The sequence below is a fragment of the Podarcis raffonei genome, chromosome 5 (genome assembly GCF_027172205.1).
Source record: "Podarcis raffonei isolate rPodRaf1 chromosome 5, rPodRaf1.pri, whole genome shotgun sequence".
Lineage (NCBI taxonomy): Eukaryota > Metazoa > Chordata > Lepidosauria > Squamata > Lacertidae > Podarcis > Podarcis raffonei.
The window spans coordinates 5,823,253-6,111,610 of record NC_070606.1 but is presented as its reverse complement, the minus strand read 5'-3'; the positions used below and the strand labels follow the sequence as shown (position 1 = coordinate 6,111,610).

Below are 288,358 nucleotides of genomic sequence, written 5' to 3'. Positions count from 1 at the left end.
GATCCTTTTTACATGTACTGCTAATAAATAATCCAGGTGTCCCCCATCCTATATTTGTGCATCTGGTTCTTCCTGCCTAAGTTCAGAACCTTACATTTGTCCCTATTGAAATTCATTTTGTTAGCTTGTGCCCAGTTCTCCAACCTGTTAAATTCATTTTGAATTCTGAATCTAACCTCTGCAGCATTATCTACCCCTCCCAGTTTGGTGTCATCTGCAAATTTGATGAGCATCCCTTCAATTCCTTCATCCAAGTCATTTATAAAGAGGCTGAACAACAACGGGCCCAGGATAGAACCCTGTGGCACTCCACTTGCCACTTTTTTCCAGGATGATGAGGAACCACCAATGAGTACTCCTTGGGTTCGGTCAGTCAACCAGCTACAAATCCACCCAACAATTACCTTGTTCAACCCACATTTTGCCAGCTCCCTTGTGAGAATATGATGGGGGACTTTGTCAAAAGCCTTACTGAAATCAAGATACACAGCATTTCCCTGACCCACCAAGTTTGTAATTCCATCAAAAAAAAAGAAATCAGATTGGTCTGGCACGGCTTATTTTTGAGAAACCCATGCTGGGTCTTAGTAATCACAGCATCCTTTTCTAAATGCTCACACACCGACTGTTCTAGGACCTTCCCTGGTATCAATGTCAAGCTCACCAGTCGGTAGAGCCAGTATGGTGTAGTGGTTAAGAGCGGTAGTCTAGTAATCTGGGGAACCGGGTTCGTGTCTCCGCTCCTCCACATGCAGCTGCTGGGTGACCTTGGGCCAGTCACACTTCTCTCAGCCCCACTCACCCCACAGAGTGTTTGTTGTGGGGGAGGAAGGGAAAGGAGAATGTTAGCCGCTTTGAGACTCCTTAAAGGGAGTGAAAGGCGGGATATCAAATCCAAACTCTTCTTCTTCTTCTTCTTCTTACCTGTATCTCTCACCCCTCCCCCGCACCCTTAGAAGATTGGGACATTTGCCCGCCTTCAGTCTGTAGGGACCTCACCTGTTCTCCAAGAATTCTCAAAGATAATAGACAAAGGCTATGAGATTACATCCACAAGCTTCTTTAGTAGCCTTGGATGCAGCTCATCAGGTCCTGGAGATTTGAATTCATTTAAAGTAGCTGGTGACAGCAGCCACGAAATTAAAAGACACCTGCTTCTTGGGGGAAAAGCGATGACAAACCTAAATGGCATCTTAAAAAGCAGAGACATCACTTTGCCGACAAAGGTCCGTATAGTTAAAACTATGGTTTTCCCAGTAGTGATGTATGGAAGTGAGAGCTGGACCATAAAGAAGGCTGATTGCTGAAGAACTGATGCTTTTGAATGATGGTGCTGGAGGAGACTCTTGAGAGTCCCATGGACTGCAAGAAGATCAAACCTTTCCATTCCAGGAAATCAGCCCTGAGTGCTCACTGGAAGGACAGATCCTGAAGCTGAGCCTGGAAAGGACCCTGATGTTGGGAAAGATTGAGGGCACAAGGTGAAGGGGACGACAGAGGACGAGATGGTTGGACAGTTTTCTCAAAGCTACCAACATGAGTTTGACCAAACTGCGGGAGGCCATGGAAGACAGGAGTGCCTGGTGTGCTCTGGTCCATGGGGTCACGAAGAGTCAGACACAACTAAATGACTAAACAACATTAAAAATAGCTAGGTGTTCCCTTACTACTTCTTTTCCTATCTTTTCCTTACATCATTTATTCTGTTATCACCAGGTTAGGCATCACCTTCCTTTTGGGTGAAGACACAGGCAAAGTAGGTGTTTAGTTCCGCCTTTTCTCTGTCACCCAATAGCATTTCTTTTGTTGTATGATTGGGGGGAAAGTGACCGGTCTGCTATTATTGCAAGATAAGACACATTCCCATTGGTTACTTGGGTGCTGATTTTTGAAAATATAGAGTTCACTGGGAGATATCCGTAGGGCTGCAACCACTGGCTTCCCTTGCTGCTGAGCAAGCTGCAGATGGATCTAAATGGAAGCAATATTTACCTCAGACACTTGGGTTCCAGGAGCAGCACAATATGCTTAGCCACCAACCCAGCAACATTTCTAATTATACCTTTCCATTGTTTTCCATTATGTCACCATTAACTTCTATGGGGGAAAGTGAGTCTTGCAGCTGAAGGTCAAACCTCTTTCCCTCACAGCACTGAGCGGCCAAGACTTTATGGACAGGAGCCAACATGCAGAACCATAGGAGCCAACTCCTGGGGCCAAGGGTGGGGTTTACCTAACCCCCTCCCCAAGTATTTTATTCAAGTCATACCTCAGGAGCTAATGCTGGGTACTCATGTTAACTGGAAAAAAGAGGTGCCCCTGATTTTTGCCATAAGCTTGCAGCTTCAAATATCAAAATACTTGGTCTTTGTGTACTGTATTTTTTGCTCTATAGGACGCACTTTCCCCCCTCAAAAAATGAAGGGGAAATGTGTGTGCGTCCTATGGAGCGAATGCAGGCTTCAGGCAGCTATCCGCAAGCCTTCGGAGCGCGCCCCCAGCCCCGCAAACTCCGGGAGTGGTGGCAAGTCTGTGCGCAACCTTGCCGCCGCTCCCGGACCTGTTCTGGGGCTTCCCCTGCCCCAGCCCCGCAGCTAAAAACGAAGCCGCGCACAGCCTCTCCCGGCTGGAGAGGTTGCGTGTGGCTAAAGAGGAAGCCAAGACAGCCAGCGGGTTTTTTTTTCTTTATTCCCCCCCCCTTAAAAACTAGGTGCACCCTACGGTCCGGTGCACCCTATGGAGCAAAAAATACGGTAATTTTCTTTCTAAGTATCTGAAGGTAAGAATGGTCAACTAAACCAAAAGCCTGTTTAGCCGAGCATTCTGTCTCTGACAGTGGCCAACCCAATTTAGGTCAGGAAGCACATGAAGATGGTCATTGCCTGCCCTAGCCCTTGGTGATCAAAGATATACTATACTGTTCAATGGATGTTGCATCTGGCTGCCAGGCCTAGGCGCTCTCTTCAATGCAGTTGTGTAATAGTTTAAAAAACCCTATAAACCACCTGCTTCCACATGTCTTGACCACAACAGATTTGCTATTATTTGTTTCCCACCCCACCATCTAAATTGCCCTCTGTGTTCCAATAAAATGAGTCACATTTTAATGAAGGAAATTTCCTGTACACTAACTTAAAGTACTTTCCAATTTACTGAAGGTTGTGGTCATTTTCCCTGAGAATTGGACAGCAGATTAGTAGTCACTGTGACCCTTAAATATACACCTGGAAGATAAAAAAAGGGAGAGATTAAAAAGCAGATGCCAGACAGCAATATATCTGAGAACATAACATACAGTGATGAGTGTTAGGTAAACAGACTGTTGTAGAATGTCGCATGCAGAGACAGAAATCTCAAGGAAACATCTGATCTTATTGTATGGCCAAGTCATTTGGCCTGTGCAACGAGGCAGGCACTGGCTTTAATAAAGAGCCATGTGTTCCTCGCTTTACAAGTAGCAGTGTGTCATGGGAATAAAGAATAAGGTTAAATGCTGTGTCCTTCTTATCCCATTGGAAACCTATTCCTGAGAACAGTGTGGGATCAAGAACCCTGGACTGGGACCAGCCTATTTGAACATGCTCATATCAGGGATAGAAAACCTAGTTTTATGGAACGGGTACTTTGATAAAGTTTGATTGTGGGTCATCCCTCACAATGGATTGCCATCTCTTCCTCTATGTCTCCTGATTGGCAGTGTTGGTTGGTGCAGAGCTGCTACTGCTCAAAGAGCTGGATTTGGCCCCAAGGACTCCTGCTGCTGTTCTCTAGTCAAGCAGCCTCAGAAAAGAGCCATGCCACCCTTTCTGTGAAAGGAGCATAAATGGATCTGATAAATGGACGCACAAGCATAAATGTTCCTAAAAATGAATTTGGCTTCTTGAAAAATCCCTGGCATAGGCTATTGCTAGGGGGACTAGATGCAAAGAGACTCTGAACAGTGTGTGAATATATAAATAAACTACCTCTGCCACCCTTGCCTGTTATCTTGTATTCTGAAATCCCCCAGGAAGAAACAGCTTTACTTTTTGAATGGAAGTTTTATTCCTTTCAGGTCTAGAATTAGCCATTCTGCCTGGGCCCCCATGTCTGTTTTAAAGATACAGCCTTAACAACACTCCCCAATGGGGTTTGCATTGTTTATGTACAAATCAAGGTGAATCAAGGTCCAAATGATCAGGAGCTGCTGTGCTATAAAGTCTTTTCCAGATGTTGAAAAATTAGTATGTAATGATCGCATTGTACTCACGGGAGTTAATGGCAAACAATTAGTATTGCCCCTGCAGACTGATGAGGTTATTAACATGACAATCATACCAGTTCAGCTAAGTGTTAACCGAGTTCTCTGTTCCCTTGAAATAATTGTACATATGATCACAATCTTTCATAAGCTTGCACTGGCCTCAAAACAACTTGCTCAAGTAAATGACTGCGTAAATCAGGCTTCCTCAATCTTGGCCCTCCAGATGTTTTGAGACTACAATTCCCATCATCCCTGACCACTGGTCCTATTAGCTAGGGATCATGGGAGTTGTAGGCCAAAAACATCTGGAGGGCCGAGGTTGAGGAAGCCTGGCTTAAATTCTAAACTCACCTGTAGTGCACAAAGTAGCTTCCAAAGGTATGTTCCTGAACTCTGAGCCCTTAGAGAGAGAAAAAGCAAAGTGACCCCCAGAGGATGTTGTTAACCCCCCCCCAAGCTCCTGCTAGATGCCTTTTGCATGCGGGGTGTTTCCTCTGGTTTTGTTTGTATTATTACTTCACATTTTTGGCACTCAGGTGGCCCAAAGCAACTTAAGGTAAAGGTACCCCTGCCCGTACGGGCCAGTCTTGCCAGACTCTAGGGTTGTGCGCTCATCTCACTCTATAGACCGGGAGCCAGCGCTGTCCGGAGACACTTCCGGGTCACGTGGCCAGCGTGACAAGCTGCATCTGGCGAGCCAGTGCAGCACACGGAAACGCCGTTTACCTTCCCGCTGGTAAGCGGTCCCTATTTATCTACTTGCACCCGGGGGTGCTTTCGAACTGCTAGGTTGGCAGGCGCTGGGACTGAGCGACGGGAGCACACCCCGCCGCGGGGATTCGAACCGCCGACCTTTCGATCGGCAAGTCCTAGGCGCTGAGGCTTTTACCCACAGCGCCACCCGCGTCCCCAAAGCAACTTACACAATCAAAATAGAAATAACAAAAACAAACAAAATCTCAAATACTCATCCAAAAATGTATTTAAAAGGGAAAAGGATGAGCTGGTGGGGGCTGGACTTTAGCAACCCCTGGGGGACCAGTTTTCTCTCTCTCGCTTTTGTGGTGCATGTTCTTAAAAGCATCAGGCTGTGCTGAAACCATCTCCGTGAGACCGTGTCATGACTAACGCTGCTTTCTTAGTCTTATCCCGATGACGAGATTTTGTGAAATCCATCTTCTGATTAGAAACACACCGAGAAGTTTTACTATTCTTACAACCACATTCATTGTTATTTTCACCTCTTCTAAACATTTATCAGATGTTCTCTGATAAGGGGATCTCCCCAGGTTTGCTTGAATTTTTTCTGTAGAATCTTAGAATCGTAGAGTTGGAAGGGACATAAGGGTCAACTAGTCCAACCTCCAGCAATGCAGGAATCTCTCCTAAAGCATCCATGACAAGTGGCCATCCAAACTCTGCTTAAAAACATCCAAGGAAGGAGAGTCTCCAGCTAACTGAGAGAGACTGTTCCACCGTCGAACGACTGATGTTTAGTCAGAATCTCCTTTCTTGTCACTTGAAGCCATTGCTTCAAGTCCCACCCTCTGGAGCAGGAGAAAACAAGTTTGCTCCTTCTTCCATGTGACAACCCTTGGGATATTTGAAGATGGCTATCATATCTCCTCTCAGTTTCCTCTTTCCCAGGCTAAAGAAACCCACCTCCTTCAACCATTCCTTGTAACCCTTCATTTCTAGACGCTTTAACATCTTGGTTGCCCTCCTCTGCATACCTTCAAGTTGTCAACATCCTGCTTAAATTGTGGTGCCCAGAACTAGACACAATATTCCAGGAATAGTCTGACCAAGGCAGAATAGAGTGGTACTATGACTTTCCTTGATCTGGACACTAGACTTCTATTGGTGCAGCCTAGAATAGCATTCACGTTTTTTATAGGATGAATCAGGTGATTAGGGCACACGGGTGGTGCTGTGGGTTAAACCACAGAGCCTAGGACTTGCCGATCAGAAGGTCATCAGTTCGAATCCCCGCAATGGGGTGAGCTCCTGTTGCTCGGTCCCTGCTCCTGCCAACCTAGCAGTTCGAAAGCACGTCAAAGTGCAAGTAGATAAATAGGCACCACTCCAGCAGGAAGGTAAACGGCGTTTCCGTGCACTGCTCTGGTTCGCCAGAAGTGGCTTAGTCATGCTGGCCACATGACCCAGAAGCTGTACGCCGGCTCCCTCGGCCAGTAAAGCGAGATGAGCGCCACAACCCCAGAGTCGGTCACGACTGGACCTAATGGTCAGGGGCGCCTTTACCTTTATCTTTACAGGTGATTAGCTAGAGATGTCCAAAATCCTTTAAGACATTTTGCTAATCTCACTGAAACTTTTTGTTTCCTTTAATGTGCCCCACCAATTTCCCATGAAAAGGAAGCCCCAAATTCATTTTGAATTTCATTTGGGCAAAGAGTTGGTAGAAACTCAATTTAGGGAACACCAAAGGTTATGAAGTAAATAGCACCGACGAACCGTTTCATGTTCTTCTCAAAGTGAACAAGTAGCTTTGAATTACTTGATGTTGATAAAGAAACAGATTTGGTCTCTAGGGTGGACACCTTTCTTAATTACTAAATTCAATTAGGCTTGTAAAAACGAGGCAGTTCAATCAGAAGGTAAAACATGGGGTTCTTTCCCCATGTCAAAAAACAATACTTTCAAGAGAACTTAAAAATACTTGGATGACTCAAAATAATACTTGGGGGAATGAAAAATTGTTCCAAGGTCACAAGAGCTTTTTGGTTCCTAATACACTTGCTATTTATTTCAGTAGGGGTCCAAATGTTTTGGAATCCATATTGAATGCTGAAGTTGTCCGAGGAACAGAAAAGAAAACAAAACTCCACTTTATCCTATTTCCTGAACATTCTCATGATTCTCCGCCTTCGTTTCATGCACTTGTTTTGAAACATATACAAAACCTTGCACTCAAGTGACGATTATACTGCAGCACAAGGATCTATTCTTAACCCACCCATACCTGGATCTGATGCAGGTGAATTAGAAGGAAAATCTGGGATAAACTCTTGCCCCTTAGACTTCTTATCTTGCAGAATTCTGCTACGAAGGTCACTGTAATGTACTGCTTAGTAAAGGAGGGCAAAAAGGAGGGCACAAGCATTTAAGATGGAGGTTGCAGGAAGCCTGAGTAAATAGCTCTTCCCCCACCACAAATGGCTTTAAAAAATATTATTCATACATTTTAAAAAGAAAAGAAGAATAGGACTTTGATAGGTCAATCGGCCATAGGTTTTGTTGATTATTTTGTGGATGCCAATCTTAATCAGGATTTTAATACCACCTTTGTTCACTTTCTCAGGGTATTTTTTTTTCTCGTATTTAATAGGGAACAGAAAGCTCACAATACATGATTAGCTTTATTTTTTTATTTTATTTTTAAAAAATGCAACTCACACTTTCTTCAAAAGTGCATTGCTATAGAATTTTTTGCAGCATGCTGATGTATTTAGATTTAATTAAACATTTAATTGTTTAAGAGGCAGGCAATCATGTAAATAATCAGTTGATACCCTTAGGCAAAATATCAGCAATTCTACAACTTTGAGCTATCTAAAGTTCATACACTGGCTGTGGTCAAATCACAAGCCCACCTTGCTAAAGAAATCTTGTGCAGGCATAGCAATTTCAGATGCAAGGCAACCTTTCTGCATTGTATTTGCCCTAAGTCCTTTAGTGAAACGGTAGATATACATTTCAGTAATACCTAGGTTTTTTTTTTTTTGTGTGTGTGTGTATAGTTTTTCTAGCTTGATCAAAATTATTTATTATTTCATAACAGGTAGATAGTTAAGAGCTTAGGCAGCTCCAGCAGCGGGCACCTGGCATCCCCCAGAATTCAGCACCCAGGTGCCCCACTCCCCTCGCATCCCCAGGTAAAGACGGCCCTGGTTGGTGCTCTTAGCTGGAGCCAAGGTATTTCTGATACATATTTTGGTTCCATCTGAGAATGCAAAATCATGAATTACACACAGCACGTATCAGTGCTACTTTCTAGGTAAACCTTTTACCTTTCAGCTACAAACCACATAAATTGCAGCAGTGTTCATTTTGCTTATGAAGTTTATCATGTGAACTTCAGCCACACGGAAGGTTACAATGGGCACTACAAAGAGATTAAAATAAAAGCACACAGTGAAAGTGAATAAAGATTGATTTCTCTTTCCTTTTTGAGTGCTACAGTTAGGTAAGCTGATTTTTCAGTGAGACCTTCAGTGACAATTGGACAGTAATTTGAAAATGGATTAGTCCAAAGTTGCAGTTTCTGCTCCATATATTTTTCAGTGGAAAATAGCACAGTGCTGCAAAAGAGCTCATAAATGGGGGAGGGGGGAATCAATGCTTGCCTAATATGCCATAATGTCCTGGGCACACACTTCAGTGACTGCAAATCAGTGCTGTGGCTTGAATGTGTTCTCCCTTGTTGTCTTCTGCTCTCCGTTTACCGCTTTCAGGTGCTGTGTTGCATTAAGGTAAAGGTAAAGGTACCCCTGCCCGTACGGGCCAGTCTTGACAGACTCTGGGGTTGTGCGCCCATCTCACTCAAGAGGCCGGGGGCCAGCGCTGTCCGGAGACACTTCCGGGTCACGTGGCCAGCGTGACATCGCTGCTCTGGCGAGCCAGAGCCGCACACGGAAACACCGTTTACCTTCCCGCTAGTAAGCGGTCCCTATTTATCTACTTGCACCCGGGGGTGCTTTCAAATTGCTAGGTTGGCAGGCGCTGGGACCGAGCGCACCCCACCGCGGGGATTCGAACCGCCGACCTTTCGATCGGCAAGCCCTAGGCGCTGAGGCTTTTACCCACAGCGCCACCCGTGTCCCCTTATTAACCCTGTGTTGCATTATTTTGTTCCAAAAGTTCAGCAGACCATTCCACAGCTGAGAAAAGGCTCGAATATCCTAAGGTGCCTTGTCTATAGTATATTTTACAGCCAGAAGATCTAACTGATCCGACAGTTTGGGGATAAAATAGTATAAAGCCCTGAGCCCCTTGAAGAATAAAAAAGGTAAAGGACCCCTGATAGTTAAGTCCAGTCATGAATGACTCTGGGGTTGCGGCACTCATCTCACTTTACTGGCCGAGGGAGCCGGCGTTTGTCCGCAGGCAGTTTTTCTGGGTCATGTGGCCAGCATGACTAAGCCGCTTCTGGCGAAACCAGAGCAGTGCATGGAAACACCGTTTACCTTCCCACCAGAGTGGTACCTATTTATCTACTTGCACCTTGACGTGCTTTCGAGCTGCTAGGTTGGCAGGAGCAGGGACCGAGCAACGGGAGCTTACCCCGTCGCGGGGATTCGAACCACCGACCTTCTGATCGGCAAGCCCTAGGCTCTGTGGTTTAACCCACAGCCACCCGCATCCCTTCCTTGAAGAATACTGATGTAATAAAAAAGATGAATCACTTACTGAAATTTTAAACACGTGCAGATATATTTAGCACCCCTGTCTACCTCTAAGGCAACCAATTTAGCTTGGAGTGATCGCCACCGAACACAATAGGACTTAAATCTGAGTAGACATGGCTAGCAGTATGCCTGCAATACAACCATTGTTGTGGTTGCCGGCCGCAGGAGCTGAGGTCCACTAAGTCTGCCACCTGCATGTTAACCCACAAAATGCACAGCTGCGCACATCCCAATAGGTTTGGTTCAATTTCAGTAGCTCTATACATTATGGGACACTATATACAAAAGGGATGCGGGTAGTGCTGTGAGTTAAACCACAGAGCCTAGGACTTGCCAGTCAGAAGGTCGGCAGTTCGAATCCCCGCGACGGGGTGAGCTCCCGTTGCTCGGTCCCTGCTCCTGCCAACCTAGCAGTTCAAAAGCACGTCAAAGTGCAAGTAGATAAATAGGTATCACTCTGGCAGGAAGGTAAACAGTGTTTCCATGCGCTGCTCTGGTTCGCCAGAAGGGGCTTAGTCATGCTGGCCACGTGACCCGGAAGCTGTACGCCGGCTCCCTCGGCCAATAAAGAGAGATGAGCGCCGCAACTCCAGAGTCGGCCACGACTGGACCTAATGGTCAGGGGTCCCTTTACCTTTATCTTTATACATTATGGAGTGATGGGGGGGGGGATTTCAAATAAAGCTGTTCCTTTTGTACCTCTCTTTGGCATGAATGGTAAGGCAAAGGCAACTGTTGTGCGCTGCCCTTCTTAATGCCTTTATTTGTTTGACTGTCACTTAGCAATTAGGAGGGCTGTTGTTATTAAATGCTGGTTTCAGATGCAAAAGGTCTCCGAGGCCAATCTTATTGGTAGCAATAAATACTAGTTCTTAAGTATCCCTAGGGATAAAATAGGGGGAGAATAATTGGACGCGGTTTGTAATTCTTTTGCGAGCGGTTTACTTTTTAAAATTGAGACCAGAACCTGGGAATTCAAAGGATCACCTGCCACTGTTAAGAATGGGGCAGCTTTTGGCCAGGCCTTTTGGGCAGGGCGGGGGGGTTTGAGGTGGGGCCTGAGTTTGGGCTACACCTGTCTCCACCGCAGCCATTTCTGGCCTCTAAATTGTATCTAAGCTGTTAATCATCACTCTGTTTGGAGTTTACAGCCCTTTTCAGAGATTGCAATCAAATGTCAACATCTGGTTAATAAACAAAATGGCACTTTGTGATTATGTCACAGCAAATTAGAAGTGAGGTGCAGTTTCCTGCCTCCCAGTAAAGCGAACAAGAGAGACTCAGCCAGCCAGCCAGTTTTCTCTAGGTGACACTGGATCCCATTTCTTCTTCTTCTTCTTCTTCTTCTTCTTCTTCTTCTTCTTCTTCTTCTTCTTCTTCTCTGACCCTAGGAAATGGAAGTGGCTCTTTAAAGGATTAGAGATGGAAAATATAGATTTTACTGAGCAAATGCAATTGTCTGTGATGTTAGTGGTCCTATTTCTGCATCTATTTACAATTCTGAAGAACTGAATGAATGTGCACATTGTTTTATGTGCATTTTTTCTACACACATTTTTGTATGCATTTTATCTTAAAATACACATTTTTATACACTTTTGAGACAAGAACTGTACTGCAAACCTCAAAAAGTGCAAACACTGAAGGCTAGAAACTGCTTAGAGCAGCAGGAATTAACCCAATCCAATTCTTCCTATGTCTTTTGAACGCCCTTCCCAGAACAATGGGGAAGATGGTAATTGATTTAAATGTTGGTTGCAGTACTAATTGTGTGTATGTGTTTGTGTATATATCACATTTGTCCTGCCTGCAGTGATGCAGTTGTTTCAAACCTCCCATTCTGCAGTTGAAAATAACATTGTGCAGCGGGGTATTCAACAAAGCTGTTTTTAATTCTGAAAAGCTTAACGCAAGGCTGTATCCTGAGTAATTCTTGTTCCTTGCCCTGAAATTATTGCTGTTATTGCTACAAAATTTCACTTGGAAGAAATTCAATATATATTTTTCTTGCTCCATTAAAATATACCATAGGATATTACTATTTTTAACACACCCAGGTGGAATGAAGTTTACTTTTCTTTGCAGGGATATGCTACAGCTAACATACTTTTTATTTATTTTTATGAGAAAAGCTTCAATGCAGTCTATTAATCAGGACTGTTTTAAATTGATCTTGCTTAATGCTTCTCCCAGGAACTCAACACCTGCTATTTTAGCATGTGTATTAGAATGGATGGCATTGCTGATTAAATGAAAACACACCTTTATAGGAATGCTACCTGGGAATCTATAGTAACCCCCCTTTCCCAAAGAACAACCCACCCACCCCCATTGTATTTTTACATTCTGAAATTGCATTGAACAGAACTGTTGCCTACAATTTCAAATATCGGCTCAACACATTTTTATTTTTATTTTATTTTAAATGTTTTTATTAAAGATTTTCTTGGGTTACAGAAGAACATACATTGTCTCTGTTTTCAGATCATAAAGTCCTTTTTACAGTTTTCAATATTTCTTTTCCTTGAATGCTGGCAAAATTATCTTACAAAGACTTGCACTGTTGTGGTGCGTATTGCTTTATAAAGTCTCTGTCTTTAAAGAAGAACTGATTTGGTTTATATTTGAGGAAGTTCCATTTCCAGTCCTAGATTATTATTTTTTAATGTAGTTGCTGCTACATGCCTGATAAGCCACAATGTGTGGACATTATGAATAACCTTTTACTCAGCAGAAACCGCAGGTTTGATATCTATCTCAAATTTGGTAGGGAAATGCAGCTAATCCCAATTCTCCAGCATACCTTCCTTTGCGACACACATCTCTGCATACAGTGGCGTTGCAAGGGGGGCGAGGGGCGGTTCGCCCCAGGTGCCATGTCGGGGGAGTGACAAGAAAGCACCCGCAGGGTGCTTACCCCGCCGCCACCACCAACGTCCATATGGCGTTCAAGCGGTGCTGGTGGCAAACTGCTACGTACAACACATGTGCGGTTTCGCATGCATGCACTGTACATAGTGATGCCGCACACGTGCTGTACACATATGCTGTACATAGCGGTTTGCCACCTGCGCCGCCCGAGCGCCGTACGGATGGTGGAGGGATCCCTCCTTTGCCGCTATAGCCACAAGCGGAGGATCCCACTGCTGCAGCCGTGAGCAGAGGATCCTGCCACCGTCTGTATGGCACTCAGGCGGCGCCGGCAGCAAACTGCTACATATAACGCATGCATGGTATCGCACACATACGCTGTACGTAGTGATGCCACACGCCCTACGTAGCGATGCCACGCATGTGCCGTACATAGAGACGAAACGCGTGCGCAGCCAGCGGTTTCCCCCACCCCGGGTGTCGGTTAGCCTTCGTTTGCCCCTGTCTGCACGCACCTGTTTGTTGCATTTATACTTCACATTTTTAGGTGTACACGTAAGAAGAAGTGTACATCTAAAATACATAGCATGTAAACTTATGTGTAAAATAATTGAGTATTCACATTAGATAAATAAAATTACCGAAGGGGAAAGTGCTCAGACTTATCATTTGTTATATTGACATTTTTTCCTGCCCACTTCCTTTATGTCCTTCACTGCTGATATTTTTGTTTGCTTCTTTGCTTACTTTTGGGGGGGCGGGGTGGAGCTATAACACCACTGTTAAGAAAACAGCACTGAACAGCATAAAATCAATCATAAAATTGCGGTCATAAAACAAGCGGAAAATGCACCACAAGCTTACATAACTAGTTCTAAGCCATTTGGGGCATAGACTTATCTTTTTACTTATGTCGTCCTGTAAAATTTCATGTACACTGATGCTAGTTATTATTATTATTATTATTATTATTGTTGTTGTTGTTGTTGTTGTTGTTGTTGTTGTTGTTGTTGTTACTCAAATCTCATGATGGAGGCAAATATGCTAAGAAAGAAAGACAGCGCTTCCACCTTCATTAATTCCTCATCTTTTAAAAAACAAATAAAATTCTCGTTTTAATATGGCCTAAGAGTGCCTTTAGCGTTGCTGATGTTCTTTTCAATATAAACTGTCTCTGAATGGTGCTGTACAGATTGAAAGCTTGCTCCACTAAGGAAGTGCTCAGCCACGGCCCACTGGCTGAAGTCAAAAGGGCAGCATCTGGCGCTATTCTCTTGATAGTCAATTGCTTCTTTCTTTCTGCTCTGTTCGGCCCAATGTGCAATGCAAGGAGCTGTGTTTTTCTCTTAAGAGCCCTGGCGGAATGGCAGCCTTTTCAGCATAAATCTGTTCTCGCTGCCAACACCCCAAATTAGCCAAACAGCCACAGGCCTGATGCCAGGTGAGAAGGATTGCTGTTTTGTTTTTTAAATCAAATCTATCATCTCCTTTCAAGCAGCTAGAGGCTTAAATGTCAACCTAGCTTAGAATTGCCTATTGTATGCACTTAACAGGAAAATTACAGTGCGCTGATATATTTTATTGCAAGCTTTCCCCATTCTATACTAAGATACAGAGCGTATAATATATTCTATCTGACGGTGATTTTTAAGGAACACTTGGCAATTTATAATGGTAAGTGAAGTGGCTGCATGGAGCAAAACTGAACATATGAAGCGGTAGCCATATCTAGGCTGGAAATCTGGGTCAGTACCCCTCCTGCCCCAGCAATATCCTATAAGAATAATACAGAAGCAAAAGTGAAAAATGGCTTACCCAGTTGAAACTTCATGGGGAATTCATGGACGCACAACGTAATTGCTAACTTAGGCATCTGGTTAGGGGGTTAACACTCCTACTCGTGTGGGAAATGCCATGGGACCTTTAATAGCTTCTAAGTGGCCAGGGTTAAAGTTTTAAGTTTCATCTGAAAATGCAGGAAACTTCAGGCCATTTCCCACTGAATTGTGATTATTGTTTTTTTCTGTGAGATCAACGTTTGTGGCAAGTTTGGTTATGTTGTGATTTGTGTACTGAAGGGATTTGAGAAGATGAGGTGACTGCTTCGAAATAGGGATTCCATAGTGAAAAGGGCAAAATAGGAAACAATCAGTTCAGTTCAGAGAAAAGTGGAGACATTTTGTGTCAAGTCTCAGCAAACAAGCCTCTTGCCACAAGGAGCGATTCTGAGGAACCTCCATTATGGCAACGGTTCCGTGAGAATCTGCCATCCGGAAGAAACCACCTCAGTGGGAAATAATAATAATAATCCAGCACTTCACAGATTAATACAGGGACATTGGTGGCAACCAGATACAATGAGCACAGCATTGCTCTTCAATTGCTCCTAAATATGTGCTGATTGTGTTGTTTGCTTTTGCTTCATTTTCCTTTGACCAGGACACCAGTCAGACAACTGTCTGGCACACATAACACCACGGCAGCCAATGCACGGCTGTGTACATCATGCACACAGGTGTTCCAGTCTGTATCCTTTGCCCTGCCAGCAGTTTCTTTTCCCTTCTCAATTGGCAATCAAGACTTTTGGCAGTCTCCTTTGGATGGTGAACAGAAATGCACGGAGCAAGTGTAGCCCACCCACTGTGAATGAATGAAGGCTCATTCAGCTTCTCTTGTCACTTCCTGGTCATGCTCATTCCGAAAGCAGCCCGTCAAAAGAAGCATGTGAATCATCTCAGAAATATTTCCAGATTATTATTATTTGCGGGGGGCTGATAGAGATAGGATGGAAGTGATTTCACTAGCAAAGCTCCATGCAGATGAAGCATGCAATGTGCAGCTTGTTTTCGCAAAATGCTTTGCGAATGCACATTGAGAGGTCAAATGGCTATCCCCAAAGTTAGTATGAGTCAATGCATGCATTCAGAGTCAACCTCCACCACCCGCTTGACTCCCAATCTTTTGTTCTAGCCACTAAACCCACGCAGAATTAATTGGCATGGTCTTCCACCACATGGCAGCAAATGGGTTCTTTTATTCTAATCACGGTATCTTCGTGCCAAAGTAGAAAAATATTGTTTCAGAACAGAAATTCCCAAATATATGAAGAGGGATATATGCAAACCTGGGGGACTTTGTCCTGGAAACAGACTGTTCTATACATCATGCAAAGAATATTTCCCACAAAGGATTTTTTTTCTTTCTTTTTTTGAACAGCCTTAATCTGAGAATATTTTGCTGCGGCCAACCTTTTCATTGCATGGGGGAAAGTGGTGTCAAAAGAACGGTTGTCTGTCTTTCCCTTTCCAAAAGCCCTAATTAGAAGTGTTGCTATATTTTTATTTTGGAAAATCATGCAGGGAGCCGTAGGAAGCAAAAAGAAAATGTTGTAACTAGCAGCCTCTCTCACCACAAATTCACAAAAACAACAACAACATGAAGGGGTGTTAATCTGGGTGTTGCCTGTCTCTCACCAGCACTGGATGTCCTGATGGGACTTTGGGTTTGAAGCTCAGTAAGAAACTTTCCATGCAGTGGAAAAAATGATAAGAGGGTTAAAGTTGCCAATGAATTTCACCTCAAGTGAACTTTGGGGACAAAAGTATTGGTACTTGTTTCGAAATCTTTTGCTATAACTGGTGTGCAGGACCTGCTGCCTTATCATGTGAGGTGGAAGATAGATGTCTAAAGATCTGTTTTGTGTAAGTCAGCCTGTCTTAGAGATGTGCACCTGTACTTCCTCACTAGTCCAAAATAGTGAATGATAGCTTTAACTTTTTGGAAATGGGTGTTTTCCAGGAAGGAATGTGACGCTGAAGAAATGTTGTTGTTTAGTCGTTTAGTCGTGTCCAACTCTTCGTGACCCCCTGGACCAGAGCACGCCAGGCACTTCTGTCTTCCACTGCCTCCCGCAGTTTGGTCAAACTCATGCTGGTAGCCTCGAGAACACTGTCCAACCATCTTGTCCTCTGTTGTCCCCTTCTCCTTGTGCCCTCCATCTTTCCCAACATCAGGGTCTTTTCCAGGGAGTCTTCTCTTCTCATGATGTGGCCAAAGTATTGGAGTCTCAGCTTCAGGATCTGTCCTTCCAGTGAGCACTCAGGGCTGATTTCCTTCAGAATGGATAGGTTTGATCTTCTTGCAGTCCATGGGACTCTCAAGAGTCTCCTCCAGCACCATAATTCAAAGCATCAATTCTTCGGCGATCAGCCTTCTTTATGGTCCAGCTCTCACTTCCATACATCACTAGTGGGAAAACCGCTGAAGAAATAGGGGCTTCCTTATGTTTATTTCTAAGCATCCCATCTCATTGCGCTTGAGGCAGCTTAGATAATAAAAAGTAAAAGTGATATTATTGAAGAATTCTAGCCATTTTAAGACACTGCTTTTGAACAACCACGATAAAAACCAAAGCATCTGTGACAGCTTAACCCAAGGGCTGCTTGAACAGAGAGTAATGGCTGACTGAGAGGCCCTGTCTCTGCTTATCCCCTTTTGGCCGACTAGAGATGCGTAGCCAAGTGAGATGGCTAAGTATGGCAGAAACTACTGGAAGTCCCGCCAAATAAATTTGATAGATCCCTCTGAGGAGTACCTTCGGGAATTCCTGTGGCGTTTGTCAGGGCAGAATTTGGATCATTCCTCTTAAAGCATGGATTGTTGTGGCACCTATTTATGTTCAACTTCACATTTTGGGCTGTTTCTGGTGCTAGTCCTCAGTAAAACACTGCTACTCCTAGTTTGTCTTGCAGTGGGTGGGGGGAGATGTCTTAATATATCAGAGTTGCCATTTGTCAGGCTTTAGTCCCATCCTCTGGGATCTCTGAAAGATAAGTCTCTGAATGAGGAACAGATGGGCTTTGATTTTAGCACTTGAGCTGCTCCTGGTCTTTCTATGCAACAACCAGATCCAATGAGACATTCACCATTGCGGGACTCTAATGGTCAGCTTAGAAGTCAGTGCAGCCCTGGCTGTTGCAGGGCAAATAAGTGCAATGTACAGCATGGAGAAAATTAGACCATGTAATTGATCTAATTGGCAGGTCAGTGCTAGAAATATAACTGCTCCCATTTTCATCAGAGAAACCTTGATGACATGTTACTTTGCTCAAGTTTTTGAAGAAAGTAGACCACTCAAAAAACATATTACAGAGCAGGTTAGGAGCTGTAATCAAATTTCCTGGCAGCCAAAGTGTAATCACAGGATGTGTGGCATTGCTCTAATTATGATTCTTTAATTTTGGCTAAATTCAAGGGCGTTTGTGAGGTGGGTGGGGTGGAGGAACCTTATCTGCACACTTTCAAAATACCCGGTGATGATCCAGTGTTCAGGTTTTCTTCTTCTCTTTCATTTCAAAAATGCAAGCCATGTTATTGAGTGATGTTGAGATGCCTTGTCTCATCTTTCAAGCGATTAGGCCTGAAATGTACAAATCAAGCTGCCTCTCAGGTGCTGATACAGAAATATTTCTGGCCCTTTGTGGCTTTGGATATGTTGGCTGCCCGATGTGAAAAAAATGGATTGTGATTTGCTATATTGTTCATTTAATACAAGAAATAAACATGCTTTTGAGACACTTTGAAAATGAAAATGATTGAATAAAGTAGAAATTTATTCTATGCAATCTAAATTTCATGAGCTAAGCAGAGGAGGTTTATGCATATAAAAGGTGTGGACAGTAAATGATGTAATAGGATGTACTGGTTGGAGTTCGCTATGTTTTAATGCTGTTGCTAACATATGCTATGATACAAAGAATTACATCAGGTTTGCCAAGGTATTTGGTATGGCAACTGGAAGTTTGGCTTCCCTTCCCTTCTTTGAGCAACCAAATCCCAAATCCCAGGTTCAGTGTCATCTGGTGGTTAGAGTGTTAGAAATGGATGGAGATACGTGGGTTGGATCTTCACCGCAGCCACAAAGATCACTCTGTGACCTGGAGCCAGCCTGTCTCTCAGCCTAAACGACCTCACAGAGTTGTTGAAAAGATAAAAGTGAAATAAGCTTATCTGTCCTCACCTGGGAAAATTGCTGGAATACCAATGGGAGCAGAAACCATAAGTCATAATCACAAACAGCCTTTGAAAGTCCAGTGGTCCCACATGGGGTAAAGGGCAGGGACTCCTGTTCAAGAAACATGAGGTCAACACCTCTTGGTGGAGAAGTCTTTCGAACCTTGGCTGAACTTTAATATGAAGGGCACTGTTAAAAATCTGTTTGGAAGTGACAACGAAGAAACTGATAATAATAACAGAAGCAGGCCACAGGCCCACCAGCCACAGAAAGGAACGGTGTCTGGCAAGGTGGAAAGAAGGAAATAAATGAATCCAGTAGCCGGTTAAGCAAGTGACTGGCATTTCTTTCTAAAGCCTATTCTCAGGTAGCCTGATTCCAGAAGCCATTCTACACATGATAGCAGATGGAAGTGGTAGAATTCTGGTCTGGAGCAATTCAGGCAGCAGGTGGTTTGTGCTTTCGAATGCTCACACACAGAGAAAGCTCCCTGCATGTAGTAAGCTAGCACATCAGAAAAGCAAATTCAGGCAGAGCCTTTTCTCTGATGTGTTGGCTTGCCACAAAAGCTTTTGCAACTGGGGAGCCATTGGGAATATGGCCCATACTTCTTAACTGAAGTGGTGCATTATGAGATTCCACCAAATTTGCTTTTTATATGGTTAAAATCAAGAGGATTGCATTATTGTATGGGTCTCATAATTTGTTTTTTATATACATAAAATCAATATTATTGCTCTACAGTGGTACCTCAGGTTAAGAACTTAATTCATTCTGGAGATCTGTTCTTAACCTGAAACTGCTCTTAACCTGAAGCACCACTTTAGCTAATGTGGCCTCCTGCTGCCGCCGCGCCGTCGGAGCACGATTTCTGTTCTTATCCTGAAGCAAAGTTCTTAACCCGAGGTACTATTTCTGGGTTAGCGGAGTCTGTAACCTGAAGCGTCTGTAACCCAAGGTACCACTGTATTGCCCCCTTGAGCAGCAAATTTTACAGTTTTGTCGGCATCCCACCAGATGCAAATTTAGGGCAGCGTGATTGGTGCAGTTCACACTGGGCACTGCACTGCAGGGGGCACCAAAACAATGATGTAGAACAGAACGTGAGAGGCAGGGGGGAGCTGTGTTGCCCAGGATGCTGCTGAAATTTGAGAGCCACTGGTTCCACTTTTGCTTACTCAGGGTGCCACATGTGGCGGTGATCCCATTTAATCCAGTCTAAACCTATGAGGTAGATTAGATTGAGTGTGTGTAACAGGATCAGCCAGTAAGTTTCATAAGTGAGCAGGAATGTGAACAAAAGTCTTACGCTCTAGCATGACATTAACTCTCAGGCGTTGCCTTCATGTGGAAGAATCCCAGTGGCCCTTTAAACTGGGGTGGGTGTATTGTTTTTGTTTGTTGTTATGGTATGTATTTGTTGTGTTTTTAAATTTTAAAGCACCCTGTGATCTTTGGGTGAAGGGCAGTGTAGAAATTAATTAATTAATTAACAAATTTTCCCCCATTACATAAAGAATCATGTTGTACCTGTTTTAATATTTGCAGCTCAAGAAGGGAACTGCATAAACAACAACAATGACAACGAAAAGTCAAACCAGTTTCTTTTGTTCAGTGGGTATCCTGGCACACTCTGATATAGTTGGATAGTGTTCTTTGCCTAATTGGTAGCTGAGCAGGGCAAAGTGGGCAGGGCTCCCCAGGGCTTGAAGGCCACACGAGTGGCTGAGGGCTAGGTGCCATCTGCAAGCCATAGGTTGCCTGCATGTGGCGGGCAATGGTACCTGCTCACCTCTAAACCTTGGTTTATTACCCCTCTTAAGGCTCCCAAACTATTTGAATTCCTTAACTTCTTCGGCTCATAGATATGCCTTTGTAAAGGCAAGATTCAACACCTTCCCATCGAACGTGCTGAGAAATAGATTCTCCAATGGACAGATATCGCTCTTATGTGATTGTAATTGTGGGGCACCGGAATCGTTGCATCACATAATTTTTTATTGTGCTTTTCACTCATCGGCCAGGAGCAAGTTTCTTGCTCAATATCTAAAGGGAATTGCCGATGATACAAATGAAGCCAAACTGAGATATCTATTAAATGATGATGACCCCCTAAGATCACTCATGGTTGCCAGATTCTTGATCAGCGTCCTATCCCTAAAGAAGAGAAACGGACTCCTGTTTCCCTTTAAACTATGATCTATGTTTTAGGATGTAATTAGGTGATTTCACCATTGATGTCTTCTACTAATTTATGAGTAGAGGGCGATGTTTATGTTACAAATTTATTGTAATGTATGATGTTGGTCTTTTGTTTTTGTTTTGCTTTGGTTCTTGTCTGTTTTTTGTAAGTCTTGGCGGTTTTAAATTTGGAGGTTTAAGTACATTATGTTGGTATGGGAAACTGTCGTGTGATGGGCCAATGGCCGTAATAAAGATCAATACAATACTGTCCTGCATGTGGGTCAGAATCTATGGGAGACAAAGGAGAGTCCCATGGCTTACTGGATTGTACTTAGCTAGGGAGAGGGGTGCTTGCAATGATCATTATTTATGGAATTCCCAAGGCAAGGTAATGGAGATTATGTTTCCTCTTCTGAGTTGTGAAAAGAATTGTATTGTTATCATACTAATTTCCACTGTAACTAGTGAAAAATAATGCATCACTCTGTAAAGGTATTTCGCAAATATTTCTGAAATTTTGTGTTTCTGTGTGTGCATGAGAGAAAAATCCCTCCATGGTGGTAGCAAGAAAGGCAGGCGGCCATCCATGCTGTTGTCTAACAGAGAGGGAGACAGACAGAGAGAGAGAGTTCAGAAATATATTTCAGAAATATTTTACACAAGGGAACGGCAGTTCTCTGGCTTTATCGGCATGTAAATAAAGAATTGACTCTGCTTCACTTAAATTATAACCCCTCTGTTGCCATCCTTCCAGCACGCTCCAAATCTATGACCTTGAGCAACGGGTGGATCTATAGGTTACTGAGGGCAACATTTCACTGCCCTTTCAGCAATAAAAAGGGTAATTGGGTTCCTACGTTATATATAATTATCCACTGAAGTCTCTAGTTTGCCAGTAGTTTGGGATGGCTCCTAATGTTAATCAGAACTCCCTAAGAGTTACAGTTAATTAATATACCTTTTCTTTTTCTTTTTTTTTAGCAAGATGGCCATTTTTTGTATACAAGGTCACAATGTCACCCCATGCCAGCCGCTCCTGCAGTACTTAGAAGCGATGTGCTGTGTTGGGCAATAAAGCTCACCTCTATGCTATGTTATCTGTGGCTTAGCTAGTTCCTCGTGAGATATTATCCGTGTGAAACTTCCCATGTCAAGTCCCCCGACAACAACTGGGGAACAAAGAGAGACTCGTGAAATGTACCACTTCATTGTGCGGCACTTTCACATGTTAGGGTTTCAGGTATGCAGATTTCATGCTGATGAAGAATTAAATAACGTTGGTAATGATTGGCCTTTATATAGCCAATTTCAAGTGTTCAGAGGATGAGCGTTTGATTTTCAGTCCAGGGCTACCTAACTACTACATCAGTGTTTGGAAAAATCATAATAATTATAATCAACAGTAGGATACTGGGCTTCTTGACATACAATAAATAAAACAGGAGGGTTTACTCCTTCCTTTTTCTTTGAAGTCTCGTGCGGAGGAAACGAATGAAGTTCAACAGGAATCTCCTTCAGCAAGCATCATTCACCAAGTGTCCATTTTGCACGGGTTGTGAGGTGCCGGTAAATGGAGTGACACAACTAAACAAGCAGCATCTGACCTTTCGGAGTCCGAAGACTCACTCTTGCAATCTTCTGAGGGCTGAGTTATCGCCCGCGGCTCCTTGATAAAAAAAGGAAGTAAGAATTTTTTTCCCTGAGTAAATGAAGTGCTACATATGGGTCCATGTGATAAGGGAGGTGGAACAGATCTCTCTGTGACCCTGAGCTGGAGAGTGTTGACAGGCTAGATGTAGAGATTGAGATCTGAAAGGAAGGGCTCAAGAAGGTATCTCTGCTTCAAGATGGAAACAGCTGCTGTGCTTATGAAGCAGCAGCATTAAAAGAGTATGTCTTCTGTAGCAGCCAAGTCACAACACTGTATGTACTGCTGTAAGATTGGAGGTGTCCTTAAAACGGAGGACAGTAGAGGCTGCCAAAATGTTTCATTGGTGGTGTTGACATAATTGGACTCCCATTGCCTGCTTGCAGCTTCATCGGTGTCCTGGCTTCATCTGTTTTTGGTTGCCCCCAAATAAAGCATTGCTCTTTGGGAACCTACTCAGGGTTCTGAATGAACATGGTCCAGGCCACCAGCTGTCAAACTTTTCAGATGGCAAAGCCCACCTTCAGGGCTTCAACCCAAAGCTACAACACATGTTTCATTTTTCATGGTCTTTTCCTCCATGTTTGTATCCTGGCGGTCAAATGCAAAGGATGAAACCTGGGCAGGTTGTGGAGGCACCTCCCTCAAGAAATGCCCTTTTTGATTCAATAATGATCAAATCGTCATTTGGGGCTGGGGTGTCTGGAGGGGGTTGTTATTGGGAAGTTACTGCTGGGTTTTTTGGTGTGTGTGTGTTTTTTGTATCTTAGTCATCGGACATGACTAAACGACTAAACATCAACTTTTGTTGGGTTGTAGTTACGTATTTTTTCATGTTGTAAGCCGCCTTGAGCATGGTTTGAACTGTGGAAGGGCCACATACAAATAAAGTAATGTATGCATATCACCCACTAATCAGGATTTCCCCACCCGCTGTAGAAGCATCTTTGGCACAAGAGGACAGCTGCTCATCCGCAAGGAATGGTCTCCCTCTTCTGGAGAATGATGCTCTCCTCCCCCAAGACTCTCCTTCTCCCTGTCAGCAGGGGGGCTGTTAAGGAGAACTCACAAGGTGTATGTAAAGCTAACTCTTTATTCAAAGAAACAAAGCAGCTCAGGCCTAGTGATTCCCAGTAGATCTTGCCCCAGTGAGACAGTTACAAGGGTTGAAGGTACCTGCCTTCCCACAGCTCTCTAAGTCTCCTCCTCTCCCAGGTCCTTCCCAAGCAATCTGGGACTCCAACACCTTGTCCATCTCTGCTCTGCCCTCTTCATACCGCTGCAGGTTCTGGGACACCAGAGAGGAGGGGAACTGGTCACAGCAGGAGGTGGAGATCCCCTGGCTTCTTCAGTAGCCTGCCTCATCTCTGCCTGTGAGCCACCCTCCTCTCCTGCTTTAGCTTTTGCCATTGCAGAGCCCTCTGCCACAGCCTCTCCCTGCCAACTAAACCCTGTTGCCTCTTCAGCTTCCCCCACCTCCTCTGAGACTGCTCCCTCTTCTCCTTCTGACCACTCACCATTGTCCCACCACCAATCCACTGGTTCTGAACCTTCTTCCCTTGGGGGTTCTCCAGCTGGTGCCTCCCCCCCAACTCCTTGTCCACAAACCCCTCTGGTTGCTCCAAGATGACAGGTGCTACGCTGAGCCACGCTAACCCCAGTGTAAAGATTAAATGCCAAAGGAAATTACAAGAAGGTACAAATGTAGTAGTTACAAAGGAAATCCAAATAAAGATTTACATGTTATCTAAATCAACTCATTCACTGAGTAAAAATGTAAGTTTTTGGTAGTGAGCTATGCAAACATCCAGTAAAATTGAACTGCAGATGAGCCACAGAAAAGCTTCAGATAACAACAGCAGAATATATGTATTTTAAACCCTGTTTTCTGGTGCTTAGTTGACATTTATTACATTTTTAAAAATAAATGTTTTCGTGATTTAGGGACGCTAGCTTTTCAGGTTTAAGAAATGGACTAGGACTCAGTCAAGTACTTTTGATTCGCATATACCGTCTAGGATCTGTAGATGTACCGGACTAACAGCAATGCTAAATATCTTGTCCTGGGGACTCAGATGCCAAGGACTTGGGAAGCACATTGCGTGAACTAGCACACACAGAAAGACAGTGATGCTCTACAGCATCACTGTGGCAAAAGAGAGATTATCCAGGGACCCTGTTTAGTTATGCTCCAATTAAAAATACGAGTGTATTTAGGCATTTCCTTAGTGCTGGCCACCAAGGACACTTTCTTTAATCAAGACTTTAAAAATAGTACATGGTTTGGCTTAGCCAAATGTGAGCCTGTATACAGAGGGATGGCACATGCTGCACTTCCAGGGGTGAGGTGGGGTTAAGCTTTCAGAAAGTTTAAGTTTTTGGTGATGATAAAAGAAGTCTTTTGCTCATATGGCTGTGAAAATATGCCTGAAAGCTTGTTTGAAGAATGTATGTCATCATCTTAGAGCCTTACGGGAAGATGAATGAGATTTCTAACAGGGCTGGTTTAGTTCCCTACATATCCCCCTGCTCCTTTCTCTGACTGCTAAAATTAGAGCAAAACACAAAACAAAATTATTCAAAACAACTGAAACTTTGAAAATGAGCACCATTGGCACAGACTACATAATCCATATTTTCTTTTCTTTTTTCTTTGTTTTCTTTCTTTTTCTTTGTTCTTGGATGTTGGAGACAGCTTTTACTTGGTCAGAGCCACTGTGTCCCATAATCCAGCATTTCTTATTTGCTCTTGGATGAACTTGGTAGTGTCTTTTTTTAAAAAAAATTCACGCACCACACTATATGTGTTTATATCCAGGCACAGACACCAGAGGTGCCGTCTTTTGAAGCATTCAGCCTCAACAATGGAGAGCCCACCTTCCCTAAAACACACACACACATTGAGGAGGCCCACAGTGCTTCGCCCTCCCCTCGTAGCCAGCACCTGTGACACACATCCCCACACATGTGCACACACCCATTGCTTGCTGGCTCAGACCAAACATGTTTTAAGAGCAGTATATCCCCTTGACAAACAGACCTCGCAAGTAGGGCATAAGGTGAGACAGTGATTCTGTTGTCCATCCCCAGCATCCATTATACACAGAAATGCTACCTTTGATCTGCTGAACTTATTCATATAAGAAAACTAGAGCTGTTTGAAAATTCTCCGTCCTATTCACTGGCCAAAGACTGGGGAGATTATTTCAGTATTTTTTTTTCTGGGGAGCAGGAGTCACCATTAGATGTGGCAATAGCACAACTTCTTCCCTTTCCCTTACTTTTTTGCATGCTTGCCACCATTTTGCATTCTCCCCAAGGCCCCAGATCTAGTCTTGTTTCAAGGCATCATGTATGAATCATGTAATCAGAGAGTTGGAAGGGACCGCAACGGACATCTAATCCAACCCCCTGCAATGTAAGAATCTCAGCTAGATCATACATGACTGATGGCCGTCCAACCTCTGCTTTAAAATCTCCAAGGAAGGAGAGTCCACAACCACCCAAGGGAATCTGTTCCACTGTTGAACAGCTCTCGCTGTCCTTTCTTCTAACTTGAAGCCATTGGTTCTGGTCCTACCCTCCAGAGCAAGAGAATAATCTTTCATGTGACAGCCCTTCAGATATTTTCTCGGGGGGGGGGGAGTTAAAGGTCTCCAGAGAAACTTCAGCTCAGCACTTAAAAAGCAAAAATTACAATTCTGTATCAGAATAATGCCAAGGTAAGAAGAAGAAGAAGAGTTTGGATTTGATATCCCGCTTTATTACTACCTGAAGGAGTCTCAAAGCGGCTAACATTCTCCTTTCCCTTCCTCCCCCACAACAAACACTCTGTGAGGTGAGTGAGGCTGAGAGACTTCAGAGAAGTGTGACTGGCCCAAGGTCACCCAGCAGCTGCATGTGGAGGAGCGGAGATGCGAACCCGGTTCCCCAGATTACGAGTCTACCGCTCTTAACCACTACACCACACTGGCTCTCCAGTGAAAGGTATTCTCTTTCCAACAATCATCAGTGAGATGTCTTTGGGTAGCTTACAAGCAGGACATGAAGGTGCTTGTCCTAAGTATCTGGCATTCAGAGCTACAAAACTTCTGTCCATGGAGGTTCTACTTAGATATCATGGCTGTTAGACCTGCTTTGTTATCATGTAACCCTTTCCTGCCAAAAGCCATCACAATTTTCTTTACCATGACTCACCCTCCCTCAGGTTTTCCTCCACTTTCATATAAGATAAAGGGTAAAGGGACCCCTGACCATTAGGTCCAGTCATGGCTAACTCTGGGGTTGCGGCACTCATCTCACTTTATTGGCCGAGGGAGCCGGCCTACAGCTTCCGGGTCATGTGGCCAGCATGACTAAGCCGCTTCTGGCGAACCAGAGCAACGCACGGAAATGCCGTTTACCTTCCCGCTGGAGCGGTACCTATTTATCTACTTGCACTTTGACGTGCTTTCGAACTGCTAGGTTGCCAGGAGCAGGGATCGAGAAATGGGAGCTCACCCCGTCACGGGAATTCGAACCGCCGACCTTCTGATCAGCAAGTCCTAGGCTCTGTGGTTTAACCCACAGAGCCACTCCTTCTTAATTCTCTGATGTGCTTACAAATGCAAGCGGCAAACACTGACTTCAACACACAGCATAGAACACAGACTGTTCTACTAATGAACACTTTACAGGGGCTGCAAATTCAGCATTTTACATCAAGCGCTGCTCATTAACTATGCCCCAAACATGGAAATGCCAAGTGACACAAAGGCCACAGAAATAAGTTGATTCAGAGGAGGCAGGGGGAAGAAAACCATAACATAATCAGGAGAAAAATGCCTTTAAAAGAGTACGCACATACAGTTCAGAATCCTGTGTGTTTGTGTCAAGCGTATGCTATCCTCTGGTTTGTGACTTCAAGACCTATATAGTTACAGGACCTATTTGACCCTGAGACCTAAACTTGCATTTTGCATTCCAGTGCATGTCAGGCTTTGAGGGAGCCTGTCATTCCTGCTCTGCATGCTCCGCTACAGCATGTTGCGGCTTTAGTTCCACGCCATACAGTATGTCAAATTTTACATTTATGACAGCTCTTTTGAAGCCAATGTTTTGGTCTGGAAGGTCATTGAAACCACTTCATACACACTGACATTTCCCCCTTTAAAAAAATAAAAAGTATAGAAATGTTGCTTACTCCTGCAGAAAATTTTGCTTGGTAATAACTACTGCATTGCATTACAAATGCTATGTAATCCTTGCATGCTTTTGTGAAGTGGTGTGCCGGCATTCAGAATCTGCCTTCCTTACATCTCTATGCATCCCAGCTGAGATTGAATTAAGTGGCATTGACTGAAGGTGCTCCTTCAAAAGATTATCTTCACTCTGGGGTGTTTCTGAATCCTAGAGGTATTGCTTGTTTTGTGCCACATTTGTCCCGTCCCCCTCGCCCCCACACTGAGCCCCTCTGTGCCTAGAGGAGATCTGCATCTACTGCTCAGTTGGGTAAAGCCCTCCTTCATGCATGTGTTTTGGGGGGGAGGAAGAATCTTAAGCTGCCCATTATCAATCACAAACCAAAAAGAAGAAGCTATTTGGGAGTAACCATCAGTTCTTTCTTGAAAGCAAAGAGGATTACACTACCCAAAGGGTTTATTGCCATTGTTGCAATTGGGGGCGGGGGGGGGGTCCATCAAAGTAATCTTTGCTGTGCCGCAAACAGTAGGCAGAGGGTTAAACTGAGGTTAAACTGTGTTAACATAAATGAAAGCAGTTGTATAGCCCTGGGTAACATAGCCCCATTTGTCTTTCAGGGCAATCCGCAGACTGTTCCAAAAATGGCTTAAACCACTGTAATCCATTAAAATCAATGGGATTTGTGCTGTGGACTTCAATGTCTGCCTTCAAATCCTTCCTAAAGCCCAACTTTTAGGTGAAACCTTTGGCGTAACCCTTTAATCCAGATCTTTGGCAGAAAATAAAACCAAGGTGCTTGTGACAACAAAAACTGCTGGTGTTTTATCCCCACTCCTTCTATTGTTCTCATCCGCCACCCCAGTCAAAATGTAGGCCATAAATTTTGCTAAGTGTGCATCTAGATGCTAATTGCATGCCTTCAGGTGAAAGCAGCGGGACGTGGGTGGTGCTGTGGGTTAAACCACAGAGCCTATGGCTTGCCGATCAGAAGGTCGGCGGTTCGAATCCCTGCAACGGGGTGAGGTCCCGTTGCTCGGTCCCTGCTCCTGCCAACCTAGCAGTTTGAAAGCACATAAAAGTACAAGTAGATAAATAGGTACCACGGTGGTGGGAAGGTAAACAGCGCTTCCATGCGCTGCTCTGGTTCGCCAGAAGCGGCTTAGTCATGCTGGCCACATGACCCGGAAGCTGTACGCCGGCTCCCTCGGCCAGTAAAGCGATTGCAATCCCAGAGTCGGTCACGACTGGACCTAATGGTCAGGGGTCCCTTTACCTTTAGGTGAAAGCAGCAAACCCTTCTAGCTCCCCTTTGCCTCACCATAGCGTCCTAGCCATCACTATTGTCAAACTTGTGTTTTGCCTGTGCCATTGCAAGAGTGTACATGACTGAATGTTCTTTCATGCAATTTTTCTAAAAAAGAATCCTTCCACACGGAAAACCAAGAGTCAAGCTAGACATCACATTAGCTCTGCCGCATGGCCCTTGCGAAATCCCACCAGGGACCCTAACATGGGGTGGTAGGAGTATTTTCACTATGGGCCTAATCCAGATCCCCCCACAGCTGCAGTTTGCACTCTCACAAAGGGCCCCAATGATTGGGACAGAGGCGGACTTTGGTAATCTTTCCTATGGCCAAAATTTGGTGCCCCCAAATGGATCTTCTCAATTCTGTGCCCATTGGTTTGGTGACCTGTGCAGGGAAGCTGTCTGCACCACCCTATATCTGACGCTGAATGGAACTTTTAGTTCTGCAAATCCAGGTGCAATTCTTTTAGACCAAAGATCTCATTTCACATTTTTTGGCATATTCTCAAAATAAAATAGAAAGAAAAACTGCACCTTGCCTTTGTAGCAAGGTAAAGACACTTTGCGGCAATTTTAATCTTTTTGAGAAAAATCACCTTTTGTTAATGAAAAGGGGCTACAAGCAACATTTTTCCATAACTGAACAGAGTAATTTCTAAGCAGTGTACAAAATTGCTTGAGCATCAGATAGTTCAGCTCCCTCCCATCTGCAGCAATTTTACCTAATGATAAAATTAAATGTGTAAGCCTTCACGATGGGTTATCTTTGGAGACACTGCAGTCCTTTTTCAGACAGACAAGTTTCAATAAACACCCTGTCAGTTCTTGTTTATAGAATTAAAAGAACTTCCATTTTATTCTCCCTTTAAACATACCTCCTTTTACACCAAGCTCTTTGATGTATTTTCTCTCTCCTCCACTCCACCCCCTTCATTCTGCCTCACAGCAAAGGCCCTGGAGGGAATTCAATAAAGCCTCCATTTAGAGCCAGAATATGGTAGGGTTTGCACTTTAAGTGAAAGCTGTTTATGCTACTTCCATTTTTAGAGAAGGGGGAGAGAGAGAATTTAAACCTTGTAGGACAAAATCCGACCCCTTTGCCTATGATCCAGGTCACTCAAAGGCCAGTCTTGACAGTTTAGCTGTGACACTTTGTGTGAAAAACGTAGAGAGATCCCTTGATTGCTATAATTTTTATTCTTACAAAGAGCCAGTTTTACATTTCTCTTCGTACTACACTTCTGCATCTGTAGAATAAATTGTAAGAGAGCTTCTGTTAGGCTGCCAGCTCAGCAGAAGAAGGGTGACACTTTGGGTGAGTGTCACAAGCTTGCAAAGTGATACCATCAGTTAGATATTATACAGGCACGGCAGACTTGGAAAGTTTCATCCAAGAAATATCTTTTTCTTCTTTTAACTGAAAACAATCCCATCACTACCAAGTTCTGTGGTGACTTTTGCTGAAATGCAACAGACATTTGATGATTCAGAATCTCCCACAATATTTGTTGTCCTGTAACAACATTTTCCGAAGAGGAATATGGCTGAAATCCTATGACTAGGGAGTAAACCCCATTGAACCCAGGGAGTATTCCAAGTAGGAATTGGGCAGAAAAACTGATACCTAAACTCAGCACTTAAACTGGAAAGCCAGGCTACTTTGTTTAATTGGAATGAATGTTGGGGTGCAACCGATGAGTTAATATTGCTGCCAATAGTATTACGGTAATATTAGTGTCAATGTTGGAGTGCGACATGTATGACTGTTGTTAACATTGTGTCATCAGTGTACATGGTGTTTTACACAAGATGGTCCTCTGCTGGTCTGGTTTGATGAGCAGGACCTGCTCCCCTCTGGAGTAACAGCAACAAAAGAGGCCGGTCCCTGCCCCCAAGATCTTGCAGAATGCTGCAGCGAGGCTCCTCACGGGGTCCCTGCCATGGGAGCATATTCACCCAGTGCTTTTCCAGCTGCACTGACTCCTGGTGGAGTACAGGGTCAGATTTAAGGTGCTGGTTTTGACCTTTAAAGCCCTTCATGGCCTAGGACCATCATACCTACAGGACCGCCTCTCCTGGTATGCACCACAGAGGAACTTAAGGTCCATAAATAGCAACACCCTAGAGGTCCCAGGCCCTAAGGAAGTTAGATTGGCTTCAACCAGAGCCAGGGCCTTTTCAACACTGGCTCCGGCCTGATGGAACGCTCTGCCTCATGAGACCAGGGCCCTGCGGGATCTGATTTCTTTCCGCAGGGCCTGTAAGACAGAGTTGTTCCGCCTGGCCTTTGGCTTTGAGCCAATTTGATTCCCTCCCTCTCTTTCTTTTTCCTTTCTCCTCCTATGAAGAGATTGCACCCTAATGTTTTAATTTGTATCTTAATCTTTTAAATTGTATTTTAATCAACTGGTTTTATTATTGGTTGTTAGCCGACCTGAGCCCGGTCTTGGCTGGGGAGGGCGGGGTATAAATAAAATTATTATTATTATTATTATTATTATTATTATTATTATTATTATTATCAGAACTAAGACTTTATTGAGAAGGGATATTGGATGAATGGAATAAATGCAGAGACAGCATTAAATTCAAGCTCTGGAAGGGATTATATGAAAAAGGCAGAACTGTTAAGCGACAGAAGATTTGGGGTTGCTGAGGGTTGCTCGAATTGGCAGAATAAAGGGCTTGGTTATGGTGGGATGCCAAGGGAAATATATTGTTGTGCGTGCGCACACACACACACACACAATCACAATCTCTGAGCGATGTGAGATTCCAGGGTTTCCAGGCGCTTACCTCCAAGCCATGTTACACAGAATAGGGGGCTGACAACAAAATTAACAACCAAGATCTCCCCCAGAAGGCAAAATATTACTTGCTCTGTTTTGCAGCTGCATCAACTGATACATTTCTTAGGTTACGGAAACCCAAAATGGAGTTCTTAGTTTTGGTGGCAGCCCCGTGTCCTGGGTGTGGTGTAATTGTGGTCTGTCTTGGACCACGGTGACCAATCATAATTGTCCCCAAAGTTCTTATTCTCAGCCACTGTTTCCATTTGAAGCACAATCCTTCTGAATGGTCTTGGTGAAAGGGGGAGGTTGCACCTGGTGGAGGGTAGAGCCTGGTAGGTTTTGGGGTAACATGAAAGCTGAGCTGATTTCTTCCACCTCACCCCTACAAGACTGTAAAGGGAATTGGGGGTTGCTTGTGCGTAAAGGGTGCTGCAGCTCTAGGCAACGTTGCCTGGATAAACCTTTCCCTGGCTGGACAGCCCTTTCTCCATGACTGTCTCAGTCACTGGCAGAATCCGTCAGTGGGCATTTTCTGAACTTCTTCCAACATAGAAGCTCTTTGACCCCAAGTCTCCTCCTAGCCTCTCTGCGCGGAAGTCTCCTGCGCAGAGTGGGCGTGCCCAACGGAGGTCCTGGGCTCTCCCCGCTGCTCTCTGTGGAAGAGTCTCGGAGCCCTCTCTCCGCAGTCTCCTCTTGCTTCCTGGTGTCCCTCCTATTTCCTTCCTCAAAGGAAGCTTGCTCTCTCTCCCTGCTGGTTCCTTCTCCTGCATCGTCAGGGAGCCTTACCTCCACCCTAGGCTCCGATGGCAGTTCCCTGACAAAGACATACTAAAAAAATATCCTTTTGTTGTGTCTTAGGATTTTATCCCCTCCATCTTAGAGGCAGGAAAGGTTATGGACTCACAACCTCTCTTTCTCTCTCTTGGGAAAGCTCTAGTTTGAAACCGCAGTGTCTGTAGTAAATATTTTAATCACAACCCATCTCTGTCACTCCTTCTGATCTCATCCTGCTGTAACTCAAACACATGTAAAGGTTCTAACCTCTGTTATTAAAGTTTTTCTTCTTCTTTATTGTCCAAGTCAAAGGGATTCTCAAACTGTAAAAAAAGAGATTGTTTTCAATAAAATATAATTGGAGTTGTGTTTTAGACAGAGTGACAACCAGATGCTGAGAGGAAGATGACTACAATTAGAAAAGATTTTCAGAACACTTAGTCTGTTCAGAGTTATTGGCAGACATTTTGTCTGCCAGAATCCACCAAGTAATTCACCATCCCTTGTCCCTCCTTCAAAGCTATCTAACCCTGATCCCCTGAGGTTCATCCTTAACCCTCTGCGGCAGAGACTGGGAACTAAAGGCAAAGAGTAGGATGGTGATAACGATTGTGATAATTTATTACATTTGTATACCTCCCTGCATCTGTAGATCCCAGAGTGGTTCACAACATAGAATTACTGTTAGGATTCCTGCTCCGTGTTTGCAGTCATGGGATTGTTGTCTATCACATGACGGTGTATGTTTTCATTCCACAGTATATATCCGTGTGTATTGTATGTAAATAAATTAGATTATCCAAAATGCTGAGCTATTGAGTCTGTTACGCAAACTGCAAATACTCTGCAGAATCCCTAAGCGTGCTAATGCCTTTTGGTTTCAGTCGCTGTGATGTTTGGGCTGAAGAAAGCTTTTTAAGCTCCCAAACGACCGACCAGGAGGGAGAGAACATGCCAATTGGGCATGTGTCTCTACCAGGGTCCTACACGAGAGTAGGACGATCCTAACAATTACAATATAATAATAATAATAATAATAATAATAATAATAATAATAATAATAATAAATTTTATTTATATCCCGCCCTCCCCAGCCGAAGCCGGTCTCAGGGCGGCTAACAACAATAAAACAGTACAAAAGTACAACACAAACAACACTCTAAAATCATTCATTATAAAATTAATTAATTCAAGCCACTGGCAACCCTTGGGCCAGAGCTCCGCGAAGATTGCCGAGGGAGGGAGTCAGGCTGTGCCCTGGCCAAAGGCCTGGCGGAACAGCTCTGTCTTGCAGGCCCTGCGGAAAGATGTCAAGTCCCGCAGGGCCCTAGTCTCTTGTGACAGAGTGTTCCACCAGATCGGAGCCACAGCCGAAAAAGCCCTGGCTCTGGTTGAGGCCAGCCTAACTTCTCTGTGGCCTGGGACCTTCAAGATGTTTTTATTTGAAGACCGTAAGTTTCTCTGTGGGGCATACCAGGAGAGGCGGTCCCGTAGGTACGAGGGTCCTAGGCCGTATAGGGCTTTAAAGGTTAAAACCAGCACCTTAAACCTGATCCTGTACTCCACCGGGAGCCAGTGCAGTTGATATAGCACCACATATATATATATATATATATATATATATATATATATATATATATATACCACAAAATATATAATAAAAACAGGAACAAAGAAAAGCCAATAATCTTCCCACACACATATACTTGAATGGGGAACCAGTGTCAATCAGCCAAAGGCCTTGTTGAAGAGGAATATTTTCGCCTGTTGCCTAAAGGTGTTTAATGAAGGTGCTAGGCGAGCCTCCCTGAGGAAGGCATTCCCCAAACGGGGAGCCACTGCAGAAAAGGCCCGTTCTTGTGTTGCCACCCTCTGCACCTCACATGGAGGAGGCAGATATTATCCCTAGATAGTATGTCTAGGTATAGATGCACAGCAAAACAGTTGTGCCAAGTGAACACAACAAAACAATGCAAAGTCACACAAGTAGGAGAGCCATTAGCAAGTGTTCTGTCTGCACATGGCCAGTGTTGGTTAATCAGATAAATTTTGAAGGATCAAATGTATGTTTGCTTCTTAGTTACGTTTCCGAGCACAATTCAAAGTGTTGGTGTTGACCTTTAAAGCCCTAAACGGCCTCGGTCCTGTATACCTGAAGGAGCGTCTCCACCACCATCGTTCAGCCCGGACACTGAGGTCCAGCGCCGAGGGCCTTCTGGCGGTTCCCTCATTGCGAGAAGTAAGGTTACAGGGAACCTTCTTGGTAGTGGCGCCTGCCCTGTGGAACGCCCTCCCAGCAGATGTCAAGGCAATAAACAACTATTTTACTTTTTAAAGACAACTGAAGGCAGCCCTCTTTAGGGAAGTTTTTAATGTCTAATGCTGTATTGTTTTTAATATTCAGTTGGAAACCGCCCAGAGTGGGCAGGGTATAAATAATAAGTTATTATTATAATTATTATAGTTAAAATGCATATTAATATTCATGTGCATATTACAGTGGTACCTCGGGTTACATACACTTCAGGTTACAGACTCTGCTAACCCAGAAATAGTGCTTCAGGTTAAGAACTTTGCTTCTGGATGAGAACAGAAATCGTGCTCTGGCGGCGCGGTGGCAGCAGGAGGCCCCATTAGCTAAAGTGGTGCTTCAGGTTAAGAACAGTCTCAGGTTAAGTACGGCCCTCCGGAACGAATTAAGTACTTAACCCGAGGTACCACTGTAATTAAAAACAATAGATCTGAATGGGGAAAACATAATTATTTTGAGAAGGCATGCACATGTCACAGCAAGCATGTGCAGGAATGGGAGCATCAAAGGCAGACGCATCTTGAAGATGTTTTTATTCATTCATTCATTCATTTAAATTGGCTGTCTGATTAATTGGGAGCACCTTTTAGTCAATCAAATTGTTTGAACAAATTAATCTCACGGATGAATTGACTGGACATTGCAGTCCTGATTGAAAACTCTCCGATATTTGCCTTGTGTTGCATGAGACATGACCTCAAGTATGCCTCACATGTCTTGGTTTGCACAGGCTACATTTGCCAGTGTGTGATGGATTGAGACACTATAATAGGTGTCAGCTTTCAAGAGTGACATTTAGCCATGGCTCTTTTTGACAGCATATGGGGGATGGAGTACTGAGAAATGAAAACCAGTTCTTGTAAGTGATAAAGAGTCATGCTTGCAGCTAGCATCCTGCCTCTCAATAATTGCCTTTTCCCTCCCGTTATAACTCTTCAGAATGTCTTTCTCAGCCTTTGTGTGTGTTTTTAAGTGAAATGGTGTTTGTTTGCTTTTTTCCTACAACTTTAAAACATATATAGGTTAATGCGTATATAATGATCTCATCGGAAAAAATAAATTTACATGTCTACTCAAACATAATTCCCATTGAATTCATTGAGGAAAGTGGGTATAAGATGGCAATCTATGTCAATTACAAGTATCATTTACATGAAGGGAAAATAGAAGGCATTATTATTATTATTATTATTATTATTATTATTATTATTATTATTTATATACCATCCTAGGGACGCGAGTGGCGCTGTGGGTTAAAGCCTCAGCACCTAGGACTTGCCGATCGAAAGGTCGGCGGTTCGAATCCCCGCTGCGGGGTGCGCTCCTGTCGCTCGGTCCCAGCGCCTGCCAACCTAGCAGTTTGAAAGCACCCTCGGGTGCAAGTAGATAAATAGGGACTGCTTACCGGTGGGAATGTAAACGGCGTTCCGTGTGCTGCGCTGGCTCGCCAGATGCAGCTTGTCACGCTGGCCACGTGACCCGGAAGTGTCTGCGAACAGCGCTGGCCCCCGGCCTATAGAGTGAGATGGGCGCACAACCCTAGAGTCTGGCAAGACTGGCCCGTATGGGCAGGGGTACCTTTACCTTTTTATATACCATCCTATACCCAGAGGTCTCAGGGTGGTTCACAGAAAAAAACTGAAATATTAAACCACAGAACATATAATCAAAATAAAAATAGCAACCCAATAACAAAATACAAAAGCTGAAATGTTTGTATAGTAAGCAATTACAGTAGTCCCTTTAATTTGGGACTAATGAAGTAATAATCTGTTGCTTGACTGTTACTTGATCTGTTTTGAAAAGTTAAACAGATCCTGAAAATATAAAGAAAATATGTCAGAGAGGATTTTCGGTGTAGCCTTCTCCCTGGCATGCATGTGCAAGGATTAGGCACACACAAACACACTGGAAAAGTATTCTGTAACAATGTACTTATTCACTTTCAACCTGCAGGAGTCTACTTCAGGAGCAGTTTTACCATCTCAGCTGCTGTCTGTGTGAATTATGCCTCTGTGAGATTATTTGCAAATACAAATGTACCTAGGGATGTGCTGTTAATGTGAAGTTGTATGTGCATGCATGCATGTGTACATACATCTACATGGATTGTGAATAAAAAGCTTTTTAAAAATAATTTAAGTGCACAATAGCAGATTTGCGTACAGAAAGCAACTTCAAGGTGATGATTTTTTGCTTGATTTAAGTTATAATATATGTTTGCTGTTACACCTTTGCTTTTGGCCTTGTGAGAATGGTTTGATCAATGCCCAGAGCCAACATTTCTGCATTCAACCCACTTTTCATATAATTTTTAACATATGTTGAATTGCTCACAAGACAAAGACCATGTGGACTTTTCAGTTTCATGGGCTTCTGTTTATTAAAACAAATCTTACATGAAATCTTGCCTGCCTCCTTGGAGGAAGAGCTGGTCTCTAGAGTTTTGCAGCAGAGACAGGTTGGTTGCTTTAGAAATCGCGTAAGAATAGATTACCCTATGGTAGTTTTGTCTTCCCAGCTCTGCCTCACCACAAACCAGGAAGAGTTACATGAATGATTCAGTTTTCTTTTCAGAAGTGAACTCACTTAGACCCCAGGAAGAAAAAAAAGGGTACTCTTCTTTAGTTTCAGCTGTCTGGTTGCTGTTTTTTATTTGAGCCAGTCCATCCATCCCTAAACACTAAAGGAAATGTCTCACCAAACTTTCCAACTCCCTAGAAACAGTAACTTTGCCTACAATTTTTCCAGATACTACCCTGGAAAGAAATCTTGCAGTAATTCTAGCAAATCCGGCCATTCCACAAGACCAATATTTTGAATACTGTGTACAGTTCTGGTCATCCCCATCTCTAATAGTGATGATGATGATGGTGATGAAGATGAAGAAGAAGAGGAGGAGGAGGAGCACTACAAAAAGGGATCGAAATACAGTGGTACCTCGGGTTACAGATGCTTCAGGTTACATACGCTTCAGGTTACAGACTCCGCTAACCCAGAAATAGTACCTCGGGTTAAGAACTTTGCTTCAGGATGAGAACAGAAATCGTGATCCAGCAGCGTGGCGGCAGCAGGAGGCCCCATTAGTTAAAGTGGTGCTTCAGGTTAAGAACAGTTTCAGGTTAAGAACGGACCTCCGGAATGAATTAAGTTCTTAACCCGAGGTACCACTGTAATTGAGGGAGCAGAGTGGTTTCTTACTATGAGGAAAAGCTAAAATGTCCAGGCTTAGATAAATAATAGACATTTGTGAGGGGGTGGGGAAAGAATATACAGCAGTAGACTCTTAGATCCCACTGTTGATTAAAGTGTGTGCCATTCCTCAACACACAATGTATTTGGATTCATCACATATGCTGGGGGAAGAGTAATGTGAGCCTGCCTGGTGGCTCAACTCTTACACATGTTTCACAACTGACCTTGTTCTTCTGCAAAGCTGGTTGACCCTTGTTTCATGGGTTCAGGTGTCACAAATGCATCTGACAAAGCTGATCTCTGCTCCGCAGTAGCTTAGGCCACGTTCCATCCGTGATTCTTTAATGGCTATTCCTGTGGTGGGGATGAGCTCTGGCATGAGGCAGCTCTGGCCCCAGGTGGTAGATTGAGAGGGGTGGGGAAATGGGCTGCAGGCAGTCCCGGGGGTGGGGTGGGGTCTCTTAGGTGTCAAAATGGGACACCTGTTGTCCTGGAGAACTTATCTGCTGCATGGCTGCCAGCAGGGGCGTAGCTAGCCGCTCCTGTACCCGGAGCGGCAGTGGCAGGACGATCTGCCCAGGGGGGCACCGCGGTGAGCTGCCCACAGAGTCTGCCTGGCAGACGCAAGCGCCGGGCCCTGAGCCACCGTGTCACTCCCAGCAGAGACGAATGGGTTGGGCACACTGCAGGCCAGGCCCCGCTGTAAGTGCCCCCGCCACGTTGTACCATTTTGTCACCCCCCCTCAAGGGGGCAGACCGCACCCCCTTCCTGCTGCCTGCCCCAAATGAACTAGGCAGTGAGTGTTTGTCAGTGCAATATAGGGGGCTGTGAGGCTCTGTCTGGTATGGAGACAGGACTGTAATCCTGCCTACATCTGTGTTCTATGAAGTGTTCCATGTGTGTTTTATATATGATACCCAGCTCTACCTCTCTTTCAAATCAGAACCAGTGAAGGCGGTGAGGGTCCTGTGTGAGTGTCTGGAGTTGGTTGGAGGCTAACAGATTGAGGTTGAATCCTGACAAGACAGAAATACTGTTTTGGGAGGACAGGAGGCGGGCGGGTGTGGAGGACTCCCTGGTCCTGAATGGGGTAACTGTGCCCCTAAAGGACCAGGTGCAGAGCCTGGGAGTCATTTTGGACTCACAGCTGTCCATGGAGGCGCAGGTCAATTCTGTGTCCAGGGCAGCTGTTTACCAGCTCCATCTGGTACGCAGGCTGAGACCCTACCTGCCCACAGACTGCCTCGCCAGAGTGGTGCATGCTCTAGTTATCTCTCACTTGGACTACTGCAATGGGCTCTATGTGGCGCTACCTTTGAAGGTGACCCGGAAACTGCAACTAATCCAGAATGCAGCAGCTAGACTGGTGACTGGGAGCGGCCACCGAGACCACATAACACCGGTCTTGAAAGACCTACATTGGCTCCCAGTACATTTCTGAGCACAATTCAAAGTTTGTTGCTGACCTCTAAAGCCCTAAACAGCATCGTCCCAGTATACCTGAAGGAGCATCTCCATCCTCTTCATTCTACCTGGACACTGCAAGAAGCCAAGTTACAGGGAACCAGGCAGAGGGCCTTCTTGGTAGTGACACCTGCCCTGTGGAACACCCTCCAACCAGATGTCAAAGAGAACAACAACTACCAGACTTTTAGATGACATCTGAAGGCAGCCCTGTTTAGGGAAGCTTTTAATGTTTGATGCATTACTGTATTTTAATATTTTTTTGGAAACCGCCCAGAGTGGCTGGGGAAGCCCAGCCAGATGGGCAGAGTATTATTATTATTATTATTATTATTATTATTATTATTATTATTATTATCTTTCTCCAGTTTAATTGGCTAGGTGTGAAACAAACCCGAAGGCAAGGGCACACTTTGTATGTACAGATGTCCATGCGTATGTGAGAGAGGTGTGTGTTTGTTTGTGTGTGTGTGTGTGTGTGTGAATGCATCCAGAAGTGTGTGCTACTGATAGAAGTGTGATGCAACGCAGGCTTTTTTCGTATCTCCAATAGCCTTTAATGAGTAGAATAACATCGTAAATTCAGCCCGGCGACATGGCAGGCATCCTCTCCGCTTCTCGGCAAAAGCGAAAGAGAAAGGACACACAGAGAAACACTCCCCTCTGTGAACATAGCCACGCCTCAGAATGTGAGACGTCACTCAGAACTGTTTAACCCTGTAAGTTCTGATTCTCCTCACATCCAGGAGTGTGTGCTACAATTATAATTGTAGCCCAGTTCATCACAGGATGGCACTTGTGAATGCAACTTATTGTGCCTGAGGAATTAAACTCACTGGGCTTTGGAGGCCTTTGCAAGCATCAGGTTCTCAGTGCAGTGAGATGCAATATGGAGAAAAATGGAGCTGCTTCTGAAAGATAAGGAAGGCACGTATATGGAGTAGCAAAGATGGAGAGAATAGAGCTACCAGAGAATCTTTGGGGCACCATCCCCAACTTCTTTTGTTTTGTTTTGATAAGGAAATCAGCACTAATAGTATCAGAACTGGATACTGTGTTCAAGGGCTGCTAAGTCAGTCATCAGTCTTGCTTGCCTTTCCCTGTGCTTCAGGCAGGCCGCCTCCCTTTTTATTTTCTACTGTGTCCATTTCCTACAGCTCTGGGAATACAGCTCTGAGGATGAGGAAGGTGACAACACTGGTGTTAGTCAATCAGTGCTGTGCACAACCTGTTGGCATTCCATTCCCCCGCTGTGCAGATATGTGGGATTCTTTCATCCCATGTCTGTATTTACATTCCATCACTGATGGAGTCATGGGAACGGAAGTTCCGCTCTGTTGTACTTTCGTAATTCCTCTCTGAGGAAGGAGAGAGAGAGAGAGGAGCCATGTTTTCCTTTGTCCTGATTTGCATATAATAAAAGTAGCTTAGTACTCACACCTCAAGTCTAGCTCTGCTGTTGTGGACTCTGCTAAGTCAATGTGTGCTCACTTCCCAAGATATGAGTCACGGAAGCATGTTGGGGAAGAAGATTGATGGATCTCCTGAGCAGCACGCAGCAGGGAGAAACAGGCTAGTATGTATATGTCGTTTGCCCGGGGGCCTGTCCTACCTCCCGGCGACCCCCACAACACAACCAACTCCTGCCAGTATGGTATTCCCTGGGTTCTGAGAAAAAGATGCTCATTTGAACAGAACACAATGAACTTCTTCAACTGTTGCACTTCTCAAACTACTTGTCTGGGGGCAGGAAAAGGAACTCCTCTGGGATTATCCCGGAGCCACACTTGGGGGTTGTGGGGCATGGTGACTCAGGACAGCCTCCCTTGGCACCAGAAAGGTGTGGCCAGATGTGGCTGAAGCAGGCTGTGCACAGTTCAAGGTCAAGGAAGGGTAACTCTCTCCTTCAATTACGCAAGCAGGTGGAGGTTGCAAGGGGGCTGCTGCCTCCTCCAGTTGTGCACAACTTGTAGTATTACTTACAGATCTGCTCCGTCTGTGGTGAAAAGGTTGTTGTCCTAATTATCCCAGTACAAGCATCTCGCCTCTTTATTGTGGGTGCAGGCTCCAGAGTGGTTTCCCATTTGATTCTTGCTGAATATACAAGAGTGGCATTAATCAGATGCTCAATCCAGATCAGAGGCGTCTTTCCCATAGGACCGCTCTCCTGCAGCGGCATGGGGGAGAGTTGCCCCCCCATGGCTGGCAGTGCACAGCTACAGCCACCCCAACTCTATCCGTGGTAATTTGGGGGCGCTGGGCAGATATTTGCACCCCGGCGCTGCATTTGCTAAAGAAGGCCCTGTTCTTGATTGGTCTCAACTGAGGGGGGAGAGGAATACTCCCTGACCACAATTGGAAGAATAGCTGTTCGTTCACGTTTGACCCAAAGCTGCCCCCAAGTGCACATATTTGCTTGCAATGAAATATATGAGTGGAGCTAACCACAGCAAAATGACAGAGTACTGTTAAAACCCTAAGTGGAATTCATAGAGTGAAATTTCTTCCTTATTTTGCTGTTTGGATACATAGCCTTTTATTTAGGATTTGTGTAGAGCTCTAATGTCTGACTTGTGTTGGCTTAGTGACGGAATATTTGAAAGTCTCTCTCTCTCTCTCTCTCTCCACACACCCTTTTGGAAGGGTTGAATCAGCCCAGGACATCTGGCATTTTTGAAGTTGCCACGGTAAGAATAAGAGCAAAGAGAGAGACGAGGAAATCTGCTTTTTTTGTTCTTCAGTAACGCACTCAGAGGGGCAAACACTTGTAACTCAAATCATGCTTTTGTTGGGATTGGGCAAAAAATGTCCCACTGTGTGTCCTTAATCCATCTTGAGAGAGACATCCTGGGGCAATCGACTCATCTGCAAATTCTCTACATTTTTCCCCCTGTTGGAGAGGGAATTGGTTTACTGCCAAAACCTGTTAAACAGTAACCTATATAAAGTACATTCTTTTTTCAAAACAAAATAAAGCAAAGCAACCCACCCCAAACTCCTTTCTCATTTAAATCCACCTTCCAACAAAGCAGATAGTCCTATTTGGCATGTTCAGGAAAAGGATTGTGCCTATGTGCTCACAGATTCTGAAAGGCCCCCAAACTATTGAAGGAGGTTATTTACATGGAATAAAATGTAATTTGTGATGAATAACGCAGTGATTCTTGCCAAATACATCATTGCTTTCAAATGAAATCAGAAAATGTGGTGGAGGAGAATCCCTCTTAGCCCTTTTATATGTCACAACTGCACAGTATTTGTGGCATAAATTTAAAAAATCACATGTCCTATTTATTTTCTGGATGGAAATTAAGACCCTGCCTTGGCAAACAGCAAACAACCTTTTAAGATTACTTCTGGACTTGGGAATGTAGGTGGAAGATTATGGGCTTGAATGTTGTCCCAAAGAGGAACTCCCTGCCCATAGAAAACTGGATGTCAGAGTGTTCTAGCCTACCCTTCTCCCAAACTCTGAGTTCCAGCATGCAATCTGGTGGGACGGCTCAGAGGTTTTACCATGACATTTGCTGTGTATATGCACAGCACTGAAATTATTTTACTGGTCACTGTAAAACTGGTGGGGATTATATTCTAATAAAACCAGCATAGATGCACAAATAAGGAAAGGGCACTATTATGTTACCCAGGAGAAAGAACCTGCTCTTTAAAAAATGGATTAACATGATTTTGAATTGAAAGTCTACCCCTTCCTATTTTTTTATATACATTGAGAGACGCCTTGCTATTAGAGGGTGTTTTCTGTAAAGGAGAAACCTGCAAAATGTGTGACTTCTGACACCTCTATTTCTCCTCCAACCATGGGATCCACAGTATGTTCTCTGCCATGTATCCCAAATTCCCATTCTATAGGGATTTCTTGTTGTTGTTTAGTCGTTTAGTCATGTCCGACTCTTCGTGACCCCATGGACCAGAGCACGCCAGGCACTTCTGTCCTCCACTGCCTCCTGCAGTTTGATCAAACTCATGCTGGTAGCTTCAAGAACACCATCCAACCATCTCATCCTCTGTCGTCCCCTTCTCCTTGTGCCCTCCATCTTCCCCAACATCAGGGTCTTTTCCAGGGAGTCTTCTCTTCTCATGAGGTGGCCAAAGTATTGGAGCCTCAGCTTCACGATCTGTCCTTCCAGTGAGCACTCAGGGCTGATTTCCTTAAGAATGGAGAGGTTTGATCTTCTTGCAGTCCATGGGACTCTCAAGAGTCTCCTCCAGCACCATAATTCAAAAGCATCAATTCTTCAGCGATCAGCCTTCTTTATGGTCCAGCTCTCACTTCCATACATCACTACTGGGGAAACCATAGCTTTAACTATACGGACCTTTGTTGGCAAGGTGATGTCTCTACTTTTTAAGATGCTGTCTAGGTTTGTCATTGCTTTTCTCCCAAGAAGCAGGCGTCTTTTAATTTCGTGACTGCTGTCACCATCTACAGTGATCATGGAGCCCAAGAAAGTAAAATCTCTTACTGCCTCCATTTCTTCCCCTTCTATTTGCCAGGAGGTGATGGGACCAGTGGCCATGATCTTTGTTTTTTTTGATGTTGAGCTTCAGGCCATATTTTGCGCTCTCCTCTTTCACCCTCAATAAAAGGTTCTTTAATTCCTCCTCACTTTCTGCCATCAAGGTTGTGTCATCTGCATATCTGAGGTTGTTGATATTTCTTCCGGCAATCTTAATTCCGGCTTCGGATTCATCCAGCCCAGCCTTTCGCATGATGAATTCTGCATATAAGTTAAATAAGCAGGGAGACATTATACAGCCTTGTCGTACTCCTTTCCCAATTTTGAACCAATCAGTTGTTCCATATCCAGTTCTAACTGTAGCTTCTTGTCCCACATAGAGATTTCTCAGGAGACAGATGAGGTGATCAGGCACTCCCATTTCTTTAAGAACTTGCCATAGTTTGCTGTGGTCAACACAGTCAAAGGCTTTTGCATAGTCAATGAAGCAGAAGTAGATGTCTTTCTAGAACTCTCTAGCTTTCTCCATAATCCAGTGCATGTTTGCAATTTGGTCTCTGGTTCCTCTGCCCCTTCGAAATCCAGCTTGCACTTCTGGGAGTTCTCGGTCCACATACTGCTTAAGCCTGCCTTGTAGAATTTTAAGCATAACCTTGCTAGCGTGTGAAATGAGTGCAATTGTGCGGTAGTTGGAGCATTCTTTGGCACTGTCCTTCTTTGGGATTGGGATGTAGACTGATCTTCTCCAATCCTCTGGCCACTGCTGAGTTTTCCAAACTTGCTGGCATATTGAGTGTAGCACCTTAACAGCACCATCTTTTAAAATTTTAAATAGTTCAGCTGGAATAACATCACTTCCACTGGCCTTGTAATCTGCAGTGCTTTCTAAGGCCCATTTGACTTCACTCTCCAGTCACTCTTCACTCTTCACTCTTCACTCTATAGGGATACTGGCCATCTAACAACTAGGTTTTTTTTCCATTCATTGACATGTGGTCTCCCATGTTTGGCCCTACATTTCTCCAAACTAGCCCTTGAGTATGAAACTTCTGATTGCTTGGGAAGAGTTAGGGGTGCTATTCAGTGGGGGCAGGAGGACTGTCTGCTCCACCTAGCCCCTTGGGCCAAACTAACTGCAATTAACCTTTATTTCTCTATTTCTGCAATTCACCTTTCATTCTACCCAACTCACTGGTTACACTCACAAGTAAACAAGCCATACTCCCTGCTCCAGGGCTCTGCAGGAGTAAGCCCTGTTGAACAGTGGTACTTTCTTCTGCGTAAACATGAGCAGAACTTCATTGAGTTGCTACTGATACAAACAATTAAGACTGCAAATCTATACCCCTTTAACTGGGAATGAGCCCCACTAAACTGAATAGGGGTTGCCCTGGACATGTATAGGGCTGTGCTGTAAAAAGGAGAATGTACGAGTGACTCCTTGGCTTGTATTGATAATCATTCCCCCAGGCATTATGTAGTGTGAAGAAACTACAGTGCTTGCTCTTAGAATATCCCACTTTTCCCCCCAACTGCATATTGTGGATGCAATCCTATGCACACTTGCCTGGGAGCAGCATCAATAAGATGTACCTATAGAATCATTCTCCTGTGCTCACATCTCTTTGCGCACATCTAAATGAGATCTGAAATGTTATGCTTGGAATGGTAAATGATGCAGCTGATCAGCAGAATTGCTGAACAATTCTGATCAAGTTAAAGGATTTACAACCAATATGCAATTCCTTTATTAGAGTTATTAAGTCATCAGTCACAATTTTAACCCTGGATTCATTGTCTTGCTCAGCTGGGACATGATCTAGCCAAACATAAGCACTAAAAATCCCATTTATTTAATGAAGGGCTTGTCCACATTTACTTTTCCTCTACTGTTTCCCAGCATGGTCCATGCTTTAAAGTGCACTCTTCTTTTTGCTCTGGCGCTTTCCCCACAAAAACCTGCTGGACTGCAGCCAACGACAATCTACAGAAAACCCAAATTGCTGTTTGTTGCATGTCAGCTTTAAAGAGCAGGTTTTCATGGAAAAGCTCCAGAGGAAAAAGAAGGGTGTTTGGACATGCAGCTTTAAAGTGCAGACCTGTGCCTAGAAAGAGCAGGGCAAACAGTAAGTGTGGGTGAGAGCTAAGTTCTCCCTGAGTCTCCCCTTTAGGTACGGTAATATGCAGGTCCTGTTTCACCCAGTAGGTTGGAAGGTGAGCAATGCAACTGAAGAAGGAGTCAGAGAGGCTGTGATCTAGAGCATTGCCAGAGCCTGGGTTAAAGGTAAAGGTAAAGGACCCCTGACAGTTAAGTCCAGTCATGAACGACTCTGGGGTTGCGGCGCTCATCTCGCTTTACTGGCTGAGGGCGGCGGTGTTTGTCCGCAGACAGTTTTTCTGGGTCATGTGGGCAGCATGGCTAAGCCACTTCTGGCGAAACCAGAGCAGGGCACGGAAACGCTGTTTACCTTCCCGCCAAAGTGGTACCTATTTATCTACTTGTACTTTGACGTGCTTTCGAACTCCTAGGTTGGCAGGAGCTGGGACCAAGCAACGGGAGCTCACCCCGTCGCGGGGATTCATACCGCCGAGCTTCTGATCGGCCAGCCCAAGAGGCTCAGTAGTTTAGACCACAGTGCCACCCGCGTCCCTCGAGCCTGGGTTACCTCCTTGCAATTCAAAATTAAGCACATGCCTTTAGTTCTTTAACTCTTCTACTGAAATCAGTGAAATTAATGGTAGATTTTGGTACTTAATAAAGGATTGTGGATTTACCTTGCACATGACTGTATTAATAGGAGTGGAAGCCAGATAAAAAACGCTGTGGGCAAGTATGAGTCACAACACAAACACCAAGAAGGTCAGATGAGCATTCCAGTGGAGTGCTGTTGCCCTAGCCCTGCCAAAATATCCAGCAATACTCTCAAGCCAAAAAAGTTCAAGTAGATGCCAGCATGGGAAACCACCCAGTAACCCACTGGCAGCTTCCACAACAAATCAGAGTTTCCAATGTTTGACAGTTAGGCCTGGATCAGCTGTTTGTCACACCCTAGCCATGAGGAGAGCTGTGCGCCACTCATTTGAGTGGCAGCCCTGCACACAGATGGCAGAGCCATAAATACTCACTTGGTAGGTTTTCGTTCAGAAAAATAATATCAATACACCCAGGCTCATACAAATTATTTAGGGTTTGGGGAACATGGTTGGCAAAACACTCATCCTGTGAGTCAAATTTGTTTGTACTAGTCTTTGCCGAACATATTGGTTTAGTTCTTTGGTTGCAGCCCGTCTATTATAAACAATTTGCACACATACTGGGCAGAATTCAGAGTGAATTAAGGCTGATCAAAGCTGATGTTCAGTCCCAGCCTCCTAGTATTGTGGATAAAAGCACAAAAGTCTTGAGTCTGAGGATGCCGTGTCATCGGAATTCTGTGTTTCCTGTCTTCGGCTTGTATTACAACATGTAATTTTCATTATAGCTTTTGATTTGTAAATGCCCTTCCTTTGGGGATTTGCTTTAATGACAGCCTCCATGAAATACTTCCTGGAATGTTCTGAATGTATATTTAAGATCTGATTCTGTAGAATGTGCATTTAATTTTTAAAGTGTGTGATTCCACATGCTTCTGCTAATAATTCAAATTTGTACGATAATGCAGCCTTTCAGCCACCCACCCCCACTAAAATTTATATTGCATCAGTGTCTGCTAAAGGCAGGATTCCCATTCTGCTTGGGCTTTTCTGCATACAAACACTTGACAGCCAACACATGAGGCCATAAATGAGCTCTGTTGAATGTGAGCAAATGTCCCTCTTGCCTAGCGTTCAGTTTCCAAGAGTGGTCAACTTGAAGCAAGCAGAGCCTTTAGGCAAAATCCCTCCTGTATTGTGGGTACCAAGCCCCTGGTATGCAGAGGCATACTGTCTTTAGAATTAGAGCCTCCATTCAGTTTTCAAGGCTGCGGCCATTGACAGACCTATCCTGCATAATATTGTGTAACCCTGTTGTGTGATCACCTGTTGTTTCCTTGAAACGAGAGTAAGAGACATATGTGGTAAAAGAGGAGTGGGGGAGAAGCCTTCTTCTCCTGGTCTTACCGGCAAGCACTGTTGAGACAGCAGTAAGGCATTCACCTTTTTAACTTTGCAAATTATTGCCAATCTGGCCATCTACCACACCAAATCCACTTTAAAAAAACAACCAGTCTCCTTGTGGTTAAGAAAGTGATGGTTAAGAAAGGGAAAGTGTTTTTAAGAAAGGGGAATGCACTAAAAAGTGAGGAATGAATGAATGATTAACAGAAGATGTGTGAGCACCATGTAAGCCAATCAGGATGAATGCCCATTGTCGTATAACATCCCTGAAAACAAATCAGAACAAATATTTCATAAAGATAGCAAATCAGGATGAATGTTCAACAAACAGGTTGTCTAGGAGCCCATAATGAAAGTATGCTTTAAGAAGGGAAGGGGGCTCGCATAACATAGCATGTAGTTCCTTGGGTCCTCAAAGAAATAAATAAATTCATTACAGTGGAGGCAAATGTTTTCCACTCAAGTTCAGCCTTATTTTACACTGCTTCCAAATCTTTGGAATTCAGGTTTAAGACACATTTAATTGGATGTGTGGTTCTCTGAAGCTAATAGGGCTCATGACCAAGTAAATTTTGCTTGGCACAATAGATAGGAAAAGAATAAACAATTGTGTGAAGTTCTGAGGCTACTATATCCAACATCTGAGTTCTGTAGCAAATGATTGGAGCTAACTTGGAAACTCTAAAGCATCTTTAGAACTGCTGTTCAAATGGGATATATTGAAGTGTTGGAGCATTCTCAGGCTTCTTTGGGCTTTGTTCACATTTAGTGTAATCTATAAAAGCGACAACAGTGAATCTCTAACTAGGCACCGAATCAAAAGTCCCTCCATGAACTTGCCAAGATCAAAGGGCATATATAATAGCCTTAAAGGCATCTCTTCTTACACAGGCCATTCTTAGCCCTTCTGCTGGCCTTGGGGGTAAATTAAGCACCTTAGGATAAATGCTGAATAAAACATGAAGCGATGAAGAGTTAGATTTCACAGAAGATGAATTAGTTGGATTATGGACAGGGAAATAAGGAGCCTGGGAAAACAGAGAGCATTTGCATTTCAGTTTTCTTTTGTTTGTTTTTTAAATGAAACAATAGTAATTATCACGTCTAGCTTTGAAATGATCTGGTCATTTTCTTGCTCAGCTACACAAGGCTTTCAGTGCCTGACTGCTCTTAAACTAGACTTACCTGTTAAACTGCATTTAGAACTCTTGTTTCTTGCCCAATAAAACAAATTGCAAAGTTATTCTTATTTTTCTTTTAAAGACTTTGAAAAATGAAAACAAAGATTCTTAAACTCCAAGCCAGTTGCTCCGACCCAGCAATTCCATACACATACTCATGCAATAACTCAGGGTTCTCTTCTTCATTTCATAGAATCATAGAATCATAGAGTTGGAAGAGACCACAAGGGCCATCGAGTCCAACCCCCTGCCAAGCAGGAAACACCATCAGAGCACTCCTGACATATGGTTGTCAAGCCTCTGCTTAAAGACCTCTGAAGAAGGAGACTCCACCACACTCCTTGGCAGCAAATTCCACTGTCGAACAGCTCTTACTGTCAGGAAGTTCTTCCTAATGTTTAGGTGGAATCTTCTTTCCTGCAGTTTGGATCCATTGCTCCATGTCCGCTTCTCTGGAGCAGCAGAAAACAACCTTTCTCCCTCCTCTATATGACATCCTTTTATATATTTGAACATGGCTATCATATCACCCCTTAACCTCCTCTTCTCCAGGCTAAACATGCCCAGCTCCCTTAGCCGTTCCTCATAAGGCATCGTTTCCAGGCCTTTGACCATTTTGGTTGCCCTCCTCTGGACACGTTCCAGTTTGTCAGTGTCCTTCTTGAACTGTGGTGCCCAGAACTGGACACAGTACTCCAGGTGAGGTCTGACCAGAGCAGAATACAGTGGCACTATTACTTCCCTTGATCTAGATGCTATACTCCTATTGATGCAGCCCAGAATTGCATTGGCTTTTTTAGCTGCCGCTATTTCAATGGAAATTTCAATTTCAATGGAAGTCATTCCTTGACGCCCACATTTGTCATTTTCACGTGCATGCAATCTTCACCCTCTATTGCAGTGAATGGAGAAACCCATCTTCACAAGCATTCAGTGTATGTACTGGAACACATGTGGGAATCTAGAATAGGGAACTTGGAAGAATCCGCTGAAATGGAATATCAAGTGAATTTCCTTCTGTCAGCTCATTTAACCCCAATTGCAGCAATGATTCTTGCTGTGAAAGCTATTTGCTACAGTGATCGTTTTAAAAACATGCACACATCATACATAAATAGTATGTAATTGCTTAGCAATATATGTTATTTATATATTAATTGTTGTATGCAGGGGCCTCTTTCGTTTACTTGTTTCTGAAGCATTGCTTGATGCCAAAGGCAGCCAATATGCAGTAAGATTGCAGTCCTAACAATGTCTATTCAGAAGAAATCCCACTGAATTCAGTGGTGATTGCCCTCAGGTACATGGGTTTAGGACTTTCATTGAATCATAGAATTGTAGAGTTGGAAGGGACCCCAAGGGATATCTAGTCCAACCCTCTGCAATGAAGGAATACTGGCTAAAGCATTCATGACAGATGACCATCCAACCTCTGCTGGAAAACCTCCCAGGAAATAGAATCCACCACCTGTTGTGGGAGTCCGTTCCACTATCAAACAGCTCTGACTTTCAGAAAGTTCTTCCTGATATTTAGTCAGAATGTCATTTCTTGTAACTTGAAGACATCTCCTAGCCTCCAGAGCTGGAGAAAACAAGCAAGGCAGGTAATAGATCGGAAAATATCTGTTGATGGCTAAGATATGAGTCTATTGTGTGTTACAAAAAGAATACATTTAAACATGTATATTTCCACATCAGTGGACAAGGATATGGAACAGAGACTTATGCAGAATAGTCCAATTGCAATCAAACCGAAAATAGCAGATGGAAATGCAAAAGATACATGTTCATAAACCTCTAGTCAATCTTGGTCATTTTAAAGCCTACTATTTGCAGGGCTGCTGCTGGGCTCCCAAGCCAGCAAGGAGTTCATGAATGTGCTAAATTGGGTCCTCTCTTAAAGAGGGCACGTATTGCGGTGAAACCTGAACAACCGACACCCTGTGTTGTGGGTGGGTACAATTGGTAAGCCACAACACCCGATTGGAAGGTCCCTCAAAGCTGGGTACAATCTAGCCAATGGGGCGCAGTCTAAACAGATCGAGGGACCTATTTATGCCCATGCACATGACCCAGAGCTTCCTCTTTCGGTGCTTCCATTTGGAACACCCGCTCACCTCTCCATACTTTTAGGGTTTTGCGCTTGACCTTGCTATGCTGTCGTGTGTCGTCTGTCGTTGGGACAGGGGCACGGCAGGAATTTTCCCCACTTGGCTGATTGGCTGTTGCCATTTGGGTTTCGCCTGCCGCGTAGCAAATCGTCACAACTTGTAAGGTTGCGGATAGGCACTGGTTCAGGTGATAGGGATGGGAGAAGGCTCTTGCCATCCCTATGTGAAGGGTATTCCGTTAAAGGAATCCAGGGACCCAATGTTTTGGTCAACCCCTGAGAGGGGGTTGTGCCCGTGCCTGAGTCCAGGGGGACATTTGGGTAGTGGAGTTAGCCCATTCCCGGCTTTCCGCTTATCCAGGTGTTCACCCTTGGCTGACCTATGCTGGTGTCCTGGGTCAGCACTACCTGCATGGCAGGGAGCTAGTAGAACCAGAGCCTATGCAACCAGTCACTTTCTGTAACCAATAAAGTTGTGGCCTAATTCTGCCAAAAACCAAACCAAAAATTTGAGTCAAGTGTGAATTTATTTAGGGGGGAGGTTTCTGGGTCTGAACACACAATTGTACAAACTGCTGCTATTAACACTGTGCAGTTGCAACAACCTAAATATGATGATCATGTAAGAGCCAAGAGACATATGAACCAGACCGGATAATCACTTTCTGCATAAATCAAAGTTAGAAGAGTTTGGCAGGCATACTTCTGTATTGCAGAGTTGCCTTTTTGGCTGGAAGTGGAAATATATATATATCTGTATTGTTTATTTGAACAAAATATTATTTTATCAATTCCAGGAAGCAGGGAGGCACCCCAAACACTTTCATTAAAAAGATATAAAGCTAGAATAATTTGTAGGGTGTTTCTACCTTCCCTACCAAATTTTGGCACATCTGAATCTTTCCACAAATGCTTTTACAGCTTGAACAGTTTTAGGTGCATGGCTAGGAATTGCTCAAATGATGCTGTATTAACATTATTTCAGCATATATGTGGAAAGACAACAACCCTACAAGCTGGGCGGCAGTAATGAAGCCGAAAAAGAGCTGCTTTCCTAAAGTAATGAGTTCAGGAAAGTAATTATTTGAACCAGGGATTTCCTAGGTAGTAATGAGTTCATGGAAGAGCAAAAATTTGAATATAGGATTTCTTATATCTCTTTACTATTATGCTAGCCCAGGGCACTGGAGAAATGTTATCAGTTGTGCTTGAATTCATTGCCCTAGATAGTGTCTCTGAATGTGTGATAACCCACTGTATTAGGGCTGGTAGTTCTTCAGATTTTATTGAACTCCATCAGCTCCAGTCCATGTGGTCAGTAGTCAGGGATGATAGGAACTGTAGCCCATTAACATACCAAGTGCCACATGACCCCAGTCAAGCTGGCAAAAATTTATCACTTGCCCGATAACAAATGTTGGAAATGTAAAGAAACAGAAGGTACATTCTTTCACCTTTGGTGGACGTGCCCAAGGATTAAGGTTTTCTGGGAGATGATATATAATGAATTGAAAAAGGTATTTAAATATACCTTCTCGAAGAAACCAGAGGCCTTTCTTCTGGGCATTGTCGGCCAACAGGTGCTAAAGAAGGACAGAACTTTTTTTATGTATGCCACAACAGCAGCAAGAATACTTATCGCAAAGTATTGGAAGACACAAGATTTACCCACCCTGGAAGAGTGGCAGATGAAGGTGATAGACTATATGGAATTGGCAGAAATGACCGGCAGAATCCGAGACCAGGGAGAAGAGTCGGTGGAAGAAGATTGGAAGAAATTTAAAGATTATTTACAGAAATATTGCAAAATTAATGAATGTTAGAATGATGTTGGATTGAAAGTTATGTGGTTTTTAGTTATAATACTATAAGGAGTATGAAAAAATGGACTATTAATAAGTAAAAATCTAATGTTACATTATTTTAAGTTAAAGATTAGGACAAGTAAAGAGGGGAAGGATTTGCTAAACTGGAATACAAAAAGGGAGGTTAGAGGAGGTCCAGAAAATTAAGTAAATGAAAGAATGTAATGGAAAGATGGAACTGTTTTTTTTCTTCTTTTTTTGTATTTTTCTTTTTCTTTTTTCATTTTGTAAAACTTTAATAAATATTTTATTTAAAAAAAAACACAAAGTGCCACACGGTCCACATGCAAAGGTAGCGATCTAATTATTTTGTGTTACAGCCTTATTTTGGGTAGCAGGGAAACCATTACTTTGAAAATAGAGAGGAGAAAAGATGCCAGTTTTCCATTTTTCCAGCCACCCAAATGATGGAATTAAGTCTAATGACCATCCAAGGCAGTCCCAGCCTCATGAATTTAGGCTGGTACCATGAGGTTGACTTTGGGGCACCACTGAAAACCTTGATATTTCCACAAGCTTTCTTGAGGATATCAAAATCACCTTGTCACTTGATATCCTTACATTTTTCAGTATGGTTTTAAATTCCTTTGCACACCACACAGATAGGCTTAGATTCCATAAACCTTGCCTTGGGGTGGTGCCTATCAGCTTTGCATGCAAAATCATTTAAAAACGGGCAGAAAAACCATCTACATTGCCCTGAGGTTCTTGGAGGAAGCATGGGCTGTTCCTTTTCCACAGAACCTCATTCATGAGCAGCCAGAATACAAAAAACAAAACAAAACCCAGAGCACTTTAATTAAGCCAAATAGTGATTCACCAAAGTACCAGTTAACCTGCTTCTGTAGTAGCAAAGCTGTTACAGAACTCTTGATTTTATCATAAACGGAGAAGACTTCATTTTTAAAGCTTTTGGACCCTAGAATGGCTGAGAAGATTTGTGTTCTACAATTCTGTTCTGAAGTCAAGCAGATCTGATCCCGTTAGCTGCTGGTGGGAGAATACCTGGGAACCATACTGTATATCTGGGAGATCTCTCTCTCTCTCTCTCTCTCTCTCTCTCTCTCTCTCTCTCTCCAGTGCTCTGAACTCTTTGGAGTTATGGGTGGTGCATATGGCTTAATCTGAGATATTAAGCCAGTGCTATTTTTCTAGAAAAAGAGGTGCTGCAATTCTAGGATTGCCATATTTCAAAAAGTAAATTTCCGGACACCAGCAAAGATTTTCACCCTCAAAGTTAAAAGGTCTCACAAGAATTCCCCCAGTAACTCTTAGCATTCTTGCAGTGTCAAAACCAATCCCATGAATATCTAACAGCTTTCCTGTGTTTTCATTAGCTGAACAAAAGAAGTTAAATTTGAACTTCTGTGACCACAGTGACCATCCAACAAGAGAAGAAAATTACTCTGTGGTGCAACTCCAATTGTTCCTTATCGGTCCCTGAATTGATAGGACCTCTGCCATTTATTTTTCTCCCCATTTATCCTGACAGTGTGGACATCTGATGTGTTTACACCACTGTAGGGAAAGGAACTGATGACTTTTTGAGAGCACCCTGCCAAAACCCAGTGGCATCAAAGCAAGAACGGGTTTCTTCACCACTCATATTGGTTTCAGTCGTACAAGCTGAAAATGCTTCACAGCTGTAGCAAACTCTTTTGCAATTATTTGTTCGAATTCCTGGCTATCTGCCCCTTTTGATAGTTTGTGAACTTTGGCAAATAGCTTAATATTCATGCTGCTGCTGTTTTGGCACAATATAATGTAGATCAGAAGCCTCTTGGTTGAAAGTGGAAAAAAGAATTACATTTTATTTATGGTTGTTCTATTGTCCTATAATAAGATGCGCTGTGGTGACAAAATGTCAAAGTCATAAAGGAGATATTGTTGATAGTCTGTAAGTTACTGTGCACATTTGTGTGTGTGTGTGTGTGTGTGTGTTTAGGAAATATGTGCTCTCAACTTAGTGTTGATTTCTAATTCTGGAAGTGTCCTAGAGGGTTTATCAATCAAATGCCCTTGAATTCCTAGCATGCATAAAGTATTTCTGGATGCTTTTATGAATGCAGAGATTTCCACAGCGTTCAGCGTAATCAGCCATTTGTGATGCTTTCCTGCATAGCTCAGGAGCATGTGTTTGACCTCAGTTCATCCAAGTTTTGGAAGGTTGCTTAGGCAGTAACAACAGCATTTATTTGCCACAATCAATTTTTAATTTCTTCCCTCTTGTTGCTGAGTGCTTAGGGAATCCCAGACATGATATTTAGCCACAGAGCTTTATTTCAAATCCAGTCCTAACAAAAACTCTGTACGAGTGGTTGCTGCCAGACATCTGATGATAACCAAGGCACATTTTCTCTCTGAACTTAAGTTAGAGGCATGCTTCATTCAAAAAAACAAACCCTTCTGCTGTAAGAATGTGAGATACAAAATCTCTTCAGAGCTAGCCCTCTGTATTTCTGGAGGATCTTGGCTTGCACCCAAACTGGGTGCAGTTGGATGGGGTCTTCTACATGTCCTTCTGGCAACTCATGCAGGCAAGCTGGTGTCAAACACATCGGTGAGGCTGAGAGAGGGGTCTTGTCATCTGGGCAGTCCAGGACCTCCATACACCCCGCCCAGGATTGTGCCCCAGGGTGGTCACTTCAGTACTGTTAATGCAACTCCATTGCCTCTCAAGATAGATGCCAACAACAGTTGCTTTATGTGTGTTCTGAGAGGCCGTTCTTCATCACTCAAAAGTAAATACAGCCAGAGACTCACTTGTCTCTGATGAAGGAGAATGGCTTCCGGATCAGACTAGGAAAGGCAGTCAGGAAAGGGCTGTGGTGCTAGTGCCCAGTGGTGGGCTTCCCACAGATGTCTAGTCACCACCACAGGAAATTAGATGGGCCTTCAGCACGTTCCATCTGTACACACACACACCCTTAAAAGAACCTGCCCTTATTAGGTGCATCTCAACTAGAGCTGGATCCATCAAATTCAGTTCTCAGTTTCTCAATTTTCCCAATCTTATATCTTATATATTCCCAATCTTATATTCAGTTATCCACATTTTGCAGCAATTTGTTATCGTTTTAAAGTTCTCTTGAAAATTCATCAGCATTTTAGTGCAATTTTCTCCTAATAGACACTCCCTCTTTCTTTCTTTCTTTCTTTCTTTCTTTCTTTCTTTCTTTCTTTCCAAATGCAGTTTTGACAAACGCATCCCCCCAGTAATTTCCACAAATATAATGCATTTTTTGTAAGTGTGACTTGGTTAGAGAACTGTATCACAAAATTGGGATAAGTGTAAATTTCAAAGTATAGCTGTGTTTCGCTAAGCATATTGTGTTGAAAAGTGTGCATTTCGCAGATTCAGCTTTAAATGCATACTGAATCGAATGTCTCTTCCGTCTCTAATCTCTGCTGTTTCTTCCCACATCCCTTGTGGGAACAATAACAGGGGTGTGAGCAGAAGCTTCTCCTTGGCACATACAGAGACAAGAGCAGTTTAGGGGAACCATAAGAGGCGGTCTCTGCCAGAGCCCCGCCTACTGCTCATACTTAAGAAAGAACTTGGCGGCCCTTGCGAGAGTGAATCAGGGGGCAGCAGAGCCTCTGAGCCTCTTCCACCCTTGGTTCAAGATTGTTGTGTTGTTATTTAGTCGTTTAGTCGTGTCCAACTCTTCGTGACCCCATGGACCAGAGCATGCCAGGCACTCCTGTCTTCCACTGCCTCCCACAGTTTGGTCAAACTCATGTTGGTAGCTTCGAGAACACTGTCCAACTATCTCGTCCTCTGTCACCCCCTTCTCCTTTCCCAACATCAGGGTCTTTTCCAGGGAGTCTTCTCTTCTCATGAGGTGGCCAAAGTATTGGAGCCTCAGCTTCACGATCTGTCCTTCCAGTGAGCACTCAGGGCTGATTTCCTTAAGAATGGAGAGGTTTGATCTTCTTGCAGTCCATGGGACGCTCAAGAGTCTCCTCCAGCACCATAATTCAAAAGCATCAATTCTTCGGCGATCAGTCTTCTTTATGGTCCAGCTTTCACTTCCGAGATAGCCATTGTCAACCAGAGTTGCCATTCTCAGAAGGCTAAATAAGAACAAAAATGAAACATAACAACGCGCTTGGTTTTGGAACTGCAGAGCTGTGGAAAGCTTCTTGTTCCGTAGGATTTGCAAACTCCTCTGAGCAAGAAAACAACATTTTTCTGGGAGCTGCAGTGACCACAGTTTTATAGGTTCAGAACGTTGGGTTTCAGGGATGCCAACTTGAATAAAATATTGTGGGGGTCCAAGTAATCAATCACATGACACAGTGCACACACACCATTTGAATGGGAATGCTCATCAACTTTGTGGGGGCACGATCCCCTCAAATATTTTATTGTGGGGCTGAAGCTCCCACAGCCCCTAAGAATTGGCTCCTATGTTGGGTCTTAGTGATGTTGCTGGAGGCTGCAAGAGAGAACTAAGAGCTAACTTTAGACTTTATCCACTTAATCTAATACAGCTTAACTGTCCATTCTCCCCTTTTCTTTTTAAGTGTTTAAAGCAGGGGTCAGCAACCTTTTTCAGCCATGGGCTGGTCCACTGTCCCTCAGACCATGTGGTGGGCCGGACTATATTTTGAAGGGGGAAACATGAACGAATTCCTATGCCCCACAAATAACCCAGAGATGCATTTTAAATAAAAGGACACATTCTACTCATGTAAAAACATGCTGCTTCCCGGACCGTCTGTGAGCCAGATTGAAAAGGCGACTGGGCCGCATGCGGCCCACGGGCCTTAGGTTGCCTGCCCCCTCGTTTAAAGAAACTGCTTCCATCGTGGCTCATCTAGGCTGCCTTTTGTGTGGCATTTCTAGGCTTTAAAACTCTGGGTCCAAGCATTTGTTTGTTTGCTTGCTTGCTTGTTTTGTCCTGGCACTTTCCCCAGGAAAACCTGTGTTTTAGCACTGAATTGGAGCAAACGGGTTCTCTGTGGATTGCCATTTGCTCTGATTCATAGATAAAACACAGGTTTCCCCGGGGAAAGTGCCAGAACAAAACAAAAACTACTTGAACGTGGAACTTTAAAAAGTGGACCTGTGCCTGGACCCGGTAATGCAAAAGGAAGCCTGGGTGAGCCCCAAGTTAGGCATTTTAGTGCTATATCTCTATCTATCAATCAGCCAATCTATATAATTTTCTCTGTGTTCAGTTGTTTACCAGGCTGGGGACCAATGTATATACAGTATGTGTTTTCTTAAAAAATGTCTTTTCATATATATTTTTTTAATACTCCATTCCCATTTCTACTAATGTTTTGCCCAGTGAGTTCCTTGAGCCAAAGCATTGGGTTTTGACAGGGAAGGCTTAGGTTTAAGGTTTGTGGGAGGTTTCTCAGGCTTAGGAGAAGTGGTCCTTGCCAGCTGCAAAGAGAAGCATCCAGGCAGGAAAATAATGTGGAAAATATGGAAATAATTTTCACTGAATGAGGCAGAGCCCGGCTTACTTTATTACTGTGCACAGAAATAAGTCTTTTTTTAAAAAAGAACAAGAAAAAAAAGAACACTGCCATGAGAGAAATCAATATTAGTGCTAGGATAGAAAAGAGAATATGCCTATTAAACTTCAGCAGGTGGAAGATAATAACTACTGATGAGCAGAATGCCAGACTCATCCGCTCTTCTTGATTCAGAATCAGATTATTATTTAGAGCTCCCTCAAAGAACTTCGGGCGGGGGGAAATGGGGGAAAGCTCTCTTGTTTTCTCACAGTTCTGTCGTGCCTCATAATTTCGGCTGCACCTTATCACAGTGCTTTGTTTTCAGGTGTCCCTCAAAATATATTATGATTCTTTGTTCCTGAGTTCCTCAGCAACCTACCTTGGAGAACAAGTGAGCTGAACAGTCCCTGAGCTCGCTTGCCTGGGCTTTGGGAAAGACAAAAGAATGGTATTATATTGGTTTTTTCCCCACCCTTTTCCACCCAAGCAGTTAAATCTCTGAGCAATGTCAGTCACTTTTTGTGCTCTCTATGGTTTAGGCAACATTTCATATCCCTTTAGAGAGATGTTGGCAAGTACGAGTAACGGTGGTCTCCCTCAGTTATTGAATTTTGTGGTGGATCTGCAAAATTACTTCTATTGCAACCAAATGGCTGGGGGCCGGGGGAAGCCTTCAAAAAGCTGCAGTTACTGAAAGACACGATGATGACAGAAGTCATATTATTACTCCTTCTATTTTGTATTTTTCTTAATGTAAAGTAAAAGTTTTCATTCACAGCATGATCGAAAACAGCTGATAATGCAAACTTAATGTCAGAATGAATGAATGCAACTGTGTCCATATGGCCTCAATGATATTTGGATGGCAGAGTTTTAGCTGAACTCTTACCCCTTGATGCATGGCACACCTCTTTGGATATAAATGACATTTCATTACATGAGCTGGAGCCTCTCCTGGGCTGCTTCTATCAGAGAAAAGTAACTTTCCAGGGGGAGTGATTTGGAGTGGGGTGAGAAGTGGCAGAGGTGAACTCTAACTTCCATCAGCCCCAGGAAACATGGCCAATGACCAGGGATGTTGGGAGCTGTATTCAAACAACATCTGGAAAGCTAACAACAACAACAACAACAACAACAACAACAACAACAACAATAATAATTTATTATTTATTCCCCGCCCATCTGGCTGGGCTTCCCCAGCCACTCTGGGCGGCTTCCAAAAAAATCTATTAAAATACTCTAATACATCAAATATTAAAAGCTTCCCTAAACAGGGCTGCCTTCAGATGTCTTCTAAAAGTCTGGTAGTTGTTGTTCTCTTTGACAACTGGTGGGAGGGTGTTCCAAAGGGAGGGCGCCACTACCGAGAAGGCCCTCTGCCTGGTTCCCTGTAACTTGGCTTCTCGCAGTGAGGGAACTGCCAGAAGGCCCTCGGTGCTGGACCTCAGTGTCTGGGTTGAATGATGCGGGTGGAGACTCTCCTTCAGATATACTGGACCAAGCCAAGATATACTGGACCAAACCAAGAGCTCCTCACATCTGACTTCTCCTTTCTCCTGCTCAAGACTTTCCCACTGTAGCCTCTTTGATGTCCACGCCAAATGTTTCCCCTCTGGGGCTCCAAACAGGAGGACTTCTGAAGGGGAAAGTCATGGCCCATGGCCACTGAGATAATTTGTCTGGCCAGTAAGCCCCACCAAAAACCTTCCTGCACTGTTCTGCTCCCCTCACAGTAAGCAGAAGAGCCCCCCATTTCAGCTGCCTGCAGATTTGATGTAAGGGGGGACATTTGGGGTGAGCTCTGCCTTACCTTCACAAAGATGTGTCCGGAAAAGCAGTGAGAGGAGGAATTGCTGGGGACAATGGGGATGAAATGTCTCCTTCGTCTTGCTACTTCTCTTCTCCAAAGACCCTCCCCTCCCAAGCTGTTTTCCCAAATAGGAATTGTTGACTTTTCTTAGCATGGCATGGTAGCATATCAATCAAAAATCCATAGTTGCATTGTGCAATAGGTAAAAGGAACATTAGAAAGAAGCTGTAGCATTATAACCAGGAAAACTAACACAGTGATCCCACATCTGTCAGATACCACACTTTTCTAGGTGTTGGTCAGCCTGACAATGTCCTGCTTTGGTTTGTTGTTGTTGTTGTTGTTGTTTAGTCATTTAGTCGTGTCCGACTCTTCGTGACCCCATGACCAGAGCACGCCAGGCACTTCTGTCTTCCACTGCCTCCAGCAGTTTGGTCAAACTCATGCTGGTAGCTTCGAGAACACTGTACAACCATCTCATCCTCTGTCATCCCCTTCTCCTTGTGCCCTCCATCTTTCCCAACATCAGGGTCTTTTCCAGGGAGTCTTCTCTTCTCATGAGATGGCCAAAGTATTGGAGCCTCAGCTTCACGATCTGTCCTTCCAGTGAGCACTCTTAGTTGATTTCCTTAATCTTGATCTTCTTGCAGTCCATGGGACTCTCAAGAGTCTCCTCCAGCACCATAATTCAAAAGCATCCATTCTTCGGCGATCAGCCTTCTTTATGGTCCAGCTCTCACTTCCATCCTGCTTTGGTTACGTACTCTAAATGGCTGAATTTGTCTCATGGGATCACAAGTTGCACATGATGACTGCTGTTGGCTGCAGTCGATAACTGAGATTTATATCAAACTTGGGTGATTCCGTGTGGTCACACTCAAAGAAATTTATTGTTTAGCCACTCCATGTAGCTGTGAAATGACACAAGGATGCTTTAGGCTTACATCAGCCATACTTTGTTTCTGACAGTGGGGTGATCTCTGGCAGGAGGGGTAATCAATTAAGTTCAAATCTAATCCCTATGAGGTCAGCTTTTTATAGAATCAAACAGAATTATTTCTAAAATTAATGTTTGACATCTAGACATGTCTCTAGCATGAGCAACATTTGTCACTGATGTAAGGTAGGAATTGCTCATTTCCTGCTTAAGAAATCTTGCTAAAGTGCACAACCTCTTATGTGAATCACCAAGCCAAATGAAAGCTGTATTAATTTAAACATCTTTAAAATAAAAATCAAATAATAAATAATAAATACAGGCCCCAATCTGCTTTGGAAGTTTTAGATTTATTGCTGTATTTTTGGGGGGTGGGGGGAATGTTACAGATTATGTTTCTGCATAAAAGAACTAAAAACACTGATGTTTCTTATTGTATGTTTTTCTCTTTTAAACATGTCTTTGTACTTCTGTCCAGACATTTGGATTCAACTAACCTGTGCTCTTCTGTGTGCTAGAAGGGAAATCACATATGATCCTAAGGGAAAAAATGGCTGCTTTTGCAAGTTTTAATTAATTAATTGATTGATTAAATTCCTATACTTGCCCTTCACCTGAACATCACAGGACAGTTTGCAATATAAACACACAAATATACCAACAATAATAACAAACAAGTGCAATGATCCACACGCACACAGTTGCTTATTTATAATTCAGCTACTTTGCTATAGTCTTCACTGTGTTTTATCTAGATTTATGGCATTTCCAAGAATACTTGGCTCAAACACTTTGCTTTCCCCCCAACTGTACATTCAATGATTTTTTATATTTTCCCCCTTCCTATTGTTGATGAGAAGGAAAAGGATCATCTGCCCAAGAAAGAAAGAAATCCATTTTTAAAGATGCCCGATTTCTTTTAAAAAACACATATTGCTGATGACCTCATCAGAGCATCTATGTGTCATCAATTTCAAGCTGTCAAATGATGTCATGTTTCCTCTAGGGCAGTCCGTTTCCTCCTTAGGCCTTGAACATCTTTTAGTTGAAGTCACTTGCATGAGTCTTAATGACTTCAGGGGAACTATAATCTGACCTCTCCTTTTGTATGTTCTCATCCCAATGCTTCCTTCCCCTACCAAAGGGGTAATAAAATAATCAAGGTCACTTACGAAGAGAGTTGCTTTGCTTTAACAAAGCCACCCATCCCATGAGAGCCGTTGTGTCAAAAGCCACGCCAGTTTCTATGGACTTTGGTACACAAAAGGGGTGTGTTAGTCTCCAGATCAGATGATCCACAAACAGCAATGGGCAAAAAATAAACCATAGTTTACTAGTGCATCGCCGTCAATTCCAGTGAAGGCCTACAACATCCTGCTGGTTTCTAGGATAAAGTAGTGCTCAGAATAAAATAGATCAAAATTTCATTGTAAGTAAACAATTGAAATCATGCAAAACATTACAATTTGCAAATGCAGAATAAAACACCGCTAACGGAGAAGAGGGCCCTAACATCTTTAATACCAAAGATCCTGTCTTGATCTTGGCAAATGAACCCCAGTAGTGTGGCTCACCTAATAGTGAGCTGCCATACATGATTATGGACACGGGTGGCGCTGTGGTCTAAACCACAGAGCCTAGGGCTTGCCGATCAGAAGGTCGGCGGTTTGAATCCCTGCAACGGGGTGCGCTCCTGCTGCTCAGTCCCAGCTCCTGCCAACCTAGCAGTTTGAAAGCATGTCAAAGTGCAAGTAGATAAATAGGCACCACTCCGGTGGGAAGGTAAACGGTGTTTCCATGTGCTGCTCTGGTTCACCAGAAGCGGCTTAGTCATGCTGGCCACATGACCCGGCTCCCTTGGCCAGTAAAGCGAGATGAGTGCCACAACCCCAGAGTCATCCGTGACTGGACCTAACAGTCAGGAGTCCCTTTACCTTTACCTTTACCTTTACCATCCATGGAGAATGGCCTGTTAGCCACTGCCCAGAATAAGCAATAAGGACAGTGTTCTCTCTGCCCACATTTAATGGTCAGCAGCTCAGGCAGCCATCCTAAATCCCCCTACTTGAGGCCAGACGATGTCAGTGATTCTATCTGAGCTTTAATCTGGCTGCTCCTCCATCACCTCTCCACCTGCCACAAAAAGAAAAGGCAATTAAAGCCAACTCCATTAGACTTATATGAACCTTCTCTAAAGCCGCAGGGAAGACAAAAAAAAAAAAATGTGCATCCTTTCAGCCCTCCCTGCCCCATCTGGTGACCCCAAGCAGGGGCTGAAGACACAGCAAGCTAAGTGAGAGTGTAACAGTTTCTTTAGCTCACTACAGTAGAATCATAGAATCATAGAGTTGGAAGAGACCACAAGGGCCATCGAGTCCAACCCCCTGCCAAGCAGGAAACACTATCAGAGCACTCCTGACATATGGTTGTCAAGCCTCTGCTTAAAGACCTCCAAAGAAGGAGACTCCACCACACTCCTTGGCAGCAAATTCCACTGTCGAACAGCTCTTTCTGTCAGGAAGTTCTTCCTAATGTTTAGGTGGAATCTTCTTTCTTGTAGTTTGGATCCATTGCTCCGTGTCCGCTTCTCTGGAGCAGCAGAAAACAACCTTTCTCCCTCCTCTATGTGACATCCTTTTATATATTTGAACATGGCTATCATATCACCCCTTAGCCTCCTCTTCTCCAGGCTAAACATGCCCAGCTCCCTTAGCCGTTCCTCATAAGGCATCGTTTCCAGGCCTTTGACCATTTTGGTTGCCCTCCTCTGGACACGTTCCAGTTTGTCAGTGTCCTTCTTGAACTGTGGTGCCCAGAACTGGACACAGTACTCCAGGTGAGGTCTGACCAGAGCAGAATACAGTGGCACTATTACTTCCCTTGATCTAGATGCTATACTCCTATTGATGCAGCCCAGAATTGCATTGGCTTTTTTAGCTGCCGCGTCACACTGTTGGCTCATGTCAAGTTTGTGGTCAACCAAGACTCCTAGATCCTTTTCACATGTACTGCTCTCAAGCCAGGTGTCACCCATCTTGTATTTGTGCCTCTCATTTTTTTTTTGCCCAAGTGCAATACTTTAAATTTTTCCCTGTTAAAATTCATCTTGTTTGTTTTGGCCCAGTTCTCTAATCTGTCAAGGTCGTTTTGAAGAGTGATCCTGTCCTCTGGGGTGTTAGCCACCCCTCCCAGTTTGGTGTCATCTGCAAATTTGATCAGGATGCCCTTGAGTCCATCATCCAAGTCGTTGATAAAGATGTTGAATAAGACCGGGCCCAAGACAGAACCCTGTGGCACCCCACTAGTCACTCTTCTCCCCAGTAACTTTTTGTATTAAAAATGTATGTCCTTCCTCAAATAGTTGACAAAGAATAAACATTTCAGTCAATAAAATATCCATGTATTGAAAAGCCGGGGGGGGCATTTAAGCCAATAAATATAGCAGCAGGAGGATGGAAAGTAAGTTCTTGAAAGGTAGACTAGAATAAATAGACATCGCATTTCTTCCTTAAAAAAAAGAAATAAATCCATTTACCTTTTGGCAGGGAGCCTATTCCATTGCATTGCGGCCTCTGAAGAGAACATCCTATCTCACCTTGGCCTATTTTATTTCCTGTATTGATCTGCAAATATTATTATCTGCAAACATCCCAGCAGGAGGGCTCATATTCAGACATGTATGGACTGCACTGACTGTAGAGTCTCAGAGCAAATTTTAACCTCTGGTCAACAGGTTTTGTAGGTTTTTGAAATGTGCAAAATGTTTTAAGAATGGTAGAGCAGACTGAATGTACACATCTGTACCATGAAGCGTGTTCTCCATAATAGAGAGCACGTGTTGCGGTGGGGGCCAAAAAGGCCACCCCACTGTTGTTGGGCAAATTGGCCACGTGCTGTGATTGGGCAAGGAGTGTTGCTGGGGAGAATGTTATGTTGCTAAAGTGTGGGAGGGGTCAGAGGTCTTAAATACAGGGCTCGCAGCCTGGGGCCTTCTCTTGGACTGCGTGCACCGGATCACCCGGCCACCCTCCCTGTAAAGGGGGGGGGGGTTCATTGTCCTCTGACCTTGCTATGCCTGTCATGGGGTTGTCTGCCTTGGGGCAGGGGCCTGGTAGGAATTTTGTCCATTTGGCTGATTGGCTGCTGCCATTTGGTTTTTGCCTACTGCGTAGCAAATCGTCACAACTTGTGAGGTTGGCGGTTAGGCATTGGTTCAAATTGGTTGGTGGGGGGGTAAGTGCCTACCCCTCCAATGGTGGTGCAGAAAGGGAATTCTGTTAACGGAATCCAGGGGCTTGCCATCCCTTTTGTCCTAGTCCCTGGCATCGGACTTGGGCTGTGCAAGCCCCAGGGGGCATGTGGGTGAGAGATGAGGGACTGATGCTCAGCTTCATTTCTCCCCATATGGTTCTCCCATACTGGCTTCCACTGGAATCCGGAAGTCAGTTCTGTCCCTGGGGCAAGGACAGATAGTCATAACCAATGCCTAAACAACCACTCACGTGTGCGTATTTAAATAAAGTTGTGGCCAAATTCATGCCAAAAACCTTAAACAAAAATTCATGTGTGAAGTGTGAGTTTTTGGGGTGGCCTGGAGGACCTCGATGTGCAATCAAAGATTATCATTTTACAACATTCAACTCTTTGTAGGGCCGGGTGAATCTACTTCCAACCTTTCAGATCTAAGCCATTCCAACTGTTGTTGTACTAAAAATCAACTATAAATATAAAGAATTTGCAAATTAAATCTCCCTGTCTCTAATTAATAATCCATTTTCTGACATTTCTGTTTTATTAACTTGGATGAAGAATGCAATTCACATCTCTTGGTATTCTTTGTTAAGGCCTCCTAAATATTTCTGCTTGTATTGTTCAAGGTTAATTTTTGCCATAATCTGAACCAATAACATCTAAGTAAAATTTATAAAGGAAGAAAGAGAAAATAAGGTGTTTAGTTGTAATGACTTCCATACTCAAAATGTCTGTCCTGATAAAAACTGCCAGAAGCAAATAATTTAATCAACATTAAGTGTGCCAAATTAAAAAAAGCATAGGAAGTGAATCACAGCCAACTTTTTCACTTAACATGAAAGATAAGTATGCCATTAACCATGCCTCTAAAAGTTATTTTTTTATTGAAAGCTAATAAGTTCAAGGCCTTCTATGTATTTCGGTGCTAATAGTAGATAACTACTTTCAGCTCTGAGCTGCCTAAGCTGAGCTCTTGAAAAAAATGAAAGCTTGATGGTGTGGAATATATTCTCCGTCTAATTTCAAAATAATGAGAAATGCATGACCTTTATATCATTTCAACATTTGCCTCCAGAATATTTTAGACAACCATTTCACTCACTGGGTACACAGTTTGTTTATTTCCTCTGTTGCAAAGACAGTAGAACCAGTGTCACTAGTAAATGGTTAGACATCTGTCAGCTTCGTGAAACTTTGATTCTGGAAAGCACATTCCAGACGTGATCATTCCCCAGCCAATCTGAAAGTGACATCTGGATGAATCGATGTGAAACTATCAATGCAGCTGACATGTTCAACATCACTGAAGCAGGATGTAACAGGGAAGACACAGAGAAGTGAAACTATACATTATTAGCAGGAGCAAAGTGGGCAGATGAGGGGGTTTGGGCAGCAGGTAGCCCAGGGGGCATAGCATGCTAGACTCTGTGAGGGCTGCTGTGTCTTTAAAGGGTTGTGTGGAAGAAGGATCCTGCCATTTGTGCATTTATCTGGCACTGTGACTTGGCAGGCCCTTCTTTGACTGAAGGCTGCTAGAAGCTTTCTGTATTGTTTTGTTTTCATGCTGGTTCCACCGATAATGTGCTGAAAGCCATAAAGATAGGCTTCGTTTTCCATCTAATTTATTCCACGTTCCCAGTAATTTGCAACCAATAAATCTATGGTGGCTTTTCACAGTATGACAAAGTGTGGCAAGCAGAACTGGTAGCTGTAATTCCACTGTAGCTTTGGTTTGGGGAGTGTGTGTTTTTTTAATATAAAAAAGACACACACAAAAAGCTTTGTAATGTGATATGACTAGACAGTATCCTCCCGCAGTATCATTACTTTTTCAAAGTAACATATGTTGATCGCTAACTCTTACAAAATATGTGGATAAGACCATGGCTTATGAAAAATCGATGGCTTTCTAAAAGACTAGTCTGCAGAGTTCACTTTTTGAAATAAGGAAAACGGGGGTTTCTCTTTCTGAAACAAGTTGTGAATGCAAAGTTGGAGAAAGAGCCAGGAGTCTCACAGAATGGGACTGAGGCTTAGCCTAGCAGGCTTTCTCTGACAAAGAAAATGTACTGCACATATTTTTATAACCTTCATATAATATTCTATTTGCATTATTTGGGATTTTGCAAAATATTTTAAGTCTGAACGTAATAGAAATGGGAAAGGAACAAGGAAAGTATTGTAGGTTGGTGGTAGTCATTTATTTTTTATATTTAAAGGTAAAGGTACCCCTGCCCGTACGGGCTAGTCTTGACAGACTCTAGGGTTGTGTGCTCATCTCACACTATAGGCCGGGATCCAGCGCTGTCCGCAGACACTTCCAGGTCACGTGGCCAGCGTGACGAAGCTACCCTGGCGAGGCAGAGCCGCACACGGAAACGCCATTTACCTTCCCGCTAGTAAGCGGTCCCTATTTATCTACTTGCACCCGGGGGTGCTTTCGAACTGCTAGGTTGGCAGGCGCTGGGACCGAGCAACGGGAGCGCACCCCGCCGCGGGGATTCGAACCGCCGACCATGCGATCGGCAAGTCCTAGGAGCTGAGGTTTTACCCACAGCGCCACCCGCGTCCCATTTTTTTTTTACATTTTTTTTTTACATTTACAGATCATTCAATAGCAATATTCTCTAAAGAGTGAACAAATCAAGCAGCTTAATGACTGACATTACAGAAAATAAACCTGAGAAGGCAATAACTGAGGAAGCACAATGCAGCTCTAATCACATCCACTGATGTGAGAAGAGCAAGGACAGTTTCATAAGGCTAAAACACAAATCCAGTTGATGGAGACTACAATTCAGTAGTAAATGAAAAGTATGACAGTGTTCAATCAATTAAATCCTAAGAAAGCTAGGTGAACAGAAAAGTCTTTGCCTGACACCAAAAAGATAATAATAATAATAATAATAATAATAATAATAATAATAATAATAATTTATTATTTATACCCCGCCCATCTGGCTGGGCCTCCCCAGCCACTCTGGGCGGCTTCCATAAAAACCAAAAATACAGTAAAATATCACACGTTAAAAACTTCCCTGAACAGGGCTGCCTTAAGATGTCTTCTGAATGTCAGGTAGTTGTTTATCGCTTTGACATCTGCTGGAAGGGCGTTCCACAGGGCGGGCGCCACTACCAAGAAGGCCCTCTGCCTGGTTCCCTGTAGCTTTGCTTCTCGCAATGAGGGAACCGCCAGAAGGCCCTTGGCGCTGGACCTCAGCGTCCGGGCAGAATGATGGGGGTGGAGACGCTCCTTCAGGTATACAGGACCGAGGCCGTTTAGGGCTTTAAAGGTCAGCACCAACACTTTGAATTGTGCTCGGAAATGTACTGGGAGCCAATGTAGGTCTTTCAAGACCGGTGTTATATGGTCTCGGCGGCCGCCCCCAGTCACCAGTCTAGCTGCCGCATTCTGGATTAGTTGTAGTTTCCGAGTCACCTTCAAAGGTAGCCCCACGTAGAGTGCATTGCAGTAGTCCAAGCGGGAGATAACCAGAGCATGCACCACTCTGGCAAGACAGTCCGCGGGCAGGTAGGGTCTCAGCCCACGTACCAGATGGAGCTGGTAAACAGCTGCCCTGGACACAGATTTGACCTGTGCCTCCATGGACAGCTGTGAGTCCAAAATGACTCCCAGGCTGCGCACCTGGTCCTTCAGGGGCACAGCTACCCCATTCAGGACCAGGGAATCCTCCAAACAAACTGGGGATAGCATTCCAAAACTACAGAGAACTCTTCTAAGTTCTCCTTGAACATCAGAGTAAGGAGGTACCTGAAGAAGGGCCTTCACGTCATCTTAGGTGCCAGCAGGAAAGGTGCGATCCTTCCATCCTACGCTCAGGTTGTATATACAACATGTTCCAAATAAAAGCAGTTATCATAAAGACACCACAGTCCCCTTCATTCCAAGGAAACCAAACCCTGGGGAAATGTTGAAACCCCTGGAGTCTCTTGCTGCTTGGAGACAGGTGTGCGCAGCAATATTATTTATAAAACCCAGGGCCAAGACATTTTGGCACTGGAGGTGAACCACAAAATGGCACAGGCATCCCACCAGGGAAGAAGTGAATGAAGATCTACAATGGGAACGGGGCGGGTGTGTGTGTGTCAAATCAACCTTACCCAACAGTTGAAGTGTAAATATTCCCTGCAAGCCTTGACTGAAAGATATGTGCAACTCCCATATCTTTGAAGCTGGACAAAGTCTACCAAGGGGAAGCTATGGAATCCTCCAGTCTAGTCTATGTAGGGTGGCTCAGATAGATTTCAATTTGAACTAGATTTCAGCCAATTTCCCTTTAAATACCCCAAGGAAATTATTCCCCTTCTCCAGGGGTATCCAAGATGGTGCCCTCCAGATGTCATAGAATCATAGGATTGTAGAGTTGGGACCATCATGCAGTCCATCCCCTGCAATGCAGGAATCTTTTACATTGCATTGTGTGGCTCAAACCCACCCATCATTATTTCCCAACTGAGCCATCCCTCACGGACTTTAGACTATAACTCCTACCATCCCTGAACCTGGGCCATTCTGTCTGGGGCTGATGGAAGCTGAATGCCAGCAACATCTGGAGAATCCCCCATTGGTTGCCCCAGCCCCAAACCATGTGATTGTCGGTAGCTCAGCCACTGCCATTTGAAACCTTCATCGCATAAAAGCATACCTGAAAATTGCATTGATAATTATTTCTGAGCAGGTGGCTGTCATCGCCACACAAATTGGTGGTCTGCTATGCAGCAGTGTGTGAGTGTGAAAGAGAGATTTAAGGAGTGATTTAAAAACAAGGCTGTACTGAATCATGTTCCAGCTCTTAGTTTGACATGTCTTAAACAAGCAACCACAAAATATTTTTGGGGTTGGATGGTGGTGGTAGGGAAACTGATAAAGCCATAAGCTCTGCAGGGGATTCTCTGAAAGGAATTGTTCCAAGTGCGCCACTCCCATGTATGCAAGGATATTTCATGACACTTGGCTGAAATTAGCGTGTCAGGACTGTAAGTCAATACGATATTAGGGGAGGTATCATAGCAAACAGCATTTTTCAGATCAAGTTTTAAACCCTTGCTTTTGGCTCTCACAAATGGGCACTGTGGAAATGATTACTATGTCACAAACAGAGGATTATGATGTCAGGTGGGGAACAAGGAGGAAAAGCCAATACATTCCTATGGAACAACAGCAATTCTGTTTTTACGCACTGGCTTTGTGAAAAGGCAGAATGAAAAATGGGAGCCAGAGTAAATAAGCTGTGCTGGCTACAAAAGGACTCCTGTTCCTTAACAGAATATACTTTTGCCCCTTCACAGAAGTTTCCGTGAAGCAACAGCTGCTGTTTCAAGGGCCACATTTTGTTTTGAATTTGTTGTTCCAGATTCACATCATTCTAACGGTACCAGTTTAGTATAGTGATAAACCATGCAATCCTATACAAATGGTATAATGTACTGAGTATACATAGAAAAATGTTATACAAATACAAAAGAGATGAGAGATAAAAGTAATTTAATGCTTAGGGGTATCCTCCTATATACTGTTTTGTAATGTAATGTAAGCATACACCCCATTGAACATGCTTTTCAGGTGCATTACAAATGCCTCTCTTTATTACCAGCAATCAAGCCTTCATATTGAAAAAATCCTCATGAAAATTATTTAGCATTATACTGCTCATTTCTCCTAATAAACACACTTTAGCTCAGGCATAGGCAAACTTGGCCCTCCAGATGTTTTGGGACTACAACTCCCATCATCCCAGACCACTGGTCCTGTTAACTAGGGATGATGGGCGTTGTAGTCCCAAAACATCTGGAGGGCTGAGTTTGCCTATGCCTGCTTTTGCTGTAGCTTTGACTCATGTACACATTTTTGCAATACTTTTATTAACGGCAATGCATATTTTGAGTTATTTTCACAAATATATTGATTAAAGGCCCCCTTTCCTTTAATATATGCATTTTGTGAACATTGCACAATTCGGATAAGTACAAATTTCAAATCATGGCTTTGTTTCAGTTCTAATATTGCTTTGGAAAGGGTGAAATTGATGACTTCGCTTTAAGCGCAAAGCGAATTGAATGTCTCCCCATCCCTAGTCACTGGAGGGAGAACTACGAGACAGGGTCTGTTAAATATCTGAGCAGAAAATTGAAGATCTTTGTTTGAAGATGTTTCCTTTTCCTCCCCGCCCTCTGCCAAAGTGAAAACAAAACAAAACCCCCAAACCTTAGAGCAGCTCAGGAGCTTTGTAGGCACTTTTCTTCTTTGACAACACAAAAAGCCCCTTGGGGAAGCTAATTCTAGTTTTCCACGCACTCTTCTAACTGAAGCACAATGAAGTTAAAGTTCTTCACCAGCAGTTCAAAGGACCTCCTAAGGTGAAATTAAGGTGGTCGTAATCTTGCATCCTTTTCTTTAAAAGAACAAAGAGAGGACTTGCAGCACAGCTTAAAGGCACAAGAGATTGTTGTTGTCACCCTTTCTGATGCAAACCTGATGCAAAGAAGGATATAAAGGGTTCAAATCTCATGGTGCAATCCTATGCATATCTACATAGAAGTAAGCCCTGTTGAGTTCAATGGGACTTAATTCTAGGATTGCACTGTCTATGTGTCTCTGGCCATTTAATTTTTCTTCACAACGATGTCTGGTGCCAAATGTAGGGACAGTCAGTGTGAACCCTCTGTGTTGTAGGCCAGTTCTCACAGAGGACAAAGTCTTTGAAATGGGATTTTTGAGTATTTTGTAAAAGGTGGGGGAGTGAGCGAATAAGCCTTTGAAAAGGCACTTGGGACAATGCATTGAACTAATTTAATGATAAACTGCTGTCCCTTCGAGCATCTTTGAGATACATCTCTCTTTCTTGCTTATTTATTTAAGCAAATTGCTTTTGCAGTGAACATCTGTGAGTATATCCCATCACTGCTCCCCCTTTTGTCATTGATGATGCCATTGATAATATTTTCAAACTGATTGGTAAGAGGACATGCATAATTTTTATACTGGTGTCAGAAAATTGCATATATATATATTTTGCAACAACATCTCTAAGAGCTTCCAATTGCTGTTTTTAATATGGAACCCTTGGCATTCCTAGTCCTTCCCTGGCGTTTTTAATTCAAGTATCTGAAGGCACAGTTCTGTCTGAAAACCCTGAGAGCAGCTACCAGTCAAAGACACAATATTGAGCTGGATGGAGTCAGAGGTCCGACATGGTACTTGGAGTGTGTCTACATGGAAATAAGACGAGATAGCTGTCTGCTTTAAAGCAAATGAAGTCTCCAGTTTCAAATCTTCAAGGCCTACAACTTTGCTGCCTTCATCTGTATTCAACAGATGCCTCATTTTTTCCTCCTCACTGCCTAGTCTGTACTGATGAGGATAAACAATGGAAGTTTTGTCTCTCGTGAATGTATTCTTGTTCCATTTCACTTGAAGGTGGAGATAAACACTTACGGGGAGGGGGAATGCACAGGGAGGTAATTATAATTTTAAAAGAAAAATACAGAAAGCTTTCAGAAACTGTTGATAACTTTGATATGTGGTAACTGTAGGATGGATATAGTTTAAATGATGGTGGGAGGAAGAAATGAAAGAGAAATGATTTGCAGAATAATCTCAAATGGACACATTAAAAGACTATTTAATGTGAATAACAGATGTAAAGTGGTATTCTTTATATGTGTTCTTAAATAATTTTAGACATGATATCGAAGTACAGAAGAATAATTGCCCGTGCACGAACTATCACAAGAACATTCTCTCTCTTTTTATAGAAAAAATGCTGTATATTCAAATGTGTGTGTGTGTGTGTGTGTGTGTGTGTGTGTGTGTGTGGTAAAACAGAACAAGAAAGACAACACTCCATGATGCTTCCTCAAATTCTCCTAACTAAGTAGTCAGGTCTAATACCAGTTGTTGGAAAACACAGGAGGAGGGACTGCTCTTGAGCTTAAATCCTGTTTGTGGGTTTTCCACAGACTCCTGGTTGGCCACTGTGAGAACAGGATGCTGGACTAGATGGGCCATGGGCTTCATCCAGCAGGTTCTTTTTGCACTCCTCGGTTCATAAGGGAAATCAGCCAAGCAGTTGCTATGTAGTAATATTGGCCTGAATTGAAGGAGTATGCAGAGCAATTGGGGTATTTCTGTTTTTTCTGAAATATTCCTTCCCTCCTCCCACTTGCATCCTGCCCTTTCCTCAAAGACTTGTGCTTTAGGCTTTACAGAACTATATGTTCCACCTCAGTTCCATGCCTTTAAAAACCTCACTTCTTCTTCCTCCTGTGCAAATCTGAACTGTCAGGGAATAACGTTTCCTAGTTAGTCCGCCTACTGCCTGTGGGTTTTCCTCCTGCAAACACATTTCTGAAATCTTGGTTGGAAGTGAGGGTAGGAAGGCACTAGTGGAACTTGTAGGGGAAACTAGTGAGTCAGGAACAAGTTCTGTGGGAGCAACCCCCTTCCACCCCAAGCTTCTCTGCTACAGATTGTACCTTCTCGGCTCCATTTTGCATTGGAGAAGCCAAGACGCTCAACAATTTTCAAATGGTCCATGGGGTTGGAGTTGGGGAACCTGTGTCCTAAATGACAGCCCTTTGGATATTTGAAGCCCACTATTGTGTGTCTTCTTAATTTCCTCCTCTCCAAGCTGAACACCCCAGAGGACAGGATCACACTTCAAAACGACCTTGACAGATTAGAGAACTGGGCCAAAACAAACAAGATGAATTTTAACAGGGAGAAATGTAAAGTATTGCACTTGGGCAAAAAAAATGAGAGGCACAATGATGGGTGACACCTGGCTTGAGAGCAGTACATGTGAAAAGGATCTAGGAGTCTTGGTTGACCACAAACTAGACATGAGCCAACAGTGTGACGCGGCAGCTAAAAAAGCCCATGCAATTCTGGGCTGCATCAATAGGAGTATAGCATCTAGATCAAGGGAAGTAATAGTGCCACTGTATTCTGCTCTGGTCAGACCTCACCTGGAGTACTGTGTCCAGTTCTGGGCACCACAGTTCAAGAAGGACACTGACAAACTGGAACGTGTCCAGAGGAGGGCAACCAAAATGGTCAAAGGCCTGGAAACGATGCCTTATGAGGAACGGCTAAGGGAGTTGGGCATGTTTAGCCTGGAGAAGAGGAGGTTAAGGGGTGATATGATAGCCATGTTCAAATATATAAAAGGATGTCACATAGAGGAGGGAGAAAGGTTGTTTTCTGCTGCTCCAGAGAAGCGGACACGGAGCAATGGATCCAAACTACAAGAAAGAAGATTCCACCTAAACATTAGGAAGAACTTCCTGACAGTAAGAGCTGTTCGACAGTGGAATTTGCTGCCAAGGAGTGTGGTGGAGTCTCCTTCTTTGGAGGTCTTTAAGCAGAGGCTTGACAACCATATGTCAGGAGTGCTCTGATGGTGTTTCCTGCTTGGCAGGGGGTTGGACTCGATGGCCCTTGTGGTCTCTTCCAACTCTATGATTCTATGATTCTAGGTCTTTCAGCTGTTCCTCGTGGGACTTGGTTTCCAAGCATCCACCTTCCTGCTTGCCCCATTCCACTTTTGTCTTTCTTAAAATGTGGCACCCAGGAGTGGACACTGTATTCCAGATTTTGTGGTCACTGGTACTGGACAGATGGAGCAAACTGAGCTCTGGTCAGTCCCATCGTCCCCCCTTAAGTATTCCTTTCAAAATTTATGCAGCTTCACAAATCAAGTCATCTTCATCAACAAGTTGGATGTTTTAGGCAGCATCCCTATACCCATTTACCCAAGAGTTTGCCCCATATTAAACCCAATGGGGCTTACTCCTGAGTAGGAAGGCACTGCTCAAATGACGTCTTCGTGATGCTGATAATGTTGCCCTGACATCTAATTATTATTACCTTTTTCTGTTTGAATGGCAAGACAGGAATTGATAATTGGTTCCAGTATAATTGTGAAGCATATCACTTCTTTGGGGTTTGTGACTAACCTGACCCTTTTCTTCTTCTTTAGAGTCACTATTATATAACATCCCTGAAAAGACGCTTTGATGCTTTTATCCCTGTTTATCTCAAATGTTTGGAACTTTAATGTCACAGGAAGCACTTGTACACAAAGAGGCAAGAAAGTAGCTTTTTCCAATTTGTTGAAGAATTAGCCCAGCAGAAAGGAAGCATTTATTTCCCTTATTTTTCCTTCCTTCCTTCTCTTCTTTAAAAAATAAATCCTTATGGTGTTTATCAAGAAAAGCAAGACAGATAATGTGTGTTATCATTTTACTCCGTCATTGACTTTGCTTTCTTTTTGATCACAGAGCTCACACTGCCAGCATTCTTGCTTTCACCTATTACTGGAACATCAAATTACTAAAAGTTTGCTTTGAGTTTTCCTGAATGGTTACAGTTTACCTACTACTCCTCACTTCATCTGAATGTCTTTGGGGTGATTAAATAACCATTATTATTATTATTATTATTATTATTATTATTATTATTATTACCAACTATTTTGCTCCTCTTTTCTGCATGATCTCTTTTGATCTTCTTCAGAACATTGCACTCTCAAACCCACACACAGTTTAAAAGAATCACTGTTTCTAATTCTCAATATCAGAAAATGCCTCATTAAAAAAAATGTTCTTCTCTCCTGCCTGAGAAGGCAAGCAACTACAGCAGATATGTGCAACGATGACAACCTGTTATTATAATTTTGTTGTAGTATTTTTGTCACATACTAATGAACCATTCTGGAGGAGAGAGAAGGAGGGGTAGCAACAGAAAGAGCAATGAAAATAGCAGATGTTGTGCTCAGATTCTCTTGTGGGTTTTGTGCAGATTTTGTCTCAAACACACCTCAATCAATTTCAGGGACTGAAAGTGCGAGACATGGACAAATGGAGTGGATCTTCTTCTCAAGTTCCTTGGGCAAAGCTGGGAGAGTTGAAGCAAACTGGGCAGTAGTAGTGTGGTTCTAAGTTCTAAGGAGTGACTTAGGGACAAATGAGACATATCACTAACAGTGTCATTAGCAACTATGCCTGCATTTTATTTTAAAACTAATAGTAGGTGAGAGGGGATATCCATCAGACCACAGTGCCTGGGGAGGGCAGTATTCACCTTTTCCTCCCTCACCTTAGTCCCAATGGAAATCCCTCTCCCTGGAAAAAAAGCTTTCATTGGGCCAACAGAAGCTTCCCTTCCATTAACAATTGCACTGTGTGGGTTGCAATTTAATGGGAACAGGAACCAGGAAGAAGAGTTAAACCTCCCTTCTGCATGCACTGTGATCTTGACAAAAAAGAGAGCTGTACTGTCAATATTTTCCCCCCAATAGTCTGGAAGGTCCTTGATCTCTTTCTGAAGAAGAGCAGAACATCCATGGGAAGTGCTTTCTTGGAGGTGGCTCCAAAGCTCCTTCATAATTTCTACCACGTTATCTGCTTCAGTTATTTTGGGTTGCCCTCCCCGTTATTTTAATTATTGGAATGATGTGACCTTTGCAATCACCTTGAATCACCTTAGGAGAGGTAGGAAGGAATTTGAATAAATTAATTAATCCCCACCTAAGCATGCACTAGGGACACGGGTGGCACTGTGGGTTATACCACAGAGCCTAGGACCTGCTGATCAGAAGGTCGGCGGTTCAAATCCCCGCGACGGGGTGAGCTCCCGTTGCTCGGTCCCTGCTCCTGCCAACCTAGCAGTTCGAAAGCACGTCAAAGTGCAAGTAGATAAAGAGGTACCGCTCCAGCGGGAAGGTAAAACGGTGTTTCTGTGTGCTGCTCTGGTTCGCCATGCTGGCCACATGACCCGGAAGCTGTACGCCGGCTCCCTCGGCCAATAAAGCGAGATGAGTGCCGCAACCCCAGAGTCGGTCACAACTGGACCTAATGGTCAGGGGTCCCTTTATCTTTACTTAAGCATGCACTCAGATACACTGATGGTTGTGCTACACTTGTCTCTTGTTTAGTTAGTCCCCGGATCCATGCTGATGACAGAACTAAAAGGAATGACCACAGCTTCCTTATCTTCTGAAGTTTAGCTTTGGGTCCAGAAAAAGGCAGCAGAGTGATTGGGAATTAATATCCTTATGCAGCCAAGCTTTACCCGCTCTCCTTCCCTTGGACCATTGCATGGGTTTAAATGATGAGCATCTACTTAAGTACTTTGCTGATGTGGGGCTGAGGAAAGGAAGCTTTCTGCCCCCCTGTGGTCTAGATTATTTAAAAACTGTACATGGGCTATTTGTGCTTCCCCCCCCCCAAACAGGGAGCCTTCAATCATTAACAACACCAACACAACAACATTATGTTTGTGTGTTCTGTTCAAAACTCAGAGGTATTGTGCATTACCTCATAGCCACAGGTGCATGTTTTAAATGTTAACATCTTTTGGAAACAAAACTTTGAGATGGGGGTAAAGGAAGACATCTTCAGCTTTGAAGCAGATTCAGAACATTCTGTTTTAAAACAACTCTGTTCCCAGATATAGTATGAGTAATAAGGTCTATAGATTTTGGGGGGAAATACGGTTTCACATAAGGTGTTTCTGAATCAGAGTAAGAATTTGAAGTTGTTTATAACCACTTGCCTGGCTGCCTGTGTAGGAGAAGATTGCGTCTTGGTAACCAGGTAGGGAAGCTGCAAGGTGTCTCAATCTCCACATTTTTCAGGTACGCCATATATGACTAAAAGCAATGGGGGAAATATTTGATGGCATTCACCTGCCTAATTTGCACTTCCTAAAACATAGTGTGAACTGAGATGCAGCTCTATGTAGATATTTGCACTTCTCCAAATTTTATGACACAGTTCTCTACACTCTTTTTTTCTTTTACAAAGCTGTGTCTGTAAAGGGAAGGTGTGCACAACCGTCACTACCCCATGTATATTGATGAAAATGACATACCTTATATTAGGAAGATTGTTTGCAAAAATGTGTATGTTAGATAAATTTGCATACAAAACTGTGCATCAGAAGAAATGAATGCAGGTGAATTTTCATGAGGAATTCATGGTGCAGAAATGTGGCAAACTGAACTTGAGACAAGAAAGAAGCTGAGCTCTGCACCAGGGAGTTTCCGGATCAAATCCTGTCTCAACCAGGAACTCACTGGGTGGCTTCCATCAGCCTCAACCCACTAATCTGCAATACAGAAACTGTTCAACCTTTGTACAAATCTGAGATAACTTAAATGAAAATCTTTGTGTACTCTATAGTACTGCGCTCTAATCATAGGAACCCTAGAGTTCTTTGGGAGCTCATTGGCATTCCTTGAAGATCAGGATAGCGGGGGGAAATGTATGATTGTCAGCTTGCCCAACCGCTACAGGTTTTGCTCTGGCATGCACAGTAATGAAGGAGGGCTGCATAGGTTCCAGTGTATACTATCAGCTGAGGCATGGAGAGTCAAACCCAGCAGATATGACCAAGTAACCCATTCAAACCCTAGGAAAAAGGTTCCAGATTCAACCCTCCACAGTATATGTTTCTTGGCAGAGAAACCAGTGTGAAATGGTTTCCTGAAGGTACAAGTTAGAAAACCACAGCTCGAAAATGCTTAAATATCATTGCCTTCTTTGAGCAAGTGAAGCTAGAAATATACTATTTTTTTCTTTAAGCATTTTAATTTCCACATACACCAACAGCGTGGTACAAATGGCACATTTTACAAAGTCTTGATTGTGGGTCAAGTCTTGATTTCATGTTTTGTTTGCATTGTGCCCCTCAGATAAAAAGTGTAATTCACCGAGTCACCTCTCCAGATAATCTCGTTGTGTCAAGGGTTGTTCTGTTTTGTGAATGTCTGCAGTAAGTAATCCATGGAAAACAGACAGGCGTCTCTTGTCATTTTGGAGTGTTAATCCATTGCCCCCAGAGCATGAGCGTCCACAAGGATAACAAGTGTGGGAATGACCAAAACTAACATTATGTTTGGATCTTATTTTCTCAACAATGCCAGAGATCAATGGAACTGCTGAGTGTGTCAGATAAGATGTGGTGGGATTAATGAATTAAACTCAGGAAGCAGAAGGGGTTTGTTGAACATGCAAGGAGATCTCCTTTGTATCCCGTTGGTGTGCTGTCTATTAAACAATGAAATTGGAAGCAACAAAATGCTAAGGTTTTGCTTCATAACAGTTAAAACCTCATTGCAAAATAAGAAACAACAACACGTAGATGGAATCAGGAGTAAAATGAACTAATCTTATTGGTATGTGGCGCCTGTGCCATCACACAAAGAAGTATGTACAAAGAAAGCTAGAATGGCATTCTGTTCCGGTTTAATGTACCAACCCCATCCTTTCTTTCTGCTTCTCAGAGTACAATTATAATGAAGTTTCCATCAAATTGTTGATTGCATTGTTCCAGTATAGCTGATTTTGTGGTGGCTGAAATGCCATTAAGGACAAAGATTAAATGGATTATTATTTTTGGTGGGGCAGGGGTTAAACTCAAATTAACCTTCAAAGAAATCAGATTATATTTTCCTAATCTGAATTGTTTTCCATCGCTTGTCATTCTTGCTTTTAAATTAGTTACGTGATTAAAGCTTTTAAAATCCTTCAGAGATGAATTTCGAAAGAAAAATGTGGGAAAAATCAGGACTAAAATTTGAATTGAATATTGCCTCTGCTGTAGGATGGTGCATAAATTGACTGCATGCACCCCATCACAAGCCATGCATAATACTACCATCCAGTAACTCTGCTGAAACACCTATACCAATACTGTGCCATTTCTTCTTCCTTTTTTTAATAATACAGTTTTATTGAAGTTTTTTCAAAACACAATAACAGAGAATATTAAAGAGGGTAAAAAAAGAATAAAGAGATAAAGATAGATAAAAAGAAAGAAATAGGTAAAAAGAAATTCCAACTATCCATCTGTCAGTTATATATACAATAATTCTTCAAGACAGTCAAATGTTCACTCTAAATTAATATTCAGCTGTTCCTCCCTCTGCTAGGTGATATTTTTCCAGTCTACTATATGAGACTCTCCAGTTCATTCATTTCTTTCAATGCAAGAAGTGCAAAGAAGATTCTCCCATTGTTGTTATATATAAGAATCAACAACAGTTCTCCAACATCACAGCATTACCTAAAATATCAGGAAACATTTGATCCTTCTCCTTTATATTCTCCAAAAATTTCTTCACTGTGTTTATTTATTAGGGCATCAATGCATAATTATTTAATTACTATATGGTCCTTAACAGCAGTGCCAACTTAAATAAAATATTGTGGGGGGCCAGGTAAGCCCTGCCCCATTTAATCAATCACATGATTCAGTACGTGCACACACCATTTGAATGGGAATGCCAATCAACTGGCCTCGCCCCCCTCAAATCTTTTATTGTTGGGCCAAAGTCCCCATGGCGCCTAGGTTAGCTCCTATGGTCCTTAATTCACACCCAAGTTCATGTCTCCCAATCTCATTTCCTTCCAGCCACACTTATCCATCTTTATTTTTCAAAAGAATCCAAATTTCCATCTCCTTTTTTATTCTTTCCTATTCTATTCTATTTCAGAAAAGTTGCAAGAGGCTTGATAGCTTTTTCTTCCAAATTGCACACAGAATCCTTCCTTTCTCATTAAGTCGTTTTTGCTGTTACATTGAAACCTTCACATTCTCGTGTAGATTTCTCTGACTTTAAAGACAAGGTTTAAAAAAGTGATTAAAATCAATAGATGTTCCCTCTTATGTGAGTAACCTTGCATTGCAACCGATGCAGTCTCTGCATCCTTGTATTTAACTAGCCTAAAACATATGTCAATTATTTCATCCTGGAACAGTTTGAAACATTGGAGCAAGGAACCATAAACACTTTTGGACAACAAGCATGTTTAGAAAAAGCTGGCTTCTCATCTATTTGCTTATGCTGTGAACGATCTGGAAAATCTGGGAATGCAAAAATAGAACATTCTGTATGAGCATGTCTGCATGAGGCTTTCTTCCAGAGACCAGATGTCTTCATTAAGTTATCCTCTAAAATGCTGGGAGGTTCAAATAGGAGTCTCTGACAGCTTTCTCCCTGCACCACCCTGCAGTGGTTTGCCAGAAGAGGGAGCTTCTGGTGCTGTGAGTTTGATATCCACGGCTTCTTTTGGGGGCATCAGTGCAGATACATGCCTGGAAGAAGGCACTGCAGCCTGATCTTCCCACTGCTGACTTTGCCAATGGACACACGGTCCAAACAGTTTCATTGGTTCAGTCTGAGAAAACTCAGTTTCACAAAGAAGGAACAGGGAGGCTTTCACCTGATGCAGATAACCTTTTTGGTTTCCCCAGCCCTGCAACCCACACACCCCAGAACGCCTATACATGAAGATGTCATCTGTGCATGCATGCTCATCTGTGCATGTGCGATGGTTGTCGCAAGTATTTGCACCATTCTTAATATTCTTTCATATTGTCTTTGGGTGAGAATTGCATAGAGATGAAGATGATGGGCAGTTTGAAGAACCTTGTGTAAGAGTTCTTCCCAGGGTGAGAGGCTGGGAGAAGAGAGGGATGCATTTTTCTGTATGAGACAAAAGTTGGGACACACTTGTGAGAGAGAATCTTGTATTTTTCTATCTCTCTTCTTTTCTTCTTCTTTTTGTTATTCTTTGCTTCAGCTTGAGTGTCTTTTATTGTATTGTGAAAATTTTAATAAAACTTCATTATCAAATGTCTGCACCATTCTTAAGAGAATGTGGCTTAAATTGGAGAAGCAGTATTTGTCAAGTAACTACATAATTTATATGGATTGTGGCTGAAGTCGTATAAATATGCCTTCATTAACTAGCAGTGGGAGCACACACTGAAAGTGGAGTAAGTGGCAATGTGAACATATATTAAGTTCAGTGACCTTACTCTGAGTAAAACATAGTTGAATATCATTCAGTGACTAGTTGAAGGCTACCCAAGACTCACATGAAATGAGCTTCATGGCTAAATGGAAATTTGAACCTAAGCTTCTCCAGCGCCTGGTGTGATAGTCATCAAACCACTCCCCCACATTGACTCTCAGTAATAATGGTTCCTTGAGAATATGTGCCCTGATGAGGACATGTGAACAATATTTCATTAACAGACATCAGCACAAATAGATATCAAACAAATCTTTTCTCGATTCTTGACAAAACTGAATCCATGATCTCACCAAATGAATGTTCACGTGTGCATATATATTGGATCTTCCTTTGCCCCTTGAGAGAGGGGAGCAAGTTTACTAATAGATTGCTTCATAAAGCCAGAGCCTCTCCAAAGAGAGGGGGAAAATGGATATTTTTAATTTAAGGTGGTGGGGGGGAGAGAGATCTTGAGAGAATCCCCTGCATAATTTACAAGTCTCATTGGGCTTATATGTGTCTTGACTTTTTTTTTTAACTAGGAATTTCTCTTGCTGGCTGGGAGGTTCTTGGGGAGGAGGGTTTCTTAACAAGACTTTAAATTAAACTCCAGTAGTAAAGTTACGTTGATGGAAGGCTCTCTAACTCTCTCTTTCTTTTCCCTTTTGTTATCAGCAACGGAGTAAAAACAAAATTACACTTATCGTTCAGATGGATTATTTATGACAGTAGAAAGAGTCAAGGACTGACACCGGGGGAGGGGGAAAACTTTTCCTTAAGATAGAGGAGGGAGAAACGGCAGCGGGAGAGAAAGCTCGCGCATTTGATGGCGAAATTTATTGCTCCCTGCCTTTCCCGAACTGGTCCCTCCGCAAATCCTTGGCTCGATGTTTTTTGCATCTGTGCTTGGTGACAGCAGGAGGAAGGGAAGTGGGCTGTGCTGCGCTTGTTCTCCCATTGTCAGACACTCTGGAGAGAGTGTTGGGTTAAAAAGAAGGGGAAGGGAGGAGGGGAGAGGGAGAGAGAGAAACTCTGCAGATTCCTGTGTCATCTCTGCCTCTCCATGTGCGCAGGAAAACTCGGTGCTGCTGCTGCGTCTCTCTCTGCCCCCGTTTGGCATTCCTGCTGCCTGCAACTGAAGCCGGAGGGGAGCACCAGAGCGGGATTGGCTCGGGGCACCAGGCGACCGCCGAGCAGGGCTTTGGTTATGATTCTTCTTTTTTGAAGGCGAGAGAGGTTGGCGGGGGAAGAAGCCGCCACTCTGGTCCCTTTTCCGCTTTTGCCCTGCACCGGTTGCGCCTCTCTCGGAGCCACTGAGCGCTGGCTCGCCATCCTTCTCCTTCCACGCCGCGCGTGGGGTGAGGGTGGCGAATCGTTGCGAGCTGCTTTTTGTGTGTGTCTGTGTCCACCTCCCCACATGTGTGTCTGTGCGTGTCCCCTTCCGCTCCGGTGACTTAACAGAAGGAGGAGATGTTACAAACCTGGCCATGAGGTTTTTGGATCACCCTGCGCTCCTGAACGAAACTGATCCGGGTCACCTGTTACCTCTCAGTTTTTAGATCGCTTTGAACTTCTGCGTGGACCCATCGCTCCCCCCCCCCAAACTCCCTACACCCAGGAGACCAGAAGGGAGCGCCGGGGGGGAGGACTATCCAGTGCTCTTCTGCAGCATGGGCTGCACCCGCCGGACGGCTTGCCTTGTCTGGGGAGTATTTCTACTAGCAGAAAGCGCTCGCTGCCAACATGCCAAGAAGGACAACGTGCCGCGCCTCAAATTATCCTACAAAGGTAAGCCTGCTCCTTTCCCCCTCCTCCTCCTTTTATTCTTTCCTGCTGGTGGTTCCTGCTCGTGCCGTTTCCCCCTTTCCCCCGAGGTTGCTCCTTTCTCGGCGGAGCCAAAAGCAGCCTCCTCCTCCCAGGTATCTGGGCTCGTAGTTCTGCTCGGGCAGACAAAGAGGAGCGAGTTCGCCCGGGCACTAAAGCGCGCCGGGCGGGAGAACCAGCTGGGGCTCTCCGCGGAGAACGCTGCTGCCACTGGATCGCGGTGGATTCCCTCGGACTTCCGGCCAGTGCAGGGTCCCCAACATTCCTATCTCCCCCTCGCCCCCTTTCTGCATTGCTTTTCCCATTGCATTGATCGTTTGGGGCTGCCGAGGCTTCCTAGCGCGCGCGCTCTCGGCGCCTGACTTCGCCTGGGATGGTGGCGAGCAGGGAAGAGTTAAGCCGTCGCCATGCATATTCGGGCGGCACAAGTCTGACAGTCGGATGCCGAGCCGAAGCGGGGTTGGGGGGGGGCGGTTTGGCCGGAAAACGAGGAAGCGCAAAAACGCAGTACTGGAGAGGTGCGCGCGAGGATTATATACTGTACTGCGTTTCATACCCGGGCGCTTCTCTGGTGTGGACACGTCGCCCGCATGGCTCGGATCCGGGCGCAAAAGCGACAGCGGAGAGAGGAAACTGGCACGTGATCCTTAACTTCTCCGGACCCCGCAGAACAACACCGTCGTGCAGAATTTTGCACGCAGCAGTTAAGCTGCTCTTGCAAGTTCAGGCTCCTAGTCACACCCCTCCCTGCTCCTCCCCCCCCCCTTCCTCCCAGGGCTTGAAAAGCGCAAGAGCTGCGTGCCGTGGGAGGTTTACCTCGCACTTGCATTTGGTCCACGGATGGGAAGAAGACAGAATTGCTCCGTCTTAAGGAATCGATTTAAAAAAATAAAATCAGCTCGTTATTAATTTGTAACAGGGGAGAAGATCACTCTGGCTTCAGATGGGGAAGCGAGGCGCATAGCTTATTTCCCATAATGCAGAAAAGAAAGAGCTTGTGTCTATGGTTATAGGCGTCCCTCGTGGCATGCTGTATTTATGTCTGTGCAGGTTGTGGCAGTGAAAGGAGAAAGGGGGGGGGGTCTTTCAGTTTCCCACTTTCAATGGTGGAGATTTATGTCCTTGTTTCCACCAGTTTGTTTAAACGAATAAAGGAAAAGTCCAGCAAAGTCTCAGGGACCAAGTAGCAGCACACTCCTAACCAGGCCTACTCAGAAGTAAAGCCTATTGAATTCAGTGGGGCTTACTCGCAGGTAGGTGGGTTCGGACTGCAGCCTAAGTTGTGCAACTCAAGCTTGATAAACCTTGGGGTTGGTCCACTGATGGTGAAGGAGACGATGGGAGGAACCTGCCCATTAGCTGCTCAGGGACTGACTGATGCCAGGCAGACAACACCAACATGCCTTGGCTGAGCAACCTAAAGGCTGATTAAAAAAACAACAACCACAGGACAACAATGACATATGTGTATTCTGACTTAAGAGTGAAATCAGTGTATGGGAATATCCTAAAACAAGCCTGTGTGTGCATGTGCATATGTATGAAAGCAACACTCTGTTGTTCTTGGAATACGCTAATTAATTTGCCATGAAAAGATGGCTAATAAGAATGCAGGGAAGTTACCTTTTGCTTTCTAATATGAGTCATCACTGTATAATCAGACCCCTAAATTCCAATTGACATTTAATTGCTTATGATCTAATTAACTTTAATGCATCTATTGAACTGCAATTGCATGTACAGCAGGGATTATTTAAGTAGCTGGTTTAAACTGACCTGTTAACAAGAACAATGTCTCATCAAAACTATTTCTAACTCTCTTAGGCGACAATCCTTTACTTAGGAGCAAGTCCCTTAGAATCCACTGGGACATACAGTACCTCTGAGTAAACATACATAGGTGTGCAGTGTTAGCCTGCACTCTTATGCAGACTTACCTGGCAGCAAGCCTCACTGAACTCAGCAGGACTAACTTCCGAGTGAACAAGCATTGGATCGTGCTGCTAAAGTTTAGTGGAAGTCCTAATTCTGCCACCTCTCAGCAGAAAGAAAGACCATTTATTCCATTGGGTTTGGGTGGTGTATCCCATGGTTATTTTATCTTGATGGGTTTGGCATGTGGACTGAGATATCAGTGTTGTTGTGTTGCTTCAATACATTTCATACATGTTTTGATGAAAACTATACCAGAACTGTGGTTTCCTGCTTTTGCTTTTTCCATTAATATTCATCAACTTAGACATCAAACAGGACACTGGAGGATGAGCTTCCTATGCATATTTACCACGAAGTAAGGACTTGCTGCCAAGTGAGTTTGTGTACAGTTGCAACCCTGGTGATCTTTCTGCTTTAGGCTATTATTTATTTCCCACCTTTGCTTTTTGCCTTACATGGAGCTCGTGATGGGATACAACAGATGATCTTTCCAATAACTACCCTCTGTGGGAGGCTAGATCCGAGTGATGATATTAATTTGAACCCAGCCACCCACTGAGCTCCAGGGTGAAGCCACAATGTCAAATCTATATCTCTCTGCTCAGTGCTCAAAGCTCTCCTCTACAACATGCTGGCTCTGAATCTAATATGAAAACTAAATGAGCAACAACAAAACCAACCAAAGAACCACCTTAGTGCCCAAATCTCTGTTCTTCATTAATAAATCAAATCAAGTGTTTAAGCACATGCTCCAGTAGGCAGCATGCATGAAATACTTTGAAACACTCTTAATACGCTTCATAAACACGATGCCAGCATTATTATTTCTTTGATCTACTTGCTTACCTCTGTGCAGCTTTTGCTACAGGATCAGGCTGGCAGTCTGAGTGAGGGATGTGCTCTAGCAGTGCCTGCATTGCCATTAATATCTAGTTACCAAGGGACATGGAAGAATAAAGAACACGAGCTAATAAAGCTTTGGATAATTAATTGTCCTTCTAATGCGCACGCTGTGAATATTTCCTCAGTGAAATGAGCACAGCAGTCGCTGTAAGTGCTCTCTATTAACAGAGAGATGTTGTTGAGCAGGAGATTAATATGCTGCAAATGAGCTCAGTGGTTCTGTTGCATGACAGCACCACAAGGCATTTTCTTACTACTAGGGCTAACTCTGGTGAAGGGTTGGGGGAATTTCTTTTTTTCAGACACTGCTAACAATGTGAAGAGATTGCCCTTTGGCTAGCCAGCAGGTTTCTCTAAGGCACAGGGTGCTGGGTAATTTAATAACATAAACTGTGAAATGAGCAGGTGGGTGTGTAGGAACATGCCATTTTCCTTATCCTATCTTACGGACTAATATTTTTCTCACACACTCTCTGTTTTACATGTGAGCAGCTGTCTTGCAGTCAGTTGTCAGATAACTGATGCTCAAGGTTTCTTTCTAAGCAGCTTGTTTCTTCCTGACTTATTAGGTGTTAAGCGCAGTTGAACTTCATAGATTTGTTTATTTTTCTGAAAGATTTCTAACCTGCATTTCTGGGCAACCTGCCCTCCCAAGGCAGTTTGCAAAGATGTAAAACACCACAACAAAATTAACTCCACTAATGGGAAAGAAGCTTGCTGGAAACATTTTTTTAAAAAAGGGTAATTCATGAAGGGTTAAATCCCCGCCAACGTTAATTTCCTACGGTCACTTGTTTTCAAAGGTCTGCCATTTCTCAGGTTGCCAGAGATTGAAATTTCCGCAACCTCTCTTTTCTTGAATCCTTGTGACTTCCTTTCACTCAGACTTGTACCAAATTAGAACCATCTAATTTGTGATATCAAGTGATATGAAGAGCATGCATTTAGATTCTCAGAGTCATGGACTTTTTATTGGAAATAGCAGGTGCTAAGACATATCTAGGTTTCCAGGATTCAAATAACTATATGACTAGTTCCATGAGGCTAACAGGTTTCTAAGACTAGCTTTTCTCACCCTCAAGCATACACACACACCCCTTTGAAACTTAGTACAGCTTTTTAAAAACTCCTTGTGATACCGTATGTAGGGTCTCAGCTGCTTCTGGAGGGGAAAGGCAAACATTTCAGTAAGCCCATGCAGGTCCTTGGTTAAGGCTAAAGTTCTTCTTTGGAGCCCAGTTCTAAGTTTTTATGTAAATAGGATCTTGTCCCAAATCCCCGTTTGTTTTTTTCCTAAAGCAGCCACAGTGCAATTAATGCTGTAATATGTACACATATGTACATAATACATATACAATGTACACTTACTTTTCAGCAGAACGCACATAAATTAGAGATAGCCCTCTTGGTTCATCAGCTTAATATAACCACCCAAAATGTCATAAAGTTGTGAGCAAGCTTCCAAGTTCCTCGAAGCTCTTCTTTATGCTGGATGTAAAGTGAGGAGAGAAAATGTTAAGCCCTAAAAGTCATCAGTTTCTAACAGTCACAGGTGTGGGGGGCTGTTTAGTTTTCTGCTCAAGGTAATTGCAAACTATTCCCAGGGAAATTGGACTTGGGTGTAGAAGAATTGGCATAAGAATTTATGGTAAGCTAAGGTGATTTCCATGCACACACTCAAAATCTTATTTAAACAAGGTGGTCTTCAGCACATTGACCGTAATCCTGAGGCATATCTCCTTGGGCTTGGAGAAGAAAAAGGAGACAGCATACACCTCTTGCTGTGGATTCCAGCAAATTCCTATGATCTGGTGCAGGTGATTCCAGCTGTTTCTCAATAAACTTCCCTCCCAATAAACCACGGGCGCCCAAACTTTTTCCAAAGAGGGCCAGATTTGATGAAGTGAATGTGCATGAGGGCCGACCAAAGTTGTTGAGCTTTTTATACAATTTTTTTAAGGATTTGAGCCAAATAAATAAACTGCCAAAGGAGCTGGATAAAACCAGCCGAGGGGCCGGATTAGACCCCCAATAACGGGCTTTGGAATGGGTTTTTAGCACTGTGCTTAAGGATAGCTTCATTGTGTTCAAGGGGTGTACATTAATTGAGTCCCAATAACTTGTAATTACCATATTATTATTATTATTAATATTATTATTATTATTATTATTATGGCTTAACTTCTACACCACTTTACAATTTTGAGGAAAAAATCCCAAAGCAGTTTACAACACATTAAAACATTAAATAGAACAATCCAGAATCAAACACTATTAAAGAAAGTCAAATTTAAAGTATACATTCAAAGCAACATAATTAACAGGAAACATGTCATCTTAAAAGATTTCAAAATAAAACATTACAAAGAAGGTCAATCACAAAGTGCACATAAATTAAAATAAATTTATGTTAATAAATTAACATAAATTAACTAAAGCAGCATAATTAACAAGAGAATAACATATGAGTTAACTCTACGAAAAACATAATATTGCGGAGAGATAATACAAAAGCCCTTTTCTTTGAGGCTCAAATTTTCACCACATGAACAGCACACATGGCTGAAGTGTCACTGTCCCTTGATGATTATTTTGCAAAAATGCGTGAGCTGCCTCAACAGAAAAGTATTGTTCTTGGGTTGACATTGGTCAATATGCACATTCTGTTCTCAGCCTATTCACACATCCATATTTATTTTATCTGTTTCATGAAATTTATACACCACTTAATTGTAAAAAACGACAACAGCCCAACAACATCAAAGTGGTTTACAGAAGATAAAGCAGAAAAAATAGAACCGTACATTAAAAAGTATAAAAAGTTAAAATACTAAAACTGATTAAAATTACCGCAGCTTTCTAAGCACCTGGGTAAGGTAAAGGGACCCCTGACTCTCTGACTGTTAAGATCAGTTGCGGATGACTTTGGGGTTGTGGCACTCATCTTGCTTTACTGGCAGAGGGAGCTGGCGTTTGTCCGCAGACAGTTTTTCCGGGTTATGTGGCCAGCATGACTAAGCCACTTCTCGCAAACCAGAGCAGTGCACAGAAATGGCGTTTACCTTCCCGCTGGAGCGGTACCTACTTATCTACTTGTACTTGGACGTGCTTTTGAACTGCTAGGTGAGCAGGGACCGAGCAACGGGAGCTCACCCCATTGCAGGGATTCGAACCGCCGACCTTCTGATTGGCAAGCCCTAGGCTTGTCTAAATGTTTTTAGCAGATGCCAAGAAGTTCAGTGGAAGGGTGTTTGCTAGTGCCCCCTGGGGCAGTGGCGTAGCGTGGGTTGTCAGCACCCGGGGCAAGGCAAGTAATTTGTGCCCCCTAACCGCACCGCACCGCACGCCTGGCACACCCCCCCCCCCACAGTGGGGGGCGACCCGGCGGCTCGGATCGGATTCGCACAGCCAGCACTGCAGTGAGAGAGAGTGAGTGAGCCAGGTAGGGGCAGAGAGCTGCGAGTGCGAGCGCGCCCCCCCCCCCAGATATTGCGCCTGGTGCAGCCGGCCCCCCTGCACCCCCCACGCTACGTCACTGCCCTGGGGTAGGCACATGGCATGCGGGGCATGCAGGTGGGGCATAGAGGGAGCCCCCTGCGACTGCACCAGCCCAGCCACCGCACAGCTTTGCAAACTTCTCTATCACGAAGTCGTGGTGAGCGTGGCCAAGCACATGGATTATCACCAGGCAGTTGCCACCACTCCTCCGACAGTGTGCCAGCTGGATGAGAGTCACGAGGTTGACTCTGCTCACAGATGGCCAAGTTCCGAGGAAGCAGCTTCCACGTGACGGTGACAGCAGGGCCCCTTTGAAGTTTACCCTGGCCAGGACCTCCTTTCCCTTCCCATTGGTGTTAGGCAAAAGTGGGCAGGGCAAGGGATAATAATAATAATAATAATAATAATAATAATAATAATAATAATTTATTATTTATACCCCGCCCATCTGGCTGGGCCTCCCCAGCCACTCTGGGCAGCTTCCATAAAAATCAAAAATACAGTAAAATATCACACGTTAAAAACTTCCCTGAACAGGGCTGCCTTAAGATGTCTTCTGAATGTCAGGTAGTTGTTTATCGCTTTGACATCTGCTGGAAGGGCGTTCCACAGGACGGGCGCCACTACCGAGAAGGCCCTCTGCCTGGTTCCCTGTAGCTTTGCTTCTCGCAATGAGGGAACCGCCAGAAGGCCCTCAGCGCTGGACCTCAGCGTCCGGGCAGAATGATGGGGGTGGACACGCTCCTTCAGGTATACTGGACCGAGGCCGTTTAGGGCTTTAAAGGTCAGCACCAACACTTTGAATTGTGCTCGGAAATGTACTGTGACCTTTGCACAGCAGATGTCTGTTCAGTCATACGAAAGGCAGAGGTTTCTCTCCCGATAAGCAAGAGGCATGGCCACAGTCCAAGGGCACTGTTCAACAAGGGAGAACCAGTCAAGGAGAGTGAGGAGCAGGGCTCCAGGGAGAGTCCCAAGAGCTAAACCTGGAGAATTAGATTACCCACCTGGGCTTCCCTCTGCTGAGCTGTGCCAACTCAGTATCCATATGTACATTTTTTCCTGTTCTTTTTTTTCTTTTTGCATTTGTTTTTAGAACCCAAGAAAACAGCAGATACGAAAAAAGCCAGATTTTTGACATCCACTTAAATTGACTTGCAAACCCTTCTACCTCTCAGAACCTCTCTTAAGTCTGTGAACCACATTCAGTCTCTGCACGCATAAACCAAAAGTTTCTCAAATCCATCTGTCTCATCCCATTTGTTTATTGAACATTTCTCAATTCTCTTAAGGATGTTTGGGAAGAGTAAATGTGTGGTTCTTTTTGTTATTGTTGCTGCTATTGTTACACAATTGAATGCACATCGCTTCAGGACAATTAACGGGAAAATGATTCCCTGCATATTCATTTCTTCTTTTCACAGCCTTTCTTTCAAGCCTTATTACAATAAAGTACTCTGGCTCATAATTGTCCACAAATGATCAAGATGTGAGAAGTAGCAAAGAGTAAGCAGCCTGAACCTCAAGAAATGGACACAGTTTAGATCAAAATTAGCAAAACTGCATATAAATCTCCTATCAGGTGACAGATCAGTACAACTTCATGAGTTCCTACAAGTTTTCAGGGAAACTTTACAAAGCACTTTGTGTAAAATTATTAAAACATTAATAATCCATTTCACAGATCACATTTCACAAGTGTTAACCAAACAATGTAAATTGTGGCTACAACAAGGAATGCACCATGGTAGGACTGGTATTTTATTTTATTTTAACATTTATACACCACCTATCATTCAGAGAGCTCAAAGTGGCTTAGACTGTTCTTTTACTCCCCTGCTCATCATCACACCAGCCCTGTGAGGAAGGCTAGGCTGAGAATGAGTGGCTGTCAGTCACCCGCAGCTCCCTGTCAAGCCAGGTGGCCCTTGTGACCAAGCCAGGTCCGCCGCCACCTGACTGCCCTTACATAGTCATGGCCAACAGGAGAAATTCAAAAGGACTGGAACCTTTGTAGAAAATAAGAATGTAGTCAGGGCGTCCAAGGACATGATGCTTGTAGTGTCTTAGCCCCATGAGGATTTTTGGGAATAAGAGAAAACAACCTCTCAATGGAGGCTGTTCCACTGTCGCTGAACAGCTCTCACTGTCAGAAAGCATCCCTCCCAGTCTCCCTATTTTCCAGAGACAGTCCTGGAATTATGAAAGCCACCCTGGTTTCTGATCTGATCTTGAAATGTCCCTATTTCCACCGCTAGTAGCGGTGCCACCGAACTTGGGGAGGAGGACGAGCCAGCGCTTGTCCTGGGCGGCAGTGGTGGCTGCAAGGGAGCATGCTATGGCCGCTCCATGGCTGCTGCTACCGGCCTCCTCCCCATGGCAGCTCCTAGCAGCTTCTGGACAGTGGATGAGGAGGAGCAGAGGCTGCTCCCACTCCTGAAGTCCAGCCTTGTGTGACGCGCCAGCCCTGAGGTGCAGGCAAAGGGCAGTGCGGCCCTGGGTGGGGAGAAAGGGGAAGCGGAGCAGGGCTCAAGGAGTCTTGATTGGGGGGGGGAATGCTTTGCGCATCTATGTCTAATCTTGCTCCTTTCTAATTGGTGTGAGTTTTTTCTTTTTAAAAATCTACTAGAAAACAATCTACTAAATACAGACGGTCATTTACCCTTGCTAGATTCAACGTGCTGCCACCTGCCTTATTGCAGGGCAGATTCGAGGTTAAACCATACGCGGGACAAGTCTGCCCCTGCGGCTTGATGGAGGTAGAAACTGTCTCTCATGCCTTGTTCCACTGCCGTTTCTACGGGGATATACGCTCGGCATTTATCATCCCTGTTATACAGAAATCTCTGAATGGGTCTGAACTTCAATGTCTAAAATCCCTGGTAGAGGTCAAGGATCCTGAGATCACACTAAGGGTGGTCAAATTCTGTGTGACCGCCATAAACGTAGGGAACAAGCTGTGCTACCATAATGACTAAGGCCTTAAATGACAATTTTAGGTTATAGTTTCATGATTAAGATTTAACTTACATATTTTTAACTGCTGCTATATCTATATTGCCCCTGGTATACCCAGTTGCAAATTCAAATGTATCCCTATCATGTTTTATGACTTCCCTGATGTTGTATGTGAGCTGGAACTGGTCTGTGACCAAAATTAGTAAATTCTAATCTACTAAAGAATAAAATAAGATCGGGATTAAGGAGTTTTCTCAGGGCAGTGGAGGGCATGCGTGCTGTGTCCTGTTGGTGAAGTGGGCATGGCACTTGCCCTTCTTCTGATAGGAAATGCTCTGCAGGTGGGGGGAGAATGGGGGTGGGTCCACGAGGATCAGGGGGGTTGGAGTGAGAAATATCCCGAGTTTCATCTGAGTAATGTTGGAGGGCATGGAATCTCCTTTCTTATAACTTGAATCCATTGGTTTGGGCCCTAGCCTATGGAGCAGGAGGAAACAAGCTTGTTCCATCTTCCATATGACAATTCTATACAATTTGAGCATAGGTGTACCTCTTCATGTGGGTGAAAAGGTTGCTGCAAGTTTTCGTATCCTTGTGACCTGCTGACTCAGTTGTTAAGGCATGGGCCAAAAGACGTAGGCCCTCTTTGCATCTCTGGTTGTTAAAACAGTGACACTGAAACACCTAAACCTTCATTTCTGTACTTTCCAGCACCATGGAACTTGGTCTGGGCACACACATGTGCCTAAGACGTGTGTGACCTTTTCTTTCTGGGGGTGTGATGCTCAAGAGTTTCCTCCAGCACCATAATTCAAAAGCATCAATTCTTCGGCGATCAGCCTTCTTTCTGGTCCAGCTCTCACTTCCATACATCACTACTGGGAAAACCATGGCTTTAACTATACGGACCTTTGTTGGCAAGGTGATGTCTCTGCTTTTTAAGATGCTTTTGCCTTAGCTAGCCCTTTTTGCTGCTAGGCCATGCCAAGCCAAGCCAAGCCAAGCCGTGCTTTGGTTTGGTGTGTCATCTAAAGTGGGCCTTGTGGTTAGGCTCTCTCTTGCTAATCACCAGCTGTAGCCGAAACTTGGCTTAGCGTGTGAAACAGGCCGACTCGTTGGGCTATATTGAGGCCCTAGTGCTTGCTGCTCTCTCTCTCCTCTCTCTCTCTCTCTCTCTCTCTTCCATGCTTGTTTATATAGATGACATAACCACATTTTAAAACAAGCAACATATTTGTGGGATAACTGTAATGTGAGCCAGCTCTTCAGGGCAATCTATTACTTGTGTGTATGTGTGAAATTACATCAAAGAAGGAAACTGCCAACCAACTCTTTCTATTTTTGGGTTTCCTTTTAAAACTAGGTTTCTTTTCCAGGATTTCTTTAGTGCCGTGCTATGATGCTCAGATTCCTGCGTGATGTTTTGGTTTTGAAGTTTTATCTTTCTTCGGTCTGATCGCTACATCTTTAGAATGAGCTTTTGTTGCTTCGACGTGCAGACTTTAATCTTTCCAGTTGCTTCAGATCTTCCTATTTGTTCTTTGGAGACTGCAAATGTATTTCATTTCCTCCCTGATTCTTCTCATGTTCTTTCTTTCGCCTGCTTTCCCCCCTAAAACAGAGTGTCAAATACAATCATGCAAAATTAACTCTGGCATTTCACATTAGGAATGGCAGTGTCTATATTTTCAGAGGCTGCTCTATTCCCTAGACAGAGATCCAAGGCCCAGGAGAATATTCTGCCACATAGTCTTTTCCCCTCATGATAAATTCTGTCACTTCAGAGTAAGTGTGCATTCAGGTTTGATATTACATACAAACTCCAAAGATGTGACATGAAAGGGTGGAAAGCAGTCTATATCCCACAACTTTTGAAAGGAAGAAGAAACAAAGTCCTCCTTTATGAGAATAAAAAGGTGGACATTGAACAAACCTTTGCAACTAACGGAACAAAGTCTCCAAATCCATTTTGCTGCTATCCAAACTGCAGTGTAAGTCAAATTCCAAAGCAACTGGATCTTAAAGGCCAAGCATTAAATCATGGACCTCAACAAAGGACTACTTGTCACTGCAGAAGGGAGGCTTGAAGCAATTCGTGGTTAGCACTATTAAAGGACTAATAAGCTCCAATCAATATTTAAAGATGTTGTCATGTTATTCAGTTTTGGATTTTCATTGGGCATTTGAAAAGGTGGCAAGTGTCAGAGGTCTCAGAGGTCTCCTGTTGGCCGCCAATGATACCTTGGCTAGATTAGGTCAGCTACTCAATTGCTGATGAAATTTTGTAGCAAAATTAGGGAAGGTGGGGAGAGAACCTGTATTGCTGGAGCATTTAATAATATAGAGGCACTAGGCTTCAGCTTTACATACCCTTCATGCAGAATTATTTCTACTGTAAACCATGATAAATTGGTATTGGCGAATCTGGAATTTGCTACCTATTTTTGTCAGTCTATGAGTTCTTCACTGATCCTATAGATTTGCCATAAACAAAGACTTTCCAAAATATAGCAGTACTGGAACTCTGCAAGAAGTATGATTGCTTCTGTATAATTTAAAATATTTGCTGTCTTTGTGCTGCTTTGCTCAAATGCTCAGCTAGGTGAAGAAGAAGAAGAAGAGTTTGGATTTGATATCCCACCTTTCACTCCCTTTAAGGAGTCTCAAAGCGGCTAACATTCTCCTTTCCCTTCCTCCCCCACAAGAAACACTCTGTGATGTGAGTGGGGCTGAGAGACTTCAGAGAAGTGTGACTGGTCCAAGGTCACCCAGCAGCTGCATGTGGAGGAGCGGAGACGCAAACCCGGTTCCCCAGATTACGAGACTACTGCTCTTAACCACTACACCACACTGGCTCTCCAGTGAACAGTGTTTGCTGATAAAATAGTTAACTAATTTCCTATGAGAAGATGTGAAAGAGATTTTCATGTACCTGACTGCATTCTAAAAGTATGATGGTTCAAGGTTTACATGGCTCCTTCTAACTAGATGCCCAAGAACAATAGCAGGTGCACTTTTGTGGTAAATAATGAAGCCATCCCAGAAGACTGACAACAGAAGCAGAAACCAGTCATTACACACAAGTTGTGTGGCAAGAAACAAACCAACTTAGGGAAGGAGTGTCAAGATTCCTTAAACATAGTTCAGGGACAAAGCCCAGAGTCAGGACTCCAGGGTCAGAAAACTGCATAGGAGTGTCAAATTGTCCCACCACACTTTAAAGAGAGACAGTTAAAGTCCAACTTCTCAGGAGAACGTCTGCTCTATCAGTAACTCCTGGCCTGAACCTGGGTGTTCTTTCATGAGGACTGGTTCTGCTCCTGCCTGCTGAGGTGCCACTGTTGCCTCAAGAGACTGCGCCATGGAGCTCTCTCCACCACACACACACATCTGATGTACAAGCAGCCTCCTAGGCATCTCTGAGCGAAGGAAGAGGGTTCCTGCAAGACTTCCAGAAGGCGAGTTTCAGTGGAGGGTCTCAGCTCTGAGTTGGGGTCTTGAGTGGAAGAGTCCCTTTCCATGGCCTCTTCCTTTCCCTCATCAGAGTCCTCAGGGATGGCCATGATGCTACAGGCCTGGAACATTGGGTTTAAGAAGATTCTCTTCTCCATCAGTTTCTTCTGCTGCTTATCCATATGAAGAATGATATCTGGGCAGCATTTCATTGGAAAGGCATTGACACCCCCTCATCACAAACAATAACATGAAGAGAGAGGCTTGGGTCTTAGTTCAGAATCAAGTCTATTGTGTACATGTGGCTTGACTATTGCTCAAAGTTAGGATATTGAGAATATTCCTGCAATTTTCATTTTTCACAGAGCCATATTTATTTTACCAGCTCTTCTAGATCCAGAGATGGCTGCTGTCTCTGTCTGGTTGCGTCTACACACGTTTTCCTAACAGCCATAGTTCTTCAAAGCAATAGTTCTACAATCAGTCATGGAATCTTCTCTCATAAACCATTGGAAGATAATTCACAGACTCCAAATCAGGTCATCTTCCAAGACTAAAAGAGTTATCTTTCAAACACTACTTTTTAAAAGTTATACAAAACACTTGCATGACCCAGATTCTGGTACTGTGTTTTCCACGTAAGCATACATATGCATATATGCAAATCTAGAAATGTTTCTACACCCTGAGACAGATTTGTTATTTTTCTTTTCTTTTAGTATGGGACGGTAAACTCATTTATTTGAATGTTCCGGATTGAGTTTACACTGCTAGGAGTCGAAGCAGTACCAGACCCAGATTCCTCATTAATTCTGAATTTTTCTAATGGTAAGATTATGTGAGGAGCTACTTCATTGACTCTTCATGGGTTCAAATTGGCATTCTTTGGCCAGAAAGTATATTAAATTGATCCACCTAGTATCAATTCAGTAGAAGTGGTGAAACAACCAAAGAACAAACAGGCAGTAAGGATTTGCTGGGGGGGAAGTGGGAGATGAGCCGAGGAAGAGCCTAGCCCTGCTGTTTCACTTCAGTCTGGAAAATGTCTGGGATTGGTTCTGGGCGTGAGCTTTATATAAATCTATTTGGATGTAAAATGAGCAGCTAAGCCACCTAAATAAGGTGTGCAGGTGTGGGCTGGGGGGGGGGTTCTTCTGTTTTATCTTCCATAGACATAAGTCCACAAATACCTGATATCTCAGCAAGTACCAGAACACACCTGTCAGGAGAGTCTATTTTAGATACGTAGGAGGAGAGCACATGTTGGAAGATCTCCTGCCTGTTCCAGCTGAAGTTTCCTCCTCATCCCTAGGGAAATGTTCTCTGCATAATTGACAGTCAGTATTCAGTATTCTCATGCACTATTCAGCTACATGTCACTGGGCACATTTGGAAACCCTCTGCTTTATATTCTCAGCTACCGTCAAAATTTAGATTTAAACATTTCAGAATAGGGGCCTATCATTCCCTGTGTTACTGTGTAAAAGGTCATGTATAGCCAGATAAATAACTAAATAACTAAGTGGAAGTGTAAGAGCAAAAGCAACAAACTGCTATTTTTAGAATTGCATATACATTGCTTTAGATTCCTAATAAAACATGCTCTCATATATTTTAAGATTACAGAATACCCCAAAATATTCATTAACATAAGACTTAATTTAATATATACATTTACATTTAATGTTTAATTTTTTAGAAGTTCAGAAATTTGAGAAGTGCAATTTAATTTGTTGGAAAAGTCACCAGTCTTTTTTTCACATAGCAAGCAGTTACATATGTTACCTTGGGGTTTATATATTGATTCCCAAATTTAACATTGAATAACACCTTGCTCTAGATGTTGTCCCAGTGAATTCCATATCTGTGTTTCAGTTAAGTGTTAATTAGTTTATTTTCAGAATGGTAATAACAACCAAAGAAAGACATTTATAATGACAGTGCTGAGAGACAGCTGTATACTTTGGTGAAACCACCTGCTTTGCTGTAAAACTGGAAACAGGATCCAGTTTATGGTTCCACATATTATTTGGAAATGTGAAGGTAGAAATGGTTCGTAATTCATTTTAGCTCCCTTTACAAATTTCGCACAAGAGTTTGTGTGAAAGAGTGTAAACAGCTCAGCTATTGTGAAAGCAGGTACACAGGCTGTACACTTGTTGAACGTTACATGTGAATAACTGTACAACTCTAAGGTAAAGGTAAAGGTGCCCCTGCCCTACGGGCCAGTCTTGACAGACTCTAGGGTTGTGCGCCCATCTCACTTAAGAGGCCAGGGGCCAGCGCTGTCCGGAGACACTTCCGGGTCACGTGGCCAGCGTGACAAAGCCGCATCTGGCGAGCCAGCGCAGCACACGGAAACGCCGCTTACCTTCCCGCCAGTAAGCGGTCCCTATTTATCTACTTGCACCCGGAGGTGCTTTCGAACTGCTAGGTTGGCAGGTGCTGGGACCGAGCAACGGGAGCGCCGCGGGGATTTGAACCGCTGACCTTTCGATCGGCAAGCCCTAGGCACTGAGGCTTTTACCCACAGCGCCACCCGTGTCCTGTACAACTCTACAGCTCAGCTATTTGTGTAGGGGGAAAACAGATTTGACACTCCTTGAATTTCACACTCATGTGAACACCCCTTTGATAATCAGCAGAAGATGATTGAAGCAGAATGGGGGGGGGAGAGAAAAGCTCTTTCAGTGCCACAGAAGACAAGTCGTGTACAGATCTGGATTGGAGTGGCGCAGCCACACACAAAAAGCTGGGCTGCCAGATGCCCAGTATTATACTGCAATGCTGGGTTTATCCCTGTTACGTTGCTGTTCCAAGGCAGTCTGCTATACTGCTCTTCTAGACTGTTCCTAGCAGTAAAGTTGGTCTTCCGTTAGTTGCTGTCAGGGCTGGTTCAGCTGCAGGGCAGCGCGGAGACTCAGAGAGGAGCAGTAAAGTTAATTCTGCATTCAAGAATAAAGAATAAACCAGGAGCTGCCTGCCCTGAGGTTCTGTTTGTGGGCTTTCCTTAGACATCTGGCTCACCACTGTAAGAGCAGGATGCTGCACTAGGTGGTTGTTTTTTGTCAGGTCCAGCAGGGTTCTCCTGATGTTCTTCCTTGCATATTATTCTTTGCTGGATTGGTCCCCCCACCCCACCCCATTACACAACTTGTTATACAATCTCACAAGATTCAGTAGGATCAGGACCTTGGTTTTGATCCTTTTAAAATCCAACTTCCTCACAATCAAGGTGGGTGCCAGAGACCTCAGGCCTGTGGCATTCATAAATTTCACTAAAGATCTGCCCGTTGAATAAGAAAACGCCCAGTTTCAGACGTTTGGCTTGGGGTCTCAAGCTGTCATTCTGCCTAATGTCTCCCATAAGTTCAGCTACATTTAAATGCAATGAAAACCCCCAGGAAAAGACTGGTTATAGTTGCATCTGTGCTTACCTCATATCCCATGATGTGCTGTAATGTTCAAACTAGAATTTTATTCCACAGTAAATGCATCTGCTTTTATGATTGCTGTGCTAAATATGGACAGCCCAAAATGAGTGAAACGGCTAAAGACTTGTTTTATAAAAGTCTTTATTTGAAGTAAAGCAAATTAAATGTACAATCTGAGGAGGTTGTTTCTTTCATCTCATTCTTCCCTCCACTCCCTTATTTTGATCCACAAAAGGCCTCTTTCAAGACATGCAAGTGATACGGAAACTAACTGGTGCAGCTATTAAATACTCACTAAAGAGCAATTTCAAATTCTGGAATAGTGAAAAGTGTGGTGGACTTGAATACTTTAGTCAGCCATAAAGCTGGCTATGGGCAAATTTCCATTTCCTAGACACGTTACCTCATAGAAGTGCTGAAACCATAATGAGCTGCTCTTCCTGATCAGACCAAGGCTGTTGCATCCTGTTCCCAATCATCCAGCCGGATGATCACAAGAAAAGCCCAAAGGCACCAGCCCTTTCTCTTTGTTTGATATGGGGATAATATGTGCCAGTTTCATATCTTGGCCAGAGAATTGTGACATAGAAACACAGGCTGGTATGAAGTCCATTCCAGGGTAGATGTAGTAGATTTTGCAAGTCCAGTTGGGGTGTCCAATGCAGCACCTTGTGTGTGAAGACCCCCAAACCCCCTCCAAAATAAATCACACAGGACACAGAATATTTGTTTTAAGATTTTTGGCATTAATTTGGCCACAACTTTATTGATTACAGCATGTGAATGGTTGCTTAGGCATTGGGTCGGGCTACCTGAACAGGACTGATAACTGGACTTCCAGAGGTCAGTAAGGGAAAACATACTGGTAGAGCACAGAGCTGGATTTCTGCCTCTTAGGAACTCTGGCAACCCCTGAAAGGGGATCGGACAGAGCAAATCGAGCCCCTGGATTCCTTTAATGGAATTCCCTAGCAGCAACAACCAAAAATGAGGGGCAAGCACAGCCAATCCATAATCCCCTCCACCAAATAATGAACCAGTGCCTAACCGTCAACGTCACAAAGTTGTGACACGGTAGGCAAAAACCAAATGGCACCAGCCAAACAGCCAAGTGGCAAAATTCCTGGCCCCTGCTCCAAAAAAAGACAACCCCTAGACAAGCATAACAAGGTCAAAAACACAACCTTAATTATAGGGAGGGAGGGAGATCCGCTGCACAATGCGAAAGAGAAAGTACTTCACCTTGTACAGCCCCTTAAATAGCCCCTTAGTTACCAATCAAACCCCAACCTAAGAAAAATTTCCCCAGTAACAAAGAGGCAACCAATGAGGTGCGGAGTTCATCCAAAAGGGACCGCCCCAGCAACAAGAAGGCAGTTTGGTGATCTCACCGCAAAACGTGGCTCTCCGTGATTTGGAGGACACGATTTCTCATATTTTATTGGATTGATTTCAACAAGTGCATGTGTCCTGATAACGTGGGGAAGAATCTTGCAGTGATGCAACCAGCTTCTTGCTCTCTTGGCTGGTGAAAGATGTCTGCAGGGATGAAGTGCTGCCTGATGCCCTTAAACACGCAACAGGGTATCTACACTTGAAGGCCTGGCTTTCAACTAAATGTCCTGACAGTGGAACCTGAAATCTCCCATAACTGCAAAGCAGGTGCCAATACTTTGGCCACCTCATGAGAAAAGAAGACACCCTGGAAAAGACCCTGATGCTGGGAAAGATGGAGGGCACAAGGAGAAGGGGACGACAGAGGATGAGATGGTTGGACAGTGTCCTCGAAGCTCCCAACACGAGTTTGACCAAACTGCGGGAGGCAGTGGAAGACAGGAGCGCCTGGCGTGCTCTGGTCCATGGAGTCATGAAGAGTCGGACACTACTAAACAAATAAACAACAACAATTCCTCTCTTTCTGAAAGATACACTGCTTGAAGAAACGTGTTTTGTCGGCACAAATAAGTTTGGAGAGAGCTTTGAAATCTTTCTGCATTCCCTGGGACAGACCTCCCCCACCAGTACTATGAAGCCACATGAGCTATTTTACCTTCTGCCAGACATATGGAGGTGATCAGTGTATGGAAATTATATGAGAAGGTGAGGTGGAATTGCCAGGCTAGGAAATGTCTGCTTATAACATTTTAAAACCACACCAGGAATGGAACTTTATATTTAAGGGTCTGTATTATCATCGTTTTTTAAAAATAATAATTAATGGCCAGTGGTTGAAAGAATAAAGAGCCTCGTGGCACTTTAAAGACTAACACATTTACTATGGAATTAGCTTGTGTGGACTACAGCCCACCTTCAGATGCATCTGACAACCTGGGCTGTAGTTCATGAAGTTAATGCCACACACAAAAAATCTCATAGACCCGGAGTCTCACCTAGCCTAACCACCTGCAATGCAGGTATCTCACCTAGATCATCCATGACAGATGGCCATCCAACCTCTGCTTGAAAACCTTCACTTTAACGTTGGTCTTTTATGTGCCTGAAGACACTTTTGTTATTGTTCTTTTTTTCCAGCTGATAACTGGAACTGGGCACCTCTTTTTTGAACCAGCAGTTGCATATTGTATGTCAGAGCCTTGCTAAATTTCACACTTACCTGTTAAGTAAGTGTGAAATAAGATATTGCTTATACTATTGAAATGGCTGCATGGGAGAAGTTGTGGAATGTAGATTTAAAATTTACAGCATGCTACACAGTGAAAGAAAACTTTATGGAAATGATGTATAGATGGTATTTAACTCCTAGTAGACCTGTGAAAATGTACAAATCAAAATCAAACTCATGCTGGAAGTGTAAAGAAAAGTAATTTCTATCATATGTGGTGACCCAGTAAAAGAACAAAAGCTTTATGGGAAATGATTTATAATGAATTGAATAAAATGTTTAAGATAACCTTTAGTAAAAAACAACAACCTAGAAGCTTTTCTCTTAGGGATTGTGAACACTGAGATTCTGAAGGACTTTAAAAATTTGTTCTTGTATGCCACAACTGCAGCCAGAATGGTGTTTGCCCAGAGATGGAAAGAACTAAGGAAGAGTGGCTAATTAAATTGATGGATTATGCCAAAGTGGCAAAACTGACAGGTGTAATGAAAAATCAAGAGGGGAAAATTATTAAAGAATCGGGAAAATTTGTAGAATATCTGAAAAGTTCTGGCATGCAAGTAAGTTCATTAGCAGGACTAACTTAAGTCTAGCAGTTAAAAACATCACTAAGATAAAAGGAAGAATAACTTAAAAATGGAGCAAAGTGGAACATGCAGTGTTAAAAATCTAAACTAGAAAAGGAACCACAAAGGGGGGGGGGAATCAAATATGGAATTGTATTTGAAATATGTGTTTGCAAGGTATGTATTTGTAATATTGTGAAAACTGAAAAATTATATATATAGAGAGAGTAATTTAATTCACTGAAATTGTACGCATTACTATGTATTTAAACTTGATTGGTTGGTAACTGAATTCTAGAGAGTTCTCTAGTAATTCTCATGTGACTGGCAAATGTTAGTCACATGGGAGGCATCTAATGATGGCAGGGCCCCCCAAAGTTGTTGGGCATTGCCATTAAAATGGTGTGTGTGTGCTGCATCATATGATTGATTATGTGGGGTGGGGCTTACCTGCCCCCACCCCAATATTTTATTCAAGTTGGCACTGCTGTAAAACTTTTCCTAGTGAAGGCAAACTTGTTAATGGCTGGGCGAGCGGTTGCCTTTGGGGCCAGGACTCAATCGTTTCTGAATGGGGCTTTAAAGATCGGGTTCACCATTGCTCTTTGACCCAAGCCTGCTCCTGGATGTGTGGATGGCATCCGTGCCCAGGAGTGCTTTCCATCAGAGCTATGCCCAAAAGACCTTTCATGGGTCTCCACTCTACGGGTGAGCAGAGAACTGGGGAGATTGTTTTACCAGGTGGTAAATACCCCATAGTTTCTCAGGGATGTGGAACTCACCATTAGCAGGGAGAGTGGTACAAATGCTTTCCCCAATCTATATTATTATTATTATTATTATTATTATTATTATTATTATTATTATTAACAGTACTAGTAGCAGCAGCAGCCTGGCTACAATTTTGCACACTCCTCAATGTCCCAGACTTAGCATTGTTCTGCAACATTGTCTGTGCATAGCAGGCAGGGTGGGGTGTTATAGACCCCCACACCCCAAACTTCTCAGATAAACTTTTGAGAGGTTTCATCTCAGTTCTGCTTGTAGCATCTCAGGCTGGTAAGCCAACTGCAGCTTCTTGCATGAAGGTCTAATTGTTTGTCATTCACACCCTGGTAACTTCCAGATTAGAGTGAGGGCAATGCACTCAACCTGGGACTGCTCTGGGAAAATGTTCAGAAATGAGAGCTCCAGAATGCAGCAGCAAAGGCTATTGACAGAGGTGTGCTGCACAGAACTTATGACTTTCTTCTCTTTTGTGTCCTGGGACAATTTAAAGTGCTTGGGTTGACAGTATGGTGGTATTTATGTACTGCCTTTCAGGCAGCCTTCACAACGTGGTTTAAATAACAACGGTAGGACAGGCAACTGTGTTTAGAAGAAAGTGCTGCTGCTGCTTCTAGCTCCCCTCAGACCAGATGGTTTTTCAGAAGCCCCTTTGGTGACTGTTGGAGGAGGGAAGGTCCATTATGGGAGCTGGATGGTGGCAGTTCTCCAAGCGTCACTCTTCTCCCCTTCTCTTGGGACTTGGGATAGTCTGAGACCAGGTGGTCTTAAGGATTATCCAACCCTCTGTGAACTTCCCAATATCCTATTTGGAAGCCTGCTTCACTCTTTAAAGCTGGGTGGTTGAGAGACTGGGGGGAGAAGGAGAAAGAGAGACATCTCTGCACCTCCCTCTGAAGAAAAAATTCCCTGGCTCACCTTCTGAGCCTTCCTCATCTCCACCCCTGTCCCTATCTTGAGCACCTCCACCCTTCTCAGACTTGGTCAGCATCGCTCACTTTAGGTATCAGTTTAAAAGGATGGCGTGCTTCATAGAGCTTTTGGGGAGGCATAATGGCTCTGGAAATAAAAATATAAAACAGCAGAGAGCCAAGAGCTGTTTGAAAACTCGGGCTAGGAATGAACATCCCAGTTCAACGTGAAGATGGGACTAAGTCCACTCTGTCTTGTTTCCATGTGGATTGTAAAGGGAATACCCTGTAAAATCCATGTGGAAATAGAAAAGTAAAACAATTGTAGTCATAGTCATAGTGGTAATTACTCACAGTGCAGCCAGAGTGCTCTAGCAGTGCAATTGTTGGTTTATTTTAAAATTCCATTTACAAAGCTTCAGATTAGTCTTCAAGCCACCCACCACCTGAGCAGCTGAACTGCTAGGGTCTTCTTTGCAGCACATGCTTTGAAAAGAGTAGAGGAGCTGCGACCAACAAGAGGAACAGGACTTGATGACATCCCATCACTCCTAGAGGAGCTATATGGCAGAAGCATGGCTGCTTGCAGTATTTATAAGGGGGCACCCATGTTTTTGCCATACAGTTCCCTCTGAGATTGATGGAACATCATCAAGCCCCATCGCTCCCAGGGAAGAGGAAATTCATTCCATTGAGATGAATGGGTCATGCAGAAGATTCCAGCATTTTGATGGAGCTTGCACATGGTAAGTTCCTGATAGATGTGCTCAGTGAATACTAAACGTTCCATTGTAGAGGTCATTCCGTTTCTGGAATGTAGTAGTCTCCCCTGGGAAATCTTATAATTACTTATCATCTGTTACTTAACATACTTTTTCATGTTTGGCCACCACATGAATTTTGATTTTCAGTGACTCTGTGTGGATGCTGTTACTCAATCGTCTGCTGTCTTGTGTGCAGCAGCTGACCATATCAATCTGATTATTTCCAGCATGTCATTTTGCTTTCCTTGGAAGAACACTCAAATATGCAACTCTCTCTTCTAAAGTGGTACCTCGGGTTACATACACTTCAGGTTACAGACGCTTCAGGTTACAGACTCTGCTAACCCAGAAATAGTACCTCGGGTTAAGAACTTTGCTTCAGGATAAGAACAGAAATCATGCGGCGGCGGCGGCAGGCCCCATTAGCTAAAGTGGTGCAAACAGTTTCAGGTTAAGAACGGACCTCCAGAACGAGTTAAGTTCTTAAACCGAGGTACCACTGTACATTTAAAAGCAAGGCAGTCCAGAGTCAACTTCAGTGCTTGGTTCTGCTACTTGCCTAAAGGAGGCCCTTCAGTCTTTTGCTAAAATGTTACAATGAACCAATAGCAGTTAAAGTAGATCAAATTAGTGAAAATCGTATCAACATGTATGCAGAGACAACTGTTTGTGTTTGCCAAAGCCTTTGCTTCCAGATGCCACAGAGATAAGAGACAGTGCAATATGTTTCTTATTGCGGTTTATGTCACAGCTAGTTTGGGTTCCCTTTCCTAATAGAAAGCATTCTTTTCATTCTGTCCTTTAGATGTCTACCTGTCATAAAACATGGCAGTTTTATGGCCCATCGATCCATATATTGCATGAGATTTGTTGCCGTTTACTCCTGTATGAAATCAACTGTAATAAATCTCTGGCTAATAGAAATGTCCACACAAAGGAATCCATGTCTAAGTGACTTAGAAATGGGACATTTCTCTTGCTACTTTATGAAAGGCATCCCAAACCCTCCAGCAAGATGTTTGGAGTGAGGAAGCACATGGTCTCTTTCCCCAACATTGTCAAAATGTTCCAAAGAATGCAAGAATTTAATCCTCCTCCTCATCATCATCATCTTTCTTTCTTTCTTTCTTTCTTTCTTTCTTTCTTTCTTTCTTTCTTTCTTTTCTGGGGTAAATGCTCATTTAAAGTGTTAAGGAAGACAGTTTTGCACAGTTTGCGCTGTGAAGTGAAGGCTGCCTGAGCCACTTGCTGATGAAGTCATCTGAAGTTCTGGCAGTGATGACTTTCAGGCTCAGTGATCATAGAGGGCTGCCGAGAGAATTTGTGTTGTTAAGCCCTTGTGCAGCCGTAGAGATAGCTTGCCAAAGTGCAAGGGAAATAGCTGTTGAAACAAAGCCCATGCAGTGGGGAGAGACATCAGTGCTCTTTTGCTAAGGTTGCCAAGTGGGAATGAGAAATAAATTGGGCCTCTTCCTTTTCACAGAATCTTAGAATTGTATAGGGACCCCAAGGGTCATCTAGTCTATTATGATCCCCTGCAATGCAAAGGGGGAGGAAAGGGGAGAAAATAAAATAGTTGTGTTAAGAAATAATTAACATGAAAAAAGACAAAAGTCTGGATGAAATATGAATCGACTGTCAGTTCCACATTTCAACAATCCACATTACAGTGGTACCTCGGGTTAAGTACTTAATTCGTTCTGGAGGTCTGTTCTTAACCTGAAACTGTTCTTAACCTGAAGCACCACTTTAGCTAATGGGGCCTCCTGCTGCTGCTGCACCGCCGGAGCCTGATTTCTATTCTTATCCTGAAGCAAAGTTCTTAACCTGAAGCACTATTTCTAGGTTAGCTGAGTGTGTAACCTGAAGCGTATGTAACCCGAAGTACCACTGTATGTTTATGTTCAAAAATGAAGCAGATCAGTTGATGACTAGGGTCACTCTCCAGACCATAGTCAAAACATTATTAGGGCTCAACCAACAGTCTGTATAAAGAGTCATGGGCTCTTTATATAGAGTCATGGGCTCCTTTGCAAAAGCCAAAGGATCAAGCCAGAGGTCAGAGGTCAGCAGAAGAGGCCAGTGAGGTGGGCTGGGAATCATACAGGCTGAAATCACAGGTACGTTTCACAGTGCTTTAACTGTCACCTGCTTCCTCTGCTTTTACTACTACAGTAGTACCTTCGGTTACGTAACCCTCTGGTTACGTAAACTTCAGGATGCGAAAGCGGCAAACCCGGAAGTATTTTACTGGGTTTTGCCCCGTGCGAATGCGCAGAAGCGGTCCTCAGGTTGCGGAAACCTTGGGATCCGACTGGACCTCTGGAACGGATCCTGTCCGTAACTGGAGGTACCACTGTATTTGCAACTTCTGTTCCTCCCGGTCAAAATGTCACTGCACCCATTGCCGCTACAGGACATACATCTATCTTGGAGCATTCTGGCCCATGCTGCCCTGTGACTAGTGTTGAGTGCAACCCCTTTATAGGCTTTGCAGCTTCAACTGTATACCTCACCTGCTCCTCTAAAACCTTGCATTTATCTATTGTTTCCTCTGGGGAGACCAAAAATGGTGCCCAAAGGGATCATGGGAGCAGGGAAGGGTCTGTAAGTCTAGTATTTACAAGCCTAGGCATGTAAATGACCAATAATAACAAAAATGCACAACTCAGAATATTTCTGACGTGTAATATTCATGTTTCCCCCTTGACATCCTCCTGGGCTTGAGCTTCTGCAGTGAAGGCATATCTTACAATCAGATTGGTATTTCACCATGTTTTAAACTAGTTTCTGAAAGTGCTGAATATTAAGGGTATGAAACTAACCTTCAGATGAGTTCTCAGGGCCCATGCCTGTGTTTCTGAACTTGCAGGTTTTCCCTTCAGGCCAAGAATGTACATCTCTCCCTTTTGCTCAGAGTGGCAAGAACAAAACAAAGCTAAGCAGCCTAGTTTTGTTTGCTTATTTATAGAAAGTGACACATTTTTTAAGTTAAATTACAAAGTGAAATGTGGTCTGTTACCTATTAAGCCGATAAAAGATTACCTTTCATTAAAAACATAGCTCAGGTCATGTGTCTGTCATGTGTTTAATAGGTTACTTGTGTTATGTTCCTATTACTTCACATTTAAATTGTGTTAGGTTAGCAGAGAACAATACAAATACTTAGACAATTAAAATTCAGTTGACTTTTAATTTGACTTTGATCAAATCCTATGCCAACCTGTTCTTAAGACTGTAAACAAGATGAGGTGCCAGACCTGAAAGCTCTTCAGCTGAGGCAAATCCAGTCGCTGGGTCTTTGCTGGCTGAGGAGCAAAGCATGCTCAGAATCCGTTTGTCAGGAACTTCCTCAGCGTTGCCCAATTAATCACTTGCCCATATTTTATTTCAGTTGTTGCTGCATTATTTCCAGCAGGAATATTGCAGATTAATGAGACCCCCGGGTATAGGGCGGTATATAAATTCAATAAATAATAATTGTAATAATAGTGCTCTCATGGTTCTGTATGAGCAAACTGAAGTTAGCAGGCAAAGCTTGAAGTTAAAATGTTCAGGCAATGAAACAAAAAGTTTGGGTGGATTCACCTGGCCCTCAGACTCCTACCTCTTGATTCGCATGCTTTATTCCTTTACTCAATGGCACGGGTGCATGGGAAGCTGATCTGTAGTGTGTTGGCTGCTTGATTCAAATCTCTGCTGTTCTGTGTGTGTAAATCTCCATGGCTCCGCTTGCTTCCTTTTGAACTAGTCATAACTTTGCTAATGTATTCTGTCTGTAAATTAGGTAAAAAAATAAATAAATTTCAAGGCAGGCTGAAAAATATATATCCCGTTCTACAACTTTCTAATCTCTCAATAATGGGACGCGGGTGGCGCTGTGGTCTAAACCACTGAACCTAGGGCTTCCAGATCAGAAGGTTGGCGGTTCGAATCCCCGCAATGACGGGGTGAGCTCCCGTTGCTCAGTCCCAGCTCCTGCCAACCTAGCAGTTCGAAAACACGTCAAAGTGCAAGTAGATAAATAGGTACCGCTGTGGCGGGAAGGTAAACAGCGTTTCCGTGCGCTGCTCTGGTTCGCCAGAAGCGGCTTAGTCATGCTGGCCACATGAGCCGGAAGCTGTCTGCAGACAAAATGCCGGCTCCCTCGGCCTGAAAGTGAGATGAGCGGTCTTTTGTGACTGGACTTAACTGTCAGGGGTCCTTTACCTTTACCTTTAATCTCTTGATAACATGCTACATATATAGATGTTAATATGTTTTGCTGCGTGATTCATAGAGCATGGCTGAGAGCATGTGCTTCTGTTCATGCCTCTACATGCAGTTTTAGTTCTTGTCTTGTGCCCTGGGAAACATTGTACCAGTCCTTGTGGATATGCAGAGAAGCTGGTTGTGGGTGAGATTTTAGTCAAACATTCAGGGGGAAAGTAGTCATTGGCTCTTCCCCCCCATAATTGACTTAGCTAAGTTGGTAAAGAAAAGGCATTTTTATATGTGTTGTATATGCGATATAACACTGACACCAGATGGCGCTGTGGAGTCCCCTCTTGCCCAACCGGATTTCCCTGTATGAGTTTAATTATGTGTTTAATTAAATTGCTTCTTTGATGGGTCTAGATCCAGCCTCATTTTCTTTCTGCTGCTCTACCTCCCAGTCTAGAAGAAACTTGGTCATTATGTTGCTTCTTAACATATGGTTACCAGATTTTTTTTCAATGAGTCCGGGGACCCTTTTTTTTTTTTTTTGAAGCTGAGTAGCAACAGGGAGTCAGTAGTGGAGATGGTGAGGCAAAAGACCCTGGGCCCAAGCACACATGCATATTGTATAAAGAAGAAGAAGAAGAGTTTGGATTTGATATCCCGCCTTTCACTCTCTTTAAGGAGTCTCAAAGCGGCTAACATTCTCCTTTCCCTTCCTCCCCCACAACAAACACTCTGTGGGGTGAGTGGGGCTGAGAGAAGTGTGACTAGCCCAAGGTCACCCAGCAGCTGCATGTGGAGGAGCGGAGACACGAACCCGGTTCCCCAGATTACGAGACTACCGCTCTTAACCACTACACCATACTGGCAAAGGTTAATCTACACCGCTCTTAACCACTACACCATACTGGCAAACTACCGCTCTTAACCACTACACCATACTGGCAAAGGTGCAAAACCCTTCTTTCGCACCCTGTGAAACCCCTTCTCCCTTTGTTCTGACAGATCGGGAGAGGTTCGGGAGTCACGAGCGGGCGGCCGTTGCCCAGGAGGGGCCAGCCTGGTAGTGCAGTTGGCTCTGGCTGGCTTCAGGAACTGCTCGCTGCCATGGCGCAGGAAAAATGGGCACCACAGTAGCGAACAGCTCCTGAAACCAGCCAGAGCCAACTGCTGAGGCTGTTGCTGCCATGTTTCCCGGGGACAGATTTGCAAATCTGGGGACATTCCGGGGACAGAATTTGTCCGGGGACAGATTTGCAAATCCAGGGACTGTCCCCGGGAACCGGGGACATCTAGTAACCCTATCTTAACAGCCCTTTCTCCCTTGGACTGGCTAGCAGCTCCTGCTTCCTGGTGTAAAGGGAGCCATGTGTGGTCAGCAGCTTGCCATTCTCTCCAGCTTCGTCTCTTCTTCAGAGGATCAGTGGCCTGTCTCCTGAAGTGGTGCACAGTACCAGGAAAACTAGGTTAAATGTTGTCTCCGTCATGTGCTCATTAGGTGAGCTGCTGTTCCCTCACAACTGAAGGACGATAACAAAACTGACTTACGCGGCAGAGCTATTTTAAGGATTGCTGAGATATTGTATGCGAGATGCTCTTACGTTAGCCCATGAGTACATTAATAAAGTCCCATAGAAATGCTATGTGTTAATTTCCAATAGGCAAGGGGAAAATAATAAAAACATATTAGGGAATTTAAGAAAGTACCTTTGCATTTTCCCTGCTAGAGCCTCATAGTGAGTGATTGAATGCTATTCCGTTAGGGGTGTTCTTGTTTTTCAATAGGAAACGCCTATTTCCTTTAATAAGCCTGATATTTCAGGTGTGCTTAGAAATGTCAATAAACTGGAGACCTGCTATTATCAGGAGGGGTCACACAATAAGGACTGTTGTTTCCCAAAAGAAGCTGGGTAATCTCCGTGGTTCTAGCATCCCTGTTTCTGCTGAGTGCTGCGAGGTATGGAAAGCATTTCTGAAAATATAAACTCATGCTGTGTGTATGTGCATGTCAAGGCATCTGCTTGTTCCAAAGGGATTAACCTTTCGCAGGAGTTAAATTTGGAACAATGGTCCTTAGTTAGAAAAGATTTCCTTTATTTTCCATGTGGAAAACCTGAGGAGGACTGCTCCTTGACTTGAGTTCCGCTTTCCAGGATTTATGCTTTCGCAGGTATCCTCGCTTTGCTTCTGCATAGCCCATTTCAGTAATAGCAAGTGACAAGCTATGTGTTACTTTGAAATAACTTATGTTATGGTTCACCTCAAGTCTCTGGGGACTCAGCTGGTGTATTAAGCCAAATGCATAGAAATGTGCTCTCTTTTGACTAAAGGGTTGCATACGATGCTTGTCGTTGTTTCTGGCAAAAAAATCTTGCCCATCATTCTGCTTGGAGGCAAACTTAACAGCTTCACTTTACCACAGGTCGTTTGACAGAGAGAAGAGGGCAGGCTTTGGGCATTAAGACAAAGCAAGGAGGGGGGTGTCCTGGAAATACGTGGAAACATATTTTGATTATGAGGAGAAAATGGCCCCCTGCCCAGTGGGACCTTAGGATGAAGGGTGGTAATGATAATAGTAATAGTAATAGGTATCCAACAGTTGTCTCCTTGATGCCTTATACAGGGCTCACGTAGGGTCTTGAATCAGCTTAATAGGCAGCCATTGTACTATTTTGACCTTTTAGACTGCGTAACACCGTGTGAGCTTCCTTTTTAGACTATCAAGATAAGGCGGTGATGTAGCCTTACTGTATCACGACATGAGGTCAATCTGGGCTAAGCTCCAAGACTGATCCATAGGTTTGCAGGATCAAAGCCATGGGATTTATATTGGCTTAAAGCTGGTTCTCCCACATCTGCAACATTACCCTGCATAGGTTTTCTGACTTCTCTTTTCCCCCAAGCAAGCTGCAATTTAAACCGAAAGAAGCACTCTGTTTGCAGTAACAACTTGGCTTTCCTGCTGCTTTCCCTTGACGTTTGTTGCTGTGTTTCTTGTTGCTATTAACATACAAGATTTTGCTTGTGTTTGTTAAAATTGATAAAATGCAGCCTTGGTTAATTGTTTTTGGCTTTAATGAATGCCACTCTGAGGGTTCCACTGAAGTCTAATTATTGTACACTCACAGCAAATGACATCCCCTTGAGGTGATTTCCAGTGACAGCATTTAATTGAAACTGCACGGCTGCATGCATGAGATCCTTTGAAACTCAGATCAGTATTTCTGTGCCCTCAGTACTTCTTATCTAAAAAGACGGAGGTGCCCAGACCTTCCAGGGAAGCTGCACTCCTTAACCTTAAGCAGGAGGGGGTGGGCTGTGGCCAAAAGTCAGGCATAAGTGGCACCGAGTTCAACAGGGCTTGGACTTACTTCTGAGTAAACCAATGTAGACTTGCACTGCATGCTTCACGCACACAAAAATACCTTGTGTTGCCATCCAGAATTTTGTTTGAATAGAAATATTGCTTCCAGTCTTTGAAAGGCAGAAGATAAGCCATGTGTGAGGTTTCAAAACGATCAGATAAAGGGTTGCACAATGAAGTGCTGTATACTAATGCTTCGTTAAAGGGATTCTTTCTTTTATCACTTGGTGTGATACTGTATTCTAAAACTGGCAGCCTAATTTGTTTCTTGCACCATCTGTTCTTTTTCTTCCTGTCTGCTGTCGGGAGGGAGGAATAAATAAATAAATGCCGCCCATTAAACTCGAGCTGTTCAGTAAGTGACTTCATTTGAGCTGTGACTGCCGACAGTGAGATTCAACTTTAGGGATGAGTTTTTACTGTGGTGCAATTTTGTTATCTGTGGCATCGCTCTTTAGGGTAGATATGTATCCCACTTTTGACCACAACCAAGGTGCCATGGACAGGCAGGAGGCAGAAGGGAGTTCTAGGAGACCAGGGAGAAGAGGCGCTCATCCCCCCCCCCCGCTCGTTCAGAAGTTTTACATTATTGTTATTAATGTTAATTAGTGATAATTTTATTGTTCTATGCTTTATGTATACCACTGTGAGGTGTGTGGGTGTTTATATATATAATAAAGCCATGTATAAATTCTTTCAAACGATACATGCCAGATCAGCCTCCTCATCCATAATCAGATCATGGGGAGTTTTTATTCTGAGCTGCCGTGGCATTCAGCATCAGCAGTCGCAGACCTGAGGGCTGGCTGATATGGCAAACGCAGTTCCCCAGGTCGGAGGAGGGGCTGGCACACAGCTCAGTCACTAACTGCCTGGGCTGCGTGACCCTAACCCGGCCTGCCCCTCCTCCCACGCCATATCTCCCCCTACCCAGAACCACTGTAACTGGGCCTCCCCCTGCTCTCCCCTGCTCCTCTCCTCCCAGGCACATCCCAGCAAGTACCCTTTACAGCCCAGTCAAAAATAGTGGAAACACTAAAAAAGAATTTAAAAGGATATAAAACAATTTAAAAGAAGAAGCCCTGTCTGCTGAGCAGCAGCAGCGGCAGGGTGGTCCTTGCTTGGCAGCAGCAACAGTCTTTATAAAGCCTGTCAGTCCCCGCCCTAGACCAGGTAGATAGATGCAGGAGCAGGACCCTCAGGTTCTCAGCAGGGTGGTCCTTGTTGGGCAGCAGTCCATAAAAGCCTGTCGCCCCTAGGCCAGGTGGAGAGAGGCAAGAGCAGGTCCCTCAGGCTCTCAGCAGGGTGGAGTAGATTATTACCACATCTGATATTCGTGGAGTGTTGCAGTTCCTGATGAGCAGGGTCTAAGTGCTGTTCTCCATGATGGTGACTGTCAGATGCAGCCTATTCACAGAGTCTGGTTGATGTAGAAGCCAAGGCTGGTTGCTGCTGGAGATTTCCAACTGGTTGTGTAACTGAAGCACTGCCTACGGAAGTCTCACCAAATACTGATTTTTCTTGCCCATTTCCTACCAGCTGTGAAGCTGGAGCATCTCCTGCCACACTCTGTTTAGTCTCCAAATTCAAATTTAGACATCCATCGGAGGAAGGTCCTGCGCACACTAGCTGACACTCAGCACCACTGGTTTGTAGATATGCACCACTCACTGCGGGTCTTGGAAGGCATCGCTGAGCAGGTGGCTGCGCTGCACTTTTCTAGGAAGATGACAATGTCTGGGACTGCCATTATAGTTCTTGTTGCTCAAGGAAGCAATATCTCCTCTTCAAATACTGTCCCTTCCCATAGTCACCCTCCCATTCTTTGTGCCTTTTTACGCCAGCCTTTCTAAGATGTGCAAGTGCTCTCACTTCCTCAAAGCACAATTCAGTTTCCTCAGAAAAAAGCAAGTTCTTATTGTACATGGACACCTGCTGAAAGCCAGCACTGGACGAAGGACCAGGATGCACTTCCGATCTAGATAAGGTGGCGACACATATACTGTCAAGGAGGGGGTGGCTTTCCCAAGTCCTCCCTCCAAACCGCTAATAACTCACACGTAGGCACCAAATGGGTTATCAGGCTTTATTGGTGTCTCTTCTGGCACCAGCTACAGACATCAAACGGCAGTCTAATCTACAGCGTGTTCTCTCCAAGGGTGAACGAAGGCGTTGTGGCACCCGAGGTGGGGCATCGCTACGTAGGGTGCATGAGCGGCATCACTACGTACAATGCATGCGCCGTACATAGTGATGCGGCACATGCACTGTACATAGCGGTTTGCCGGCGCCAGCGCTCCAGCACCGTAAGGACGGTGCCAGGATCCTCTGCTCGCGGCTGAAGCTGCGAATGGGGGATCCTCCACATGCGGCTGTTGAATGGTCACTTTAAAATGTGAAGGTTCATTATTGCTTCACAAGTTGTGTATGTCTTTAAGAGCCAGGACAAATAACGAGACCCAGTCTTACAGCTGTGAAACATAGAAGGTGCTAAAATCAAAATAACCAAAATTTTGATTTTGGTTATAATATACAATTAGAGGAATGGATAAAATTATGGAAAGAGGGAATGAAATTCACCGCATGTACTACGATAAAAGAAAATGTTATGAAAATGTTATATAGATGGTATATAACTCCAGTGAAACTTGGAAAGATGTTTAAAGTTAGTAATAAATGTTGGAAATGTCAAGAGAAAGAAGGAACATTTTATCACATGTGGTGGGAATGTAAGAAAGTGAAAAGCTTTTGGGAAATGATTTATAACGAGATGAAAAAAATGTTGAGATATACTTTTGTTAAGAAACCAGAAGCATTGTTATTAGGCATATTAGGTAATGATGTTGAAAAGAAAGATGTGAAGTTATTTAGATATGCAGTTACAGCAGCCAGAATCTTGATGGCCCAAAAATGGAAACAGGAAGAAATGCCAACGAGGGAAGAATGGAGAATGAAATTGATGGAATATGCAGAAATGGACAAATTAACGTGTAAAATTCGAAACCAACGCGATCAGAGATTCACCGAGGACTGGAATAAATTTACAGAGTATATCAAAACTGTGTGTGATCAGGAAAGAATGCTTGTTGGATTTCAGGAAGCTCTGTGAAAAGAATAGATAGGAATGTCGCTCAAAGGAAAAGATAAAATAAGGATTGTTAAAGTGCAACATAAATTTTAGGAATGTGAAAAGTTGTGATAAATATGGAAATTGTCAGATAGGCTGATGGAAGTCTACAAGATGTATAAGTTAAATTGGATGTTAAATTGTAATTGGAATGGTTATTGGAAATTTGAATAAAAATTAATTATATAAAAAAAAGAAACATAGAAGGTGCTGCTGAATTGTGTTAATCAAGCTGTGTCAGCAATTGGGTATAGTATATAAGGAGCAGCACCTAGCTCTCCCATTACCCTGGGGGATGGGTTGATGGTTGGGTCCGGTTTGTTGTTGATGTATTTAGTGTATAACAAGGTTTTGTTATTAAAACCTTGTTTAAGTTATTTTTTTGAGTCCCTTTTTAATGCATGGTCTCCCCAGCAAGCTCTCTGCAGCGCTACTAAACTGCAAAGTTCTTTTAGCAAAGTATTGGAAGACAACAAGAACTACCCACGCTGGAAGAGTGGCAGACGAAGGTGATTGACTATATGGGACTGGCTGAGATGACGGGCAGAATCTGTGACCAAGGAAAAGAGACGGTGGAAGAAGATTGGAAGAAATTTAAACTTTATCTTAAGAACTGTTGTAAAATTAATGAGTGCTAAAATGCCATGGGTAATGTAAAATAGATTTGCAGTGGTAAACGATTGGGTAAGAGAAAAATGATTAAAGAAAGTGAACCATAAGTAATTGAGATCAGGGGTTGCTGAAAAAGTTGAAATAGGGATGCAGGAAAGGGAGGCATGGGGAAGTCATTGAAATTTGGCTTAAGAAAAAGAGGTTATGAAATTATACGTGTTTATATGTTTGTTTGTTTGTTTGTTTATGTATTGTGTGTTGTGATGTGTCTTATTTTATGTTGGAAAATTAATAAAAAATTTATATATATATAAAAAATAATAAACTGCAAATAGCCAACAGCGGCGGTGGTGGCGGCACGATGGCTGCTTGCACTGCTGCACCACCCCAGGCATGGCACCCACTGGCTCTCTCCCCCCTTTTGGTGAGTTAACTCAAAGATTTATAGGGGCTGGAAGTTGCTGGCTAGCCCCATCACCTGCTCCCACTTTGGGGGCTAATTATTACCACCTGCATGAGGGGCCCCACCCTGCGATACTTGCTTGCAGAATCACTACTTCATGGCATCCCTTTTTTCTTCTTCTGTAGATGAAATTCTGAGGTTAGAATTTTCATCTTCAAGTAGACCAGGGCCATAAACAATATATTCACTATAACCATTTTACAACCAATGATAACCAAGCAAAAAAAAAACACAAAACAAAACAGGAGAAAATATCCGTAATACATAAGTCCAGATTAAAATACACCATTTCAAAGTAGCTTTAATTCTCATAATCCACATAAATTCTAGATAAACAGTCAGTTTATTAGCACTTCCTCAACACTCAATAAGATCATCAAGACATGATAAGTGGAAAGGATCAGGAACAATAGCAGCATTTAAATGTCTATATTGTGCACAAGATCTTACACCCCAATCTTTCTAAGGCACCAGAACTACAGGACTTGCCCATGGTGAAGTACTGGGCCCAATAACTCCCTCAAGTAACATAGCTTGAATCTCATCAGCAATTTCTTTGCAATGTTGCTCTGAAACACGATAAGGGTAATTTACAATGAGAGAAGCAGATCGTGCACTACTAAGTTTACTTGGGGGAAGAAGAAGAAAACATTATTAAACTTCTCCAGTATGGCATAAGCTCTTGCTGCTGAGACAACCTCATAGCAGGGCTAAAAATTTCATCATCTAAACCTCCCATATTTATAATTTCAGTTAACAAATCAACAGGTTGGTCAGGATAGTTAAACTGCTCAGTCAAAGCACACACGTGATACTCCTTCAAACAATTCACATGGTAAATCTTAGCTTTAGAGTGTTCCTGAGGGCAGGCTACTAAATAGTTACCTGTACTCAAGCGTCTGACCACCTCTCCAGGTTCCATCCAATTCACACAAAATTTGCGTGGTTTAACTCCACTTTATCTCTAGTAGCAAACTCCCTCATGGTAGAATTTCTATTATAGTAGCTTTTTTGCACCTGCTGGGCAACTTTAAGACTCTCTTGGAAAGTTTTCCAAACATCACTCAAGGCTGTTCGTAGCTTCTGCATATAATCTTGAACAGACAAAGGGCTTGTTTGCAGCACTCCCTCCAATGGTTGTCTTAACAGACTTAATGGATTGTGCAAAGACCTCCCTCATACTAGTTCATTTGGGGAGTACCCCAGACTTTCATGCATTGAATCATGATACGTGTACATCAAAAACATAAGGTGCTGGTCCCATTCTTTTCTATGAGCTAAAGCATATTTCAGCAGCATGCACCCTTTCAACTAAGCCATTGGACCAATGGCAATAAGCCAGGCTTGCCCTATGTTCATTTTTGGTAATTTCAAAAATATGCTGCATTAACCGGGACATGCAAGTTCCACCCAAGTCACTGGCGATAGTTTTTGGTAAGCCCCAGCAACAACAAAAAAACGCTTAATAAAGCTCTTGCCACAAAAGGGGCACTAATTTGTGATAGCGGAATCATTTCACAAAAGCGAGTACAATAATCAATAACAGTTAAAGTATACTTCTTGCCAGATTTTGTGGCTTGTGGCATTGGGCCAATAATATCTATTCCTATTTCAGTGATGGTTCCCCAATAATCTCACTGGGCTGTAATGGAAAACGCTTATAATCACCAGCATGACTCACCAGCATTACATCACAAGACCTGACTTCATGACATATGCAAGCTCCCAACTCTGCGGCTGTATCTACCATGGGTGCCCACGAAGCCACGGGAGCTGGCGCATTTGCGGCATCCCAAAATTCGGATCCCACATTTTCTGCTCTCTCTCTAGTTCAGCTTTTGTGCTTCAGACTCCTAAATGGATAGGCAATTAAGAGAAATTTGACACAGGGATGTCTGAGAAGCCTAGTCAGTGGTAATGATTAATATTTTCAGGGAACCTGACAGTTAAGACAAAATGGTGCTGGAGATAAGACCTGCCGCAGAAATTTAAAAGAAAAGAGAATTGCTTATATAAATTAATTCTGCTAACTGCAACCATCTGTTGAAGCCAAGTGGTTCTTAAACCAAAAACCGTAACACAGACCTAACTGAGAGGGAGGGGGGCGGTTCAGGCATAATAAAAGGAGCTGGTGAAATGAATGACAAAGGTAGACTGTGGTTCTTTCATTTTTTTCAACCTTCACAAGGGCTGTGTGTGATACGGTTTTGTATGGAAGCTTTCCCGGGGGGGGGGGGGGGAGTGGCATAACAAGCAGAAATCGGGATGAGCCCAGAATTCGGCTTCTGAAGAATCACACGAATTGTTTAAAAAAGAAACAGCCCTTGTGATTGAATAAAATACCGTAATTTTTGCTCTATAAGACTCACTTTTTCCCTCCTAAAAAGTAAGGGGAAATGTGTGTGCGTCTTATGGAGCGAATGCAGGCTGCGCAGCTATCCCAGAAGCCAGAACAGCAAGAGGGATGGCTGCTTTCACCGCGGAGCGATCCCTCTTGCTGTTCTGGCTTCTGAGATTCAGAATATTTTTTTTCTTGTTTTCCTCCTCCAAAAACTAGGTGCGTCTTGTGGTCTGGTGCGTCTTATAGAGCGAAGAATATGGTATAGATTTTAAGAGTTTGTGTTTTTAATGCCTGCAAAAATCTCAGTAGCCAGAAGGGTAGCCAAATCCTACCCTTCAGCTGAAATCAGGGATTCAGTTTCCCGTGTGGGTCTTTCCCCCCACCCGTGCCTGACAAAGCCAGAGTAAATTGTGCAAAAGAATTAACATTGCAGAATAAATTACGTATTCAATTATTAAGAGAACCCAAGAGAAATTATGAATATTTTCTTGTTTTTCAGTTGAATTTGCACAGTGCTGCCCTACCTTCCAGATGGTTGGCTGCTGTAGGGTTAGGATTCTTATCACTGTTAGATCTCCTGCAGAAAGTTGAGTGAAAATGTCCAAACCTTCTGCCCTGGCTGGCATGAACTGGCGTGGCTTGGGATGCGGTTGTGGATCTGCCACATCATTTCCCTCCCCCACAAACTCTATTTAGGATCACGTTGTCCTACATGTTGCCAAGTGAAGCTTTTGTGTGTCGAGACCCCGCAGCCACCCCCTCGTTGGAAATAACTCACACAAGGACACGGATATTAGGTTTATGTTATTGGGCAAATTTTGGCCACAACTTTATTGAAATTACAGAATGTGAACGGCTGGCTGGGCTCTGACGTGGCTGGGATCCCCAGGCAACGGGGGACAACGTCCCCCGCCCCTGGTGGGGAGTGGGTGGCCACGCGGTCCACCGCAACTCCTCCCCACTGGGAAGAGGAGCGGATTTCTCATAGTTCAAAGGTAGGATTACCTAGGCACCTAGCAGTTTGAAAGCACGTCAAGTGCAAGTAGATAAATAGGTACCGCTCCAACGGGAAGGTAAACGGTGTTTCCATGTGCTGCTCTGGTTTCGCCAGAAACGGCTTAGTCATGCTGGCCACATGACCCAGAAGCTGTCTACAGACAAACGCCGGCTCCCTCGGCCTATAGAGCGAAATGAACGCCGCAACCCCAGAGTCATCCGCGACTGGACCTAATGATCAGAGGTATCTTTACCTTCACCTAGGCACATAATTTTTATTTTCTTTTATTGAGCACAGAGTGCACACAACCTTTGCAGGCACTCAGTGAATAAAAAGATAATCCTAAAACAGGGAAAATGCACTTGCATCATTATTTTATTTATATACATTTCACGTTAATATCCCTTCCTCTCTCCGAAGAAGCCCTAGGAAAGTGTATATTGTGTGATCCCATTTTATCCTTGCAACATGAGAATTAAATTGGGCTGGAAGAGGTGTCACCCCAGAGATCAGAGTGGTGACTTTCATGCAGGTATCCCCAAAATGTTATCAAGATCTGGCAAACCTAGTTGACCCACTGACTCACATGCAACTGAACAGTGATGCATTGTGATCTGGGTGGCACTTGATAGCCCTCTGTTCTTGCAGTCCCGGGTAGGCTGCAAAAATGAGTTTTTGATTGATTGATTGATTGATTGATTGATAGCACTGATCCACCAAGGAGCTCAGTGTGGCATACATGATTTTCTTCCTCCCATTTTTGTCTGCAAAGCAACTCTGGGAGAGACTGCGACTGGCTTATGATCACTAAGTCAACTTTGTGACCAAGTGGGGATTTGAACTCTAGTCATCCAGGTCCTAGTCCTAGTCCAACCACTACCACACACTGGCTCTCTTGGGAAGGGCTGTAACTCCTTGTGGTACTCATACTTTGTGTGCTGAAGGCTCCAGGTTCAAAGCTGAGCACTTCCAGGAGAGAATCATAGAATCATAGAGTTGGAAGAGACCACAAGGGCCATCGAGTCCAACCCCCTGCCAAGCAGGAAACACCATCAGAGCACTCCTGACATATGGTTGTCAAGCCTCTGCTTAAAGACCTCCAAAGAAGGAGACTCCACCACACTCCTTGGCAGCAAATTCCATGGTCGAACAGCTCTTACTGTCAGGAAGTTCTTCCTAATGTTTATGTGGAATCTTCTTTCTTGTAGTTTGGATCCATTGCTCCGTGTCCGCTTCTCTGGAGCAGCAGAAAACAACCTTTCTCCCTCCTCTATGTGACATCCTTTTATATATTTGAACATGGCTATCATATCACCCCTTAGCTTCCTCTTCTCCAGGCTAAACATGCCCAGCTCCCTTAGCCGTTCCTCATAAGGCATCGTTTCCAGGCCTTTGACCATTTTGGTTGCCCTCCTCTGGACACGTTCCAGTTTGTCAGTGTCCTTCTTGAACTGTGGTGCCCAGAACTGGACACAGTACTCCAGAGAGATTCGTGTCTGAAACAGTTCCGGTCGAGGAAGTCACTGGAAGTCACGAGAGATCACCAGATATGAAGGGCTGGTCTACCTAATATGCTACAGTGGCAAATGAGACACATCCCTCTCTCAAAACCACCAGTCAAAAGCGTGTTTCTATTGCATACCTTTCAGGATTTTGTTGAGAGTGCTGTTTTCACTTGAAAATCCTATTCATCTTCCTGGACAGACTGATAAGGTTCCCACATCCTCGCTTGTTAGTTGTGTCTGTATTTGCGGTTTTCTTCTTTTCTTTATCTAACATCTCTGCCGGTCTTTTTGTTTCTCTGTTATCTGGAATTGGGTATCTTATGTTAGATCCACAGCTGACAGAAATGTGGGGGGAGGAGCCCATTTCAGAGGCTGCTTTAATGGACTCAACATGTCACGTTCTACTGCACATCTCAAAAACAGCATTCAATGAAAGCAGTGCAGATAAGACCTACAACATGAAAGTCTGGAATGCATATTATTTGTCACTTGGAAGCCTCTCCATCATGAGAGGCCATCAGATAAAGACAGATTACATACCTTTCCAAAAGGTAAGATGCATGTCAGTGAAATTGTGGGCCAACATTAATAACAAAGTATATTAAGTTTTACAGACGGGTCTGTATCAAATTTCTCTTAATTGACTGTATAAATAAGGGTCTGTAGCACAGAGAAGGAGTGTCTATTTTCCCCCTTGAGATCAAAACAAGAAGGTCAATATTAACTTACCGCAAGCCTGTCCTAAAGAAAAATATAATGAAGCAACGGTGTGTGAAAGCCAAAACTGGAACTCATATCAGGAACATAGGAAACTGAATCCGACTACTGGTTTATCTAGCCCAGTATTTCTTACACGGGCTGGCAGTGGCTCTCCAGACATAATATTCCCCAGCACTACCTGGGGAAGCTGAGAATTGAGCTGGGACCTTCTGTTGCAAAGCAACTGCTCTACTAAGATACAGACCCTCCTACTTTATCTTCATAAAGTGATTGTCACCTCTCTGCAGCTAGGAGATCTCTGGGGAGGGAAAGAGATGAAGCTGAGATATTTCTGTGCCTAGGCCAGAAAATCTAAGTTCCCTGATTTAAGTAAAATGACGCGGGTGGAGCTGTAGGTTAAACCACAGAGCCTAGGACTTGCCGATCAGAAGGTTGGCAGTTCGAATCCCCACGACGGGGTGAGCTCCTGTTGCTCGGTCCCTGCTCTTGCCAACCTAGCAGTTCAAAAGCACGTCAAAGTGCAAGTAGATAAATAGGTACCGCTCCAGCGGGAAGGTAAATGGCATTTCCGTGCACTGCTCTGGTTCGCCAGAAGTGGCTTAGTCATGCTGGCCACATGACCTGGGAGCTGTACGCCGGCTCCCTTGGCCAATAAAGCGAGATGAGCACCGCGACCCCAGAGTCGGTCACGACTGGACCTAATGGTCAGGGGTCTCTTTACCTTTACAGCACATCTAGAAGAAGAAAAACTCTGCCCCTAAACCTCCACTGCCTTGTAGGATGTCTCTGGGAGAAGAAAAGGCTAAGGAGTAAACCCTACACAAATTCAGAGTCCCTAAGATGGTTGGATGGCGCCTTGTGTGCCTCCCTCTGGCAATTCCTGCAGCCCAGTGGATGCCAAACATCTTGCTCTGTTTCCTTTGGACCACATCTGCAAGGCCAAGAGGGGGGTCTTGTTGTCTGGGCAGCCCAGGACCTCCAGAAACACTGGCTAATGCCCCAGGGAGGTCACTTTGGTGCTTGCTAACACAGTGGTTTGACTTCAACCCTGGAGATGCACTCTGTTCTCTCTCTCAGTGGATGGCAACAACAAAAACAACACAAGAAGCAACTGGCAATCTGCTATCCTTTAATTTATTTGCAATGCTGTTTGCAAAAAATAAAAATAAAAAAGTACGGTCAACATTAAGAAAAAAATATCATGGTGATGAACAGCAGGAGATCAATGATAACACTGCATTAATCAAATAAATATAAAATGCAATGCAAATCAGTAGACCACCAACATAGCTGGATTGCTTCTTGGCAAATGCCTGGTTAGGCTGTGGCGGAGACCAGAAGTTGTGCACTAACTTGGAAGGTAAAATGAGGTTCATGTCTGGTTGGTCTTAAGGTGGACAGGGCAACTCTGTTGGGGCATGCACACACCTGCACGTTAATGTTATCACAATGCTCTCCTTGACTGCTGTAAAGTCCATGCTAGACTACTTGACGAAGCCACCCTCGTACGAGTATCTTCTCACTATTTGTATCAGTTGCCATTTTTTAAATATAGAGCTGAGGAGTGTGTTGGCATACCGCTGGTCACATGAATGTTGCAGCAGAAGAGGACCATTTGAAAAAACTTGAAAAGCAAAGACAGACATTTGCTGAATTGTGATGTTGTTAGTGCTTTGAAGAACCTGTGACTCAGGGATGGGGAACCTGTGGCTTTCCAGTTGGACTCCCAATCCCATCAGCCCCTGCCTGCATGACCAATGGCCGGGGATGATGTGAGTTGTAGTTCAACAACTTCGGAGGCCCACAGGTTCCTCATCCCTGCTTTAACTTGTTGGGGGTGAAATATTTAAAGCAGTGAAAAAGCAATTTTGAAACAGCTGCTGCCCTGAGAACATATTCCTCCAAATGCAGATGATACTGTGTGTTGAAACCATTTTCAACACACTATGCAATGCGGAACATTACCTTCATTAAATTTATATAAATGATTACTACTGCTCCATCTAAAGTATGAACTTTGAAAAGCACAAGCCCCCTTAGAATTTAATAGACAGGAAGAAAAATGGGGTGTGGATGGAATTCTCTAGTCAGGGTAGGCTTTTCCTGATGCGGCACATTGAAAAACCAATTTATATATATACTTGTGACAACGGCCTAAGACTTCATTTTGGTGGTGTATCTGTAATTGCAAAGGCTATAAACCCAACTAATGACATCCACCTGGTTAAAAGCAAAGTTGTGTGAATATTGATTTAGATCTGAACCAGGGAAGTGTGCTTTTCTGAATGGTGTTTTTGTTTCGTGCCATTTGTTTCTTTACATTGACTGCTGCAAAAGTATTAGGATGTGTATATCAAAAGTGGGCCACACTCCATACATTTAGACATAGTCCAAAGGTTAAATGGGGGGTCTGGGTTGCCTGTGTCAAAATAATATTTACTAGTCCCCAAAACAGCTGGTAGCACTTAATCGGGAATTGGATAATAGAAATGTTCGTGTAATCAGGTGATCCAGAGGGAAATGATTTCATGCCGTGTATTTAATGAGGTTTCTCTTGTCTGTCACATTCAGGTTACTCCTGAGCCTTGCTCTGAATGATAAAGGCAAACAGCAATATAAGTGTGCCTGTGATTGTTACACCAAGGGAATATAACCCCAATGTCAATATTTGCACAAAGCTAAGAAAATCTTTTATATTGTTGAAACACCCCACCACCACCTTTTTGCTTCTTCTCATGATGCTTTGATGGGACCCAGGCAATGTTTCATATTCCACTTACCTCCAGTAAGCGAAATATTGTTTTACGTCGTCCACTTCCTCAAGTAATAGAAAGCTCCAAGGACAATGATGTTAGAAGTTCCATGTAAGGTAAAAATATTGGATGCTTTTGTTTGTTGTCGAATGGGCAGGTTAAGGAGATGGCAAGCGAGTAGGCAGGCAATATACTCATTCCAAAGCAACATTTGTGTCACAGAATCTGCTCCTGCCAGCAGAAACCACTGAGTAGTCTTCTGCAGCCATTGTGGAAATGTAAGACTATAAAGAGTATTCCATAAAGGAAGGTAGGATGAGATTTCTGTGTCTGGAGCCACCAAAAGGCCTTTAAATCAGGACTCCACTGGCCATCGATAAACAGATAGAGATATGGGTGGGGAACATTTGCAGATGGCATATATACAGTAGTATGCAATGTTGTCCTCTTATTTGTAAGAGACACTGTTCATTGAAATAGCTTGTAGAGACATCTGTAGATTGCACTCCTGTGCATACTTATGTGAGAATAAGCTTCACTGAACTCTACTTTTGAGTAAACATGCACTGGCTTGCACTGTTAGTGACTAAATGCTCATAGTGTAGATGAAAGCATAAGAATTACATTTGAAAGTATTAAAATTGTATTAAAGGGGAAACTCCGTAAGATAATCACCCTCTGTGTAAAAGATTGTATTTACCTAAAAGCACATTAGTTACTGCATGTCTCTTTGACATATCATCCTACTCTTGGGTATCATTGCAACTCTAGATGCTTCCAGAGCTCTATTCATGTGACATTTGAATAGAGGTTATGATGACAAGGTAATTGGAACTGTCCATCGGTTTTCGTTCCCACAAAATTATGCGGAGCTATCTTACCCTGCTGTTCTGTGCACTGTTCCAGTAATAAAAGCATGTCTCATGAATTGCCCTTTCATAAGTACATTAAATATGCTTTTCTTTAACTTGCAAGTCTAGCCATTTTTGTTGAAATCTGTTGCTAGCAGATATGTTCCATTAGAACTAAGGAGACTCACAAGTGAATATATTTTGTGAGCAAAGAAATCAAGGCTGCAAAACGTATCTGATATCTGAAATTAATCCAGTGGATAATCCAGTGATGACAACAATGAAAAGTGAAGCAGAAATATGAAAGCAACAAGGGTTCAGGTCATGACAGCTTCATGTACAAGTTTGTAATATCCCCTTGATGCCACACCAGCTTGATGGTTGCGTGTGAAGACCCCCCAAACCACCCCCAAAATAAAGACAATAGACACAGAATTTAGTTTTATGTTTTTGGCATTAATTTTGGCCACAACTTTATTGATTACAGCATGTGAGTGGTTGCTTAGGCATTGGTTCCAGACTACCTGAATCTGCACAGTGGCAGGAACAGACTGACACTGGGCACCACCATATGTCAGTAAGGGAGAGTATCCTGGGGGAGCGAGAAGCTAGTTTCAGTCTCACAGCTCAGCCCAGATGTTCCCAGGGGCTCTGGCATGGCCCTAGCCACTTGACAGGGTTTGGGCAAAAGCAAGGCGAGCCCCTGGATTCCTTTAATGGAATTCCCTAGCAGCAGCGATGGAGGGGTAGGCACAGCCAACCACTTCCCCCCCACAAAACATTGAACCAGTGCCTAACCGCCAACCTTACAAAGTTGTGATGATCTGCTACATGGTAGGCAAAAACCAAATGGCAACAGCCAATCAGCCAAATGGCAAAATTCCTACTGGGCCCCTGCTCCAAGACAGACGACCCCTAGAAAGGCATAGCCAGGCCAACAGAACAACCCTAAATATAGGGTGGGAGGGCGGGTGATCTGATGCATGTTGCAAGAAAGAGAAAGCTCCCAGCAACGTGCAGCAGCTTAAATAGTCCCTCAGTAGCCCATAGACGACCCAACAGGCCAAATTTCTACCCCAGCAACCGAGGGGCAACCATTGGGGAGTTGTGGCTATCCAAATGGTACCACCCCACAACAGGGAGGCAGTTTAGGTGATCTCACTGCAACATGTGCCCTCCATGATGGAGGATACGATTTTCCATTCTTCTGTTATTACTTCACAAATAAGTGCAACAGATACTACATGTGCAGAATTAGCAGGCGATGTACCCATTCCTGCAGTTTAGGATTTCTTATTGCCCAGGCTTCACACAATTAGTTAGTGGTAAATGGCAGGCATCTATTTCTGCGCACCTGTATGAGGAAATGAACAAGCTTCTGTGATCCATTACCTGGTGTGGGAGATATTTTGTCTTTTTTTTTTAATTAAATATTTATTAGTTTTTCACAAATTATAAAAACACAAATCACCACAAAAACATACACACACACAAAACACCAAAAAACACCACATGTATAATTTCAAACCCTATTTTCATAAAAGATTTTCCCGACCTCCTCATACCTCCCCTTACTGCATTCCAATCTCTAATTAATTTTGATCAACAAATCCTTCCCTAATTTCTAATAAATGAATTTTGAACCTTTCTTTTCATATTTACACAATGATTACAGCATTCAACCTCATATTTTCCAAATCCACAACGTCTCAACATTCCACAATTTTACAATGTTTCTTAAGATAATCTTTAAATTTCCTCCATTCTTCTTCCGCTGTCTCTTTTCCCTGGTCTTGGATTCTGCCGGTCATCTCTGCCAGTCTCATATAGTCTATAACTTTCATCTGCCATTCTTCCACGGTGGGTAGTTCTTCTGTCTTCCAATACTTCGCGATCAGTATTCTTGCTGCTGTTGTAGCATACATAAAGAATGTCCTGTCCTTCTTTGACACCAATTGGCCGACCTTCCCCAAGAGAAAAGCCTCTGGTTTCTTCGGAAAGGTATATTTAAATACCTTTTTTATTTCATTATAAATCTTCTCCCAGAAAGCCTTAATCTTTGGGCACGTCCACCAGAGGTGAAAAAATGTACCTTCATTCTCTTTACATTTCCAAGGGAGATATTTTGTCTCCATCCCTGAGGGCGATGCAGCAGGTGCTTGACTAATCCGAGTCAAGTGTAGGGGTACCTACTTTAGGTAGCCACACATTTCCTGGATTGCAGGCTATAGATTCAGTAGAACCCTGATCACCCACCTGCTTTTAGGCAGTGCAGGACTAGAGACTGTGTAGGATTGTTGCTGCTGTTGCTCCTATTCCTAAATTTGCTGGGAGATTTTCACCTACGACGCACTGTTGAATTGGTTGGGTTCAAGTTATAGTTTTCCTATAGCTGCTATCTCAGACCCTCCTCTTGTTATAGGGGACAACTAACAGATTAAATATGAGTGTTAGGGAGGGAGATACCTATACTTGACTGGGGTGAGATCCTGAGGCATTGGAGAGATGAAGGAAGGATTACCAAAAGAAAAAAAATCATTTTTTACTGTCCCAAGGGAACTCGCACTAGGAATTGTCCCTTGAGCCCTAATTGTCCCCAAGGCTTTTTGGTAGGTCCTTTTTCCATGTGTGACTATGGGTAAAAAGGACCCCTGACAGTTAAGTCCAGTCGCGAACGACTCTGGGGTTGCAGCGCTCATCTCGCTTTACTAGCCGAGGGAGCCAACGACGTTTGTCCGCGGACAGTTTTTCTGGGTCATGTGGCCAGCATGACTATGCCGCTTCTGGCAAAACAAGAGCAGTACACCGAAACACCATTTATCTTCCTGCCAGAGCGGTACCTATTTATCTACTTGCACTTTGACGTGCTTTTGAATTGCTAGGTTGGCAGGAGCAGGGACCGAGCAACGGGAGCTCACCCCATCGCGGGGATTCGAACCGCCAACCTTCTGATCGGCAAGCCCTAGGTTCTGTGGTTTAGACCACAGCGCCACCCACGTCCCTGTGACTATGGGTACTAAAGAGGAAAAACTATAATTCACCCAGTAAGTGAAGCATCTGTAAGGTCACTTCTACAATTAGAGCAGCAAAGATATTCTAGCTCTCATCTGTACTCCTCAAAGAAGCCCTCTCCAAGGTGCCAAGGTCCCTTTGCCCCCCACCCAATAAAATATTTGAGGGGGCTTCCCTCCTCCAAAGTTGATGGGCATTGTGTGTGTGCCGTGTCATGTGATTGATTTTATGGGGTGGGGCTTACCCCCATATTTTATTCAAGTTGGCATCCGTGGTACTCCTGTACCACGTTTAGAGGGAACAAGTGGCTTCAACTTGTTTAAAATGTTACAGATAATATATTATTTATTATTATTATTATTATTATTATTATTATTATTATTATTATTATTAAAACATGCACAAGATTTTTAAAACCTAGTCACACCCGCTTTTACATTTCAACCACATACACATTGGTATGAGGCCCCCACACTGGGTCCTCATGGGTCAACATGGCCATTGCCCTGAGAAGGTTACAGATAGGTAGCCGTGTTGGTCTGCCATAGTCAAAACAAAAAAAGTTTTTTCTTCCAGTAGCACCTTAAAGACCAACTAAGTTAGTTCTTGGTATGAGCTTTCGTGTGCATGCACACGAAATACATGTGTGTATCTGAAGAAGTGTGCATGCACACGAAAGCTCATACCAAGAACTAACTTAGTTGGTCTTTAAGGTGCTACTGGAAGAAACAACTTTTTTTGCCCTGAGAAGGGTTACCCATCCTGGCTTTAAATGAAGCTTACTATTTTTGTTCTAGTATTGACATTGTTATCTGTAACCCTGAGCTTTGAATTGTCTAATCCGTCGACTAAATTGATCTACAGATGTTTGCTTCTCCTTCAAGGGGCTCACTAAAAGCAATCACTTAAACATTGTCCTTCAATATTATTAGCATTTATTACAATTTAGACCCACCTTTTCTCCAAACAGCAAAGTGGTTGGCAAATGTGTGGACACCTGTAGGAGAGGAGAGGCTAAGGGGGCAATTACTCCCCAAAACAATATTTATTTCCCTTTTTTTCCTTTAAAAATAGTTAGATTCTAGCATTTGTAGAACCCGAGATATGAAGCAAAATATACAGGTATTAATCTTCTCATTTTTTATTTTGGTGTGAACCTAGTCTGTTCTCCCCTTTTCCTCCCCAACCTGGCTTCCCATGTATACCCAGTTGCCCTCCCCCTAATTTTTATTTTCCAAAAACCCTCTGGGGCAGTTTAAGCAGACAGGATGTGACTGATCTGACCTCATATAGTGAAGTTGTACTTCTGTCTTTCTATCGAACCTGCTGAGCCACAGATTTTCCAAGGGTTTGTTGTCTCCGCTATGTGTGTGTGACGGAAAAACTGTTGAATCTCTTCCACATATAATGTTCAACTGTCCCCTACATAGCATAGCCAGGACTAAATTCCTGGGTCCTGCTTTACTGCGTTTGGTTGGCAGGCCTGTTGAGTTACACGCCGCACTGCTTTTGCAGGATACAGATCCTTCTGTAACTCTGCAGGTGGCGAGATTCCTGAATGCGGTTATCTCACACACAAAAACTACCAAAAAACAACAAAAACATCAAAACTAATCGGACTGTTATGATGAGAGTGCATGTCGGATCTCGTCTTCAGTTTTTCTTTTTCTGTGAACCGTCCCTTGGAGCTTTCCGGGCCCCAAGCTGTTATTTGGCTCTGCTCAAGGACCCACCCTTGCATCGTGGTGTTCACCTTCTGTTGTCGGACATATCGGTCTTTAGGTCTCTGTGTTTTTATGTTTGTATATATTTTATGGGCTAATAGCCGTAAATAAATAAATAAATAAATAAATAAATAAATAAATAAATAAGTTGTACTTCGTGATTCTAGTGAAATTGATTAGGAGAAGAGGAGGTAGAACCTGCGAAAGGAGGGGTGGAATAAAGAGTGAGCAGAAGAAGACAAAATGCAAAATTAGAATAATAGATTTGAACCGATAAACCTGATTGCGGTATTTTTGCACTGCTCATGAATTATTTCTCCTTTCAGTTCTTCTGGTCAATTCCTTAAGTGCTCCATCTGTTATTTCCACACACTTGCAGACTGCTCTGCATCAAAATATTTCTTTTGCATTAAATTAAATCAGACTTGTTTTTACAGTGTCACTAAATCATGTGAAGAACGGCAACATCGTCATTATTGTTGTTAACAAGACTGCTAGTGTTCATTGAGTGTGTGCGAGCATGCACACACACAGAATACATAGTGTTTTAAAACTTACTTTGCAAATATGAAAAATGGGCTCCTTCAGGAGTGTTGTTGCACCTAGCTGATTTCTCAGGAGAACTGATCCAAGTACCAGAATATACACTGACTGAAATAAAATGAGTTTAAATGTAATTTCCTCCCTTGTTAGTAGCAGTGGCTATGTGACTATTTTTGTAATGTAAACATCCTACTCCCAGTAATCCAATAAGGACCCGAAGGTAGCATCTGTTTATTTGAAGAAGCAGCTCCTCGTGACCATAAAGCTGTTTTAGTGCAAATGCTAAGACCAGTTGTGTAATTTGGAACAGTAGCAGATGCTCTTGTGCAGGGGTAGGCAACCTAAGGCCATGGGCCGGATGCGGCCCAATCGCCTTCTCAATCCGGCCCATGGACAGTCTGGGAATCAGCATGTTTTTACATGAGTAGAATGTGTCCTTTTATTTAAAATGCATCTGTGGGTTATTTGTGGGGCCTGCCTGGTGTTTTTACGTGAGTAGAATGCGTGTATTTATTCAAAATGCATCTCTGGGTTATTTGTGGGGCATAGGAATTCGTCCCCCCCCCCTCAAAATATAGTCCAGCCCACGGCTGAAAAAGGTTGCTGACCCCTGCTCTTGTGGAAGCAGAGGTGAGATATAACACATGTAATATGCAATGTTTTCATGAGATTCTGTGAGATGTTTAAATTTTTGTTTAAAGCGCTACAGACCTAGCCAAAGGTTTGTGAATCCATGGGTTGAAAAAAGTGGACAAGAGTTAAATTAAAATATTGTGCAAGTGAACGATTGCATTTTACTTACTCATGGTCATTAGCAAATTATCCAAAGCATAGCAGTACTGTGGATGGGTTAGTCACAGTTCTGAAGAATTTAGAATTTGGGTTGAAATGTTTTTAGGTCTTCATTATGAAGTCTTCCTTGATACCCACACTTTCTGTAAACTCCATGATGTCCTCAGCTGGGCTTTCCTTATCCACAGGAAGTCTAGGAAGTACCTGCCATGTTTCTGAGATCTGCTGATTGTTGTTTTTATGTGACGTTATTCTTTTACTTCACAGGACTTGGGTGGCGCTGTGGGTTAAACCACTGAGCCTTGGGCAGTTCCAATTGTTTTTCAGTTCAACAATTACTTTGATAAAATACATATTTTGTTATGTGCAAATGGCTTTAGATACCTATTAGGTCCATAAATTACCAAATTACCATATATATCCAACAGGGACGCTGGTGGTGCTGTGGTCTAAACCACTGAGCCTAGGGCTTGTCAATCAGAAGGTCGGTGGTTCGAATCCCCACGACGGGGTGAGCTCCCGTTGCTCGGTCCCAGCTCCTGCCCACCTAGCAGTTCGAAAGCATGTCAAAGTGCAAGTAGATAAATAGGTACCACTCCGGCGACTGGACTTAACTGTCAGGGGTCCTTTTTACCCATATTCAACACAAAAAACAGCAACAATTTGTTGTTAACAAAGGACATCTGGACATATAAAGGGCTCCGTTACCTATCAAACCTAAATCTGTCCCTGGCTTTCTGTAGCATCTTTTTGAGTTACAATCTGTACTGAACAGCTTTCTGTGACCAAGTGAATATCTTCAGTCGTCCAGGAAAAGCCAAGGGAGCATTTCCATTTGCATGATTCCCATCTCCCGGGCTCTTGTCCCAGATGTGTGCAAGTGTGCCAGCAGCATATCCGAGCAGGCCTGAGTTGCTGGTGTGCTCATGTTGCTGGATATGGCTGGGTGCAAGTGGCATGTGCCTTATTCCAAGCAGCCGTGTGGATTACCGAAATGGGAAAGCACTGCCCTTGTGTATCAGCATGCCTGCTTTCAGAGCAGTAACCACAAATTTCCTATTAAATTCTTTTGGTGGATTCACTCTCCAGACTATGCTCTTAAGCTCTCCGTTTAAAATGGCAAGCTGGTAGGAAACTCTGTAGAGAAAGAAGCATGCCTCGCCGGCGCTTGTGAGCCCTATGGGCCTTGTCTAGTCCTCGGTGAGATCGATATATGGAAACGGCCACCAAAATTTCAATTGCAACTTTTGGAATAGGCATTTATTCACGCCGCATTCCATTACTGAGCTGCTCTTTTCATGCCTATGACAATTGCTTCAACGCATTGTTGATGGCTGTGACCAGTCCACTGAGCTGGCTGTGGTCTGCGTTTCTTTTTTCCTGAGTATTGTGTTGGCCACCTGTGTAAAAAGCATGACACACGCATCATAGCAGACCAGATTAGATACTGCAATGCAAATCCTTTTCTTCTTTTTCTTTGTTTTTGAGCTGTCAGAGATTGAGGCTTGAAGCAACTTCGTTGAAAAATGCTTCTGCCCCATAGCCACCTGAGGTGAAGACCCAAGATGACACTCACACATGCTCATTCTGCAGGTGACACAGAGAAACATGCCGGGAGGCAGGGAAATAGTGTCTCCTCTCAAATCTGCTCCTAAAGCAGATCCCTGAGCTCATAAGCCCTGTACTTCTGTGGAGCAAATTCTGTTCTCTTTTCTGCCATTTTTCACTACCGAATGGATTTTATCTGGAAGCAAATAACACACAAATGAGGTCCAAACTTGCACTATGTCTCTCTCTATATTTATGGAAGTGGCTTTTACAGTGTGTGAGGGTGCATATATAATGCAGCTATTAACAGTTGGGGCAATGTCAATAAAATGGAACAAAATGTCATGTGACTGCAGCCCAAATCTTCTGAGTCCTTCTTAATCCAAGGCTGGCTCCATGTGAGAAGGAAACATTTCAATGTGTGCCTGACTTGCATGTTGCTGGAGTGTTTGGCATTTGCTACAAGGGTGTGTTTTCAATGTATCTGATGTAAAAGTATCTCATTTTCTAGTCTTCAGTTATGTACATATACATTCTTATCTTTTCATCAATCATGAGAGAACCTTAATGATTTGGATACCGCCTGCTGGAGAGTTAGACAGGAGTCGTATAATTGAGGGAGGGCATGAGGATTACTTCTAAAGTATTTTTAAAAGCCCTGTACCAATCTATATTTTAAAAGGATTGTTTAAACATGTACAATAGAGAATGTTAGATTTGCCCAGGAAATAACTACACAGTATTCTGGTCTTACCTTTCATAAAATATTAGTGAAAGAGAATTGCAGAAAAATATTTTGTTTGGTATCTGGGAAATTCTTCTAGGGAGCCATTTAATCCCTAAGTATTTCTCTGGTATTACAGGAAAACACTGACTCACTCTTGATTTTCAGGTCTTCTTGCAGATGTAATCCATCTGTATTTGGGATTTATGTTTGCATGGAGTGTCAACAGGAATTATGTGCCAATGAGTTTTGTTAAGAAATATACAGAAGAGGGAGGAATCTTGCCACAGTGATGTCTTTGTCTACACAGGTTTAACATCTACACTCTCATTCAAAATATATATGTGGGTATGTGGAACTCCCTGCTAACCGCTTATAAATATTACAATATGGAATGAATGAATGAATGAATGAATACATAAAACTTTCACCCATCTATATTTTGCTTACACCATTTTGCTTTACAGCATTTGTTGTTGTTTTTTAAAAGCCACATTTTTGAAAATAAAAGATTGGGTCGTAGATGCCTGGTAAGGCAGGTCATAAATGTAGATGGGAAGTTTGAGGGGCGGGGCAGAATTATGCTGAAAAACTAAATGTATTTTTAAAGAGTTTAACAGAAACCACACACACACATTTTCAGCACAGCTATGAAGAATAGAAGCTAGGAGATGCTCAGACTTTCATAAATATTGAATATTGTTTTACCATATGCTGTGTGATAAAAGTGATGCCAGTTTTAGACAAATAAATGAAATTAATGATTGAATACTGTAATAGGAATAATATTATGGATCACTGATGGCAGTCCCCAGGCCTCTGAACATAATAAGACTGATAAGTATCCATGGGTATAGTTGCTGAGCGAGGCCTAGATTTCTTGGTGAAGTAATACTTAAGGTTCTGACATGACAGCAAGAAATTGGATGTATATTTTTAAAATTCCAACTACTGTAAAAGAAGCTGGTTGGTTAGTCATCAATTCCCAGGGCACTCTTGTAGAAGTGATCATAACATTGACCAAAGTCTAATATTAAGTAATGCCTTTGTACTGTACTTCATTGAGATTTGGTTCACTGATCTTTTTAAAAAATGATTTTCCATTTTTGTAAAGGGAAGAGAAATTTCCAAAGGTTGCTTTTCCACCAGTGGGAGATTTGAATTTGAACTCTGCTGGAAGGGCCAAGAGGCAATTATCCCAGCAGGCGGAAAATTTTGGCTGAGTTTCAAAAAATGTTATCCCTTCAGTCCTTTGGCTGTCTGATGGAAACATAGATTAAATGAATGTCCATTTAGAATCAGAACATTGCAGTGCCTATGGAAATACATTTTTTTCCCTCCAAGGCAGCAGTGGTAAGTGGAGAAGACTGACTTCCCTTTACGACTTCATCAAATGGAGCAACTGGCCAGTGGGAAACCCCTGAAGGGTTGCATCATGTGCTATGTAGATGCAGTGAATGAAGCAGTGTTCAACACTCCCCTTGTTCTAGATGCATTTTGCAACAGGGAATTTCATTAGGGAGAGCAGTTTCTGAGTTTTGGGTGCAGTACCATGCCTAAGATTTCAGATTAAAACTGCAGAGTGGAAGAAAAGAAGAACCCTTTTCTGCCTCCCCACTTCCAGCTACTCTTCGAAGACTGGAGAAGAGACCCTCTTAAGAATATTAGTGGGGTGGGCAGAGGAAGGACTAGACCATGTGAAAAATGAACATAAGATTTTAGCTACAGTTCATTCACTTTCATTGTATTCTTGTTATTAAAAAGTGCACCTAGCCATTCCATTGTTCTGCCCACAACTTACATTTAAGGTGCCATTTAGCTCCTAGCTTTCACATCTCAGCTTCTAACACTGAAAGGAAGAAACTCAGCTGAGCCACACTTCCCACACTTTGAGGCTCATGTGCATTTAATTAGATCTCCTATGTGCCACATGTGAAATTGCAGAACACCAAGGTTGAAAATCTGGACTTCTGTCTGGCTTCCTTAACCATGCAGCCACATCTTATTTATTTATTTTCACAACACCTTTCTTGAGAGAATATGAAAATATACTGCACAAAACTTGTCGGAAAAACGTTCACTCTGTGTTCTCTGTGGTGTGTTTTTTTGCTGATGTTGCTTTTCACAATGATAGTGCATTAGTGGTGCATTTATCCTCGACCATCATTTTATTTTATTAGTTGTTCTGTCATGCATTATTGCCATCTGGAGGGACAAAAAATATGGTGTGTGTTAAGTTGTGGGTAGACACAGCAGACGATGCAGCGATTTCTCCAAAGCAGCTCTTTATTTGTTCAGTCAGCCTGCTTATATAGAGCTCCAATACAACGTAACTGTAACAATTTTCTAAAACTATCCAATCACTGAACGTCACTTTCGATCCCTTATTTGCATAACTATCTACAGTATCCCCCTGCTGGCCCAGGGTGAGAACTTCAGTACATAACAGTGTGAAAAGTAACAGAATTTTAGGAAGACACCATGGGACATGCCCCTCTTGCAAATGAAGCAGTGTGGTCACCCTAAAGCCTTTTCAGGCACAAATGCTTCATCAGCCAATCTTGATCAATTCTTCATCAGCCAGACTTGTAAGAATTAATATGAGAAGGATGCAGTTCAATTTCTTAACAAGCCAATCTTACATGTAAACAAATACAAATGCTGTAGAAAATATGCTCTGGATGAGTGCTCATATAGTCACTGATCAGCATTGAACGAAACAGATTGGTTATCCGGAAACTCTGTTCCGGCGATATTTGGTGACAGATTATGTATATATCGAACTTTTGAATTATTCTACCGCAACTGGTAAAGGTTTAGAGACTTTGGTTGTAATTTCTGAACATTTGTATTAGTCTATAAATAGTGTTTAGTGCCGTTGTTATTGGCCATGGTGTTGTGTTATATTGTTCAGCTTGTCTATATTGCAACACAGGGGTCTGTTTACGGATTACCTTTAAGAAAGTAGAGCACAGAAGGCTAACCATGTTCCGGGTGGTTGTTATAATGTTTCACTATAGAAAAACGACCAAACAATTCAAGTCCTACTCACTTGGGAGTCTGTAAAGTGTTGCAGTCCAGAGGGATCATGTCAGTCTGTCTGTCATATGTTTTGTCCATCAGACATGCATGTGAGAAAACAGGGGTCCACCTCTAGATGCTGCCAGCATTTGATGTGCCTGTAGCCTGATGAATGCTGATTACAAAGAGGCTTAAAAAGAAAAGCAAAAGTTGGTTTCAGCCAAAGCCTCTTTAAAAGCCATGATGCGCATAACACAGGAAGTCTGTGGTTAAGCAGTATGTGGAGGAAAATCTCCCCAAGCCCACAAGCTATTACACATTAACTGTCTTTCATCCCTGATTCCAGTTTGCACCCTGTCACAGAATTGGTTTTCCTTGGTGGCCTATGCTCCAGCCTTGTCTTAACAGAGAACCGAGCTGGGCCTCATTGCTTGAAACTTGGCATCTTGCTCAGTTCTGCGTAGGTCTGTGACTCAAAGCAAAAATTCCCCGTTCTTTTGTGCATTTCAAGTCAAGTGTATTACCAGAGCAGAGCAGGCTGCTTGCAAAGCCCTTCTCTGGACTGAGCCCATGCTGTCGGTCTCTCCACTACTGACATTCATCCAAATTCTGCTGTAACTGAGAATATATAGAAGTTATCAGGAGACTTGGAAGATGTAAATTTCAGCTGGCCTTCAAGATAATTAAAAATGACACTTTCTCAATGTGCTGGATATGTGATCAGAGAGCAGAATAGGGATGGCTGAACCAGACTCCAACCTAGGAAATGGCGCTGATAGGAAGGTCATGGAGTGGGGGCGAAGTCACGGACTTGCACTCCTGGGAGAGAACCTGGACATGGGCCATCTAGGCCAGCTGGTTTATTGAGGATAGTGATTTACCTACAGACAAGATGAGTGGTGGCTGCTGTCATTGTATGGACTCCTAAGGGTTGCTGAGCACGTGTGTTTCATCCCAGTCCTCTCACATAAATATATGTATTTGAAGCAAATCATCACTTGCAAGACACATAGATTTCTGAGGTCAATAAAAAAAAATCACCTCCAAAGTCATGAAAAGTCAAGTAACTGTTCAGCTGGGAGGGTCTGATTAAGATTCCAGAACGATTCCAACATATGTACTTCAGGGACATTAATTATCCTGCTCAGTATTAGGAATTACCTTTTTTATATATCATTTGCCCAGTGCTTCAGACCAAGGGTGGGGAACCTGCAGTCAGTGGCATAGCGTGGGTTGTCAGCACCCGGGGCAAGGCAAGTAATTTGCGCCCCCTAACCCGTGGATTTGCACCCCCTAACCCTACAAATCTATGCCTATGAATGATGGTCCCTCTCTCTCTCTCTTTCTCATATTCCAATTGATTCCCATTTCCGCCGATCGATTCCCGAAGCTCTCACCCAGTGAAATTCGTACGTAATTACGCTTCGCCATCCCTAATCCTGCCGCTTCCACCGGGAAATCATGACGGTGCATTTCTCCTCTCCAAACTTTCCCCGGCCCTTTGCCAGCCGGCGCAGCCCTTTTGGCTACGAGCTCCCCTCCTTCTCTGCCCGCTTCCGACCCCACCTCCCCATCCAGCCTCCCTACCTCCTGAAAAAAGGCGCCGGCGCCGAGCAGGACACCCCCCCGCGGCCATCGGAGAGAGGCGGGGCCGAGGGAGGCAAGCCAATGGGCGAGGCGGGGTGGGGTAGGTGGCCACGGGGGTGGGCGCTGCCGCAGTCCTCGGGTGGGCAAGGTAGGAGCAGGCGGAGGCTGGCCGGCCGCTCTGACAATAGGGGCGGGCCGAGGGCACGACGCGGCTGGGCCCTCTGGACTCGCGCCCCCCCCAGATGTTGCGCCCAGTGCGGCCGGCACCCCTGGCACCCCCCACGCTACGCCACTGCCTGCAGTCCTCCCCAAGGCGTTGGGCTACAGCTCCATTGGCCATTTGGAGGGACACATGTTCCGCATTTCTGACTTAAAACTCTTTAATGTGCTTGCTTCTTTAAAAACAGAGAGCTCATTAAATGTATGCCTTACTTTAGGGACACAGAATTGCTCGTGCTTGGTACCGTCTTTCGCCGAAAGTAAGACATCCCCCGAAAATAAGACCTACTTCCAGTTTTGCCTCTCGCTGTAATATAAGGCATCCTCTGAAAATAAGACCTCCCCTATAATAAGGCCTCCCCCGAATATAAGGCCTCCCTGGAATATAAGGCCCCCGAAGCTACCGTAAGGCTTCTGACTCCTCTGGACTGTCGCGGTGGGCGCCGCTGCACAGCTAACTGGTTGGCCGCAGTGCAGCCAGAGCTGTTCAGGCAGTGCGAGGTCTCTTTAAATCAGAGAGCCCATGCCGCCGCCAAGACGCTGCTGGCTGCTCGCTCTGCCCTGATGGAGTCTGGCTGACTCACAATTAGACAATAAATGTGTACCGTATTCTTCTTCATGGAAAAATAAGACAACTCCTGAATATAAGACCTAGCGTATTTTTTGGGAGCAGAAATTAATATAAGACACTGTCTTATTTTTGGGGAAACAGGGTAACTCAGTATATACAGCCCAAGACAGGTGGAGTCGCTGCAGAGCTGTTAAGAAACAACAGTGAGGTTGCACCAATGGCGGGCCTTGGTGTCTCAGATTTCAGGGGTGCCCTGTGCAATGCAAATTGCAATGCAATCGTTTCTCAACATGCAAATCTGGCTGTGTGCCCTTCACATTTATACTCAATGTTGTAGAGGATCACATGAGCCATTGTGCTGCTTATTCTTTCTATAGGCACCCACCCACTTTGCCATCTGATTCTACTCATCTAAATTCAGGGCTGATCCAAGAAGATTTGGTGCCTGAGGCATAAAATCCAAGGGCTCCTAGATAAACTTCTAATAATCTCCCAGACGGGTGGTGGTGCACCACATTGTTCTGCTGCTTTAAACAACACATTAAAATTCAAATAGCATCATCTATACTCATTGTCTAAAACACTGTGGTTGTTTTCCAACTGTGGTCATCATTTTGGTAATGCCTACAGGTTGTTCACCATCCCCAGTACATTTGCAAGATCTCTCTCTCCCCTCCATTGCACCTTCTGCTAGACTGCTCTCTACCCTCCCTCCCATCCTCAGGCAGTTTCCATCGACATGGCCCCTCATCTATCCATAGTGCCTCGCCTTGTTTTGCTCACATGAAGGCAGATCAATAATAATAATAATAATAATAATAATAATAATAATAATAAATAATTTGTTATTTATACCCCGCCCATCTGGCTGAGGTTCCGCAGCCACTCTGGGTAGCTTCCAACAAACAAAATACTAAAATACAAATATTAAAAGATCAAATGGAAGGGTGGGCATTGCTACATTCAGCACAAGTGCTTCAAGTTGATGACCAACCATTTTGCAGAGATGAGCAGTGGAGGTCTAACACTAGAGCAAGGGAACTTAGTCCCTTGTTCTGAGGTTCAAACTAGATGTGATGGTGCCAGCTATGTTTGCTCATGCTTCTGCCCTTGAGTATAAAGTGGGAATGGGTACCAAATGTTGCTCCAGGCTTCTCCTTGCCCACTGCCCCACATGCTGGCAAACTGGGCTAAATGTGCCTGAAGAGGAGGATTCAGCTCTCCTCACCTGTGCATGTTGGCCATTTGCAGTTTAGTAGCACTGCAGAGAGCTTGCTGGGGAGACCATGCATTAAAAAGGGACTCAAAAATAACTTAAACAAGGTTTTAATAACAAAAACAAAAACTCCTTATACACTAAATACATCAACACAAGACCAGACCAGACCAGACCAGACCAGACCAGACCAGACCAGACCCAACCACCAACCCATCCCCCAGGGTAATGGGAGAGCTAGGTGCTGCTCCTTATATACTATACCCAATTGCTGACACACCTTGATTAACACAACTCAGCAGCACCTGCTATGTTTCACAGCTGTAAGACTGGGTCTCGTTATTTGCCCTGCTCCTGGCCCTTAAAGACATACACAACTTGTGAAATAATAATGAACCGTCACATTTTAAAGTGACCATTCAACAGTGCATCCCATTTGATGTTAAATCTAGTTTCCTTTGGTTTGATATATCCATGGTCCAAGCACACGCGGCTGCCACCAGTATGTCTAGTTAGGTCCTCCATGTAAAATGTATTCAAGGCTAGGTTAAGATCCTAGTCCTTAGAACATTTAATCTGGCATTGTAAACAGTCGAAGTTGAGAGGAGAACATAAGCCAAAATATTCAGGTTCCGTTCAGGTCAGAATGAACTTGACTTGTTTCAATAGATTCTTGGGTATGTGCTACTTTTTGCTCCTGAAAGTGATACTATTCTTATCAGTGGAAGTTCACAATGACCTGACAACATTTGTGGATCTCTGGGATATGCCTGAAGACCTTGTGCTGTTCAAATCAGTGTATCATACGGCCAATTCTGCTTCCCTGCTCTCCCATTGCTACTATATTTATATGTGCATGCTCCCCGCCCCCCAAACACACACTTCTGAATTATTGCGTATAGATTGGCACGAGAAATGACTGAGCAGAGACTGAAATGGGAACTTCTGAGTTAGCCTATGGCAAGTTGAATTTTGAAAGCAGCCATTGACTTTATAATAGAAGCAGAACAAGTATTTTGAAGAAAGAAAAATCACATTCAGCGTAGATGTCGATTAGCTGTTTCATGTTGCGCCTGTGTGTTATAAATGTTATGCATTGTCCTGTGTGTGTGTACAGAATCAGAATTGGGAGAATTAAAGGGTGGCTCGCCCCCTTACGCTTTTCCACACAGAGATTATCCTTCAAGATTGTACAGAAGTTTTAATCCCCCAACCTTCAGAAGGATCTAGAAAATGTGTTCGTCTTTGGAATGTCTAACCTACCATTTACAAAGCCAGGAGGTGAGGCCGTTGCCTCAGGGTGGCAGATCCAGACTGTGTGTGTCCTCATGAATGTGCCCTGCCCACTGCCACCTGCCTCCTGCCTGGCAGACAGCAGTGGGTGAGTGGATGCAGAAAGGAGAAAGGAAAGGAGTAGCTCTCAGAGTTTGAGTCACTTTCAAGATTTTATCCTTCTCTAGAGAACACAAGGGAACCTCCAGCTTCATCTCCACATCCAAGTTTCCTGCATTGGGATAGAAAAGCTGAAGGGCTGTTTTTTATAAGGCTTTCACCCATCTAAGCACCACCAGGACTAGACCGGCTTAGCTTCAGGAAAGGGGTGGCCTCAGGTGCATTCAGGCCATATGGCTTCATGTGCCTTTGAAGAGACACCTCTCTCTCTTTCTCTCTCTTGTAAAGTACCATATGCATAGCTGGTATAGTTGTAGTGACAGCAATCGATGATGATGATGATGATGATATTATATAATAATATAGCAAATATAATAATAATATAGCTCTCCTGCAATGAGCACAACCAAGTCCATTGTGAAATTCAACACCATACTTAACTTCCTTAAGAATTTTTCTTCTTCTTGTTGTTGTTAAGTCATTTAGTTGTGTCTGACTCTTCGTGACCCCATGAACCAGAGCACGCCAAGCACTCCTGTCTTCCACTGCCTCCTGCAGTTTGGTGAAACTCATGCTGGTAGCTTCGAGAACACTATCCAACCATCTCGTCCTCTGTTGTCCCCTTCTCCTTGTGCCCTCCATCTTTCCCAACATCAGGGTCTTTTCCAGGGAGTCTTCTCTTCTCATGAAGTGGCCAAAGTATTGGAGCCTCAGCTTCAGGATCTGTCCTTCCAGTGAGCACTCAGGACTGATTTCCTTCAGAATGGATAGGTTTGATCTTCTTGAAGTCCATGGGACTCTCAAGAGTTTCCTCCAGCACCATACTTCAAAAGCATCAGTTCTTCAGCAATCAGCCTTCTTTATGGTCCAGCTCTCACTTCCATACATCCCTACTGGGAAAACCATAGCTTTAACTATACGGATCTTTGTTGGTAAGGTGATGTCTCTGCTTTTTAAGATGCTGTCTATGTTTGTCATTGCTTTTCTCCCAAGAAGCAGGCGTCTTTTTATTTCGCGGCTGCTGTAACCATCTGCAGTGATCATGGAGCCCAAGAAAGTAAAATCTCTCACTGCCTCCATTTCTTCCCCTTCTGTTTGCCAGGAGGTGATGGGACCAGTGGCCATGATCTTCGTTTTTTTGATGTTGAGCTTCAAACCATATTTTGCGCTTTCCTCTTTCACTTTCATTAAAAGGTTCTTTAATTCCTCCTCACTTTCTGCCATCAGTGTTGTGTCATCTGCATATCTGAGGTTGTTGATATTTCTTCTGGCAGTCATAATTCCAGCTCAGGATTCATCCAGCCCAGCCTTTCACATGATGAATTCTGCATATAAGTTAAATAAGCAGGGAGACAATATACAGCCTTGTCATGCTCCTTTCTTAAAGAAAACTTATTATGGTCATCTTACCAACATGCCCTGCTTCCATAGCAAGTTCAGGACCAGTTATTGCAGGCTAGAGTGTATAGCATTTGTAGAGTCTTTAACTATTCCTCATAGTAAGAGGCAAAAGCTTCCAGCAGCCACCCCCTGTGAGATGACTGAGGTCTTGCAAGCATCCAAGAATGTTTTCACCTCTAAGATGTTGAAAGAGAAAGAGTGGAGGAGGAAGAAATAGACTTTTACACCTCTGTGTCACCCGCAGGGTCTTCATACCTTTGAGCTAAGGAAATGGCCAGAGAAGTGGTTCAATTTACACCTACAGAAAGAAGATCTAATTGTCAGGCAAAACAGCATGCTAATGAAGTTAAGGTTCTGCAGGTAGTAAGGAAGGACCCGCTGGATAAACTGCCAGTAAAACAAAAGCCTGGGAATTGAAGGAGGAAATATTTGAATGAGAAAGTATCAGAAGCAATTTAGTAAAATCCCCATTGTGATTGCGTAATGGTATTTCTTGACTGATACTAGAAGAAACATAACAATGAGGAAAAGTGCCAGAAGCAAAGCAGGGAGGATGGGGAAATGAGTGCAACTGGCACAGCCTGCCTGTTTAGGTCGCAAGCAAGTTTTAACTTATGCACCTAATATCTGCTGCTGTTTTTCTTGATCAACTACAGTAATATGTTTGGACCAAATCCAATTCTCATTTAAGACAAGAAGGAATTTAATTATGTTAATAAGTAGTGGGATTTGTGTACAGCTTACATTTTTGTCAAACTAGATCACCGGAGAACAAAAACAGAAAGTTATCAGCAGAAAGTGATTTCATTCAAAGCAGACAAATCCTGAAACTCTTTAAATTACTCGTCTTGTAAATATTGAGTTGCATCAATCTTTCTTGCAGCCATTTTTGTTCCATTTCTGTAGATCTGACAATATCTGCAGCAGCAATTGCAATGGGGAGGAGAAGGGGGCTGGTATTCAGCTAGGTTTTACTCAGCATAGACCTGTTGACATCAATGGACATAACTTCATCATGTTCAATGACTCTACACTGAGTAAAACATAGCTGAATACCACCTTGAGCAGGCTTCCTCAAACTCAGCTCTCCAGATGTTTTTGTCCTACAACTCCCATCATCCTTAGCTGGCAGGACCAGTGGTCAGGGATGATGGGAACTGTAGTCTCAAAACATCTGAAGGGCTGAGGTTGAGGAAGCCTGACCTTGAGTGTTCAACCTTCCCTCCACCACATATCATTTCCTCTATGAAAAATACTAAACTGTGGGATGGGGTTTTAATCCTTATCACCCTCTCCTCCCCCGGGGAGGAAATTTTTGTTTGCAGAAAATTTTAAAAGATGATTTTATTACCCTGTCTAGTTTGGTCCAAAGTCTCTAATTTTAATGCTCAGCTTATGAGTCTCCATTTTTAATTCTTTAGCCTCCTTTTCAGCGGTTTCTTTTCTCAACATGTCAAAAGAATGCTACTTTGAGGGAAATGATATTCAAACTGTTCTTCCAGAAACGACCCTTGTCTAATTACAGCAAATGCTGGAGTACAGTTACAGTCACTAGGAGAAATAATTGGGGAAAGCATGGAGGAAGTCCGTGAATGATTTGGTGAACAGGTGGGCAGTGTTTGTACAAGTCATGTTCACAGCATGTCTCCATCCTTAAAACGAGATCCTAGAAGATCAACATTAAGTCCAGTGCTTCTTTAAAGGCATTCATAATTTGGGGCTCTTGCCTGGTTTGGTTCTGTTATAAACTTAGCAGTGTTTAAAAAGGCCATCTTTGTTTGTCCCCAAACTTGTCTTATCGTTAGCATTTGAGTTTTCCCTTGGTATTGCTTGTGTCCCCGTGGTGCTAAAAAAAATCAAGATTAGATAATACAATGCATTGAAACTAATTAATTTACGGAAGTGGACTGAACTTGATTGAATTTGCATCGATTGAAACTTTGGCATTGCTGTGCTCTTCAGTTGCCTTTCATGGGTATTCTAGCAGGCATTGATTGAAGAGCTATTTTTTTAAAAAATGTGAAAGCTGAAAGATGACTAAAACCCCGTGGTGAGAAATAGAAGAGCTCTGCTGGACCAGGCCATCTAGAGCCCATCTAGACCAGCATCTCCTTCTCACAGGGGCCAAACAGATGCCTGTGAGATAGCAGCAGAGCCGTCCCACTGCGGAATCCCTGCGACTGCCCCCAGAGGCGGGTTTAGGGTACTGCTTGCAGTGCGGCCACCCTGGGCACACAGCCGAGGGCGCCTTCTCAAAGCCTAGTAAGTGCCTGTACAGCTTCAGGAAGGAGGCGTGAAGGCTCTGACGGGGTCCCAGAGTTCTTTGGCCTCCTTCCCAAAGCCAGCCAAGTGCTTACCGGGCTTTGGAAAGGAGGTAGGGAGCCTCTAGGAGAGCCTTGCCTCTCCTTCTCAAGTCTGACTTAAGCCAGCACCGCAAGGGCTGGGTATCATCTCGCTTTACTGGCCGAGGGAGCCGGCGTACAGCTTCCGGGTCACGTGGCCAGCATGACTAAGCCGCTTCTGGCAAACCAGAGCAGCACACAGAAACGCCGTTTATCTTCCCGCTGGAGCGGTACCTGTTTATCTACTTGCACTTTGACGTGCTTTCGAACTGCTAGGTTGGCAGGAGCAACGGGAGCTCACCCCATTGCAGGGATTCGAACTACCGACCTTCTGATTGGCTAGTCCTAGGCTCTGTGATTTAACCCATAGCGCCACCCGCGTCCCTCGGGCTGGGTGTATCTGAGTTGAAATCCACAAACTCTTCTCATGCATTACTTGTGTGAATGGACAACACAGGTCACATGCACACCATGCATTTAAAACACTTGACTTTCCCCAAAGCATCCTGGGAACTGTACTTTGTTAAGGCTGCTGGGGACTAATCTCTTAAGCTCTTTGGGGACCAAAGCACAGTTCTGGATTATTTGGAGGAAACCGAGTGCTTTAAGTGGTGGTGGGAGTACTGTAGTTAATTTCTGTCTGCCTTCCTATTGAGAAACCCCACGTGATTTGCAATATAACAAGAGAGGCTCTTTTAGGGTAGCACGACCAGTTCGGCTGCAGTGGGGTTGCTGCAACAATGATGTAGAATGGAGCACAAGAGACCGGCGGGTGCGGGTAGCGTCAAGTTTGCCACAGATTTTAAGACAGCGTAGTAGAAAATGCAAGATGTAAATAAAATAATGAACTAAAAGCTAAAGCAGTCTCAAGCATCACCGTTCCATAGTAACATCAATATTCTGACAAAGTCTGCTAAAATAAAGATTGTTTAGATTAGAGATAAGGTCTTTGTTCATCAAATTAATTGAAAGTTTCTTGTCTTTCATCCTGCAGAAATGTATGAATCCAACAATATAATCACTTTCCATGGACTGATCAATAGTTCCAGTTACCACACATTCCTTTTGGATGAGGAGCGAAGTAGACTCTTCGTTGGAGCAAAGGATCACATATTTTCTTTCAACCTAGTCAACATCAAGGAATATCAAAAGGTACTTTTCAAGTTAGGTTTGATCTAGCTATATTACAGCCTTTCCCAACCTGGTGCCCTCCAGATGTTGTGGAACATGACTCTTTGCTGGCTGGGGTTGAGCTGTATTCTAAAACATCTGGAGGGGCAGATTTCTTCTGCATACAACCTATAAATTAAGAATGGATGGAAGTGCCTCCAAGTCCTCAGAGTGTACCGTATTTTTCGCTCTATAAGACGCACCAGACCACAAGACGCACCTAGTTTTGGGAGGAGGAAAACAAGGAAAAAAATATTCTGAATCTCAGAAGCCAGAACAGCAAGAGGGATCGCTGTGCAGCGAAAGCAGCAATCCCTCTTGCTGTTCTGGCTTCTGGGATAGCTGCGCAACCTGCATTCGCTCCATAAGACGCACACACATTTCCCCTTACTTTTTAGGAGGGAAAAAGTGAGTCTTATAGAGCAAAAAATACGGTATTTCCTTCAATAGTGAATAACTACAGTCAGCTCCCACACACCAGCATCTAGGAAAAAGATTTCCATATCCGTGAATACAGTTTTTGGACATACATAAAGCCTAGAATTAAACACTGATTTTTGAAGTAAGTGATTCTTGCCTTGGACGCCCAACTCCCGTGTACAACCGCTGGCATGATACACAGGGCAAAGGAAATGTGTGATGGCAACATTGTTCTTTGTATATAGTAGAGCATAAAAAGGTTTTTTTAAAAAAATATGCCTTTGATCTTCTCTGACCTTCCTATGTACCTGTGTGGATAAGCCATATGCCAGCCTATTCTCCTTCTACCTCTCCCCAGATCACCCTACCTGGATCTGAAATATGAATTTGTGCAAATATATCTCACAGCAGAATGACAAATTGCTTACCTGTTCCTGCTTTCTTTTCGGGGGGGGGGTAGGTCTCATCTGTATATCTTCCTCACTGTTATTCTTCATCTTCATGCTTGGCCAGAAGGAACTGAAGTGATAGAGCAAGTATACATTGGGAGTTTTCCTGCTCAATAGTAGACACAAGTGTGTCTTCTCTTTAGTTAAATAATTTTAAAATTTCCAAAGATGTCTGGTCATCTTGTGAACCACTTGTATGACTATCAGGTATCAGTTACAGCGAAACAATCTATTTCACCACCCTTATTGTATTCATAGGCAAACTCCGGGGGTCAGGGATGATGGGAATTGTAGTCCCAAACATCTGGAGGGCCGGAGTTTGCCTCATTGGCTTAGCCCTCATTTGTAGCATCTGCTAAACAAAATATGAATGACAAGGGCTGATTCTCAGGCTAGTGGATCATTCGTGTGGCTTTAATAGTTGCACAAGTTGCTAATCATGTTCATACAATCTTAGAGTTGGAAGGTAACCCCTAGGGTCATCTAGTCCAACCCCCTGAAATGCTGGAATCTCAGCTAAAGCATCCGTGACAGATGGGTATTCAGCATGCATTAGTCAGCATACCAGTTCCAAAAAAAAAAAAGAGAAGAAGCATACCAGTTCAATTCCTGGAGATTTTGTGTGTGGCAAGGAAGCCATTTTCAATTGTTGTGGCCCTCATTTGGAACCTCCAGAATGCAAAAATATTATCAGTAGCCCCACAGCACAATATGCACATGTTTATTTGGAAGTAAATCCCACTGGGTGAGTACAGTGGGGCTGTCACTGTAGTATGCTTAAGAATGTGGCCCTATAGTGCAATCCTATATGCATGTCTATTCAGAAGCCTTAATAATAGGATTAGCTCAAGACAACTGCAACCTCTTGGCTTAAAACAGCTAATATTTGAGCATCTTCTTCTAAATATTCCTTATTACACAAGACCAGGGTGATGAAAAGAGCAGATTACGTAAAGGGATCATGAGCCCTTGTTCCATTTCTCCCTTCCTTGACACCAGGCACTTCCATGTAATATGTTCCTTCTGTTAATAAACCATAATCGATGGGGCACTAATAGACGCATGATGGATGGGTAGAGAGCTCTTTTCTTATGATGGAAGACCTGGCTTTTACTTGAAGTTGCAGATTTAAATTGGAAGCTGATGCACGTTTCAGCAGTACACTTTGGTGCATATGTGCTCCCCCCCCCTTTAACATAAAAAAGACATCCATCATTTAACATATTTTAATGAGCCCTTCAGCCCATGCTAAAATGCAGCTTAAATACAGCAATTGTATGTCATTTCAGTCAAGAACTGAAATGTGTGTGTTTGTGTGAGAGAGAGTTACAGAATCTATAAATGAACCTTATTACAATAGAAGTATAGTTTCAATGTCGGGGTGTTATTTCTGACTTGGTATGACCTTTGGCCTGTTTGCTTTCTTGAATGATGGCAATAAATACATCAGTCTTTTACTCTGTAGTAACTCAGGGTATTCATCTGTATTCTCTGAGGATCAAGATGAAGGCAAAGCTGGGAAACCATAGAGGAAACTGATTATTTATTTGGATGTTCTGTGGAATTCACAGTGCAATGCAGAAAACATCTGGAATGATTAAAAAGAGAGAGCATGCTGCTATGGGAGGGGAGGAAACCTGTTCTTCTAAGTTGTGAGAACCGGTGGTAAATTCACACATGAGCTGTGAGCCACATCTCTTCACATACAACTTGTAGTTCTTGATCATGAATAGACAAATTCACAGAGCGTATGTTTACTGATGGACATAGATAGAATACCAGATGATGGGGACAAAGGACCTTCATCTTTGATAAGGGCTTTCTGTTTGCATCTAGTTGGCAACTGTTGGAAAGAGGCTTCTGTGGAGGTTTGGTCTGATTCTGTAGCATCATTCAAATCAAAGCTCCATCTAGTTCAGAATATCTTCTACAGCCACACCAACTTTTGTCCCTGTTTGGCACAGCTGGGCATACCTGAGACATGTTCTTTCTGGGAAGATTGTTGCTTTTGTTGCTTTCCCTTTAGTGGAAAGGGAAAGGAGACCACAAACTTGCAGTGCATGTTTTTTTAGTACCAGAGTGGGACTTGGGCAGCATCAGAAAGCCTATTCTAGGGTTTTCTTTCTAGGTTATTTATTAAGGAACTATTAAGGAAACAACAGAAGGGGAAGAAATGGAGGCAGTGAGAGATTTCACTTTCTTGGGCTCCATGATCACTGCAGATGGTGACACCAGTCACGAAATTAAAAGACGCCTGCTTCTTGGGAGAAAGGCGATGGCAAACCTAGACAGCATCTTAAAAAGTAGAGACATCACCTTACCAACAAATGTCCGTATAGTTAAAGCCATGGTTTTCCCAGTAGTGATGTATGGAAGTGAGAGCTGGACCATAAAGAAGGCTGATCGCCGAAGAATTGATGCTTTTGAATTATGGTGCTGGAGGAGACTCTTGAGAGTCCCATGGACTGCAAGAAGATCAAACATATCCATTCTGAAGGAAATCAGCCCTGAGTGCTCACTGGAAGGACAGATCCTGAAGCTGAGGCTCCAATACTTTGGCCACCTCATGAGAAGAGAAGACTCCCTGGAAAAGATCCTGATGTTGGGAAAGATGGAGGGCACAAGAAGAAGGGGACAACAGAGGACGAGATGGTTGGACAGTGTTCTCGAAGCTACAAACATGAGTCTGACCAAACTGCGGGAGGCAGTGGAAGACAGGAGTGCCTGGCGTGCTCTGGTCCATGGGATCACGAAAAGTCGGACACAACTAAACGACTAAACAACAACAACAACAAGGAAACAACAGCAATAATCTTGCCAGTTTCACTCTCCACCCCTGCTCAGTCTTTTGTGAATCTCACAGTGAAACCGCTGAGGTATCAAAGACCCTTGGAATGAAATGGGTTGGGCTTGCAACTCCTCTGTCCCATCCTCCCAGAAACCTTGTGAAAATAATGGCTGTACATCTATCATGCAACACATGGGATGGTACAAGGATGTGTTAAGTTTGTAAAAGCTAGAAGGCATTGGAAGGGAGGAAGTCATGTGTTAACTTCCCCGTGCTGGAATTGTTGTTCTGCAGGGAGAGGGCTCTCTCTCTCCTTCCCCAGCTAGTGCTGCTCTTTTGATACCATGCATCAAGCCAGAAGTTGGTTCTTTGACACACAGCCCTAAACTTGCCATTCTGCTTGGTGCTTCATGCAAAGACAAGTGGAGAAGCATTGCAAAATACCTCAGCCTGTGTTTGCTGATGGTGCACAAATCCTGGTCAGCATTTTTTGAGGGTTTTTGACAGTGCAGGTGCCACAAGAATGATGGACATCAAATGCATGTGCAACTGTTCATCAAGCACTTCCTATGGCTGGACAGTTGTTGTTGTTTTTAAAAAAAACCAACAACACACAATAACCTACTTAGTACTCTATGTGCTTGTGAGGTGATGGTTGGAAGCCTGGAGAAAGGGGAAGGTCTGTGCATGAACAAAACAGGCACTTTCAGGCATACACCACGCACTGGGGTGCATGGGATATACCATAGATGTAAATGTGGAAATTAAATGGGACGCGGGTGGCGCTGTGGGTAAAAGCCTCAGCGCCTAGGGCTTGCCGATCGAAAGGTCAGCGGTTCGAATCCCCGCGGCGGGGTGCGCTCCCGTTGCTCGGTCCCAGCGCCTGCCAACCTAGCAGTTCGAAAGCACCCCCAGGTGCAAGTAGATAAATAGGGACCTCTTACTGGCGGGAAGGTAAACGGCGTTTCCATGGGCTGCGCTGGCTCGCCAGATGCAGCTTCGTCACGCTGGCCACGTGACCCGGAAGTGTCTCCGGACAGCGCTGGCCCCCGGCCTCTTAAGTGAGATGGGCGCACAACCCCAGAGTCTGTCAAGACTGGCCCGTACGGGCAGGGGTACCTTTACCTTTACCTTTAAATGTGGAAATGGGCAAATGGTGTGATATCCAGAATTCTGATAAAAATGGAATGAGAAGGAAAAGAAATCAGCTGAATATTTTAATGGCTAACAGCTATCAACATGCCTATGCTCTGTGAATTTGTGTAATCCTTTTAAAACCATCTAAGCCACATTTTGTGGCAGTGTGAGATGCCTGTTCTTTTCCTTATTGAAACATGCGTCCAGCCAATGTGGATAATGATACAGACCTGTATCCCAATTTGCTGCATGTGTGTAAGGCTCCTTGTGCGGGTAGATTCCTTAGCTGGATCAGAAGACTTTATATTTTCCAGCTCACAGTTCGTTCATTCTTCTTCACTCACCCACCTTCCTATTCACCTGTCTCAGCACTTCTTTAGCCAGGAATCAAAGCACAAATTTTTGAGAGAGTCTCTTCTCATGGAATTTTGAATCTCATTTCATAGGTTTACAAACGCCTATTGTTTGTATTCAAGCATTTTATCAGACATATTCAAGCTCATAAAAAATCCAGACTGAAGCTCTGAACTTTGTATATTTTCCCTCCTAATTTTGCCTTAATCTGCCATATTTTTCTAAATAAACCTTCTCCTGCTTTGTCAGGAAACTGTTTTAAAACGAAGGTTACGATCCAGTCATGTTCCCATTCATATTGCATTATCTGAGGCTCCCAACTGAATCTTAGCCTGGCATTATTGGAAGATCATGTTTTATTCTATAGGCAATTCCTAAAAGCTTTTTGAAATACATGAATAATTCACTATGAGGGTCTTTGGGCTTTTGCTGTAGAAGACGAAATGGATGTTCCAGAAGAACTAATAAGGAACGCAATCTGAGGTTGAGATTGTGAATCTCAGTAGAATTATTGGCACCAAAGCCATGGGTCACGATGAGTATCAGAATGGCCTTAGTGCATCTGCTCCCTCTTGCTGAACATCCAGTTTCCAGAGGCGACCAATTGTATGCCTCTGGGAGTCTGCAGGCAGGGTCTGGGGGTAATGGCTGACCCTTATTTGTTCCAGTAGCTGAGATTCCTTCTGAACATGGAAAAGCCATTAAACAACCAGGGACAGGCCCACTCAGGGATAGAATTCAGGGCCTCACAGCCTTGCTAGTTGTTTTAAATGGTGGACAACCCTACCTAATTACTATTGTCTTGTATTTAAGCTTTGCTAGGTTAACAGAAAACAAAAGAAATATTTAGAAACATAACTTTCAGTTTGTTATATGTGTATAGTATGGTGATCTGCCTATATACAATCTTTAATACACACAGCATTAATTCATCAGTCTTCAGAACTCCTCCGTTTTTTTGTTGACTTCTTCTGGTTCCCCTTTTTAGCCTCGGAGGTTAATGGTGAACGATGGATGACAAAGAGCCACAATTCAGCATAATGTTGGGGTGCCTCAGCTACCTGCCACTTGAGGTAGAGTTCTACCTTGGGGTGGCTACGAGACATGGGCTGAGAAGCTGGCCTGGGCTTTGCTGCTTCTGACATAGTGCTCCGGTTTCTGATTTGAAATCTGGTTTGAACTATATTTACATGACTCCAGGGCCTTCGCTTTAGATGAAAGCCAGCAGAAGACAAAGAGAAATGACAACATGTGCAATGATATTTTCTGCTGTACAACAGCAATAGCAATCTGATATGGAGAAATACTGATATCGATAAGGCATAAGAAAAGTGTGAGGGAGAGAGAGAGAGAGATCGTAGGTGACCGGCATTTGGGGGACATTATGCACAATTCTCAATTGTTGGAGCGTGAAATGACCTAAAGTGATTTTTATGTTACATCTTTAGATTGTTTGGCCTGTATCTCATACCCGGAGGGACGAATGCCAGTGGGCCGGAAAAGATATTCTGGTAAGTACAAATCTGCCTCGCTCTTTTCTCCTGTCCTTTGTAAAGCTAGTCAATATTTCATGAACTCTCATCTTTTTAAATTTTAAAGCTTGTGATTCTTTCCCCCCTTTTACCCTTTTATTTAAGAATTGCTTCATTGTGCTAGGTTTGTGTAAATGCAGTTTTTTTCTTTCTTCCCATGTAAACCTGTGAAGGTAGGCTTACATATAAGGGAATGAGCATATAATTGTCCCCTTATTTAAGGAATCTAAAAAGTTTGACCTCATTTCTGTAATGACTGAGGCCCTCAATCTGCAGTGTGTGCTGAATAGACAGACCATTGTGAATGCAATAAACCTCATTAATGTCAAGAAGTTGCCAGGAAGGTCTCAGGAGTCTTCCCTGACAGGAACACATTGATGCCTAAGTGATGTTAATTCCCCCCCCCTTCCATTGTGATTTTTTTTTCTAAAAAAAGAAGAAAGAAAGAAAATGAAAACAGTTATTTTAGGCCTTCATTTTCCTCCCCCATTTCCTCATCCCTTCCATATGATCTATTGGAGAGAAACCTGGTTGCAAATTGTAGGAGTATTGAGTGGGAAAAAAGATGTGGGACATTTACTAACCATACAGAAAATGAATACATTCCATATAGGCCAAAAGGGAAATCACTGTGTTTGCAATAGCTGAAGGGAGAACGGAGCTAAAATATTCACTAAAATTCACTAAAATATTCATAATGTCAACCGCTGGAGGTCCGCATCCCAATAGTATCTCAGGTCATAAGTGAAAATGGGTTCACTACCCTTAACCTGGTCTCCAGTGAACAATGGCCTCTCTCCATATATTCTCTTATTAAAAGAGAGAGAGAGAGAGGTTAAAATAACAGGAATTTTAGCAGGACTAAGACAGAGGAAGATGTTTTTTTTAAATTGCCCAAGTTGAAGCTGGAGAACAGAATGTTTACGTTCAATTCCATGCCATCACACACTTAATCTTTATGACATATGGGCTGCATCCAATAATGTTGCTCAACTGACGGTAAGGCAGAATAGGAAGAGATGCTGTTTGTTGCATGTCGAGGTCCCCAAGACAACCCCCAATAAAACACAAGTGACACATTATTTTTGTTTAAGGTTTTTGGCATAATATTGGCCACAACTTTATTAAATTACAAGCAATGTGAGTGGTTGCTTAGACATTGGTTGGGACTATCTGACCCCACACGGGGACAGTCTGACATTCGCATGGCTGCAAAGTCAGCAAGGGTAAGACACCCAGGGAGAGAGACGGGACTGGGAACCATGTCTCACCTCTCCCCAAATGCTCCCTGGGGCTCTTGCGTGGCCCTAGCCCCTTGACAGGGTTCGGACAAAAGCATAGCGAGCCCCTGGGTTCCTTTAACAGAAAACCCTTGCAGCAGCAGCAGCATTTTGGAGGGGCAGGCACAGCCAAATCCATACCCCTCCACCAACCTATTCCCAAACCAATGCCTAAACGCAACCTTACAAGTTGTAAGGTTTTGCTACGCAGTAGGCAAAAACCAAATGGCACTAGCCAATCAGCCAAATAGACAAAATTCCTACCAGGCCCCTGCCCCCAAAGCAGACGACTGCATGACAGGCATAGCAAGGTCAAGCGAACAGCCTAAAATAGGGAGGGAGGACGGGTGATCTGATGTGCGCAACGAAAAGAGGAAGCTCAACGCTGCGTGCAGGGCATTTAAAGACTAGGGTTGTCAATCAAAAAATGGCAACATATAATACACCCCAGCAACAGCCAGCCCTCTGCTAATGGTGGCCAAACTCTTTCCCGCCCAGCAACAGCGGGGTGTCTTGCTAGCCCCCACCACAACACGTGCTCTTCATGAAGGAGAACACGCTTTGTGATTATTGTGCCTTCCTCTGTAGCTCTATGAAGACTCACACCCAAATATGCTCTGGGGACCCCTCAGTCCTCTGAAGCAGATTTGGAGTGAGGGGTTTTGAAAGCTGTTGGGAAGAGGGGGAGATCACCAAAAATTGCTTCCCTTTCTGGTCCGCTGATGGAGATCTTGCCATCCGCTGAATGGCACCATTGTATACTGTCTGTCGTCTTCAACATGTTTCTACTGTTGCAGTTGCCATAAAAATCTAGTCAAGTCAGGTGATGCTTTTTATTGGGCTAGCTAGACTTTAGAAATACTAGAAATGAACTCTACTTCAACCATAGGGTTTTCAAGGGGGAAGTAAAATATGATGATAGTTTTTCAAAATCACTGAAGACAGTTTTGGGAATTACTTTGTATGTGCTCCTTTCTGTTGGCACAACTTCAGAAACCCATATAGATGATCAAGGAAATCTCAGTGGGCTTTCATTAAGGAGAGAATACCGTACATGGGTTTGTTTGTTTGTGTGTGTGTGTGTGTGTGTGTATGTTTCATATTAGTACCAGCATATCCTTATCAGGATAGCAGATATTGCACTCTTGTGATTGCCTAGAACTTTATAAATCAAGTTCTTTATTTTTTTTATAGCCATTTTTATTTTAAACTATGTGATTATTAATCTCAAGGCACAACCAATTCCATCATACTGAAAATTCAAATTCCCTAGCAATAGGCCAGCTGCAACAGCTGTGCTGCTTATATGAAATGAATATTAACTGTATGTCGTGTATACAAACCCCACCGGTCACCTCAAACATGACCTGAGACTAAAGGTTTCTTTTGTAACTGTATTGGATTGTAGGCTGTATTTTCACTCTGCTGGAGTCCAAATGGTTCTTTCTACGCTTCAGTGTCAATCACACAGGACCATGAAACTGATATAGTCTGAGGTCTTGACATGTAGCATGCCAGAATTGTACTGCAGATTGATAACTAGGGAGAATCACCATCAGCTTACATTTTTGAGGGGAGAGGGAAGGCAAGGCAAATAAAAATAGTCCTCTTGTGGATTGAGGGGAGGGAATTCTGCACACACAGATAATTTTGATTAAAGGTGCATTCCTCTGTACTGCACCTTCTTGTCTTTGCATGCCCTGGGTTTGTACACATGCCTGTGACCATCTCCAAGGAACACAAACTTTGGCAAAAGAAATGCAAGCAGACAATGAGGGAATAAGTCCTATGCCGAGAACACAAATTTCTAGGCTTGGTATCTATGAGTGATTCCCAACACATGCTTTTTGTTTGTTTAGACTCCTGCAAGTATTTTAAATTTTTGTCCCACAAATGAAACTTTTGCAACTAGAATGAAATATTCAAATGTATGGCTATTTCTCCTGGTCCCATAATAATGTGAGATTTGAAATACAGACCTTGCTGTAGGTGGGTTCTTTTCTGGAGAGTTGCCAAATTTCAGAGCTCTTGGCAATGTTCTCCTATGTATATCAGATAGAAGTAGAATTCTAACATAAAAGAAACTATATCTTTACAACTCTGGATTTCTTTATGGATCATTTGTAAATAGTGTTTTGTTAAGAGTGTAAAAATGATATATGATACATTTGAATATTTCTTTATATCATGGCTTTTAAGGTCATTTTTTAAATGCTGAGATTATTTCTGGGATCCACTGTATGTGGAAGACCACAATCTGGTTCACAAATGCCTGCTTGCCACCTGCTTTATCTACCCTTGATTGCTATACTGTTGGTGATCAGTTGATGAATATATGAGCTGACTCTGTGAGCTCAAACGCTCAATGCTCCTCCCCCCAAACGAGTTCTGGTTTAGAGCCAGTTGCACTGCCTGACACTCAGAAAGTGCAGAACAACAAATGGGGTGTGCAGCATGTTGCACAACAGGGAACATTTTGCAATTTAATGAAGGAGAGGAACGTCGGGCCATCCTATAGGGTACCAGAAGGCAGCCAGTTCCTAAAAGAAAATTGTACCTTGCACCCTCTGTGAGTTACCAATGGGGTAGGTTGCTATGAAGCCAACCCAATGGACAAGAGAAGGGGCAGAGCTGAATGCACAATTGTGTTCTGTTGCACAACATGGATCTAAAGCGAAACACCCAAAACAGAAGGGGCATGAAACAGCCATTGTTAACTAGTGCTATTATACCTTAGAGATCTGAATCTGTGTATTGAGAGAATCTGTTTTAATGCTTGGGTTGTGAATGGAAGATATGAATATAAGGGGTGCATTTTACTGCCTGTAGGCTATTGTGCAACCAGGCAGCGACAGCCCCAGCCCCCAGGGATCATAAGGAAGGAATAAAGACTCTGACAACGTATATGGAATTAAAATTAGGCCACAGCTTTATTAAACTTCTGAAGGTAGGAACACCTTGGCTTAGGGCTTGGGCGTGTATCCCTCCCAGCCCCCCAGCCAGGGGGAGCTGGGGCTCATTAGGGTAAATGGGATATGGGGGTGCTCTGCCAGACGTAAGTGTAGCAGGCAGCCCAGCCCATATCCCCGCACGCAGGGTAGTTCACTGATGACCTTTCGGTGTATGGCCAGTGACACCCATATATATAACCCCTTTAAGAGGGGACCCTGGAACCGCAGACGCAGGGGGGTGAATCACCTCTTCACCCCCCCCCAATATAGGGAAGAAAAGACTAAACGATTCCACCCAAGGCCATAACAGCCAAAGTTGTGACAAATTACGACGGGGAAGACAAAACCTGCCAATGCAGGAAAATTTCTTCCCGGTTCTTCAACAGCAACCAGTCAAAAACCGCAGAAGCGCCAGCTAAACAGGAAGAAAAAGTTAACCTGCAAACAAGAAACATTAAACAAAGGGTGGTAGGGAGGGTGAATTTCCAGATCCGACTGCCTGGCTACTGTCAGCTCCACCCCCTATTTATAAATGGGGCTGGCCCCACCTCCCAGCAAGAAACTTGATTACTGAGGCTGGGCGTGAACCTCCAAAAATTAACACTGAGAGGCAAGCCAGCCCCTGTTTGCCAGTAAGCTCCCTGGGAACTGTAGCACCATGAGTGATCCCGCAAAGGGAACCCACAATGTATAGTGTGAGTGCTCATTATTTTATTTATGGGAACAACGACAGGTATTTGTTTCCAGAGATAGCCTCACATTCATCAAAGAAAAACAGCTTTTTTTAAAAAAAGACACCACCAGCAGCAACAACAACATAGGAATGAAGTTGTGCTTAAAATCCCACCAGTGATTCTTCATGTTTTAGAGATTATTTTTTTTATTTTTTTTAAAGATATTTATTAGGATTTTCAATTTTTTATACAAACAAAAAACAAAAATTTTTTTTTAAAAAAGACATATAGTTCAAAATACAATCTTTTCAATAACATATTTCTCTGACCTCCTCATACCTCCCCTTCTTGTATTCCCTTTTAAATTCTTTGTTCAGCAAATCCTTACCTTAAAGCATTACAGCTTATAATATCACCTTATTTTCTATCCAAACCCTTTTTTTCCCATCCATATTCCTTTATATCATTACAGCTAGAAACCACTCAATTTCAATCCAACATCATTCAGCATTCCTTAATTTTACAATATTTCTGTAAATAGTCCTTAAATTTTTTCCAATCTTCTTCTGCCGACTCTTCTCCCTGGTCACGGATTCTGCTCGTCATTTCTGCCAATCCCATACAGTCAATCAGTTTCATCTGCCATTCTTCCAGAGTGGGTAGATCTTGCGTCTTCCAATACTTTGCGATGAGTATTCTTGCTGCTGCTGTAGCATACATAAAAAAAGTTCTGTCCTTCTTTGGCACCACTTGGCCGGCCATGCCCAAGAGAAAGGCCTCTGGTTTCTTCAAGAAGGTATATTTAAATACCTTTTTCAATTCATTATATATCATTTCCCAGAAAGCCTTAATCCTGGGGCACGTCCACCAAAGGTGAAAGAATGTACCTTCATTTTCCTTACATTTCCAACATTTGTTATCGGGCAAATGATAGATTTTTGCAACCTTGACTGGGGTCATGTACCACCTGTATATCATTTTCATAATATTTTCTCTTAAGGCATTACATGCCGTAAATTTAATCCCGGTGGTCCACAACTGTTCCCAGTCAGCAAACATAATATTGTGTCCAACGTCTTGTGCCCACTTAATCATTACAGATTTAACCGTCTCATCCTGAGTATTCCATTTCAGCAGCAAGTTATACATTTTTGACAAAGTCTTAGTTTTGGGTTCTAGCATGTTTTAGAGATTATTTGGCAATCAGTAGAGCAAAAGGAAACCTCTTTAAAAGGTTTGCTCTTTTTCATATTTGAAATATTAACTATACTTTGGTGTCCTCTCCTGGCTTGTCATGTATTGATGACCGGCTTCTTAAAAATCTTCTTGTGACTATATTTCATTGAGAAATTGCTGTTCCAAACTATTTCGGTTTGCTGCTCACAACAGGTTGCTCCCAAGATGAGTATAGGTATTGCTTCCTATCCACAGAGGGCTTGGATTCCATTTTTAATTATTACGAGGTGTGTTGCCTGAACATGCAAGCATCCAAAGTGTGGCTAGGGGTGTGCAAGCCAACGCCTTTGCAACCATTATGCCTCCTCAAGTCTTTCCTGTATTGCTCAGGGAAGATCTGCATTCACTTCCTACACATGTTCCTTTGAACACAAGTAACTCCTTAGAGACCCTGATCATGCAAGAGGATTCTGTTCACATTTAAGTAATCTCTTGGTTCAGTCTTGACCAAGTGCAGCTGGTAATTCTGTTGCCCCAGAACTTCCCTCTAGAGGCACTTCATAGATTTCCCCGCCTGCTGTTTTGGGTATGAAAATAATAACCAAAGTAAGGGTGTAGAACTTGTAAGATTTTCTATAATAATCAGAGTCTCGTGGTGGTGTGTTGATTTCACATGTTGAAATAGCCTATAATAAAAAGCACAGAGAGGGGAAAAGACATTTCAGATTTTTGGAAACTTTCTGTTTTTAAAAAATGGAGATGTGAGAGCTAAGGAAGGGTAAATTGATCCTTCCTATCTACTTTTCTGGCAGAACAACTTGGTCTCTGTTGTACCCAAACCCACCTATTGCTTCCTGCCTCACTTAGACAATCCCTTCCTGATTAACTGATTTCCAGTGCTCTAGATCCTGTAAAGGGTGACACAGGCAAGTTTGAAAAAGCAACTTGGCAAAGCTTGTTTCCGCAAACGATACTGTGTGCCAGATTTTAATTGAAGGGAAATTTTAGACTTCCTTCAGTGAAGGTGTTTTCATTCTAGTATTTCCTATGGGATGGTAAGGAAAATCAAAATCAAAGTAGCTTTTTAAAAAAAATGAATGCATGCAGTGGGCCACATGCAGTTTCACAGCCTGAGCTTCTGTGGTATGTTTGTTGACAACGTATACACATTGCTAAGCAACTACCTCTTATAGTTCCAGCAATCTGTCGTGTCCTTTCAACACGTCCTTCATCGACATTCCCTCTCCACTTTTGACTGAGAACTTTGAAGTTCATTTATCACAAATGGCTGCAGCTGGAAATCTTTACAGGACATGAATGATCTGAACTGGAACTTCAAAGATTGGCTGATTTATAAATGGTTTATAGGCCTATATAACAGGCCGACAGGAGCTGTGTCTGCCTTATTAACAGGTGTTGCTTCTTAATAGCAAGTGCCACCTTTTAATACTGATCTGAGGTTTACTATCCCACCTAGGCCTGATGCAGGTTGAGATTTCAGCCAGAGGATGAGATCAGATAGGGATCTGCAAAAGCCAATCCCAAGAACCCCCTGCCCTAGGGATCCATGCACTTCTTTGATATTTAAATCCACTAGGACTGGGCTTACAATGTGATCAATGCCTCTCTGAGGGAGGACATGGCTCCCCCTGCTTAAGATGTCAGTAGTTAAATCTTCCTTTGGGGAAAAAATGGGTCCTTTGGCTCTGGATAATTATTGCCTAGTACAATTCTTGAATAAGATTCTAGGAAAGGTGGTGGTTTCTCAGTGCTAGGTGGGCTTGGCTGATCCTGATTATTTGGATCTGTTTCAAGCTAGTCTCCAGCCTGGTTTGGGGACCAAACAGCCCTGGTGGGTGACATATGCTGGGGAATGGTCAGGGTTACTGTAACCATGTTGGTTCTCCTGAACCCCTCAGCAACCATGGACTCCTTCTGAGTCACCTATTCAGGGTAGGTTTTGAGGACATGGTGCAGACCCTTCTGGAGGGACATACCCCCAAAGGTGGTACTGGGGAACTCCTGTTCTGCCTCATTGACCTTTTGGGTGCCTTAGAGTTCTGACTCTTCCCCCATGGTTTGTAACATCTACCTGAAGCCACTGAGAGAAGTATGCAGATGACCATGCTACTCTACCTCTATTTACCTCCAGCTATTTCTTGGGAGACTATGGAAACTGTGAACAAACGTCTCCACTTTGGGGGTGTATGAGGGCAAACAACCTGACTTAACCTAGATAAGATGAATGTTCTACAGTGAGGGATGATGATCTGTATGGACAGGGAAGGCTGCATATGTGTGAAGCTGCACTCTCCCAGAAGACCCATGTGGGTGCTCCTGATTTTGGCACTATCTGTTGAGTTGCAGGTGGCATCTGTTACCAAGGCTGCTGTTAATCAGCTCTGACTGATTCACTGGTTGTGACCCTGTTTGAAAAAAGCTTCAGGTACTGATTCCTTGTTTGTGCAACAAAACATACATCACCAATTCTGTGCCCGCAGCACTGATTGTCAGTGCATTTCTAGGCACAAATTAAATTGCTGGTGGGAAGAAAAGGAAGCAGCAAGGGATTTTACTTTCTTGGGCTCCATGATCACTCCAGATGGTGAAAGCAGTCACAAAATTAAAAGACGCCTGCTTCTTGGGAGAAAAGCAATGACAAACCTAGACAGCATCTTAAAAAGCAGAGACATCACCTTACCGACAAAGGTCTGTATAGTTAAAGCTATGGTTTTCCCAGTAGTGGTGTATAGAAGTAAAAGTTGGACCATAAAGAAGGACCAAAGAATTGATGCTTTTGAATTCTGGTGCTGGAGGAGACTCTTGAGAGTCCCATGGACTGCAAGAAGATCAATCCTCTCCATTCTGAAGGAAATCAGCCCTGAGTGCTCACTGGAAGGACAGATCCTGAAGCTGAGGCTCCAATATTTTGGCCACCACATGAGAAGAGAAGACTCCCTGGAAAAGACCCTGATGTTGGGAAAGATGGAGGGCACAAGGAGAAGGGGATGGCAGAGGATGAGATGGTTGGACAGTGTTCTCGAAGCTACCGACATGAGTTTGACCAAACTGCGGAAGGCAGTGGAAGACAGGAGTGCCTGGCATGCTCTGGTCCATGGGGTCACAAAGAGTCGGACACAGCTAAATGACTAAACAACAACAACCTTCAAACCCCACATAGGTTTGAGTGGTCTTTCAAATAACCTCATTCTAAGCTAAGACTGGCCATGGAGGCCATGTTCATGGGCTAATTAGTAAGATCTATCAGGTTGGTCAGCACAATAGGCAGGGCCTTTTCGGTGGCCATACTGTGATCCATGGTGATGTCCACCACCAAGAGAAAGTGATAGCCTAAGCAACATTGACATCAGCAGGACCTTGGACAAGGACCAAGGTGCTGGTTCAGGACCATGGTTAGCAATCCTGTAGCTGAAGAAGAAAATGTAGATTGCACCTGCAGTGTCTAGGAGCGGCTGCCTGTTTCATGGTCAGTGCAAGAGAGTCAAGATGGAAGTGCCCTTCCACTGTACCCATGGTGCGTCTGACCAATTAAAGGGCCAGTACATTTTTCTGCAGTGGTTGACTTTTTCTAGGCAGTGGGTTTTGGACTGCTTTGAGGAAACCTTCTTGGGACTTTTCTAATCATCTGAAAAGCCTATAGTCCAGTCATTGGAGTCCAGTGGTGGAGCTGTGGAATCAGGCAATTGACAGGTTGTTAGCCCACCCACTGGTCAAAATGGCCCACATGGGGTGGGGACTGGGAAGCTGTTAAAATGACCCACCAGCTAGAAAAAAAATCTCCATCTCTACATAGGTGGCTTGTGTGAAATTATCATTTTACCTTAAGCCTCTGGATACTCCACAATTTCTTTTTCAGACTGGTTCTCTTCTACGTATATTCTCTGTCTCTGTTTAACAGCATGCATTTAAAATTGGCTTTGGGTAGTATCTTTAGAGGAAAGAAATCTAATTCTTCCCATGAACTCTGTTCTATCAAGAAATCAGAAAGATAACTCGAGTCTCTCTGGTCAATGAACACTTAATCAGAGAGATAACAAGACTTGAAATGGGATGTGCTAGGCTACTAAAAATACCTTATCAATGTCCACACCCCGTCAGCAGGGAGACGTTCCAAGAGAAAGAGGAAATCTAATTTTGTGTTTATCACTTTTGTTACTTCCCTTTTGACAATACTCATCATGCTTAAGAGTAATGTCATTCCTAAGAGGGCTGAATGTTTCACACTGTCTATTTAACCATTCCCTTTTGTTCGCCATTTTAGCTATGTTTCCAGCTCTTTAAGGCCAAAGCTGCACATGATTTTGAATTCGAATTCAAAATCCTTTATTAGGCATATCACACCTCACATTAACAAACAAACATCATATACAGACTGTATAAAATACGGGCTCAGCGAACACAATTTATCCCAGTCCTATTCTTAACTCCAAAAAATAAATCAATGTACATAATACAACACAGCAACAGACATGATTTTCTCTGAGGAGGAGAGAGAGGTTCTGATAGAAAGCTCATAGTGGTACATTATTTTATGGTGAAACTCATTTATTGAATGATGCAGGTGTGCTCTGATCTTGCCTCAAAACCAGCCTCACTGAATTCATGTTGGCTACTGGGCTCATTTTAGTGTTTTCTCTTTCTGTCTCTCATATGACCTTTGTTTGGTTGTATCACTTAAGCCTGCTGGCAGGGGCTCCCCCAGGATTGAATAAAACCCCACAATAAAACCCCTACAGGTTAAGGAGGAAGGTTTTGGCTTAGCCATCTCCATGACATGCTTCTTCTCCTTTGCTTTTTTGTTTCAACAGGCAGAAAAATACTATTTAACATGTTGTTTTTAAAGGACAAATAACACAGACAGCTAACACACATAATGAATATGAAACATTCACCAGCACACACATTGTACTCTCTTATTCTGCCAACTCTCCGGAGCCAGTTTGGGTGGCGGGGTGGCAGGAGGGCACACAGGGGGAGAGGTAAAAGCCTCATTGCACCAATGAGACTCCTTGCCTTGGTATCCACTAGCACAACTCTTTAGTTGAATCCAACCCTCTGAAATCACTGGACTTGACATCATCCATTTATTCTAAAGAACATGAGTGTGACTTAGTGGGATACATACCTAAGAAGCCCTGACACTGCTCATTGTGTGGCCAGTTCGCTAGGCTATGTAAGTGGCTATTTTCAAACACAGGAGAGTCAGCTGTAGCCTGTCTCTCCATCAACCACCACCTCCTCCACCTCCTCCTCCTCCTCCTCCTCCTCCTCCTTCTTCTTCCTCTTCCTCTTCCTCTTCCTCTTCTTCTTCTTCTTCATCCTCCTCCTCCTCCATGTTACTTGAAGTTGCAGGTAGAGGGAGTGGTAAAGGTAAAGGTACCCCTGCCCGTACGGGCCAGTCTTGACAGACTCTAGGGTTGTGCGCTCATCTCACTCTATAGGCCGGGAGCCAGCGCTGTCTGGAGACACTTCCGGGTCACGTGGCCAGCATGACAAGCTGCATCTGGCGAGCCAGCGCAGCACACAGAACGCCGTTTACCTTCCCGCTGGTAAGCGGTCCCTATTTATCTACTTGCACCCGGAGGTGCTTTCGAACTGCTAGGTTGGTAGGCGCTGGGACCGAGCGACGGGAGCGCACCCCGCCGCGGGGATTTGAACCGCCGACCTTTCGATCGGCAAGTCCTAGACGCTGAGGCTTTTACCCACAGCGCCACCCGCGTCCCCTAGAGGGAGTGGTAGAGGGTGGTAATAATTACTTGAACACAAGAAGGAACACCCTCCCTGCCATCTAAGAATTAGCATGTTGGCGAAAGGCTGCACTAAAAAGCTACTTTTTGTATACTTTTGTATATCTGCGAAGTTTTCTGGAGTTGTGGGGAAGCCTTCCAACATTCAGTCTCCCACTTTCAGTCCATGAGCTACTGTTCATATATAAAAGCCCTTAGATTTCCAGATGCTTGTAAGGTTATGCAAGTGGGTTCATTCACTTATTTTTAAATAGCAGAAGTGAATATTTAAATGGTTCTGATAATGGTTCTGATAAGAAGAAATGGCAGTTCTTGCTTCAGAATAAATGCAATACTCTTCCAGTCATTAATGCCTAAATGTGTAATTTCCAAGCTTATGGAGAAAAAGAGAATGACTAGAATCTAGTGAAAACACCTAGTTCTGTTTTATTTTTTCCCCATATACAGTGCAGGTGTTTTGACAGATGGGTGGACTTTATTTTTGTAATCGTCTAGGGGGAGAAATCTGTGTAATATAATGTAATCAGCATTATGTACCTTTTGTGTTTTGTTTTTTAAATCCTTCTGTGCTTGGCTCCTAAGTTTTTATTTTATATACCTTTTCATTGTTTGCTCAGGCGGTGTATATCTGTTTGATATACAAATATTGAGAGCCGCTTAATAATAAATAGAGAGATTTTGTTGCCGAGAAAGACATACGAATTTTCAAGTGGTGACTGTTGGCAAGAAACTCCATCGCTAAAATTTCATTCTTTGGTTTAGGGTGGTTCTTGTTCTCACTAGAGAACTTTGGAACTTTATCTGAAACTAAGAAATTGACAGAATAAGAGTGCGGAAGGATGGCCTGATGAAGCCAGAAGAGACTCATGTTAACATTGGACATTACTGATTCTCAAATGGTGTCATAATGGGAACCCTGTTGTCATGAGAAATCTGTCTAATGTCAATGGATATTTTTTATCTAACATCTTCATTCTACAAGCTCCTCACATGTCTTAAACGTATTGGGACCTGGGTGGATGGGCGATGAAAGCAGCAGGGCAAATGCTGGACACTTCCGAAGCATCTCTGTGTGTGTGGATCATGGCCAAAAGAAGCACAAAGTAAATGTACTGTTGTTAATAATAATAATAATAATAATAATAATAATAATAATAATAGGATGGGAGATATATGATAAAAACAATCTCCACTTGAACTGCAGTCAACACCCTTTCACACTCTTCCTAATAGAGCAAATGACGCCCTTTGGATGAATAACTTTGATTTGACATGGGATAATGGCATTCAGATTCTCACTCCTCCTGGGGACTTTTGACAAGCCACTGTCAGCCCTTTTTCACCTTCTGTAGAAAGGGTGTGATGTGATCCCTGCTTAGGTCTCGCCCACTGAAAGTAATGGAACTAAAAGTCCTTAACTTTGGCTGGATCAAACCCATGCTTCATGACACACAAAGATTCATCTCCAGATCTATAAAAATAATAGCAAATGAGACAATGCATGCAGAGTGTTCAAGGAAAGCACTACAGACGTGCAGTACACTATATTTCCATTGACAAGCAACCTCCCAATTGTAGCTAGACAAAAGATCATTACATGTCCAAATATATTATATTATATTATATTAAAGGTAAAGGTAAAGGTACCCCTGCCCATACGGGCCAGTTGTGTCCGACTCTAGGGTTGTGCGCCCATCTCACTTAAGAGGCCGGGGGCCAGTGCTGTCCGGAGACACTTCCAGGTCATGTGGCCAGCGTGACAAGCTGCATCTGGCGAGCCAGCGCAGCACACGGAACGCCGTTTACCTTCCCGCTGGTAAGCGGTCCCTATTTATCTACTTGCACCCGGGGCTGCTTTCGAACTGCTAGGTTGGCAGGCGCTGGGACCGAGCAACGGGAGCGCACCCCGCCGCGGGGATTCGAACCGCCGACCTTTCGATCGGCAAGTCCTAGGCACTGAGGCTTTTACCCACAGCGCCACCCGCGTCCCAACATTATATTAATTATATTATATTATATTATATTATATTATATTATATTATATTATTACTATTATATTATATTATATTATATTATATTATATTATATTATATTATATTATATTATTATACTATACTATATAAAAATGATTATATAATATAAAGGCTAGGTTAGAACTCTTCTCCCAGACATATATCTTTTTCTATTTCAGAGATCATTTTATATGGGGGGGGGTTGCATTTAATCATGTGATTTCCACTTGCAATTTGAAGTGGCATAGCCTAGGAACAGTGCTCTCGTTTGTTGAGGGATTTGTGTAGATCAGGAATAAGCGTTCATGCACTTCAAAATGATGTGCTTCCTTATTTTCCCATCTGTTATATTTAGAGAGAGAAAGAGAGAGCGCTTGTGTGTGTATGTGTGTGCGCGCACACACGCACACGCACACAGGCACAAAGCCTTTGCTGTATTTGCCAGCATCTTACACCAAGATCACACAAGCTTTAACTACTCCGTATTGTTAGCATTGGCTCTCCCATTAAAGAACAAATATCCTGTCGGCTGGAGGGTAAGGCAGCAACAGTGAGCTGCTGCCAAGTTGGACAAGCCCATTTTGAAGACGGCTAAGTCATTCTAGGCTCAGAGCCAGAATAGCGGGAGGAACTGCTTTGCATTGAAGTCGGCATACTTTGTCACCCGTTTCCAGAATAACACTGTTTGCCAAGTTTCACAGCTAAGACATGTCTGAATACCATCATACCATCGCTCTGTGGAGTGAAGGGGAGAGCCCTAATAAAATTGGCAGAGTATTTCAGTCTTGGCTATGTCATAACAAAGCCCACAGGGAGGCTTTTCTATACCATTTGGCAATCTTTTCACAAATGCAAATTTAATTAGGCTTTATGACAGCCTGCATCTATGGGGCCCAATACAGTTTTTATTGGCGTTTCCTGTTTCCAATGGAGTATGGCTGTTTGGGTGGCAACCAATGTTAGAACTTGTCCCGTAGAGAGAAAGAAAGGGGGTGGGTTGCGGTAGGTAGAGCATCTTCTACAACCGACATCATGGTCCTCTCTCTCAAATGGTGACTTTCAAATTGGAACAGAAGGTCAAGTCCGGGTGTCGTTCTAGTCTGAGACAACAAACAATTTTATCGCATCTTAACAATAAATTGTTTTATTGTGTCATAAGATTTTGTGGACTGTAGATTAGAGGATTATACAATGGTTGAAGTAGGCCCTAGTGCAGAGAACTTTATGCTACAATTCATCGTGAAGGTCCTCAAGTCGCTTCAGAGTCTTTGCTGCTATAGACTAAAATGATTGCTTCTCTGGGAAATGATTAAATGCATATTTTAATATGTAAGCCCTTTGAGTCTCTCCTATGCAGGTGAGAGACATGGGGAATACTACTGTGTTAATTTCCTCTTGATATTTTGGTGGGTTTCAATTCATTAACCATGGTGTCCAGCTGGAGTGACACTGGAGTGACACTGGGACACTGGGTATCTGAAGAAGTGTGCAAGCACATGAAAGCTCATACCAATAACAAACTTAGCTGATCTCTAAGCTGCTACTGGAAGGAATTTTTTTCATTTTGTTTCGACTACAGCAGACACAGCTTTTTCTTTCCATTCTGTCTGAACCAAGGTGGGGTATAGATGTACTCAACTGATGTCTGGAGATGGTGACAGGCTAGATGAGGACCAAAAAACCACAATTAAACCTTTGTGATGGTGGTGTTGTAGATAGGTTCATGTGGCTGGGAACTGGGAAGACAGATAGCTTGTTTCGGATAAGATACAGTGGTACCCCAGGTTACAGACGCTTCAGGTTACAGACTCCGCTAATCCAGAAATAGTACCTCGGGTTAAGAACTTTGCTTCAGGATGAGAACAGAAATCGCGCGGCGGTGGCAGCACAGCAGCAGCGGGAGGCCCCATTACCTAAAGTGGTGCTTCAGGTTAAGAACAGCTTCAGGTTAAGAACAGACATCCAGAATGAATTAAGTTCCTAACCCAAGGTACCACTATAGTTGGGATATGAACAACTTACACTCATGCACAGACAAATGGCGTGCCAGAAGCAGATCAGAAGAAACATGGTGGGTTGCATGTGGTGATATTGGTCTCCCCCACGTGCAGGGACAAAATGAGTGAAACTATAGTCTGATCCCAGCCTATGAGAATGTCAGCAATGGACACAATGCAGCCAATGTTCATCATGACTAAGGTTGAGCTCGTGTGTGTATTTTATAGGGAAAAAAACTCCATTCAACAAACTGACATCAAAGTAATAATTCATAGGACCTGACAGGCCCAGTAAAGCAAAGAATGAGAATTAGGTGGCCACCCTAATGCAATTTACCTGGGAGTGAGTCCCATTGAAATAAGCAGACCTACTACTAGGAGTCCGACTAACAATGAATATCACCCAGTATGTTTTGTTGAATCAAACAGAAAGTGGGGGAAAACTTCACTTTGAACTCTTTCCCTCAGTGGAGATGAAATCTTTGCCATCAATTTTATGTCGTTTTTGTGGTTTAATATCCTCTTTCACTCCCTTTTTTTCAGTTGCATAAAATATATAAAGGAAACTAATCTGCTGTGGCTGTATACGGCTGTAATGGAGCTTAAAGGCTCTTTTAAAACAGCTGTAAAACACAGGAAAGCTATTTTAGCCATTGCAACTGGAATGGAAACTTTCAATGGTAAATAAATTTATTTTATAGTTGAAGGTTTATTGCTCTTAGTAGCCCCTCCTAGTGTTTCATTAGCTCTTTTATTTCTATAATCCATCGTTAAAAATACGATGCGTTGTAGATGAGAGGCAAATTAAAAAGAGAGGTTGGGATACATATTTTGCTGTCAGTTATATTAGCATTAATTTGGACAAACTCTGTTAACATTAATAGAGCAGCACTGTGTAAATCCGAAGTAATTGATGGAAGAATTTAGCCTAAGGGGGCAATTCACATACCGCTTAACACTGCTTGTAGTCTCCTTGACTTCATTGTAGCTTTGGAAATGCAACTGGTCTGCAAATCGGTATCTAAGAATTCTAAAGGCAGTCTAGCAATAAGCACAGACCAGCTTCTTACTTTGTGACTTTTTCAAAAGGCCATATTTGGTGGCTGAGTCCATATTTTGCGTGTGGAAGATCCTAACATTATATCCAGTTCAAAAGATCTTAGATAACAAAAATGGGCAAAACCCCTGAAGAACTCCTATCTACTGCTCAAAGTAGGGAACAATCTTTTCATCCCGATATGTCATCACAACGTTTATTTTATTTTTCAGAAGAAAATCTGAAAAACAATATGAATGCTTTCGCTTCTTATCTTAGGACCAGCGTACTTCAAAGGGGAGCATTATTATTTCATTTGGATAGGGTTGTTTATAGCTTGCTTGTGAAATAGCCTGAAGCCCCCCTGCCAGGCTCCATCTCACCTGCCCTGACAGATTCACTGTGCTTGACAGCCTTCCCAAATTCTCATCAAATGCTGAGATGTTGCAGATGAGGGAAACTGAAGGAAATTCAGGAGACGGTTGCCTGGGGGGCAGGGGGTTGGCTTCCAAACTGGCAATTAGTTTCCACAGATGTACAAGAAGTGCCAGGAGGAGATGGAGCCAGGAGGTCTTTTGAGGAGAGACTTCACCTCCTTTCCCAACCCTCGCTGGTTCCATTATGAAATTGTTTTAAACTTACAGCAATGTGGGCAGTAGTTTGTTTTCCTCATATCCCGAACTAGCCATCATTTTATGTCACTTTTTGCTTCTTCAAAGCACACTTGAGCCCAGCTGCTGTCCACATTCGGCATGAAGGACACATCACCTGAGCAGCAGAGACTTTATACTGCAATTGCTCTGCACCTCCTTGAGGTTGGAAGATGTTCTGCTCACATGGCCTTTTGGCAAGGATGTGAAGCTCACCTATTCTGAAAGGCCTATGGCTTCTGCATAGCCACTGTAGCCTTTCTTGCCACTGCTTGTGAAGCTGTTGTTTCAGACTGTGTATTATTATTATTTATGTTTATTTGGAAAGCCACATTGAGCCTTGGAAGGTTTAAAATGAGAAAGCAACAGCGAGTAGCTGCAGAAGTTGTTATGTAGCATGCCTGTGACAAAGAGAGGATTCAGTATTTATGCTGACTTACTTTATGCTCCTTTTTTGCCCTTTGTAGAAAGAATGTGCTAACTTCGTCAAGGTGCTTAAGGCTTACAACCAAACTCATTTGTATGTCTGTGGAACTGGGGCTTTCCATCCTGTGTGCACATACATTGAAGTTGGAGGTCATCCTGAGGTAAGTCTGCATCTAAATGCACCAACTTAAATTTTCATTGAATCAGTCATGAGTTTGATGTCTTCCAAAGGAATACTGATGGGTCTGTGGATGGCAGTGAAGCTTTTTATTTCAGTCCATTTTCTGACTTTCTTCATGATTAAATACATTTAGCATAGCCTCTGTGGTTTCCAAGGCCAGCTGCTCACGTTTCCGTTTCTGCTCATGACTGATAGGTAGCTATCTAAGCATGTCCTATTATCAGCACCTTTGTTCTGGTGCCAGTTTTCCCCTTAAGAGCCGCCTCCCAGTCTGTGGAGTTTGACACCACGGCTCTTTTCTCCCCATCTGGAGTGTACAGAGCATGCCACATACGTGCATTTCCCAGTTTTCATATTTATCTGGAGATGGTTTTTGTCGAGTCAAATGAGGCCTGGCTTGTTTCATTTGCTCAGTTCTAAGTGCACACACCCAACCCTGTAACTTTCAGGCATGAGAGCAGCGCTCTTGCACAATTCCCACAGATTTCACTGGGTTTCCCGCAGGAGAGTATTGGGCAGATTGTGCCACTTCTTTCTCTGCTGTCCTCGGTGTCAGTTGCAGCCCAAACCTACCAAGCACAGATTATGGGATGTGTTTGTGTGTATGTGTAGCTCCCCAGTAGTGAAGATAACCAATTAAGGAGGCCAATGGAAACCAAAGGCTTGCTTGTTAGCTTACGATTATTTATTTATTTGTGACATTTATTGCATTTCTAGCCCAACTTTTATCCAAGGAGCTCAAGGGGGCATCCATGGTTCTGCCCCCTCTTCAAGTATTCCCCAGAACCACCAAGGTCCAAGGACAACCAATGAGCTCCATGGTCTCCCAGGTCCTAGTCTAACCATTACGCTACACTTGCATTTTTGAATTAAAAAAACCCACCCCACTTTGCAGTTATGGTGTAGCTGCACATGTTGTGCTGAAAAAGGTCCCAGATTCAGTTTCTGCAGCCTCCAGAACTCAGATAGCAAGGCTCAGTGAGCTGCTGTTAGACCATAGTTGTCTAGACTGACCAACAGAAGGAAAGCCGGACTATGGCATGGGCTTTACTGAGACACCGGCAGTCTTTGGCCCTTCATCAACTGTCAGGGACTACCCACAGTTTTTCCATGAAGCTGCAGAGGAAGAGAAAGGAAGCACTGACTCTGCTAAGAGATCAGCTGGTTTCATGCTCTTTTTAAGCATTTAGCAGTAGCCATTCCATCAGGTTCTCAGCTAGTCATTAAAAGGAAACTAACTATAAGAATTGGTGCCTGTTTCTTCTTTTTCTCCTCTACTATCCCATCCCTTTTCCCTTTTATGTTATGTCCAGAGAACTGCCTTGTTTTTGTTTTGATCCACTCTGGGAGCCTTTTCAGCTGAGTAAGCAGGCTTTTGAATAAATCTAGTTGCATATGTTCTGTGGAAAGCAGGGACCTATAGCTTCCTGAATTTGCCCAGGGAGGGAGGGGACAGGATGTTCTGTATTAAAAGAAGCCCTTGAAAATAAGGGCCACATCCCAAAACAGGAAAAGCTGTTTTGATGACCTACAGACCTACCTGGGGTGAAGCTGAGCAACCCCATTCAGCTAGACTGATAGGCACAGATGCTGGGCGTCTTCGGCATCCTAAAACTATGTATGTATTAGAAACAGAGGAAGCTGACTAGCCTTGACTCTTCACTCAGCTAAAGTCTTTCCATCTTATTTGATGGTATCATTGATATTGTACCCTTCAGCATCAAGAAGGATCACAAGGGATTTAAAATACAACACAAGTCCCAGCAATGAAACAAGAAGAATTTGCAAGCAGGGCAGCAGTTAATTTAAAAAATGCACCGGTAGTACAATAATACACGTGTCTACTCGGGAGTAAGTCCCATTCCGTACAGTACTTCCAGGTAATTGGCAAATGATCTCTAAAACAGAATCCCATGTGCAACGGTTCAAGCATATGGTGCCAGTCCTGGCCTGACTGCACTGGCTGCCAAATAATTTCCTGGTGCAATTCAAAGTGCTGGTTTTGACCTAAAGATAAAGGTAAAGGGACCCCTGACCATTAGGCCCAGTCGTGACCGACTCTGGGGTGGTGCGCTCATCTCGCTCTATAGGCCGAGGGAGCCAGCGTTTGTCCGCAGACAGCTTCCGGGTCATGTGGCCAGCATGACTAAGCCGCTTCTGGCAAACCAGAGCAGCACACAGAAACACCGTTTACCTTCCTGCCGGAGCGGTACCTATTTATCTACTTGCCCTTTGACATGCTTTCGAACTGCTAGGTTGGCAGGAGCAGGGACCGAGCAACGGGAACTCACCCCGTCGTGGGGATTCGGACCACCGACCTTCTGATTGGCAAGTCCTAGGCTCTGTGGTTTAACCCACAGCGCCACCCGCGTCCCGTAGGTTTTGACCTACAAAGCATTAAATGGCTCAGGACTTCAATATCTCAAGGACCACCTTTCCTGATATGAAGCGACCTGACCCTGCGACCATCAGCTGAAGCGCTTCTTTGTGCACCTCTTCCACATGAGGTCTGGAGGGTGGAAACATGAGTGGCTTCCCATTTGGGGGATGCCCTCCCCAGGGAGGCTCACCTGACGCCTTTGGTGCTAGGTGAAAACATTCATCTTCTCCCAGGCCTTTGTCTGATTAAACAACCCATGGCCTTTTACACTGGGAGGGGTGGGTGGGTATTATTTTTGCTTGTTCCTGTGCATTTTTGTGTTTTTATATTGTGAACCACCCTGTGATTCTCAGATGAAGGGTGGCATTGATCTTCAATAAATAATAATAACTGAGTGCTCCTGTCAGTAAGGACTGGTTGCCCCTGCTTGGGGGAGACAGGAGACCCACATACCGTATTTTTTGCTCTATAAGACTCACTTTTCCCCTCATAAAAAGTAAGGGGAAATGTGTGTGCGTCTTATGGAGCGAATGCAGGCTGCGCAGCTATCCTAGAAGCCAGAACAGCAAGAGGGATTGCTGCTTTCACTGCACAGCGATCCCTCTTGCTGTTCTGGCTTCTGAGATTCAGAATATTTTTTTTCTTGTTTTCCTCCTCCAAAAACTAGGTGCGGTGCGTCTTGTGGTCTGGTGCGTCTCATAGAGCGAAAAATACGGTATTTGTTTCAATGTTCCCTACCCCATGGATGCACAACACCAGCTCATAGGTGGAAGACTAGATGCTCAGCTCTCTCGGTTTTACGTGACTGATCCAATCTGATCCAATCACATTCTGTTAAAACAACAGCAGCATTAAAATTCCACAATCTATATTAAGGGAATATATTTATTAGGTCACTCGGAACATAATAGGTCTTGTAAAAGGCGTTCCCCTAAAGGGTTGGGTTATTTAAAAATTTTCCTTATGGGTCTGCATGGTTACCTTTACTTATTTGTGGATTTAAACTTTCACATGCTCAGGAATAGTTGGAGTTTCTCCCATCACTTGATTTTCTCTTTGAGGTTTTTCTAATATACAGTGTGATTGTATTATACTAACAAATGTTCGATATAAAAAGATGTTTTACTTTTGTTCGTGAAGTAACTTGTCCAGTTATGCTTCCAAGGACATTTCAAATCCATAAAACAGATTTGCCTATGTTTTTTCCCCCCTGAGAAAAAAATGCATTTACTCAGAGACCACCTCATGAATTTGACATTCAAGTCTGCAGATTGCTACAAAAAATAAAGACATCATTATTCAAGTGAATGATGCTACACTTAATCGTTTTTAAAAATCAGATTTCCATCTTGTAGAAAAAATTAACATATTCCTCCAGCGATGATTTAAGGAATATGAATATCTCCCCCCTTCCATATTAAAACATCTATTAATTTTTAAATGTTCTTACTTCCAGGCATACAGTTTTATAGAGCAGGTTCTTGTTATGCTCTTGAGAGATTTATTTCAACATGTATTTTTGTCAATTATCAGTTGTCTCTGGACCACACACACAAACACACACAATCACTGCTTACTCCATTAAACAGATTTTTTACCCCTGAGTCCCATTTGGGAATTGGTAGACGTATTAATTAGCTTAGTACCGTAAGATGCATGTCAGTCAATTATTGGGTATCTGCCAAGAAGACTGTCTGCAGATAGATGGCAAGTATGAGATCATTTACTTTTACAGTTTTATAAGCATGCAAGATCACCCCCCCCACACACACACACATAGGCACTTGATCAACAATTTATGGAAAGAGAGATTAGAGAAGAGAAGCTAGCATAATTTTTTCCACCAGGCACATACTGTCAAATGGAACTATATATCATTATCCATACTCTCTCCAACTCTCTCCTTTCTGTACATTATGTGTGGCAAGAGCGATTAGGGCTGTTTTGGTTGGAAGGGTTCCTTCTTTCCACAGCTGTTGTGTTTAATCACTTGATTTTAGATTAAGGTTGCAACAATCACATGCTCATTTACCTGGGGCTGTGCCACACTGACCGCACTGGGGCTTTGTTGCTGTTTAGTCGTTTAGTCGTGTTCGACTCTTCGTGACCCCATGGACCAGAGCACGCCAGGCACTCCTGTCTTCCACTGCCTCCCGCAGTTTGGTCAGACTCATGTTTCTAGCTTCGAGAACACTGTCCAACCATCTCGTCCTCTGTCGCCCCCTTCTCCTTGTGCCCTCCATCTTTCCCAACATCAGGGGCTTTTCCAGGGAGTCTTCTCTTCTCATGAGGTGGCCAAAGTATTGGAGCCTCAGCTTCAGGATCTGTCCTTCCAGTGAGCACTCAGGGCTGATTTCCTTAAGAACGGATACGTTTGATATTCTTGCAGTCCATGGGACTCTCAGGAGTCTCCTCCAGCACCATAATTCAAAAGCATCAATTCTTCGGCGATCAGCCTTCTTTATGGTCCAGCTCTCACTTCCATACATCACTACTGGGAAAACCATGGCTTTAACTACACGGACCTTTGTTGGTAAGGTGATGTCTCTGCTTTTAATGATCCTGTCTAGGTTTGCCATCGCCTTTCTCCCAAGGAGCAGGCGTCTTTTAATTTCGTGACTGCTGTCACCATCTGCAGTGATCATGGAGCCCAAGAAAGTAAAATCTCTCACTGCCTCCATTTCTTCCCCTTCTAGCACTGTATTTGTTTGTTTATTTGAAAGAGTGTTCACCCAACTATCAAAGTGTCCTGTCCCTGCAAGGCAGTTTACAAGGCTCTAAGACACGTAAGAATACAATAATCACAATTTTGACATTTAAACATAGATTAAAAGCCACCAGCAGCTAATTTGGTTTTCTCAAGTACAGCGCAATTCAACCAAATATAGACTGGAACAAAAATGATTTCAGAACTCTTTTTGTTTTAAATCCAGCAGTAATGAGAGCATATCTATTACCCAGTGAGAAAATTCCAAAAGACCCTTGTCCCTGGTCCCCATTGGGCTAGCCGCTGTCACTGGTACACCAGAAAGCAGGGTGTCTGTGGTTGCTCTCAGTGCCCAGGTAAACTCATTCAGGTGTAGGCAATGTTTTGAATAACTTAGCCCCAAGCCATTTAGGGCAAGCCTAGGCAAACTCCGGCCCTCCAGATGTTTGGGACTACACTTCCCATCATCCCTGACCACTGGTCCTGTTAGCTAGGGCTGGTGGGAATTGTAGTCCCAAACATCTGGAGGGCCAGAGTTTGCCTATGCCTGATTTAGGTCTTTAAAAGCCCAATCAGTTCCTTGATCAACAAATGAACAGGTGGCCAATCTGGCTGACACAGAACAGTTGGGATATAGTCTCATTCCCACAAGCATTCCTGCTGCCTTGTTCTGTTTCAGAGCAGTCCTCAAAAGCAGCAGCCCCCTCCTTGAAATTTTTTTTGGGGTGCTCTTGGCCTCCTGGTTCCCCATACCCCCTTAGATGGCACCCCTACCTGAATGCAACCAAGGCACTTGGCCCTGTGGCTTTGTCAGCTAAGGTTAGGTAGGTCCGTAGCTGCTGAAGAAGCCTAAGCCTCTAAAAAGCCCTCCTAACATGGACTTCACTCTGTAGTCAACTCCGTAGTCAGCTGTGAGTCCGGGAACATTCCCAGACCCCATGGTCCTTTAAGGGGAGTATGGTCCCAACCAAAGTAAGAGGTCAGCCTCCATTCACATTAGCCGAATTCCAGATCCACAGTACTTCTGTCTTATTTGGATTATACTTCGCCTTGTAATCCCTCACTCATGCCAGTGCTGTTGACAGAAAGCGTAAGTACTTGAAAACCTTTCATTTGGTCAAAAAGCTGCCATGGGTGAATGATTTGTAATTTTTTTGACAGTTAATTCTTTTGGTGACGCAAGTATGTCTATACCCTCCAGGTTTCCCAAAGTAACAAGCACACAGGCACATCCAACCATGCATATGGCTGTATAAAAAGACATGTACAGTCATACCTCGGGTTACAGATGCTTCAGGTTGCGTTTTTTCGGGTTACGGACCGCCGAAACCCAGAAGCACAGGAACGGGTTACGCAACACATGTGCAGAAGCGCCAAATCATGAACCGTGCATGTGCAGATGCGCCGCTGCAGGTTGCGAACGTGCATCCCGCATGGATCACGTTCGCAACCCGAGCATCCACTGTACATTAACATAGTTACATCATTAAGCTGCAGAAATATAATGCCACATATATGTTCCTTTTCTTGTATAAGTTGAATATTATTATTGTTCAGGCTTTTTTAAAAAAATCAACAATTCAAATTAAAGACCGACAATTCACAATCTCCCCTGATTGTGAATGCACCTAGCAATGCAAGTAAATCAGGGTTGAGTCAGAACTGCCCAAACCCATGGATAAACCCATTTAAACCAGATTCCTCTCCCATGCCTAGTTGTAGGAAATCATGAGAGCATAAATATGAATATGGGAGCTCACAAAGCATCATAATAGAGGCCTCTGCAGCTTTGGCCGACATCAGTTTTGTCTAGTGGCATTAATAAACATAGCTGAATGTGTGTGTTTGGTGGCCAGCTGCTACTCTCCTGGCTGGTACTGCGTCTAGCAATGAAACTATGAAAGCACCAGTTGCCTAACAACATCGAATGTGTCATTAAATGAACCCCATGCCACTCATCAGCTTTGAAATGCTACTTTGAAATGCTATAGCTCCTAACATGTCCATTCAGAAGTATAGATTGCCTAAGGAATGCTGAGATAGCTTAGGTGTTCCAGATCTTGAAATCACCAAGAATGTATTAATGAATGAACTTAGAAAGTAAAAAAGAAGCAGCTGCAACAAAGGAAGATGTTGCTTCTATGCAATATGGCTTCGTCTGCAATCCTAACCCCATGCCCACCCTAGCACTGCTGCAGAAGGTTAGGCTTAGGTGGGGTCTCTGCTGGTCAGCAAGCTCTATTCCTGTTTGCCATAAGGCTCCCCAATGGGGTTAGCATGGGCGGTCCCAAACCTGGTACATTTCCCCGAGAGAGGCCCTGAGTGAGCCCTTCTGCTGCATCAGTCTGCAGGTGGTGCAGCAAGACAGAGGAAGAGGATGGACCTTTTGTGCTTCAGGTTTTTTCCAGGGAACAGATTGTGTATCTTCTTTTCTTTCACCTCTTTCTTTCTTCTTCTCTTTGGTGTCCTCTGCTCTGGGCCATTATTGGGTCCAAGGGTTACACACAGACACCTGAAGGTGGTAATGGTTGATGGAAGGAGCCTGAGTGACAGTCAGGGAAGAAAAGATCTCCCAGGGTGGGAGACGGAGAGAAGAAAGGAAAGCTCCCAGGCTAGAGCTACCAGGACTCTGCCTTTTCTTTCTCTGTTTTTATTTAGATTAGTTTCGTTTATCTTACTGTATTGTGAAAAAGCTTTCATAAAATCATGTGTGTGTGGAACAGATTACAGTGGAACCTCTACTTGCGACCATAATCAGTTTCAGAGGTCCGTCCGGAGGTTGAAATGGGTCGCTGGGAGAGGCGCCATTGTGTGCAGGTGCAGGCAGAGATTGCCCGCTTCTGCGCATGTGCATACGGCAATCGCTGCACATGCGCATGGTACGAATGGCAGCAAACCTGCCGGTTACTTCCGGGTTTGCTGCGGACATTGGGCAAAATGGACACAAGTGGAGACGGATGTAAGAAGAGGTTTGACTGTATCCCTTCTGGCGGTTCCCTCACTGTGAGAAGTGAAGTTACAGGGAACTAGGCAGAGGGCCTTCTCATTAGTGGCGCCAACCCTGTGGAATGCCCTTCCACCAGATGTTAAAGAAATAAACAACTATCTGATGTTTAGAAGACATCTGAAGGCAGCCATGACTGATGTTTCAATGTATTTTTAATCTCTTGTTGGAAACCGCCCAGAGAGGCTGGGGAAACCCAGCCAGATGGGCGGGGTATAAATAATAAATTATTATTATTATATTCTCTCCCCTGCACTTCCCATGCTCTGGTTCCACTGGCTGAGGAAGGCGGGTGCAGTAGATGTGGTCCGCCTCGGGTGTCATACCTGAGGGAGGGGGGTGACATCACTGTGCCGCCGCCCTGGGATGCTTGCCACGGGTGATGCCCCCCTGGGACGCCTCTGCCTGGTTCTTCCATCCCATGCAGATTTGTGCCTGTCTGCTGGTTGTTCGTAACACAGGCTGGGAGTATGAGCCAGCGTGGTGTGGGCATCAGAGCTGCTGTAGTGCTGGGACAGCCACTGGCCCATGCACTTGCTTGAATGCCTTTATGCGTTCTGAGCATGCTCCTAGCTGTATTGTGCTGTGTCTGGTGAAACATGCCCTAAAACTCAGTATACCTCCTTAATCCAAGTAAGACACCCACTGGGGATCAACAGGTTTCAGGAGGGAAACACTCCATCGCAGAAGAAAATGTTGTTGGTTTGGAATTTGCGTGTTCAGACCCAGAGACCTCCCTCCTAAATAAATTCACATTTGACTCAAATTTTAGTTTTGGTTTTTGGCAGAATTAAGGCCATAACTTTATTGATTACAGAAAAGTGAGTGGTTGCAAAAGCTCTGGTTTGACTAGCTCCCTGTACCCATGAAGGTAGCGCTGACCCAGAGCTCTATCATAGGTCAGCCAAGGGTGAACACCTGGGTAGCCAAAAAGCTGGGAACAGACTATGTTCACTCTCCAGATGCTCCCCTGGCCTCAGGCACGGGCACAAGCCCCTCTCGGGGGTTGACCAAACCGAGTCCCTGGCTTCCTTTAACGGAATACCCTTCACATAGGGATGGTGAGAGCGTTCTCCCATCCCTATCACCTGAACCAGTGCCTATCTGCAACCTTACAAGTTGTGACGAATTGCTACACAGCAGGCGAAACCCAAATGGCAACTGCCAATCAACCAAGTGGGGATAATTCCTGCCATGCCCCTGTCCCAACGACAGACGACACACGAGGGCATAGCAAGGTCAAGAACAAAATGTCCTAAAATTAGGGAGAGGCGGGTGGGTGTTCAGATGCACGTGCTGAAAAAGGAAGTCTGGGACACATGCAAGGGCTTATATAGGTCCCTTGATCCATTTAGGCTGCACCCCATTGGCCAGATTAAACCCAGCAATGAGGGACCTACCAATCGGGTGTTGTGGCAATCCAATAGACCCACCCACAAGCAGGAGGTCAGTCTCCAGGCCTCACCGCAACACTGCCCTCTTTTAGGGAGGACACAATTTAGCATTATCCAGAATCTTGATGAATTTCTGGCTTTTTAAGACTTCTTTGCCACATTCTCTGATGGTGTGAAGTTAATGCTTCATTGACATCACTCTCAAATGTAATGCTGTAGTAACATTACTCACTTTCAACTGACCTGTGGTAGCCCAGTCAATTTGTTGAAGCTTCTTTCATTTGATTCCAGCTGTGTTGCAGCTAATGTCTCTTCCCTGATCAATTTTTTTTTAAAGAAAAAAAAAGCTCAAGTTTTATGTACAAAATAAAACTAAATTTATTGCCTCTGAAGTTTTGTAATATTACCACCTGTAACCTCTTTGGTTTTCTGGTTTTCCTTGTGCAAAATGTATTGTACAGTTCTCAACATTTGGCCATGTTTTGCACTGTGCAGTAGGTGTTTCCAATGCTTTCCTATTAGAGGAAAGCCAGAATACATTTCCCTAAAAAGGATAAATTGGCATCTTCCTCTGAGCTTTTTTGAACTCTTTTATAGTTTGCAGTGGTGATGGAGCAAGGCAGAAGCCTGGAATCCACACAAAAGGGTTTCAGTCCTACAATGGAGAGCAAGTGAAGTGTTATCAGCTCATATTCATGTTTCATGCATTATCAGATAATGTAGATTATAGAGCTATTGTGCTCATCTGATGTAAATCTGCAAAGTGCCGTCAGTATGAGTGCACCAATATAGATAAGGCTCCAGCTTCTGGCTTGCGTATTTGCTCAAATTATGGTTTAAATTTTACTCTAGGTTCATTTAGGGGCAGGCTAACCTGCTTTCTCTCCATTATGGTACTTGTACATGGCATTTATTGGGGCACTCTCTAATCATTTCAGCAAACAGGTAATTTTAACAGTTCCAAGATGAGATGAAGCTTTCAAAGGAAAAGCAGCTTCATGACATTATATTTACAGCTCTAGTCATAATTATAGCTAGCAGAAAAGGTTTCCCTTTTAAAATTATTGTAACACTCTCCATTCATTACAGTTGCTTCTGTTTAACCTTCCAAATTGAGATTTATTCATTCCCTCCCTCCCCCACAATTACAGTAAAGCTCAACATTCAGAGCCTGTCCATTTAAATGCCAAACCCCAGTTGCTATGGTTAGAAAGTGAAAGTTTATTAAGCAGAATAAAATGTGAAAACCACCCAAATGGTTTTCCCTCGATGGGCAGAATTTTGACAGAGACTGAAGTATGACTTGAAATGTATTTATGGAGACAAGAACAATGTGCATCTAGGAAGGCTAAAATAACATGGGAGTTTGCAGTTGATACCCACAAACTAATGGTCTGTGCTGGAACAGTTGCTGCACCATCAATGATAGGCAACCAGAGCTCACTGGTTTTCACTTTTGCCAAGGCTGGATGTGACTGTAGCAGGATCAAGGCTGCTGGAACTGAAGCACCGTTGTTTGGTGCTGGTGGCTGGAGTCACTTTGAATGTCACTTGTGCAGGCCACCCAGAAGGTCAAAAGGAGACAAACAGTTTGCAGGGAGTGGAGACAAGGACAGAGCACAGTGTGAGTGAGCAACCAAGTTGGGCCAAAACAGCAGGGCCAACATAGCCCTAAACTCCTGTGAGCAAGAAGACCTTTTAGAGAAGACCTCCCCACTCCTCCCTTTTGTGAGATCCCACAGGGCAATCCCAGCCCCACAGGATCTAACCAGACCACTGTGGGAAGACAAGAGCCCACCTCCTCACTGCTCTCTGAGCCACCACACCACTGGGCAAAGTTGCCCCATATACAGGGGACTTATGGACCGGTTATCCCCTCCTCAAACAATAACCTTGTTTTCCTACAGTGTGTGTGGTTAATTGGGTCCTAGTGCTGGAACAAGGACATGATTTGTTTCCTGCTGGTGGTGGGTGGAATCAAGCTATGAATAAATAAGACACAAATTTATTCAAGATTGCAAAACACAATATGTGAACAAGCAAAATATGCACTAGAATCACATTTAGGACTAAAGTGACACTCAAGATCAGATAGACACTCCTTTCAGTACAATGCAGGGGAACAAAAAGTGAGTGTCAAGTAAGATAACATTTCTTTTGAATGAATGGGGTCTCTGCACCAGAATTCATTGGCTGCTGCCATTGTTTCCTTAATGTATATTACACTGCACCTCTGCAGTGCTCAGAAATGCTTGTTGATTGCAACTACAAGTTGTATACAGGATGCCACAGCTGAATGGCTTTCATGAATGAGAAAGCGAAGGCAGTCAACATACTCATTAGGTTCAAAGAAACAAGCTCCAGAACTGTGGGAAAACTTTTGTCCAGGCTGATGAAGAGGAAAAGGGAGGAGGAGGAGGCACTGCCATGAAAGCAAATTCATGTGTCGGGACACACACTCCCAGTGGGTTAGATACTTTATTATTATCATTTGACCACACATGATGCCATAGTTGTGTGAGTCCTTGCTTCACTGCCCTCCCAGAGTAAAAGATGGCAGACAATAAGAGTTTCATGGTGGAAGCTCTTGGTGCTGAAGATAACTGCTCTTTGCTGTTCTATGAAACCCTTCCACACCCAGCCCAGACAGTGCTGCTCCTTGCAAGTGCAATTATTTCCCTCCCAGTTGCTTTATTTCTTTTATGCACCATAGTAACCAAGAGAGGAGAAAGAAGCACTCTCCTCATACTTCAATATTTCTCCCTCACACCAGAGATGTCGCTTATTCGTTTTGCTGTAGAATTTAGTAGTCTGGATTCTCATCATCCTTTTCACTAGAGTTGGAAACACTCTCAGTATTCGCAATTTAGGTGTTAATTATTTATCCTGCCAGCTAGGATATATATAGAGTTATTGACTCCTAGAAAATGAATATTCATGCTGCATCTTCAGGGTTACTCCATGACATGATGTGATGGCTTCTGTGTGATGCATAAGAATACATAGTTAAATGATGGTGAGAGGTCTCCACAAGATGTGATGATGGTCACCAAGCTAGACAGCTTTAACAGGGGGCTAGACAAATTCATGGAGGATACAGCTATCAGCGGCTACCAGTCAATGACTACTAGTCCCCTTGATGATATTCTACACTGGAATCAGAGGCAGTATCTGAATGCCAGTTGACGGGGAACATAAATGTTCTACTTGGGGCTTGACAAGCATCTGTTTGACCAGGGTGAGAAGCAGGATAGTCAACTAAATGGGACATGTGTCTGAACTTGCAGAGCTTGTCTTGCAATTGCACAGTTTCCATTAATTCCTGCTGACCCATAGATCCTGTTCAGCAGTCTTGGTTAGGATGGCTGAGAAAGTTGTTACTTCAGAGATCTGCTTCCAGTCAGACTAGGCTTCACAATACTGAATGATCTGACATTTGCATGGGCAAAGAAAATGCTCCTGAGAAATGTTGCTTAAGTTTCAATTTTCTTTGCCTCTAGAGAAATCCAGATATCTTAGGGATGAATTAGGCTGTCTAATTTCAGCCCATTTCAGTCTCGGTGGCACTCAATCCTAAGTCAGCTCCGTCTCATTTTGTGTGGAATTTTTGAAAGAACACACAACCAGCCCACAACTAAACTGTCTACATTTTGCACACAGATTTTACATAAAATGCATATTTCTAATATAAAATAAGCACTTTTAAAATACCGCTCAATTAATTCACCCATAAAACACACATTTTGTACTTTTACTTAAAATACATATGTGTGTGTGTGTGCGCGTGCGCACACACACGCACATTTATTGCACCCCAAAATTGCATTGGGATGTGTAATCTGACTGAGAGCTGCCTTCTGTTTGTCCACTGGGAAGAGCGGGCTGAATGAGTTTCTTCCGCCATCCCTTGCAAATTTGCTTTGGTTTTTCCTTTAGGTCAAATTTGGTGGTAGCCCTATGTATTGTAGGTTTTGTATAAATATAAATATATTACCCACTCATGTAGACAGGCCATGAGTTTCCTTTAGCAGCCAAAAAAACTCAGCACTGTTGCTTCAGAGCAGGGAAAATAATTGAAAACATCATCCCACTCTAGTTCTTGTACAACATATGCAAAGTTTCATTCACACACCTTAGGGATACTGCAGGGAAGCCTGACTGAACTCTTTGATCTGCAGAGAAAACAAACACCCCCCACCATCTGGTAAAACCCATTTAATGAAAAGACAACGATACAGTACATGGGCAGGTTTAATTGCGGAAATGAATTGGAGATAGATAGGATAAAGTGATTTTTGATTTAGGGCAGTAAGAGAGAGAAATGTGGCTCTGGAAAGTTATGAAGTACATAACTGAGGCTATCTGTACCAAAGCTGCATTATATAACTTCCAGGATCGTGCCACAAAGGCAGGTTGACTGACCTTGATATTTTTAAAATCACATTTCAAATGTAATTTGTGCTGCTAAAGGAAGCACCTGTTTTCTGTTGATAACTCCCCACAAATATCTTGTCAAAGAGACTTTTAAAAACATTTAGTCGTGGAAGGAAATAGTGGATTTTGGTTGTGGCTGACATGTTCTATTTTAGCGTTGAAAATATAATTGCCAGGTGGCTATAAAAATTGCTGGTTCTTTCAGTGGCATGGTCTTGGCTGGGAATTCCTTTAGGTCTGTTTAATTCTTCGATGGGGACTGTAATGTGCTTAAAGATAGAGGTTTCCCCAAAGTTTGTTCACCTTGGTGAAATCCAGAGACTCAACCCCCAAAAAAGCTCAACTACTTCAACCCTAAAAAAGCTCAACAGGTTTGGGGTAAAATCATAAAAAAGCTCAACAACTTCAATCCTAAAAAAGTTAACAACTTTGGTCGGCCCTCACAGCCCTTCATTTCATCAATTCTGGCCCTCTTTGAAAAAACTTTGAACACCACTGCAAGTCTAAGTGGACTATGAAGACCACTTACAGCGAGTGTGTTTCAGTCCAGCACATCCTTTGTGTGTCACCATCGCAGAAGAAACAGAGCAGCAACCCTTCTTGAGACAGGTCCCTGGTGATGCTTGGCTGTGGGCAGATACATCACTGTGGAAAGATATATGTGACAGTTAGAACACATATGCTGCTGGATCAGTTTCAAGTACAGTGGTACCTCGGGTTAAGAACTTAATTCGTTCTGGAGGTCTGTTCTTAACCTGAAACTGTTCTTAACCTGAAGCACCACTTTAGCTAATGGGGCCTCCTGCTGCTGCTGCACCACGACCGCACAATTTCTGTTCTTATCCTGAAGCAAAGTTCTTAACCCGAGGTAATATTTCTGGGTTACCGGAGTCTGAAACCTGAAGCGTATGTAACCCGAGGTACCACTGTAGTGCCACACCCCATAGACAAATTCAACTTTTACTATAGCCCTGAAAGGGCCTGGTCTACCACTTGCCTTTTCAACCCTTGCCCTTCTTAGCTGATAAGAACAAGCCAAGGTAGAGGTGTAGCATGGGTGAGGCTGCTGGGGGGCATAGCCCCAGGCACAGTTTTTTTGAGGGGTGCATTCCTCACCTGCCCCAGATGCCAGCAATAAATGCTCCTCAGCTGAGCCAAGAGAACCTCCCTGGACTCAAAGGAATTAGACACCTTCCACCCAGTGGTGAACATTCCTTTTGGGGGGTAAAGTGCACAGTAATGATGTATGTTGCAGATACATCTGATTACAGAAAAGCTAAAGGTTGCTTGGCTATTTAACGGTTACCTTAGAGGCCTATTTTCAATAATACTATTTCAGCCACGCCTTCTGTGTGTTTATGTAATGGAATTAACTACCAGGTCTGTAGAAAACAATTTATTGCTAGGAAAAGCAGTATTGCCCATAAAGATCGTGTAAAAGGGAACAGTTTGGAACTTACGCCTTTTAGTTGCTTTTATAATATAGATGAAACAAAGACATTTTCAGTATGGCATTCTCTGCAAGGTGGCTTGCAGGACATATCAGGCTGCCTAAGCCTTTCCAGCAAGACTCTGTCCCTCCCTGTCACACAGTGCTGTTTGCATCAAGCTACCAGACCATATTTCTCCCCCAATCCCACATAATTCAGATATAACCTTTCTTGGGAAAACCCAATAAATTAAAACAAGCTGTTGCCAATGGCCCATTTGTGATATCTCTAGGGACCCTTTTACAAATTAGCCCCGCACTTGGAAGCTTCCTAAGATGCTAGATCCATCCAGCTTTACCTGATTAGTCCCTGGGTCACCACAAGTGTGAACTAATTATCTTTTGTTGTTGTACTGTCTTCAAGCTTATGAAGGGAAAAATCACAAAATATCCACGCCATTACCCTTTAGACTGGATAGAGATAATCTATCACAGACTGGATCCTATTGTGAATGGCTGGTCACTTCATCCACTCTGATTTTGTTCCACATGCAAGTGTGGAGGCTCAGTGAATTATGCCTGGATAAATCACATCAGCCAGGTCGTGTGTGTGTGTGTGTGTGTGTGTGTGTGTGTGTGCAGAGAGAGAGAGAGAGAGAGAGAGAGAGAGAGAGCTTTTTTCTAAAATGGGTAGCGCTGTGGGTTAAACCACAGAGCATACGACCTGCCGATCAGAAGGTCGGTGGTAGCAGTTTGAAAGCACATCAAAGTGCAAGTAGATAAATAGGTACTGCTCCAGCGGGAAGGTAAACGGCATTTCCGTGTGCTGCTCTGGTTCGCCAGAAGCGACTTAGTCATGCTGGCCACATGACCCGGAAGCTGTATGCCGGCTCCCTCAGCCAATAAAGCAAGATGAGTGCCACAACCCCAGAGTCGGCCATGACTTGACCTAACGGTCAGGGGTCCCTTTACCTTTATGTTTAGTGGTACTCTCATTTTCCTACTCATATTGAAATACAGCCCCTCAAGAGGCCAAACGTAGATTCACAAAATGTTTAGGAGTATGCATCCCCCTGCATCCTCCAGAAAATAATAATAATAATAATAATAATAATAATAATAATAATAATAATAATACCACCTCTAAGGTGGTTTGATTGAGGCAAAACACAGAAAAGTAAAGCAGATGGTCGCATAACTCCTAAAGGAGATAACAGATGCTCTTCTACACTGAAGGTCTTCTTGGAGACTAAGCCATCCCTGAAACATGCAGTGTTTAGAAGTTTCCCAACTTGATGGAAGGATTGAAAGCACTGGCTGCAGCATTTACTTTGTAGAGCTGTTGGGGTTTTCTTTCCCATAGGTATTTTCAGTTAAAATCATGAATGGTTCTGCATGGTTTCCTTTACGTTTTGCAAAAAGGAAATGAAAATGTGTTGTTGTCCCTTAATGACAAATGGTATTGATTATTTTCTAAAGCTGCTACTCAATAACTATACCTTTTTATAAGTCCACCAAAACACACTTTTGCAAACATGGCACCACCGCTGAAACCTGGAAGTATTTTACTGTTTGCAAAGCCCTCTGCAACCATTGTTTATTAGCAAGCTTGCAACTGCTTTTTTGAAAAAGGTTATGTGATTGCACTTAAAATACAAACCATGTGTCAACTGCCGCAAATAAGTCCTTTATTGTCTCCACCCCCCACTGGAGTAGCTTGTTGCAAGTTTAGCTTTCTGCTTGACTAGATGCCACTGCTCAGACATAGTAGTCTAGGTACCCATAGGGAAACACAAAATGCTTGTATAATTTTTTAATTCACTAGTGGTTTCGTGTTTTCATTTCTTGAATGGATTTGCCAAGGGTTGTATTACACACCACAAAAACATGACCACATTGCCAAAAGTGTGCCTTCTGCTTGCCCCCCATGGCTGCCATGATATCTAGTTGGTATTCCTGATCTTATAATGTGCACCAAAGAATGGGGACCTTGAATTATAATGCAGGGGGACCAGAGGTAATTTAAGCAGACATTGGGCACATCTGTACCCTACATTTAAAGCACTACAATACCACTTTAAATAGTCACAGCTTCCCCCAGAGAATTCTGGGAGCTGTGGTTTCTTAAGGGTGCTGAGAGTTTCCCCATCCAGAGCTACAATTCCTTGTTGTTGTTGTTGAGTCGTTTAGTTGTGTCCGATTCTTTGTGACCCTATGGACCGGAGCACGCCAGGCACTCCTGTCTTCCACTGCCTCCCACTGTTTGGTCAAACTCATGTTGGTAGCTTCGACAACACTGTCCAACCATCTCGTCCTCTGTTGTCCCCTTCTCCTTGTGCCCTCCATCTTTCCCAGAATCAGGGTCTTTTCCAGGGAGTCTTCTCTTCTCATGAGGTGGCCAAAGTATTGGAGCCTCAGCTTCAGGATCTGTCCTTCCAGTGAGCACACAGGACTGATTTCCTTCAGAATGGATAGGTTTGATCTTCTTGCAGTCCATGGGACTCTCAAGAGTCTCCTCCAGCACCATACATATGGATTGTGGCTAATGTCTTGCACACACTACTTCCCAAACCGAGAGAGGGAGCACACTGGATGCATAGTAAACAGGAATGGGTAAACAGGAATTGTTCCGGGGGAAGCCATTGTGGAGAGTAAGGTGGAATTTGACATGGAGCTGCCATTTTGAGAAGCATCCTTGAGTTCTTTGTAATCCACAGTTCCTGATTTCTCGCGTGGGAATGGTGCTACATGAGAGTTGTAAAGCAAATGCTTCATAATATGTAAGAAAGCAGGAAAGTAATGAATGCTCTGCTAACATGGAAAATACTTGTAAAGTCAGCCCGTCTATGTTAACGCAATATAAACTGCATTTAATTTGTGCTCTTCAAGGCGTGTAGGGAAAAGCAGAACAGACAAATTGAAGTGGCCAACTTTATTAGAAGGAGTGAAGAAGAATGTGCTAATTCAATATGTGGTTTGGGGTGTAAAAGGAATTCACAGCTTTTATTAGGAGAGTTATTTATTTCTCTGGAAGGGTTTGCAGGAAAGGGTGGGTGGGGGAGGAGTACCTTTGGTACCTCAAAAGCAACTTACTAAAATGACACTCCATTAATAAAATGTGCATGTGTTGAGATCACAGAACTCCTAGTTGCTTTTGGAGATTATATCCAGGATGCAGCCCACCTTCTTCCTGTAATCCTAGTTGAATCCAGCACAGTAATAAAAACAGTGGGATGCTTTAATATTATAACAATTAAGTAGGTGACATAATCTTACTTTATTTTATTTTTCTTCTTTTGGGAGGGGGCTGTTTAGGAGGCTGCATTCAACACTTTGCATCACTATAGTTCTGCCAGTTTAAAAGTCTGTATATGACCGTGTGATGGAACTGGAAGGAAAGGAATTTTAATATCATTAAATCAAATTGCAGCAATGGGTATGAAAACTGAAAGAAAAGGCATGTTTAAATAGTTTGGTATATATTACCTCATCTAAAAAAAGTTATTTGACTGACCTTTAGCAATCAGCTAGGCCATTTATATGATTTTTGTAAGTTCTGTATATATCCATAAGTGTCAGACATAATAAATACTTCTAAACAGATGTCTGAATCGTGTCAGAAAGGCAGGACTGCGGAGATTTAAAGCATTTATGGGCTCTTGTCCGAGCAGAGCCTTATGAAAGAAGCGACTCAAAGGAAACCCAAAGTAATATATTTTTCAGTGGTGAAATCTTGACTGTATTGAATACTACTGAGAATTTTGCCAGTTCCTCCAAGAAAGCAAGAATTTCCATATAGCATAAGCATGACCGTTGAAATCTTTGGAACTTGTTTTAAATAAAGGTGATGTAATAGTTAAATAGGGACGCGGGTGGCGCTGTGGGTAAAAGCCTCAGCGCCTAGGGCTTGCTGATCGAAAGGTCGGCGGTTCGAATCCCCGTGGCGGGGTGCGCTCCCGTTGCTCGGTCCCAGCGCCTGCCAACCTAGCAGTTCGAAAGCACCTCCGGGTGCAAGTAGATAAATAGGGACCGCTTACTGGCGGGAAGGTAAACGGCGTTTCCGTGTGCTGCGCTGGCTCGCCAGATGCAGCTTTGTCACGCTGGCCACGTGACCCGGAAGTGTCTCCGGACAGCGCTGGCCCCCGGCCTCTTGAGTGAGATGGGCGCACAACCCCAGAGTCTGTCAAGACTGGCCCGTACGGGCAGGGGTACCTTTACCTTTACCTTTACCTAATAGTTAAATGGTAGGTGGAATACAAGCAGAGGAGGAAATTAGAGGGCTTCCATTAATGTTTTTCACATTGTGGCAAGTCCGAATTCAGGTCATAGGACATAGAAACAAAATGCTTCATCCCTGAAAGTTAAATGCCAGAGGCAAGAGATGCAATTAATGTTTCAGTGTTACAGTGAATCTACATAGTACAGTACTTGTTACAAAGGCTTGGAAGCAGACCCAAGGGAGCTTACACTCTTCAAGGTCAGGAAGGAAAACAACAACAACAATGAAATAAACTATTATTTATTATTATTATTATTATTATTATTATTATTATTATTATTATTTATACCCTGCCCATCTGGCTGGGTTTCTTCAGCCACTCTGGGCGGCTTACAGCACCTAAAAAATTGTAAAAGATTAGTCATTAGAAATTTCCCAACACAGGGTTGCCTTCACTGCAAAAACCCAGTGAACTTTGGGTTGTGTTCAGCTAAGTTGTCCTGAAATTTCAATTGAAATTAATAGCCCATTAATTTCATGGTGTCTACACTGAATACAGTGGTACCTCGGGTTAAGTACTTAATTCGTTCCGGAGGTTCGTTCTTAACCTGAAACTGTTCTTAACCTGAAGCACCACTTTAGCTAATGGGGCCTCCTGCTGCGCCGCACTGCCAGAGCACGATTTCTGTTCTCATCCTGAAGCAAAGTTCTTAACCTTAAGCACTATTTCTGGGTTAGCAGAGTCTGTAACCTGAAGCGTCTGTAACCTGAAGCGTCTGTAACCTGAAGCGTATGTAACCCGAGGTACCACTGTACAACTAAAACTGGACACAACCCCTTTTTACCGCATTGATTTCAATGGCAGCTCAGCATATGTGTCAAAACTATCCTCAGTTTTTGAAATGAGAAAAACAACCAAGGGGTAAAATGTGGGAAAGCAGAAGTAAGTGGAATAAAAGAAAACAAATGCAGTTACATGTCATATAGCAATGGTACCCCCCCATTAGATAGCATGTATGAATAGCTTTGGTTTAATATGGAGCTCAAAGAGGTTTGTGAAAGGAGGGTGTCATCGTGGGGAGTTCCTAAATCGCTCAGCAGCTTCTAAAAAATTCCCAAGTGGCAAATTAATTTTGCTGTCTCCCCAAAGAGACCTCAGATGAGACAGTGAATGATTTGCCAGTGGTTTTAAACTCATTATGAGGACAGCCAGACAATATTGCAGGGACCTTAAATTAATGGCAGCTTGCAATCGAAAGGAAACACGGGTGGAACTTCATAAGTCAATTTGCATATGCTCAAAGGCTAAGAAAGAAATGAGCGGGGGGGGGGGAGAGGAAAGTTCAGTAGTGGTAAAATGCAGATCAAAGTAGGCCACACAGAGCAAGCTGGCCACTGGCCTGACTCGCAAGAAAGCAGCTTTCTGTGTTCAGTGTATCCATGAATAAATAGAATATTCAAAGGTGAGCAAGAGTAGACAGATGGTTTTCTTTTCCTTATCCAGTGCTTTGTCATGTTTTGGTTAGAATTATCTTCTATTTCCAACTTCCATCTCAGCCTTCCATACTCTTTCTGCTCCTCCCACAGACCTCAGTGTCAACAGTTGCAACAGGAGAGATATGAAATGTTGGGTGGGGAAAATATGAAAGTGCCCTGTTGCTAAACAGACCGTGGTGTTCCAGCTGTTGATGCTTTCAAATCATTTTGAAAGACTAGATTTTGAAACCAATGCTGGGAACAATGCAGAGCCTTTTCCAGCAGTGTGCGACATCTAAATAATTAGTCTGAGCTACCATAAGTGTCCATGGAAGTGATTTTGAAGGAATTAAATGTTGAAGTTAAAGCATTTGAAATCAAAGAGCATGTCTCCATCACAGATGAACACTGATTTCATAGTCAATTCCTGTCCTGTTTCCTCAGAAAGCCCTGGGAATGGAGTTCTCTCAGGCAGAGTTCTCTACAGGAGGGATGGGTCAGTATTTTGTGGCTTCCTTTGGTTCTCTATATGTTGCAGTTAACTCAAGCTCCCAGCAATCGCAACCAGCACAGTACCAATGGGTTATAAGACCTCAGTGCTACCCCCAAAGGTAGAGGTGGGCCATATTTTATTCTTCAGAACTACTCTGCTCTCCAGAAGTGATTTGGGGGTGAGAAGTGTGTTTTCCCACACAAGTGGTCCTCTCAAGAGATTCCAGGCTGCATAATGAGGTTGGTGCCCCCTAGCTAGAATGACCAGAGGGCACTAAACCTGCTACCCACTTAGAATACAATAATAGTTCTTGAAAATGGCTTATTTATCAAACTTACCTGAAGCTGGTTTAACCACTGCAGAAAAACAAACAAACCCTCAAACCAAAAATAAGTGAAGGTTGATCCAAAATAGAAACAGCAGTTCAAATAACAGATGCATAGTCAGCCCTGACAGACTTGTTGAGGGGCTGGATCTGAAATTGTCAAGCTTTATTGTTTCCTAGAATATATTTACCAGATGCTTTGCAGAACCAGGTGCCTTTGTTGTGGATACTGTGCTCTACATAATTTGAAGATTTCACCTTCAGATGAGCTTGTAATGTCTTTTATTTTGCAGGGAATTCATTTTCCCTGCAAAAAAATTAAGATATTTCCAACCCCACATTGCTATATAATCAATTATACCTCTAATATGCTTAAGACTAACATAGGAACACCACATGGATGCGTACTCAGTCCGCTCCTTTATATTCTCTACACGTACGATTGTGTTGCTGCTCACCCTAGTAATAGGGTTGTCAAATTTGCAGATGACACAACCGTGATTGGGCTCATCCCTGAAAGGGAGGGTGAAACGGATTATAGAGATGAGGTGGAGCGGCTGACAGAGTGGTGCAGAGCTAACAAGTTGCTCATAAATACAAGGAAGACAAAGGAGCTTGTGGTGGACTTCAGGAGACAGAAGAGCAATATCCAGCCACTTTTGATTGATGGGGTCTGTGTGGAGAGGGTAACAACGTTCAGATTTTTGGGCACTGAATTACAAGAGGATCTGTCCTGGAGTGTCAACACAAGGGGGCTTGTGAAGAAGGCGCAGCAGAGACTGTACTTTTTGAGAATTCTAAGGAAAAACCATATTCCGCAGAAACTGCTGCTTGCCTTCTATCACTGTGCCATTGAGAGCGTGCTCACATGGCTTATGTGTGTGGTACAGAAGCTGTACTACCCAGGACAGGATGGGGTTGTGCAGAGTTGTTAAGGCAGCAGAGAGCATTGTTGGCTCTCCACCTTACTCTCCACCTTAGAGCAGATTTATGCCACAAGGTGCCATAGGAAGGCACTGGACATAGTAAAAGATCCATCGCATCCTGGTCACTGTCTCTTCGAGCTCCTGCCGTCGGGACGGAGATACAGGACGATGAAGACAAGAATGAGCCGTCTTAAGAACAGCTTCTTCTCCAGAGAGATCTCGGCCCTGAATGGGAAGCCTGGACTTTGAAAGTCATCTAATCTTCCTTGCTGTACTATACTGTATTGTTTTAATTAGTGTTTTTATGGAGCAGTCAAGTAATTTCGTTGTCCCTGAGAGGGGGCAATGACAATAAAGATATTAAATCTTTTTTTAAATCTTTAAATTGGATTGTGCTGCTATTCTCCTTAGTGATCAGTGGAGGAGGTGACTCTGGACTGACTCCCAATCTTGTTGAGCCAGCCAGGTGCATGTGCTTGCATGTGAGGTGCATATGTGAGGTGTTGTTGCATGCTGTCACAGTGTGTCCTTGACATGCTGAAAGCTGATTTCAGCACCAGGGCTGGTGGGCGGGAAGAGCCTGGTTTTTCCCCATGGCCACCATGCCAGGAGTTCAGCCTACACTCAAGTAGGACCCTGGCCGAGACACATGCACGACTGGCATGTTCCCTCCCTCCTGGTTGATCATTCAGGAGCTTCATAAGCATCACAGCAACCGATGCCAACAGACACTGGCACACTTAGGGATCCACAGAGTCTTCGCAGCTTGCGTAACAGACCTCAGCAACTCAGCATTTTGGCTAATCTACTTTATTTACATATAAACACACATGGAGCACTGCAACATGGCTCCCTCCCTCTCTCTAGCATCAGTCAGCAAAGAGACAAAGGACAAAGGACAATAGTCCCACTTCACAGAACACAGTAACACAAACATCCTGCCTCCGTCACTTCCCACTCTGTGGAGTCAAAACATATACCGTCATGTGATAGACAAAAATCCCATGACTGCAATCATGGAGCAGGAATTCTAACACACCATTCTGTTTCTACTGAAAACAGCTCAGCTGGACACATGACTTCCTGGTGCATTTTGTTAACAGAATCATGTTTCCAAAATCAATTTTAGGATAATACCTTCATTACGTCAAGGCTGCTGTTGAAGCCATGGCTTCTGCATCTGGTCACAGCTTGAAGACAGAAAGAGGGATGAGATAGCAGGTGTTTAATGGAGACCATTTAGGTGCTATGTAGGCAACTATGTAGGAACCTATATTTATATGGGTACCTACTGAAAAGATTAATAAAAAAACAACTGTAGGAAAAGGAATTATTGTGAAAATAAGAATTTGGGGGGGTATGTGCCAAAATTTGTCCTCATTCAAGGCACCACATTACCAAAATCTGCCTCTGATGTAGGCATCAGCTTGTAGTATGGCTTGCTAGAAACATGAAAAATAACAATAGCTCAGTTACCCTCTTTTTTAAAAATCCAAAAAGCTACCCAATTTGGCTGCTCTTGACTTTTCCCCCAGCACACCACCTAAAATTAATTTCCACCTTTGCTAACATAAGGACTTCCTAGTTTCTCTTGATTCCAGTGTTCTACCAGTCAAGGGGCTTACGCGTGTCACTTAAGGATGGAAACAGACCTAGGTAAAAAGGCTATTCTTGCATTTTTGGAGATGGGTTTAGGGTTGCATCTAAGTGCAATGCTGGACTTAGCATTACACGTTTTGTCAAATTCATCTTTGCAGGCATTTGCAATGGGAGAATTTAATCCTTTCTTCCCCTGTTGCAGGGAAATCCCGCCACTGAAGGGATCCCTCCAATGGGAGATTTCCCCCAAATGTGACTCTTAGTCCTGCATAGAAATACTTCTAAAGAGAGCTACTCTTGCCTTCTGGGAGAAAAAATGGCAGTTGGCCCTGCACTATTTCTCCCCTCTCCCCTCCAAGTCTTCCTGTTCCTTCCCTCCTTTTATTGTGATAATTTGGCATATACCAATTTGGGAAATATACGCTTGACAAGGTAATTTTTTAATTAAAAAATCAGCCCAAGTAAGAGTTGTGGATGGTTAGTTGTTTTATTGTGCATCTGTATGCTGGTGCAGGGCTACAGAAAATAATTGCCAACATAAACCTCCCCCCGCCGCAAAATCCAGGTGGTGTGTTTCTGTAGAAAGGCAGCAATAGCAGCAAAATGCTCTTATATTGGGGAAGCCAACCTTTAATTATTTTTGCATCCATACACCTGGAGGAACAAACATGATTAGGAGGTGCAAAATCTCTTGCCAAAATCCCGAATATTCCCCTTTCTTGCTGGGAGCCCCAGGACTGCAGAATGGAGTGGCATTGAGAGAATGGTTTTATCAATTCTGATACATGTGTGCAACTCTGTGTTTCAAACAGTGCTTTTCTCTTTTTTAAAAAAATGTTTAGGGGTACTCTCATTTTCCTACTCAAATTGAAATACTGCCCCTCAATGAGGCCAAACTTAGAGTCACAAAATGCTTAAGGGTATGTGTACCCCTGCGTCCGCCCCCGCCCCCCGCCCCAGAAAAAAAAGCCCTGGTTTCAACCATCACCAGTTCTAATGGTCCACTCATAATGCATGAAGAAAACTCAGGTGGCTTCTGAATCAGGAAACTGTCTTTAACATGAATATTTTTTCAATCACAGCAAACCGCCTGTGCCAGAAAACATCTGTTTTTGAATAAGAAGCATTTGTGTTGCTCAGGGGAGAATATGTGTATATACTCTTGATGTATGTTATAGGGAAGGGGGGAACTTATAGGCTTCCTTAAAACTCTGCAGAGTAATTGTAACTTGTCAGGGAAAGACGTTATAATTATGTCTACTAGAACCTACATCTCCAGGCACACAATGGAATCCATCTTTTCATAGGTAGTTTTATTCTTCAACAATACCATATATTAGTACGTGCGGTTTTATTGCCCCTTATTTCTTAAAAAAAAAAGCAAAAGGAGAAAGCTGTTTTATATTAGTTCAAGGGGGGGGGGACAAAATCTCACATCCATACCCTTTGCATTCCCAAAGTGGATACTATTTAGGTGTAAGCTGGGCTGGCAGCGTGTCTCGTAAATACAAATTTCACAATTTGGTGTTGGCAGAGTGGGGGGCGATATGGAAAATAAACCTGAGCAGCCTCCGAGCTCACAGTGAAGCTCCTCACAAAGGGACATCCCCCTGCAGGATTGAACTTGCCTGCTCTTGCCTGGGAGGAGGGAAGAAGAATACATAGGATCTCCTCCTTTCCCCACCTCCAACCTCATGCTAAAAACAGGGTTTTAGAAACCCTTAGTCCTGCCTCCAGATTGTTTCCGATAAAGGGCAGGCGGTCCCTGATTGCCCAGGATGGGTCACCCAAAGTAGGGGGCGTGGATTGAGGCCCTGGGCTGGATCAGGGGGGCAGTGCACAGTCTCAATATTTGTGATGAACGTTCATGTGTGAACATGTTCCTAAGTAACTCCAGAGTATTACTTCATAGTCTCATGAAGACTTGTGCCTGAAAGGCATTGCTTAACACAGGATGTGTAGTTATTATGACTTGATTTAGTAAGAGCCCCGTGATATTAACCTTCCACTGACAAGACAAAGCCCAGTAGACATGAATGGGACTAATGATGACCATAGGAAAACTGTAGACACTGATGTTGTATCTTACGCACCTACCTTGTGCACAGCTTCATGGTCAGTGATTGTAATTTTGTTAATCTATTTCATAATGAATTTCTATTTATGAAAGACCTCCTGGAAAGGTCAATTGGAAGGGGGATCTCCTGTTTTAATTAGCCTCTTGCCGCTGCCCACTAGCAGTATAGTAACATTTGTTAAATTTATTTTGCCACATAATTGTGTCCAAAATTAATTGTTCCTATTAGAGCAAGAGCAGCAGAAAGGACGTTTGATACAATGGTGTGTCAAATTTGACAAATGTTTTTGTGATAGGCAGGAAGGCATTATGACTCATATGCCACGTGAACACTTTCCTCTGACTTGAGGTCTCTTCTGGCAGCTGATAAAATCGCTTTGTCCATATTAAAATGCAAACCTCCAGCCCCTGGAGTTGCAAATGTGCTCTGAAATGACCAAACTCAAATTTATGATTCTTTAACATCTTGTGGCTATTAAGTTAATTGGACTGACATTTTGCAGCACTTTTGATCACCATGGTTCTTGTCTTACATTATTCACAAGATACCGTGGTAATGTTGTCTTGCTTGAATGTGCGAAACTTCTATATGTTATCATGTAATAATAAATCATCATGGATTGTTGCCTATTATCACCTCTGGCAATTAACCAACAATAGGTGTGAAGATCAAAGGTTGTAAGGCTGTTTGAAGCATGCTCTTTGCACATGGTGTAATGGTTATCCCCGTCACTAACATATGAACTTAGCTGGTATGCAGGGATTTATCAACATTCCTTATATATTAATGGGGAGGGTCATAAAATACATGTGGATCTCTGTTTCAGACATTGTAAATATTAGGATTGTAACATTTACTTGATTAATCTGCTAAAACTAATTCACTAAACAACTTTGATGTGCTATAATTAATTAGGGAGTCAACTTTGATTTAAAAAATAATAATACTAATAATTTTAATGTATTTTACATCATCTTACAAGAAACATGTCTCCTCCTATTCCAGGAAGGCATGCCTCCCAAATATTAAGGTCTAAAGAATTGTTTTTGATGCCAGGCCCAAGTTGTGGAATACAGAGACATCCCTCTGCAAGACTTTTTCAGGCCAACAGACCTATTCAGTTGTTTATAATTCCCTTTCTTAGATGGGCCAGTCATTCTTCTGTTTATATTCTTTTGCCATATTTTATGTTGTTCACCACAATGGCATTTTACGTGACTGGGTGGTATATAAATACTTCTATAAATGAATCAAAACAAAATATGCAAATTTAATTGATTATTTAATTGACTAGTCCATATGTGACTGACTATGATTTCATGACTTTATTAGAATGTGGTCTAGTGACTATGAAAGGAGAGATCCTTTTTTTTAATACATAAAACATGTATTTTTATTTGCACTATCTCTGCACCAAATAGCATTATAAAATCTGGAGAAGTTCATAACCAAATTAGTATTTGAATTGTGATCCACAGGTAAGTTGAGTATCAGATGGAGTCAGTCGATTGCAGAAAGCAGTCCCAAGCAACTCCTCCTCCATCGGTACTCCTAAGTTTCTTTTTGTTCACATTTAGGACATTTTGGTCTTTTGCTCCTTCAAAGCAAATTCTGAGTCTAACAACTTTGACTTTGTTTGGTTGAACTTCGGATTAAATTTGCTAAATCCCCTCCTCTTGAGAATTCAGTTAATTCCCGTATTGGGGAGGGGGACACATTTGCTACACCCTCCTTCCCTGCAAGAAGAGGAGAAATGGACAGTCCCTCAGGGGTAATGTGGGCAAGGACATGGGGCAATTTGCCCAGTTGGGGGAAGTGGTGATCAGGCTATTTAAGCCTGCTTCACCCAACACTCCCTGCTCTTCTCATTGAGACAGCTACCCTCCCACCCCTTTTTCAGCATGAGTTCTGCTAGTTGCCTTCTTTGAGGGGACTGAGTAGGACTTTGGGGGGGGGGTAACACTAATTGGTGCATGTCACATCATTTTTGCCTACTTCACACTGTTGGGTTTTGTCAGCATGACTGGAGTGGTATTTGGTTAAAGGTAAAGGTAAAGGTACCCCTGCCCGTACGGGCCAGTCTTGACAGACTCTAGGGTTGTGCGCCCATCTCACTCAAGAGGCCGGGGGCCAGCGCTGTCCGCAGACACTTCCGGGTCACGTGGCCAGCGTGACAAAGCTGCATCTGGCGAGCCAGAGCCGCACACGGAAACGCCGTTTACCTTCCCGCTAGTAAGCGGTCCCTATTTATCTACTTGCACCCGGGGGTGCTTTCGAACTGCTAGGTTGGCAGGCGCTGGGACCGAGCAACGGGAGCGCACCCCGCCGCAGGGATTCGAACCGCCGACCTTTCGATCGGCAAGCCCGAGGCACTGAGGCTTTTACCCACAGCGCCACCCACGTCCCTCGGTATTTGGTTAGGATTTGGCTAATTGGCATTTGGTCCGGGTGGGTGAGTGGATTTTGGAAAATATCCAACTAATATTGGAGCCACAGTGGTGTTTGGGAGCTGAATTGCTCCCGTCAACCCACCTCACCACCCGAACCTCATTGGTTTTGGTGAATTTGGTTGAATTATTCTGATTGGCAGATTCTGTAGTTGTTATGCTGTATTTTAATAACTGCAACTTGTTACCCATCTTTCTTGTCTCACGTCTTCTTGGGTGTGTTGACAAGTGTCCTTTTCTGCCTTATCAGAACTTTGAATAAAATTGCATCCTGGGAAATGCATTTATTTTCAACGGGACAAAACCAAGGCTGAAGACAGAGTCTCGTAGAAAGACAGCCCTTGAATCACTAGATTTCAATAATTAATAAAAAGCTGGTGCTGGTTCTGCTGTTATTTCCTGTGATGCATGAACTTTCTCCATCTCTCCATAGGCTCACAGTACACAGGAAATCCAAAAAACGAAGTGGAATGGGGTGATCTTGAAAGCTAAAAAATAATAATAATTGGATATTGCAGTTTTGTATATACACCAATAAGTTATTTAACAAAGTAGCAACTTCTCTGTTAAAGCAATTACAGCCCACAATTCCTCATCCAAATGCATCATGAAAACTGGGGAGGGGGAAGAGAATAAGTTAAGGTACAAGGCTAATAAGGAAAGCGCTCAGTTGGATTGATTTTAGGATAGTGGATCTTATTGCTTGCATATGCTGTCCACTTAATAATTTGCCTAGAAGGAACACTCGCTGCAAAAGCATAGCATTTATTTTTCCAGAGGTCACCATATGTAAGCCAGACAGCAGCACAAGTGATATATTATACATGACAACCCTGAATGTTGCTACACAAAGAGATTCCAATTCTCAATGTCCTCCGAGAATTGTTCAATATCCTTGATGGTATCTTATGTCTGGAATACCGAGAATATGGCATTTTTGAAGTCCTTACTAATCAGTCAAGGATAACATGACATTCATGCAGTTTTGGGATTGCCCTGTTTCTGCTGGATTACATTGGTCACTCAGATGGAAGAAGCATGAGATCCTTTGGCGTTTTGAGGATCCTTTTTCTCTTAAATGATCTCAGCAACATATACATAAGATCTCAGCAACTTAGATTTTTCATGCTAAGAAATTTGACAAGTCCATTAAAAAGAAGCCAACAGTATATCAAACTAATCAAATACTTTGATTAAGTGAGTTGCTGAGATGTCCTGCCTGCTAGCTCAGAGGCTCCATCCATCCGTTTCTCTTGTCGGGCTGCGCTCCCCACAACTTCGATACAGAGTGAAAGGGAGTGTGTGTGTTTCTTAAATCCAAATAATTGTGCAGCTATATCTATGCACTCAAGGGAACATTGGATGTGTTTTCTCCACACATGCCAGAATGATGACACAAGATATATATGCGGTTAACAGGAACCACAGCTTCATGAAAGCTTCCATGGGTATGAAATAAGCAAAGCAATGCAAAACCTACTGAGCTGCAACCAAAAAGTCTGTGCTTCTTTAATGTTTAAAGTGAGAGTCATGAGGGTGCTGTCCTGCTGTTTTGCATGTGAAGACCCCCAAACCCCCTCCAAAATAAATCGCACAGGACACAGAATATTTGTTTAAGATTTTTTGGCATTAATTTGGCCACAACTTAATTGATTACACCATGTGAGTGGTTGCTTAGGCATTGGTTCAGACTACCTCCTGCCAACCTAGCAGTTCGAAAGCACGTCAAAGTGCAAGTAGATAAATAGGTACCACTCCAGTGGGAAGGTAAACGGCGTTTCCGTGTGCTGCTCTGGTTCACCAGAAGCGGCTTAGTCATGCTGGCCACATGACCCAGAAGCTGTACGCCGGCTCCCTCGGCCAATAAAGCGAGATGAGCACCGCAACCCCAGAGTCTTCCACGACTGGACCTAATGGTCAGGGGTCCCTTTACCTGAACCTGAACCTGCACAGTGGCAGGAACAGGACTGACAACTGGACTTCCAGAGGTCAGTAAGGGAAAACATACTGGTGGAGCACAGAGGCGGATTTTCGCCTCTTAGTTCACCCCAGATGCTCCCAGGAACTCTGGCATGGCCCTACCCCTGAGAAGGGATCAGACAGAGCAAATCAAGCCCCTGGATTCCTTTAACGGAATTCCCTAGCAGCAGCAACCAAAAATGAGGAGCAGGCACAGCCAATCCATAATCCCCTCCACCAAACAATGAACCAATGTCTAACTGCCAACCTTACAAAGTTGTGGTGCTTTGCTACATGGTAGGCAAAAACCAAATGGCCCCAGCCAATCAGCCAAGTGGCAAAATTCCTACCGGGCCCCTGCTCCAAAAACAGATGACCCCTAGACAGGCATAGCAAGGTCAAAAACCAACCTTAAATTAAAGGGAGGGAGATCCGCTATACAATGCGAAAGAGAAAGTACTTTGCCTCACGCAGCCCCTTATATAGCCCCTTAGATGCCAATCAAACCCCAATAGACAGAAGAACTACCCCAGCAACAAAGGGGCAACCAATGAGGTGCAAAGGACATCCAAACCGGCCCGCCCCAGCAACAAGAAGGCAGTTTAGTGATCTCACTGCAACACGTGGCTCTCCATGATTTGGAGGACACGATTTCCCTCAGATGTGTGACATCACGTTGGTTCCAAATGACACTTTAGTCTCATTACAGACGTGTGTCAGGCAAACATGTTTCTCTACAAGCAGGCCTTTGACTGATCAAACAATCTATGGCATTTTAAATACATTTGTGGGAGGGGGTTTATTGGTTTGGTTTGGTGCTTTTGTTATACATTTTGTGTTTTTATGTTGTGCCCTGTGATGTTCAGATGAATAATAATAATAATGAAATAATAATATTGGCAATAATAATATTGAAGGAGATTCCAACTCAACATCAGGAAGAATGTTCTTGACAGCAAGAGCTGTTTGACAGTGGAATGGACTTCCTCCAGAGGTGCTGGACTCTCCTTCCTTGGAGGTCGGATGCCTCTTTGAGATTCCTGCATCGCAGGGGGTTGGACTAGATGACTTGCCTTTCACAGGTTGGGTTAAAATTCAGAATTAAAAACAATTAAAAAGAGCAGAGTCAGTGGGTGCTGGAAAGGTCTTTAGAAAGTTGAGGGGAAAGTCTACTGAGTCCCAAATGGTGGCTGATATCATACTGCAAAATTGTGAAGGGACAGATGGGGTGGTGGGCATGCCTAATGCTGGAGAGGGGGGCCAACCCTTTAGGGAGCTGCCAACCCCTTCCTGACTGGCCCAGCAGCCACCATAGCATCTCAGGGCCATGAAGGGCCACGATTGATCGCACGACAGGGGAGACAAGGGCCCCTTCTGTAAACTGCCGGCCATAAAGGGGCCTTCTCAAGCTCGCTCTCTCCTATCATGCCAAATGGCAAGCCACACCCGAAACTGAATATGCGCACACACAAAACATCCATAAGGGATTCCTAAACCCATGGAAATACTGAAAGTAACTGTTTTGACCATGCTCCTTGTATTCTGCTCTTAGCTGAGCTGTTCTTCCACCCCATCAAACCAACATAACATAGCAAGAAGGACCAGGTTCCTTTATCACATGGCTGTGGTTTGTTGTTACTTCCTGTATCACACTGTTATTGTTGTTTTAGATTGGATTAATCAACCTTTCATTATACATTACATTATTTTAGGAACACTCTGTTTTAGTCACCCTCTTCAGAGTTCCTTCCAACCGAGGTCAAGTAGTAACTTGCCTTGGTGATGCAAAAGATCTTAAAGAATATTGGTTTTGAGTTTGCGTGTGTAGGTCCCCAGGCCACCCCTCAAATAACTTCACACATAACACGTAATTTAGTTTTGGTTTTTGGGGCACTATTTTGGCCAAAACTTTATTAAAATACAAAATCAGTGAGTGGTTGTTTAGACATTGGTTATGACTATCTGTCCCCCCGCCTGGGACAGAACTGACATCCCGAGGTCCGATCGGTAGCCAGTAGAAGGGAAAGTCAAACTTGGGGGTCATTTGAGCTAAGCGTCGGACCCACGCCGCTCACCCCAGCAGCTCCCTGAAAGCTTGCCGGCCCAGGTGCTATGACAAGGATTCCCATGACAGGGATTGGGCGGCCCTGGTCCCATGACAGGGATTGGACGAAATCGTGGCAAGCCCCAGGATTCCTTTAACAGAATTCCCTTCAGAGCAATAGGAGGGGCAGGCACAGCCTGTACTGACCCCTCCACCACCAGCATATTATAACCAATGCCTAACCGCAACCTTACAAGTTGTGACGAATTGCTGAGTAGTAGGCAAAAACCAAATGGCACAGCCAATCACCAAATGGCAAAATTCCTACTAGGCCCCTGCGCCAAGGCAGACGACCCCATGACAGGCAAAGCAAGGTCAACCGGAAAAGAGGGCGGGCGGGCGGGTGATCCGATGCACTCTGCAAAGAGAAAGAGAAACCAGAGTGCACCAATATTTAAAGACTATGGTCCCACCCACCCAATTTGCAACATACAATTTGCCCCAGCAACCCGGTTATCCAGTCACAATGCCAGGCAACAACTATTAACCTGCCTGGCAACAAGAGGCCTGGCCCGGTGGCCCACACCGCAACACGTGCTCTCATTTATTGGAGAACACGCTTTAACAGTAGCTTGCAGGACTTGTGCTCTATTACTGTCATGAGGCATTGACATAAAATGTTGTTGTATTAATTTACTTTGAAAGGTTTAGAGATTAGAAAACATACCTTTGAAATCCCCAGTCACTTCCTAGAGTTTGAAAATAAAGATAATAATAATCTCAGGATAGCAAAAGCTATTGCAGGAAAATGTTTTCCTCCCACCCAATTTCATAGCCCCATTCAGAGGCCACAAAAGTCTGTCTGTCTGTCTGTCTGTCTCTCTCTGTGTGTGTGTGTGTGTGTGTGTGTGTGAGAGAGAGAGAGAGAGAGAGAGAGAGAGAGAGAGAGAGAGAGAGTTTCAGTTATTTCAGCAGATGGAGTGAATTTTGTGAACAGGGTGTCAGTAGCTATCCTCCCGAATGCATTCTGTCGGTAGCCAAGATTTTGTTGTGTCTAGAATGGTGTCGTGTAACACCATTCTAAGGGAATTCTAGGCAAAACAAAATGGCAGCAGACACCCAAATGCAGACAGGAGGAGTGCTACTGGTGACTACTGTCCCAACCACAACTTTTGTCGTCACCACCCAAAAACGCGGGTGAGGGAAGGCAGTTTAACTTCCTTTGTTCTCTCCTTCTCAACCCCACCACCAGCTCCTAAATTCAGGGGGTGGGAACAGTTTGGGATTAGATTCATAAACCAACTGAAAATGAGTAAGATCAATCTAAGTGTGAAAAAAAAAGGAAGTGAGATTCTGAAGTTTATTTACAACATGGAGTGTGTGTTTTGTGCAACTATTAATTTATTTGCCAAAACAGAAAGGAGATCTCTTGGGCCATAGGTTAAGACATCACATGCTTTGGATGTGGAAGGTCCCCAAATGCAGTCCATGGTTCTGAAAAGGAAATCTGGATGGGAAAGATTCTTGCCTAACCATTGGAGGAGCTGTTGCAAATCAGAGCGAAGAGGAGGCAGGACTTCCTCTTTAGTGTTTTACTACCATGCATGTAGCCAAAGACTCAGCTGAACCTTTCCTGAGAAGTCAGAGCTAACTACACATTCAGTCTTTTCAGGCCTGTACCACTTCAGATTATGAGAAGGGACCACATTGACCATATATCTATATCTATCTATCTATCATCTATCATCTATCTATCTATCTATCTATCTATCTATCTTCTATCATCTATCTATCATCTATCTACACACACATACACACACGGAAACTAGCATAGAGCAAAAAAGTTTTCACTTAGTCCTCTCCCTGTTTTTTATGCCAAGAAGTATTAAAAAATGCAATCTATTACCTACAGTCTGGAGAATAATAGCCCCAGAAGGCTGTACCATATGATTATACTAAATATATAAATCAGCCTTCAGCCATTTAAGCCAGTTTGGAAAATAGTACATATTGTAATTTTTTTAAACTACCAGAACAAAAATGAAACATATTGCAATAGACTGAGTCAAACATCAGAAACGCTTCTCTTCTCCAAATTTATTTAATCTGGATTTCCCTCCTTTTAATGGCTGTTTCTCATTAGCGCTTTCATTAATAAAATTTGTGGAGTTCATTCTTTGATCCAGACACCCTTCCCTTTTATGAGTCTCCCCCCCCTAAACAAAAACCTCAGCTTGCCCTTCTGGGGTGTCTGAATAAGTGAGTCCTACTGTTCTACTAATGACATGGGTAAACTGAATTAAATAAAAACATGAATCCTTGGCATTTAAACGTCAACCTAAACAATCCCAAATCACCCACAGAATGTGCAAATTAACCTTATGTTTTGGTGTGTTTTCCCACAGCCACACACTCGAGACAACTGCTCTTTTGTGGCAATTGCCCTACATTTCCCTCAACTGTTTTACTTCCGTTATCTCGGCACTTTGCATCCCATAATTCACGGGGATGGATTAGTGCAGCTATGCATATGAGGTCGTGAATGTGGAATAACCTCTGTAGAAAAGAGTAATTCTGCACTAACAAGTAAGGGGCCAACTTCTGCTAAAGGCACTGGGAGGAAAATTACATTCTCTGGCTTTCCAGTCTAGTTCTCAAAAGTTCTGCATGCAGAAGTAGAAAAACAAGCCAACTCAAATGAAGTGTAGATGAAGTAACATAAAACTTGGGATTTATTCTTTTATTATTATTGATTAAATTTCTGAATCATACGGGAATCACAGGGCAATATAATACAATACAAAAACACAAAAATGCATACCATGGTAACAAACAAAATTTAGTTTGTGTGCTGAACTGATGGGCTAATAATTCATACCCAGTCGTCTCAATGCCTGGTTAAATTAATTATTTCTTCCTTCTTCCTCTGCAGGACAATATTTTTAAGCTGGAAGATTCACATTTTGAAAACGGCAGAGGAAAAAGCCCCTATGACCCCAAACTGCTGACAGCTTCTCTTTTAATAGGTAGGATTTATTTATTTGTTTGTTTATTTTCATAAAATAGACTTTATCTATAGGTACCTGCTTCTTCCTGTTCCTGATGGTTATCAGAGCCTCTGCTTCCTTATTTCAACATCTTCCCAGGGAGAAATGGAATGTGGTTTTGTTTGGCTGCACCACAAGTGAAGACACGCTTAATCCTACACAACAATAGCAACCCATAATTTCTGATGATAGACATGCCACTTGGGAAATTCCAGTCTTTACAATAGTGCAATCATTACACTATGAATGTGAACTTATGGACAATGGCAACGGTGCAAAATTCTGGTTCTTAAATCATGCACATGGTCTTTGTGTTTAGGGCACACTCTCCCCTTCATATTTTCTTCACTGTGTGCTTCTCCCCGTGCATAAGCAGCTGCAGGAAGGAACATGAGAGGGGGAGCAAAGTGGCTGTGCCATTCTCTGCCCCCTTAAAGGTAAAGGTAAAGGACCCCTGACAGTTAAGTCCAGTCACGAACAACTCTGGGGTTGCGGCACTCATCTCGCTTTACTGTCTGAGGGAGGCAACGTTTGTCCGCAGACAGTTTTTCCAGGTCATGTGGCCAGCAGGACTAAGCCGCTTCTGGCGAAACCAGAGCAGTGCATGGAATCGCTGTTTACCTTCCCACTGGAGCGGTATCTATTTATCTACTTGCACTTTGACATGCTTTTGAACTGCTTGGTTGGCAGGAGCTGGGACTGAGCAACGGGAGCTCACCCTGTTGAGGGGATTCAAACCTCTGACTTTCTAATTGGCAAGCCCTAGTCTCAGTGGTTTACACCACAGCACCACCCGCGTCCCACTCTACCCCCTTACCCAGGAACAATTCTGGGACACATGGTGCCTGAATTGGCTGTAGAAGGTTCCTGTTCAAAAACCTCACAGGGTTGCTAGAAAATTGTGGACATGCAACAAAATTAGAATTTGAACATGTGTGGAGGCAATTGGTATTTCATTATCATGAAGGCACAGGAAATTCAAAAAGTGATTAGTGGCTTGATGTTACTTGAGCAACACAGATACACATTTTAAAGAAAGAACATTGCTCCCTATTTTCTAGATGTTCTTCAGGGGACGGAAAGCATTTCAATATGAGTTTCTCTTCTTATGCGCTTAGTAACTGACTTTTAACCAACTGTTGATGCTTTTTCCTGCATCTGAAAGTTCAGGTGATTACTCCCCTGAGGTCACTGCCTTGCTGCAACTTGCACCCTGTATTTACTCAAAACAGAAGGGCGAGAAAGTACGTCTGAAAAGACGGGTATATAAATTAGTGCCTGGGGCAACTTTAATTTGTGGTGCTGCTTCTGCAGAGAGGCTGACTTCCCTATTTGCATTAATATTCAGTCAAGAAAGAATACGATGACAAGGGCGTCTTACGCAAACCTCATGGCCTGTAGCCAAATGAAGTCAATGGAGTGCTGTCTTCTCACATTCCTTTTTCATGTGGACTTACACTAATACAATGATTTTGGGTTTTTTGGGTTTTCCTCTCATATTCTCTTTTTCTTTTTTCACAAATCCTTTCTTCTTGTGTGGAAGGCATATGGAATTGGGGGCAAGGTGTTAAGGAAGAGAGAGATCAATATGAGGAGCAGAGGTGATGGCTTTTAACGTTATTCAGGAGGACAGAAGCTGCCATATACTAGGGCAGACTATTCACCCATCGAGCCTCATATTGTCTATTCTACCTGAGGGGACATCCATATTACTGCCTTAGCGCACAGTGAAGTCCCCCTCCCCTGCGCGCCAGTGTGTTTCATAGCTCTTTCACCCATGGAAAAAGGTAAAGATAAAGGACCCCTGGATGGTTAAGTCCAGCCAAAGGCGACTATGAGGTGCAGCAGCGCTCATCTCGCTTTCAGGCCGAAGGAATTGGTGTTTGTCCACAGACAGTTTTCCTGTGGCCAGTGTGACTAAACCATTTCTAGTGCAATGGAACACCGTGATGTAAACCAGAGTGCACGGAAATGCCATTTACCTTCCCGCCACAGTGGTACCTATTTATCTACTTGCATGGGTGTGCTTTCAAACTGCTAGGTTGGCAGGAGCTAGAAAAGAACAATGGGAGCTCACCCCATTGTGCAGATTCAAACTACCAACCTTTCAATCAGCAAGCCCAAGAGGCTTAGTGGTTTAGACCACAGTACCACCCGTGTCCATAGATATTCACAGCAGCGCAGTGTGCACCTTGGCTAGAGATGAATGAGTAGGGGAGGCTGGTCCATTTGTACACCACCAAGATCTCTCTGTCATCAGCCAACCCTCACTTGCTTACCTTCTAACATCAAATCTATTCAGGGGGTCATTATGACTGTCAGTCTTATACTTGCAGGAATGAGGAGGATGGGGACAAAACTAGAATCATTCAGCTGAACCTGTTATGATTCTGGCTCCATCTTCTGTTTTTGCTCCCTGATTCCCACCCCACCAGTCTCAATGGCCATCATTTGCCACTGCAAATTTAGAACAGCTTAGAGACTCCAATCCATGTGAAGTTGGTTTAAGAAAAACATGCATCAAACAGTGGTATCTTATCAGCTCAGGTAGGAAAACTACTGAGCAGTAGAATCCCTAATCTGTCCTCCATACTCAATGCCAGGTACAAATATGTGAACTGGAATCTCAGCTAAACTTCTCCCACCCCCAAGCTACATCATCAGGAATTGAATTTTGTAAGCTCAAAACATTTTTGAAATACAGAAATGGCACACTGCTGTTTTTTTTAATCACTCCTAATTCAATAATATTTTTAAATGTTTCATAGCTATTAATTCCTCTGCCCTAAATGTTTCTTGCTCAATCTCCTTCCAAATGGTTTTCGTTACTTTTAAGAGCTGTTCATTTATGATAACCGTTACTCTGGTGTGTTGAGCAAAATGCCAGCTGTGGCAGAGATGTGCGCAGCTCTCAGGCATCATTTAGCTGCAATTCATTATTAATAGGCTGCTCCAAGCGCATCTTCCCTGTGCGTGTCCATGAGGAGGTTTCCACATCAAATTTACCTGGTCCAGGAAGAATGCAAAAACATTTTAAAGACCAAACACGAGTAGGGGAGGAGGGAATTGCATATTTTTCTATGGTACTTTTGTAATGGAGATTATTTATTAATGAACAAAGCTAAGGTTACACAACCTGTTCTTCTTTAAGGACACAACCTAGGCTTCACTTTAGCAAGCTCCACTGAATTGTGGAGCAGGAGCTCTGAATCTCTTGTTCAATGCCCATTCATCCCAATGATGGATGCGGAGAATAACTTTCCTGTGGACTGTACCCATTCAGATTTGAATCTCCTACCATTAGATGTATATAGAAATGTTTGGGCTGTATTCAGCTAAGTCCTACTCAGATTAGACTCCTTTAACAACAACAACAATCTGTATTACGGTCCAGAAGCCCAACAAATCGTTACAAAGCAATACACAATTCATAAAGCCTACCTCCAGGTTAAACAAGCATTTTGTTCAGAATCTAGGGATCATTGATTCTTGCAACCACTGATAAAAACTTTGCCACTGCTAATGTTCTAGCATTTGTCCAGTCTTCCAAAAGGAACCTGACATAGTGAGCCTCTGATTTTCCCGGGAAAGGTACCAGCAAGAGTAGTATCAGTTCAGCCCTGGCTCGCTCATATTTTGTACAGTGCAACAAAATATGTTTTATGGAATCGATGTCTTGAGCTGTATTCCACTAAGTCCTACTCAGATTAGACTCCTTTAAATTAATGAAGCTAAGCTAGTTACGACTATTAACTTCAGTGAGTAAGAGTAGCATCAACCAGAATATAAAAACCCTTGACGCCTTTGGTCACACCATAAGTTAGTGAGAACAAAGAAAACAGCCTTGAAAAAACAGAACACATAAGAGAGCTTGCATCAGCTGTAGTTACTTTGATATGGACACAGAGACTGTGTGACTCCCTTTCTGCTAAGGTTCCAGTTCCTTCTGCTCCCTTCAATTACCACTTGGGGGGGGGGGGTCGCTTAGCTCCGTCTGAGCCGTGATGGTGTCCATAACTTAAACAAAATGGAAGGGACCATCAAACAATGGCAAGTTTATAAACCAGCATAAGGGGCAGTCAACATTACGTGTTAGTCCCAAACTCTAGGGAAAACCCAATCTTTGCTTCTAATATTCTCTAATATTGCTCGATTCGGGTTTTTAATCAAGCTGAGGAGAGTTTCAACCAGCAGTAGCCACCATACACAGAGCACCAAAGCTTGGGATATTCCCATGCAAGCCCTCTAGTGCATTAAGTTCAATGTTTTTCAGTGGGCACCTTGACGGGATTAAACTTTGCACCCGTGATGATGTGACATTCAGGCTGGGCAACACATTGGCTTCTTCTATGATGTCTTCCCTGAATGTATGGATACCTTTACTAAGTTCTTTTCTGACAAGGACCATACATATCTATGCAAATTATTAGGGCAAGTAAATAAAAAAAAAAGTTTTTGGCTCCTAATCAATACCCATGATATATGCAGAGCGAGACAAGAAGAACATTACATGACCTTTCAGCCAGGAGAGACCTGAATCCCAGCAGGTGTTCAGGAAAGGTGCTTGAAGGAACCATCTCTCTCTCCCCCTTTCCACTCATATTGTGCTTCCTCCAGCTTTCTGTCGCTCTCTAACATGGCCAAGAAACAATATCCAAGATCCATGAAAATTGGACCAGTATTTCAGAGTGCACCATTGGATTATCTCCCATGGAAATGAATTGTTGCCAGTCATTGCTATGGGGGAAATGAAGCATTGGTTTTTTGTGGAGGGGGCTGCAGTGTGCCCCCTCCACTAAATCCTGTGGGAAGGATGGGGACCTCAGTGTCTATCTGTGCACAGAGCACAAACCTTTCACACACAAGCCCCATAACGTATAAAAAATACTGCAAACGTCTGGTTTTAAATGCACACACACACACAAGTACTACATGCATATACAAATGCACATGAATGGATATATATACACACACATACTTTGGCTTCTGAAATCTCTTGCTCTGGGTGACCTCTTCCCCTCTTTGACAACGCTGAAATGAAAGCAGCCTTCTTGTCTTTCCCTTGATTTATATTGATTCCTCCCAAGTCTCTGGAGAGAGCTGACAAGCAAATGGGGGTAAAGTTAAGTAAAGGCTAACAGAGGCATCAAAGGCATTTTCTCAAGCACAGTACATAATAAGAGCTATAATTAAGTGATTGTCTCTCCTTTTAAAAATAGCAAGTGGCAGATGAGACAGAAAGATGATAAATAGGTAATTAATGTGCTGTTCTCTTTCACTCGGTTTTGATTATACCTCCTGCTGGGGAGAAGAGGCCTTGTTGCTTTTAATCTTCTTCTCATTTCACCTATTTCCACTATCATGTTTTCTCCCATTCCGACTCTTATGATGCGCAGCCCTGCTTTCAGCCTTTCAAGGGAAGGCGGCTCAACTTTCCCAGCAGGCATGATCAGACATGGCTGCCCCGCCATGGAAATGTATTCTAAAATTGGCATGGAAAATACGAGCATGCCTTGGAACTAATAAGCTTCTTTCCAACAAAGTCAAATTAAATTCTGTCGAGGGCATTTGCTGGGGCCATGACAAATGGAATACCTGAACTTTAATAACCAGTCAATTCATTCCATGATTTTTGCTTTGAAAGGCAAAGATCCTTATTCAGCGCTCCGTGAGCCTTCCTAAAGCAGAATCAAAGCAAGCACGGTCATTCCAGTGTCAACTGCAGTTCCCTGTATACTAAAGAAACAGGTTCAGCTGTGGGCCAACAGGGCTGGCCTGAAACTCTGGCAGGCCAGTTGCCAAGGCCCACTTGCTGTGCTTCCAGGGCAGCTGAAGGGGTCTGCAGGCACTCAGAAGCATCTGGGCAGAAATCTGTAGCAAGAACTCTTGAGCCCGCAAGCCAAGTGACTGCTGGCAACCAGAGGCATACCTAGGGGGTGGTCGGAATGGCCCCACCAAAGGAGCAGGCTCAGGGGCCCCCAAAATCTCCACTCTGGCTCAGAGTGGCTAGGAGTAAAAGCAGCGAGTGGAGGGAATGAAGGAGGCAGGGAGGCAGGCAGATGGGCAGGCAGACTGACAAAGGAAGAGCAGAACAGACCCAACACCGTTGGCCACGGAAGTCACTGGCCGAGTGGGAGAGGTGATAAAAAGCCACCTTTTTGAGTTCCTGGCTCATGGTCTCTTTTGGCTTTGGAGACATCTCCTTGCCAGGGTGGGTGTATGGCACCAATACAGCTCCTTGCGCAAGGGAGCCTAGGTATGCATCTGTGGTATGCAACTACATTCCAACAATTTGCTTCAGTTCCTCAATCTTGGTTCTGGGAAGGTAACAGGCTGATCTTCTGTGCTTTCCTAGAGCAATGTGGTGCCTTGCTTTCGCTCCTGCCTTATTGACTTTCTTTTCACTCCCTCTCTTGTAGACCACCCATTGACCTTGGCCCCTTGGCCTATTCAACAGAATTTGCAACAGCTAGCTGCTTCTGTCACAGTCCATAGAAATTTCCCATCATCACTGTAGCCTAATCCTGCGATGGCACAGGCGCAAAGCCAATGCCGTCTGTGCACAGAGTTGCCCATGACATTTCAGTGAGTGGAGCGTAAATTGTGCGCTTGGAAGCTCTGAACCACACATCCTAAAGTGGTTGATGTTTAGTAACATCTGTCCTTGGCGTGTCTTTTTTGCGACATGGATAAATTTTTCCAAATTGTAAAGTGTGGCACACGGGCATGTTCTAAAAGATGGATAAAGGAAGGAAGGAACTGTGGTAAAAAGGAGGGGCTTTTTTGATTGTAAAAGAAATGAAACAAACTAGAATTATAGAACTGTAGAGTTGGGGGTGGGTGGGAGCCAAAGTGTCATCTAATCCAACCCCTCAAAGCAGGAATCACAGCTTAGGAGGGGGACAAAGAAGAGAAAAGTACGATGTCAGTGAGGAGAGGAAAGTCCAAAGGAGTGTGTGCTCTGATTTGAGATGGGAGATGGATTGAGGCTCAACAGGAAGTGAGGAGCTAAGTCTTCTGTTGAGGCTGGCACATTTCCTGTCTCTGGGCTGCAAGGCAGGCAGCATGTCCAGTCACTTGGACACCTCTGAGATTCACCAGAAAATAACGTTGGCCACCTAGATGCTTGTCTCCTCCTCTAAATAATCAGGTATCATAAGCAAGGCATATATTGGCAACACTCCCTCCTCAAGTTTCTCTGCCAAAACCTGGAATGAAAGAGGTAAACACGGAAGGTCCTGAAATGTTTATGCCCAGACCTTTGCCAGTGCAAATAGCTTTCAACCATCATGTGTATTGTGCATTGGCATTCTGTTTGCTCCTTTGTAATAAATTCTGATAGGTTCACTGAGTGGCTGATATTCTGTGCAATTTCATGCAATGTTACAGATGGTGAGCTTTATTCTGGAACGGCGGCAGATTTCATGGGCAGAGATTTTGCCATTTTCCGTACGCTGGGGCACCATCACCCAATCAGGACAGAGCAGCACGACTCCCGGTGGCTTAATGGTAAGTCAGGAATATCGTTTATCTACTTTCCATAGTTTTAAACGATGGCTAATTAACTTTAATGTGCAACACTCATTCACAGTTGCTCAGCACCACATTGAAATTGCCACAAATGAATGAAACTAATTGGGCTTGATTTTATGTGTGCTTTGATTTTAATTCCATTGTTATTTGTGGAGTGTGGATTTTGCCTAAATATGGAGATGGGCAGCTTCTGTATTATTGAGAGCTGCTCTATTCTGTGAACTGAGAGCCAAAAGTATGTTTTCTTCTGCAAACCGATTCCCTTCCCCGACATCCCCATGCACTGTGGAGTCAGACTGCATAATAAAATTGGCACATTCAGCACTGAGGTCTTCCCAGCTGTGAAGCACATGGGCTCAGACATATGATCACATGCCAATATTTAGATGTACATGTTTCATACAGATATCAAAACGAGAGATAAAACATGCAATTGTAGAATGTCTCTGCTGCTTAAAACTGGGAGACATTTTTTTTTCTGTTCTTCATTAACAAAGCCATGAGTAACTTCTTTTCTTTTATCATATCTTGATTAAAATTTGTGAGTCTCCAGGAATCAGATAAAAATCTATTTAGGGGTTAGTTCTGGTTTATAGGCCACCATCCTGCCTTTAAACCATGCTGGAAGGGCTTAGGCAGCTCTGCTTCTGCAAGACAAGCAAATTTCCTGGGGGTAAATTTCACCACAGACACAGAAAAGGACTGCCAGTGAGAATTGCATTATTGAGCAAGCAGTTGGTATCAAGTCCCCATTCTCTGATTTTGAAAAGACCTTTCCTGTTTCAGTATAATCTGTTTCAACTCTAAAGCTCTTCTTGGATGATCTCAGAAATTATGTTGATTGTTTACATAGACACACCAAACAGAAAAAAAACTAGATCATTTTTTTCCCCTGAGCCAGTCCAATGGGATCTGCTAACATTTAAGGATGCATCCGTTTTCAGCCTTAGAATAGCTCATTTAGCAGGATTAGCTGAGTGCAGTTACCTGTAGATTGAGGCTGAGCGTCGGCTGAGATGATAGTTCACACTTACCGTACTTTTCCATGTATTAGACAAGGGTATTGTACTCCAGAATAAAGTAAAAAATGGGAGGGTTGTCTTATACATGGATAGTGCAGAGGGGGGACAGCTCCGTCCCACTGTGCAAACTGCGCCTGCTCTTCCTACTGCTCCTCCTTGTACTGATCCGGACCATGCTGTCAGAGAGGAAAGGCCTTTTTATTTTCAATATATATATATATATTTAAATGATATTTATTAAAATTTTCCACCGTATTACAATAACAAAACCAAAAAAAAAAAAAACAGAAAAAAAGGAAAAAAACAAAAACAACAAGAAAAAAATTAAAAATACATACGGTTCACAATCCTTATTTTCTATAACATATTTCCCTGACTTCCCCACACCTCTCCCTCTTGTATTCCAGGTCCAATTGTTGGTTCAACAAGCTCTTATCCCTATTTTTAAACCTTTTTGTATTTAGTTCCTTTTTCTAAAAAACCAATTTTACCTTATAAACTTCATATTTATACATCATTGCTTATTCTTTAAACCTTTTTCTAAAGTCGGCCTGATTTTCCTTCCACGATTTCCCCAATTTTCATATAGATATCCAAACAAAATAAGAACAAAACAAGTTAGATTATACACCCTTTGGATTCCCAAACTCCACCCCCCCTTTTCCGGTTTCAATCCCCTTAAAACGTCCATCAGTCCATCTACTGTCAGCCTGGAGACCTCACGTCCGAGGCTCTTAATTCTCTCTCCATTCCTCTCTGCCGGTTTTTTTGATAGTCCTTGGTATTAAACACCAAGTCTCGGAGGAGCTCTAGTCCAATATGGTCCCTGTTTCTTCCAGCCAGACCTCCATACTTAAAAATGGAGCCTGAATCTTGTTTCTTAATCCTTTCAAGTCCCAATGTCCCCAAAGCTCCATCTTCCACCTTGATCAAATTTGTAATCCTTAGGTCAGCCTTTTTATTTTCAATAGCCATACGCAGCCCCACACCAAGCCCCAGATTGTGTCTTCTTGGCTTCCCACTTCCGTCTTTTCTCAATTCACACTTTTCCTTTGTGCTGCCTGGGTGCCTGCTTAGCTCAGATTTCCTCCCAGACTCTCAGGAAGGCAGGCAGTATCTCCCTAAGTGCTTCCTTCCCCTGCTGCTGACACCTTTGAGCTCTGCATCCCTTTTCCTAAAATCTTTCAGTATGTTTTGGAGGTGGCATTTGTCATTCCAGCCATGTGGGTTTGATTTGCTTCAAGCCACATCTCTAGGCAAGTGCTCCTGCCACACCTTTGGGTTCCTTAGCGCTCCAGCTGCAGAAGTCGGAATCACGAAAGCTCTGCCTTTGAGAAGCAATTGCTGCCCACTGTCACAAGGAAATTCCACAATGGCTTTGGACTTGTACTGTAAACTAAGGCAGAAGCAGCAATGAGGGGAGGGGGGCAGGAATGCCTTTTAATTCAATGGGCACCCTGTGCCAGACGTAATGACTCACTGATTGGGAGCCCTGTAGGCGCTAACGCAATATAAATAACAACTATGAACCTCTGCCAAACATATGGCGCTGCTCGATGTTAGCATCATGAGAACGATGTGTGTGCCATTTGTGAGAAATACTTCGGGAACGGTTATTCCTTGGTTTTACTTCCACTCTAATTTTAGTCAAGATAGTGGGACTTCAGAGAATGTCAACGGGTGAAAAGGGAGATTTTTATTATTATTATTCTTTTGGCTTTCTGTGGACCTATAACCAAAGAATCTTCCGGAATACTATCTTAACTCTCCCCAGCTGATTGATCCCAAGGATAACCTGCCCTAGCTCAGTCATGCAAGTAAAAGCTGCTTTTGTGCTGTAGATCCACACACTGACAGCTGAGTCAGGAGGATTTATGCAGCCAGAGAGCGCAGTCATTGTCCACTGTCCCCATGGCTCAGTGCCGAAACTGTGGCATTCCCCTCTCTCCTTTTGAATTGCGCTCACCAGTCTCTCAGCGCTGAATGTGAGAACTGATTTTTCCCAAGTTAGCACTAAGGATGCATCTGAGAGGATCAGGAAATGGAAACGGCCCGAGGACAGAGAGGGGCTAAGATTACCTACACAGAGCTTCTTGCAACCCCTCTAGAAATCAAAGCCTTTAGAAGCCGGAAGCTTTTATGGAATTCAAATGTGTGTATCTCCTCTGACTTACCAAAGGGTTATACTCCTTGCACGTGGTGCCTTTAGAGTAATAGTTTTCAAACTCAGGGGACCCTTTCCAGGTCGATTTGTCTGCCCTGGAAACCCAGTTCATTGTACAGCACTTTCTAGGGCAAGTTCTAGCATGCGCTGTGTTCATGCGGGAAATCAGCTGTCTGTTAGGCCTCTCTTTCTGCAGGCTGAAGGGGCTGTGGGGGCGGAGGACATCCTCCCACCCCCCCATTAAAGTACTTTCCGGCTACCTTAGGGAACTGAGAGATCTCTCTTCCCCCCTCCCATCCACATGCACACTAGGGAGGGAAGAATCTCTCAAGTTTGGTTCCTCTGTTTTATCCAGTGGTAAATAACAACAACAACAACAACAACAACAACAATAAATAATAATAAATGTCCCATATCTGCATATGCATGAGGTTGTTTTTAAAAAAACAACAACAACCTATGAAAATTCATATGCATTTTCATGTACACCTCTACTCTTGCTAATTTTAACACAATTTTTGCAAGCAATTTTCCTATAATAAAATGCATTTTGCACATTATTTTTTACTAATGTACACTTTTTGCATGTGCTTTTCAATACTGTGCACATTTTTGAATGCATTCTTTGGCTGAAGAACTGCATCTCCATTTGGATTAGTTTTGAAGGAGAACTGTGTCTCATTTCATATATTCCTTCAGGGAAGACATATCTGGTATGTTTGCATCATACCAGATTGAACATATTCCTCCCTCATCCTTAACACACACACACAAACTATTTTTTTTTTTTGCAGTTTTTACTTTTTTTGACAAAAAGGTTCTTAATCTTTAGACCGGCAGCTTTTACTGTAAAAATCTTAAGCTCAGCAAATTTCAATATTAGGGGAAGACAGATAGATGTTTTTGTCCAACTCCCTCCACTTCTCTCTGCAAGGAAATAAATGGTTGTATTCCCTTTATGCAGAGCTGAGGTTTTTAAAAAGAGAGAGAGCGAAATGTTATGGGATTTTTTCATCATGTCCTTGCTTTTTATTCAGTTTTGTAAAGCTTCTTGATGTTTATAGCATACTGTCTGCGGCTTAAAAAAAAAACTAAGTGGGAAAATAACCATGCCAGGTTCTCCAGAGACATTGTCCTTAAGTTGCTGAGTACTATAGAAGTTGAGTGAGTATTCAGTGAGAGAGAGAGAGAGAGGGAATGCCCTCATAATTTCACAGCCTTTGGGATGGGAAACATGGCCTCGATCCTCAGTCATACAGCACTTTCTAGCAATATTTTTAATGACTTCCTTTGATGGATGACTATGGAATGCTCCCATTTCTGGATCCGTTGATCCCTGAGCACATTTTGAGAGCTCTCTGCTACCTTGACTAAGTCATCTGAAGTTACATGCACTGGGCTCCTGCGTGTTTGATAGCTGTGTCAGTTTCTTGGCTAGCTCTGCCAGGCAGTCCTCAGTCCAAAAAGAGCCAAAGTTGCCAATGGAAAACGGTTTCCCCCCGTATATTTGAGTCAGACGCTTGTGCTCAGTTGTGGTTTATTCCTGAGCACAGGGAAGTAGTCTGAAGACATAAACAGAGAAGTGAATCTTAACCATGTTGACTTTAGTTGGAGAAGAAGCATCATGGGCGACGACGTCACTGGATCTTGAATGTCTGACTTGACTCCCTCCCCCTCCCCTCCTTCCTCTGTGACAATTAGTTTAATTAGCATTGACCTCGTCAATATGAATTTCCTCTTTTCTGGCCACCATGGTCAGAGTCTGGTGGGCATTAAGAGATTTACTGTTGACTGCATAATTGGAGTTCATGTGTGTGGTTGAAGTGAGTGAGAAGAATGGCACAGAAAACAATGCATGTCACCGCGGTGCGATCGCCTCTGCTGACATCGCTCTCAATAGCTCCCCCTCTGTGAAAACAGGGACTGTTTGCAAATTAATTAGTTTCTGGCAAGAGCCTGATTGTTGACCCAGAGTTTGTAGAGTGGAAGAACAATCAGATTAGTGTGTTCCATACAAAGGCCCAGGGCGACACCGGAGTGTGGTTTGCCAAACAGGGTAGGACATGAATGGAGTGAAACAAATTCTTCTTTGGGGACACCATGGCAAAGGTTAAGTGTGATGTGGCTGGAGCGCATGAGCCATAAAGGTGGGGTGGAGTGGGGGAGAGATGGATTAGATATGTTCATCTGCATGAAGCTGGTTAATGCTAATTGACTCTTGGAGCAGCAGAGACATGGATGAGTGTGAGGCTCTGCAATGGGGTATGTCTTCTAATTGAGCAGTAAAAATTGTCCCAAAGGGAAATACGAGAGAGGCAGAAAGGAAATGCACACATTCAATCCAAATTTAAGGATTTTGAAATTAGTTTAATTGCCTAATCCCTTTCCTGCTCACTCAGAAGTATGTCTGTCTGATAGCAGAACTTTCAAGTGCGCATAAAATTGCAACCACAGTCTGTCTGAAGCCTATGGGCACAATCAGGTAATTTTAATTAAAAACAGCGTAGTCCCCGATTGCTCAAATTTGTATCTGTGTTTTAATACAAATACTAAAATAATTTGACAGGTAATTAATTCTGTAGTAGCAGCCAAGAAGCTTGCTCCTATGATGGGGTGGTTTTACCTTTTAAAATGTGTAGGTATACTTCAATATTACGCCGAGCATTTATTTTACTAGAATTGGTATGGGGTTGCGTAAAGTTATTTAAGTGGCATCTCATTAGTCAACCTTTAAAATGATATTTGCGTGTACATGTTCAGTCTGAAAATTATGGGTGGAGAGAAAGAGAGAAAAAGTATTGAGAAAATGGAAACAAAAAGAAGACAAGTTCTGTTTAATTACCAGAAACACCAGAGCTTGCCTCCTTTTTGAAAATTATCGGCACCTGCCATGGCCATACTTTTCAGAAACACTCAAAATACCCAAATATAACTGCAAAGGCTACACAGTGAAAACCTACTGTGTTTTTTCATCCTTCCCATTCATTACACAGGTCAGCTTCCTGTTGAATTTTGGCCAGTGTGATGTAAAGCTGCTATTTGTGAGTAGCAATGAGCTGACAAAGCTTATTTGTCAATAAATTCAGTTCCTCCAAAAACATTAGGATGATTCATGTGGCAAAAAGGAGGTCACCACCTGGCAACAATAGACAGGAAACAGGAGATAACATTCCCAGGGTGCCAACTTTGCTTTCTTTTTCAGAATAAAACTTTCATGTGGTTTGCACCTATGGGATTTTATGATTCATACTTGCACATTATTAAAAATACCACACCAGAATAAATATGTTTTAAACACACTTCCATAGCTGATGGTGGGTGATTTCTTCAAGTAAACACTTCAAGATATTCACCATATTCTCTGTTTACAAAAGATATGGAAATTGATCCTCCCCACACGAATATTTTGTTTGTCTTATTGAAACTGTTTTAGCTTCCTCACACCTTTTACCCAAAGATGAGCTTCCAAACCCATTTTGGATTCTACCTTACAAGAAATGCCGATATAAAGTAACCTGCGATTAGGATTTAAATCTTCAACCATTTTAATTAAACTGTTTCAATAGGATTTCATTGTAAGTGATTTCATTGCAAGTATCCTTTACTGGACCAGAGTGGCTATTTTTTAATTTTGTGCCCCTTCACCTCCAATATTTTCCATGACTCGCATAAAAAAAAGAGTGAATATATTTTTGAATTCAGTTCTTCGCCCGTTACCAAGAAATCTAGACAAATTAAATAGTGTGTGTATGTGTGTGTTTCTGTACTTATGTCTATGTGTATAGACATAGACCACTGGCTTCTCCTATCCTTCATCAATCACTCACCTATAAGAAAGGATGCTCCGTCGTGGAATAGTTCTTCTCAGGATACAGTGTGCTCAGCTTAAAAATATTTCCTACCCTGTGGCAATCTATTATTCCTCTAAATCTTGCCACTTATTTCATTAAGGGAGCTTTGTAAACAGATATTAAGTTGATCCACATGTACATTGCAAAGTGCTGAATAACAAACTGAAAAGAACGCTATAGGGCAGAGATGGGCAAGTTCGCCTGCTGGCCAGATTGCAACTGACTCCAGCCCAACCTCAGGCCAAGTTTGACAGGTGGGCAGGGTCACCCACATGTCAGTCACCTGACACCACGGTGGTGTCAGGTGAAATTTTTTTGCCTGCAGTTTGAAACCAGACCATGTAGGCAAACACACAGTCTGCAGAGCGCCTACCAAGGTGCTCCACAAGAGTCAACAGTCAGTGGGTAGTCAGGTCTTACAGAACGCTTTGCAAGGGGCTTCAAAAGACCAGACAAGGAGCTGATCATCAGGTCTGATCGCGCAGGACTTGGCAGGTGCCATCCATCAGCAAAACCCTTTGGGTTGAGCCAGGTAGAAGACAGCAGGCCAGTCAGGTGGATGAGAAATATGCATATGAAAGTCATGCATATAGGAACCACAACAGTGCTTTGGGGGTGAGCATTTCCATATGTAAATGCACAGCACAAGGAGCACACCTTCAAGTACAAGTCAATGGGATTTGCTTCTGAATAAACATGAACTGAATGCTGTTCTCAATTACAGATGTCTGCCTTTTGCATTAAAGGAAGACAACAAATTTGCAGTTACAGGATTGCAGCGGAAATATGACTGCAAATTTCCTTGTGTCCTTTGAGAGCTGTGCTGCCTTTTCGGCTTAGCGTACAACGTGATTTAAATTACAGCTTGTGCCGAGACGTGTCATGGGATTGCTCTCCATGTTTCAAACTGTTTATAGTTCAGTGAGCTCAACCTTCGCCATTCTGAAAATCAAATAATGTCATGGATGATATCAAACTGATAGCTGGTATGAGATTGCTTTAAAACTCGCTTGCATTTAAAGCATAAGAATCTGTGGGTGTGTAAATCTTCCATCGATGAATGCTTTGAAACTGAATTTGGCCAATGCATGAGGGTTTTGACATCACAGCACATTGATGGAAACTAAATGAAAACATACCCTTGCGGACCTGAATCTGCATCCATTCAGATAGTTGTGCTGAACAGAGTTTTGAATGCATTTTTGGAATGTCAGTTTATACTCCAAATCAGAAAATAGCTTTTATGTTGATGTGGTTACCTCAGAAACAGACCTAGCTTACACACACAACCAGGGAGTTTTTTGCAGCTGGAATTCACTGGAACTCAGGTGGGTGCCATCGCCATTCTAAGACAACAGGGAAGGCGTTTGTGGTGAGTTCCGGCACCTCTTTTTCTAGGAAAATAGCAATGCATACAACAAAATGAGGTGGTAATGTGGGAATCACCCCTTCGCACTGCATGTGCTGGAAACAATTTTTCATGGTTTCCTATGTAAAACAAAAATAAGCATAGACTGCCTAAAATGCAGAATTTGCAAAGGGATGTGCTAGAGCTGTGGTTAATTTGCTCTTTGCAATAACTTTTTATACCCTTTAAAACCTAGCATTTACAGTCTGTTCCACAACTTCTTGTGTACCAACCTGACTGGAATGATAGCAGATTGGGAGAGTGTGGGTGGTGTTGTTGTTGGTTGTTGTTGTTGTTGTTGTTCTTCTTCTTCTTCTTCTTCTACAATTTTGGAGCGCTTCTCAGTGTTACAAAAACCTTACATGCATTATTATTATTGAATTGCAAGTAAAAATACACATATGAGGTTCAGACTGTGTAAAAGCTTTCTCTCTGAGGTACAATGGTACCTCAGGTTACATACGCTTCAGGTTACAGACTCTGCTAACCCAGAAACAGTGCTTCAGGTTAAGAACTTTGCTTCAGGATGAGAACAGAAATCGTGCTCTGGCAGCGCGGTAGCAACAGGAGGCCCCATTAGCTAAAGTGGTGCTTCAGGTTAAGAACAGTTTCAGGTTAAGAACGGACCTCCGGAATGAATTAAGTACTTAACCTGAGGTACCACTGTATGTGCTCATTTACAAATGGCCTGGATCTTTTTACCCATTTTAAAATGTGGACTCCCACCTGCATCTCTCCCCCCCTCCCATTTTATCACTCGAGACGATTCTCTGGCTCTGCTTCATCTCTCTGGCAGGCCTTAGCGAGAGAGAGATGATCAGGCTCCCCAAAATGGTTCAGCAAACACATCTATGCATGTTCACCCCACCTTTGGTTTTATTTGTGTGGCGGAGGAGAGAGATAAAAGTGATCTTCCTGAGTCATAAAAAGCCAAATAAAACTTATCGCACAGTTAAAATGTTATGGTGAAGTCAGAGATGCGCCATAGTTTATTGGCTTGTTGGTGGACCACCTGCTAACTACTCCATAAAGAAGAACAATTACTATATCATGTAATACAATACTGTACAGTTTCATGGCATTACAGAAAAACCGGCAGCAAAATTACGGTGTGCATTGGGCTTTTTAAATGAAACAGCTGCATTGGAATAGTCCTATCAGAGCTTTTGTCCCTTGATGTGTGTGTGTGATGGAGCACCAATTTCAAGAGTTTATTGAAAGTGTTCCACTGCCAACTTTGTCCTGCTCCTTGAGCACTCCATTCCAGGCAGATTACCATAACAGAGTTACAGATGAAACTCCCCAAAGCATTTTGCTTCTGCTTCATTTTCCATTTTACTCAAAGTATGTATGGATATGTGGTGGACTCTCCTTCCTTGGAGGTTTATAAACAGCGGTTGGATGTATGATCTAGCTGAGATTCCTGCGTTGCAGGGAGAAGGCATTTGTGAAACTATGGTTCAAAGCTACTTTATCAGAGAGAATCTCCAATGGTTTTCCACTGTGGGAATTGCTACTTGTCCCATTTTTAGGGCTTTGTTTTGTTTTTAATCCTCTTCTTACACAATGCAGCCGCTGAATGGAAGACCAGCATAGGAAAGAAAGGAGCTTCTTCACATTTTACCCAGGCTCTTCTAGCAGAAAACACATGGACTATTTCCCCCCTTGGTCAAATGCTTGGTTTTCTGTGGCAGAACAGTCCTGGAAGAGAGCCTTAAGAGGTCCCTGCTCCCATATTTGGCCTCATCCATACTGGACAATGAGGACAATAAGCTTCCTGTACCTTCTTTAATTATCCATACAATGTTCTCGTCTACACCACTGCCTTCCCACGCTTCCTCTTCCTTAATCTAGCTTTTCTCATACCTGGAATACTCCAAAAAGGAGAGGGCATGAGAAAATCCAGATCGAATGAGGGAAAAGCTTGAGTACCTCATATGGAGAACCTCATATGGACAATGAATGGGCATACAAGGAAGCTTACCATCCACATTAAACAAAAACATGGACAAGCCCTTTGTCTTCAAGCTGCAGCCTCAACAACTGGACTCTAAGGGTAATTACAGAACATGGTTTCAGTTTTGAGTTTCTGCCTTCACCCAGGCCACACTTTTTTGAAGGCTGAGGTGGTTACCCAGAGTCTTAAGTCAGTATCAGCTAGCCGGTCTTTTGAAATGGACCGGCCAGGGGTTGGGCTTGGCACCTTCTGTCTGCAACATATATGCTTCACCACAGATCTGTCGTCCCCTTCCACAATGGAAATATGAAGGGAGCATTTCCTTGACTGGTTGGAAGACTGAAAATTAACCAGGAGGATTCCATGCAGGAAATCAAAGTCCAGAGAATCAAAAGATGAAAGGAGGGATTGACTTTATGGCAAACATAGCAGGAAATAATAAAAAGTTTTAAAGATAACTGTAAAAAGGAGGATTGGGGAGCAGACAGATACAGTGTCTTGCAAAGCTGGCAAATAAAAGTATCCTAAAGTGAGTTTAAAAGGTTAAAATAAGATCTACAAACATGGGAGGGAGGGAGAGCAGCAGCAGCAGCATATCCTAGCCTTGCACCCTGTAGAAAATGATCCGTATGCATTCTGCATTAGAGCCCAACAAGTTAGCCAACAATAGTGCTGTCAGAATTATGTACATGATGATTTATTTCCTTGCTTGCACAGCTTGTCTTGATTTTGTAAAGAAAATGTATTTTCAATTACTTTAGCAGCAAGATAGATGAGGTGGAAGGATACAACGTGACTACTAATCTTGGGGGATATTTTCATTTATATAATGTAGCCCCTGATCTGTATTCCACAGACGGATGCATTTTCAGGCACACAAAGAATTGTATACCACAATGGAGCTTCCTATCAGTCTTCTAGATTGTCTGATATTTTGCTTCAGCTGACAACATGGGGCTCACTTTTATTTATTTTTTACCATATTACTCATTCCTCTCTTGTGCTCTCTCTCTCTCTCTCTCTCTCTCTCTCTCTCTCTCTCTCTCATTTATCCTCTAGCCACTCCTTCCCAACTTTCTTCTTTCTTTTCAGGGTGGTGGGGTGAGTGATGGTGTCCTAAATGGGTGGGGCTACCTCCAGTGGCCGGAGGTAAGCACAGATCTGCCCATATTCGGATGTACCTATATTTCTGCATCACAATATCATGCATTTCCCTGGCCACTTTCCTCATGGCACTAGAATGCGTAGGACATCAGGGCATGTTGCAAAACGGAAGGGGGGGACTGAACAAGAGGCTTCCAGTTCCAGCGGGAGCATGCAAGCAAGTGCATTTCTGTGCATGTTGTTGTCAGGAGATCATCCTACTCTCGAGTAGGAACGTGTCCAGAGGAGGGCAACCAAAATGGTGAAAGGCCTGGAAGCGATGCCTTATGAGGAACAGCTAAGGGAGCTGGGCATGTTTAGCCTGGAGAAGAGGAGGTTAAGGGGTGATATGATAGCCATGTTCAAATATATAAAAGGATGTCACATAGAGGAGGGAGAAAGGTTGTTTTCTGCTGCTCCAGAGAAGTGGACACGGAGCAATGGATCCAAACTACAAGAAAGAAGATTCCACCTAAACATTAGGAAGAACTTCCTGACAGTAAGAGCTGTTAGACTGTGGAATTTGCTGCCAAGGAGTGTGGTGGAGTCTCCTTCTTTGGAGGTCTTTAAGCAAAGGCTTGACAACCATATGTCAGGAGTGCTCTGATGGTGTTTCCTGCTTGGCAGGGGGTTGGACTCGATGGCCCTTGTGGTCTCTTCCAACTCTATGATTCTATGATTCTATGATTCTATGACCCTGGCAGAAGCAAGTTGCACTGTGTCTCCTAAACTGTGTGCACCTGTCCAATGACAGACACTTGGTTTAAACAAAAATAGCATGCCTGCTTTAAATACGAACCAGTCAGAGCAGATTTGTTTTCTGGGCTTTTTCACCATTTACACAAGTGCTGTCTTCTCACTTATAATGCAACATTTATAATGCAACATTTCCACACACCCTTTCACAGAGGCACACACTCCCCTTTGCAGAAATAACACCTGGCTTTGGGGTTGTGATAAGCTGCAAAATCACTGCATTGCTAGAGTCACCAGAATTCATATCAGTGTTGATTTTTCCATGTATGCATTAGGGAAGAAACTTGACAGACTTTAGTAAACTAGAGCTGACCTTTAAAGTACAAAAGAGAGAGAACACTCATACAGTGACAGGAAGATGGACTGTGTGATCAAACAAGCCTGTTCTGTATCTTTGCCTTTTGATTCAAAAAACTTTCCCCTTCTCCCCCCTCCAAATTTGCTCATATATTTTTTTTAAAAAAAACTCAGCAATATCACATCAGTGATAAGCCCATAAATGAGATCCTCTGAGCTAAAATACTGGTGTTTATTCTTCACATTTTCTGTTGCTAAATTAAATTTGAAATTACACATTCTAGCCACATGAATACCAAACAGGGCTGTCATAATTGATGTGATAACACTGAATACCAAAAGGGGTAATGAAGAATATTTTTTTTTGTCCTCTGCTCTGCCAACTGTTGTTTCTATCTCTTGATGAATTTTGTGTTATTTCACTAACATGACAGGTTAGTGTAAAAAAAACCCCCACAATCATTCAACCATTGCTTATTTCAAACTTAACTGGCGCTGTGGATTTAATCTTCCTTTAATAGATTTTGTGTCAAGTTTGTCTACTCTAGCTGTGAAAGTTAATTATAAGATGCACAAAAATATATTCAATGTGACCCCAGATTTGCAGCTCTGAGTCTGCAAAGAAGAAAGCACTAAATGTTTAAAATGCAAATGTGAATGAAGAAAGGGATGTGAGGGCTGAGGGTAAATGGAACATGAAGAAACTAATGAATCTCAGGTACAGGAGTTAAGGCAGGCATGGAGAAGGTACAGCGTGATGGTTTTACACAAGACAAACTGTGAATGTGGAAGACAGCTCTGCAGGTAGGCAATATCCCGAGAATCCTTTAGGTAGCTCATCATGATGTTGTTGTTGCTGTTGTTTAATCGTTTAGTCGTGCCCGACTCTTCGTGACCCCATGAACCAGAGCACACCAGGCACTCCTGTCTTCCACTGCCTCCCACAGTTTGGTCAAACTCATGCTGGTAGCTTCGAGAACACTGTCCCACCATCTCGTCCTCTGTCGTCCCCTTCTCCTTGTGCCCTCCATCTTTCCCAACATCAGGGTCTTTTCCAGGGAGTCTTCTCTTCTCATGAGGTGGCCAAAGTACTGGAGCCTCAGCTTCAGGATCTGTCCTTCCAGTGAGCACTCAGGGCTGATTTCCTTCAGAATGGATAGGTCTGATCTTCTTGCAGTCCATGAAACTCTCAAGAGTCTCCTCCAGCATCATAATTCAAAAGCATCAATTCTTTGGTGATCAGCCTTCTTTATGGTCCAGCTCTCACTTCCATACATCACTACTGGGAAAACCATAGCTTTAACTATACGGACCTTTGTCAGCAAGGTCTCTACTTTTTAAGATGCTGTCTAGGTTTGTCATTGCTTTTCTCCCAAGAAGCAGGCGTCTTTTAATTTTGTGGCTCCTGTCACCATCTGCAGTGATCATGGAGCCCAAGAAAGTAAAATCTCCCACTGCCTCCATTTCTTCCCCTTCTATTTGCCAGGAGGTGATGGGACCAGTGGCCATGATCTTCGTTTTCTTTGATCATCGTGTAGCAATCTCAAAACAAGTTTAAGAGTATCACTCAGGGATACCTGGCCTGTTTACTTTTTTGAAATGCATCAAAATATGATTTGTGATGGGGAGAATTGTGCTGAATGTTCCCTCAGTTCTTCCATTGCATCCTCTCTCTTTTCAGTGGGCTTCTTGCTGGGCATTCAGATACCACCTATGGTTCCAGGACTCCTCCCACCCAGGAACCCAGAGGAAAACTGTATTGCGCTTGGCACTTGCAGCCCTCTGATTAATAGGGAGCCACATGCCTATTTGAAATATACTCAGAGTCGCAAAGTGATTTCATGCTCTTTATTCAGCTCATAGTGGTGAGGAGGAATGAATCAATGTCCCCTCAAAGTACCTGCTTTATATACATTATTTACACCATGGGCTGCACATGATTGGCTAATTCCGGAATTCTACTGTAAGCCAATCAGGTTGTGGATTCACTTCTATCTGGAGCATGATTGGGTAGTTCCTGCCAACCAATCATACTGCTGCATTGTTCTAGGACCAATCAGACTGCTGCATTCTGAATCCTATTGTTCTAGGACCAATCAGACTGCTGCCTTTTGGATCCTATTGTTCTAGGACCAATCAGACTGCTGCCTTTTGGATCCTATTCAACTCAGTACATAACACTATTAATCCAAAGGGGTACATGCAAAGTGCACCACGGCATATGGGGCTGGTACCTGTGGACACCTGCTGATGCCCACCTGCCAGGAAGGGACTCCCTGCTGGGCCCCAGAGCCCTCATTGCTGCCACTTCCAGGCAATGTTTGGTTCCTCTGATATTGGTAGTTTTAAATGTACACTGCACTCCTTTTCACTGCTATCTATTTGTAACTTCCCCTGGGGCCGTTTGGTGATGGACCATCATGGCTGTGAGTCCTGGAAGGCCTGCTCTCTGCCCTGCAGGTCATTTTCCACCTGGCCTGGGCGGGCGGGGCCCAGACTGACTCCAGCTGCAAAAGCTGAGGTTGTTCAACAGACTCGTTGTTTAGGGGGTTTTGTTGACCGGCCGGGGTGTGCTGTTATTAATACTATTTTTTGTATCTTTATTTTTAAATTTTATTATGTTTTATGTGAAAATTTCTCAGTTTGGTTGTGTGCTTTCTGATGTTTTATGTTTTGTTTATGAGTACTTTGGTTATTTTTGCAATTATGTGATTGTTTTAATGTTGTAAGCCGCCTTGAGCAGCTTTGAACTATGGAAAGGCGGCATCCAGATAAAATGAGGGATGGATGGGTGGGTTATATAGACATACTAATATACTGCTATCTATACAAATAAATTGGGACATGGGTGGCGCTGTGGGTTAAACCACAGAGCCTAGGGCTTGCCGATCAGAAGGTCGGTGGTTCGAATCTCCACGACGGGGTGAGCTCCCATTGCTCGGTCCCTGCTCCTCCCAACCTAGCAGTTCGAAAGCACGTCAAAGTGCAAGTAGATAAATAGGTACCGCTCTGGCGGGAAGGTAAATGGCATTTCCGTGCACTGCTCTGGTTCACCAGAAGCAGCTTAGACATGCTGGCCACATGACCCAGAAGCTGTACGCCGGCTCCCTCAGCCAATAAAGCGAGATGAGCGCCGCAACCCCAGAGTCGGCCACGAATGGACCTAATGGTCAGGGGTACCTTTACCTTTTTTCAAATAAATTAATAGGCAGTCATTGTGGACAGTGCTTCAGATGGAGAGGACAAGTAATGGGGCAGTCATGACAGGGGCAAGCAGGTGGGCACACCCAGCGCATAGTGCCCACAGGACTCCAAAAGGCTTTTGCCAATAAAGGGTTTGTTTCATGAATACATCTTGGTTGCTTCAAGACACAACCAGATGTAGTAATTGACTCCACTGTTTGAGTCACCATTGGGTGATAAGAAAAGTCTATCAGTTGGGACTAATATATGCATATTCAGGCATTCACCAGAACACACAAATGGCAGAATTTGGCCGGTGGGGCAGGTGCATGCACACAAACCCTACCTCCAGCAACCTTGTCTGCATAGAATTATACAGTTGGAAGGGACACAAGGATCATCTAGTCCAGAGGTAGGCAACCTAAGAACCCGGAGCTCGATCCGGCCCAATCGCCTTCTAAATCCGGCCACGGATGGTCAGTGTGTTTTTACATGAGTAGAATGTTTCCTTTTATTTAAAATGCATCTCTGGGTTATTTGTGGGGCATAGGAATTTGTTCATTTCCCCTCCCCCCCCGAAAAAATATAGTCTGGCCTACCACATGGTCTGAGGGACAGTGGACCGGCCCATGGCTGAAAAAGGTTGCTGACCCCTAATCTAGTCCAACTCCCTGCAATGCAGGAATCTCAGCATCCCTCAACCTGCTTAGTGCCCAACCTTCTCTGTGTTGTGTGCAGGGAAGATCTGCATGGGACTTCGCTCACATTCGCTTGAGCATGAGCAGAGCCCTCTGCAAGATCGGGGAGCCAGTGTCATGGTGGGCTTTGCTTGCAGTCAAGTGAACATGAGTAGAAGCCACTCGTAGATGCTCCCCATCTGGGGCAGATGGGCACAAGGGCATTGAGGGCAGGGCTTGCATGGCACACTTTGACATTCACATGTTCAAACACAAGTCTGAACATGCTTTCTGCAATGGCTGGTTGACACATGCAAGGTATCATCTCATCGTTAATAAGTCATCTCATCTGGCCATACATGGCCAGATCACCCAAGTTCAGCTGTGTAAATTCAGATTTATTTATATAGTGAGTGTGTTAGCACATCTAAACATGGTGAGCACTGATAATTACCTTCTTAAAATTAAGCAATCCAGGCAGCTGATATGGAATGTTTTGTGAGAAACCTAATTTACTTGGAGAATTACAGTATAATTTCACTGAACTTCTGTGTTCATTTTTTCTTCATCATATAATTAGTCATTACAGAGAATCAAAACTATTGTTGTCTCTTTAAGAACAAAGGCCTTGGGAACTGATAATTATACCACAGCTCAACATTTTCTTTCTTGCTTTTTTTTTCTCAACAGGCTTTTCTGAATATAAAGTGTGGCATTTAACAATTTTCCAGACAAAGAAGTATTATCTCCCTCCCCCCCCCCGCCGCCAACTAGTAAAACAAATCGGAAATCCTAAACGGCCAGTCTTCCTCTCTCCCTTCTTCATTGCCTTAGCAAGTGATTTCAGTTGTAAAAAAATCAGTAAAAATGTACATTAAACAATCCCCCTCATAGCCCAAATACATCAGTTGTGGTAGAGATGAATGTTTGAAATGAAAGGACAAGTACAAAATAGTACCTCGGGTTAAGAACTTTGCTTCAAGATGAGAACAGAAATCGTGCTCTGGCGGCATGGCAGCAGCAGGAGGCCCCATTAGCTTAAGTGGTGCTTCAGGTTAAGAACAGTTTCAGGTTAAGAACGGACCTCTAGAACGAATTAAGTTCTTAACCTGAGGTACCACTGTATATCTGAGGGAAATAATGCCAAAAGAATTATATTGCAGAACATAAAGGTAAAGGTAAAGGTACCCCTGCCTGTACGGGCCAGTCTTGACAGACTCTAGGGTTGTGTGCTCATCTCACTCTAGAGGCCGGGAGCCAGCGCTGTCCACTGTCCGAGGTCATGTGGCCAGCGTGACGAAGCTGCTCTGGCGAGCCAGCACCAGCGCAGCACACGGAAATGCCATTTACCTTCCCGCTAGAAAGCGGTACCTATTTATCTACTTGCACTTAGGGGTGCTTTCGAACTGCTAGGTGGGCAGGAGCTGGGACCGAACGATGGGAGCTCACCCCGCCACGGGGATTCGAACCACCGACCATGCGATCGGCAAGTCCTAGGCGCTGAGGCAGAACATAGATTCAGGCTAATATTCCTACAAACCACGGTGTGCCATTTGCTGTCTTCAGGAATGAGAAATGGATATGATGCAAATCACATGCAACCACAAGCTCATAGCCAATTGCTTATAATAGGGGGGCCCAACGTGCATGCAGACCTCAAAGCCTTTTTTGCTTGGCCCCCCCCCCTTGCTGCCTTCCAAAGTCAGATAAGGAGGCGCTGGGCTTTGGGAAGGAGGCCCTGGGCTCTGACAAGGTCCTGGAGTCGTCCTTCCTCCTTCCCTAAGCTTGGATGGGAGAGCTGAGCACCCGGCCAGTGCCTCCTGCTTCTTTCCCAAAGCCTTTGGGAAGGGAGCAAGTGAGCTGGAGGGGAGCGTCAAATTTTGGCTTCACTCTCCTCCCCCCGCACGACAAGGCAGTGTGTGGCCCACGTAGAATCATAGAATCATAGAGTTGGAAGAGACCACAAGGGCCATCGAGTCCAACCCCCTGCCAAGCAGGAAACACCATCAGAGCACTCCTGACATATGGTTGTCAAGCCTCTGCTTAAAGACCTCCAAAGAAGGAGACTCCACCACACTCCTTGGCAGCAAATTCCACTGTCGAACAGCTCTTACTGTCAGGAAGTTCTTCCTAATGTTTAGGTGGAATCTTCTTTCCTGCAGTTTGGATCCATTGCTCCGTGTCCGCTTCTCTGGAGCAGCAGAAAACAACCTTTCTCCCTCCTCTATGTGACATCCTTTTATATATTTGAACATGGCTATCATATCACCCCTTAACCTCCTCTTCTCCAGGCTAAACATGCCCAGCTCCCTTAGCCGTTCCTCATAAGGCATCGTTTCCAGGCCTTTGACCATTTTGGTTGCCCTCCTCTGGACACGTTCCAGTTTGTCAGTGTCCTTCTTGAACTGTGGTGCCCAGAACTGGACACAGTACTCCAGGTGAGGTCTGACCAGAGCAGAATACAGTGGCACTATTACTTCCCTTGATCTAGATGCTATACTCCTATTGATGCAGCCCAGAATTGCATTGGTGTTCTGTGCCAAAGTACTCTTGCAGCCTACTTGGCATGAAAAGTTGGACCGCCCTGGCTTATAGGGTGGGCTGGCAGTGGGGGGAGATTAGCTTTACATGGAGGTGTTTGACTTGCAACCAGTCAGTGCCTTTCAGAATATTATTATTATTATTATTATTATTATTATTATTATTATTAACAACTACTACTACTAAAACTTATTATTTATACTCAACAACTACAACTACAACAAATTATTTTTTATACCCCGCATATCTGGCTGGGTTTCCCCAGCCACTCTGGGCGGCTTCCAGCAGAATATTAAAATACAATGATTCATCCAGGATTAAAAGCTACCCTAAACAGGGCTGCCTTCAGATATCTTCTAAAAGTCTGGTAGTTGTTTATTTCTTTGACATCTGGTGGGAGGACATTCCACAGGGTGGGCGCCACTGCTGAGAAGGCCCTGTGCCTGGTTCCCTGTAAATTCACTTCTCGCAAGGAGGGAACTACCAAGAGGCCCTTGGCGCTGGATCTCAGTTTCCAGGCTGAACGATGGGGGTGGAGACGCTCCTTCAGATAGACTGGAAGTAGCATCTCTGGGATTGGATGATGTGCCTTTGTTTGGATGCTGCCCTTAGCAAACAAGAGAACTTCCTATTTCAGCCCTAAAATGGGGGAGGGGGAGAGAACCGTGAGGGTGCCAGGGAAGACCTTTGCGGGTGCATTTGTTCCTGCAGGCACTGCATTGGCAACCTCTGAGCTTGAGTTGCGCCTTCAGACTCTCTGAGGACACTTTGATTCCTTCTCCGTGCCTCTCTCACCCCTCCAGATTAAAAAGAAAGAAAAAAGAGACTATTTTTCATACGTCCAAGCTGCTTCCTGTTTCTGTTGCTCACTGTTGGTTTTTGGTTCCTTGGTCTTCGTCTTGTTTCCTCTCTATCATTTTATTGTAACTGCACCTCCAATAATATACATTAAAGCAGAGTAATTGTAACATCCAAATGGTAAAACAACATTTCCAAAATTAATTCTTTCACTTAATTTATCGCATGGGCAAAAATCAGACCATGAAGAGGACATTAATTCAGTCTTCTTGAAAGCCATCTCGTACAATAGATGCCCCTTGTTAGACTTCCTGGGTGTGCATTTGCTCAGTATTGTTAGAATGTCTAATAATAATAATAATAATAATAATAATAATAATAATAATAATAATATCTTTATTGTCATTGCCCCCTCTCGGGGACAACGAAATTACTTGACTGCTCCATAAAAACACTAATTAAACAATACAGTATAGTACAGCAAGGAAGATTAGATGACTTTCAAAGTCCAGGCTTCCCATTCAGGGCCGAGATCGCTCTGGAGAAGAAGCTGTTCTTAAGACGGCTCGTTCTTGTCTTCATCGTCCTGTATCTCCGTCCCGACGGCAGAAGCTCGAAGAGACAGTGACCAGGATGCGATGGATCTTTTACCATGTCGAGTGCCTTCCTATGGCACCTTGTGGCATAAATCTGCTCTAAGGTGGAGAGTAGGCAGCCAACAATGCTCTCTGCTGCCTTAACAACTCTGCACAACCCCATCCTGTCCTGGGTAGTACAGCTTCCGTACCACACACATAAGCCATAAACTAACAACAAATGCCCATATTAACTGTTGTATATATCACAATTGAAATCCTCAATATAACTCATTTGGGAATACTACCTTATGTTCTTGTGTTGGTTTTCCTTTTGTAGTTTAGTCATGTAGCTGGCAAGAAATACTCAAGAAAGAGTATTAGATTGATTTATCCCTAGCTTCATCTGAGCTTGAAATGCTGAGACAAGCAAAACATGTTGCTATTGCTTAAGAAAACAACGAATCTTAGAGTCAGCTCTGCGCCTCTTCTTTAAGTTGCATCTGTTAGATCAAGGATGCCTTAATTGTGGTTTCTGCCAATAAAAATTGGGAAGAACTGTTAATGGAAGTGAGGCACCCAAAATGTAGTGTTTATAGGAAATACTGTTAGAGTTACAACAATTTTTTTTCCTGTTAAAGAAAAGAGATGGGGGGAGTATACATTATTTTATTATTTGCTTTGATTGTTGTAAACCAAGGTCTATTTTTAGATTTGGCATAGAGATCAGAGACCTGGTTAAAGTTGAGAAAGCTTACCACTGTGGCTTTATCCTTCTTTGATCATGCTTAATCATGTTCTAGACATTTTCTCCTCTCTCTTTTTTTCTTTTTTTGAAGTTTGTTATTTTTAATGCACTTCAACACAGATTGTTTGTGACTAGGGCGGAGAAATTCTAAAGTTGTATTTGTTTTGGATTTTGTGCAAGTCTGTTGTTGATACTACCATACAGGATGATGTCGTGGCATGCTGAGGTGCAGTGAAGACAGTTATAACACTTGAAAGTCAAAGTGGGTGCCCTTTGCATGAAAAACAGCGTGCACTGTTGATGTGCCCCTAGGGAAGTATCCTGCAAAATTCCAGAAGGATTAGTGCTGGGGTGAAGGAGTTATTCTGAGTATAAAAAACAGCTCAGTGGTTGGTTGCTTGCTTGTTTTTTGTTTGTTTGTTTGTTTTCTTCCATCCTTCTGCATTTCTCGCAGAATTACTGTGATTGGAAGTAAAAGGAGAGCCCTGGTAAAGTTATCCCTTGGTTGGAAGCAAGAGCTGTCAGTCACAAATCTATCCCCCGCCCCCCTCCTATCTTCCCCTCCCTGGTATTTTCTGTATTTGGGGAGTTTGGGGAAGTCACACTCAGAGCAGCTCCAATGGACCCAGAATTTCTCACAAATCTTCAAGAGCCCCCAGATTCATTCTGAAGTGATTTGAAGGAGAACCATTTTCACCACAGACATATCCTGAATTTCTGTGAATCAGGTCAGTGAAGGGCTCATCCACCCCTCTGTTTGCCCTTCTGCTTTCTCCCAGGGGAACCCAAAGTTGAACTCTCTGAATTGGAACAATTGGCAATTGGGTGTTGTGTGGATTGCTGTTTGTTCCAATTTAGCGCTAAAGAGTGGGTTTTCCAGGGGAAAGTGGCAAGAAAAACTCAGATGAGGACCTAGAAAGCACGGGACAAGCGGACAACCACTTGGCCCCCTGCTTTCTGGGCATGAGACCTAAGCTTAGGATTTAGGATTCATCAGAATCTGATTTGCGTTTGGAAAGACACAGCCAATAAGAAGAGACTCTGCGGGGCAATGATCTGACTCAATATAAGGCAGCTGCATATGTTTACATTAGTGAACTCTTCTCCTTTCAAATCACTTTTAAAATATTATATTCATGCATCCCCGAATGCCTTACATTCTGACTTTTAAACTTGGGGGTCACTTCCTGTTGCTTATCAAAAACAGAGTTATGAGCAGATGGTTTTGTTTTTGTTTTCAGTGTGGCTGTTTGGAGCTTTGGTATTGCTTGAATGCAACATGATGGAAACTAACAGATAGAGCAGATTGTGTGTGTGTGCGTGTGTGCGTGCGTGTGTGCGCGCGCACGTTGAAATATTTTTTGTGCTCTCTTCATTCTTGTAGGTCATCATAAACATGAAAAGCTTCTGTTGTGCTGTTAAGTTGCTTCGTATGCAATGCATGCATGCTTATAAATGCATGTCTCTGGGCCTATCCTATCGGCTTTGTTTATTTCTTATACTCTATGTAGGAATTGCAGAGCTACAGAGAACAGAAACTAAATGATCAAAAGCACAGATGGCTGCTCAGCTGACATGAAAACATTCTTTCATTGATTTGAAATATATTGATTTATCCAGGTGGCTAAACAGCCCGAAAGTTTGACCAGTCAGAAACAGTGAAAATGCTTTCCAAAGCCATTTATTCATGCAGTGACATGCATAGTTACTCTGGTCCAGCTGAGGCGCCTTCCTCTTTACGTAATGTAGTGAATCTCTTGGTTTCCCATGGAATCTCTCCGATTCCATGAAAGCAGAAAGAGAACCTCCAAATTTGCTTTAAATTTTGCTTTAAGAGTGAATTCCCTTAAAATTATTCCAGTGTTGTGCAAGAGAACTCCCCTAACTCATAGTATTCGTTTTCCGTTTCAGCAACTCAATATTAAGCAACTCAAAATCAAACAGATTTTGATGAAAAGAAGAGATCTGGACTGAAGTGCTCAGCTGCCACCAATAAACTTGCAGGCTGAGCCCTTTGATGATATGGTGTAGAGACATATTGCCCTCCCAGCTGATGCCACTAGGAGCAAAACTCAAAGCAAATTTGGAGGTTCTCTTTCTGTGCGACTTTTTATGTTTGAGTAAAGCTGGATCAGAGCCAGGAAGCACATGCTGCTGAAGTTAATTTGCACCATTTTCTTTATGTGTTATTTACATTGGTTAGGCATAACTAAAGAAATATTGTGTTTTAGTATGAAATTAGAACATTCTAAAGGATAAAAAAACAGTAATCCCTTTTCTTTCCTTTGCTGATAAAATTACAAGTGCCCCAAAGACTGTGTTTGTTTGTTTGTGTGTGTGTGTTTAATAGCTTTATACTGTTTATATTCATAATGATCCTGAGCAGTGCTTTTGTTCTTAAGAAATGTTTAGGGGTGCTCTCATTTTCCTACTCATATTGAAATACTGCCCCTCAATGAGGCCAAATGTAGATTCACACAAAATGTTTAGGGGTATGCGTACCTCTGCACACCCCCCCCCAGAAAAAAACATTGATCCTGAGAAAGAATTTGGTTTGAAACAGGTTGGTCTTAATAGAAGCCTTTTCCCTTTATGTTGCTGGAGTTTTCCTCCTTTCATTTCCCTGTGATTGGTGTCTCCCTATTTATTTTCCCACTAAAGTGATGGGCGAACTCTCCTCAGCAATGGGTGATGACTAGAAACTGAAGAATAAGATTGCTCACTCCAGCTCACACCAAGGATCATAAATCAACTTGCAATTTTGGCTGGTCCTAACGTTGCCCTATCTTCTGCTGCTCCTCAAAATTTCATCCACTTGTTTTTGTCCATATCATGAACATTAATCATAGCTCAGTCATATCAGCCTCAAAGTGCAGTAGCTAAGTCTTCAGGGACCTGTGGGCAAATCGTAGTAAGTGCTAGAGTTTTTGTGGAAGAAGAAACTGTGAAATCCCTCACCAAGTCTTGGGAAGATCTACAATCTGAATGACCCAAAGCTTATGCAATAGATATTTATAAGCTCCATTCCCCCACTCACTCTGATCCTTTGTTGTAATCCATCTGTCATTACTGTAGTACAGACTTGCATTTTCTTTTCAGATCCTCGGTTTATTAGCGCTCACCTGATCCCCGAAAGTGACAACCCAGAGGATGACAAGATCTATTTTTTCTTCCGTGAAAATGCAATTGATGGGGAGCATTCTGGAAAAGCTACACATGCCAGGATAGGACAGATCTGCAAGGTAAAACTGTGACTGGATGATGAATACACTCACAATCATATTCTTCCACTTGTAAAGAAAGATCACTTCACTAATACCGGTATATTTAGTATTGTGGGTGGATGTGTCAAATAATAGGTATAATAAGGTATTTAACAATGGTAAGCTTTGGGCTCAGTTTGAGTCTGGTTTGCTTAAACTAACTCTAGTTCGAACAAACCACAGTTCCTGAGTTCAAACAAAACACGGAATTGCAGTTTGTGCTGAAATAAAAGCAGAAGCTTTTGCTCTTCTGCTCTCACAGCAAAAGAAGTAGCGAAGCCCATGGTAATGCACAGGTCTGAGGCATTCTGTTCACCTGAACTTGGCCTGTGACTCCAACTTCATGTAAGAACAGTTATTTCTCTTTTTAGGCTTATATTCCAGTCTTCATTTGGGAAGCTTGTGGTGAAAGCAGGTGTAACGTTTGTAGAGCAGCAGCAACAGTCTGGAAATGCTCTCGTTGTCTTTAAGTGAGATATACCTTTCCTCTTTGGAGTAAAGTTTGGAAAACTAGCAGCAGAGGCTACCTGTAAACTGGGCCGATGGATTGCAGCCAGCTACAAACCTCCTTCCTCCCCTCTGAACTTCATGGCGATTCTGCACAGAGAGTCACAAACCTCTGGTGCTATATTGCCACTTCCAGTTCCTAACTGGACAAGGCCATGTGTGGAGGAGGTGGGACCCTACACATGGCTGCACTGAAGTGGGAACTCCCATGTGTCACTACAGCTTCACTGAGGGCTTCTCCACACTGACTTTTCCTCCACGCTTTCCAGGTGCAGTCTGAGATTTCCTACACAATAAGCAGACTCTGTTTTGATGTCCTGACATGAGCTATTTCTTTTGTAGAATGACTTTGGTGGCCACAGAAGTCTCGTCAACAAGTGGACCACTTTCCTCAAAGCACGCCTGATTTGTTCGGTTCCAGGTCCCAACGGCATTGACACTCATTTTGATGAGCTCCGTAAGTGGTCAAATTGTTTCTGAAGACAGAGCCATTCTCTCTCTTGCCAGCTGCATGCTCATTACTAAATTGGCGGCTGTTTTTGCTTCTTGCCCCTTATTTTATTTTATTTATTTTGACAGAGGATGTGTTTCTAATGAACTCAAAGGACCCTAAAACCCCAATCATCTATGGAGTGTTTACAACTTCCAGGTAGCGGACATATCATTTTACTTCTTGGGGGGGGGGGAGCATGGAGTCTGCCCGTTTTTAAAAGCTTTCTTTGTTAACTTGGTCCTTTAAAAGAGAAGGCATTTTCTCAACCTTTGAACTGCTAGAAAAGTAGTAGATGTAAGAGGTTAATGAACTGGAGGTTTCCTATGAGCAATATATATAATCGCTCAGAAGTCTGCGGTCACACAGTTTAAAAGAATGTGTGTGTGTGTGTTTTTCTGCATTAACCCTTTTCTTAGTATGTGTTGTATAGGAGGCCTAATTGCGCCTGGTGCGTCTTGAATGCAAACTTTTTGTTTCCATTGACCTGGAAGCCAAATCCTGTCCCTATGTTTTTGCTTTGGCTCTTCAGAGAGAATTTACACACCGTACAAGCAACAACTCCAGACCCTTTCAGAGGGTTGTCACTTGCCTGGTTTGTAAGTGCTCAAGGAAACTGAGCCCCATGGGTGCTGGTCTGGTGCACCCATAGCTAGCTATGGAGAAGAAGGGGACCTAAAGGACAGTAAATGCCTGAAGATCATGGAGGGAAGGGGAAATTAAAATGTGGATATAATTCTCTATCAAAGTAAATTGTTTCGACTGAATCCCATTTTCAAAGCATTTCATTTTGATTTGGTTAGACAATTGCACAAGGTTGCTGTTGGGTTTTTTGGCCGACAGAAAATAAATAAATGGAAAGCTGGTATTTCTAGAACCTCTCTAATTTAGAAACAATTGCTTCTTTTTTCCCTCTCCACCTATCTGTTTTTCCACCCTGTCTATTATTAGCAACATCTTTAAAGGATCAGCTGTGTGCATGTATAGCATGACGGACGTGAGGAGGGTGTTCCTGGGACCATATGCTCACAGAGATGGTCCCAACTATCAGTGGGTTCCCTACCAAGGAAGAGTCCCATACCCACGACCAGGAACTGTAAGTGCCCTACTCACTAGGCAGCCAGGTGGTGCCCAAGCAGTATTGGCAGGCATTTATCTGGGGGGGGGGGGAATACCACTGTTTTCTCTGTAGGGATAATTGTTGAGGAATCGCTCTAGAAGCATGCACATTGATTTCAGTGTGGTGTAGTGGTTAAGAGCGGTAGTCTCGTAATCTGGTGAACCGGGTTCGCGTCTCCGCTCCTCCACATGCAGCTGCTGGGTGACCTTGGGCCAGTCACACTTCTCTGAAGTCTCTCAGCCCCACACACCTCACAGAGTGTTTGTTGTGGGGGAGGAAGGGAAAGGAGAATGTTAGCCGCTTTGAGACTCCTTCGGGTAGTGATAAAGCGGGATATCAACTCCAAACTCTTCTTTCATCCACCCAAAGCAGTCCATGAATTTCAATTGCCTATTGAAATAGTATGGCATGCCTTCTAACTGTGAACGACATCTCATTTAAATGCTTTGATCTTGTGAACCACCCTGAGATATAATGATGAGAAGGGCGGTATGCAAGTCTAATAATAAAAAATAAATAAAAATGAATTCTGAGTCAATCAATACGTTCAGAGAAAAGGGCAGGGGATTTTTGGTGTTGAGGACCATAACACAGTCTAGAAACAAAATAAAAAAATTCCTTCCTTAGAGACCAACTAAGTTTGGTATTGGTATGAGCTTTGGTGGTATCTGAAGAAGTGTGCATGCACACGAAAGCTGATACCAATAACAAAGTTGATCTCTAAGGTGCTACTGGAAGGAATTTTTTTTATTTTGTTTCTACTATGGCAGACCAACACGGCTACCTACCTCTAACCATAACACAGTGCGTTCTTCCACATACTATGAAGTGGCATCTTTCTGAGAGGTCCATACGTGTGTTTTTTCTGAATATGTGTCCCAACCCTAGTATACTGTACTGATAAAAACAAAAAAAAACCAACACCCAAGGACAGAACTATGTAGCAAAAACCAAACTTAATTTGGCCATTGGACCTATTAAATGTACTACGGATGACTTCAGAGTGAACATGCATGAAATTGTACTGCACACCTCCAGTAATCTTTTATCTGCCAGCTCCCTTAAGTGCAGTAAACCTGCTCTCCATTGAAATTCACAGGCTTGTCTGCACAGCCAAATAATTTATATTTGATTGTTTATTATTATTATTTATTGAATTTATATACCGCTCTATACCCAGAGGTCTCAGGGTGGTTCACAGAAGTATTAAAGTACTTATCTACTGCCCTCTCACAAAACATCAGGCTGGTGTACAGCAAGATAAAAAATATTTAAAAGTGGTATGAAGCAATCATTGAAATTATCATTACAATTGCACACAACCATGGGGGAAAGACGTGGCTGGTGCCTCCCTAAATATACGTTTTGCAGAGGAACGGGGCATGTTAATCAGCTCTAAGGGAAGCTGGATTATGCAGAGGCAACATGGATTTTTAGCTTCACAGCTTCCATTTAAAGCACTAGGGATGCAAACAAGAAATCAATACAGTATATGAAGGATGAATTCCTTGAAATGATTTAGCACTTAGGTTTCCTAAGGGATCCCAGTGCACCATTGAACTGGGGAATTTGAGAGGGGAAAGTGCCCACAACGTCCTTGGACGTCTCGTAGTGTGTTCGTTCCTTGTAAATTCAACGTTTATAGATGGCTGCTTGAAAATGATCGAGACAGTCCATTTAGAAAATCCAAAAAGATTATTCACACATGTTCTTGTATATGAATTCCCAGCTGCATTAACAATACTTAGCACTTCTAAATTACTTTTCTTGTTCAAAGCACTTCTCATACATTATCCGATTAATCATTATCTAATTAATGCAAGTAATCAGTATTGCACTCCATCTGGAAAATCAAGATTGCCTTTGGGATGTGAAATATGGATTTTTTTTAATGCAAAATTGCTATAAGCTATGAAAAAACTGTTGTTAATTGTTGGTATTATTTAACTGCTAGAATGTGGCATTGATAACAAAAAACAGAAGAAGGGAACCTCCTGCAGTTTTTCTGGTTTTTAATTGTGTTTGATATGCAATTATCTCAGGCTCTGATATTCACTAATAAAAGTGGATACTTGAGTTTTGCTGCTAGGAAAAAGCACATAATAAAATGATACCTAATATATGATAAAAACCAGGCTGCATAGAACTGGTGCTGTGATGGAGGACACCTTCCTATTCTTTTAAAAGACACATGTTGTTGTTTTTAATGCCTCCCTGATGAATTGTTAATAAGATGATAGCCATGATAATTGATTTTTCTCCCTACAGAGCGTGTTGCAAGATCAGGATTGTTGTTTAATTACATTTTGGCTTTCAAGTGCTGTATGTTTTAGGACTACAGAGGCGATGCAGGTTATTGCAACACTAGGGCATTTGTGTTCTTAATCAAAGGAAATGAACATAAAGTATAATAATGCTATCAATATTTTACACTTCAAGTGTTCAAAGCACTTTGCACGTCTTTAGGAATGAGGCGAGAGGGAAGCTTGAAATGTGAACTTGAACAGGGCTGCCCCAATTCAGGTTGAGTAAAGCCCACCTTTGAGCTTGGTCCAAATTCACCTGGTACCACCTCCCCCTTCCCCAAGCTAAGAATTGTTTGGAGTTGGAGAAAGAGGTGAAGGCAGAGTGGAAGCCAAATCAGATGTTTGATTGGAACTCTCCAACAGCACAATTTATCTGAATGCTCAGGCCAGTATTCTTATTATCCCCATAAAATGCAATTTACCTACAGACACTTGGCAATCTTCTGCTTATGCTTAGATTTGAATTCAGCAAATCACTGGCTTGCATATTCTGGAGGGATTGTATATCCACAGATTGACTCATCTATCTCTATATTGGTGATGCTAGGTTGTAACCAACTTTAGTCCTACTCAGAGTAGACCTATTAAAATAAAGGACACTACTAATAAAACCTCTGAGCAGGACTAGCATTGGACACAGTATACTGATGATGCAGCAGCACCATGCAAAAACCTAAGGTTGTTGCGAAGACCTCAGTGTATACACTGAGGAAATGGGAATTTCACTGTTGTAATCTCTTGACAATATTCTCTTTTGCCATCCCCCTCCCCAGTGTCCAAGCAAAACATTTGGTGGCTTTGACTCAACCAAGGATCTTCCTGATGAAGTCATCACATTTGCAAGAAGCCACCCAGCGATGTACAACCCTGTATTTCCCATCAATAATCGCCCCATAATGATCAAAACAGATTTGGATTACCAGTTCACACAAATCGTGGTCGATCGGGTAGATGCAGAGGATGGCCAGTATGATGTCATGTTCATTGGGACAGGTAAGGCTCCACAAACCTCTTTAGACAGTGAATGGAAAGCAGAGCAGAAGAGTCCAAGATGTTTGGCATTCCTTCTGTGCAAGTACCGTCAACACGAATGGACTTGCACCAAAGCAGTTTTTGGTGGAAAGTAGCCAGTGCTATATTTCTAAATCAAGAGGTGCCAAAACTCACCATGAACGCCTCCCTTGTTCTCTTTGAATGGCAATGGCACCTGCCTGAAAGGTGCCAGAACTGGGTTCAGGTGGGTTCCTGCTGAAAAAGAGCCCTGTTCTTGTCTTCTAGTGTGGCTCACTGAATCGCTTACAAGCAAGGCTCAACGCTATTTTGGGTGGACTGCAATTTACTTGATTGACGTAATTACCACATCCATTTAAATAACTCTAGACCCAGTTTCTCACTGGATGATCAACTTATGTCTGGACTATGCCATTTCAGTTTGTAGCTTGGGGCTTGCACATTTGAATAATTTCCCATATCCAAAATACTTCCCCAATGTCCTGGATATAGCACGTTGGAGAGCACGCTAGTTCAAAACACTTTGTTTTATCTTGTATGCAGCAGCCTTTAGTTCTGTATTCTCCCTTCTGGTCTAGGAGCTGCCAACCCCTGGGGACTCCCAATTTAATACTAATTCAATTAAAGCTTGAATTAAGTTCAAGCTGTGTGTGACTTCAGTCTTTTTTTATCCTGATCTCTGGAAAAGCAAGACTATCTCCTTGTCTTCCACTCTGCAGTCCTTCCCAGCTCACAGCCAGCGGACTTCCATCTTAAATCTCATCTGAGTTTGACAGTTACCTTGGCAATGTGGTCTGGTTGATTAATCTCAGAGAACAAGATTTTAATTCCCACTATAGCAAGGGCCACAGCAGCGTCACTTAAACAAAAATAAATGCTAAATGAAAATACCACCATCTTTTCCCGAGGTCTAGTGCAAGTTAAGGAGGAAGTAAGTTATGTTGTTTCCCTGAGTCCTAGTGGAAAGGAAATGTGATTAATTCAGCATTGTTGTTGTTTTAAGTATACATCTGGATACTTTGCCCTAACTCTCACCTCAGCGATGGTTCACTTCGATCCCTCTCCAGCAGACCAAAATGCATATTTTTGCCCTCATAATTTGACTTGAGGGCAAGAGCGGATCATTTAACACAGTCTCGAGTCCATCTTTCAGTAAACGTGAATTAATAACAGTAATTTTATCTTGTAAGATGAGTTACTCGCCAAAGCTTGCTGATCTGAAATGAGGGGCCTGGTTCACTTTGTGTGAAATTGTTTGAAATATTATTCCACGTAAGCCTGATCTTGAGTACAGATAAAGCTTCACTTTGGATGCCTGAGGCCTGATCAGAGACACTGTAGGGCTTAACACATGTGCATTTGACCTCAGAGGCTTTAGAGAGCAGCAATCCACTAATGGTGGGGGAAGGGAAGGTCCCTCTTAAAATAGAACTATTTATATTAAAGATTTAATGCAAGGATTGTGCCTATCTGCTAGGCTGACTTCTTTGGCTTTGTCAAACCTCGGTTGTAGAATTCAAAATGTTTTAGACGTGGCAATAATCCAGTTCTCCATTACTTTGTAGTGGTCTCTCCTCCTGCTGCAAGAACTTAAATCTTCCAGTCTTTGATGCTGACAAAATTGATATAGACTTTGTTTAAAACGGTAGCTTCCGAATGACATCCTTTGCCCCCCGCATCCCCACACAACTTCTAAGCTTAGTAAAGTGTTTTTATCCCCTTCCCCTCTTCCACCTGGAATACTCCGTTAAGAAAAACTGACAATTTGCAGGTCAGTTATTCTGCAGTGTTGGGTGAAGTGATTTGTCTGCCTACGGCAGGGGAAGCTTTTCACAGTAGAGGGAGAAATGTTTTCACTGGCTGCCCAAGAAAAAAAGCTGCCGTTGGAGGCAGATGAACAGCGGCAGGGCCTAAAGTCGGTAATCCTGTACACACAGGATACATTTAAAGCACATCCAAATTATTTCCCTTATAATTCTGGGCTCTTTAGTTTCCCCCTTGCAAACAGTTCTCAGCAACCCTGCAACAGACTAGCTATCGCCTGGCACCTTCACTATACAGTGGTACCTCTAGATGCGAACGGGATCCGTTCTGGAGCCTCGTTCGCATCTAGAAGCGAACGTAACCAGCGACGGCACGTCTGCGCATCCGTGCGTCGCTTTTCGCCGTTTCTATGCATGCACGTGAAGTCATTTTGAGCGTCTGCATATGTGCAAGCGGCGAAACCCAGAAGTAACGAGCTCCGTTACTTCCGGGTTGCCGTGGAGCACAACTTGAACACACTCATCCCGAATCACATTCAACCCAAGGTATGACTGTACAGTCATATCTCATGTTACGTTTGCTTCATGTTACATTTTTTCAGGTTGCTTCCTGCGGTGACCTGGAAGTATCAGAAAGGGTTACTTCTGGGTTTTGCCACTTGCACATGCGCAGGCGGTGCTGAATCACGCTTCGCGCATGCACACAAGTGCCAAATCGCACCGCGCACCTGCGCAGATTCGGCATTTCAGGTTGGGGGCTTTTCACGTTGCGAACGGGCCTCCGGAATGGATCCCATTTGCAACCAGAGGTACCACTGTACACCTTTAGGCGCCAGGCAAAAATTTTCCTTTTCAACCAGGCCTTTGCCTGACTTGATCTACATCCTATACCCTGCTTAAAAATGCTGGCTTTTTTGGTTTTTTTTATTATTATTATTAGGTTGCTGGTTTTGTTTTGATTTTATGTATTTTATATTTTATGTGAACCGCACTGAGACCTTCGGGTATAGAGCAGTATAGAAATTATATATATATCTTCCAGGGACGCTGTCCCCTAGGCCTGATAAGGTTTTGAGAAAACACAACATCAATATTGGTTGCTGTATCTCAAAGAATCATAGAATTGGTACCCCGAAGAATCATATAGTCCAATGCAGGACTCTCAACTCAAACTCTGCACTGTTCGGAATCACCAGCTGATTCCTAACAGATCTGTCAACTTAATTAATTTGGCAGCATCCCTCCAGCTGTCTGTGCGTCCCCATGAAGTCTCACTTTCACATCTGCCCTTGTATTATTATTTTTAAAAAGAAAGAAAAAGAAAACATGGAATACTTTGGACTTGAGAATAAATCATAAAATGTAGCCCTGGCTGATCCAGTGTATTCCTGGCTTTAAATACACATTTGTGGCAGCTGACATTTCATTGGTAGCATTACACTGCCCTGTTCATTTGCTGACAGCTAAAATGGGTTCAGGGTTCAGATTTTCGGGTTTTTTTGCAATTAAAAGATTTCAATATAATCCTTCTTTGGAAACTTTTAAGAACTTTTGAGATCGTTTTGAAGGTAAGTGGGCATTGTATGGAGCCGACTCTAAAGAACACATTGCTGCATAATCCCCTTTTTGAAATACGATAATTTGTATTGTGGGAAACATAAAACTCCTGTAGATCTGAGATTGGACTGCTCTTGGGCTCAAGGGGGAAAATGGTATCTGTCTTTATTTCAGATATTGGGACAGTTTTGAAAGTAGTTTCTATCCCTAAAGAGACGTGGCATGATTTGGAAGAAGTTTTGCTGGAAGAAATGACAGTCTTTCGGGTGAGTGTGATTGAAAAGTTGGTTATCTGTTTTCGCTCCCCTGCTGCTGCTGCTGCTGTTGCCCCCGCCACCCTCTGCAGGCAGCTGCAGAGACGGGGTTTATTGTGGAAGAGTCCAGCAAACCTTTCTAATTAGCTTCTCAATTAGAGTTTCAGGCACTAGTCAAAATAAACCTCAGAGCTTTCAGTGCCAGTTGTGAGCTAATAGCAAAAATTACATTGCTGGCTCTCCTCCCCTCCTCCCCCCCCCTTGTTCACTGGGCCGCTCAAACCAATAGATATGACTGTTTGCAATTTACAGTGAAAACCATCTGTAACATTTGAAGGTCTTGCTGCCTGTCTTCTCCCCAGGAAAATATACAGAATTAATTCTACATCTGGGCATATGACATGAAGACAAAGGCGTAGTGAAAAGTCTGTTATCTGACATTGAGGGTTTCTATGACATGACAATTAAGAATAATTTTGAAGAAGTACACAATGTAGGCAAAAGTTGGCATGGTTTTTAGGAGCTGATTTCCAATGCATGTTTTTGTTTAAATGGATTTTGATCTCGTGCCATCCTGGGGAGTATGGAGAAAATGAGAAGATAAAGCTGAGATTGAGTTGTACTGCCGATTAATCAACTTGATTCAATAAACATTTTGATGAGTTAAAAACTTGTCGCATAGTCAGTCAGGCAGATTTTTTAAAAAGGAGTTACTTTAATGTAAGAATTTACAAATTATCTTGGAAGTGGGATTCCACATCTCTTCTACGCAGCGAGAGATGCCTTTTTATAAATGATGCCAACAGCAGCATATGGAAGCATTGTCTAGAAACAAAGGGAATTGTTTGTTTTCCTTGCTCAGTGGTAGATCACAGGGAGGCAAGGGCCTCAGGTGTGATGGCTGGATCCCTTGACTGGATCCCCAGAGAGCCACAGCCAGTCGCTGCAGATGCTTCTGACCTAGATGGACCAAGTGTTTGAGAGCTTCCTGTCTTTCATTGGAATTCTCGTTCATTCATCTGCAGATTTATGTAGATTTAATTGTCACTGTTAAAATTTAACTGGCTAAGAATTAAAAAAGAAAGAAAATGACAGCCCCGTTCTGATTCACAAATCCTCTCAGGCTATCCCATGCCAAGCTTTCCCTTCTCCCAGAAGCAACATCCTACAAAGCGAGACTTCTTGGTTTCCACCCATCCCAACACTTGCTTGCTTTGCCTTATGAAGAGGCACCATGTTATTTGGGCCATGTATTCTAGGACTGTTTGCATGCAACGTTCTGGGCTTTACATCGGAAGTGCAACCTGTGTGTGAATGAGCCACTGACTCAATGAGGTGTGCCTCATTGTCAGGTTCTGGTTAATTGTGCAGTGGGTATCTGAGCCCCTGGTTTTGAACAAGAAATAAATCTCAAGGAATGAGATGAAATCACAAGAGTAGCTGGTGGCCTGTGGTTGTTTTCTCTGCTGCCTGCAGCAAATCGGCTACTTATAGTATAAAGCAGTCTAGGGACCTGGCCGTTGCATGAGCTTCTACAAATGAAACAAAACGAATGCCACGCTCTGTTAAGCCAAAAATTAAAGAGACAAGCCAAGAGCTTAATTTCTAAAAGTAGAGGTTCTTGGTCTCACTTTCTGGAACAAATCATGTCTTCTGTCCTGGAGGCTTTTGCCTTACATTTCAGATGCCTAGAGGTAGGCTATGGTGACTCAGATTGAGGGGGTGTGTGGGGAGAGAGAGAGAGAGGGGGGGGGGACCATTGTATCACATTTTGCAGCCTTGAAAAAGTGGTTTCCAACTTTTGGTTTTGAGTCCCATCACCTGTGCTGGGATGGGCATGGAGCTGTGACTAGTAGTTGACCCATGCAAGTCTGGGGCTGAGCCAGAGCAGTATCTGATCAATCAGAAACAGAGGCTGGCAGAATCTGGCAAGGTGAGTCCTTAGCCAAAAAAACGGGTGGACTCAGTGATGGAACTGACAGCAAAAACATCTTTGACAGCTGACATGGAGGCTGAAACTCCACCCTTAGTGGCCGTCGCACATGTGGGCAGGAGGACGGGTGCTTAGCTACCTCTTTGTCTCTTGCTTTCCGCTTGTCCGAAGCTACTTCCAAAGTCCAAAATGGCTTAGCAGTCAGGAGAGAAAGTGGTAGGAGGCTTGGCAAAGGCGCTATTTGGCGTGGCAGTGCAAATTTGCCCTTGCTTTGCCCTTGAAGGGCAAAATGAAAAGGTGGGAAGAGGGGACCACCAGAAACCATTAAAAGGAAGCATTGCAATTCCTCTGCTCCCTTGCTGTGTTGAACATCCTGGTGTGAAGGTGCCTGGGGATGCACACACCTCAACATTCAGCATGACCCCAAGAGCTCCTTATCAGCTGCCATAAAATACTGTTGAAATTATTCTCCTTGCAGGTGCAGCTGGAGTTTGAAGGGGGGTTGGTTAATGCGCCAAAGGAATCGAGTCCTAGGTAGAAATCTGATACGAAGTTTCAATGCAACCCATCACTTTTGAGTTTCCACATATCCCTGGGGTGGGTGGATCTAATTTTATGTCACCAAAGAATGAATTTAACAGCCTGAATTACAGAATGCCGAACACAACACTTTTCATTGACAGCTCCAGCCAAACTGAAGGCATTCCAGATGTATTGCACTGATAACAAATGCCTTTTTAACCTGATTTGTGCAGTGTCTCCCTGAACAGCTGAGCAAACATTTCGGTAAGGCCTGTAATTGATGCCTTCCAATACCAAGTTTAATAACCCATTTGCACTGGAGAGTCTGCATGCTTAGCATCTACTGAGCCATATCCAGTTCCCCATGGGCTGGCCGGGGGTGAAGTGTGAAAGCTTGAAGCAGGCTATGTCAGCGTACCTTGATAGAAACTGAACCCGTATGAGGAACCTATAAGAAAATAGAAAGTCTACAATCCATAAGACAGATCTACACATATTCCTCAATGTGGCATTCCTTCCAGAAATAGCAGCCCTGCTCAGAGTTGTCCCCCTCTACATACCATTTTGCATATTTACTGGTATGGCGACATCATCATGATCTGCAGTTCCCTGTCTCCCTAGCAGCTGCCAATATTATGAAGCAAAGGAATCACACAGCAGTTGATAAGCCCTGAAGAAGAGGGACCCTGGTTAGCTTCAGTATGATGCTAAACCATGGTTAAAGGGGGAATAATTCCCACTGAGAAAGGGACATAGGTGTGCACTCCTGAAGCTGACTCCCAATTTGCAAACCACTATTTTTGCAGGGCTGCTAGGACGCCTCCACTGGACCTTTGTAGAATGCATGCTTGATTAATCCTTGTGTTGAGTTTCAACATGCACAATTGCGCAGGCACAAATGCATTTGAATGCATCCATAGCAACAACGGTGTTTCAGCGTGAAAGTCAGTAAGAGCAATCCACAGCGAGGCACCCAGTTCTCATCGTCTTAAGGGAAGCAGCTATTTAAAGCATCTTTGCTATAACTGTAACTCTCTCTTTTCCAGGAACCCACAGCTATTTCAGCCATGAAGATTTCCACAAAGCAGGTACTGTACATACGATCTTGAGACTCTTAAATATTTATTGGGTCCCATATTTCAGAGACCTTAACTTGCTTGCCTGAAAAGATATTGATGCCAGCTGCCTCCCATTCCTTTTCATAAATGTTTCTAGTTTCTTATGGAAATTCTGACAGACAAAGAAGAGGGAAAGACTTTACGTGTGCTTCGCTAGCTATGAAGTGGAAATGAACTGCCTAATTAGTCTCTGAAACAAAGATCCTTGTTCCGAGCTCTAGAGATGTTGCATCCCCAGGAGTCACTGGCTGCAGGTCATGAGGGTCAAATCTCCTGTTCTCCAACATTGGCACAATCTCTACCAGGCTTCCTTCTCACCTGCTTCTTCCTCTATAACACCAACTAAGGGCTAATGAATGTGCAAAATGCACTTTTACAAAGACCCATTGATCACAATAGAAGTGTCCAGTGCAGGGGTCAGCAAACTTTTTCAGCAGGGGGCCGGTCCACTGTCCCTCAGACCTTGTGGGGGACCAAACTATATATTTTTTTGGCGGGGGGGATGAATGAATTCCTATGTTTCCTACAACCCAGAGATGCATTTTAAATAAAAGCACACATTCTACTCATGTAGAAACACCAGGCAGGCCCCACAAATAACCCAGAGATGCATTTTAAATAAAAGGACACATTCTACTCATATAAAAACACACTGATTCCCAGACCGTTTGTGGGCACATTTAGAAGGCAATTGGGCCAGATCCGGCCCCTGGGCCTTAGTTTGCCTACCCATGAACTAGGGGCGAATGAATGTGCAAGATCCACTTTTACAAAGACCCATTGATCACAATGGAAGTTTTCAGTGTATAGCAAAGCGTGTTCTCTCTAACAGAGAGCACGTGTTGCGGTTGGGGGAACAGGCCACTCTGTCATGACTAGGCAAATTTGGTATGGAACCCTAGCCTTAAGGGGTTAATTGGGTTGCTGGGGAATTTTGGTTCTTGCCAATTCGGAGGAGGGGTCAGAGGCTTTAAATATAGGGGCCAGACGATGGGACGTCCTCTTGGCCGTTTTGCACCGGATCACCCGCCCTCCCTCCCTTTCATAGGGTGGTTTTTTGCTCGCTTGACCTTGCTATGCCTGTCATGGGGTCGTCCGCCTTGGAGCGGGGGCCTGGTAGGAATTTTGCCATTTGGCTGATTGGCTGGTGCCATTTGGTTTTTGCCTACTGCGTAGCAAATCGTCACAACTTGTAAGGTTGGCGGTTAGGCATTGGTTAAATTGGTGCTTGGAGGGATAAGTGCCTATCCCTCCAAATGATGCGGAAAGGGAATTCCGTTAAAGGAATCCAGGGGCTTGCCATTCTTTTCGTCCTTGTCCGTGGAGCCGGACTTGGGCCGTGCAAGCCCCATAGGAACATGAGGGTGAGAGGTGAGGGTCTGATTCCCAGCTTCATTTCTCACCCAATACTTGTTTCCCACGCTGGCTTCCGTTGGTGTCCAGAAGGGCCAGCTCTGTCCTTGGGGGGCAAGGACAGATAGTCATAACCAATGCCTAAGCAACCACTCACATTTTTGGTATTTGAATAAAGTTGTGGCCAAAAATTATGCCAAAAACCTTAAACAAAAATTGAAGTGTGAAGTGTGAATTATTTTGGGGGGTGGCACTGTGGGACTCAACACGCAACTGCTTTATACAAAGTGGGAGTTGTCATGCTATCAATGTCAAGCAATTGCCACCCATCTGGAACCACCATGAGCTGGTGATTTCCAGGAAGCAGGAAGCCAGCCTGGCTTGTGTTTTAACATGCTAAATTCAGGGGTCCCTTGTTTGGCACAGTTTTAACTCCCCCAACCTTGACTGAGTCTTACTTTGATTAGACTCAGGAATATAGGGGAATGTGGCCCTCCACAAATGCATGACAGTACTTTGGCACTCAGAATTTGGGAGGCACTTCAGAGATAACGAGGGGAAAACATGAAAAGGGGGGGCATTTTGACAAAGGAACCCAGAGGGCTTGCTTCCCATAGCACACTTTAGCACCTTGCACCATAGCTGTCAACCTTCCCTTTTTTTGTGGGAAATTCCCTTATGCCATTGCCATTTCCCGCTGCTTCCTGCTGCTACCCCGGATTGTTAGATATCCCATAGACTGTCCCCAGGACAGGTGAGGCTGCTGATCCCTTATTTTCAAATCTGAAAGTTGACAGCTATGCCTTGCACCACCCTACATCCTTGAAGCAGCCTGAAGATGCAGAGTGAGGCCACTTTCTTTAGACCCTCTGCACCATGGGAAGACTGGCCTACCTAAAGCTGCTCACCATAGGGAGAAAATGTGAGAGTTTTCTTATCCATTAGATGAAGCTGCATTAAAATTGAGCCTTATTGGCCAAAGGCTATGAGGGAGGGCCATTAGCTTAGCTCTGAATGTTAAATCCCCAGCATCTCCAGGGAAGTCCAGCAGACTCACCTGTGGACTGTTGGTCTGACTTTGTACAGGGCTGTTTTTATAATGTAGAATTACATATCGGAATTAGGCTTCTTTTGCTGCTGTACTGAGTCTCTAACGTAAATAAGGAGCATCAAGCTTGGGCACAGGATCATCTTACAACAACTAGAGTAATGGTGGCTGAAACAGACACATTTTGTAAAAATGAAACTTGTGAGACAGACTTTTTAAAAAAAATATATTTATTAAGATTTTCGAATTTAATACAATACAAAAAAACATAAAGTCAAAAAGAAAAAAAAGAAAAACAAAAAGCAGAAAAAATTAAAAACACATCAAGTTCACAAAATCTATTTTTCAATAACATATTTCCCTGACCTCCTCATACCCCCCTTTCTTGTATTCCAATTCAAATTGTTAATTCAGCAAATCCTTATCCATAATTTTTAACCTATTTCTATGCTTAATTTAACATATTATTATTTTACTTTTTCTCTCATTCATTTCCTCAATTTATTTTTGCTAACCTTATTTTCCTTTGATTTAGTCCGTTTTAAAACAAACCAATTTTACCTTATCCAAACTTCAACATCAACACTTGTACCTCAATACACATTCTTAAGACATTCTTTCTAAAGTCGACCCAGGTTCCCTTCCACGAATTTCCCAAATTTCATACACATTACCAAAACAAAATGAAAGTAAAAATACATTATAATTATGTACCCTTGTGAGACAGACTTCAATAGGCGTTTGGAAACCTTTTTGGTGTGATTTCTGGAACATCTTGAGGCAAGCTGCAGATACACCACAAGCCCATGTTCTATTTATGTAACTTTTCTAAATTTATAACAAATCTTGCATATGTTTGGTATTCTTTTTAAAGATATGAAAACAGATGTGTATCATATCAGCCACTGATATAACTTTCGATGAAAAGGGGGTAAAGCCATCTCAATAGACAGAATTCTGGGCAGTCCAGCTGGGAACCCCATTGAGTACTGGAAACTTGCCTAAAATGAATGAGTTTGACATGAAATATTTTGTTTGGGGCCACTTCCCTCGCACAGTTTATCACCTAAAACAACAAGGGGTAGGGGGAGATTTAAAAGAATGTGCTATTATAGAGAAAACTATTTTCAAAACAAAGCTGTCAAGTTATATATATATATATGTTCATATGGTACCAGAACGCTCTGCTTTTGATTATTTTTACAAGTACATTCTTTTTAAAGGAGCAGATTACACTGTATAATGAACCATGCATTTAAGCACAACTTCTCGATCAAAGGCCCCTTTATGTATTCAGGAGGGATTACAATTCTCCCTGATCCCTCGGAAAACAAATTTACAATATTAAAAGTTTTCTCCAGCTAAGTTATTCACGTAAAGTGAAGCCTATAAAGTGTTGGTGTAGCCCCAAGTGAAGGGAGGAGGGGGAAAAAACAATATACGTAGGTGATGCACTATGACAAGCTTCTGGCATTGATTGCATCTTTGAATTAGAGGCGTTTTTGAGAGCGTGTTGATTCCTGATCTTGAGCACTCCCAGCTTTAGATATTAAATGCATTGTTCTTTGTGAACTTGGAGCTTTTCATGGAGTGACGTGATGAACTTTATGTCCCGTGCAGAGCAAAAGATAACAATCAAAGCAGCCTCCCAAAACTCATCCCTTGGCTGCCTCCCTCCCCACTGAAGCAAACAGAGGAACTTTTGCCTGCAGTTGCTCTGTGGGAGCAGAGGGGCAGTTGCAGACCTCCAGAGTCGAGGCAGCGTGTTTTTCTCCAGGTTTTTCTGCTTAATCAGGTGGTGGCAGAAGACTCTTGTTAGTTAACCTTCCAAATGAACCAAGTTCATGAAACGCTTGATATTTCTGTGATAGTTCAGGTACAACAACAAAGGGCCTTGCTGTGCAGGAGGAACCTTAATTTGTCAGGCTGGAGATGGTGTCCAGGATTCAGTTGACCTGGAAGGGAGGATGGGCAGATAGGCAGGTGTGGACTATGGAAATGTGGAGTGGGAGCTGATATGTACAGGAATCCACATTCTCATGTTCAGCTGCATGATGTAATGTTCAAAAAGGGCCTTGCAGCACTTTACGCACAGCTGGAAATTATGACTCTCCCTATGGGAGATTCCTTTTTAAAGATAGTTGGATTCTGGTCTGTATCAAATTTGCATATATTTGTTCCTAAAAATCCATTCCACCCTGTTTCCGTATTTATCTGCAACTTACCTTTTTTTATTTAAAAAATGCATGCAAAATCCTATTTGATTTTTTTAAAGAATATTTAAATACAGTCGTAATTACCTATCTTGTTGCAGAACGCATATTGAAATAATTTTATCTTAATGGATGCATTTCTAAATATGTTTTATCCTAAAACATTTTGAACCAAGACTTGTGGTCCGCACATTAGTCCGGGAGGAGTGAGACAGGTCGGTCCACACTGGAATCCACACAAATGGAATTTCTTAACCAATTTGATCCTTAACACAGAGAAGGAGCAAGAGTCGAATGACTCTGAATTTTAGAACTTGTGCGGCATGTTGAAAGTGCTAAAAGTGCTGAGAGATAAATGAAGGAGATTCTTCTTGAACGAAACAGGCTTACTTACCATGTCTCTCTCTCTCTCCTGCCACAAACAGCAACAGCTCTACATTGGCTCAGCTGTTGGCGTTTCACAGCTTCCCTTGCACCGCTGTGATGTGTATGGCAAAGCATGTGCAGAGTGCTGCCTTGCTAGGGACCCATACTGCGCCTGGGATGGTGCCTCGTGCTCTCGTTACTTTCCCACCGCTAAGAGGTAAGGCTGGATTTGAGTGTCTTTCCACTTCTCCATCAAGGTTCTCACCTGATTCCCTAAGTGACATTTTCAAGCAGTAGTGAGCACCATGGTGGGACAGCAGCACACACCTGACTGTCGGCCACCTGCATTGCTGTGGGGTGTCTGTGGCATGGCATGAGGCAAATGCACTGGTGGAGCCAATCCGTCAGGCTTTCCATCTGACCACCACTTAGCCCTGTGACCAGCAATCAGGTGAGTGCTGCTGCCCCATCATCCACTACTGGTTTCAAGTGATACCCGGGTTCTGCTTAGACCCTTGGTTCCAAAACTTTCCCCCTACGGACCACATGAAAATTGCCAAAAAAAACCATGGCAGATCGCTTCATGATTTTTCTGCCCATTGTAGCAGTGTGCTGTGCTAAGTGCTGTATGATTCTTAGTTCTATTTTTAATTGTCATTTTTATTTTTTATATTCTATTGTGCTACAACAGGAATTCCGCAGAAGAATGCATAGAAATAAGCAACACAGTGAACATGGAATTAATAATCAATATAAATATTCAGTGTGCATCTTCAACCACTGATCCCTGGACACATTATGAACCACCACAATTTGGGAACTCCTGGCTTAGACTGTGGCCACATTCAGGTGTTCACCTGAACACAAGAAGGCTTCACCTGGGAATGGAGGCAGGGGTGCTCATTGAAGTCTTGCGCCAATGAGTCTGGCTGCGCAGGCTCCACTTCTGGTCTTTGCATGTTTAGCGCAAAGGTCTGAAGACTGTTTCTGAGCATGCTCTGTTGGACACCTGGGAGCCCTGTCTAGTCAGGGTTCCAGATCACTCAGACTTTTCACTTAGAAACCATCTTCAGACCTAAGCATGCAACTATCTGGAGAGGAGTCTGTGCACCTGAGGAGATTGGATCAATCCCCTCATGCACGTCCGTGAGAACTTCCAGAGATAAAGCCTTCCTGTGCTGAAGCAAATTCCTGAACACACCATTCATGGTGGCATCCATCTATCTTGAAAGACAATGGAGAAGTCCACCTTTGGAGGTGAAGTCAAACCATTGGGAGGTTGCAGTGCCTGATGTGTCAGTAGAGAGACATGTTTTGTTGCAGTTTGTCTGTTCATATTGAGCCTACAAATGACTTTAGCAGGTTTCCTAATTAGTATAAATTTTCCCCATATTTGTGCGTGGGGCTAGATCCATGGGTATAACCCTAGCTCACTGATGTAAAAAGCCACTGGGTTGTATTCAGCTACGTTTCAGCAGCAAACCTACTGAAAGCAATGGGCCTAAGTTGGCCATGTCTGTGAATTTCAGTGGGTCTAAGTAGTACTTATACTGAATACAGCCTAATATATCTTTTAGATTTATCTAATATATCTTTTAGATTTTGACTAAATCCAAAGAAGCTTCACTGAATACAACAGATGCCAGGGGTGAAAAATGTGAGGGTTTTTCCTGGCTCCTTGACTTCTGCTTCCGTGATGAGCTTCCATCATTGTTCAGAGACCTAATCCTCCTTTCTCTCCCCCACAACCCACTTGCCTGACTTCTTATTCCTTCACTGCTTCTTTTCTTCTCCAAGCGAAGTGTTCAGCCTCTTCACAACATCTTTGTTTGCCCTGTTCTTTCTTCTGCTCAAAAGCATCTCTTTTTCATGGGTTGAACAGGGAGTTTTTTGCCACTACTGTTTTGATACAAAGGAAGTGGACAAAGCAAACACAGACATGGTTCTGCTTTCTACAGTACAGATTTTCTTTTTGAAAAGGTACAAAACATTATTAAAGCAAAGAAAGAGAGATCCAGTAGGTGGTTTGGTGTTGCTTAAAGACATGTTGCTATGGGTTGTAATAATAATTTTGGTAGTGATTCAAGCCACTAACTGGTTTTTAACCTAATGTTCTAACCAAGACATATAATTCATCCTATTCTGTGGCAAGCATTGCTTTAGATTTTTTAACCCAAGCACCTGAGGTTTACTTAAATTCTGACTCTAGTTATCAGTACTTCATTGTCCTGCATCACCAAACTGGTGGCCAAGCCATACTGAATAACTATTAACTCATACCTTTTATGCGCATTTTTTCTCTCCCATAGAATCCTGGCAAGTGCCATTTGTTAAGGGTGCTGGGAATTATAGCTCTCCAAGGGGCAAACTACAGTTCCCAGGACACTTGAGGCATACTTTAAAGATATGGCATGTGGTTAAACCACAGGGCCTGGGGCTTGCCGATCAGAAGGTCGGCGGTTCGAATCCCCGCGACGGGGTGAGCTCCCGTTGCTCGGTCCCTGCTCCTGTCAACCTAGAAGTTCAAAAGCACGTCAAAGTGCAAGTAGATAAATAGGTACTGCTCCGGCAGGAAGGTAAACGGTGTTTCCGTGCGCTGCTCTGGTTCTCCAGAAGTGGCTTAGTCCTGCTGGCCACATGACCCGGAAGCTGTCTGCCGGCTCCCTCGGCCAATAAAGCGAGATGAGCACCGCAACCCCAGAGTCAGTCACGACTGGACCGAATGGTCAGGGGTCCCTTTACCTTTACCTTTATGTACGCAACAGTCTAGAATGGAGATGCTTAGCCTTTTTTTGGCAGCCTCCCTTGGTCACATTCCAGTAGCAGGTGTTGCCAGAAATGGGTGTCCCACACAGGCTCACAGCCCCCCAACTCCCAGTTGATCCATGCAGATCATCTGAAGAGGACAGTTATTGCCCCCTTCTCAGTCATCAGTAGGTTTAATTTGCACTGTGTCTACTTAATATTTTTAAAAGATTTTGTTGCCATAAAAACCAGTGGGGTTTTGGTTATCAAGAAGGGGGAGTAACCATTTGAGGGAGTGGATCTTCCCTGGGCCAGATGTTAGCTACCTGTAGCCTGGGTACCTCTGAATCACCACTGAGGAAATGAAATAATCTAAAGAAACTGGGTTAGAGAAATCTTGGCTGATCTCACTTTCTCTGAGAAGATGCCGCATTTGAGATTGGCCTGCGTACATGCCACACACTGAAAGTGCATTTGAAGCGTGTTATTTATCTCAAAAGGGACGCAGGTGGCGCTGTGGGTTAAAGCCTCAGCGCCTAGGACTTGCCGATCGAAAGGTCGGCGGTTCAAATCCCCATGGCGGGGTGTGCTCCCGTCGCTCGGTCCCAGCGCCTGCCAACCTAGCAGTTCGAAAGCACCCCCAGGTGCAAGTAGATAAATAGGGACCGCTTACCAGCGGGAAGGTAAACGGTGTTCCGTGTGCTGCGCTGGCTTGCCAGATGCAGCTTGTCACGCTGGCCACGTGACCCGGAAGTGTCTCCGGACAGCGCTGGCCCCCGGCCTATAGAGTGAGATGAGCGCACAACCCTAGAGTCTGGCAAGACTGGCCCGTACGGGCAGGGGTACCTTTACCTTTACCTTTATTTACCTCAAAGAGTTGTGTGCTTGTCATTTGATACAGGTTGCTAGGAGGTGTAACTCTGAGAGGGGAAGGCTGCAGCGCCCAGAATTACTGGAGGGAAGGAATGTGTTTTGAATGTGCTTTAATGGCATTGTGTGCACATGGCCGTACTCTAGATTGAAGGAAGCCATGGCTCCCTGGTGCGCACACCGAACTCTCCTGAATCCAACTGCCTGCATCTCAGACACTTAATTTAGTTGAAATCAATACCCCTCAGGGCCTTGGCTACTGCAGCAACAATGCTCACTTGGGTTGAAATTATTGACTTCTGAATGCGAACACTGACAGAAAGTGGTTTGGATTGTTGTTGACAAAAGGAATGGATCATTTCCTTCAAGCATCCATATCTCTGGGTGACATCTCTCTCTGAATATACCTAATAATATCCCTCGCGTTGTCTGGTTGACCCATTTGCTTTCCTGACAGAGGCCTCCAGCAGGAGAAACTTCCCCAAATTGTTTTAAGCCACCAATTCAGTTTCTGTGGGTCAGACTGCCCTTCTAAAGTATCCCCCCCTTTTATATATATATTAAAAAATACAGTGAATTAATGCAATGGAGATTTACTGGTTTCTCTAATATGTTTCCTTTAGACGCACTAGACGACAAGATATCCGAAATGGTGATCCTCTGACTCACTGCTCTGACTTACAGCATCGTGGTAAGACGCTTGATCATTACGTGATCCTTACTCAGCCAAAGGAAAGGGTCGGGAATGGAACCAGAGCAAATCTATTCCTCTTTAGGAAAACAAGCATAACAGCCTCCAATGTATGCTTACTTGGAAGTCTAGCCCACTGAATTCAAAAGGAGTGCTTTTTTCTGGGGGTACGCAGGGGGACGCATACCCCTAAACATTTTGTGAATCTTTGTACTTTTGTCCATTTACTGTATTTATTTTTTCCCGATTTGAACTATAAAATGGTGATTTTCTTGAGTCAAAATGAGAGTACCTGGTGCCGGATTTATGTATAAGCTAAACAAGTTATAGCTTAGGGCCCCACTCTTTTGGGGGCCCCTAAAAAAATTTAAAGGGGAAAACAACTGGATGTACATTTCCAAAATATAAGATAAAAAACAAATAAAATAAAACCTACACACAGCAACAGTGGCAAATGGCTTTAGATACCTATTAGGTCCATAAACTACCATATAGCATATATACTAACTTCTTTTTAACACCACAGCTGCAGCCGATACGCTGCACAATCGAACGAAGTTCCAAGTAGCTTTATTGTACAAGGTCAATGGGGCTAGGACAATTCCGAGGAGCTGAAGGACCCCTTTAACGATCCTCCTCCACCCTCAGCAGTGGTTTTTTTTTTGTCTTTTTGTTTTTGTATTATCGGTCACTCGATGTTTTAAATCCCTTGTCGCTTCTGTTATCTCTTTTTTTCCCCCCCTGTAAGTATTTGCACAGGACGATATCCACCTTTACCTCCCCACCCCCATTTTATGTTGTTATTTCTATGTATATCATGCCATGGCCACACGGCTAATGCAATAAAAACTATTGATTGATATAGCATATAGTCAACACAAAAAAACAGCGACAATTTGCTGTTGACAAAGGACAGTTGGACATACAAAGGGCCCTGTTACTTTCAGTAGCTTAGGGCCTCATCAAACCTAGATCCGGCCCTGAGAGTACCCATAAACATTTTTTTAGGGGGAAAAAGCCCTGCTCTTGAGTAAATGTGTGTACAATTGTAGCCTAAAGCTGCAGTGCTTTGATTGCAATGGCTGCACTGCAGGGGGTTGGATTAGATGACCGTCATCATATGATTCTATGATATACATATGTAGGAATAACTCCTATTGAAGATGAAGAATTTGCTTCTGAGTAGACACATAGACACACTTACCAGTACTATTGCGCTGTAAGTAAATGTAAGTGCCCTAATTTACAGCTTACTAAATTTTTGCTCATTCGTTTTACTAATAAACTTTTTTTCCCCCTGCATGATTTCCCCTAATACATGCAATTTTGTACGTATCTTTTGGTTAACAAATGCAAACTGGATGGGGTTGCATTACAATGTGGAGAAATGGTTTATGTTTACTTAGGAGTAGGTCCATTCAGTTGCTGCAATTCTATGCATATCTGGGAACATGCCCCACTGAATTCAGTGGGACTTACTTCCAAGTAAACATGCTGGTTCTGGGCCTCTGCTTTATTCAGTTGCCTTAGTTATAGGCCGATAGTACAAAAATCTTGTACTTTGTTAAGGTGGTATAACCAGGGTATTGTAGCCCCAAAGCCAGAGTTTTTCACCTTTTTATGGCTGGAGTATTAATAATTTCCATAAATGTTTTGTGAATTTTTATCATGGGGCCAAAATGCCGTCCTGACTGCTCAGGATGTTGCTTTAGAGCTGCCTGATTTCTGCATTATTAAGGAGTTAGGCTGATTTGCAGCCCATGACGAGGAAACGATTTCTAAGCAGTTCATTATGTTCAGCCATAACGCTGACTTTAAAATGAGCCCTACTGCCTGATAGAAAAGTAGGAAGTGGCAAAGTTCCTCCACGTGCTTTGACTGCAGAAGGAAGGTCATAGGATCAACTCTTGGCAACTCCAGTGAAAAGGAGGCAAGGATGGAAAAGATCTGGGCATGAAATCTTGGAGTGATGCTGCTCTTCTGAGAGGGTGTTTCTGGGCTGCATAGACCAGTGGCCCCACCTGGCATTGCATGTCTGTGGGCTCTGTTGATGCCAGCCTTCTACAATGCATGTTGAACTTGCACCCTTCGTATCTGCAAAGGGTGGGGGACTGAATGATGCAGTCAGACCTTCCTCTAGAGGAAGAAATGCCCTCGTCTACCACCTTACAAGGAAGATGATCCCCTCTGAAACGAGCTTGCTTGGCACCAAGCCATGTAATAATAATAATAATAATAATAATAATAATAATAATAATAATAATATACTTTTTATTTGTGCCCCACCCTCCCCAGCCAAGACTGGGCTCAGGTTGGCTAACAACCAATAATAAAAACAAGTTGATTAAAATACAATTTAAAAGATTAAGATACAAATTAAAACATTAGGGTGCAATCTCTTCAGAGGAGGAGAAAGGAAAAAGGGGGAGGGAATCAAACTGATTCTAAGCCAAAGGCCAGGCGGAGCAACTCTGTCTTACAGGCCCTGTGGAAAGAAATCAGATCCCGCAGGTCTCTGGTCTCATGAGACAGAGCGTTCCACCAGGCCGGGGCCAGTGTTGAAAAGGCCCTGCCTCTGGTTGAGGCTAATCTGACTTCCTTAGGGCCCGGGACCTCTAGGGTGTTGCTATTTATGGACCTTAAGGTCCTCCGTGGGACATACCAGGAGAGGCGGTCCCGTAGGTACGAGGGTCCTAGGCCGTATAAAATGCAATGCAGTTCTGTGCTCACCTACTCACAAGTAAGTCCACTGAATTCATTGAGGAAAGTGAGGCTAGAGGGTTGCAGCCTAACTGGGGTGAGTTGGTTAAAGCAACCAGCAAGCTTGTGTTGGTTCCACAGTGGTTCACTCGGGTTGTTGATTGATAGCTGCTTGTCGCTCTTCATTTTGCTTGTATTGGGGCAGTTAAATAGCACTATAAAGTATATGGTTATTGATTTAAAATTCCCAGGACACGCACAGGATGGGACATAAACCATTTTCCCCAGTTTGCCAGTTATTCACATTCCAGTACAGTACAGGAGTGGAAAATACAGCTTTTGATCTTATGCAGCACTGCCCTCTACTGGAGAGATGCCGCTATTCCTGGTTTTATGCTAGACATAGAGTCTGACTAGATAATCCTTCATGTGCAGGCAATAGAAAAAAAGTGAGACAGATACAAGATAGATATGTTCTTTGTTGTTGTTTAGTCGTGTCTGACTCTTCGTGACCCCATGGAGCAGAGCACGCCAGGCACTTCTGTCTTCCACTGCCTCCCGCAGTTTGGTCAAACTCATGTTAGTAGCTTCGAGAACACTGTCCAACCATCTCTTCCTCTGTCGTCCCCTTCTCCTTGTGCCCTCCATCTTTCCCAATATCAGGGTCTTTTCCAAGGAGTCTTCTCTTCTCATGAGGTGGCCAAAGTATTGGAGCCTCAGCTTCAGGATCTGTCCTTCCAGTGAGCACTCAGGGCTGATTTCCTTCAGAATGAAGAGGTTTGATCTTCTTGCAGTCCATGGGACTCTCAAGAGTCACCACAGATATGGATTGTGGCTAATGTCTTGCACACACCCCTTCCCAAACCGAGAGGGAGCACACTGGATGCATAGTAAACAGGAATGGGCAGACAGACAGCTCTTGTGTAGACACAATATTTTTAAAGCACATTTGAAGCACATTTCCCACCCACTCAAAGAAATCTGGTCACTGTAGTTTATCCACCACAAAGTTTATCCACAACCCTTAACAAACTATTGGGCCCATAATTCTTAGAGGAAGAGAATGTGCTGTGGATGTGCTTTAAAGTTGTAGAGTGTACACAGCCCAATAAGACTCTGTTCTGCTGCCGTTAGAAACAAAGTTTTCCATGTTGCTGTTCATTCCCAATCCCCTGACACAATGCTTCTCAAATAGAACCATTTCTAAGATGAAACTCAAAGTCGTTCTGCTCAACCCCCTATTGAGGAAGTATTCCATTTATTTGCTGGGAATCAAGTTATCACAACCCAAAGAGAAAAGAAAACCGGAACAATTCATTTCTTATTGATTTGTTGTCTGTTGATGACTTGATATTTCATTTTTACAAGCTGGGTGGCAATAATTCATTTTATTCACCCCCACCCACCCACCCACCACCCACACACTTGCGTCTGGATGGCTGCATGTTGTTAATGTACGATTCCTGTGTCAACATCAGAGCAACTGGCCTGCCAGCTTTTTTCCTTTTGGCACCACAGTTTAGCAAACAGCTTTTTTGTTTGCTAGATTAGTGCACAGCCAACATGAAGTCAAACAAGACTTGACAATGGATTATACTGCAAGAGGCTCTTAGTCACATATCCCTCATTTCTAGAACAAACAAACAAAAATGGGGTTCTGTAAAGATTCTGAACCTCAAGCAAACCCACCACCACCACCAAAACACCAATCTTAATCAAAGTAACCTTGCGCGATCTAAACCCTCTTGGGCATTGCTGAGGCCTCTGTTGCCCATTGCAGCACAAAAAATGTTCAGCAATCCCATGACACACTTTAGAGTAATCCATTTATTTTCCTGGGCTCTCGTCTAACAATGTGCCCTCTGTGGCAGCCTAAGAGCCATGAGCAGAGGGGAAATGAACATTAACACCTTTTCAAAATGTTTGCCCAAGAGGGCTAGTATTGTGGACTCGGAAGCAGTTTTCAGGCTTTGGCGTAAGGAGGAAATTGTCCTGCTTCTTGGGCAACCGATTTCGCAAGTAGAAAAACATACAGCACATGGTGTAAAACAGCCTTTCTGTTTTTGCTTATCCTTTCTTGTGTATTTGCTCCCAATAGTTATTGGGCCATTGCAATTTAAATCCCATTTTAAAAAGGGGGGGCGGTTAAAATGAAGTCTTGAAATCTTAGACCTTAATGCCTTTGTGGTGCTGAAGCAGAAGCAACTGCCATATAAATCGAAAGGCAAGCCAACGTTTCTTGCAAATTGATGGATAACTTGAAAACAATGTTGTTACAAAAAGGAAGTAATTCATTTCACTTTCTTTCACTCGTCCGCAAGGTCTGGTTTATTAGGCTTGTTATGTTTCCATAAATTATTACGGCTTACAAGAGGAAATGATTAATTGAATAATGTTTCCACAAAAACAAGATTTCTGGTCATTAACAGCTGCAGCAGCAAACTGCAGTGCCATATAACCTAAACACACTTCGGTGTTTTATTTTATTTTTGAAAGCCTTACATTTTATGGCTTTATGTTGAAGTAGATCATAGACCTCTTGAGGCACAATTAGATCTTCTGACACCACACCCAAACTATTGAAAACTTGTTCACCCATTTGAAAAAATATCTCATCTTTTAAGCCAATGAAATGAAGCTAAGGGATAAAGTGAGTCAACTTGTGCCATGAATTAATATATTTGTTTTTAAAAATCTTTGTCATATAATAATTAATTAATGCCCAAGTATGTGGGGTTTTTTTTATCTATATAATTGACTCCCATTTAAGAAAAGAGCATGCTTAGGACTAGTGCAGTCATTCCTGATGGTTTAGTAATACATAAATGAGTTAAAATATCCTCTGGGATCATGTACTCCCTCCCCTCTCCCTTCTGGGACACAAATTCAGGAAGGTCAGGGCTGGACCATGTCAGCCTGAGGTGACTCAGGACCAGAAGCTCAGTGACAAGCCAATAGCTGGGCCCAAAGAGCGAGTCAGGACTGAAGAAGAGGCAAGACCAGAAAGACACATGACCTGGAGGCTGTGCACATGTTGTCTTTTCCCCTGGCTCCAGTCTACTCCCACTGCTGGCTCAGGATTTGGTCTACACATGACATTTCCCTGTCGTTTATTGAGATATACTATTGTTCTAGGTGGTTTCCCTCAAACCAGCTTCAACCCGAAAGGGAAACTCAAGCCATGTTCCGTTAAGCCAAGGTGTGTACGTTTGAGACAGTCGCTGTCCATGCACAGGTGACAGCTGGGGAGGTTGCAGGGGTGGGGAAGCCAAGCAGGTAACGTGCATCAGGTGGAGACATCCCCACTCTGGTGTACACACCAGCAGCAGGCTAATGCAACTTGACATGTAGACGGGGAAACAGCGTTGCTGTGTTTTGAACCGCTAATCTGTACATATCCTGAGTCAGACTGTCAGTTCCATATCACTCTGTATCACCTGCTCTGATCTGCAGTGGCTTTCCAGGGTTTGAGGTGGCTGTCTCTCTCAGTCCTACCTGGAGATGCCTGGGATTGAACGTAGGAGCTTGAGCCTGACAAGCTGTCCCACTGTGCTGCAGCCCAGGGACGCACCAGATGTCTTCATTGGTCAAGAAAGTCTCAGCTGGACCAGGAAGCCCTTTCTACTCCTTCCTGCCCAGGCTAGCCTGGGTGGGCAGAGTCGAGCCAGGGCCTGACGTTCAGTTCTTCTAGTAACATTCAGATGTCCTTGCTTTTCCTTCCTTGTTCCCTGCAGATAATCCAAGTGGACATGGGCTGGAAGAGAAGATCATCTATGGAGTGGAGAACAGCAGCACGTTCCTGGAATGCAGCCCCAAATCCCAGCGTGCTCTGGTCTATTGGCAATTCCAGAAGCAAAATGATGACCGAAAGGAAGAGGTATGGGCTCTTGAAAGTGCATCCCAGGACGTGTTCCATCTCTCTGGCCCAGTTCTCAAGAATCTGGGACCCATGGGTCTCAGCTGTGGCACTTCAGGATTGTAGCAGCAGGACTCACATGATAAAATGTTCCTGCTTACTACAACAACAACACCCCTCCCCCCCAAAAAAAAACCCCACATCTACATAGATGAGATGTCAGGGAGAAAGGCTATAGCCTAGCTTCCTCCCTGACATGTTGCTGGGCCCTTTAAAAAATAAATAGAAATAAAGCAAAATTCAGTTTTGTGGGGCCCCATCTTCTGTCTGAAATGACCAAGGCACAAGTTTGTAGTTTTATTTCTCCCCCCACCCTGCTTCTTGCTCACTTTCCCCCCCTAAGAAAGCAGAAGAGTTGAGTGTGGAAACATCCAAAGAAATTGGGCTGTTTCCAAACCTGCCAGTTTTAGGAGAGACTGTGGAGGCATTTGGGAGGTGGCAGCTTCTATATCCCTGCCGCAAGGCCCAATATTTACCTCATAAGGAAGAGTGATTAGATGGGCACCAGGTTTAAGATGTCTAGAGAGCCAGACTCTCCCATCCTTATGAGGTAAATAGCTTGAGCTCAGGGACTCAGCTGCTGTGCTAAACCCATTGTTAGTGTAAGCTCTTAAAATTCCTCCATGGCGGTCATTTGTTTTTTGTTTCCATGATGATCTTCACTTCAGGAGCAAAAAGCAATGCCTTTCCCGTGTCCTCAATCTGCGCCATCTTTGCACCTTGCAGCAGCAGCAATACAGAGGGCCTGAGACCCGCATGAGGGTGCTTAGCTTCTGAAGTAATCCCCATGGAAACAAAAAGCTTTCCTGGCCGTTATAGACGGAAATGGTTAAGTGAGGAGTTCGGTGTCTCCGCTCCTGCCCTTGCACAGTTACCTATATAATAATATGGTTGTGCTTTTCATTTCCCCAGGTGCTCTGGGGGATTAGTAGGAATGTAGACATCCTACAAGTCTGGAAGGCCACTTCATCACCTCATTTTTAACAGAATAACCTTTCCCCTGCTGGCTAGACGCCACCTGAGGGTGGGGGAGAGGAAAGAAAGAAAGAAAGAAAGAAAGAAAGAAAGAAAGAAAGAAAGAAAGAGACAGTTAAATGTTATGAATCCAAGGGACATATTTTATTCACAGCTAGAGGTTTTGTATAGTTAAGTTTCTAAAAGCTCATTATGTGAGGGTTGGGTGTGTCCCCCCCCCAAAAAAGGGGGTGGTGGGAAGAATAGAGCATGCTCTGACATGGTACGAAGTAGCATCTGGCATTTGCCCTTCTTTAACCACATGGATAAAGTTGGTGGATTTTATCATTTGTGCAATCCTTCACATGTTCACTCAGAATCAGGCTTACTGGGTTAAGTGGGACTTACTCTCAGGTAGGGACGTGGGTGACGCTGTGGGTAAAACCTCAGCGCCTAGGACTTGCCGATCGCATGGTCGGCGGTTCGAATCCCCGCAGCGGGGTGCGCTCCCGTCGTTCGGTCCCAGAGCCTGCCAACCTAGCAGTTCGAAAGCACCTCCGGGTGCAAGTAGATAAATAGGGACCGCTTACCAGCGGGAAGGTAAACGGCGTTCCGTGTGCGGCTCTGGCTCGCCAGATGCAGCTTGTCATGCTGGCCACATGACCAGGAAGTGTCTGCGGACAGCGCTGGCTCCTGGCCTATAGAGTGAGATGAGCGCACAACCCTAGAGTCTGGCAAGACTGGCCCGTACGGGCAGGGGTACCTTTACCTTTACTCTCAGGTAAGCATACACAGGATTGCAGCTAGTGTATGTGCCTGTGTATGTATTATTTAAAATGTGTACACACACACACATACACACAGTACCCTTTGGCAAAGAAAGAGTAGATGGCAGGCAGGTATCTTCACTAGTCCTTGTCTCCCAAAATGATCTGTGGCCAGGTACCATTACTACATAAGCCGTGGCTGAAAAGTTATTTTGTTTCTTCATTGGCAGTGGGGAAGAGGGAGACATGGTTTCACTTAGAGACCTAGATTTGGACCGGAGAACTCCAGCTCCTGCCCCACATCTCCTAAGCTCCGATTAAACTTTTGAAGTGGGAAGTTGCATGCATGCAGGTCTCATTCACTGCCCTGATTCCCATAGATTCATTTTTGTAGCCATTTGAAATCCTAACATTTTTTTCCTGCCCTGTAACATTTTTTTCTCCATTTCTGAACACTGTAACATACAACGAGGTGTGCTGGGAATTCCATTTCAGGGCAAACAGCCTCACAATATGCTTGGTTGTTTTACCGAGTTCTTGACTAGTTTCAGAGAGCATAATGTTCATCATATTTGGATTCCAATCCCTTCCAAAAAATATTAGAGTAGCATTCTGTTTTTATATCAAAGCACCTCTGTTAGGTAGTTGAGGCTAAGTCACCTAAAGTCTTGTTCAGTGAGCTTCATGGCTGAGTACAGTTTCAAATCCTGGTCCTCTGCTATCCAAGTGTGCTACGTGATGCTGGCACACAGTGTTGAGGCTTTGTGAGAGAGCCGGAGAGGACTATTGAGAACAGTGACCCCTTTCTTTGCCTCCTTGACAGATCAAAGTAGATGATCGCCTGATCCGGACAGAGCAAGGTCTACTGCTGCGGAGCTTGCAGCGGAAGGACTCGGGCATTTACTTCTGCCACGCGGTGGAGCACGGCTTCATGCAAACTCTCCTCAAGGTGACCCTGGAGATCATCGACACGGAGCACCTGGAAGAGCTGCTTCATAAAGAGGAAGAGGGAGATACCTCCAAGATCAAGGAAGCTTCTAACAGCATGACCCCAAGCCAGAAGGTCTGGTACAGGGACTTCATGCAGCTCATCAACCACCCCAACCTCAACACCATGGATGAGTTTTGTGAGCAGGTGTGGAAAAGGGACCGCAAACAACGGCGCCAGAGACCCGCCAATGCCCAGGTGAACACAAACAAGTGGAAGCATCTACAAGAGAACAAGAAAGGCAGGAATAGGAGGACCCATGAATTTGAGAGGGCGCCCCGGAGTGTCTGAGCTACAGTTACCTCTAGGAACTTCATCCAAGTAGAAACTTGCATAGACAAGATAACTGGAAATAAAAATGCAATATACGTGAACTTTCCCCATGGCATTTTATGTGGATGTTTACAAAGAGCTAGGAGGCTCAAACAATTTCCATCTTGTTTGAAATGAACCCAGTTTGTTTGTTAAAAAAACACAAACCACTGACCCTCTACTCTCCAGCATTTTGGGGACATAAGCTTGTTCCGAAACTAACTTATTGTTTCATGGGATCTGCAGCAAGGCTGTCTCAGCAATCCCCTTTGGACTTGAGGTATAAAAGTGTCACCTGCCATTCTGCCATTTTGAAAAAGAATAAAAGAGGGAGGTGCAGAACAGCTCTCATCAGCCATGCTAATTTTCCTGAACTTAACTAAAAACTTGCATGGACCTTTATCCAGCTGATGAACACCTTCCCACGTGGTTGTACACATGACTGTTTTTTGTCCCCCCCCCCCTTTTCTGGTCTACAAGTCCTCTTGTTTAGATATGTACTGGAAGAAGGAAATCAATACTGTGCTTGATTGCTTACTGAAGTCGGAGCGCCATGAACCATTAATTATCTGAAGCAGCAGCAAGTGGAACATTCTGACCTACTACTGATGACACCCCTAACCTTTGACCTAAAGATGTATTTTATTAAAACAATTATTTAAATGTACCACAACCAATATGCAGTCAAAGATAGCTCTTGGTGGGTGGGTGGGGGAGGAAATAGAATAGGCTTTTGTCTGACAATATTCTAATATTCTAATTTTTAATTATTTTAAATAGGGAAAACAAAGGTTTCTGTTGCTCAATTTTAAATGTCTGTTATCAAACATTTGTTCAACACAGTCAGCAAACTCAGCTCCTTGCCAGACATTCTCTATGATGAGTAACTTCCAACCTGATTTATCCTTCCAAACCAAGTTTTTTTCTGGCAAAAGAGTCTGTATTGCATGGACAGATTTTCTTTTTTTTCCTCCCTGATTGTTCAGTATGAAAGACTTCAGCTTGTATAATACTTTGATACAAACAGAAATGGATTGAAGCAATGAAGGGAAACTTGGTTGACTTAAGCTGTATATTTTATTTTTAATTTCAAAAGACTGTGAATAGCATTAAAATATCTCCTCTGCTCATGACCTCATTATGTGGATGGCGAAAACTCAACACTGTAAGATGCAGAATCCATCTGACCTGCTCATACAGTCAATGTCGTGGTTTTCAGATGGCATTCTGGCAGTGCCTGTAATTCTTTGGAGATGTCTAGGGTGTCTCAATGAGAAGAGCTGCACCTGGGTAATATTGGGTATGTATGACACAGAAAGCAAGCATAAAGCCTAACAGACTTGGGCCAGGTGGTTGTGTGGACAACACAAATTGGAACATGCCCCAGAATCTCTTTGACGCAACAGAGCCTCCAGGGCATTCAGTGAAAATAATGCCCCAAAAGTAGAAGGTATGAAAACTGCTGGATTAGCAAAGTGTTGGCTTTTATCCAGAGAATAACAGGGGTACCAAAAGACTGTGTACACACATACACACAAGCCCACACAGATATATGCAGTACAGAATGCACTCACAAGTAGAATGGATTTTGCAATATTTCATTACTGGATATGGGATCTCTTATCCCTATTTAGTTATCCCTACTGGTATTGGCGGGACGCGGGTGGCGCTGTGGGTAAAAGCCTCAGCGCCTTGGGCTTGCCGATCGAAAGGTCGGCGGTTCGAATCCCCGCGGCGGGGTGCGCTCCCGTTGCTCGGTCCCAGCGCCTGCCAACCTAGCAGTTCGAAAGCACCCCCGGGTGCAAGTAGATAAATAGGGACCACTTTATAGCGGGAAGGTAAACGGCGTTCCATGTGCTGCGCTGGCTCGCCAGATGCAGCTTGTCACGCTGGCCACGTGACCCGGAAGTGTCTGCGGACAGCGCTGGCCCCCGGCCTATAGAGTGAGATGGGCGCACAACCCCAGAGTCTGTCAAGACTGGCGCGTACGGGCAGGGGTACCTTTACCTATTTACTGGTATTAGCAAACTTATTTCCATGGGCAAATTTTTGCCATCTACATCCAACTTTTGAATTCCCATAATTTCCAGCTAGCCATGGTTTTACATTAGGAACGATATAATAGTCCAGCAGCACCTTTAAAAAGGTAAAGGTAAAGGGACCCCTGACCATTAGGTCCAGTCGTGGCCAACTCTGGGGTTGCGGTGCTCATCTCGCTGTATTGGCTGAGGGAGCCGGTGTACAGCTTCCGGGTCATGTGGCCAGCATGACTAAGCCGCTTTTGGCGAACCAGAGCAGTGCACGGAAATGCCGTTTACCTTCACGCTGGAGCGGTACCTGTTTATCTACTTGCACTTCGACATGCTTTTGAACTGCTAGGTTGGCAGGAGCAGGGAGCATGCAACAGGAGCTCACCCCATCACGGGGATTCGAACTGCCAACCTTCTGATCATCAAGTCATGTAATATTGCATAAACTGCCATGGCTTACCAAGAATGGTGCATCTGATGAAAAAGTTTCCAGCCCAAGGCAGCTTAGAATCATAGAATCATAGAGTTGGAATAGACCACAAGGGCCATCGAGTCCAACCCCCTGCCAAGCAGGAAACACCATCAGAGCACTCCTGACATATGGTTGTCAAGCCTCTGCTTAAAGACCTCCAAAGAAGGAGACTCCACCACACTCCTTGGCAGCAAATTCCACTGTCGAACAGCTCTTACTGTCAGGAAGTTCTTCCTAATGTTTAGGTGGAATCTTCTTTCTTGTAGTTTGGATCCATTGCTCCGTGTCCGCTTCTCTGGAGCAGCAGAAAACAACCTTTCTCCCTCCTCTATGTGACATCCTTTTATATATTTGAACATGGCTATCATATCACCCCTTAACCTCCTCTTCTCCAGGCTAAACATGCCCAGCTCCCTTAGCCGTTCCTCATAAGGCATCGTTTCCAGGCCTTTGACCATTTTGGTTGCCCTCCTCTGGACACGTTCCAGTTTGTCAATGTCCTTCTTGAACTGTGGTGCCCAGAACTGGACACAGTACTCCAGGTGAGGTCTGACCAGAGCAGAATACAGTGGCACTATTACTTCCCTTGATCTAGATGCGATACTCCTATTGATGCAGCCCAGAATTGCATTGGCTTTTTTAGCTGCCGCGTCACACTGTTGGCTCATGTCAAGTTTGTGGTCAACCAAGACTCCTAGATCCTTTTCACATGTAGTGCTCTCAAGCCAGGTGTCACCCATCTTGTATTTGTGCCTCTCATTTTTTTTGCCCAAGTGCAATACTTTACATTTCTCCCTGTTAAAGTTCATCTTGTTTGTTTTGGCCCAGTTCTCTAATCTGTCAAGGTCGTTTTGAAGTGTGATCCTGTCCTCTGGGGTGTTAGCCACCCCTCCCAGTTTGGTGTCATCTGCAAATTTGATCAGGATGCCCTTGAGTCCATCATCCAAGTCGTTGATAAAGATGTTGAATAAGACCGGGCCCAAGACAGAACCCTGTGGCACCCCACTAGTCACTCTTCTCCAGGATGAAGAGGAACCATTGATGAGCACCCTTTGGTCGGTCAGCCAGTTACAAATCCACTGAGTGGTAGCATAGTCAAGACCGCATTTTACCAGCTTCTTTACAAGAATATGATGGGGCACCTTGTCAAATGCCTTGCTGAAATCAAGGTAGGCTACATCCACTGCGTTCCCTTCATCTACCAGGCTTGTAATTCTGTCAAAAAATGAGATCAGGTTAGTCTGACATGACTTATTTTTCAGAAATCCATGCTGACTATTGGTGATCACAGCATTCCTTTCTAGGTGCTCACAGACTGTTTGCTTAATGATCTGCTCCAGAATCTTCCCTGGTATTGATGTCAGACTGACTGGGCGGTAATTATTTGGGTCCTCTCTTTTCCCCTTTTTGAAAATAGGGACAACATTTGCCCTCCTCCAGTCTGCCGGGACTTCGCCTGTTCTCCAGGAATTCTCAAAGATGACTGCCAGTGGTTCTGAGATCATGTCTGCCAGTTCTTTTAATACTCTTGGATGCAGTTCATCTGGCCCTGGAGACTTGAATACATCTAAACTAGCCAAGTATTCTTGTACTATCTCCTTAGTTATTCTGGGCTGTGTTTCCTCTGCTGAATCATTTGCTCCAAATTCTTCAGGTCGGGCATTGTTTTCTTTATCGGAGAAGACTGAGGCAAAGAAGGCATTGAGGAGTTCAGCCCTTTCTGTGTCCCCTGTTTGCATTTCACCATCTTCTCCTCTGAGTGACCCCACTGTTTCTTTGTTCTTCCTTTTGCTACGGACATACCCATAAAAGCCTTTTTTGTTGCTTTTAACCTCTCTAGCAAGCCTGAGTTCATTCTGTGCTTTAGCTTTTCTGACTTTGTGTCTACATGTGCTGGCTATTTGTTTGAATTCCTCTTTGGTGGTTTCCCCCCTTTTCCATTTTTTGTACACATCCTTTTTTAATCTTAACTCAGTTAAAAGTTCTTTAGATAGCCACCCTGGCTTCTTTAGGCACCTTCCATGTTTCCGTCTCATTGGTATTGCCTGAAGTTGTGCTTTTACTATCTCCCTCTTAACAAACTCCCAGCCATCATGAACTCCCTTTCCTTTTAGTATTACTGTCCATGGGATCTCACCCAGCACTTCCCAGCATTCCGTGATCTAAGAATCCAAACCGTTCATGTTTACACCATTTGCGAAGCCAGTTGTTCACTTCCACTATTTTTCCCTCTCTCCCTGGGCCACGTCGTTCAACTGGGAGGACAGATGAGATGACAATTTGTGCATTTAATTGCTTCAATTTCCTGCCCAGAGCCTCGTAGTCTCTTTTGATCTTCTGGAGGCTATTGCTTGCAGAGTCATTGGTTCCCACATGAACCAAGAGGAAGGGGTATTTGTCAGTGGGTTTTATGATTCCTTGCAGTCGTTCAGTTACATCTTGGATCTTAGCCCCGGGGAGACAGCACACCTCCCGAGACATCTTGTCAGGCCCACAGATCACTGCTTCTGTTCCCCTCAGTAGGGAATCCCCTATCACCACTACACGCCTCCTCTTAGGTTTGGTCGGGGTTCTTCCGTGAGCTGTCCGTTCCAAGGTCGCCTGCACATTCCCTGAGGACTGACTTTGCTGATCGTCTTCATATACCTGATCGACTGTAATGAGGGAGAGATCCTCAAATGGAGTCTGTTCTTCGTCTTCCATGCTAGGGGAGAGGACTTCAAAGCGATTGTGTATTTCTAAACAATCAGAGCGAACCCTGGGCCTCCTCCTTCTTTGAGTCACGTTTCTCCATATATCTGGCACCTGTGTTGGTGAACTAGCCTCCTTCTCAGGGGTGTCCCCTGTCTCCTCCTTGGTGGAGACGGTGTGCTCTGTTGCTTCCAAGAAGAGTTCCAGCTCTCTAATTCTTTGGAGCGTAGCTACACGTTCCTCCAGTTGCTGGAGGAACACCACAATAAATTTGTCAGTCTCTAAGGTGCTAGTACTGGACCTAGGGTCTACTTTACAGGGTTGTTGTGAGGATAGACAGGCTATAGAACATGTTGGCAGATTTCAAATGCTATTTTAGAAAAAGGAGGGTACAGCAGAGGAGAATTCAGGGTGCATAGATTATATGTAGTATGTGGGGCTATCCCACGCACCAGGCGAGGTGAGGTGACCATCTCTGGTGGCAGGATCCACAAGAGCAGCAGAACCAGCCTCCAAGGAATACATTGCCCAATGCCACTGCTACACTGCCCCTTGTAGGCCAGATCTGCTTTCTCCTTGGCAAAACCACCCCATGCTGCCCCTATAGTAAAGGTAAAGGTACCCCTGCCCGTGCGGGCCAGTCTTGACAGACTCTGGGGTTGTGCGCTCATCTCACTCAAGAGGCCAGGGGCCAGCGCTGTCTGGAGACACTTCCGGGTCACGTGGCCAGCGTGACAAAGCTGCATCTGGCGAGCCAGCGCAGCACACGGAAACGCCGTTTACCTTCCCGCCAGTAAGCGGTCCCTATTTATCTACTTGCACCCGGGGGTGCTTTCGAACTGCTAGGTTGGCAGGCGCTGGGACCGAGCAGCGGGAGCACACCCCGCCATGGGGATTCGAACTGCCGACCTTTCAATCGGCAAGCCCTAGGCGCTGAGGCTTTTATCCACAGCGCCACCCGCATCCCCATGCTGCCCCTATAGTAAAGGTAAAGGTACCCCTGCCCGTACGGGCCAGTCTTGACAGACTCTGGGGTTGTGCGCCCATCTCACTCAAGAGGCCGGGGGCCAGCGCTGTCTGGAGACACTTCCGGGTCACGTGGCCAGCGTGACAAAGCTGCATCTGGCGAGCCAGCGCAGCACACGGAAACACCGTTTACCTTCCCGCCAGTAAGCGGTCCCTATTTATCTACTTGCACCCGGGGGTGCTTTCGAACTGCTAGGTTGGCAGGCGCTGGGACCGAGCAGCGGGAGCACACCCCGCCATGGGGATTCGAACTGCCGACCTTTCAATCGGCAAGCCCTAGGCGCTGAGGCTTTTATCCACAGCGCCACCCGCATCCCCATGCTGCCCCTATACTGGCCTCTTAACCCTAACCCTAACCCTAGAGGAGGAAATAGTGGGAGCTGGCCTCTGGAGTTTCCTGGGCTCTGCACCCACCTGGCATACTTCAGAGCGGTCCCCATTCCTTCCCTCGCCTGCCCCACTCACACAATGGCCCTTCATTCCCATTTCAACCATTGGGTAAGGTTGATCCATTTAATACTGCAGAAAAAAATGTGCACTGGCAAGCATTCTTGTTTGCCAAGTACAGTTTTATAAATCAATCCAATCCCATCAGATGGACTTTATGACACTCCATAATCCATTTTCCCTATGACTCATAATGCAGTAAATATAAGTCTATATAACAAACACATTCTTTCACAAAGGCAATTCAAATCCTTTTGTCGCACCAATGCTTTTTTTTTGTTGCTAAAATGGGTTATTTGTATTCTAATGATGCTCAATCAGTAAAGAAGTTCTCTGCACAGTTTTAAAGAACACATTGATTTCTATCTTCTTTGCTAACTCTTATGTTCAATCAATTTTATTTGACTTCACTGGCATTTAAGCAAGTGCTAAAACTTTAGTACTTTCCTAGTTTTTCTGCCTGAAGCAAACAAGTCTGCACAGATATTAAACTGGAATCTGAACATACTTGATTCAACTGAATAGAAAGTACAGCCATACCTCCAGTTTGAACTATTCAATTAATTACCTCCATAATCAGTTATTTTAGAACCCGATCTTCCACTTTATCCCAGTTCTAATAAATGCCTAAAAATTGTCAACCAGCCAACACAGAAATTGTGCACTGATGAAAGGGTTTTGGAAACTTAGAGGTGGAAATGTAAAGGGATCACAGCCCCTGGCCCCTATGTTCAACATTTGTGTCTTGCTCTAGTCAAACCTGCGCCCAGAAAAAGCCAAAATGAGGCCCCAGATGCATGAATGACAGTGGTGTCTTTTATCTATATGCATATTAAAAGTAAAGGGACCCCTGACCATTAGGTCCAGTCGTGGCCGACTCTGGGGTTGCGGCGCTCATCTTGCTTTATTGGCTGAGGGAGCTGGCGTACAGCTTCAGGGTCATGTGGCCAGCATGACTAAGCCGCTTCTGGCGAACCAGAGCAGCGCATGGAAACGCCGTTTACCTTCCCACCGGAGCAGTACCTATTTATCTACTTGCACACTGACGTGCTTTCGAACTGCTAGGTTGGCAGGAGCAGGGACCAAGCACCAGGAGGTCACCCCGTCACAGGGATTCGAACCGCCAACCCTCTGATCAGCAAGTCCTAGGCTCAGTGGTTTAACAACACAGCACCACCCGTGTCCCCTAATAATTAATATTACTAATCATCAAATCCAAAACTGTGACAATAGAAGTAAGAATTAATCATGGTCTTAACAGGCTACCTTACCTGTAAAAGAGTTCCCTCTTCTGCTTTACATGTTCTTCCTCTAACATCAAAAAATACTGGCATAAATCTTTCTCAAGACTTTGCAAAAGCGCTTGCTAGCAATAACTTATTTTGCAATTTGCCCCCCCCCCCTTCGTTTGCATGTTTCTGCAATTCCCCCATTCCCTTAAAACACCTTCTCATAGCCACACTTACTTTCCATTTCCTTTTTAGTTTTCAGGCTATAAAACTGCTATTTGTGTGGCCACACCATTCCTTAAGGATTTCCCCATCTTTCCATTGCACTGCAATAGTACACAATTGTGCCACAGACATTACTACATCTAAGAACTTTAAAAAATAAAACAAACCATTATTTCCCTATCCAAACTGTTGTTATAACACTTAACCAAGATTACAGAAACGTGGGATACTAATTCATCATCAAATGCTTTCCATATAGTTCTTTTATCCATTCAGGCCTCTTTTTAGTCCTCCTATTTCTCAGAATTACAAAAAGGCATATTTTAAATAATTCCATCTAACCGTTTAGCTGTCTCATCATCACCACCCAATTTCTGTTTCTTTCATTTCAAAGGTGCCTTTTAAGCTAGAGCTGCCAACCAGTTAAAGGATTTCAGCTTTAGTTGATTTAGCATCTGCCATGAAACTACAGTCATACCTTGGGTTGAAGTTCCTTCAGGTTGTGTGCTTTCGGGTTGTGCTCCGCGGCAACCCAGAAGTAACAGAACACGTTACTTTCGGGTTTTGCCGCTCGCGCATGCGCAGACGGACAAAATGACATCACACGCATGCACAGAAGCGGGTTACATTCGCTTCAGGATGTGAACGGGGCTCCAGAACGGATCCCATTCGTATCCAGAGGTACCACTGTAATTGAGGTATTCCTTGACTCACTTAGAGCACAGTCTGGCACAGACCTATTTGAAAGTAAGTTCCACAGACTTCAGTCAAACCCCACTGAACTCAAAGGGACTTTCCTCATAGTATTCAGGCCTAGAATTACACTGGTAGTTTAAATAAACAGGCATGTTACCCAGGCCTCTATATTGGTGTCTTTTTTTTTTGGAGATGCTGAAGTATAATATCAGTTAGAATGTAATGAGTGAAAGCTGTCTTTTAATTTCTTTCTAATTCCCTGTGGATAACAGCAGCCAGAGCCATGGGTGCCCTTTCAGTGCAAGTTATTTATATTTGCCACTTAAAATTAACCCTCAAAGATTAATCAGCTAGAATTGTTCTTGATGAACAAGTTAAAGAAGGGTTAACAGGAAGGAGCGCCTGCCTAGACTCAGAAGAATTCTGCACCCCTGTACCAGAACCACCCCTGTGCATCAGACACAAGGTATATTTCCCTCTCACAGCAGCTAACTGAATCTGCTAGCGCAGATCCAAGAGAACAATGCATGTGCAGAAATGATTTGCACACACCCTGTCTCTTTCCCACAATCACTGTTGGCAGTCAGGTAGCACATGCAAGCATGCGCTGGAGCTTCCAAACATTTGCTAAGCAAAGTACTGTTTTGCAGGCGGGAGGAGCAATGTCCTGTGTGCACACTGAGTATCTGCATGTGAAGACCCTCAAATGAAGACACAATAGACACAGATATTAGTTTAAGGTTTGGGGCATTAAATTTTGGGCACAACTTTATTGATTACAGCATGCGAATGCTTGCTTAGGCATTGGTTCCAGACAACCTGAACCTGCTCGTGGCAGGAACAGGACTGACACTGGGCACCACCAGAGGTCAGTAAGGGGAAGCATCCTGGGGGAGCACAAAACTGGCTTCAGTCTCACAGCTCACCCCTGCATGGCCCTAGCCCCTTGCCAGGGTTTGGGCAAAAGCAAGGCGAGCCCCTGGATTCCTTTAACGGAATTCCCTAGCAGCAGCGATGGAGGGGCAGGCACAGCCAACCACGTCCCCTCCCCAAAACATTGAACCAGTGCCTAACCGCCAACCTTACAAAGTTGTGACGATTTACTACATGGTAGGCAAAAACCAAATGGCAACAGCCAATCAGTCAAATGGCAAAATTCCTACCGGGCCCCTGCTCCAAAAATAGACAGCCCCTAGACAGGCATAGCAAGTCCAACAGAACCTAAATATAGGGTAGGAGGGCAGGTGATCTGGTGCATGTTGCAAGAAAGAGAAAGCTCCCAGCGACGTGCAGCAGCTTAAATAGCCTTTTGGTAGCCAATAGATGACCCAACAGGCCAAATTTCTGCTCCAGCAACCGAGGGGCAACAAATGGGGAGTTGTGGCTATTCAAACGGTCCTGCCCCACAACAGGGAGGCAGTTTAGGTGATCTCACCGCAGTGCGTGCTCTCCATGATGGAGGACACAATTTGCTAAGCAAAGGACTATTTTGCAAGTGGGAGGAGCAATGCCCTGTGTGCACACGGAGTATTTCATGTTATGCAAAAGAACACGAATTCCCAGTAGCTACGAGATTTTGGAAGATACCCTTGCTAAGATAAATGCAGACATAGCTGTACATGCACTGTTGCAGTTTAGTAAGACATCACTAGATTCATGGTCGATTTATGGAGAAGAGCAGAACGAAATGGGGGGGGGCATGTTCTAGCTGAAGGCCAAAGACATTTTTTGACCCTGTTATTTTACTGAGGGTTTTCAACAAGAACATCAAAGTTCCCCTATTAGTTTTTCTCCTGCATCAATAAGAGAAAGAACACATAGTCTTGCGGCAGCTCAAAGATTTGTGGCATGAGCTTATGTGGATGGTAGTTTTCAAATGCAACAAGAATCTTTGTGGTGTTGTTACCTCAACAGACTAAACATGACTGCCTCTCTGGAGATTATGACATGACAGTCAGTGCTTTTCTTCAGCCAGAGCACCCCAGAGACCAGTTCCGGCACCTCTCAAGGGGGTGCCATTGTGGGCCAGAGCTCCCCTCCTGCTTCTTGCCTTTACGCACTTCTGAGAAGCCCAAAGCATATGAAGTCAAAACAGAAGCTGGCCAACATGTGCAAGTCTATACTTTTAAGAAGATCTGTGACTCCACCTAGTGTACCTAATCCGGCCTGCCTGTTGGTTTAATTCGGCCCTTGTGGCAGTTTATTTCCTGGGCAAAAAACAACAACAACCCAACAACTTCAATCCTATAAAAAGGTCAAGGTCAACAACAACTTTGGTTGGCCCTTATGCATGTTCATTTCATCAAATCTGGCCCTCTTTGAAAAAAGTTTGGACACCCCTGACCTAGCGCCTAGCCATGCTAAGGGACAGGGCCAATTCATATTTCCTTTTCTTTAATCCATTTCCTGTGTAGCAGCGGCAGGCTTTAAGCTCTCCCGCCAGGCCTCTACCATTGCACATGTGCGCATTTGCATGAGGAACCTTCCAAGACACCCAACCGTCCACCTGAATCTAAGCACATGAGAGAGGCAGGGTCGCATTTATCTGACTGGCACCAGAACCAGGAGCAACCCCCAAACCAGCTAGGGAGTCGGCTCGCTGTAGTTTTTAGCACCTCCGCGGGTGGTGAACATGGCTGTTGTCAAACTGGCATCTGTTGAGGGCTGCCCTGAGTCACCCCGCGACTTACTGTGACAACTTCGTAGTGAGCTCCCACAATTTTTTTCTTGGGGGAAAAGTATGGATGGCAGCTCAATGTTTCTATGATAATGGACAAGCTGTGATCCTAAACACACCTACTATGGAATAAGGATAACTTTCTCAGTCTTTATCTCAACATGCCTTTGATAATAGATCCTCTGGTGGAAGATCGAGCCACTCCAGCAAAGGTGAGTCGAAGGAGACATGACAGAAATTCATAAAATAATGCATATTATGGAGAATGAGCACTCACACTTTACATTGTGGGTGCCCTTTGCGGGATTGCACATAGTGCTACAGTTCCCAGGGAACTTACTGGCAAACAGGGACTGGCCTGCCTCTCAGTGGTATTTTTTGGAGGTTCATGCCCAGCCTCAGTAGTCAAGTTGCAGTGCTGGGAGGTGGGGCCAGTCATATATACAGTGGTGCCTCGCAAGACGAAATTAATTCGTTCCGCAAGTTTTTTCTTCTTGCGAGTTTTTCGTCTTGCGAAGCACGGTTTCCCATAGGAATGCATTGAAAATCAATTAATGCGTTCCTATGGAGACCGCTTGCCAGGCTGGCGGTGCGGAGAAGGGCTTTTCTCCCCACCGCAAGCCTTCAGGACAGGTACGGGAACAGAGGGGAAGGCGCACAGCGCTTCTCCTCTGTTCCCGGGGCTTGCGGTGGGAGGAGGGTTTTTCCTCCCCACCGCCAACATTCAGAACAGCATTCTGAATGTTGGCGGTGGGAAGGAAAACCCTCCTCCCACCGCAAGTCTTCAGGACAGCCACCCGAAGGCTGGCACGGGGAGAAGGTCTCTCCGCCCCACCGCCAGCCTTCGGAGGAGCCTTCCGAAGCCTGGCGGCGGGAGGAGGTCTCTCCGCCCCACCGCCAGTGTTCGGAGCAGCCTTCCGAAGGCTGGCGGCGGGAGGAGGTCTCTCCGCCCCACTGCCAGCCTTTGGAGGAGGTCCGACGACAGTGGGGAAGACGCGCTGCGCTTCCCCGCTGTCCCGGAGATTTCCCTATGGGCTTTCGTCTTGCGAAGGTTTTCCGTCTTGTGAGGCGTTTGTCTTGTGGGGCACCACTGTGTATATATATATATATATATATATATATATATATATATATATATATATGGGTGGAGCAGACAGTATCCAGGCAGTTGGCTCAGGAGCTTCACCCACCCACCCAACCCTCCCTTTGTTTAATGTTTTATTGTTTGCAGGTTAACTTTTTTCTTCCTGTTTAGCGGGTGCTGCTATGGTCTTTGACTGGTTGCTGTTGAAGGACTGGGAAGAAATTTTCCTGCATTGGCAGGTTTTGTCTTCCCTGTAGCAATTCATCACAACTTGGGTGAATCCTTTAGTCTCTTCTTCCCTATATGGGGGGGGGGGCGTAAAGTGGTGACTCACCCCCCCTGCAGTGGCGATTCCAGGATCCCCCTCTTAAAGGGGTTATATATATAGGTGTCACTGGCCATACACTGAAAGGCTGTCAGTGAACTACCCTGCATGCGGCAATATGGGCTTGGCTGCCTGCTACACTTACGTCTCGCAGATCACCCCCATATCCCATTTACTCTAATGAGCCCCAGTTCCCCCCGGCTGGGGGGCTGGGAGGGGTACACGCCCAAGGCCTAAGCCAAGGTCTTCCTACATTCGGAAGTTTAATAAAGTTGTGGCCTAATTTTAATTCCATATAACATTGTCAGAGTCTTTATTCCTTCCTTATGATCCCTGGGGCTGGGGCTGTCGCTGCCTGGTTGTGCAAAGTGGATAGAAAAATGCTTTCCCCCCTCTCTCTGGACTCTAGAACTTGTGTGTTAAGTACTGAAGTTCTCACCCTGGGCCAGCAGGGGGATACTGTAGATAGTTACGCAAATAAGGGATCGAAAGTGACGTTCAGTGATTGGATAGTTTTAGAAAGTTGCTACAGTAACGTTGTACTGGAGCTCTATATAAGCAGGCTGACTGAGCCCTTCGGCTCAGTTCTGTTCTGGCCTCTGAATAAAGAAGAGCTGTTTGAAGAATCACTGCGTCGTCTGATATGTTCACCCACAACTTAACATTGTGGGCATCCAATGAAGCAGAACCCAACTGTGGAGCTTTGCTCCCAACTTGGATGGCTCCATCAGAGGACGGGAGAAATCCATGCAGGGGAAAGCTATCAATGGCCACTAGCCAGGGTGTCTTTCCTGTGGCTCCACGATATGAGGGAGCAATGTTTCTGATTACCAGCTGCTGGAAACCCCAGGAAGAGAGAGGGCTCCTGGGCTCAGGTCCTGCTTGCCCCTCTCCCACAAACATCTGGTTGGCCACCATGAGAGCTGGCTGCTGGAATAGCTGCCCCACTGGCCTGATCCTGCAGGACTCTTCCAAGAAACTCCCACCACCCCGCCACCACCGCCCCATCTTGCTTTCATGATGGTATAAAAAGAGCAGACATAAGAGGGGAGGTGTCTCACCATGAAATGAGCACCCAAAGATTTTTCCGAGAGGCTGTTTGGTTAACCTCCTTCCTGTTGCAATCTTAAGTGTGAACAGTTTCAGACGGCTAAAGTGGATCGTGTCACTATATTGATTAAAAATCCCAAAAGCAAAATAGTTGCATGGGAACACTCAGCTAGGAATCCCTCTCTCTACAAATATTCATTTACCAAGAGCAACTGAATGAGTTTACCAGTTCGGTCTCTGCCAGCTACCCGTTAGCCAGCAGAAATGCAAATCCTTCTCAACAAGCAATGAGGCGCCGCGTGAAGAAGCACTGCTCTCCAACAAGGCTCCCTTGTGGTGCCAGAAGGCTCAGACATAAGATCTTGCCCCTCCAGCGAGGAAAAGGGTGGCTTCGACATCACAGCCGCTCTGGTCCGTTCCACAAGGTGCATTCCTTCCAAGTAAACAATGCCACTTCTGTATTTATATTGCTCCAGCTCAGATGGGAACTAGAAAACTGGAGAAAAGTGAGAGGGAGGGAATGTAATGAAACTGCTGCTGTAAATTATTTCTTTTAGCATGTATTTAGTTGTTAAATAAACATTTCTTCAAAATATTTGAAGTTGGCTGTCTTGACTGTTTACATGGAAATATTCCCTGTAAACCTAATGGAAGTGTGGGGTGCATTACTGCCAATATAAGCCTGTCACTTTTCTTTTAACTCTCCATTCGCTAAGCCAAAAGTGTTTGCTTTTCGCTTCTATGTTGATTATATTTAGAATAGTGGTCTAGCGTCACTAAACCGAGAACTCCCACATTCTAATCCAGATTTTATCTTCTTATGTGGTCCTGGTGTAGCAACATGTTATAATAATGTGTGCTACATTTGCAAGAGCAAGAGCTGGTTCTGTTCATATGTGACCCCTGTCTCATTATACTGTGCTGAATGCAGTGGTTAGGTTTTCTTTTATTAAAAAAAATGAGGTCGGATTCACAGACCGTCTTGCCAAGGCTTCTATTTGTTATTCAGGTGGGCAATAAAGGCAACCCCAAGCAGCGTCAGATTCAGTATCAGTTGCATATCAAATTCTGGTTCACAATCCAACTTCAGAATGTCTGAGACCGAATGGATCCTGTGCCTATGCTAAGGACCGAATTGAGGGCACAGGGCACCAAGACCCGTTTGCGCCTCGTTCTGCCACTTGTGTAGACCAGAATTGGCTGAGTGGTCATCACAGAGCTCTCCGCTTGAAGAACTATTATAGATGCAAATAAATCTGTGGTTTGAGGTGACTTGAGCCAATTTAAACAAGAGCTTGGTCAGGGTAGCTTTTTAAAAAGCCCTCGGAACTTGGGATAAGATCTTGCTGAAGGCGTTCCAGAATTACATTGGCGAAACTTTCTCAATAGATTGGCTGGGGGAAAGAGAGAAGGTACCTTCTACTCCTATTCAACTCTGGCCTTTGGAGTCTCCTCGTCGTATACCTTCCAGCCCAAATGCAAAAATGCTAGTATTTGCAACGCTCATCTCCTGCTGTAGCAAATGAGAGTGTTGCTCCACTTGGTGGCCTCTCTCAAAGACGCAGGTATGTCTGCCATGGAAAACTGCGTGGAGTAATTGGGTTTCCATACCAACACCTCTAGGAATCTGAGCTTCTTGAATTACCGAGAAGTCCATTTTCCTATCATAAAAAGGCTTGGTCTGAATGTTAAGCCAGCCTGGAGTTTATTTTTAACTTCTTTCCTGACATTTAGTTTGATGGAAACGTAAGTGCATTAGTTGTTGCTTCATTGCATCAGCCAAGCTGCCCACCTAGTGAGCCCAGTGCTCACAGTCAATGCCAGCTATTACAGTGGATGGCCTTGGGTGAGGGAGGTCAGTCCTAATACATTCTCCTTTCCTACGTTCACAATTGAGAGA

At 43.6% G+C, this 288,358-nt stretch overlaps 1 protein-coding gene across 2 annotated transcripts; it reads left to right on the top strand.

Annotated features, from left to right (window-relative positions):
* The first annotated feature begins 83,277 nt into the window (after positions 1-83,277).
* Positions 83,278-273,639, top strand: SEMA3A (semaphorin 3A). 2 transcript variants are annotated; one of them, XM_053387697.1, is made up of 17 exons: positions 83,280-84,232; positions 148,119-148,276; positions 154,891-154,953; positions 172,986-173,105; positions 208,972-209,065; positions 216,476-216,595; positions 240,839-240,981; positions 241,852-241,966; positions 242,089-242,158; positions 242,951-243,095; positions 246,199-246,418; positions 249,931-250,022; positions 253,512-253,553; positions 258,623-258,780; positions 262,802-262,869; positions 269,304-269,446; positions 272,030-273,639. In XM_053387697.1, the coding sequence occupies exons 1-17, from the start codon at positions 84,115-84,117 to the stop codon at positions 272,483-272,485; spliced, it is 2,325 nt and encodes a 774-aa protein (XP_053243672.1). In that variant the 5' UTR covers positions 83,280-84,114; the 3' UTR covers positions 272,486-273,639. The 2 variants fall into 2 exon arrangements, with proteins under 2 accessions (XP_053243674.1, XP_053243672.1); XM_053387699.1 differs by lacking the exon at positions 216,476-216,595 and having other exon boundaries at positions 83,278-84,232.
* The last annotated feature ends 14,719 nt before the right edge of the window (positions 273,640-288,358 follow it).

Excerpts from the sequence above, each read along its gene's own strand:
- SEMA3A (XM_053387697.1), top strand. The coding sequence starts at position 84,115 with ATGGGCTGCACCCGCCGGACGGCTTGCCTTGTCTGGGGAGTATTTCTA. Across the intron at positions 154,954-172,985 it reads GGGCCGGAAAAGATATTCTG|AAAGAATGTGCTAACTTCGT; the intron begins GTAAGTACAAAT and ends TGCCCTTTGTAG. Across the intron at positions 240,982-241,851 it reads GGATAGGACAGATCTGCAAG|AATGACTTTGGTGGCCACAG; the intron begins GTAAAACTGTGA and ends TTTCTTTTGTAG.